A 288,358-nucleotide genomic window follows, 5' to 3' on the forward strand; every position below is an offset into this window, starting at 1 on the left:
TCTCTCTCTCTCAATCTCCCTTCCACACGTTGATCCCTCTCACTTCTTCTCTCTATACACTCTTCATCAACAAAAAGAAAGAGAGAAGTAAAGAAAAGAGAAAAACAAAGAGAGAAGAGACAATACACTTACCTCAAAGCTTGAAGAAGAATCCTTTCATGCTTCTCTCCTTCTTCTTCTTCTCCTTCACGGGTTCCCTCCTCCTTTGTAGTTGTCCCCTCTCTTTTTGTGGTGGATTGGCGGTGGCAGCGACCTCTCTCTCTCTCTCTCTCTCTCTCCCTTTCTCTCTCTGTCTCTGTCTCTGTCTCTCTCTCAATCTCCCTTGTGCACGCTGATCTTTCTCACTTCTTCTCTCTATACACTCTTCATCAACAAAAAAAAAGAGAGAAGTAAAGAAAAGAGAAAAACAAAGAGAGAAGAGATAATGCACTTATCTCAAAGCTTGAAGAAGAATCCCTTCATACTTCTCTCATTTTTTTTCTCCTTCGGGAGTTCCTTCCTTCTCCTTTACACTTGTCTCCTCCCTCTTTGTGAATGGTGGTAGTGGCGGCGGCCTCTCTCTCTCTCTTTCTCTCTCTCTCTCTCTCTCTCTCTCTCTCTCTCTCTCTCTCTCTCTCTCTCTTGCTTGTTTACAAACCTGTAAAATGCCATGCTCGGGTTTTGACACTTTTTTATGAAGCTCCTCTCTCTCCTATTTTTTATTTCTCTCCATCTCTCTCATCCTTCCCCTCCCTTCTTCTCTCTATTTCTCTCTCTCCTTCCCTCCCCACTCTCACTCAACTCATCTCATTGCAAAGACAATCAAAGATAGAAAATAAAAAGCTTAAGAAACAAAGATATTGAAAGAAATGTCACCCCACCTCTCTTTATCTCTCTCTCTCCCCCCTCTCCCTTTACTTTTCTTTATTAACCTTCTCTCCCATTCTCTCATTGTTTTCCTATTTCTCTCTCCCTCTCTCTCGCTCTATTTTTTCTCTCTATCTCTCTTTCTCCCTCTCTCTCTCTTCTTTTCACTCTCCTTCCTCTCTTTACCTCACCCTTCTTTTCTACCTCCTCCTCCTCTCTTCCTTCCCTCTCCCTCTCTCTATTTCTCTCCCCCTCTCTTTATCTCTCTATTTCCCTTTCTTTGTTTCCTCTCTCTTTGTTTCTTCCCCTCTCTCTCTCTCATTGTTTCTCTCACTCATCCTTTCTCCCTCCCTTCATCTCTCATTTCTCTCTTCCTCTTTCTCTTTGTTTCCTTTCTCTCCCTTTTTCTCTCCTCCTCTCCCTTCATTCTTCTCCCTCCCTTTCTTTCCATGTATCTCTTTGCAAAGAAAAACAAAAAAAGAAAACAAGAGAACACAAAAATAAAGCAAGAAGAGGCAATGTACCTACCTCAAAGGCCTGAAGATGAAACCCTTTGAACCTTCTCTTTGCACCTTCCCTCCCTTCTCCGTTGCATACTTCTATTTCTTCTTTATGTATAGTGGCAGCGGCGGTGACAATGGTGATGAGCTCCCTCCCTCTCTCTCTCTCTCTCTCTCTCTCTCTCTCTCTCTCTCTCTCTCTCTCTCTCTCTCTCTCTCTCTCTCTTTCTCTCTCTCTGTCTCTCTCTCTCCCCCCTCTTCCTCTCTCTCTTTCTCTCAAAGCTTTAAGCTCTCTCGCTCTCTCTTTCATTCTTTCTCGCAAATGTTTTCTCAGCAAATGTTACACTCGGGTTTTCGAAAAATTTTTTCCCAGACCGGCGTCGCTATATGCGTTGCTAAAAGTGTCGCTATATGCGCCGCTATTAGCATCGCTAATAGAATTAGCGACGCATATAGCGGCGCTTTTAGCGACACCGCTTTTTTGCATCGCAAATGGCCGTCGCTATTGCCCCATTCCCTTGTAGTGACCCCTACCAGGTATTTATTTTTTGTGCTGTATTTATTTTCATAATTTTGTAACTAGAGTTAATTGTTAAAAGGAAATTTATTCACCCACTTTTTAATGCGCATTCGCGCTCAACACACAGTTTCTAATAATTAAAAATCAACCAGTCGTTCACTTTGCATGTGCTACGTGCGCTTCAGAGACACCTTAATTTTTATTAAAAATGAACCAACGGTCACAAAAAAGCACGTGCTGGCAAAAAAACGCTCCACATCACTATTAATTTCTAATTAATGAATTTGCATTTAGAGACCCCAGTCTGGGAATCGTAGTCGGGTTTCGTTAAAGCACCATTTCACCCTAATAAATTGTAATTAAAATTTTAAGAAGGAATTGTTGTTTTCTTATTAAGGTTTATAACCTAAAAAAATTTCACCCATTGTTAATAATTTCTTAAAATGAACTCTTCATTAAATCCATTTCCTCTCACTGCACTTTTTTCCCCCTTTTAATAAACACATTTTGTGGGATGGGTACGTAAAGTCCTCTTAGCTGAAATTGTTGGTCAAAGTTATGGTTAGGTCCTGATTAGATTTTTATGGTATTATGGTTTGCTTATGTGCTATGATTACGGGTGCGGTTTGAAGTTTTTTTTTCTTTCTTGCCTGATACGGGGTTTTGGGTGACTGCTTGTTGCATCGCATGAAGTTTTCGGTTGCATATGTGTAGAGGTCATGCTGAATTTTTTCTAGGATGTGGGTTGTTTGGGGTGGTAAATTGGTTAGTTACGTCTATGTGTGTGTCCTTCTTTTGATTGATTTCTTTTTGATAGCTATTTTGGTTGTTTTGCAGGCATTCTTTGTGATTGTCTGTGTTGTGGTGTGTGTGTTTTCCATTTGAATGGTGCCTCACGCTCCTCCTCCTATCCAGTATGTCCCATTGATCAGTAAGGGATTATTCTTCCCTACTAACTTTTGAGCCTATAGCGAAAGCATGACTTGTAACTTTCGTGGCTGCTTCACTCCCATTGATTCCAGATGATCCATCCCTGTGTGATGAGTTTCTTGCATTATACAGTAAGAAATCGGGCCTGGTTCATGGTACTTCCATGGTATTGACACCTAGAGGGTTAGGGAAGGCTTCGTCTCTTCCCTACAAAGGAGAGCCTTTGTTACAGCCATACAATTATTCTCCAATGATGAGATTATCAAGCTGTTACAGGAGTAGACCAAAGAGATTCTAGATGTCAAGAAATTGATTAACACTTCCGGAGTGTCTTTTTCCATGATCACTGATCCTCTTTGGAAGTTAGTATGTCAATTCCTCCAAGACAGGTTTATGCCTGCCAAAACACCATCCCATTATTTGTCCAAAGAACTTTTCACAGCTTCCAGGATGGTGTTAAAAGGGGTGGCTATTGATTGGAGTACTTACTTGCTTACGAAGATGAACCAACATTTTGTCAAAGTAACCAAAGAAAATGTCACAAATGTCACTTATGGTTCCTACTTATATGCTTTCTTAACATACTCAGGCCTTAAGAAAGGTGTGCTACCACCTCCTCCATCTGATCCAGTACATCCCCCTCCACCTTCAGAAGAGTGAAAACCTATTGACATAGAGGATCTTGATTCCCCTCCTCCATTGGTCATTCAGCGGAAGTGCTTGAAGCGTGTGGTAGATAAAACTCCCTCAGTCCTTCCACAATTCCTGCTACTTTTGGCAGTGACCTCCCTGCCTACCTTACATGTAACGATTTATTCAGGGCACATAGAGGGGATTCTTTGGAAATATCAGTCCATTCACTAAACAGTTTAGTGTCAAGAGATGCTATTCCATTCCTTTGTAATGACATCCAGAGTTTGATTGAACTCTTAGTGACAGCTTGTGTTCAACAACTGTATGCTTCTTTCTATGAAGAATTGATGCAGTCCAAAGACCAGTTGCATAAGGCAACTACAGAGTTAGCCTCTGCTAAAGACACTCTTGCTGATATGTTTAAGCAGATGGAGCAGCAGACCCAAATGATTGAGACCCAGAGAGAAGACATATCTTCTTTGAAGATTCAGTTAGCAGAAGCTCAGTCAGAGGTCACTAGAGTTTCAAAGGAGAAAGAGAGGATGTCCAAAGAAGCTCAAGAGTTTCAGACTCTTTTAGATGCAAAACTGTCAGCTTTGCAGACTGCTCATAATACAGTGGAATCACAAGCTTCCCAAATTAAGTAGTTGCAAGACCAACTAGCACAACCACGGTCTATTCCTCCAAGCCCCAATGTTCCTATGATTCCTTCTATATCTAAGTAGGACTTGGCAATTCTCCAGAGACAGGCCACATTGTGTCCCTTGTTTCAAGATAAAGTGGGAAGATTGCAATCCAAGATGGATTTGTTATGGTCTACATTTGAGCACTTTCAGGAGTATGTTTCTTTGGACCATTCTTTCTTTGTCCACTATCAGTTGCAAAAGTTGACCTTCCATATGAAGCTTTTAACAATGGATCTTCCTCTTCCAGAGGATGGTTGGAGTGGGGCTTGGTCTTCTAATTTGCTGACAGAAGTGGTCCGTATGGTGTTTGAAGATTCTGTGACGATGGATACCATGTTGTTGTCTTACATGTATCTACGAGGTGATCTATTGATTTCAGATGATGTAGATATGGCCTAGTATGTGGGGGATGTGGTTTTGCAAGCTGTTTTGTATGTCAATTATTTGGAGTTGCGGATAGATGATATATTACAGTGTTATTCCTCAAAAGTGGCTACTTTCCCTGAAAATTCATGGCATTCAATGATTGATATTGTGATCCTGAATCAACGTCAGAATAAAACTTCTACTTATGTGCAGAGCACTAACCAACTGAGGGTGAATCTCTTAGCTTATATTTCCAAAAACCATCCATTTGATTCATCCTTCTTTGATGCCTATCAGAGATGATATATTTTAGGTCCCTCTGTTCCTAGCCTATTGTACTATCAACAAATAGCTCATCGCTATGATACTTATCTTTCTCTTTATAAAACCAACTCAACAGCTATCTTACCTCTTCTTTTTCAACCTCAAGATTTTTCTCAAATTCCTATCTTTACCTATTGTTTTTTCATCGAAGATCGAGTTTTTTTCCCTTCTCCACCATGCCCTTCTCCATCTATCCATATACCTTCTACTTTTCATGTTTATCAATTGACACCTTTCCTAACTGATTCACTTAAATTTTCAGCCACTCCTTCTTTAGCTTATTCCTCCTTTTATGATTTTTCCTACTCATCTCTTCATCCTCTTTTACTTATTCCACTTCCATCTCTTGCCACTTCTATTTCTCAACCCCCTCAGTTGGTTAGTGAGTATGATGGATTTGGTCAGCAGATTCTGAGAAGAAGAGGATGGCGCTCGACTGATTCTCTCACAGGACCATAGATTAACTGGCCATTAATTTCAGAGGATTGGACTACTGCTAGTCAAGCATACCAGAATTACCTTCATTTTGCTCACCAATATTCACAATCTCTAGATCCTTCAGTGAGATTGACAGCTCATTTTTCTTGGTATCTAGCGTATGTGAATAGGCATTCCCATAACAATCAAAAGGCCATTCAAAAGCTTTGTATGAATGTCAATGTGAGCATTGATTCCCAACAGTTGGATGTCCTATATTTTCATGCCCTATGTCTACCTAGCAAATACCTTGTTTCGCTAGAAAGAACATGCTGCCTACAGTTTTTTCAAAATCCTCCAAAGACATTTGTGGATGAGTCCTTCTCCATGGATCGTGATCACCTTCATTGATGCCTTTGCAATGTATATATATCTCTCTTTTTGGAGGTGTCATTCAGATTGTTGTGATAGTGTTTGTGTGTGTGTTGTAATAATTGTATGTGATAAGTTCGTGCTAGTTGAATAATTTGTTCGAGAGCTCTTTTCAAACTATTGATGATGGATGGAAAGCCTATGGTGGAAAGCTGAAGACGAACCTCTTATATCCTTTACAAATTTGTTATGACTTTTTATTGATTATCCGATGTGTTAATGAATAACGAAGTTTTCATTTAGTAGTTTTTTCTAGAAATACAGGTAATAAGTTGGGGTTGTGGTTTGGCGAGAATGTTGAAGATCCTACAGAAGATAAAATTGAGCTCTTCAGTGAACTTATATTCTTCTTTTCCTTAGGTCGCGAGGACGCTTCCTTTCTAAGGGTGGGGATATGTTGAGAGTGGAAAAAGACTGAAATTTTTACTGATTTTTGTTATTTTTGAGGTCTGAATGATTGATTTTTGATGGATTTACAGTGATATATGGTTGATAATGGAAGTGTTTGAGAGTGTTTTGGATGATATTGATTATGTTTTGGAAGTTCATGATGATTCTTAGTGAAGATATGAAGCTCTGTGATGTTCTGATAGGTTCTGTTGAGGTTCTGATTGGTTATGTATACCTTTTGTATAGCTTCTGTTTTGTTCTGATTTTCTTCTGTATGAAGCATAGATTGATGATTGATGAAGATTGAAATATTTTGGGAGCTTATTGAATAGTTTTTGATAGTTTGGAATGGTTTTAGTATAAGTTATGAGGTTCTAATGACCTTCTGTAACCCTTTATAAACCTTTTGTAGAGCCTCTATCTCTGCTTTGTAACTGTTCTGTATCTGCTCTGGCATTGTATTGTACTATACTGTAGATCTTCTGTGAGTGTTCTGTAGAATGTATATGTGACTTTGGAAAAGTTTTCTAACTTTTGGAAAGGATGAATCTAAGTTCAAAAGAGATAAAACAAATGGAAGAAGCAGCTGCTAAAGACTGAAAAGAAGACTGGAGTGACATTGACAGTAGTGAGCTGTAAAGGGACACTGTAGTGGCTCTGATGCCTCTTCACATTAGACATACCTCTTGGGAGGTGCATCCACGACCTAAGAAGGATTATTGAGAGTCATTTATTAGAGTATTGTAGTGAGGATATGATGTACTATTGAGAGAGAGAGAGAGAGAGAGCCAGAGATAGTCAATTCTATCAAAACAATGTAACTGTATATGAGAGATTGAGAGAGAGAACTATGAAGACAATGAAGATGAATACTATGTGATTGATTTCCATTAAAAAATGGCATATTATTCTATGTTCCTTGTTCTATTGAAGGATTCTATGAAGATGTTGAAGATTATGGTCGATTCTATCAAATCCGTGGGAGATATCTAATATGATGCTACGTGAAGAATTGCTGTTTTCTTTGTTTTGATAATCAAAAGAATGAAATAAAAGCTTGTTGATGTTACAAGATAGATTTTCTTGTAGTAGAATCCCCTTTTCCTTGATGTTCCTCTTGGGGCTCCAATCTCTATTAATGATGAGATAGGATCCAGTCGATTATGGGGGCTTTTATTAGAACATGCCCTATATGGTAGGCCATGGTTAGTATGGGTGATGCAAAGAGTGGCCAAGACCCATTTGCCTTTGTTATCTTGGACCCATAGGTTGGTCAGATGACCCATTATGCATACACCTCTTGCTATTTATGTAGGAGGTATGGGTGACAATTTGATGCATTTAGTTTAGGGCAGGAGCCCTATTCCCTCCTTGGGATGGAGCATCTTGGTGTAGCAAGATTTCAAAAAGGGGGGATATATACGAGTTGTTTTGTTTTATTTCCATTAGGCCAAAAGGGCCGGGTTTTTTTGAGTTTAAATACTTTATTTCTTTTGGCCAAGAGGGCCAATTTCATTATGTGTGAATTGTGATATTTCCATAAGGCCAAGAGGGCCATATGTCCGTTTGGTGCAAGTGGGTTTAATAGTTTTCTGTTTTAGTGATTGCATCACATAGGTTGACAAAGTCACTGGAGGGAGCCTTTGCTGCGGAGGAGCTTCTTGTGGCCACATTCCAGGTGGTATCATCCCCTTTTTGAGTTTTTCCCTTAAGCAGATAATGTTATTTGTGTATGTAGGGGTTAATTTATTTTCATTTGTTGGGGACTAGCAATCAAGGCATGAAGTTCTAGGGTTAGCTAGGTATATCTGAGGGAGATTTGAGTAGTTGTGAACCTCCTATTAGGACATTCTCAAGTGATAAAGACATGTGATAGAGGGTAGTCCTTGTGACCCTGTCCTTCTTGCTTGCTCGGTAAATGTCCTAGAAGTCCCTGCTAGTATGAGGCAGTTAGAGAAGCCTGCCAAAATATCGAAAGAAGAGCAAGTCCTTAGTGTATCTCGAAATAAACATTACAGAGGTGTGTAAAAAGGGGTTCTAACCCCTCAATAAGAAAAGAAGAAGAAAAGGGAAGAAATTTCCTACAAGCAGTTGATTATCACCTTGGAAGACCTGGGGGGTAGGTTCCTGGGGATGAGTCGGTAGACCTGGGGCCAATGCCTTGTCTTCTTAGGGGTGGCATCTAGCCAGAAAAGAAGGAAGGTTGGAGCAAAAATAAAAGTGAGCATTAGAAAAGGATTAAGTGTCGCCTCTCGCGAGGGCTTGATAGGCTCTTGGATATCGAGTCAGGACCTGAGGCCGATGCCCTATTCTCCTTGGGTCACTCTATGCTCAACTCCCTCCTTTTCACATGCACGAGTATGAAAAGCTTGGTAAGACAATGTGTTACAAGAAAAATATGATGCCTATGCTATAGGAGTCCTCGCCTAGTAGGGGGTCTTGGTCCAATTGTCCTAAGTTAGGTATGTAGTTCAAACCATCACTAGGATGACCATTTTGATAGGCTTTTTAGCCAATTCGTATTAGAGTAGTTAGTTAGCGACTTGCTCTGGGTTTCTGTTAGATCATGTTGGGCATATCCCTTGTGGATTTTCATGCCTTGATTCTGTCAGGGGGTAGGGTGAGACCTGTTCTTGTGCTTTGTTGATTATAATTTTTGTGGTAGCTTGATGCTCTTTGTGGTTATGCATGTGCAGATTTGTTCGTGAGATTCGACGGACTAAGTCGCCCTATCCCATGGTTACCAATGAGAGCAAAATTTAGAGCCCAGTAAAGTGCGAAAAATACACGGAGAAGTGAAAATTTAAGGCGGGAATTGGACCTCGACGAAAGTAATAAAGACAGTTTTTACAATTTTTATGAGCCATGGAAGAGAGGATTTCAAAGCGGTTTCGAAGAGCACTTGCAAATTTTTCATAATTTTTCCAGACACCGGATCGAGACAAAGTGGCTAGTAGTGCAGGACCCCGAGTTGGGCAAGCAAAAATTTCTAGAAGTCAAAACGGAGGTCAGGAAGTTGAAAGACGGGAGGTTGAACAAGATAAAGCAAAAAAGGGCCAAAAATTTTAAAGGGTGGGCATGGGCCCTTTGGGGGGGCCAAAGGCCCCCAAATTTTTCGTTTGTGGGGGTGGGGGGGGCGTTTTTTCAAAATGGCATGGCGAGATGCTGCTGCCTCCCCATGGCACCATTTTTCTTTTTGGAGAGACATGATTAGCCTAAAAAGAAACTCCCAATCTGATCTTGGCAATGAACTTTGATTTTTTGCTCTCCAATGCCCATATTTGCTCGTGGAATGGTTGACTGATGGGAGAGATCAAAACTCAATCTTTCTCTCTCCTCCTCCTCTCTCCTCTAAGGGGCTGATCACACGCAGAAAATCAAGAAGAGGATGCGATGAAGGATGCTTGTCTGTCGGCATGGACCAGATTGCTCCAAGATCGAAAGGAGGATGAGAGGCAATGTCCACCGTTGTTGGGGAACCAAAGATGGGTTCGTTGGCTGCCCAAAACCATTTTATAAAAACCACACAACACCTTCTTCCATTAAAAAATGCCATTTTTCCAACTATCATGATCATCCTCCTTCTCTTGGGCCTCAGATCCACCATTTTTTCACTCTCTATTGCCTCGATTCTTGTGTAAAATTATGTAGTAAACAAGAAGATACAGGTTCATTCTTTCTCTCTCTTGTTTTTCTCTCCTCTTTATTCCTTGTTCACATAATATCATGAGAGAGAGAGAGAGAGAGAGAGAGAGAGAGAGAGAGAGAGAGAGAGAGAGAGAGAGAGAGAGAGAGAGAGAGAGAGAGAGAGAGAGAGAGAGAGAGAGTCGGTGATGGACAATGGTTCGGAAACATAATAGCACATGGATTGGGTAATTTGGATGCATCAGTGGTGGCTGGAAAATAGCATCAATGGCTCCACTTTCTCGAAATATGAGACTTAAAATTTAATTTTTAGAGTAAGTGATTTTATTTAAATTTTATGATGAATCGTTAATGCATATGATAGAACGATGGTTGGAAATGATTAAAATATATTTGTTGATATCTTAAATTTTAAAAATTCATTCATTTTTATTCTTATATATTAAAAATAATAAAGGTGCAAAATCTGAAACGTATGATTTAATGAAGAATGGTAGTTTTCTTAGATTTTGGGGATTAAATGTGTTCACATGGCATGAAAATGAATATGCCAATAGATCATGCTTCAAATAAGTCATACAAATGAAAGAACTCAAATAATTAAAAAATTCATGTTGAAATAAATGGAAAATTTCATGGAAAACAGTTAAATAAAGAGAAAAAATTAAGAAAAATAAAATTTAAACATTAAAAATTATCAAAAATTACGAGAATGTTTACGAATAAAGATAAAGCACGAGGGTTTTCTTGAGTTTACCTTTATTTATACATTAAAGTACATATTTTAGGGCTCGTTTCTATGAAAAATTATCATGAAATCTCCCTACATTTGTGCAAACAAGCAAAACATAAATGGCAGGAGATATGGGATTGAAATGGAAAGATATTTGATTAAGTTGTTGATATCTTTGCATATCTTAACATATAGGTCATGGTTTATATAAGGTTTAAAGGGTTTAGTAGTGCAGATTAGCCCGGTGTTGTTCTTTATTTAGCAATGCAACATGACAGTAGTAGAAAGAAATTATGAAAAGATTATTTGTGCACTTTACGTTGGTTGGTTTTTAGTTAAGTTGTTTGAGCATAGAGTGTCATAAACTTTGCATGTGAAATCCAAATATGGTATCAAAACATAAATTTCTAGATGCATTGCAATTGTATATTTAGGTGACGACCAACATTGAGAGTGTAAGATTTTCCTTTGTTGTAGGACAGTGCAATATCTTGGGAAACAGATTAAGTGACAAATATATATAGTCTCATGGATCGTTATATTTATATTATGAGACGACTTTGCTACACTTGTATTCTTATGTGTAAGACAATGTATCCTGGGGTCAATCCCCAGGGTGTAGGAGAGCCGTAGGAGCCACAACACTCTACTCTGGGGGGGAGCTCTTTGTGTGTATGAATTGAGGTGTTGATCACTTGTATGTTTGGATACTTCCTCTGTTGGAGTTGGGAAGGGAAAACTGTTGAATTGCAAATCGATACAAACATGTGATTTATTTAGAGTAGTGTATAGAACACCATATTGGGAATATGGGAATTTCCCATAAGTTTGGGACACGTGGTCAAATCTTTGGATTTGTCATAACTTGAACATTGTAACTCCAAATCAAGCGCTCTATAGCTCAATAGATTTCATTTTTCAAGTGCTTTCCAATGATAGGTCACATCATATGGTTTTGAGAAACTTATGGGCATGTTATCCATGTGCCACCTTTTTAGTATTTGAAAAATGGGAATTGGGAGATTCCCAAACTCACTAATATTGTATTATAGTCTCCAACCAATCCTAGTCATGAGGGTGGTTTAGTGAGCATAGGAGGCCTAGCTAGAGCCCTAGAGCTAGCGTCGAGCCTGTTTTAGGTCCCGATAGTGGTTCTCACAGTAGTGCTATCTTCAATTTTGAAAAATTGGATGGGACCAACTACAAATATTGGAATACCCAGATATGACAAGTTTTAGTGTAAAAATTGCAAGTTAAAAATGAGGGTGTTAAACCCAAAAACATTATGGCCAAGGATTGGGCTGAACTAGATGAGCTATACAAGTCCACAATCATTTTATCACTCTCTAGGAAAGTTTACTACAATGTTGTAACTAAAAATTAGAATGCATGCAAGTTTTGGACATAAATTAAGAATCTTTATAATAAGCAGAGTCTTGCATCTCAAATATATTGGTCAAAATAGTTAATGAATCTTTGTTTGAAGGAAGGGACTTCTATTTTTGTACCTTTGAATGAGTTTCACTCCATCATTAGCCATCTAGCTTTGTAGGAGATTGAGTTCAAAGATTCTTTGCATCCTTTATTTCTGTTTATTAGTACTCTACTTGAGTCATGGGATACTTTTCATATGGCTCTATATGCTGATATCTCAAAGACTAGGCTAAAATTGCAAGATGTTGAGAGTACCCTCTTGATTGAAGAGTTGAATAGAAAGAATATAGATGCTTCTTGTACGTCACATGCTTTAACTATGAAAGGTTGGTAGGATGGAAATGGCCATGTTAGAGACTCTCAAAGGTCTCAGTCTAGACACGTGGACCATTTTGTATTAAGTCTTGTGGTCATAACTTGGGTCTTACTTGTTATTATTGTGGGAAGCTAGGTCATATTTGGCCATAGTACCATAAAATGTACAAAGACAAGTGCAAGGAAAAGGAAAAGGGTAAATTATAGGACAAGAATGATGATCGCAACATTGTGCCTAGCAAGTCTAGCATCAATATTGAGGAGATTAATGTGGTGTAACTTGATGTGTTTGATGATCTCATATTGGTAGCCTCTTCCTTGGATGCTTTGCAGCTGACTGATGGTTTGTCACAATATAATCAGTGTTGGTTGATAGATTCATAGGCTTCCTTTTATGTGACCCTTCATAGAGAGTGGTTTCACTCCTATTGCAATATGATTAGATCTATCCATTTAGGTAATGACATGGCAGTCAGGCAGCATGTTCAATTTTCATAATCTATATCATGTACTAGCTCTCATGAAAAGCCTTACCTCCACTGGCACCTTTGATGATGCAAGTTATGTTATCTCTTTTGGTGATTCATCATGGAAGATTATATGTAGGAAACTTATTATTACATGTGGTGCTAAGTCTAGTATCCTCTATCCCTTTCTTATATCTGGATCAATTGACCATGTTTTGGTTGTGACTGTGGTCCTACATAAGTCTCTTTAGCATTGTCACCTTGGGCACATGTCTTTGAAAGGAATGAAAATGCTTACTAGTTTGCAGTATCTTTCGTTCCTAGACTCTAAGTGTTTTGCATATTGCGATCATTGTTTATATGGCAAGCAGATATAGTATGCATAAGAAGTTTGGCATGAAACGTATGGGTGAGCCTTTGGCTCTTATTCATTTAGATGCATGCGGTCCCATGCCCTATCAATTGTTGCTAGGTGTTGTGAAGTACTTTGTCACCTTCATTGATGATTACTCACATAAGGTCTGGGCTTACCCTATTAAGTGAAAATCAGATGTCCTATCTACCTTTTAGCATTGGCTTGCTCTTGTTAATAACTAGTCTTGGTATGGGCTGAAATACCTAAGGTCAAATAATGGGGGTGAGTATGTCTCGAAAGCTTTTGAGTAGTTTTGCAATGGGTAGGGTATTAGCCATTAGTTGATTTCCCCTTACACCCCTCCCTAGAATGGTATTGCTAAATGTATGAATAGGACGATTTAGGAGATAGTCTAAAGTATGCTTATACAGGTCAGCTTACCACAACACTTTTGGACTAAGGCAGTTACTACTATTGTACACTTGGTTAATAGATCCCCTTGGATTGCTATTGATTGCCAGATTATAGAGAAGGTATGGACTAGGGGAAACCTCCATCATAAGCTTGTTTGATTATCTTTGGTTGTGAGGGATTTTGCAATGTTCCCAAGACAAATGTAATAAGCTAGATTCTCAGTCTATGAAATGTATCTTTCTTGGTTATAGGGATGTAGATAAAATGGGCTATCGCCTATGGAATCCATAGGCTCGTCGGGTTATCCAAAACCATGATGTAGTTTTCCATGAGGAAAAGATGCATAAGTAACCTGAGTAGGTAGTTGAGGTATGTAGGGTGATCTTTTAGGAGGAGCCTCCAGCTCCAATACAGCCAGCTAGATAACCAGTAGTAGTAGTGGATGCTCTTGTGATCCATGATCCACTTGTTGTGGATGATCAACCTATTTTGAGATGCTCTACTAGAGCTAGACATCAACCTGAGAGCTATATTGTGCTAGGAGTCAATTTGCTACCTATAGAAGAGAATAGAATTTGCCAAAAATTGCCCATAAATTTAGTATCATGATTGGATACTATCTTTAATAGTATCCCATGAAGCTTGAACATATTCTCCAAAAATTGATCAACCATTTGTTTGGCAAACAATTGGACCTTAGTTATGATGAAATGGGTTGATTTTGTTAACAGGTCAACAACCACATAAATGTTATTCTATCCATGCTTTGTTTTAGGAAATCTTGTGATAAAATACATGCTTATATCAATCCATTTCCCTTTAAGATTAGGTAATGGATGAAGCAATCCATTGGATAGAAGCTTGGAATCTTTATTTTGTTGATATAGTAAACATTTCATAATATAAGCTTTAACATTGCACTAAATACCCTTTCAATAAGAGCTCTTATGGATAGTTTCAAATATCTTGAATAGCCCATGGTGGCCTACCAAAGGTGAGGAATGCATTTCTTGCAAGGTGTAATGCTTGAAGGATGTTTAGGGTGTCAAATAAAACCATCATTTGTATCATTAAAGTCCATTGTAGCATGAAAAATTAATATACTCTAGCTCTCTTCCTTGCTAAAATTATGTTATCATAATGGCAGCATCTTCATCAAGCAATTAGTTTTCTTATATGTCATGGATCTAATCTTTCTATAGGGTAGAGACTGAAGAAAGTGAACATGCTTACATTCTTAACAAAGCATCCACCACCATATTATCTTTACCCACCATGTAAGAGATGTCAAAATCATAGGCTTGATTGTATAGTTTCTTAGGAGATAAAATATGCTGAGAAATGAAATATTTTATCATAGGATGATCTCTCTTGACCTTAAATGGTAGCCATAGACATAGTGATACCACTTTTTGATTATATGAAGAATTGTGAGCATTTGTTGCTCATATACATGGAGTTGATGCTCTTTGTCATCCAATTAACTACTTTTGTAGACAATGACTCCATGATCTTGCCGTAGAATAGTCCTTATACTCTTCCACTAGCATCTGCACATATAGTGCATTCCTAAGAAAAATTGAGACATACGAAAATTAGCGTTGAAATTAGAACTGACTTAGCTCATTGAAGATTTTGACTGCTATAGAATTTAAAAAAAAAACTCTTTTTTCAACTAGTCAATCAATGCAGTCGTAACATGTGCATAGCTTTTAATCCACCGCTGGTAGAAAGATGATAATCCAAGGAATCCTCTCAAAGATTTAGAATTGGTAGCAGTAGGTCAATTCTTGACACATTGCATCTTCTTTGAATCCACTCTAATCCCACTCTCACTAACTATGTAGCCCAAATATTCTACCTTATCCTCCATAAAAGAACACTTTGATTCCTTTGCATAGAGTTTGTACCTCCTCAATGTATCAAAAACCTCCTCTCGCATGTGCCTTAAATGCTCTGCTTTGGACTCACTATATATGAGAATGTCATGTTTAAAAAAATATTTTGAACAAGAATGGTTGCAAAATCTTATTTATAAGTGATTGAAAAGTGATTGGAGCATTTGAGAGTCCAAAAGGCATCACCAAGAATTGATACAATCCCCTTTCAGTCCTAAATGCACTCTTGTATTCATCCCCCCCTTTCATATGGATTTGATGATATCTCAAAAAAAGATCTATCTTGGTGAAAACTCTTATATCCTTAAGTTTATCTAAGAGATCATTGATATGGAAAATGGGATACTTGCTCAATGTTAAACTCTTCTTCTTTGAAGTGGGTGTGGATTGATCTTTATCCCCTTTGGAAATAAGAAGAGCGAATACACAAGACTTAGCATTGATCTCTCTCTTTAACTTCTTCATGGGAATGAGCTCCATTTGTTTATAATCCACCTCAAAAATTACTTACTGTCCATTCCAAGAAAATTCCATTTTCCTTGAATTCAAATCCATGGTGAACCTTCCAACTGTTTTCCACTAATCACAACTAAAGACTATGTCAATGGGTCCCATTTCTAAGGCTACAAGATTAGTTTGAATAGTAGGTGTAGTGATAACTCGATAGGAGTGCATGGGCATATTGCATGATGAGCTTCAAAATCCCCATTTTCCAACTTGCACCCTTAATGGCACCTCTATATCCTTGGGTAATAGCCTTAGCCCACCCAAAGATTTTGTATTCACAAAACTATTGTATCCAAATCTACCATTCATGAGTCCTTTGAGGCAAAGAGTATTTTCACCTCTACTATCCATCCATACATCATGAGAGATAGTGCATAACATAGAAGAACCAACTGAGTCAAAAGGAAGCCCATTCATAGGATCATAAAACTCCTCATTTGTAGCTTCTTCATCTTCACATGGTTCCTTTAATGTAGGCATATTTGTCATTTGAAGTAACTCACTCTCATTTTCTTCTTCATCCAATCCATCTTCTATGATTATGCTTATTTTAGCACTATTTGATTTGCATTTTGCCTTTTGTTAGGGGTCTAGTTCTCTCGATACTTGAAGTGCAAACCTTTGGTGTAAATCTCTTTTATCTTGTCATTAGTTATATAAAGTATTGACTTGCACTTTTCCTTGTGCGCCTTTTTCCCGTTTCACTTTGCCTTGGCCTTTGTCTTCTGCTTTAGCTTTTTCAGATTTTCCACCTTGTTCGTCTACCGGTTAACATTACCCCCTCCTAGACGAGTGCCAGTCCCATGGCACTCACCGTCGTAGGTAGCAGGCTTTGGCATGCAATGAAGTCGTGGGTGGAAGGGACATTGGTGGTTGCCGTGGAGGAGTGTTGGTGGTGGTAGCAGGCTTTGGCATGTTGAAGACGTGGGTGGAAGGGACATCGGTGGCTGCCGTGGAGGAGTGTTGGTGGTGGTGTGGAGGAAGGTCGTTGGGGGCACGTTGGTGGCCTAGATGGCTGGTGGTAGGGTTGTTGGAGTTGGTGGTAGGGCTATTCTTTGTTGGGGATTGCACTGATGGCCAGCACAAGTATTGGTTTGTTGGGGATTCTGTACATGATGATTCTTGGCGGGCTTGCAGGATGATAAAGGATAAGAATTCAGAATTAGGTGTCAATGAAGAGCAAATGACACTTTCGTTGGAGTCTTCAATCTGCAATTGAAAACCTCTCATAGGTGGTCTCTCCCTAGGGGTAGTGCTAGTCTTCTCTATCATGCACAAGACATAGTTCAATTAGTTTGGGAGACAGGTCGAACTCTAAGTGAGCTGAGAGTATTGTCCTGCACTTGAGGACCCAAACTGTGTATATATTTCGGTGCAGATATTATGTGAGTGCTCATGCATACTTAGATATTACATAGTTAGAAGACCGCGGGCTAGTTTCTTGTAACAATGTGTGGATAACACAAACTTCTCCATGTTGAGAAGAAGTACATGTGAAGGTGTATGAGATATCCTTTGCATTGTGATTGCACGACATAGCATATTTGAACATAGGGACACTGCACTATCGGTAGCTGGTAGCTATTGGACCTGCATGATGAGAACAGTGTACTTTTCATGGCCATTCATGCGGTGCTTACCACAATTGATTGCAATGGTATTAAGGCAAAGTGCAAGAGGGAATCGTGCGAATGGGTCAGGGTGACAGATCTAACCATAGGCGAGACAAGCTTCCTAGGTATGTCCTGCCCTTAATGTGCCCTGAAAAATTGTGGGTGATGCTGAACGGCTGGGGATTAGGGACGGAGCCAACTGACCAAGATCATTGGTCGTACCTAATTTGAGGACCCCTAGGTGCTGTGCTATGATCGTGGGTGCTTCTTATTTTTCATTATTTTCTTTTCTTTATTCATTTTTTTCTTTTTCTTTTCTTTTTCTTGTTCTTCCTCTTTCTTTCTTTCTTTATTCATTTTTTTTTTGTGGACTTGCCTGAGTACAACCATTGCAATATGTTGAGACTATCACCCTTTTAGTGGGTTGGGAAATGTCAAGCTTTGAAGGCTCAGGAAATGGATATTACAGTGATGATTGTGTGCCCTAACCTCGTTGTTAGAGAAGCAAGCGTTGAGAGGGGTGCACTTTGAGATATTGCAACCCTCTTTGAAACGTGCGATGTTGTTACAATTGGGCTAACTACTGCCGTGAGTGCCCGGCGTAGAGTGTAACCCAAAAAGAGGAAGTGGTTAAGGTCTTGCTTTGGCCCATGCAACATGGGCACTCGCATGGGTTATCTTTGCTTTCGGCAGTGTGGCTTTGTTGCGGCTCTTTGTGGGGTCGGTGGACTTGCGGTGACTGGGCATTGAACACTTTCGCACAGACATGCATCATCCTGCATCCACTTGTCACTTCATGAGAGTACATGCACGGCATATGCCGCAACTAGAATAAACCAGTGCAACGCAAGGAGGCATCGCTTATCTGAATTCCATGGTGTTGGCTTAGATACTTATTACCTGCGCTTGATTAGCTTTTTCTTTTGCTAAAGACGTGAAGTATATTAAACGCAAATATGAAAAGTTTGTACAATCGGGGAACATGTCAGCACTTAACCATTTAAAGACAATAAGTCATGGCCAGGTAGCATTTGATAACCACTTAATCAGGAAACATGTCAGCACTTAACCATTTAAAGACAATAATTCATGGCCAGGTAACATTTGATAAGCCTTTTATACAACATGGGGCTACTCTATTTGTATGAGGTAGGGCAAGTCCGGGTGGTCGGGCGACTGAGGCTTTGCTGGTGAGGGGCTCCTGTGAGGTTGGGCAGGGAAGATGTCACCCGGTACCTGAATGGTGTAGTCCTTGGCTGCAACTATTTCCAGAATACTTTTAAACAATGCGTCAAATTCCTGCTTGTCCCGAGCTTCCCTCTCCTCTTTCGAGCACCTGGTGCCCTAGTGTCTGTTGGGGGCCCGCATGATCGGTGCTGCCACGCCCTCTGTGCTTCCTTGAGCTCTCGTCCTCTTGTCTTGGGGGTTTTCGGCCTACGTCCCAGTGTCATTTAGGGCCTTGTTTCTTTGCGTACCTTTTAAGGGTAGGTACGTAGCGTTTTGACGGAGGAGCTTGTGCTGCATGCTCCCTTCGGCGACGGATAGCGTCTTTGCAAGCCAGCTGCACTGGGTGCTCCATGTCTGCTACCGTAGGGGGACTTGCAAAATGCAAACCAAGGATTAGGCCTTGAGACAGGATAAAACCATTCGCATGGAAGGGATTATATAATGTGTCATCAAGCGCATATGACGATTAGAGGAGAGGTGAGGCATGCAGTGTTTGTTATAGAGGGATGGCCCCGATAATGATGTTCGTTTTGCCTCCATCCATTAGCAGATCTTGGCTTATGCTAGGTTGCATGGACTGGTGGTCATGGAGTGGGGCAGGGCTCATCCTCGGAAGGATAGACCGGAAAGGGGGAAAGGTATATAGAAAGGGACAGTACCCTGTCTACACCATCAGAGATGTTGGTCAGGGCTTCCTATGGTGGTAATGAGGGTTGCATGCCCTCCACCTGGAGGTGGGAATGGTCACACATCTTCTAAATGTGTGGTGAGAGGAGGACCTGAGGAGCTTAGCCTGTTGAACCCAACTCCTCTCCCTGCGCATGACTATCATTGCTTGTGTGTGTTGATATTGTCTATATAAGGTCACAAAATTCATTGTTTATTTATGTACATATTTACGAATCCATGTCACTTCACGAGGATAAAATCCAATTGTAGAACTCCGGATTGTACTGGAGTGTGGCACACACATCCAGTACTCGTGGTAGCTTACTCAATACCGATAGATATTTTGCAACATCGAGTAGCATGGAACCTTGTCTGAGTCTATTGGCAACATGTAACTTCTCCTCAGTGAGAACCTTATCAGACAGAGAGTTCTCTTGGCTAGTTTTAGCTAAGTTCGTACCTGAATAGCAGTCAGCACTCAAAAGGACGTTGGTGCCACATAGGTTGGGTCTCTTTGAGACCTCCATTTGGCCAATCGCTCCTCTGAGACTATCATGATTTGGGCTCCTAGTTCGGCCATTGCAACGTGGTTTTCAAACCAATGTTGTTCGAATTGACTTCGACCCTCTGATTGTTGCTTTAGTTGCTCTATATCTAAGAGATTTGGTTGGCAGAGCACATCATTGACTGTTACAGTTAAGCGTAGTTCATCGGCTTCCTCATCAGAGATGAGTCGCATGCGTTCATACAAGAGCCTATTATAGTGCTTGTCAAGATGTTTTTGCTCTTTCCAAGATAAGGGAAATGGCAAGTATTCTTCAAGCTGCTCTTTAGGGAATGCGCCCATGTCTACTAGGACATAGACACGTGCGAACACTTTGAGCTTAGCATCCAACTCGGTTAAGCATTCTGCGACACTTCTATGTTCAACGAGGGCTTGCTCGGTTGCTATCTCATGCAAGGTTCTAGGAGCTTGCCTAGGCTTTAGCATAACTGGGGGCTCAGGCCTAGAGGAGCAAGATTGGTCAACTCTAGGATTGCTTATGCTCTTTGGGTTTCCATGTTTCTCCTGAGGCTTCGTTATTGCATCATTGTTCTCCTTGGATGTGGCTGGTATAAATTTGTCACCCTATTGTGATAGCATTGTATCCACTCTTGATTAGTCAATGCGAGTTCTGTTGTCAGTGGATTGAGTGTTGCAAGAAACCGTTGATGGTAACGACTGCTTTGATTTTTCAGAGCACATGGATGTGTCTAAGGTTTCATCGCTACTAGGAGAGGCATCAATGGGCTCATTGGTGGATGGACTCGATGCTTTATTTTTCAGCTCTCTGGCGCTCTTGGTGTCAATGTTCTTGGGGTCCACAACCACCTGTAACTGCTGTTGTCTTTGTTGTTTTCTCCTCTTTTTCTTGGTCAATGAAGGTGCATCTCTCAACGACTCAAGACCCTGGACTAGGTCAGCCGCCATTGATATGCTTAGTTGGGCCTCAACATTCTGTTTCTCTAGTGTGTCCTCATGGGACATAGATGTGGCCTGCTGAATAGCCTTGCTAGGTTGTGAGGGTACAACTGCCTCTCTTTTTGGAGAGTCTAGCTCTTCAGCAAATTCCCTTATGTTTAACTCCTCCAGCCTAGGCTTTAAGCACTTTGGAAGTGCTGGAGTTGTCAAGGATGCTAGTTGTGGCACCTCCTCCATAGGTGAACTACTAAGGACACGTTTCGTAAGGGGCATTATCATGGCCAAGGGCTGTGACTACTGTGATCCTTGATTGGAAGTAGTAGCAGCTAGTTCAATGGACTTGCTACTATTGGTGGATTGCGGTGTCAAGTCCTTAGGTCGATTGGAAGTGGTCGTGTCCTTTGTTGCCCTTTGAGCATTCACTTGTGTAGATCAAGTATCAGTTGAGCTAGCCACAGTGGATTGCACAGGCATGTCCTTAGGTTGAGAGCTAAGGGTGGTGTTGTGTCTTGCCTCTTGGACATTTGGAAGCTTTGATGTAGGTAGAGATTGGGATTGAGTAGCCGCACTTGACGACTCTTGTGCTTCCTGTGTCCATTTAGGGGAAGAATGTGTAGGAGACTTGGGACTCCTAAGTGGCTTTGACACTGGCTAGGAGATTTGCTCGTGGTTGTTAGATGATTTTGCTATTTGCTTTGTTGAGCCTTCAACCTTGCCATGAGCAATGTTGAGCCTATGATGCCCGCTATCCTCTTGGGGAATCAAAGGCTCCTTGGGCACTAGTGGCTTTTGCGTATCCTCAATGATTACATCTGGTATCTGCTTGTCAAGCACGCTAGGCTGAGGATTTACCCTCCGATTGGTCCCGGTTGGTTCCTTGATTTCGACCATGAGGGGCTTGGTCACTCCACTCTTGTTGACTCAAGACTTGGTTTTTCGTTTAGATCTCCTCCTATGATTTTTTGCTCTTGATACGATCTGGCTTTCAGTCAATAAATGAGGTTTAGCAGGGGGTTTTGACACCCAAATTCATCGGTTACCTGTGTAATACCCTTGAGCACATAGCAATGCTTTGGATATCCATCGTGGCATTGTGCTGACCCTGCCTCGATGCCTTCGTCTATAAGGCTTTGGCTTCCTTTGGGGTCCTCTATGATATTTGTAAGTTCAAAGCCCATCCTTGGCATTGTCTCTTGACCTTCTTGTTTCAGGTATGGCCTCACTCACTGGTTCTCGTTGTTCGACCTGTGCTTGTATCAATTCTTCCAACAAGCCCTTGCTCTTGTTAGTAGGCTTGACTGTTATGTCAGCACCTTCCTTGCCTTTCCCTCGAGGTTCGATGAGGTCACCCTTACTAAAGGTTGTGACTATCCTCACACCTGGTAGTGTCAGGTGTATTCTCTGTGCTACATAGTCGGCCTCACACTTGTTCGCTCTTTTGAAGGGTCTTCCTAGGAGGGTTTCCTTCCTGTAATTAGCACTATTTGGAGGAACATGAAATAGGATAGGCAAGATTTCAGTTTCAATTGTCGCAAGGATTTTGCACTTCCCTATGAGCACTTGTGGGTGTCCACTGTAAGGGCTAAGAGTTGCATTAATCGGTGTGAGCTCTGGTTGGCCTAGTAGGGTCCATGTTTCATAGGTCAAGATATTAAAATCTGATCCTTCATCAACCAAAGCATCGATAGTATGCTCTCTTTTCGCGGTGAGTTTGACCCTAAGATAAGCAGGTGGCACTATGTCTTCGTCTTCCGGGTCTTGGCTTGTAAATTTAAGCCTTCTGACAAATGCCCTTGAGTCCCCAACTGCACGACCAGATGTGGATTCTCCACTGATGTCTTGGATCGTCAGTGCAGTGCTATTCAAAGAGCATCTATCTTCAGGACTGTCATATCTAGTCATTCTTGATGTTTTAGCTTGATGTTGTTGCTTTCCGCTTTGACTAGATGCAGTCCAAATGCAACACCTATGTGTTTTTGCAGTGGGGCCTTTTTGCCCTTGTTGGCTAGATTGGTCCATTGATGTTCTAGGGTCTCTGTTTCTCTGTGTTCGGGTATGGGCTTTTGGTTGCTCTTTTGCAAGTGAGAATCCATGCTTGTGTAGAGCCATTAGTACACTAGTTTCCAACTTGGAGGACCTGTCATTATGCGTGTTTTCTCTCCAACCTACTTGGGGGAGGTGCAGAGGGGGCAGAGCCCCCTCTGTGGGGGTCTTGGGGGGGGGGGGGGCAGTCCCCCCCTGGCCCGTAGGGCTATTACGATAAACACCATGTGCAATTTGGAGGACCATTTATAGCCAAATTTTGAACTACTTGTTCTAAGTTTTAGCCCAGTGATGGATCTATGATGTGCCTTTAGCTCTGGTCAATTTCGGGGTTGAGATGCATCAAAATTTATGTTCTAGATACCTGCCCGATTTTGACAATTTTTTGATCGATTCTCAGATGTCCAATTTTCAGGAGTCAGATTATCAAAGTCGGATGTTTGATTTCGGGTTGGTTCGATTGGTCCAGTGGTACGATTTTGGTCACGTTCGATTTTTGGAATCAGACATCCAATTTTGATAGGCGTCCGATTCTGAACTCATCCGATTCCTTTCGTCCGATTTTCGTGTGTCCGATTCTAAAGTCCGATTTTCAATATGTCTGATTTTCAGGGTTTAAGTGTCCGATTTTGAGACTGGGTTCGATTTTCGCAGTGGTCCGATTCTGGTAATCAGATCGGACAGGGTGGTCCGATTCTAGCAGTCGGACGGTCCGACCCCGAAATTGAATGGTCCCATTCTGGAAATCGGATGGACTAGTTTGACGGCGCAAAGGACGGCCCACGGGTTGCACGCGATGCCTCAAGTTCAACGCCTACTCCACGGAGTTATCCAACGCCTTCCAAATAGGTACAAAACAGTACAAGGAAATGCTAGACTTACCTCGAATCACTATGGCGCTCGAATCGATCGGCACCTCAGAGGTCTCCCCGCTGCTCTCTCTCTCTCTCTCTCTCTCTCTCTCCCCCTGGCTCTCAAGCCCATTGTGGTCTTTCCTGGTTCCCTGGGCCTCCTATTGCCCCATCCTAGCCTGCAATAACCTCAAAAATTAATCCCTCATACTCTTCCAGCCAGAAATCAGAATCTGTGCCCCTATTTCCCTGTTTCAGCCTGTTATACAGCAATAGAAAACCCTATTGTTTGCTCCAATGTTTTGCTCCTATCCTTCCTAAATGCAAGAAAAAATTATAAGAAAAATACCTACACTACTCCATCATGCTTTCCCAAGTCCAAAACAACAAAAACCTACTTGCTAAGGAGATCGAATACCTCTTCAAACTCCCTCACTTCCTACCTATCTACCTCAAGCACTGGTTTGGGGAAAGCCCTACTTCAATGCTTGATTGAAGCACGTAAGTGCTCAAGGCTTGAATCCGTTGGTCTTGGAAACAGAACCAAAATGTGGGGGAGCTACGGAGCTCTACCCTGAGACCTATGGACTACTTATTGATCAAGCGTCCCAAGCCAAGCAGCCATGGCTACCTCTCATATAGCTGACGCACAATGCCTACCTTGTAGGTGTAGTGAGCTTACCTTGATGCTCGATCGAGTTCCCTCCTCTCTCTTGCACTCCGATAGCTCCACGATCCTTGTGGCAAGCTCAAGCAAGCTCAAGCCCCCTCCCTCAAGCTCCATCCTCCATAGCCATGCGAGAAAAGAGAAGAGAAGAAGAGAAGAGAAGATGGGATCTTCTTCTCCACGATCCCTCACTCTCACACACTCACACGCTCACTCCCTCACACTCCCTCAATCCCTCACTCAAGCACAAGCAAGAAGGCAAGAGACAAGAGAAGAAGAAGAATAAGCTTTGGTCACACACAAGAATGAGCTTCTCATTCACTTTTCAACTTTATATACAAAACCCTAAATCCCTTTTGGGCGGTCATCCCCTTATCCCCTTTTTTACATGATCAGCCATTGCCTAGGCCCTTTTTCCCATTGTCCTTCTATCTTCCTAGCTTCCTTTCCACCGCCCGTCTACATTTACAAATTACACGGGTGAAAGCCAGGCACTCCTTAAATTAAATCATGATGCGCTTGCACTCTTTTACAAAAGTATTGACTTGCACTTTTCCTTGTGCGCCTTTTTCCTGTTTCACTTTGCCTTGGCCTTTGTCTTTTGCTTTAGCTTTTCCAGATTTTCCACATTGTTCATCTACCGGTTAACAAGTAAGTTGGAGTAGTCCCCCATAGCCCTCACCTTGCTAGTGTAGCATCACATTGTGTGGAATAGGCCCTTTTTTTAGTAGCATCTCACGTTTTTCATCTCCTATAGCATATCTTCTTCATTGGATAGATATACAAGCACTTATACACTTTGTTTTGATGCTTGGTGTTGATCCTTCCACTCTTGGCATTCCATTTGAGCTCTAAGCTTCAATTTTGGATTTTTATACTAGTCCATAGACTATCATAAAACAAGGCAATACTTATGTTTGATATCTACACTCATTGCCATTAGTTGGATTTTACCCTGTTATGTACGATTGATGCTTATATATTCAAGGATGCTATAACATTGCTTGGAGTTGATTTTGGACTGATTTGACCACTTCATTACTCTATTTTGGTTAAGGTTTGCTGGCTGGAAATATAAGGCAACACTCTATTTGATGCCTCTATGGTTAGCTTTGTTGGTCTTATGATGCTCGATTATGTTGAAGTGATGTCTACATGTATGGGAATGCTATGCCCTAGTATGGGTTGGATTTAGAGCTAATTTTGGTATTGAAATAGCTCAGTTTGATAGTGTATTCACTGATGTATACAATATGACTGAACCTCTTTTAACAGGGATTTTATGTGCCTATTGCTTCTGGCTATGATTCGGGTGTTCTATATGCACTCCTCATGTGTACTATTGATGCTAGCTCATTGGTATATCATATGCCCATGATTTGAGGTGGCTTTGAGCTTCATTTGAGGACTAATTTACTCAGTTTTGATAGTGAATTTATTGATATAATAATTAGGGCTGAAGCCTATTTGGTCAGTGTATGCTTTACCTATTGGTCATGGGTGCTTCCCAGGTGACTCATATGACTACACTGATGTATATGGAGGTTGGCATATGTCTTGTATTGCTCTAGAATGATTTTTTATCTTTGATTGAGCTCCATCTTGGTTGGCATTTGATTGGCATTGGTCTACAATGGCATGCTTTGTGACAATCACTATGCCTAGTGCTTGACCCTTCGGTACATGCTTTGATGCATATGTCAGAAATGCATGCTCCTTACATTTTCTATGTTTGATTGCCACTTGGAGCTTCAGTTGGGTGTTCATTTGCATTCTTTGGAGTTCTTGGATGCTTATTTGGGTTGTTAGCGATTTGACATGGATTGTTATATGATGTATTGGATGTTATAGGTGATGTTTGGTCAATCCCTTGCTCCGGATGCTCCGTTGATATACAATCTTGGCTCCATGATGCCCTAGACATTCACATGCTATATTTGAGCTTGGTTGCTCGATTAACATCGATCTTTCTGCCAGTGGGATCTTCATGCTATCTCTGGATATTGTAGAGCTTGTGGTTTATGTAGTTGAGCCTCTTGAGTAGATGAGACTGGGATCTCTTACATGTCTATGCTCTTGATAGATACTTATTTGCATTGGATACTTTTGGGCTGATTTGATCCGTCTTCTCTTTGAGCATACACCGACATTTGTCAAGTATTTGGGTGTTTGGATCATGGTTCTTAGTTGCTATGGTGTTTGTTACATGCCCCCTTCATGTAGGATCTGACCTGGAAGTCATACTTGACTTTGGATCACGGTTAGCTCATTGTTTGCTCTCTTTTTCTTGCTACTATGATTTATTATAGCAAGTTTTTTTATGCAGATTGTGATACATTTACTGAGCTTAATCATGTCATTTTGATGTACTTTTGGTACCATTTGGTGGATAATTGGTCATTTTAGCAATTTCTCTTATTTTCAACTTGTTTTGGAAGTGGAACTACTAATTACAACATACTATTTTCTGCATAGTCTACTTCTGTTTGAGTCATTATGGTTGGTCATCTCAAAGATAAAACTTTATTTAACATTGCCAAGTTGGATGTGTTGAGTGTTGAAATGACTTGTTTTTTTGGCTGATTTTTTATTGTTTTTGAGAGCTGAATGGATGATTTTATGAGATGATTGATTGGTTTGGAAGTGGTTTGAGAGTGTTTCGGATGATATTGATTGTGTTTTGGAAGTTCATGATGTTTATTAGTAGAGATATGAGGTTCTGTGATGTTCTGATAGGTTCTGATTGGTTCTGTATACCTTCTATATAGCTTTTGTTTTGTTCTGTTTTGCTCTGATTGTCTTCTGTAAGGAGGGATGGATTGATGATTGATGAAGATTGAGATCTTGTGAAAGCTTATTGAATATTTTTTGATGGTTTGGAATGGTTTGAGTGTGAGTTATGTGGTTTTGATGACCTTCTGTAACCTTCTGTAGGTCTTCTGTAGAGCTTCTGTCTCTGTACTGTAACTGTACTGTAGCTGTTCTGGTACTATACAGTGACTATTCTGTATGCTTCTGTATGTATTCTGTTGAATGTATGTGTAGCTTGGGAAATTTTTCTAGCCTTGGAAAGAGGTGAATACAAGTGCAAAAGAGCTGAAAGAAGTGAAAGAAGTAGCTGCCGAAGACTCGAATGAAGACTGGAGTGAAGTGACAGTAGTGAGCTATGAAAAGACACTGTAGTGGCTCTGGTGACTCTTCATATCAGACATACCTCTTGGGAGGGGTATCCACGACCTAAGAAGGATTATTGAGAGTGATTATGAGAGATTGTAGTGAGGAGATGATGTATGATTGATGGAGAGAGAGAGAGAGTCAGAGATAGCCAATTCTACTAAAACAGAGTGATTGTATATGAGAGATTGAGAGAGAAGACTATGAAGATATTGAAGATGAATACTATGTGATGTATTTCCATTCAAAGATGGTGTATTTCTTTTCTTTCTTTGTTCTATTGATGGATTTTGTGAAGGTATTGAAGAATATGATTGATTCTATCAAATCCGTGGGAGATCTACATGATGCTGTATGAAGATTTGTTGTGCCTAGTGTTCTTTTCTTCATTGTGATCATATAGAACATAATAAAAAAGCTTGTTGATGTTACAAGATAGATTTTCTTACAAGAGAATTTCCTTTTCCTTGGTGTTCCTCTTGGGGCTCCATGTTTTTGGTGCATAGCCAGGGAAACTTGCCATCAACAAGCACCAGAAGAGGCTGAAAATGAAGGAAATGGCATTGCCAAGAAGAGAAGAATTCAATGGATGTTTGTAAAGTTCCTTCTTCCATTGAAGAGTTGGAATTTCTCATAATCAGAGCCACTTTCCACAAGAAGTTCATCCCACAATGGCGGAAACACATCACCATCATGATGCATGCTCTATGTGGTGGACAGTTTCCTCTTCCTATTGAAGCAACAGAAACTTGCATCTTGGTGGCAAACTGTTTGGGAACAAACTGAAGAGCAGAAACAGAGAGAATGACCATCCATGGAAGATTTGGCATTCATTGAGAAGTTTCCAGACATCATCAAGTGGGAGATTGTGAAGAAGCTTCAGGAGTCTTGGTCTGTAGAGGTTCACAGAGACAAGAAGGAAAAGAGTTGGATTTTGTTCGTGGATGCTCAACATCAAGATACGTGGGATGCTTGGTGCACTGATAATCTTCTATTTGTTCAATCAGCAACCCACTGGAAGTTGGTAGATAGAGTGTTTTTTACAACATACACTGTTGAAACCATCAGAAGCTGGTATTACTATGATGATGGCACCACCACAATGCTTAGACGTATGCATTTTGACACCTTCAGAACCGAATACCTTCCTCTGTGCAGTGGCATGAAAGCAGAATTCAGAGACGTTGAAAAGGAAGAAGTAGAAGAAATGTTGGCAAGACAGTCCTCCAGAGACTGAAGCCTTCTGTTATCCCTCTGTGGAGCACTAACAACATAGTGGAGCCAACCCCCTGATGAATGACGCAATAAAGAGGCAAGCGTTAGAACGAGTTCAGAGGTACGTGAGAAGAGAGAAAGCAAAAATCAAAGCTGAGAACGAGCTCGCAGTAGAAGCCGCCTTTGACGCCCTTGCAGAACTCTTTACAGAAGTCCCAATGGCACATCAAGCCCTTCCTCCTTGCTGGAGGTCCACTTCCAAGCCAGATCCATCCTGGAAATATTGATGACAGGCCAGCGAATGTAGTTCCATTGCCAGTTTTTAAGGGAGAGTACAATGAAGACCCCGATCTTCATGTAGCAGAGTTTATGGTAGCATGTGTGGCTAACAATGCCAGAACCCCTGAGCATTGGTTAGCAATATTCCCCCGCCACTTTCAAGGGCGCGGCGTTTCAGTGGTATGAGAGACAAGCAGCAGGAACTTTTGGCACATGGGATGACCTGAAGTTAGCCTTCCTCACTAAATTCAGGCGTGAAGGTTTTGAAGAGCGGATGCGAGAGGAATTTATGAACCTAAGTCAGTCCTCTGGAGAAAGAGTATCCTGGCATTTCTAGTCGAGAGAGGAAGAAGCTCATGTTAGAATCAACCCCCTACACCCTGTTAGGCGGTGCACTGTACAAGAAAGGCAAAGATGAAGTGCTTAGAAGATGTGTTGCAGGAGACGAGATTGGGATTGTTCTGAAGGCTTGCCATGACAAGCCATGTGGAGGCCACTTTGCAGGAGAAGCTACAGCCAGGAAAGCTCTGCTAGCAGGTTACTGGTGGCCTACCCTTCATTAGGATGCCTATGATTATTGTAAAAGATGTGATGCTTGTCAGCGAATGGGGAAACCTACCAAGACAAGTGCCATGTCACTGCAACCTATCCTTCCTTTAAAGCCATTTGAGAAGTGGGGCATCGACTTCGTAGGCCCGATCGATCCTCCCACCAGAAGGAAACAGAACAGATACATCCTCGTATGTACGGATTATGTTACAAAGTGGTGTGAAGCTAAAGCCCTAAAGCGAGACGATGGTAACAGCGTGGCCCTGTTCATGTACGAGAATATCATCACCCGTTTTGGCAGTCCCTTAGAGCTGGTAAGTGACAGAGGCACTCATTTCATTAATAAAGTCATGGAAGAGTTGACAGAGTTGTATAAGATCCGCCATCGCAAGTCCACTCCTTATTACCCCAGAGCCAACGGCCAAGTCGAAGTCACGAATCGCATCATCTGCTCAATCCTGACAAGAACAATTGCTGACATCGTCGTGATTGGGATGATCGACTTACAGAGGCCCTCTGGGCGTACAGAACCTCCCATAAAGCAGCAACAGGACAGACACCCTTCCAACTGGTGTATGGTACAGAAGTTGTTTTCCCTGTTGAACTGGAATTACCCTCTTTGAGAGTGGCTATCAAAGAGCGTTTGGGGGATGATGATTCACTGCAATGCCGTCTCCTGCACTTGGAATGTTTGGACGAAACTCGCAGGAAGGCTCTACAGTGCATGGAAGCCACACAAGCTCGACGTAAGGCTTACCATGACAGCTTCATCAAGCACAAGGAGTTCAAAGAAGGTGATTTGGTCCTAGCCTATGATTCACGATTTGGCAAGTTTCCTGGCAAGCTCCAACAGCGGTGGATGGGCCCATATAAGGTACTTGCTATCAACCCTAATGGCTTTGTCCAAGTGCAGACCGTTGATGCCTCTGATGATCCCTTTCTGATTAATGGATATCGCTTGAAGGAGTACTTTCCTCGGGGATCTTGACAATTATGGTGGCCTGATCCTTTCCCTCGTTGGCGTGGCACTGTACTTCTTATGATGCTACTCCTGATGAGGTGGACGCAACCCTCTATCCCCTCAATCCCACCTTCCAGCCTTGATCTCTTATCCTCTATTTTCCACCAGCGACAGTGGTGAGGTTGGTTCTGATACATGGTCTTTCTACCATTCCCTTGCTTAATTCGAAGAGCAAGAAAAGAAAAGAAAAAAAAAAGGAAAAAATACATATCGATCATGGGAGAAAAAGACTTAGGTCCCTGTCATACCGACCTATTCTTTGGGAAAAGGTGGAAACACCCTCGAGAATAGGGAAAAACAAAGGAAAAACAAAGGAAAAAAAAAGATAAGAAAAACAAATCTGTTATGAGAGAAAAGGAAGCAATTCCCTGTCATAGCAGACCTCGTTCCACGAAAAGGTGGCAACCACCCTTGGGCGAGAAGCTGGCTGTGGAAAAGGTGGCAACACCCAGTAGTCCAGAAAGTGGATTCATTAATGGCTATTTCCAGGATCCAATTTCGAAGCTACTTCCCTTGGTACGCTGCGTCCTAGGTCTCTCTGCAGAGCGTCTAACTGTCCTCTCGCAGACGACATGTTCCTATCCAACTCAATGTTCGATTTGATGGCTACCTCCCTGGGTATGCCTCTTCAACAACTGATGACGCGATCTTCATCGACAAACAATCGAGTGATGTGAGCTTTCATCCTAACCGGATGGGAAAGTGAGTATGGGTTGCCCTCTGTATCTATCAACAACGAGTGAGACAGAGGGTGGGCCAAGAGACCAGTCTTTTCCCTTCAAATCAAATGAGAGGTGAGAAGTGTGAATGAAGTGTTGCATGCACGGGATGGGCCTCTCAATGCACAAAGCACAATTTGTTTCTGTGCACTGCACTATAAGGCTCCCTGGCCTTCCTTCTCGCACTGTATGCCGGCACAGGGTGGGATGCACAGTTGCACTATCAAATGCGCACAAGGCATACAACCTTTGCACACGTGATCGTGAGGATTACATCAATGGGTTTCAGGAAAAGGCTGCCCTCCTGTATCTATCAGCAGAGCGTGAGACAGAGGGTGGGCTGAGTGTGACTGGAGTTTCTTCAATCAATTACCGAGAGGTGAGATTGAGGGACGTTACGACACTTGGAGTCAGGTATGTTTCCGTTTCCCTATGCACCCACAGGATGGGTCTCTGCCGTCATCACAGGACACGTCACCCTATTCTGTACACTGCACTATAAGGCTCCCTTGCCTTCCTCCTTGCACTTATGCCAGACGGGTTCAACGCACTAATGCACCATCAACTGTGTACCCTGGCATACTCCTTCTGCACCATTCCCCTATTGATTTCTAAACCAGGTACGAGATATGGGTTTCAATCCTTATTCCTCGAGTGATATTAGTCATGGGGTGAGTGACTGTTCTTTGATTCCATTTGAGTGACTGTGAGTTGATTGCAATATTCCTTATCATCGACTCGATGCGATTCCTTCAATCAGCTTACTCCCTAGGAACTGCTGCGTGGTCCCTGCCATGAAGAACGTGTGCCGAGAAGATGCCTTGGTACCTCCAGCAGCCGACAACAATACAGGACGTGCCATTGACAATCAACCTTGATCCTCAACAAAATGGGCCATGTTTTTCTAACCCTACACCTTCTGTTTCTCAATGACGTTCATGTTTTAAGTGTGGGGACATTAGTGGATGGTCTGTGGCGTGGTCCTAGGTCCCTGTTGCTCGGTTAACCCTATCCATTAAGGTTTTAAGTGTGGGGACGCGTCCCTGCGCGTCTACATTGCATACCCCTCTGCATATGCCTCAACCTGCTACTACCTCTATGCCATGACTTGCTTTTACCCTGATGGGGTCCCTTCCCACCCACTCGTCTATTTTCCACCCACCCTTGGGGCTGTTCCCTTGCAGTTTTCCTTCATTCCCTGCTTTTGCTGTCCTGTCATGTGCACGCACCCTACGTTCACCAAAGTCCAAATCTAACCTTATAGCCCTGTTCCTCCCTCTGAACTGACCATTTTTCCTTTTTACCTACCCTTGTTCCGGTGCACGATTTTTGAGTTATTAATTTTTGAAGCATTTTGCGCAAATTAGCCGGTTTTCCATATGAACACGCTTTGCTTGCTTCAGAACCGTGATCTGATGTTATAGTCCTGACAACAACTTTCTCCTTGACATTTTTCCTTTTTACTCCATGTCATTCCTATGCACGGTTTGTCCAATATTAATTTTCCGGTTTTTTAAAGACTTTTTCGTGCGTCTTTTTGACATTTTTCCATGTGAACCTGCCCTATTTGCATCAAAATTCCAATTTGATCTGACAGCCGTGTCCCCCGTGCCTTCCCCTACCTTTTTCCTTTTTCCTTCACCCTCTTTCGCCTTCTGGATTTTTTATTATTAATATTTAAATGTGTTTTCGGGCGTATTTTTGGTATTTTTTGCACTTGAACCCCTCCTACTTCCACCGAAATTGCGTTTTAACATGACAACCCTGTGCCATCCCTTCCTGCAGACATTTTTCCTTCTTACTGCATGTCATTCCGGTGAAAAATTCTTCCAATATTAATTTCCGATCCCATTTTTGGGTTTTTTTTTGGGTTTTTCCCACGTGAACACGTCTTATCTCAGTCGGAATTATGTTTTGATGTGATAGGATTGTCGGGCACGTCTTTCTGCACATTTTTTCTTTTTCCTGCACCTCGTTCCGATGCACGGATCTTTCGATATTAAATTATAATTGTGTTTTTTAGCCCGTTTTTGTGTTTTTTTGCACATGACTGTCTTTTACCCCCCCCCCCCTCCCGGAACCTCCGTTGCATATTTTCCCTGTCTTCCCCCTGTCATCCTGCCCATTTTTTGTTTTTACGACATTTCAGTTTGATGTCCGGATTGGGAGATATTAATTTTTCTTTATTTTTATGTGTTTTCGCGCGCCCCGTCCCGCGCGTGAACGCGCCGTTTTCAATTTTACGCGTCTTAACGCGCCCCGGTCGCATCCGTGTGCCTCGTCCCCGCATCCGGGCGCCCTTTCAATCCTGTCACAGTAAATTTTTTTTAACCCCGCCCTGCGCACGCGCACAGGACGGGGGGTACGCCTCCTTTTTGGGCCCACTAACCCTACCCCGGCCACTACCCCTACCCCTAAACCTACCCCGCCCACTACCCCTACCACTAACCCTACCCCGCCCACTACCCCTACCCCTACCCCGCCCACTACCCCTACCCCTAAACCTACCCCGCCCACTACCCCTACCACTAACCCTAACCCGCCCACTACCCCTACCCCTAAACCTAACCCGCCCACTAACCCTACCACTAACCCTAACCCGCCCACTACCCCTACCACTAACCCTAACCCGCCCACTAACCCTACCCCTGACCCTAACCCGCCCACTAACCCTACCCCGTCCCTCCCCACCATAACCGCTTCCCTCCCTACCTTTCCCCTCCTCCTCTGCGTCCTCCTCTCCCACCTACCCTCATCCCCTCCTCCTCTGCTCCTCTCCTCTTCCCCTCCTTCCCCTCCACCTTCTCCCTCCCTCTTTCTTGCCCGCCCCTCTGCAGCGCCCTCGCAGGCTGCCCTGTCCTCTGGTCGCCAGCACGCCCGCCGCCGGGTCGCCCGACGTCGCCGCCTCGTACACGGCCCTTGTTGGCTGTTGTTGTCGACCTCGACACGCCCACGACAGCCCTCTACCGCGTCGACTGCCCCTTGCCCTCGTCCTCATCATCGCTGGCCCTCGCCAGCGCCCTCCAGGTCGCCGTGCAGCTCTGGCCCGCTGGCCCTCGTCCGCACCCCCTTCGCCCGACGCCGCCGCCCTGTGGCACTGCGCCCTGCGCTGCTCTCCACGCCACAGTCACCCGCGCCTCTGCCCGCCTTCGTGGGCCGCCGCCAGTGCCAACCGCCCTCTGACAGCCCTCTGCCGCATTGACTGCGCCCGCCCTCTGGCCCGCTGGCCCTCGTTCGCGCCCCCTTCGCCCTTGCCGCCCGTTGATCTCCCGCCTTCCCGCTTCCTCCAAACCCCCCCACCCCCAACCTAGCCCCCATTCCCCCCCAGCAAACCCACACACCCCCCCACCCCCAACCAAGCCCCATTTCCCCCCCCCAGTAAACCCCCACACACACTTACCCTCCACTAACCCCCATTCCCCCCATTACCCACGTGTCCCCCACTAACATGCACTCCCTGTAAGCCCCCTGTCCCACGCTGTAGCCCCGCTGCACGGCTAAACCACAGCAACCCCCTCCATCAACCCCCGTCCCACCTGTCAACACCCTCGTGGCATCGACACGCGCGTAGGTGTGTACGCACGCGTGGGAGCTTGAGATTGTTCGCGATTGATCGTGCGCGGGTGCGGGACTTTGTTCGTCCGTTGCTGCCACGCAGCTGCTACGCAGCTTATTTCTGGGTATTTTCCCAGATTTTTTTTAATTTAAACACCCGAAACCTTTACAACACAAAAACAAAAACAAAAATAAAAAAGAAAAAAAAATTAAAAAAACAAGAATCTTTAAAATTCTGAAAACAATTCCAGCAAAATCTAGAAAATTTCCTATTATTTCTGCACCCATGGCCATATTTTTCTAAACCTGTAAATTTCAGAAAAAACATTTTCGACCGTTTTAAAATTCCAAAATCTTTTAAAAATACCCAAACAAATGTAACAAATTCATTAAAAATGCTAAACCTTCCAAATTAATTTCCGAAAAAATTCCTAACACTTCTATTAACATTTTTACTTATTTTTGGCATATTTTTCTAAGCTGTCACAATATTTCATTTCACAACTAAATTCCTTAAAAATACAACAAAATCCTAAAAACACCTTTTTCATCCAAACACAAACTAACAATATAGAAAAAAAATCCAAATTTTTCTGGATTGAGGAGAGCGCATTCTTTGCATTTACATACACCCACTATCAGGTATTTTTCCTTTTATTTGTTATTTTTTTCAGCTACCCCAAAACCCATGGTTAATTCAAAAATTTTAAAAAAATAAAAAAACAAACACAAACCACAAATAACAACATAACAAACACACAAATAATAAAAAACATGAACCTCCACACCACCATGGCACGCGCATTCGCGCTAAACACACCATTTTTTTAAATAAAAATAAACCCATCGTTCACTTAGCACGCGCTAAGTGCGCTAAAGAGGCACTTTAATATTTTTACTTAAAATGAACCAGCCGTCACAAGAGCACGCGCTGGCAAAAAAGCGCTCCACGTCACCTTAATTTGTAATCAATGAACTTGCATTTAGAGACCCAGTCTGGGTATCGAAGTCCGGGATTCGAATTAAAGCACCGTTTTCACCTAATAGTTGATAATTAAATTTTTAAAAAGGAACCGCCGTTTTCTTGCTAAGGTTTATCACTTAATAAAAATTCACATATTTCTTAATAATTTATTAAAATGAACCTTTCATTAAATTAATTCCCCTTCACTACACTTAAATTCCCTTTTTTTTTAACGAACCCGGTTTCGTAGGATGGGTATGCGCAGTCTTTGGAGTTATTTCCATGGTCAAACACCGGTTTATCAAAGTTGTGGTCTTGATATGTGTGGGTTGTGGTGATGTTTTGGTTCAGTGTCTTTGTTACGGTTAAGGCTACGGTGTGTAGTTTTTTTTCTTTATTGCCTGATACGGGGATTTGGGTGTTTGTATGTTGCATAGCATGAAACTTTCGGTCGCATATGTCTAGAGGTCATATCGAATTTTTTCTAGGATGTGGTTTGCTTGGGGATAGTTGGTCGAGTCACGTATTATTGTTTTGGTTGTTCTCTTATCCTTGGTTTTTTGTCTGTTGCTTTGTAGGCATTCTCTTTGATTGTCTGTGTTTGTGGTGTGTGTGTAACCATCTAAATGGCGCCTTCTCACGCTCCTTCCCCTATCTAGTATGTCCCACTAGTTAGTAGGGATTACTCTTCCCTACTCACTTTTGAGCCTCTCACGAAGGCAGGACTCGCTGCTTTTGTGGCTACCTCCTTTCCATTGCTTCCAGAGGATCCATCGATGTGTGATGCGTTTCTGGCCTCCTACAGCAAGAAGTCGGGACTTGTCCAGGGTATTTCTATGACTTTGGCACCTCGAGGCCTAGGAAAGGCTCTTTCTCTTCCCTTCAAAGGTGAACCCTTTGTTACCACTCGTCAGCTTTTCTCTAATGAAGAGATTTTGAAGCTGTTACAAAAGCAGACAAGGGAATTGCTGGGTGTTAAGAAGGTGATCAACTCTTCAGGAGTTTCCTTTTCCATGATCACTGATCCTGTGTGGAAGATGGTCTGTCAGTTTCTCCAAGACAGGTTTATGCCTGCCAAAACGCCATCCCAGTACACTTGTCCAAAGAGCTTTTCACAGCTTCAAGGATGGTGTTAAAAGGAGTCGCTATTGATTGGAGCACTTACCTCCTCACTAAAATGGATCAACATTTCGTCAAAGTCACCAGGGGCAATGTCACCAATGTCACCTATGGATCGTATTTGTCTGCCTTCTTGACCTACTCAGGTTTACAGAAGAGTGTGCCTCCACCTCCTCCATCAGATTCCAGTACCTCCTCCTCCACCTTCAGATGAGTCAGAACCCATTGATATAGAGGATGATGATTCTCCGCCTCCCCTGGTCATCCAGCGCAAATGCTTGAAGCGGGTAGCGGACAAAGCTCCTTCGGTTCTTCCTTCTGTGCCCATTCGTGCTACCTCTGGCAGTGATCTCCCTGGGTATCTCACTTGTAATAACCTGTTCAGAGCACATCGCGAAGGTTCATTGGATATATCAGTTCCCTCACTGAACAGTCTAGTCTCGGGAGATGCAATTCCTTTCCTATGTAAAGACATTCAGAGTTCCATTTAATTGTCAGTGACAGCCTATGTTCAACAGCTATACGCTTCCTTTTATGAAGAGCTGATGTAGTCTAAGGACCAGTTGCATAAGGCAACATCCGAGTTAGCCTCTGCTAAGGATACCCTAGCAGATTTGTTTAAGAAGATGGAGCAACAAACCCAACTGGTTGCAACCCAACGAGATGAGATATCTTCTTTGAAGATTCAATTAACAGAGGCTCAATCAGAGGTTACTAGCCTTTCAAAGGAGAAGGAGAGGATGTCCAGAGAAGCGCAGGAGTTCCAAACTCTTTTAGATGACAAACTTTCAGCCTTACAGACTGCTAATGACACAGTGGAATCACAAGCTTCCCAAATCAAGCAGTTGCAAGATTAACTGGCAAAGTCACGGTCTGTTCCTCCAAGCCCTCATGTTTCCTTGATCCCTTCTCTCTCACAGCAGGACTTGGCTACTCTTCAGAGACAGGCTACCTTGTGTCCTCTATTCCAAGATAAAGTGGAAAGATTGCAATCCAGAATGGACTTGTTATGGTCTTCATTTGAGCAGTTTCAGGAATATGTTCCTCCGGACCATTCTTTCTTTGTCCACTACCAATTACAGAAGTTGGCCTTCTACATGAAGCTTTCCACAATGGATCTTCCTCTTCTAGAGGATGGATGGAGTGGGGCTTGGTCTGCTGAGTTGCTGACAGAGGTGGTAAGGATGGTGTTTGAAGATTCTATCACGACAGATACCATGTTGATGTCATACATGTATCTAAGAGGAGACTTGTTGATTCTAGATGCAGTGGATATGGCTTGGTATGTGGGAGACGTGGTTCTACAAGCTGTTTTGTATGTCACCCATTTGGAGTTGCGCATAGATGACATGTTCTAGAGTTACTCCTCCAAAGTGGCTAATTGTCCTGATAATTCCTGGCATACTATGATTGATTCTGTGGTCCTGAATCAAAGACAGAACACAGCCCCTACCTATGCCCAGAGTACTAATCAACTGAGGGTGGATCTCTTAGCTTATCTTTCAAAACATAATCTGTTTGATTCTACTTTTTTTTATGCCTATCATAGAAGATCTCTCTTAGGACCTTCTGTTCCTACCCTCCTGTATTACCAACAAATGGCTCACCGATATGATATATATCTTTTCCTTTGTCAATCTAATTCCACAACTATTTTACCCCTTCTTTTCCAACCTTCATCTTTCCCTCACATTCCCATTTTTACATATTGTTCTTTTATTGAGGATAGAGTATTTTCCCCTTCTCCACCATGTCCTTCTCCATCCATTCATGTACCTTCCACCTTTCCTATTTATCAGTTAACACCATTTTTAGCTAATTCCATACAAATTTCAGCCACTCCTTCTTTAAATCATTCTTCCTTTTATGATTTTGCCTATCCCTCACTTCATCCACTTTTCCTTATTCCACTTCCCTCTCCTAACACTTCTATATCTCAACCACCTCAGTTGGTTAGTGACTATGACGGGTTTGATCATCAGATTTCCAGAAGAAGGGGATGGAGCTCGAATGATTCCCTTACAGGACCTCAGATAAATTGGCCAGTAATTCCAAGAGAATGGACAGCTGCTGCCAGTCAAGCTTATCAGAACTATATTCATTTTGCTCAGCAGTATTCACAGTCTGCAAATCCTTCAGTGAGATTAACTGCTCACTTTGCTTGGTACTTGGCGTATATGCATAGGCATTCTCATAATGATTCAAAGCCTATTCCAAAGTTGTGCATGAATGTCAATGTGAGCATTGATTCCTAGCAGTTGGATATATTGTATTTTCATGCCCTTTGTTTGGCTAGCAGATACCTTGTCCTATTGGAAAGGATGTGCTACCTTCAGTTTTTTCAGAATCCTCCCAAGACATTCGTAGATGAATCCTTGTCTATGGATCGTTTCCGAAATCATCAATCTTTCAAGAGGGATCATCTTCATTGATACCTTTTCCAATGTATGGTGGATGCTTTTTAATGCAAATCTCTCTTTTTGGAGGAGTCATTCAAATGGTTGTGTTGTATGTAGTGTTTGTGTTGTGAGTTACTTTATGTAAAAAGATCGTGGTGATTGCCTATTGGATTGGTTTTCGTGTGAGCTACATTTTTGAAGAATTGTGGTGATGGGGTCGTGGTTGGAGAGTTGAAGATGTTGATGACGAAGAAGAAGACAACCTCTTATATCCTTTACAAGTTTGTTGTGATTTTCAGTTTGATAAGAAGTGTTAATGTATAAAGGGTTTTCCTTTCGTTGTATTTTTATATTAGATATAGGCTATAAGTTGGGGTCGTGGTTGGATGGATTGTTTTTGAAGATTTATTGAAGATCAAAGTTGAGCTTTTAAATGAACTTGTATTCCATTTTTCCTAGGTCACGAGGACGCTTCCTTATTAAGTGTGGGGATATGTTGAGTGTTGAAATGACTTGTTTTTTTGGCTGATTTTTTGTTGTTTTTGAGAGCTGAATGGATGATTTTATGAGATGATTGATTGGTTTGGAAGTGGTTTGAGAGTGTTTTGGATGATATTGATTGTGTTTTGGAAGTTCATGATGTTTATTAGTAGAGATATGAGGTTCTGTGATGTTCTGATAGGTTCTGATTGGTTCTGTATACCTTCTGTATAGCTTCTGTTTTGTTCTGATTGTCTTCTGTAAAAGGAGGGATGGATTGATGATTGATGAAGATTGAGATCTTGTGAAAGCTTATTGAATAGTTTTTGATGGTTTGGAATGGTTTGAGTGTGAGTTATGTGGTTTTGATAACCTTCTGTAACCTTCTGTAGGTCTTTTGTAGAGCTTCTGTCTCTGTACTGTAGCTGTACTGTAGCTGTTCTGGTACTATACTGTGACTGTTCTGTTGAATGTATGTGTGAAGGATGGATTTTAGGCCCCGGAACATGCCTAAAAATAGGGGAAAAATATGGAAATGCGGGGGAAAATGCTCAACCACGAAGGCGGCAGCTCGACCTAGGACGATTTTAAGCATTAAGTGCTTGACGGGCGCCCGTGCGACACTCCGTGAATTTTCATAATTTTTCCGTGCGCCTGTGCCAGTCAGTGAAGCTGCAGGCCTGTCCGGGATGTTGAGACGAGCTCATAGGAATTTTCAGATCGAAGTTCCGAGTCCGGGTGCGGAAGATGGCCCGAAACCGGCCGGGGTGCCCAAGAGGGGGTCCAAAATGGAAATTTGAAAAGGTGTGAAGGAGGGGGGGTGACCTTTGGCACCCCCCCCTCAAAAAATCGTGGATATGGAGGGGGGGCGGCGGCTGAAAACAGCCGCCGAAAAAAACGCGACCCCCCCCCCCCCAATCGATTGCTGGCTCACAAAGAAGCCATGGTTATGGACCTCCAGGCCTGATGAAGATGATGTGCCGATCAATTCGCCGGTCTCCGCTCCCGCAATGGTGGACTGGTTGAAGAGAGAGAAAACCAGTCTTTCTCTCTCCTCTCTCTCTCTCCTCTTAGCCCCCGTTCGTGCTTGAAGGAATAGGATGAAGATGGACGGCCGGATGGATGCCGATTCTTGACGGGATGAAAGAGCAATGCAAAACCATTGTAGATTGCTGATTCCAAGCAGAATTCATGGCTGGAAATCAATCGTGGGTCGTGCCAAATTTAATGGAAAAACCCGCAAGACACGGTAATAATTGTTTTTTCAAGGAAAATGGTCTTTTGATGCAAATTTGGTTGATAAAAATGTGTTCATATGGATTGAGTTTTGAGTATGTCGTGCTTTGAGTTGGTTTCTAGCTGTTCATCATTTAAAAATCTGGAAAACATGTGTGGGATAGCAGAAAATAGGGAACCGAGACACGAAAAACCATAAAAATGGGGAAAAACAAGGGTTTTGGGCATATAAATGGGGAAAACCGTCGATACACATCAACTAATCTTTCAATTTTGTTGCAAATGAACTAAGGGCCACAGCCCACAAACTGGTTTTCATTTTCAGCAATTTAAAAAATACAAGAAAATGAAGAAAATGGGGAAAAATGATAAAAACACCATGAAAAATAGGGGAAAAATACATTTGGGGCTACGAAAAATATAGAAAAATAGGATTTATGTTTGTTGATGTATAGCAAGGTTGGGGCATGAAGTTATGCTTCAGTTCAGCCTTGTTTATATGTTTTGGTGCGTGTTTCATTCCTTTCTCCACATAAAATGACAAGGAAACCCTAAAAGAAATGAATATAATGATGCACTATCAACGGGGAAGGGTAGAGTTGTGGAAAAATGGTTAAATGCCGTTGAGCATGAGGAATAATTTGCTGATTTTATATGTATTGCATCTAGGACGGAATAATAATGATAAGAATTAAAACCTAGTAGCACGAAGATCACTTCGGTGCTAGGTGTTGCAACGAAGCACAAAGCGGTTAGAAAGAAAAGCATGAAAGAGATGATTTGCACTTGCACGCTGCTGATTTTTAAGATGTTTGAGCACTAGGCATCCACCTCTTTGCATGATCATTTAGAGGAAATTAAAAGTATCAGAGTTAGCTCCTGGATATGCATTGCAATTGTTTTTGGGATATGACCTACGTTGAGAGGCAGTGAGGTTCCTATGTCGTAGGCTAGTCGTGGGATCATAAAGGGGAAGTCAAGTGAGGAAATGGTACATTCCTGGATACGTTTATTTGGTACCTTGAGTGACGTTTGTGCGAAATGTCTAAATGTTGAGCGGCGCATCGAGGGGCCAATCCCCAAGGTGTAGGAGAGTCGCAGAGGGTTGACGGCATTCAGCCGTAGGAGGAACCCCATGTGTATGTGATTCGAGCCTTTTGGCTATGTGAAAGGGACTCCCTTTGAGGAGCAATATTGGGTTAGGATCAGTTGGACTACAACGTATTACAAACGCAATGTTTAGGAAGGCAGAGATTTTGATAGACGCTCCTGGCCGCGAGGCCGAGGGGTTGTCTTGTGCATAGTGACGAGGTCCGGCTAGTGCATGAGCCAGTGCCGGCCCGTTTTTAGGTCCATCAGTGGTGCGTCTGCCGGGAGCTGCTTAAAAGTGGCGGTTCTCGAATCCTGGTTTTCTAGGGACCAACTAGCAGTTTATGCCAAAGGATACTGAGCTTGATCCGTTATTTAGTGATAAGCATCGTCTAGCAGAAATCCAAAAGCAAGAAAGAGACGAGAGAGCTAGGCGACGTGCTGAAATCTTTAGGAGATATTCCCCTAAGCGGAGCGGTGCTGAACCCTTACGAGGGAGTGGATCTAGTGGTCTTAGGACCCCAAGCAGTAAGTTAGGAGAAGGTGGAAGCTCTAGTGCTCCCCTTCCTGCCATAAGCCAATCCACGTCAATTGCGGGAGGTGTAACCCCACCGTTCCCTATTCCTAGTGCAAATCCAATCCTCGTCATGGCGCAGCCTATTGCAATTCCAGCAGGAACGACGGATTTGCCGGCTCTAGGCTACCCGCTACCCATTTTTAATGGGTTAGTTGAGGAAGATGCGGAACTCCACATTAGGGAGTTTCAAAAGCTGATGTTTAACTGTCGCATTCAAGAAGAAGGGCATTTAATGATGTTCTTCAACATGACTCTCAAAGGAAGAGCCGCTATATGGTATCATGGTTTAGAAGCCGGAACCATATTGAACATTGATGCATTTTATGGAGCTTTTCGAAGGGAGTTTGCCCCTGAAAGGGGTGGGCAATATTGGTTGCGTGTACTCAACGTGACCCGCCAAGATCCACACGAGGATATTCGTGCTTATGCGAAGAAGATAAAAGAGGTCTTCCGTAAGTTGGACACCTCTATTCCTATCCCCGCAGCTGCCCAATTGCAATATTTCCTACATGGTTTGGACTTTAATATCCAATTGCAGTTGAGTAGTGTTCCCTTGGGGGATATAGATACTGCCATTACACGAGCACAAGAGGTGGAATCCCGACTACAAGCAGCCTATGCTTCTAGAGGCAATTCGAACATGGGTCTAGTATTGGGAAACAATATGGCAATAGCCAATGGCAGTAGTGGCCAAGGGATAGCGATGGCTAACCCTAATGGGAGAGGGAACATGATGCAGAATGTGCCTTTATTACCAGCTCCCCCTAGCATGTCGATGCCTACGGGCAGTCAAATGGCTCCAAGTGGTGGAGGCCAGGCGGTCAATTCTAATCCCATGCCTGTGGTTCAACAACCAGTGCCTAATCGAATTGTTAGGCCGATTGAACGACATGGAAATGACCAAGGCTATGAGTCGAGTTCTTCCAATGTTCTTGGCGAGGTTAAGGACATGATGAAGCATTATACCGACATGATTACGGAGCAGTATCGACAAATAGCTGTTGATGTCAACTTCCTTAAAAAACAACAAAATTTGATAGGAAGTAGATACCCGGAGGAGGGTGCACCGTCGAGGTTTAGTTGCAAATGGTGTGGCGGGCAGCACTATCCAAGAAATTGCCCAAATGTTAAGTGCGACATTTGTGGAAAATCCGGCCATCTAGCAGCTACTTGCTGGAGTAAGATCAGTTCCCTCCAGCGGGGTAGTCGGCAACCAGGGCCTGTTAATCATCGTGCCCAAGGAAATGATTCCCAGCGAGAGGATGGGCCTAAACAAATACTTCAACGACCAAAGACTACAGTGGAAGAGCTACCAAGTGGAAGTGGGGTTAGTTTGATTGAGGCTGTACGCGTTAATGATACTGAAACCTCTAATCTACGAGCTGTCCTTACAAGAGGTAAAAAGGGTAGAGAAGCCGACATGGATAAGCCTGTCGACGGAAACCCTAAACAAGGCGACAAAGGAACGCAAGTTTTGGATCCTGCCCTAGAAGGGGGACCTTTGAAGCCCGTAGAGAGTAAAGCCGATAAGGAAGCACCAAAGAAGAAGGTGAAAGTTAAGAAAGAGGCAATGAAGCCAGTTCAGCGACCTAAAGAGCGGATGGTTTGGCGTGAAAAGCGAGCCCTATCGAACTATCATGAATTCGATTTGGCGGGCTCTCTTTGCGAAGTCAAGCCGGATGTGAACCTTTTGCAGCTTATTAAGCTTTCCCCAGGAGTACGTAAGGAATTTAGAAAGATCCTACGTACCGGGTATATTGTAGAACCTTTGGGTATTGCGCGAGTTGGTGATGACTGGTTCGAGCATGCTGAGAAGCATTGCCCAAGGGTTGCAGCCTATGTCGATGGGATATTAGTAGATTATGCCATTGTCGACACGGGATCATCTGTTAACATTATGAGTTCTGAACTGATGGAAAGGTTGGGTCTTGCGATTCAGAAAGATACTTCCACAATTCTCAGAATGGCAGATGACAGTTTGAGACAGCCGGAAGGCTGCATTACTAAGGTCCATGTCACTGTTGCAAATGTAGAATGCCTGTTGGACTTTAGGGTGATTCGTTTTGCAGGGCGGCCAAGTTACCAAGTATTACTTGGACGACCTTGGATCTTGCAAGCGGATTGCCAAGTGGATATACCCGCCGGTCGATTGTTATTCGGCAGAGGTGCCCAGCGTGTGGTGGTTGATGCTTATCCTGAGTCCCCGCAGAGTGAGAGAGCTCCTCTATCTTCTACAGAATTGGAGACATTAGAAGATTTATCTGCTAGTGAGACATCATCGAGTGATGAGTCCAAAGAGGGATCCACCACGGAGGACATCTATCAGATCACTTTGAACGAGCCGATAGAGGCCCAAGATCGTATAAGAGATGCAGATGTTATCGAGCTAGACCTTGGTACGCTTGATGATTCGCGGCCAATCAAATTAGGCTCTATGCTCAGCTCAGCAGAAAGGGAGGACTATGTGGCCTTGATCCAGGAATTCCGTGATATCTTTGCCTGGAGTTATGATGAGTTGAGAGGCATCCCTCCCAGTCTTGCTGTTCATACAATTCCGTTGAAAGAGGGCAGTCGTCCTGTACGGCAGAAAGTCAGGCGTATGCCTTTCGAATTAAGGGACGGGTTGTTTGAAGAGTTACAGAAGCTTCGAAAAGCGGGTTTGATTTTCCCTGTACAACACACGGAATGGTGTTCGCCAGTTGTGATTAGAAAGAAGAAGAATAATCAGATCCGTTTATGTGTAGACTTTAGAGAGCTGAATAAGCAGACAGTTAAGGACTACTACCCATTGCCATTTATTGACCAGATTTTGGATCAATTAGCGGGTAGGGAGATATATTCGTTTATGGATTGCTTTGCAGGATACAACCAAATGGCAATTGCAGAAGAGGACAAGTTGAAAACAACTTTCATCACTGTATTTGGCACTTTTGCTTACCACGTGATGGCTTTTGGTTTATGCAATGCGCCTGGTTCGTGGCAACGAACAGCCGATAAGACATTCGGTGACATATCCCCTGAAGAGTTGAGGGTGTTTATTGATGACTTAGGGGCCGCCACCGTGAGAGAAAGGCAGTTGATCATTTTGAGAAAATGCTTTGAGCGCTGTAGACAATTTTGCATCGCCCTAAACCCACGGAAGTGCGTTTTTGGAGTACCTTATGGGCTATTGTTGGGTCATGTGGTTAGTTCGGTAGGAATTGCGACAGACCCCGAAAAGGTCAAAGTTATAATTGCCATGGGTCCACCACGCACTCCGAAAGAAGTTCATAGCTTTCTGTCTTCGGTTGGTTACTACCGTAGATTCATTAACGCCTTAGCAGAAAGAACGTTGCCACTTACAAATTTATTGTCCTTTAGCTGTTCGTTTGTATGGGGTGACCCTTGTAAGGTAGCATTCGAGGATGTGAAACAAGAGCTAGCCAGAGCGCCCGTTTTAAAAGCACCTAAGAGAGGTGAGGTGTTTTATATATTCTCAGCAGCCACCATGTATAGTATCAGCTGCTGTTTAGCCCAAATTTGGGAAGAGAAGTGGTACCACCCGATTGCTTTTGCTAGTCGGAAGCTGGGGGTATCCGAAATCAATTACACCTACATGGAGAAGCTGTGTCTAGCGATGGTCTTTGGGGCCAAGAAATTCAGGCATTACATTCTCTATGAGAAAGTCGTACTTTATACGAAGGCGGAGGGACTTCGACTATTGATGAATAAGTTACAGCCGCCTGATCGTTTAGCGAAGTGGTTGATCACTTTGCAGGAATTTGATTATGAAATCAAGAGTAAGCCACCAAGGTTGCAAGGCATCGTGGAATGTCTAGTGGACTTTGGGGAGCCGAAAGAATCTGTGGCTGAAGGTAGTGACATGGAGATGATATTTAAAATAGATACGGCATCTATTCCCTCCTGGTATGCTGCAATAACGCATTATTTATCAACAGGAGAGGCGGGATCCGAATTATCTAAGGCTGAGAAAAGGAAAATTAAGCAGCAAGCGTTAAAGTTTGCCTTGATCGCAGGTACATTATATCGGCAAGGGGTTGATGATATCTATCGCCGATGTGTGACGCCTGACGAGGTGCCATTCATTTTGGAAGAGTGCCATGATTCTGCTTGCGGTGGCCATTTTGCTGGACGGCTTACAGCACAAAAGGCTTTAAGAGCAGGTTATTGGTGGCCTGCCATCTTCCAGGATTCGTTTGCGTATGTTAAGCGATGCGATATTTGCCAACGACATGATAGTCGAGAGAATAGGAAACGACCACTCACCCCTATTATGGCGATACTTCCATTTGAGAAGTGGGGAATAGACTTTGTGGGTCCTATTACTCCGTCGTCGACTACGCAAAAGAGGTACATCATTGTAGCAACTGACTACTTCACAAAGTGGTCAGAAGCACGTGCAACAAGGAAAGATGATGCTAAAGAAACTGCTAGTTTCCTTTTAGAGCAGATAGTATGCCGGTTTGGTCCACCGAAAGAATTAGTGTCGGACCGCGGAACTCATTTCCTGAATAAGGTGATCAAAGGTTTGACAGAGTTGTGGAACATCCAGCATAACAAGACAACCCCATATAATCCGCAAGCCAATGGTCAGGTTGAAAGCACCAACAAGCAGCTTGTAGGCATCCTGTCCAAAATTGTGTCGGAAAAGAAACGGGATTGGGATAAAAAGTTATATGTGGCAGTGTGGGCCTATAATACGACTTTCAAACGAGCCACTGGCCATACCCCGTTCAAGTTAGTATATGGGGAGGAGTGTGTCTTGCCTCTAGAAATTGAGCTGCCGACTATTCGGTTTGCCATCAATCATTCTTTGAGCGATGAAGACGCTCTTTTTGAGCGCTTGACGACATTGGCACATTTAGATGAGCTTAAGTTGCAGAGCTTGTTGCACCAAGAAGTGGCGAAGCGCCGAATGAAGCAGCTACACGACCTCAAAGCCAAGAAATACACCTTCAAGAAAGGACAGCTTGTTCTGTATTATGACGCACGACGAGAATTATTTCCAGGCAAGTTAGAGCCCAAATGGGATGGGCCCTATAGGATCGTTAGGATAGGAAAGAATAAATCTACAGTATTGTTAGCTGACCTTGAGGGGATAGAATTTAAAAATAAGGTTAATCTTAATAAGATTAAACCTTATTACTTCTGATTACACTAATGCTATGACTGCCTTGCAGGTCTAGGCAAGATCGATCAAACATCTGCAAGGAAATCGTGATAGAGGTTGATGGGTCGTCTGATCCCTTATTTAGAACACCCATATTTGGAACAAAGATATCATCAGGGAAAGCTCATTTGGTGGAGCAAAGGATACAAGGTGATTGAGCAAGAAGGCGGGACATTCATTTGGGAAATCAAGGTCTTCTGCCATCACTGCCTACAACTTTTGACGAGCATCCCTGTTGAATTCAATGATGATGGAGGGATGGAGCCTACAGTCCACCCGTTGAAAATGCTGAATTTCGATTACCATAATTACGAGTAGAGTTCTGGATGGCGGGATATGTAAACCCTTTATGGACGTACACCTTGTACTTTGATGGGGCGTCCAGGGGTGCATGCAAAAAAGGAAGTGTAGGAGTTGTCATCCGAGACCCCCGACGACGCATTGTCATGAAGTTAGCTGCTTATCTCGGGGCGAATTTTACCAATAATATGGCAGAATACAAAGCCCTGATTATGGGTTTGAATATTGCAAAGAAGGGTGGTATCCGCCAGTTGTTGGTGAAAGGGGACTCTCAGTTGGTTTTAAACCAACTCAATGGGACGTACATGGTACGGAACCCCATCCTTTGTATGTACCATCATACTGCCATGGCCCTGTTAGACGAATTCGATAGAGTGTCTTTTCAGCTGATTCCACGGAATTGGAATCAGTTTGCCGATTCATTGGCTAATCTTGCGTATGAAGAGGACCTCTTCTTTAATTGTGGCCCTTGTCCCGATATATCTATTGATGGTGAGACAGGACCTGGTCGTTTGTGGGGTATGCTTTCTGAACATGCCCTCTTTGGCAGACGATGGTTGATTTGGGTGATGCAGAGGGTAAGCGAGACTCATCTACCTTTATTATCGGGGACCCATAGACTGATTCGACGCCATGTGATGCGAACACCTCTTGCGATATACGCAGGGGGGATAGGTCATAATTTAATGCACCTAGTTTAGGGCTACGAGCCTTTGTTTCCCTGGGAATGGTATGCTTTGATGTCTATCATGGTTGTTTCCAGGTGGATGTTCTGCATAATATTGGTTTATTTCATTAGGCCAAGAGGGCCGATTCAGTTTTGTAGCAAAGTCATGTATGATTTCATTAGGCCAAGAGGGCCATTTTCCTGTCTAGTGCGGGTGCGTTTAATTGGGTTTTTGTTGAGTGTTGTGCTGGACAGGTTTCGTGGTTCGTGGAATTTGGTGGAGCCTGGAGGAGCCTTTGCTGCGATGGAAGCTTCTTGTGGCCACTCCAGGTGATATTTCTCCTTTACAAGTACCTTTCTTTCCTGTTATATGTGTATTTGTACTTGTTGAGGGGATACTTTTTGTTGGGGACCGGCGACCAAGGCATAAAGTCCCAAGTTTAGGCTAAGTATGTTTGAGGGAGGTTGGAGTAGTCATTACCTCCTGTAAAGACATTGTTAGACATTAAAAGACCTGTTTGAGAAGGAAGTCCTAGTGACCCTGTTCTGCCAGCCTGCTAGGCAGCCGTTCTAGGCGTTCTTGTTAGTAGTGAGGCAGTTAGAGAAGCCTGCTAGAAGATAATAATAATGATGCCAAGAAATCCTGAACATCCCAAAAGATGAATATCAATACGAAGGTGTGTAAAAAGGGGTTCTAACCCCTATCACAGAAAAGCAATGAAATAAAAATATATAAGCAGTTGATCATTGCCTTGTGAAGGCCTGGTAGGTTCCTGGGGACGAGTCAGACCCGGGGCCGATACCTTGTCTTCCTAGGGGTGGCTTCTTGCTGGAAAAATAATATCAAAACAAGGAAGGTTGGAGCGAAAATAAAAGTGAGCGTTAGAAAAGGATTAAGTGTCGCCTTGCGAGGGCTTGGTAGGTTCTTGGGTGCCGAGACAGGTCCTGAGACCGATGCCCTGTTCTCCTTGGGTCACTACGCTCAGCTCCCTCCTTTTTACATGCCAAGTATGTTCATCCAATCAAAACCCTCAAAGAAGAGATATACTGAAAGAAAATATCCTTTGCTCAGGCTATAGGAGTCCTCGCCTTGTAGGAGCTCCTAGTTGCGTTGTCTTTAGTTGGTAAGTAGTTCAGACTACCATTTAGGGCAACCTCTTTGACAGTTCTTTTTAGTTTGGCTGTGTTGGAGCAGCTGGTTCGTGACTCACTTCGGATCTTCTATTAGATGATGCTAGGCCTACTCCTTGTGGATGTTATGCCTTGGTTCTGTCAGGGGTAGGGGGAGCATTGTGCTGAGTTTTATGGTGATAATTGTTTTGTATCAGTTTGATGCTTCTTTGGTTGTTTATGTGCAGATATGTTCGTGGGTTCGACGGACTGAGTCGTCCTATCCCGTGGTCGCCAATGAAGGATGGATTTTAGGCCCCGGAACATGCCTAAAAATAGGGGAAAAATATGGAAATGCGGGGGAAAATGCTCAACCACGAAGGCGGCAGCTCGACCTAGGACGATTTTAAGCATTAAGTGCTTGACGGGCGCCCGTGCGACACTCCGTGAATTTTCATAATTTTTCCGTGCGCCTGTGCCAGTCAGTGAAGCTGCAGGCCTGTCCGGGATGTTGAGACGAGCTCATAGGAATTTTCAGATCGAAGTTCCGAGTCCGGGTGCGGAAGATGGCCCGAAACCGGCCGGGGTGCCCAAGAGGGGGTCCAAAATGGAAATTTGAAAAGGTGTGAAGGAGGGGGGGTGACCTTTGGCACCCCCCCCTCAAAAAATCGTGGATATGGAGGGGGGGCGGCGGCTGAAAACAGCCGCCGAAAAAAACGCGACCCCCCCCCCCCCAATCGATTGCTGGCTCACAAAGAAGCCATGGTTATGGACCTCCAGGCCTGATGAAGATGATGTGCCGATCAATTCGCCGGTCTCCACTCCCGCAATGGTGGACTGGTTGAAGAGAGAGAAAACCAGTCTTTCTCTCTCCTCTCTCTCTCTCCTCTTAGCCCCCGTTCGTGCTTGAAGGAATAGGATGAAGATGGACGGCCGGATGGATGCCGATTCTTGACGGGATGAAAGAGCAATGCAAAACCATTGTAGATTGCTGATTCCAAGCAGAATTCATGGCTGGAAATCAATCGTGGGTCGTGCCAAATTTAATGGAAAAACCCGCAAGACACGGTAATAATTGTTTTTTCAAGGAAAATGGTCTTTTGATGCAAATTTGGTTGATAAAAATGTGTTCATATGGATTGAGTTTTGAGTATGTCGTGCTTTGAGTTGGTTTCTAGCTGTTCATCATTTAAAAATCTGGAAAACATGTGTGGGATAGCAGAAAATAGGGAACCGAGACACGAAAAACCATAAAAATGGGGAAAAACAAGGGTTTTGGGCATATAAATGGGGAAAACCGTCGATACACATCAACTAATCTTTCAATTTTGTTGCAAATGAACTAAGGGCCACAGCCCACAAACTGGTTTTCATTTTCAGCAATTTAAAAAATACAAGAAAATGAAGAAAATGGGGAAAAATGATAAAAACACCATGAAAAATAGGGGAAAAATACATTTGGGGCTACGAAAAATATAGAAAAATAGGATTTATGTTTGTTGATGTATAGCAAGGTTGGGGCATGAAGTTATGCTTCAGTTCAGCCTTGTTTATATGTTTTGGTGCGTGTTTCATTCCTTTCTCCACATAAAATGACAAGGAAACCCTAAAAGAAATGAATATAATGATGCACTATCAACGGGGAAGGGTAGAGTTGTGGAAAAATGGTTAAATGCCGTTGAGCATGAGGAATAATTTGCTGATTTTATATGTATTGCATCTAGGACGGAATAATAATGATAAGAATTAAAACCTAGTAGCACGAAGATCACTTCGGTGCTAGGTGTTGCAACGAAGCACAAAGCGGTTAGAAAGAAAAGCATGAAAGAGATGATTTGCACTTGCACGCTGCTGATTTTTAAGATGTTTGAGCACTAGGCATCCACCTCTTTGCATGATCATTTAGAGGAAATTAAAAGTATCAGAGTTAGCTCCTGGATATGCATTGCAATTGTTTTTGGGATATGACCTACGTTGAGAGGCAGTGAGGTTCCTATGTCGTAGGCTAGTCGTGGGATCATAAAGGGGAAGTCAAGTGAGGAAATGGTACATTCCTGGATACGTTTATTTGGTACCTTGAGTGACGTTTGTGCGAAATGTCTAAATGTTGAGCGGCGCATCGAGGGGCCAATCCCCAAGGTGTAGGAGAGTCGCAGAGGGTTGACGGCATTCAGCCGTAGGAGGAACCCCATGTGTATGTGATTCGAGCCTTTTGGCTATGTGAAAGGGACTCCCTTTGAGGAGCAATATTGGGTTAGGATCAGTTGGACTACAACGTATTACAAACGCAATGTTTAGGAAGGCAGAGATTTTGATAGACGCTCCTGGCCGCGAGGCCGAGGGGTTGTCTTGTGCATAGTGACGAGGTCCGGCTAGTGCATGAGCCAGTGCCGGCCCGTTTTTAGGTCCATCAATGTGTACCTTGGGAAAGTTTTCTAGCCTTGGAAAGAGGTGAATACAAGTGCAAAAGAGCTGAAAGAAGTGAAAGAAGTAGCTGCTAAAGACTTAAGTGAAGACTGGAGTGAAGTGACAGTAGTGAGCTATGAAAAGACACTGTAGTGGCTCTGGTGACTCTTCATATCAGACATACCTCTTGGGAGGGGTATCCACGACCTAAGAAGGATTATTGAGAGTGATTATGAGAGATTGTAGTGAGGAGATGATGTATGATTGATGGAGAGAGAGAGAGAGAGAGTCAGAGATAGCCAATTCTACTAAAACAGAGTGATTGTATATGAGAGATTGAGAGAGAAGACCATGAAGATATTGAAGATGAATACTATGTGATGTATTTCCATTCAAAGATGGTGTATTTCTTTGCTTTCTTTGTTCTATTGATGGATTTTGTGAAGATATTGAAGAATATGGTTGATTCTATCAAATTCGTGGGAGATCTACATGATGTTGTATGAAGATTTGTTGTGCATGGTGTTCTTTTCTTCATTGTGATCATATAGAACATAATAAACAAGCTTGTTGATGTTACAAGATAGATTTTCTTGCAAGAGAATTCCCTTTTCCTTGGTGTTCCTCTTGGGGCTCCAGGATGGCACCAACTGTGGCTATTGGAAGTCTCAAATATGGTAGGTTTTGGTGTAGAAATTGTAGATTAAGCCACTAAGAGACAAATGTATTAAACCCGAGAACATGGATGATGATGATTGGGTTGATTTAGATGCACTATGCAAGTCCATTATCATTTTATCACTCTCTGAAGAGGTCCACAACAATGTTGTTGAAGATGAAGATCAAAGTGCATGGACTCTACGGGAAAAGATTCAAGAATTTTATGCAAAGTAGAGCCTTGCTTCGCAAATGTATTGGCTTAAACAATTGATGGATCTCCACATGCCTATTGTCTACTCACTTTAGCTAGTTTCATTCTATCATGAAGAATTTGCTTCAATAGGGTATTGAGTTTCAGGATAATCTGCATCCTTTGTTTTTGCTTGGCACTTTACCTGAGTCTTAGGATGTATTTTGCACTGTAATCTGTACCAACAAACTTGATGGGCTGAAATTGAAAGATCTAGAGAGTGCTCTTTTGACTGAAGAAATTAACATGAAAAATAATGATGCTTCCCGCAGTTCACATGCTCTATCCATTAGAGGTGGCAGAAGTGGTAAGAAAGATAATGATTGTCATGGGAAGGACTCTTAGAAGTCCCGATCTAAGTCATGTGGATGCAGCAAGTCCCATGGACGTAAGTCTGATCTGACATGCCATTGTTGTGGGAAAGTAAGACATATATGGTCGTAGTGCCATAAGATGCACAATGACAAGTGCAAAGAAAAGGGGAAAGAAAAAGTGGAGGAGAAATCCAATGATCGCAGCATTCTACATGCAAAGTCTAGTGTAAAGATTGAGGAGATAAATGTCATGCAATAGCCTGAGGAGTCCGATGGTGACAACATCTTAGCAACCTCTTCATGTGATGCCTCTCAGTTGACTGAGGCTCTTTAGTCTATGCATGTAGAATGTTGGCTCTTGGATTCAGGTGCATCTTTTCATGTGACCCCCTACCACAAATGATTTCATACCTATTGCAGTGTATCTGGTCCTTGCGCTTAGGTGATAATCAGTCTCTTGCTATTGTTGGCATTGGTGATGTCATTCTACAATTTTCCTCTGGTAGCACTTTTGTTTTGCATAATGTATGTTATGTACCACCTTGACTAAAAGCCTTAAGTCTGTTGGGCAGCTTGATGATGCAGGTTATCATATATGCTTTGGTGATTCTGCATGGAAGATAACTTGTGGCAAGCTTGTTCTTGCAAAAGGTGCCAAGTTTGGCAGCCTCTACCCCTTGGTTGTATCTGGTACTATTGACCATGTTTTGTTAGTGGGTTTTATTCCACATGTATCTCTTTGGCATGCTCGTATTGGGCCTATGTCGCTTAAGGGAATGAAAATGCTTAGCACTTTGTAGTATCTTCCACCTTTTGACTACTTGCATTTTGAGTCGTGTGATCATTGTTTATATGGCAGGTAGACTAGGAATTCACATAAAAAGTTTGGTATTCCACGTATGGGTGAGCCTTTGGCCTCTTGTGCATTCAGATGTATCTAGACCCATGCCCTATCAGTCATTAGGGGGTGAAAGTACTTTGTCACATTTATTGATAATTATTCATGTAAGGTTTGGGCTTATCCCATAAAGCAGAAATCTGATGTCTTGGCTATCTTTCAATGTTGGCTTGCTTTAACAGAGAATTAGTCTACGAATAGGTTGAATGCCTAAGGACCGATAACAAGGGTGAGCATGTCTCACGTGCCTTTGAGCAGTTTTGTGACGAGTGGGGTATTAAGCATCATTTGTGACCGCCCCTTACACCCACCCCTCCCCAGAATGATATGGATGAGCGTATGAATAGGACTATCTAGGAGAGGGTCCGCAATATGCTTAGCCAAGCAATATTACCACAACATTTTTGGACTGAGGCAGTCTCTACATCCATGCATCTCATTAACAAGTCACCTTGCAGTGGTATTGACTTCTAGGTTGTAAAGGAGGTATGGACCGGAAAGCCTCCCTAATATACTCATTTGCGTGTCTTTGGATGAGAGGCCTTTTGCCATGTGCCCAAGGACAAACACAATAAGTTAGATCTTAAAAGTGTGAAATGCATTTTCCTTGGCTATGGAGATGTAGGTGAGATGGGATATCATCTTCGGGATCCACAGGCACAAAAAGTGATCCATAGCCATGATGTTGTGTTCCACAAGGGACAAAATACATATGCAATCTAAGAAATTTATTGAGATATGCAAGGTTATCTTTCAGGAGGAGCCCTGTTCTCTCGCACAGCCAGCTAGACATCCTACACTAGCAGTCCATCTTCATGGCCAGGATGTTAGACACAATGTTACACAAGATGTTAGGCATGATGTTGGACAGGCATCAGCCTGCATTGAGGCATTCTACTAGAGATAGATGACCTCCTAACTGTTATGAGCCCTCCATAAATTATGTCTTGGTTACAAATGCAAGAGAGCTCTCACCTATGATGAGGCTATGCGCAGAGGTGATAGTCACTCTTGGGAGAGGGCTATGCAATTTGAGATTGACTAGTTGCATAAGAATCATACGTGGGATTTGATTTCCTTGCCTAGTGGCAAGGAGGCTTTGCCTTGCAAGTGGGTGTACAGGTTGAAAACTACCCCATGGACACCCCAAGCTGGCATACAAGGCCAGATTGGTAGCAAAGGGTTTTAAGCAAAAGCATGGTGTTGACTTTGATGAGGTCTTTTCTCCCATGGTTAAGATGACCGCCCTACTCTTAGTCTTGGCTTTGGGTGCACAACTTGACTTGGACTTGTATCAGTTAGATGTCAAGATAGCTTTCTTACATGGGGACTTGCATGATGAGATATACATGGAGCATCCTAAGGGCTTTGCAGAGCCTAGTAGGGAACACCTAGTGTGCAGATTGAGGAAGAGTCTTTATGGCTTGAAGTAAGCACCTAGGGAATGGTACCACAAATTTGATGCATTCATGCATTCACATGGCTACAGCCGTAGTGCTATGGATCCGTGCTTGTACACGAAGAAAGCTTGTGTTGGTTCATTACTGATTTTGGTACTCTACGTGGATGACATGCTTTTAGCAAGGAAAGCTCACGATGAGCTAGATGCTCTTAAGGCTCAACTCAAGAAGAGCTTTGAGATAAAAGATTTGGGATAGGCCTCTCATATACTTGGTATGCACATTACGGGTGACTAGTCTCGGGGACTACTCTATCTATCATAGAAGGAGTATATCCATAAAGTCCTTGAGTGCTTCCATATGCAGGATGTGAAGCCTATTGGTTGTCCATTGCCTTCTCATGTGAAGGTATCACAGGCCAATTGTCCACAAATAGATGAGCAGAGGGCCAAGATGGCCAAGATTCCCTATGACTATGTATTTTCTAGTTTGAACTAGCTGGCTAGAAACCCATTAGAGTATAACCCCCATGGACTTGTTTCATTTATTGTTAGGATTTGGTAGGCAACAAGTCATCTCTCTATGAAAATTTGATAGGTGTTTCCGTGATAAGATTGATTCTGTTGAGTCTTGTGAGATTAGCCTAGATGTTAGCTAACTAGCTAGTAAAGCTCTTCTTATTAAGTTTCTCAAGAAGGCTTGTTGAGCTGAAATGTTTGTAAGTTCAATTATAAATAATGGCTGTGTAAATACAGTATACTATTAAATTGTAATTTGAAAAAAAAAACAACTAAAACAAGTCCAATGAAAATAAATCAAGACTTGAAAAAATATATTAAAATCCATAAAAAGAAAAGAAAAGAAAAAGACTCTCAAAAGAATATATCCATCTCTGGGTCCTAGTAGGCTATAGGGATTTCCTTAACGAGTGCCTTGCATCCGATACCTTGTATCTGTTTGGGGTGGACATGGTTGAAATCAAGTATTTTTTTACAGAAGAAAAAAAACATTCGATAAAAGGAGATAAATGCACATTAATAATTATATTCTATATTGTAATCAAGGCACCTTGTTTCTTATTTCATAGAGGGTTAGCAGTTCTGGCCTAGAGACTTTATCTTATGGTGCATCCTAGATCAGTTTTGTTAAAGTTTAGTGTTGGTCTTGCAAGCATAAGCAAAGTCTTTATCATGGGAATCCAAAAGGAGAATAGCACAGCATTGAGAGGTTTTTTGTCACCTAGCAACTCTTATGGTTTTCTTTTTGGTTGGATTCTTACTTGGGAATCGCAATGTCATGCTGTAGCCATTGAAGCAGCTTTTGAAGCAAGAAGTAGTTTCCTATTTGCTAGTTTGTGGGAGATCACTAAAAGTTAGTGAGGAATGAATGATAAACTGTCTATTTACAGCTATTTTTACACCATTTTTCATGCAAACTACATGGCTTTAGCTCTATGTTATAGAATATTTTCCATAAAATTTAATAAAAATAAAGTCGCAAAGCCCTATTTGATAATGCTAAGATGGAGCTAGAAGTAGAGAGACTTGTGATATTTTAGACATATAATTTTAGGGGGCAAAAAATTAGTAAGTGGTAGAAGGCATACGAGGAGAGATTTTTAGTAGAATCGATAGACATTTTGGAGACGTACGAGAATGTGGGTAGAATTTAGCATGTATGCATAGAATTTATGTCATAAAGTCGTGGGCAGGGTCAGAGAGATGTGGAAGGGTGCCAAAGAGAATCGGTTCGAGTGTAAAACTTGTAAATTTGAAGAAGGGGATTATCAAGAAGTTGAGGAGGAAGTGCCTTGTGAAGGAGAAGGTTGAGTAAGAGAGAAAACACACAAAAAATGGGTGGTATCATTCTTGGAGTATATTCTTGATTTGCCACAGCATTTGGCACGATTTTCAACATCAATTGGCTATAATCAATTATTTTTTCCATCTCCTCTTTCATCATTCCATTCTTGAAGCCTATTTCATCACGTGTAGTGAGAGTGATTTTCAACAAGATTAAGGGTAGATTAGAACATATTAGCAAGGAAGGAAGGAGATTAAAGAGTTTTGATATTGCTAAACATAAAGGAAGAGGAAGAGTAAGCATCAGCATTATCAAATATGATCTTTCTTTCTTCTATAAACTAGGTACTTTTATTTTTAATAAAAATTGAAGTGGAATGAAGGAATTGGTGCTAAAAGTATTATTCTCTTGGTTTTTGAGTTTCAAATCAATAAAATGGAGTTTAGTTTTTGGATTATATGAATCAAAATGATAAAGAAATGATAGAAAATAGATCAAAATTTGCCTTTTTAGGCACTAATTAGTGGATATCAAGAAATTCAAGGATTATTTATGAAAAGTAAGTTCAAAAAGAGTTAAAACATGATGAAATGCATCTAAGAATGAAACCTCATCTTAAGATAATAAATTTACTGAGAGAGATAAGTATTTTAGTAGTTAAAATGATAGTTTTTAGTCATAATTAGTGATAATTAAGAAAGTTAAGAAGAGAGGATGAAATAATGAAGCAAAGTTAAAACATGATTAGGGGGATTTGCCTATAAAGTTTTAAGTACTATGGATCTCTAGATTGGAAGATATTTTCTAAGAGTTAAAATGTCAATTTTTGAGTGTTTTTAGTGCATAATTAGTGAATATTAGAAGGAGATAATGTTATTTATTGATGAGAATTCTATAGTTTCATACACTAACTCTTCCATTTTGAACTAAAACTATCAACAATTCAAGTCCAATTTTCTCTATATTCAAATCAGAGAAGACATATATTGTAAAACTTCTAATGTATCCTTAAACTTAATTAATACTTTGAAAGAATACTTAGTATTCATTAATTACTATTTTTGCCCTCAATGTCATTTTGCAAAGGAAGTACCCTCTAATAAAATCCATTATCCACAAAGTTTCAATAGCATACTCCAATCAAGAAATAAACTATAGTCTCCTTTTAAACTTTGACAATTTTCTTCAATGTCTTAACTTATTAATTTTTTTATTTCTGTCCAAAAAATAAAAACATTTATATTAGTTGCTCCTACACACAAAACTTCAAACCCTCTTAATGAGAGAATTTCCATAACAAATTCAACTTGTATATCAATTCTCATAAGTAAATAACATTATCTCCTTGTAATATTCACTAATTATGCACTAAAAACCACTCAAAAACTATCCTTTTAACCCTTAGAAATTATATGTCTTCCAATTCAAATATAATAGTGCTTAAAAATTTATAAACCAATCTCCCTAATCATATTTTAACTCTATTTTAATATTTCATCCTTAATCTCTTCTTAATTTTCTTAATTATCACCAATTATGATTAAAAACTATCATTTTAACTACTAAAACACTTATATCTCTCAGTAAATGCATTATCTAAAGATAAAGTTTCATTATTAGGTATATTTCATCATGTTTTAACTCTTGTTTACCTTAGTTTTCATAAACAATTCTCAAATTTCTTAATATCCACTAATTAGAGCCTAAAAATGTAAATTTTGATCTATTTTCTACCATTTCTTTTTCATTTTGATTTATATAATGTAAAAACTAAACTCGTTTACTAATTTGAAAATCAAAGATCAAAATAATAATAGTTTTAGCACCAATTCCATTTAAACTATCCATTCCAATTTATTTTTCATTAAAAATAAAAGTACCCACTTAATAGAAGAAAGAATGATCACTAGTAGCCATCAAATCTACTCTTTCCTTGCTCTTAGGTATCCATTCTTTGACTCTATGCTTCATTTCTTCTAGAATTTCATTTTTTCTTTGGGCTAAAGCCACCATTCTTGGCTCGTGTTCTTTCCACATTTGGGTTGATTTTTTTCTCCTCTTCCAAGTGCTTCATCTAACCTTTTAACCTTTCTTGCTCTTCCACCTTTGACATCAGCTTATTCTCCATTTCCTCCATTTCTTTACGGTGCTTTTCCTCTTCATGAGCTTTTGTGGCGTCTTCTATTGCAAGTCTATTTGTTGCCTCCTCTATCCTTTCGAACCATCCTCTGAATTCCTCATGTTGCATGATAAGGCGCTTATACTCTCTTTGTAACCCTATCAACTCTTGTCTTTCTTCCTTGAACCTTTCTTGCCAATTGTCTTCCTCTTCCTTGGCCTTGAGTTCTTCCTTTAGCTCATGTATCTCCTTTTGATACCCTACTACACTTGGTGCATCCTCTCCAATTGGAATGCTTCCAATGCTTCCTTTTCAGCCTCCAACTCAGCCACAACTGTCTTCTTTTCTTCCTTTACTTTTTCTAGTTGCACAAGAAGCTCCTTGACATACTCATTATACCCCATTGACGATGGAGTGCATGCGAGAAGCGAGCTTTGTGAGCGAGATTTTCTGGGCAACCTCCATTTCTTGTTCCACATAGTCCACTTATTCCACCCCTTGATTTTTTTGACCTCTACCACCACCACCACCACCACAACTTTCTCCACCACCGTTGCCACCATTGCCACCACCACCACCACGACTACCTCCACTGCCACTACCACCATCTCTGCCATTGCTGCCACTGTCACCACCTCCACCGCCACTACCATTATCCCCACCACCTCTATGATTGCCACCACTATCTTCACTCTATGTATCTCTATTTCTCTCTCTCTCTCTCTATGTTTCTCCCTCTATGTGTATATTCTCTTTTTCTCTTTCTAGCACACTCGATCAAACAACACTCTATCTCATGTAAATGATCTCTCTCTCTCTCTCTCTCTCTCTCTCTCTCTCTCTCTCTCTCTCTCTCTCTCTCTCTCTCTCTCTCTCTCTCTCTCTCTCTCTCTCTCTCTCTCTCTCTCTCTCTCTCTCTCTCTCTCTCTCTCTAGCATGTAATGTAGATTCATTCATGCAATCACCCCGGAACGATGGAACACCACGGCCCACACCTCTCTCTCTCTCTCTCTCTCTCTCTCTCAAATTACTCCATGTCTTTGCTCTCTCAGTTTTTAGGGTTGTACATGCAATTTCTCCCTCTCACTCTACATTCTCTCTCTCACTCCCCCTCTCACCTATATATATATATATATATATATATATATATATATATATATATATATATATATATATATATATATACACGTATATAAATCTTAGTCACTCACTTACTCTCCGTGTTTATCTCCCTCTCTCTCTCTCACTTTCTCTCTCTCATGCATGTGATCAATCCACATTGTATAATAATGCCTCACATCAGATCATTGCACGTGTTGTACAAACACGTCTCTTAAATCCTAAATACATCTCTCTCTCTCTCTCTCTCTCTCTATATATATATATATCATAATGTGAATGCTTGGGCAACCACTTGATGTTTTTAGAACTTTAATTTCAATGGATTGATATCTCCCTCCCCTCCCCCCTCTCTCCCTTCCCCCCCCCCCCCCCCCCCTCTTCCCAACAAATATAATACAAGACAATTCATACAAGCAATCCAAATATACATTTCTCACTATGTGTATCTCTCTCTCTCTCTAGAGTCATTAGACTCAATAGAGAAAGAGAGTACATACATACATACATACATACATACATACATACATACATACATACATACATACATACATACATACATACATACATACATACATATATATATATATATATATATATATATATATATATATATATATATATATATAGTTTTTGATGTAAGAGAAGAGGAGAGGGAATTTTTAAAATAATGTTTGATGATAGAGAAGAGAAAAATAATTACTAGCTAGGAAGTTTTAAAAAAATATATTTATGATATATTTTAATATGAGACATAGTAGATTCAGACTTTTTGAATGAACTTTATTGAAATCTTTGAATCTTATGAACAAAAAGCTATTCTCTCTTTTGGGACTTTTTTTTCTCCTAATATAGAAAACTAATAATTAACATAATATATAATGGCTTTTGTCTTTTGCATTGTGTATTTGGAAAAATAAAGACATTATCAAATATGTAAAAAAGTTTTATACTATTGAAATTATAATCAAAATGTGACTTTTTCATCTAACTATACTTGGGCAAAAAACTTTTAAATAGAGGAATTTGATCTCAAGTTGGGGGAGAGAGAGAGAGAGAGAGAGAGAGAGAGAGAGAGAGAGAGAGAGAGAATCTGTGTGTGTATTTTGATAAAAGTCCAAAGTTATTAATGTAAGAGAAGCCCAAAGGTAGTATTGTAGTATTATAGGAGAGAGTTGCTATAATTGTTTTAAGCCATAGAGAAAGAGAGTGTGTGAGTGTGTGTATATTGATGAAGATTCAAAGCTATTAATGTGTAAGAAAGGCCCAAATGTAGTATTATAAAAGAAAGTTAAAATAAAATTTTAAAGCCACACACAAACACACACACATATATAGAGAATATGTGTGTATGTGTTGATAAAGGTCCAAAGCTATTAATATAGGATAAGTCCAAAAGTAGTATTGTGGTATTATAGGAGAGAGTTGCTAGAATTTTTTTAAGCCATGAGAGAGAGAGAGAGAGAGAGAGAGAGAGAGAGAGAGAGAGAGAGAGAGAGAGAGAGAGAGAGAGAGAGAGAGAGAGAGAGAGAGAGAGAGAGAGAGAGAGAGAGAGAGAGAGAGAGAGAGATTATGTGTGTGTGTTTTGATAAAAAATCTAAGCTATTAATGTGTAAGAAAGGCCCAAAGATAATATTACTACTATATTATTTTAGCTATAGGTTTGGAAAGCCCCGAACCTACCCCCTTTTCCAAACCTCCCTTTTTCAATCAAAATCCCCTCCCCTCCTCTCTTTCTCACGTGCAATATCTCATTTTCTCTTCCCCTTCCCTTTTTTCATTAAAGCCTTCCCCCGTAAGGGCTTTGTAGCTATACCATGCCGTTATCATTAGAAGCACCTATATAGGAAGTAGTAGTGACTCAAAGGCATGCCTTGTTTCCACACTATGTGTGATTCCCGATACCCAGTGGTGAACCCTCTCATGTGCGGCGTCACGAGGGTGTAGTCCTGGGATGTGTCTATGTTGTCCTACTTTTTGGATTAAATAATACAAGAGTATACCTTGTGTTCACATATCATGTTACCTTTCTGTGCCATGTTGAGTGCATAATGAGTGCAAGTGCATCACACTTGGTATCAGAGCAACTCTTGCTTGGAGTGAAGGAGTGCTCACGGAAGCAAGAGAGAAGATCCAGTGCCCCAAAGAGAACGAAGTCGTAATGACCCACATCACGACGCCCCACATCGTGACGCCCCACGTCGCATCGGCTCCCGGCGTGACGTCCCGACCCCGATATCACCCACCATCTAAAGACATGACACGGCTTCCCCATAGCACGACCACTTCCACCACAGGCAAGACGCGGGTTCTCCGCGTTGACCACACCATCGACCACATCGCGGCTCCCCCACGACGACAACACTGCCAACCACATGGAGGACGAAAGGGAGAATGTCAACCTCCCAACAATGGAGGAGAGGAAGAAGAGTAGAGAGCAAGAATGGAGAGTGGCCCAAGAGGAGAAGGTAGCCAGACTAGAAAGGAAATTGGAGGGCATGTCAGGCATGCTGGAGTCAATATGGAGGAACATGCAGATGAAGGAAGAGAAAACTAGAAGTGGAACAGGGCTATAGAGAATGGGTGTTACGATAACAAGAAGAGGAGAAAAGACACAGAATGCAAGAGGAGATTGATTGTAATATTTATGTAATGAAATATTAAGTGTCTCTAGACCCTGCACACCACGCACAAAAAGCAGTTCAAAATAATCTCCCGAATTGATCAATGTTGGTGGCTAAGTGCTTACTCCGCACGCATTAATAAACTCCAGCTCCGTGTCGTGTATGGAAGACCGTGGCTAAAAACCCGTAGTTCCACACGGGAACACCCTTCATGGGAAAAGGCAAATGGATAATGGACAAAATTTTGCAAATTTTTTTACTATTAATTCTCTCCCCTTCAGCTGTTGCATGGCGGGGAGAGGGAGTGTGAAAGGAGTGGTGTGGAGTAGGAGAGCACGGGGGGAGGAGAGAGAGAGAGAGAGAGGTGTTGTTGTCGCTCCCCCTTCCACCTATATTTGCTACTGAAAATCCATGGATCACCTCCCTCCCGGCAGACGCACCAAATGAATAACTACCTTCCAAGCACAGAGAATCCCGAGAAAGGGAGGCTGTGAGTACTCCCACAGATCCAAGCAACAAACAAAATACTTAAACACTCTCCTCTCTCACACAAAGTCATGAACCTTTGCGCACAAGAAATAGTGCCATGAATTCATCCTCATTCCCTCTCTCCCACAAGATTAGACATGAAGAAGTAGAGAGGGGATGAGAGTTGCGCAGAACGAGAGAGAAAATGAGACATGCAAGAAGTAGTAGTTATAGGAATCCTCCTACAACCACCTCCTCATGCGACTCCTCAAACCCTCAATCTTTTATTTCATAAAAGAATTTCAAATACAATGTTTTTGTTCTTGTTCTTTACACTAAGGTTCATAGCCATAAATGTATTAGCCCAAGTACAAATGAATTTTGTATGTCCAAAAGATCTTGCAATTGCAATACATTAGACAATACATAACATGGTTTTTGATAAATTTTGCACTAAATAAAGGGTTCATCATTCTCCCACACTGGAGAGGTGAGCTCCTGTGAACCAAGATTGGTGAAGACCCGCAAATCTTCATCACTTTGCTTCATCAAAAGGCTTCTTTGACCTTGAGACACTCCCACACTTATTCTTCAAACTCCATGTTACATAGAACACAAGAAGGATCTCCCATCCGCCTTTGGTCCACAAAAGAACATCTCCCACAACATAAGAAGAATGACTTTGCCACCTTGAAGCTTTGTGCAAGAAAGGCCCCATAAAAAGATTTTGCAATGCAACACACCCTCACTTAAGATTTGGTCGATGAAGATCTCCTCCCACGGCCTTGTGAATCTTATGCATGACTTTTGGGTATGTTTAACTTGACCCTTACTATGGTTAGCTTGTGTGTGATAGAGAAGAGATGTGCAATGACATATGAACTGGGCTTAAGAGGTAGGGTTTCTTTAGATTTGTTAATGAAAGAAAGAGAGAAGAGATATATGGCTCTTAACAAATCAATGATTGGAAAACTGTCTGTCGCTTCGTTCCATGATTTTCCAGCGGCGATGGTTGCAATGTAGCACTGCTTTGATTTTAATCTCGTGATGCTGTTGATTAGGCCGACTTCCATTTTTTTTCATTCTCCAGGATTGGCGATGGCTTTGACGGCTTTGACCTGACTGATGGTGATTGAGAAGACCAATTGGATGCCCTCTATTTATTTATGGCATACTACATCTTTTATATTTGATTGTAGGCGATTGCAAGCTGCCCCAAAATATATGCTGTGATCGTAGGTTGCACCCAGACTTTGTTGTCATGCTATAGCATGAATCATGATGCACTAGAAATACCTTCTTTTCATCTGTCTATTCATCACTGGTCTTTTGATGCTTTTCTTTGTGCTGTCTTTTTGTCAACGATCTCTTGAGGCTATTCGGACATGGTTCTAATGAGAAAGCCACCCACAATTACTTTCTTTCAAGGCATCTTGTTGTTCATTTTGTGATTACTACACCGCCCTGATCGTATATTATCCTGTCTTCACTTCCATCGAGTACGAAATCCATGCTAAGTCGCCCATGCTTAAGCGCATAGGATATGCAGTTTTCAGATTTTGATAGCTTTGTTCTTCTCTATTTGCTACTGAAAATCCATGGATCACCTCCCTCCCGGCAAACGCACCAAATGAATAACTACCTTCCAAGCACAGAGAATCCCGAGAAAGGGAGGCTGTGAGTACTCCCACAGATCCAAGCAACAAACAAAATACTTAAACACTCTCCTCTCTCACACAAAGTCATGAACCTCTGCGCACAAGAAATAGTGCCATGAATTCATCCTCATTCCCTCTCTCCCACAAGATTAGAGATGAAGAAGTAGAGAGGGGATGAGAGTTGCGCAGAACGAGAGAGAAAATGAGACATGCAAGAAGTAGTAGTTATAGGAATCCTCCTACAACCACCTCCTCATGCGACTCCTCAAACCCTCAATCTTTTATTTCATAAAAGAATTTCAAATACAATGTTTTTGTTCTTGTTCTTTACACTAAGGTTCATAGCCATAAATGTATTAGCCCAAGTACAAATGAATTTTGTATGTCCAAAAGATCTTGCAATTGCAATACATTAGACAATACATAACATGGTTTTTGATAAATTTTGCACTAAATAAAGGGTTCATCATTAATGACAACACCTAAAAACATGCCATTTATTGCAACAATTTTTTGGCAAAACTGTATACAATTGATACCTTATTACTAAATTTTTACATGAATTTAATGCAGATGCGGTGTTCGTTGTTGTTGTCTTTGGAGGCTGTGTCCTTGCAGCCTAGCTAGGAGATGTTGGTACGAGAAAGTTCTTGCACGAGAGGGAGGTGGAGTTTTAGATAAAAATTTGATAGTAATACTGCAGTGACGATCAAGGGGTGATCATTAGATCATTGGTGATTATCATGAAGATTTCTTTGGGGAGGTGTTGAATATTAGATTCAAGAGGATGACTCTTGGCAAGGATGATGTGATCCAAAGGGACTTACTCGCAAAAGGAAGATCGGATGTACCACCTAGGATGTACTCTTGGTGTTAAAGGTTATAAGGATACACTATGTCATATGTGAATTCATCCTTGTGACATCCCAAAGGGTGCCAAAGGAAATTTTGCAACATCAATCCAAGATATGCAGTGGTTAGGAGTAGGGCAGATTTCTACTTGGAAACGACTTGATGATCATGATCTATCTACGATTGATTACCAAGTATTGTGGTCCTCATCAACTAACACTCTTATACAACACATGTGGTAGTCTCTTCATATTTCAACGATCCTTAGTATTATTTAAAAAATAATATACATTACCACCATGGATTACACCTTGTCACAAGTATATCCAAAAGAAATTAAACACCATGATGTACAGGGTAGTAGGGGGATGGAGAATTCAAGCAACAAACTAGTTACTCACATAGATGGGTTTGGTAACTACCACTTAGAAGTATAAGGCCATTGGGATCGAAGGATGAAAGAAGAAGTGTCCCAAATCTTTACATGCTTGATAGTAGGGACTACTCCAAGGTGAAGAGGATACATGGTTATGGGTGGATTCAAGAAAGCCAAAAGAAATGGTTTAAAGAGCTATCTATCGAACAACGAACTGCAGGAACGAAACAAAATCAATGCATTTGCATCAATGGATAAGATTCCTGCCTTGGCTTATTTTCACATTTCTCTAGTTGAGACACGTATGGCAAGTCTTTGCTCAATAACTAGAGTTAAGCAAGAGGGAATTGGTTGTGCACAAGTGAACTCTGGCTTCTGGTCGACGTTGCATGAAGCAAGAGATGTTCGTGTGGTCTTTAATGGACATCATCATGTCAATGACTTTTGCGGCAACCTTCGAGGAAATACAAAAGTTTGTTGGCTACCATGCATATGGTAAAGTTGGTTGGACTAGACGAGCAAAGGTTGTCCTTGTGTCATTGAGGTCATCAACTAGTAGCAATACCTCACACATTGACATTCCAAAGGGTACAAAGGTGCCTATATTACCCTATGTGGGCTCACTCATATAGGACGGGCAGTTACATTCTCGTGACGTCTCTCTGTCTCGAAAAAAATTTGGGGGGGCAAAATGGCAGTTGTGTGTGCTTCTGAGATAAGGCGCCATCCTACATACTGTTCAGAGAGGGGTGCGGACAGGACTGCCATGGAGACGACAACGACGAGGTCTACGGCTTGTAGATGGTGATGAGACGGATGATGATTTCCAAACTCGGAGCAGCCATCGTCTGCCCCCGCGCCTCCCCTCTCGGGTTCCTCATTAGTCAATTTCGTCTTTGCGCCTGTTCCATCCAAGCTCTACGACTGGCTAAAAGCCTTCTCCACTCCTATGCCATGAACTCAATTTTGACAGCATTTGCGGCGTGAAAGAAGGGGTCGTGAGCAAGAGGAAGAGGCATCGATTGATCGATAATATTGAGCAAATCTTGCAGGTAACAAAAGGTACGTCGATCAACCCACAAAGGTGGGATTCCAATCCCGAATTGATCCGATGAAACAAAGCAATTGACATGGACGCGGAGGGAGCAAAGGCCGTTGAACGAGGGGGGGAGAGGTAAAGGCTATATAAGCCATAGTCTCCAAGGCTTAAAACATACGGACTTGGTTACATCAAGAACGCAGACACAGAGAGAGAGAGAGAGAGAGATGGATGGATGGATGGATGGTGGATGGAATTGTTGAATTTGGAACTCTGGAGTCTGTTTATGGAGGTGTGTGGGTCAAGACTCCGCCTGTTGCAGCATTGAATGGATGGCGAGGACAAGAGCGCCATGAATGGGAAAGAGAGAGAGAGAGAGAGAGAGAGAGAGAAAAGCATCTCTAAAGCAAGATCACAATCAAGAAGAGCAGGAAAGATGAATTGCTCCATCAATGCCTTCATCACACGACGCCATATCTCTCTATGAGAATTCGGAGCTTCCATATACTTGCCTAATCTGAAGTGGTAGGCTGGATGAAGATTATCTTCTCGTTTTATCGCCTAGGCTCGCGTACGATTTGGCAGACAAATCAGAAAGATATTGCAATAGTCTCCTTGGCCATTGAGAGTCGGCGCCTTCTTCAATTCAAAACCATAGCTAGAGTTTCAATTAACTCTTAATTAAGAGTTAACTTAAAACTTAAGAAACAAAAAGGGGCATTCCTATTGTCATAGAGCAAAAGTCGTGCGAGAGTCGGAGAGGGAGAGAAAAATTGACGAGCTGACGATTGCAACGACTGGCGGGACACAAGACTCTCCTTGGTTGGACTGCAAGAGGACACGGCTTTCAAAGGCGCGACAACGACCCGTGGGATTTACAAGTACATGCCTACCCCATTTATCTAAAATGAATGATATATCATAAGTAAATGGTTAGTTTAGTATTTTTAGAAAATGCTTTGAAACTTGTTTTTCTATGTTGAATGGTTGTTTGCATTTATGTGAACTGGTTTCTATTTATTGAAAATAGAAAATAGTAGAAAATGCTTAAGAATGACTTAAAAATGACTTAAATAAACTTTTATAAAATGGCTGATTGGCAGTTTATAAGTTGTTACATTTTTTCTATAAGGGTTATGACTGAATAAATTTATTGAATTTTTATCAGAATTTTTAGAGATGGTTTAACATATTTAAAAATTCAAAACTAGTTATGTTCAAAGTAAAATAGCAGTTTTCACTTAAATAAAAAATTATTCTCTATCAATAAAAATACGAATCTTTACATGGAAAGCTGAAAAGACAATTCTTGATTGCTGATGAATTTTTGTAAGCTTTAAAACAAAAAAGAAACAATAGTTTAATTATATTCTACTGAAAGAACATTCACACATAAACCTAGTGTTTTAATTTGAGTAAGTAAATGATACGTGATGTACTATTCAATAACATGGGGATGGGTAAAAACTTGAGAGATGTAATAGTATTTTATGATATTTGCTGATGATAAGAAAATTATAACTTTGAATTCAGATTATAAATATTGGAAACGTAATAAAATAATTGTTTGATGGCATGAGGGAAAGCCTCAGCATCCAAATTTAAGATTTATATTTTGTCCATATTAAAAAGAAATCATCTGATGATTGCAAGGAAGAGTGAAGGGCTACTAAGACTTATTTATAAATTAACAGGGAATATGGGAATGTAAAATAAACTATGTATGTGATTTAGTTGGAGTGTGAAAAGTACCTGGTTTAGCCCTGATTTGTATTTAGTGAAGAAAAAGAAGAAAAGGACGTTATATTCACAAAATGAATTAAGTACTTAAAAATTAATAAGCAACGACGAAATTGTGTTACGAAGTGGGGAGATGTTTATCAAGGGATAAAAGTTATGGGTTTTTAGAATGTTAGATTGTTCTGATTTGAATGTTTGTTGTTAATTAAATAAATAAAATGAACTAAATTTTAGTCAGTTGAAAAAGATAAATATACAAAGGAACTTAAATGGAGATATTTAAATAGATCCAAGGGATCTGTTACATGAAACAAACTTCTTAAAGTCAAATATCAAAACTTCCTGGATAAACCGCCACTAGTTGGCAGGAGAAATTTATGAGAAGCTGCTCCTGAAAGATGGAGGGAAACCGTAGTTATCCTAGGTTTAGCGTTTTAGTGCCCAATATTAAGATCTAGCTGTAAAAGCTGAAAAGATTAAGTATGTTTACTGGAGTTTAGATATTTATAGTTGGACTACTACAAATAAAATGCCATACAATTAATGGAAGACTAAACAAAATTAGCATTGTTAGTAGTACCAATCACCTGTTTAGTGCAACAACTCTTAGGAGTTAGCTTGTTGACCTGGGTAAAAGTGGCTTGGTCTTTGGCCAGTCATTTTTTGGTGCGTCTGCCGGGAGCCAAGTGCACTCTAGCGGGTGATTAATTTTCCTAGGGTATTCAAACCCTAGGTGTTACTTATGAGTGAATACGCAGTCTCTTTTCTAAGGGACTATTTTCCTAATTTGCCCAAAGAATGCCAAAGAAAAGTGCTAGATTGGGCGAGGGATACAGAGTTAGTAGAGGGAGGCACATATTTTGGGCCACAATTAACTGTGGACGTTGAACAATTATCTTCTTGGAGCTGGGGTTATAACGACTGTGCGCAAACCATAGTTCTACTAGCGATACACTTTGGATTAATAGACGCGGTAGAGATAAATACAATCAGTGTATCGTACCACTTTGATTGGTATCACCGCACAGCTTATCGGACGTTTAGAAGAGTAGTGTGGGATGATGTGTTGCCTTGGATACGTGTATCCAGAGGTTTAAAAATTGCTTTCGACACGAAAGACGTTAGAGAGGTTGCTGAAATTCTAGGCTTAATCCCCGAGCAAGAAGAAAAGTTACCTTTTGGGGAGATAGACCCAGAGTTGCCGACTATTTTGAACCTTCTAAGTGCGCATACAAGCGACAGTCTAATTTTATAGCTTTAAATAAAACGAGCGTAATTTTGGAGTATGACAGTAAAAGCTAGTTTAGTACTCGTGGATGAATTCAGAAGAGAGACGGAAGCAGCAAAACGAAGCTAGGGATCAGCGAGTTAGATAACGAGCAGTGCGACAAGAGGCTTGGCTATTAGAAAGGCTAGAGAGGGTCAACGCATTGCTGAATTTGGGAGTAGACGCTGTGTCTAACTCAACGGTAGAACCTCTTCAGCCTAGCTTATCAACTGATAGAACACCATCAAAGGAAAGTGAAGCAGCTTCATATCAATGGGATCAAGTTGTCTTCAGTACTAGCAGTGTCACTGGGGAAAGAGGTAGGCAAAATAGTGAAAATAGGGAGAGTGAAGCTAATGCTACGGTCGGGAGTATTGAACTGCTCTTTGACTGGGATTTAGAGTCAAATTTCGGATTGCGTCAATTATTTAAGAAACCTCAGGAACCTCCGTGGTTTGATACTATCAACGATTTAGGGTTAGGGCTATTATTTAGAGAAACAATGGCTCGCAACCCAGTCAGATTAGCTGATTTCATGCAATTCGGGGGGCTATGGGACGAAGATCCCGATGCCCATTCACAAAGATTTGAGGTGACTTGCGTCGCCAATGAGATAATAGATGACGACCAAAAGCTTCATATCTTCCCTGCAACATTAAAAGATAAAGCAGCGAAATGGTATGGGAATTTAGATGCTCAACATAAAGGGACCTATGATGCCTTATCAAGAGCTTTTCTAGAAAAATTTAGACGACAAGGTTTTCAAGATAGATTGGCTCTTCAACTGGATTATTTGTCCCAAGGAGCAACTGAAAGTGTTGAACATTATATTGAGTGCATGGAGACAATCATTCGTAAGATGAATCCTGCTCCTGACGATCCCACGCAAAAATGTAAGTTTATTGATGGACTTAATCCTGAAGTTCATCAGCATGTTAGTTTACAATGACCAGCTACGTTGGCAGATGCTAAAACACATGCTAGATGGTGGGAAGAAGTGCAACTTAGTCAACAACGACGGAGAGATCTATTCAAAGAATCTCGGACAGAATATCCAGGCACTTCAGGCGGGGTACCTAAGAACGTGTCTTATGTGACCGTTCCTTTAAATCCCTCGGTAACCGCAAGTTCAAACATGTCGAGTGTACCTCTAAATCCGTACACTTCAATTCCAGCCTATATGATGCAGACAGGAATACTTCTATGCCGCAATATTTAGTGCAAAATTTATCAAAAACCATGTTATGTATTGTCTAATGTATTGCAATTGCAAGATCTTTTGGACATACAAAATTCATTTGTACTTGGGCTAATACATTTATGGCTATGAACCTTAGTGTAAAGAACAAGAACAAAAACATTGTATTTGAAATTCTTTTATGAAATAAAAGATTGAGGGTTTGAGGAGTCGCATGAGGAGGTGGTTGTAGGAGGATTCCTATAACTACTACTTCTTGCATGTCTCATTTTCTCTCTCGTTCTGCGCAACTCTCATCCCCTCTCTAGTTCTTCATGTCTAATCTTGTGGGAGAGAGGGAATGAGGATGAATTCATGGCACTATTTCTTGTGCGCAGAGGTTCATGACTTTGTGTGAGAGAGGAGAGTGTTTAAGTATTTTGTTTGTTGCTTGGATCTGTGGGAGTACTCACAGCCTCCCTTTCTCGGGATTCTCTATGCTTGGAAGGTAGTTATTCATTTGGTAAGACTCAAGACACACCCTCACCAATCAAGAAACAAGATCAGGAGGCTCCTCCTCTTCCTCTACACACTCAAGATCCATAGTTTTAGCACACAAGAAGAGCAAGAAGAAGGATGGACAAAGAGAGATTGGAAAAGAGGGAAGAGAGAAGTTAAAGAGGCACCACAATCTGCCGTGCTCCAACCTCCTCAACCACTTTTCCCCAAGAACCCCAATTGCACCCTTTTGAACCTTTATTAAATCAAATATTTTGACCATACAAAAGCAAAGGTTGAAGCCTTTATGTGTTGCATGCATTCTAGGCAAGATTCCTAAGGTTTTTAAAATAAAAGAACATATGCAATGGCTTTTATAGCTCCAAGCCAAGCATTTACAATGGTAAAAATATATATCAATGAAGTACAACTTAGATACAATATCACAAACATTTTTGATAAAGTGAATAACTTGTCAATGTAGATCCCAAATCTTTTAGCCTTTTTGATGACAAAATTGGAGGCTATCATACATGAACTTGTGATTTCTACGGTTACATCCCATCCTCTATCCATGTAGCAATATGGTTGAGTTCCACATCTCTACATCAATTATATTTTCATACAATGTTTAAGGTTCTTGTATTCTAAATTCTCTCTGCACTCCTTCAAACCTTTGTATTCTTACATTATACTTGGAAATTTTCTAGATATATACTAGCTAAGCCTCCTTGATGTTTTCACCACCATACAACATCATATTTTGTCAGTATGCTAGAAAAGATAGAGGTGAAATCCACATCTCCTAATAGCCACATAGCTTACATTCATCATTTAAGCTCTCAAGATGTGTGATCTCAGATTTGTAACATACAAAATGCCCTTTAAAGATAAACATAAACATAGTGCTCTCTTTCATTCACAAAAGTAAGACATATATTAAAAGTGGGACTTGGGAAATTCCCAAAATCTCTAATATGGTGTTATGTGAGATAGATTTAAAGACAAATTAATTGACTAAGCCTATACATTCACGAGACATGAGTGCCATCACTCAGAATACACAACCGGGTGACTACCAAATATTACTCCCCTAGTTTTTCCAGGCGAGTATGCCTCAATATTTTCTTAGAAAGTAGAATATTTTCCCTAAGAGAAAGTGGTGATAGTTTGTAGAGTCAATCCACACACACAAAGAGAGAGAGAGAGAGAGAGAGAGAGAGAGAGAGAGAGAGAGAGAGAGAGAGAGAGAGAGAGAGAGAGAGAGAGAGAGAGAGAGAGAGAGAGAGAGAGAGAGAGAGCATAAGAAGTTTTAGTGGATACTAAAATTACCATTATTTTTTATGATATTCACTCATATATGACTATGCAATGTGTACTAGTACAAGAGGTATCCTATTCTGATAATTATATGAAAATAAGTTGATTTTTATTTATTTATTTTTGTATATTTTCATTATTTATTTATTGTATGATTCGTAACTTGTTAGATGTGTATATGTATGTGACACTGGTCATGTAATGCCTAGTAGATTGATATTGAGAACCCAATGTGTATTATGTTATGGTGAGAAGATTATTAGATGGAGTCATACATATTAATTAACTAGAGTTGAGCACAATTCAATGCACAAAGATTAATTATTATTGAAGTCTCACTAGTATGGAATTATTATATTTTGGGTTCTAGTTGGGAGAGATTGTATACACACATGCATAATTTACCTATTTAGATGTGACCTTTGTGCAAGGCCTAAAGGGAAAGATTATTATTTTTGCTATCCTTAGGATACATTTATTTGATAGAAATTAATAATTACTAGGCAAAAAGCATGTCATTTGTATAAAGAAAGCAATAAATCTAAAAAGATAACTATTTTCAATGAATTTTTAGCACAAATTTTTGATAAAAATCCATAAATATATGTATAAGGGAGGTACTCATCCATATATGGGGGGGATTCATTCATGTAATTTACTATCACACACACAAAGACAATGTCAAACAATCCTTGAAAATAGTTGCAAAACAATATATTTATCTTGTATCTTCTCTAAGATACAATGCCACCCTAATCTTAAGCACATACTCCACTAATTTTCCCTTATATAGCATCACAGTGGCCCAAGAAGTCCATCTTGGGCTTGTAGGGGTTAGGCCCGTCCTTGATAGACCCAAGGGATTTACGGCCAGATCCCCCTTGACACCCTTATTTTCTCTTAGCTTAACATCCTCCCTATGGAGAGATCTCTTGCATTGGGGGTCGGTCCTAGCCTCTAATGTGGTCAAACAACCCATTAGTGAAGGACTGACACTACTAACTTCGGGGGATGTTTAGTGCATACTCAAAAATCTAGCATGAGGGCACAATAAATTTTGTGCAAATATACAACCGAGCAATCATTGTATCATCATCAGCTAGGACACCATTCCTTTTTCATAACATCAATCCAAACAATCACTTTAAGTACTCCATACAAATCATCACCTCATCTTAGTTAGAAAGGCCATCTCTTCAAGTCAAAATAGAGAATTCTTTCCCAAACAATCACTTTAAGTACTCCATACAAATCACCACCTCATCTTAGTTAGAAAGGCCATCTCTTCAAGTCAAAATAGAATATTCTTTCCAAAACAAATAGCGCCTAGCAACAAGGCAATAAAAATTCCTTTACTTTACCTTTCAAAAGATAGCCAATTTATCTTAACATTACAAGCTCTTGTTTAATTTCCTAGTGTCTATGCCTAGTACAATTCTTTTGATGGTTTAACCATACAATCAAAATTCACATATGAATGACATGTTTTTCTAAGCCATGATATTTATAACTTTTATGCTATTTTATCCAACCTAGTAGGAGGGCACCTAATGAGCTCTACTTTATCCTTGTGAAAAATTTTGGGTTTTCTACCCTAAAAGATAATATGGGCTTTTATACCTATGGTAGACAATTCATGTGCTACCTTGCCCTAACATGCGCTTAGCAGGATTTCAAATGCTTTTCCAAGTCTGTTTAGACTTTAGAAATTGTATCGAAAAATTCTTATCAATGTCCAACAAATCTTACAGACTTTCGATATTTATTTAATTTCGTGATACTGATAGTTTCAGGGTTGTTGAGTATTTCATAGGCGTTTTTTCTTCAACATTCTCGATATTTGAGGTAAGATTTTCTCACAGACTCATGTGTGGGTCAACTCATGATATTAACGCTCTCGCTATAAAAATTATTAATATTAACACTGCGTGTGTTTTTAGTAAGAAAATCATTTTATTTTATTATACTCATACTCCATAGTTTAATCGACAATGTCTTACCATTTGTCAAACTTTCAACGTTATCTAGAAAGATCAATTTTCATTTAGCTATGTCCTAAGTGGAATGCTAATTGTTTTTCTAAAAACCTTATTCTAAGCAATGAAAAAATCATAAGTGCAATTTTTCTTTTATCTTTTATATATTGAATTATATTTCCATATACCTAATTTATGTGTATCTAGTATATATTTTCCTATACAAATTTCTATTGATTTAATGCATCGATTATTTCATGATATTATCTAAATGATTTTTTATAAATTATTATAAAACTCATATGCATTTGTTTATCATTAGCAAAATGAAATAGAGATAGTGACTTTCAGTGAAAAATTATAAAATATCCCTTTTCCTAACATCGTCTACCTTTTCTCTCTGATATTATAATCACATGTGCCATTAATGAAATAACAATAAATATCACGAAATAAACTATAATTAAGATATTTTCTTAATGATAGGCATATAATCATTTTTCAAGTGAAAGAGTCTTTTCACTGAATAATTAATTATTATATTACTTAGGTTATTTTCCTAAGCGGTAATTTTTATGCATTTTCTTTAAAATGCATTTATAATCGTTTAAATCCAAATATATCAATAAAATTATAAAATATTATTTTTTTCTAAATTGACGAGATATTACCTCTCTCAAGTTTCCTATAACGGGGGTTTCACCAATTCCTACTATAGCGTTATTTTCTCTATCGGCCACATTCTTTGCTTCGAATGGCCTTCTTGAATTTTTACGACCTCGTGGAGCCATGGATGTCACGCGAAATTGACATGGTAGTTCAGGGAGAGTTGATGGTCATCGAAAAAAATTTCACAAGTGTTTTGCTTAACGATATGGCTATATGAAAGGAAGGCGTAATAGGTGGTAGAGAAAATGGAAATGAGGTAGAAGAGGGGTATTTTCCTCCTTCAAGGTTCAAGCTACAATGCAAAAGAGAAGTGGAGAAATTTTTTTGTCATCAAGAGGTCTTCCTTCTTGCTTTCTTTGTGAAGGAGAGGGGTGTATTTATAGCCGTGAGGAGGAGCATGCAGTGTTGAGATGACAAGCTCAACACATGTGGACATTGATAATGGACCACCTGGTTAGATGGGTCCACACGTCTACACTTAGCACGTCGGTGGTCATTATGCATCTCACATGGCCACTGACTCATTACTTATTATATTTAGGTTGTTACACCTATTTATAGCTGGCATAGTTATAGCACCAGTTGACTAGTGTAGTCGGTTATGCATTGTTTGACTTAGTAGGCCACTTTCCTTTTATGTTGTATCTTATCTACACTTTGTGTACATTGTAAAGTGTGTGGAAGAAGAAGAAGAAATCAGCAAGAAAACGTTTTGGCCTCCATCTCTCTTCTTGTCTCTTGAGTGAGCTTCTTCTTGTGCATTCTATGTGTGTTCGGCGCAGCATCTTGAGCAACCCCCTCCACCACGCGATTCTTGACATGGTATCAGAGCCGCGCCATTGAGAGAGGCTGATTTCGAAGGTTGAAGCAAAGGAGAAGAAGCAAGGTTCGAGCAAGCAAGCCACGGGTAAGAAGCTCTCCCATCCTTCAACTCTTTCTCTTGGATAGTGCCTGTGGAGGCACCAGAAGCAGGGCAGAGCAAAAATCTCAGATTGCAGTGAGATTTGGTGTGTGCGAAGAGCACTGTGTATTCTGCAGATGATCCCTTTAGGGCTTTCCCGCAGTTATTTTGGGCATCTAAGGCCGTTTCAGGGCCCGTTTTAGAGCCGCAAGGTTGCGGACAACAGTTTCAGGGTATGCTGTGACTTCGACTGTATTGACCGAACGTGGGTGCGCAGGTTACAGATTTCAGATCTATAAGTTCAAAGGTGTTTACCAGTGAGTAAACACAAGGTTTATCTGCAAACAGGTTGCAGATTGCATGTACTGTTGAGCAGACAGTGAAAAAGGCTGTCTAGTGTATTGCTGTGCACTACAGGTCGAGGGTTGCAGAAGATTTGCTTGCTGTTGGTATTAATTTTGTGATAATGGCAGAGAACAGTGGAAGCCCCATCATTGAGAAGCTCGACAAGAACAACTACCCTTCATGGAAGTTCCGTGTCACGAACTTCCTTATTGGAAAAGGCCTATACGAGTTCGTTTCAGGTGAAGAAAAGGAGCCAGAGATGAGTGATCCTCCAACTGCAGAAGAGACAAAGGCACGGAAAGAATGGAATGCAAAGGATAAAAAGGTCATGTATTGGTTGTCTGCAGTAATTGACAATAATATGCTGGGACACATTAGAAATGCAGAGAATTCATATGTAGCTTGGACCATACTTGAAAGTATGTTTTCTGTAAATACAAAGGCACGAAAGATTCAACTCAAGCAAGAGTTGAATACATTGAAGAAAGGGAAGATGTCTATCAATGAGTATGCACTGAAAGTAAGAAGCATTGCAGATGCATTGGCAGTGATTGATGCAATGCCCGATGATGATGATTTGGTGTCGTCTACCTTGGGTGGACTTAACAATGAAAAGGCTTGGAAGTCTTTTGTAACTTCCGTATATGTCAGAAAGCCATTTCCAGATTTTGATGAATTGGTCTCCCTTATGATCACTGAAGAGATCAACATGCAGAGTGAGACATCTGAAAGAAATGGTGAACAGGTCCAAGCTTTCTACTCTAGTTCAGGAAGGGGACGTGGTAGGTTCTCTTCAAGAGGCCGTGGTACAGGACGTGGTAGTGATAACCAACAAAATAGATTGAATAAGCAATTTGGCGATATGCAGGTTTCAGGAGGTCGTGGTAACTTTAGAGGCAGGGGAGCTTTAGAGGAAGAGGTGGATGGCAGAACAGAGGTTCTAACAACTCTGGTATTGTGTGCCACTACTGTGGCAAAACAGGTCATATTGCAGCCCAATGTTATGCTAAGAAAGATGATATCCGCAGTGGTAAGTTGCAGCAAGGAAACTATGCATCGTCTTCATGACAAAATGAAGACAAAAATGAACGTTTGTTCGTTATGCAGCATATGCTGAATGCTGTTACAGGAAAGGGAACACATGAAAATGTTTGGTATGTTGATTCAGGTGCATCCAATCATATGACCAGTAATGCAGAATGGTTTGGAGAGATGCAGGATTTGCAGAATGCAGGTTATGTACAGACGGGTGATGACTCATGCCACCCAATATCACACATTGGAAAAGTTCCCTTGTCCTTGCATGATGGTAAGACAAAGAGTCTTTCAGATGTATTGCATGTGCCATCTATTACAAAGAACTTGGTGTCAGTCGGTCAAATGGTAGAGCAAGGGCTGCAAGTCAGATTTAATGCAAAGGGCTGCTTTGTAGAAGACTTCAATGACAAGTGCAGGTTGGTAGCAAAGGGAAGTAGAGTTGGACGTATGTTCACTCTAGATGCTGGAATTCCTACTATGAATGCTGCTATGTATGCCAAAGGAAAAGGTGTTGTTGCAGACATTGAAATTTGGCACAAACGCGTTGGACATGCAAATGTACAAAGGCTGAAATTAATGCAGTCCAAAGGGTTGGTTACAGGTTTGCCTACATTTAAAGTTGCAGAATTTCAAAAGGTATGTGAAGCATGTCAATTTGGTAAGCAGGCAAGACAACCCTTTTCACATGACAGAGATGTAAGCAGAAATATCCTTGATGTTGTGCATACAGACATTTGGGGGCCTACACAAAATGTATCTCTTGGAGGTAGTTCATACTTCGTCACATTCATTGATGATTGTTCTAGAAAGCTGTGGGTATATTTTATGAAGGAAAAGAGTGAAGCTTTTGAGCACTTTAGAACTTTCAAGGCTGCAGTTGAAAGAGAAACAGGCTTGAAAGTAAAGTGCTTGAGGTCAGATGGAGGGGGAGAGTACCTCTCCAATGATTTCAGTGATTTTTTGAGGTCTCATGGGATAAAGAGACAGTTCACATGCAGGTATACCCCACAGCAAAATGGGGTTGCAGAAAGGAAAAACAGGCATATTGCAGAAGTTGCACGTGCCTTGATGGCTGAAAAGAATATGCCTAAGCATTTTTTGTCTGAGGCTGTTCATACTGCTATTTACATTACGAACAGAACTCCCACAGCTGCAGTTCATGGTATGACCCTCGAATAATATTTTACAGGTAAGAAGCCTGATGTTTCACACTTGAAAGTATTTGGCTGCATTGCGTATGTTCATGTGCCAGATGAGTTGCGGAAAAAATTGGATCCAAAGGCTGAAAAGTGTGTCTTTATTGGATACTCTTTAGAGCAGAAAGGGTATCGCTGTTACAACCCTATCACATGTAAGTTCAGAGTGAGCAGGGATGTCATCTTTGATGAAATGAGCAGCTAGTATGCATCTAGTGGTGATGCATTGGATGATGATGATGATCATGACACTTATGTGCAGGCTGAATAGCAAGAATCACGAACTCTTAGTGGACCAGAGACATCATCAGGTAGTCCTTGGTCTGGGAGACTAAGGAGTAGCTCTACATCTTCAGGTGCATCTAGTAGCACTACAGGTAAAGACAAAGGAAAGAGTAAAGTGTCAGAAGGCATTGATGCAGTTCTTGATGGAGACTCCAGTGGCTCAGAGAGCTTGGATGATGAGCTTGGCATTCCTTCAGTGAGGACTCCAGGTGTGCAGAGAGCACGCGTTAATGCAAAGACTCCATTGAGTGATCCAGTGGTACGCAGGTCTAGCAGGGTGAGATACCCTGTTAAAAGATTTGGTTTTGAAGGTTATGCAGCTCACCATTATGCTTATATGGTGAAACTAGTTGAGGATGTTGAGCCTACATGTTTTGAGGAGGCTGTTGGTCATGCTCATTGGGATCCAGCAACAATGGATGAGGAGATGGCTGCATTAGAGGCCAATAAGACTTGGGATCTAGTATCATTGCCAAAGGGAAAGAAAGCTATTGGATGTAAGTGGGTTTATAAGATTAAGCACAATGCAGATGGTTCTATTAGCAGGTACAAAGCTAGGCTGGTTGCAAAAGGCTATGCCCAGACATATGGCATAGATTATGATGAAACCTTCAGTCCAGTTGCTAGGATGGCAACTGTCAGATGTGTGATTGCTTTGGCAGCAGCCAAAGGTTGGAGGTTGCAGCAAATGGATGTAAAGAATGCCTTCTTGCATGGTGATTTGCAGGAAGAAGTGTATATGGATCAGCCATCAGGTTATGAAGATTTAGAGCATCCCACGTATGTGTGCAGGTTGAAGAAGGCACTCTATGGGCTCAAGCAAGCACCTAGAGCATGGTCTGATAAGATTAGAGAGTATCTTGTCAATATTGGCTTTTATGTTTCTGATGCTGATCACTCACTTTATGTGAGAAAGGGAGATGCAGGTTTGGTCATCATAGTCATCTATGTGGATGACTTGATTATTACAGGTGATAGTGATAGTGGGATTGCTGAAGTCAAGGGTTGTTTGAAGATGAAGTTTGAGATGAAGGATTTAGGTGAGCTAAGGTACTTCCTTGGCATTGAGGTGATCAGATGTGATGATGGTATATGGCTGTCCCAAAGACAGTATGGCTTGGATATGTTGTCCAAGTATGGTATGACTGCATGCAAACCACTTTCAGTCCCGTTGGAGCAGAAGGTAAAGCTGAGTGCTGATGTTGGGGATGAGATAGAAGACCCTACTATGTTCAGGAGAATAGTGGGGAGTTTGATCTACATGACCATTACAAGGCCAGACTTGAGCTATGCTGTTGGTCTTGTGAGTCAGTTTATGCAAGTACCTAGAAAGCCACATTTGGATGCAGTCAGACGCATATTGAGATATGTGAAGTCCACATTACATTATGGACTTTTCTATGAGGCAATTACAGATGTATAGGTATTTGGATACACAGATGCAGATTGGGCTGGTAGTATGTCTGATAGAAGATCTACCAGCGGATACATGTTCTCTCTTGGTAGTGCAGCAGTTGCATGGAGCAGCAAAAAGCAATCTACAGTTGCTTTGTCGAGTACAGAGGCTGAGTATAGAGGTGCTGCTGTTGCAGCATGTGAGCTAGTATGGCTGCAAAAGCTATTGGCTGATTTGGATGTGCAGGTGGAAGGTCCAGTTGTAATTTATTGTGACAACATGAGCAGTATACAATTGGCTAGGAACCCTGTGTTCCATGCCAGGACAAAACATATTGAGGTACACTACCACTTTGTGAGAGAGAAGGTACTAGCAGATGAGATTGACTTGGTGTATGTCAGCACACGGGATCAGATAGCTGACATCTTCACGAAGTCATTGGGTACAGAGAAGCTTCAAAAGTTTCGAAGCTTACTTGGAGTTGCAGAGATGGAGTTGAGCTTGAGGGGGAGTGTTGAGATGACAAGCTCAACACATGCGGACATTGATGATGGACCACCTGGTTAGATGGGTCCACACGTCTACACTTAGCACGTCGGTGGTCATTATGCATCTCACATGGCCACTGACTCATTACTTATTATATTTAGGTTGTTACACCTATTTACAGCTGGCATAATTATAGCGCCAGTCGACTAGTGTAGTCGGTTATGCATTGTTTGACTTAGTAGGCCACTTTCCTTTTATGTTGTATCTTATCTATACTTTGTGTACATTGTAAAGTGTGTGGAAGAAGAAGAAGAAATCAGCAAGAAAATGTTTTGGCCTCCATCTCTCTTCTTGTCTCTTGAGTGAGCTTCTTCTTGTGCATTCTGTATGTGTTCGGCGCAGCATCTTGAGCAACCCCCTCCACCACGCGATTCTTGACATGCAGTCGACTCATTCTTTTGGCTACTTGTCAAGAGCTTATAAGCTTTATAAAAAATACTTTTTGATTGCCTAACCTATAGGATAGTGGCATGGGGATGATTGTAAAATGCTTTCTCTCCTTTTAGGCATAAAAAAGTCACGATTTTGGTATTTTTTTTAAAAAACGTCTTGTTTTCTTCAAAACGACTTCATGTGGTGGTTTTTGGCCAAGTTACCTTATGACTTATCTAGTTTATAAAGTCATGCCATACTCTTTGATACTTAACTTACTCAATATCACACTCGTTCTTGCATGTTCTTTGTCTACCGATTAAGGCTTTTGCGATTTGTCTTGCGATTACGAAATCAATGCGATCTTCGATGCATTAAATGGAATCGGGAACGTTAAATCAAATATAATGCGAAAAAATTTATGATTAAGCCATTGTAATATTATTTACGAGGCGTTTTGCTTCTTGTTGGTTAGGAACATTGCGGCGTCTTCTCGTGTCGGATTGAGGAATTGATTTAATGCAAGACTCGATATTTAAAAAATTACATGCAGTCACTTATGTGATAACTCGACGAGTAAATTTTAAAATATTTCAAGCTCAAATTTGTTTCTTGATATGAAGTGTTATGGCGGGAATATTACATCCTCTCCTCCTTAGAGGAATTGAGATGTCCTCATCTCAAAAAAGAACTGGGGAAACTGTTTTTCTAGAGCTGTCTCTTCTATCCAGGTGGCATCCTCCTTAGGATGGTCTTTCCACTGGATAAGATACTCTCTAATGGTTTTGTTTCTCAAAGGTTTCTCTTTTACATCTAGGATCTTATTAGGCTAGAAATCAAGGGCTCCTTGACTAGGCATTACAATTTGCTGGTCATCAAGAATATGATCTTGATTTGCTACATAAGCTTTCAGAAGACTAAACTGAAATACATTGTGGACTTTCATATGATCATGAAATTGCATTTTGTAGGCATTAGCTCCTAGGCATTTGAGAACCTTGTATGGTCCGCAATACCTTGGACTCAACTTTTTGAACTTTCCCAATGACAAAGAACTATTCTTTGGATGTACACGGATGAAAACCATGTCTCCCTCTTGGAAGATATGCTCTTGCCATCCTAGATTAGCATAAGCTTTCTCTTGGTCTTTGACAACTTGGATGTCTTGTCTAATAGTTTTGACTTGATCATCCATGTCTTCTAACATTTTCTTAAAAGCCTCAACCTTTAGGGTTGGATTAGAGAATTCAGTGGCATCAAACAATCTTGCCCATACAATGCTTGAAATGGAGTCATTTGAATACTCTGGTGATATGATGCATTGTAGGAAAATTCTACTAAGGGAAAATACTATATCCACCTTGTCGGTTCTCTGGAATAGTAAGCTCTCAGTATATCCTCAATGACCTGATTAACCCACTCTATTTGACCATCACTTTGGGGATGGTAAGTTGTGCTAAAGCAAAGCTGGGTTCCAATTTCTTCAAATAGGCTTCTCCAGAAATGTGGCACAAACAGAGAGTCGCGGTCACTAACGATCCATTTAGGCAATCCATGAAACCTAAAGATTTCTTTCACAATGAAGCTTTGTAGTTGGTCTTGACTGGGATAAGATGAGTGACCTTAGTTAGCATATCCACAATCACCATGATTGACTTATACCCTCCTTGAACAGAAGGTAAGACAACTAGAAATCCATATTGATGAACTCCCATTTCATTTGTGGAATGTCAAGTGGTTGGAGCTTGCCTGGCATTTCGACATGCTCAGCTTTCACCCGCTGGCAACTTAGGCATTCAGTAACATATCTGATATATCATGCTTCACTCTTTCCCAGTGGTAACTTTTCCTAACTGCATTAGGAGATTTTGCATAGCCAAGGTATCCTGAGAACGAGGAGTCATGACTTCCCATAATGTCTTCTTTTTCAATATTTTACTGAGGGGAATGCAGAGCCTTGTTCCGAAATAGACAAGTCCATTATCCACAGTGAAATTTTGGTATTTGACTCTGAGCTTAGGATCAGTGTCCTTAACTAGGATTTCTCTAAGCATTAGCTGATACTTAGGATCCTTGTCTGCCTCTTCTTTGGCTAGCTCAATGACTGGATTGTTAGGCATTAATATCATGGTAGCTAAAGTCTCTCCTTTATATGGCTCTTCCATGATGAGTGCATTCAGAAAAGCTTTACGACTTAATGCATCAGCAGTCACATTCTCTTTCCCAAGTCTGAACTTGATTTCAAAGTCAAACTCTTGCAAGAATTCAGTCCACCAATGTTGCCTCATGTTGAGGTCTAGTTGAGTAATGATCCATTTGAAACTTTTGTGGTCAGTGACCAAAGTAAACTTGCTTCCAAGTAGATAGTGTCACCACAATTTGAGAGCATGGATCACAGCTAATAGCTCAAGATCATGGGTGACATAATTCCTCTCATGGATTTTCAGTTTCCTTGAGGAATAGGCTATCGGATGACCTTGCTGCATAAGCACACAACCTAGTGTAAGAGAACTTGTGTTTGTTATGACCTCAAACTCTTGACTTAGGTCAAGTAGCTTTAAAATGGGTGTTGTTACCAAAATTTTCTTGAGCTTCTTAAAACTGGCTTGCTCAATGGGCGTCCATACAATGGCAGATTTCTTTTTCAGCAAATCAATGAGAGGTGCAATTATTAGGGCGTAATTTTTTATGAAAATTATATACCATCTAGTGAGCCCTAAAAAACTTCTCACTTCCTTAACTGTCATTGTAGGTTGCCACTCTTGAACATCTCTATGGATCTACATAGATTCCTTTAGCAAATACTATGAATCTGAGATATTCCATCTGTTTTTTGAAAAAGGCACACTTCTTTTTCTTTGCATAGAGCTTGTGCATCCTCATTGTGTCCAACACAATGCACAATTGTAGCTCATGGTCTTCATCTCTCTTGGAGTATGTTAGGATGTCATCAAAGAAGACTAGAACAAACTCATCAAGATAAGGTCGAAAAATTTCATGCATTAATTTGTTAAATGTAGTAGGGGCATTAGTTAGACCAAAAGACATTACAAGGAATTCAAAATGACCATATTTGGTGTTGAAGGTAGTTTTGGGAATATCTTCTTCATTGATCCTGATTTGGTAATAACCAGATCATAGATCAATTTTGGAAAAGATTTTCACCCCTTGTAGTCTACCAAGTAGCTCGTCTATTCTTGGGATTGGATACTTATTCTTAATTGTTATCTTGTTTAGACCTCAGTAATCAATGCAAAGGCGGAGAGTTCCGTCCTTTTGCTTTTGAAACAGTACTGGGGCTCCCCATGGCGAATTACTGGGTTTGATGTATCCTTGATCTAGTAACTACTTGAGTTGCTCTTTCAGCTCAATTGCTTCAGGGATAAATATTTTATACAGACTCTTAGTGATTGGAGCGGCTCTTGGTTCAAGTCTTATCTCGTGATCGACTTCTCTTCAAGGTGATAATTCAATTAGCTCTTCTGGGAAGATGTCATCATATTCCTTCAACCAATATGACTATCCCTCATCTTGTTTATTCTGCTCAACCTTATTTAATTTTATAAGATACACAGGTAATCATTTTCTTAACCCTTTTATTATGCGAGATGATTTGGCTAGTTGAACCTTGGGTGTTCCTGCCTCACCTTGGGTCATCACTTTTTCCCCCTTTAGGTTTTGAAAAGTCACTTGGCCTTTTTTGCACTGAATATATACGTCATTGGGGATTAGCTAGTCCATACCCAATAGACATTGTAGCAAGTTCCATAAGCAACCTAGATGTAGGTATTGTGTCTATACCTAATTTCTTGGCACACATTGGTGATATGAACGAGTGTGTGCTTCCACAGTCAATCAAAATTTTAAAGGACTTACCCTGATATTCTACTAGTGTTTGAATTACGAAAAATTGGCAATTTGGGCCTTTCTTATGGAGGGTGGCATGAACTGATGCCCTCTCCATATCGGCTTCCATAGTTGGGTTTCCCTCTTCTTCAAGCTCTTTAAGAATTGTAACAACAGATGCTTTTCCTTTTGCAATTGAAGCTTGGTTCTAACCTCTATATTATCCTTAGCAAGGAATTTGGCAAAGCTTTGGGCACTGTCTTTTAAAGTGGCTTGGCTCATTACAGTGAAAATACCTAGGTACTCCTGAATTACTTCTCATAGGTATGAAATTCCCGACCGCTTTTTTTTTGCCCTCTTTCCTTGACCAAGCGGACACTGACCTTGTGCTCGCTTAACATAGCCTCGTGATGTCCCTTTGTTTTGATTCCATAGCCTACTATTCCTTAGCTTTGAGACTAAATCTCTTGAACAAGAGGTGATGCACGAATCAAAGCATCTTGCAAATCAGTTGGATACATAGATTCAAGGCGTGTGTTCAGATGAGCATTCAATCCGTGACAAAACTTAGACACTTGCTGAGCAATAGTCATGGAAGGTGCATATTCAAGCAGTGAGATCAACTTTGAGTAATATGCCTCCAAGTTCATTCCCAGCTATCTAAAGTTAAAGAACTCATTCATTTTTAGTGTGTGATAAGCTAGTGGCAAATATCAATCACACACAACTCCTTTCAGCTTTTCCTAGGTAATAGTTGTCTCACCAAGTCCCTAGTCTTTACACCATTGTTTCCAGCACAGGTGTGCCTCACCGGTCAATTTCAACTTGCCGATCATAGCCTAATTAGCAGGGGTAGTTCCCACGGCAGTAAAGTAGTCCTCCATGATCTCAATCCAAATCTCTGCCTTGCCTTCAACGTCTTTTCCCTTGGCATCGAATTTTGATGGCTTAACTTGCTTAAGAAGATACTTCTTTTCTTGAATTTTAGTCAAACTAGCGATAGTTATAATACCCTAGGTTATCATAAGTTTCACGAATTAGTTTAGCACTTTAAACTTTTCAGCTTTGTTTCCACATTAAAATATCTTACTAGATTTTTAAAACAATGATGGGCCAAAGAGTATAATATTTTACAAAATTTACCCACTATTATCTTTTATTATCAATAGCTATATGCTACGATTTTTACAATGGATATTTACAAATGGCAGATGTTTACAAGTAGAGATACGTCAGCATTGATAGGATAGACTGGATGCTATGTACAATTTCCAAAACAGGATATCATTATATTTTTCTTTTTCAGGATGGATATTAGTTACATTTATGTAGAAGAAGGTAGGCCGATTGCTGTCTATGTCCAGAAATGGCAAATTTGGAAAACCATGGATATGGTAATCTTGATACTTGCGACGTCCTTGGATTATAATCCTATCAACTGGGATTACCTTTAGTACCTTGTCATAGACATAACGGTCTAGACGTATCTGCCGACCACTGATAATCATAAGTGGATTCTTTCTGGATGGACAAAAGATAAAGGCCTCAACTACTTTTAAATTTTCCATCCATTCAAGGTGTTTTAGATTAGTCTTCATGTTGAAGAATCAATCAGCCTTGATGTAACAATAACGCTCATCCTAGAACCATATTCTTTTGCGATTCATAGGGGATGGATCATATAGGCGATCGAGTATCCTCATCATTTCTATTCCCCATTCATCATCTATGGAGTTCAACACAGATGTGTACATTATCAAAAAACAAGGAACTAGTTCTAGGCTTCATTATTCTACCAAAGTTTATCCCTTAACAATTAACAAGCTGATTATTACTTAAAACAATTGGTCTTAAAAACCATAGATATTTTTAAATTCAATTATGCTCTGATACCACGTGTCATGTGCCTATCTAACAATTCCCTCGCAACACGTTTTAGTGGTCCATTGGGGAACTATCCTAGATGGCTTCGCCTGGCACTCATGAGAATGCACGGGGTCTATCGTCTAGGTTTCCCAAAGTCCACCCCATAACGAAAGCTACAGACCGTCCCCACGAGGATCAACCTGCAAGCTTGGGGTCTTTATTTGACAACTGAGGTCTCGATGCATCAATTAGCTCCATCAGAGGTGTCCCACAAGGGCTTCTCGTCTAACTGGAGCAATCATAGTTACCCTTGGTTCATGGAGTACAACACTTTTTTCCAGCAATTAGTTAGGATTCAGGGAACCTTAACAGAGTTTTGGCACAGCTGCCGCTCCTTTCCCTTAGGATAATTACTGATCAATGTTTTAAGACCTGACCCTAAGTAATTCAAAGCTCGGCTCTACCTAATTTTTCCTAATTAATGTTTCGCTCAATCTCTTGAGAGAAGCTCCCAGCTTACCAGGACCACCCATCCGTAGGACGGATCCATCAAGGATCTTGCCCACCCGCTTCCCACAAATGGTTTTCTTTAGTTTTCTAATTACCTATCACATTAAGTTATGACATATGAAAGAAGCTTCGTTAATTAACCCATTGTCACAAGTTCCTTCACATAATTTTATGGCACAACACAAGGACAAAGAAAATAGTCTTTTGGCAAAACATATTTTGCAAAGTTATTTATAATGCTTTTCCCCTTCTCCTTGCGCAGAAGACAAACCTCCATTGGAAAATCCCTTCTATCTAGGGAGAAGAAAACAAACCCTCCAAAATTATCATCCCTTCATTAGTACCAGGGACTCCAAGTTCCCATCCCAATTCGCGTGAGGGTCAGGCAGTTCCTAGGAGCGATCAAGAGATTTATGACCACAGTCCCCCCTGGCACAGTCCCCCTTGGCACTCTTACCTCCTCTTGCCTAATGGATTTCTCACCGAGAAACCTCTCGCCATCGAGACCGGTCCAAAGCTCCTCGTAGCAGTACAAAACAATTCCCCTTAGAGCAGGGCTCCACATCTAGCCGTGGGGAAGGCATAACGTGATCTTTCCTCTTATTATCCTGATTATATATTTACAACAGATCTAATTGCTACAAGCACAATCAATTTTTTCTATGCAACCATCAACGCATGCAAAAAAAAAAAAAAGAAACAACAGCAAGTGTTTTTAGCATAGGAAACAGCCCCACCCAATTCTAGGGTTTCGCTTTTAAGGTTCCACCTTATTCTTTGGGTTTCCCTTCCTACTTGCAACTCTTTTTCTAGATCTACAAGTTATTTCATGAATCTGAAGTCTACTTTATCCTTATGAAAAAATTTGGTTATCTTACCCTTCAAGATAATATGGGCATTTATACCTATGGCAGACAATTCATGCGCTACCTTGCTCTTACATGCGCTTAGTAGGATTTCAAATGCTTTTTCAAGTCTGTTTAGACTTTAGAAATTGTATCGAAAAATTCTTATGAATGTCCAATAAGTCTTACAAACTTTTGATATTTATTTAATTTCCTGATACTGATAGTTTCAAGGTTGTTGAGTATTTCATAGGTGTTTTTTCTTCAACATTCTCGATATTTTAGGTAAGATTTCCTCACTGACTCATATGTGGATCAACTCATGATATTGACGCTCTCGCTAATCATTATTATTATTATTAACAATGTGTGTGTTTTCAGCAAGAAAATATTTTTTATTTTATTCTACTCATATTTCATGGTTTAATCGACAATGTCTTACCATTTGTCGAACTTTCAACGTTATCTAGAAAGATCAATTTTCATTTAGGTATGTCCTAAGTGCAATGTTGATTGTTTTTCTAAAAACCTTATTCTAAGCAATGCAAAAATCATAAGTGTAATTTTTATTTTATCTTTCATACATCAAATTATATTTCCATATACCTAATTTATGCGCATCTAGTATATATTTTCTATGCAAATTTCTGTTGATTTAATGCATTGATTATTTCATGATATTATTTGAATAATTTTCTATAAATTATTATAAAACTCATATGCATATGTTTATCATTAGCAAAATGAAATAGAGATAGTCACTTTCTGTGAAAAATTATAAAATATCCCCTTTGCTAACATCGTTTACTTTTTTTCTAATATTATAATCACATGTGTCATTAATGAAATAACAATAAATATCACAAAATAAACCATAATTAATATATTTTCTTAATGATAGGTGTATAATCATTTTTAAAGTGAAAGAGTTTTTTCACTGAATAGTTAATTATTATATTACTTAGGTTATTTTCCTAAGTGACAATTTATATGCATTTTTTTTATAATGCATTTGTAATCGTTTAAAGCCAAATATATCAATAAGCTTATAAAACATTATTTTTTTTCAAATCGATGAGATGTTACCTCTCTCAGGTTTGCTATAATGGGGATTTTGTCAATTCTTACCGTGTCATTTTCTCCATCAGCCGCATTCTTTGCTTCTTTTGATTCGAATTGCCTTCGTGAATTTTTGCAACCTCGTGGAGCCATGGATGTCAGGTGAAATTGACGTGGTAGTTCAGGGAGAGTTGGTGGTCATCCATAAAAATTTCACCAATGTTTTACTTAGCGATATGGCTATGTGGAAGGAATGTGTAACAGAGGGTAGAGAAAATGGAAATAAGGTAGAAGAGGGCTATTTTCCTCTTTCAAGGCTCAAGCTAAAATGGAAAAGAGAAGTGGAAAAAATTTTCCATCATCAAGAGGTCTTCCTTCTTGCTTTATTTGTGAAGGAGAGGGGGGTATATTTATAGCCATGAGGGGGAGTATGCAGTCGACTCATTCTTTTGGCTACTTGTCAAGAGCTAAGTAATCTTTATAAAAAATACTTTTTCATTACCTATCTGTTGGATGGTGGCATGGGGATGATTTTAAAATGCTTTCTCCCTCCAAGCGTAAAAAAGGTTATGATTTTTTTGCCTATTTTTTTAAAAACGTAATTTTTTCTTCAAAACAACTTCATTTGGTAGTTTTTTTCCAAGTTACATTATGACTTATCTAGTTTATAAAGTCATGACATACTCTTTGATACTTAACTTACTCAATATCATGCTCATTCTTGCACGTTCTTTGTCTACCGATTAAGGCTTTTGCGATTTGTCTTGTGGTTAATGCGATCTTTGATGCATTAAATAGAATCGGGAATGCTAAATCAAATATAATGTGGAAACATTTATGATCAAGCCATCATAATATTATTTATGAGGCGTCTTTGCTTCTTATTGGTTGGGAACATTGAGGCGTCTTCTCATGTGAGATCGTAGAATTGATTTAATGTAAGACTCAATATTTAAAAAAATTAAGTGCGGTCACTTATGTGATAACTCAACGAGTAAATTTTAAAATATTTTAAGTCTACATTTGTTTCTTGATATGAAGTGTTATGGCAGGAATACTACATGCACCACTATATCCATATAGCAAGAGGTATGGTGGAAGACCCTAGTTAGATTAATCTTATAAAGCTTGATGTCACTATTGAAGGTGTAATGGGATAGCTTTCGCACATGAGGCAAGAGGATCATATTGACCCTCTTATTAATGAAAGCTTACAAATGTTCTCATTGTTGCAAATCAGAGTTGGAAGCATAAGAGAGTGTGCACGAGAGAGAGAGAGAGAGAGAGAGAGAGAGAGAGAGAGAGAGAGAGAGTACAAGAGTAAAATCTTGCTTGGTCAATTGTTCAAGGTACAATTAGTACACTCTCCTCAACTATGAGTGTGTACTTTAGGTTGTTTATATAGCCTCTAGAGAAGTTAGGGTTAGGGTTTCCCCTTGCTCCCCTTGTCCTCTAGTCCATTTACACCTAGCTACCCTTATCCTCTCTAGTATAAGGAGAGTTCCCATGCTTACTTCTCAGCACCCCCCTCAATGCAAGGTGGCATTGGATAAAGCATGATAGGATGCCCCCCTTTAATCCACAATGAGATGCCTTTATAAAGTAGGATACAAAAGAAGGTTACAAGTAGAGAGTGTTACAAGACTCAAAAGCATCGGTCATCTATGGATTGGGAGGCAAAGTTGGCCTCCAATTCCTTAGGTACTTCTGGAACATTGGGACACTTTACTAGTGATATGCTTGATCTTTTTGCATTTATTGCACTTCACTTTTTCAAGATATTTCTTCTAGCAATTGCTTACAGTATGCTCTTTTTTGTGACATAAGGAGCACTTAGTAGAAGCTGTATGGACTAACACTTGCTCATGGGAAGTAAATGCTAAATCCCTTCAATATGGAGTTCTTTAGAAAGATATTGGAGTTCTTCCCTTCATATGTGCCATAAAACTCAATCTTTAGAAAGATCTTGGAGTTCTTCCCTGTAGTGCCGTAGAGCCTTTCAAGTTCATCCCACTTCTCCTTGGCAGTGTGGTCAATATGATGAATTAAAGATTTATCCAAATGAAGCGGGATGATGGCCTGAGCCCTTTCATCATCTTCTACATCAAGAGGATTGGATGGATCAATAACTTTGGTCCCTTTTATGAAGGGCCAATAGCCTCATTCCATCATTTTATATTTTACTAGGACTTGCCAAGGATGGAAATCTTTTCCATTAAACTTGCAATTTTGAGGCCTTATATCTGCATAGGCCATGGCTATTATAGGAAGGTCTTACCAATTGCCTTGAGCAATGGTAGTGCCTAGTCCTTTACAAGTGGCCAAGTACAAACCAAATAGTAGAATTGATAGCCCTACAAATGATAACCAACTTTAAAGCTGTAGAGATGAAAAAGGTTGGAAATCGTACATATGTAATATCTCAAAATAGGATTTTGGAGGTCATGTTCTTCGAACAACCCTTAATTTAAGCTTTACTATTTTCTTAGGTTTCAATGAGGTGGACTTCAGGCTCCTCCTGATAATGTGGCCTATTAGAGGAGTTCTTGGTGGAGCATGGCTTATCAATCAACTTTATGCGATGGGATGAATTAGAGGAGAGCACAGTAACACTCATTTCTCTAATTTACCAGCAACAACTAGCAAGGAGCATCAGTTGAATGCATTAGTAGTGCTAAGAAGCACTCTTACCAACATCCATTCTTGTACTCATAATGTAGGTTGATCTTTACAAGCTTAATATTGTCCATGGAATGAGAAGCACTCTACATTTAAGCTCCATAGGGCAGTAACAAATCTTGACAAGTGTTTTTCAGTGATTAAAATCACTGTTGATAATGCCTAGGTTGAGAAAAAATGAAAATGAGTGAGCTTGAAGCTCCCTAGCTATGGCTGCCAAAAACCCACAGTTAGGGTTTCGCTCATAGCAACTAGCACAAGAGGAATTTCTCCAAACCCTCTTAGAGAGAGATGGCCCACTAGGGGGGCTTTGAAAGCCCTATGGTGGCTGCCTCAATTGTGCCCTCTACTGGTCATGGTCCCAGCCTGCAAATCTGTGTCGATTTTTGTGTTTTCAGCAATGTTGTCCTGCTACATGGTCAATGTGGGGGTTTATGGTGCTGGGCTGCTACGCCTTGAGTTGGGGAAGAGTTCCTTAGAATAACCCTTGAGATGAAACCTCCTCCTTTGTTCTCCCCAAGTCCTCCATCGGAGGTGGGTCTGTGGATATGGTGGCCAAGAGGTAAGAGGTAGAAAATGAAGGCTCATGTGCACTTAATGATGTAGGGAAGCTGAGGGAAGTTGAAGGATCAGAGATGGCTCTAATACCATGTTGCAAATCAAAGTTGGAAGCATGAGAGAGTGTGCACAAGAGAGAGAGAGAGAGAGAGAGAGAGAGAGAGAGAGAGAGAGAGAGAGAGAGAGAGAGAGAGAGAGAGAGAGAGAGAGAGAGAGAGAGAGAGAGAGAGAGAGAGCTTAAGTACAAGAATAAGATCTTGCTTGGTCATTTTTTCAAGGTACAACTAGTGCACTCTCCTCAACTATGAGTGTGTACTTTAGATTGTTTATATAGCCTCTGGAGAAGTTAGGGTTAGGGTTTCCCCTTGCTCCCCTTGTCCTCCAGTCCATTTACACCTAGCTACCCTTATCCTCTCTAGTATAATGAGAGTTCCCATGCTTACTTCTCAACTCTCATGAGGGTTGTTAGGTTTGAACACAATGGTTAAGGGGTGGACAATGACTTCATTGAGTTAGGGGGAGGCCTAGGAGGTGATTGGAAAAATTATGGAGGAGGTGGGAGCCCAAGATTGGGTCAAGTGGTAGGCATTATTAGAGGGGTGGTTAGAGGTCTTGGGGTTGGTCACAAGGTGATGGATGGTGGTGGAGTGCTCCATGAGCTCCATGCAGATTAGGGTCTATAGCTTAATGCCTATGTGCAAGCTAAAAGCCATAACTACCAATTAATGCATGTGAGGGCTTCCAATGTGGCCTCCTATGTGAACATCCCCTCCTCTTGGTCTCTAGTTGAAAACAACATGCATAATATTGATAGCATGGGCATTGCCACATAATAGATGGGGAGCTATAAGCTATGTAATATCATAGCAAATATACTTATTGTAGTATCTAGTATCATGCATAGTTCCATAGTGAAGCTACTAGTTATAATATGTAAATAGATGGGGAGCTACATGTTACAAATGTCATAATAAAGCTACTAGGCACAATATATTGCTATCATACCTATTGCCATAATGAAGCTACTTATCATACTGTTAGCTTTTGTGAGGCTTTTGTAGAGTCAAGGAGGAGACCTTTAAAGAGCATGGTTTGATTGGTATATTTTGTATATTCATCAAATTTTTATTTGATCTCTACATGTATGTTAGATTTTCCTAGGTTATTGGACTTGGAGAGGAGGTACAAGATTATTGCCACTAGACCAAGAGTACTGTTGGGGGTAAAGGCACCTCCGCCTAGCCGCCCACATTTTACTACACTGACAGTACCTGCCACTGCACACTGCAAGTGGCGGGCGCCTGGTCACAGTCACATATTCTTTATTCTTTTAGTGACAGTTTGAATAAAGGAAGGCCCGGCCACACATTGTGGTTGTTGGAGTTCCCATTTCTTGTCTCTCTCTTTCTTGCTCTTGCTCTCCCGCCATAGCTCTTGCGTGCAAGCTTCAATCCTTCTCACCTTTCACCTTTCAATTGGTATCAGAGCTCGACTTCCTGACTCTTGAGCTTGGCTCCTGGCACTCTCAGCTTCCCATCGACTCCCTACTTGCATTGGGTCTCCATCCTGGTAGCCATAGCCGACTCCCTCGAGCTCCTGTCACTCCCTGGCTTCTCGAGCTTCTTCCTGGCATTGTTGGGCACCCTCAGGGCATTGTATTAGAGGTATTTAAGCTTCTTTTTCATTCTTTACTATTGGTTATAAGTTAGGCAGGGCAGGGGCAGCCATATCCAAGACCCATTGAAGCTTGAAGGTGCCATATCTTGGCTTGAGCCTTCTATGGCCCCTATGCCCTTGCTCTAGGGCTTGAGTGGCACCCCTTGTGGCCCCCCATTCAGCCCCTTCATCACCACATTGAGAAACTAGTCCTACAACAAAATATGTGATGTTTGCACTTGGTTTTCCATAGGTCTATTCACCAGCTCCTCCATTCAATCATGGCTATGCTCAGCTTCCTCATCATTGTGGCACACTTGGCAATGACAAATGCAATGTATTGATGCTTATACTTGGCTTTGAACCTTGATCTTGAGCTCCTGTTGGCTATGTATACAGCAACAAGTTTATTACATATCTGTGACAATCATTTCTTCATCACTTGGAGCTCCTATTTGCATACATTGATGCCCGTATGGCATTGGATGTATGCCAAATGTTTGATGGTTGTAATGCTATTGATTTGTCATTGCTTTGATGATCATTTGGGCCTGCAAATACACAGTTTTGGACTATAGTTGTATGTTGTAATATAGTGGGCTGATGCTACATTACATGCTTTGGGTTATGCCTATTGCTTCCGACCTTATGTCTTGGGTTATCCAATGAGATATTGATGCTTTGAGATACGACTTCAAGCTTGTCTTTGGTTTGTCTTGGATGTTACTTGGTTTGCCAAAGATCTACATTGGGGATGTCTTACATGCTTATGGATGCTACATACAGATGCTCTCTAGCCGATGTGCTCATTGGGTACTATTGATGTATTGTATTGGTCTTCTGTCATTGGCACTTTGACTTGGCTTGGTTGAGCTTTTGAGCTCATACATACAGCTTTTGTGCTAGTGGGAGCGTCTTTAGATGCTTGACACACATAGAGCAGGCGGATCTTATGCTATTTGAGCTTTTGAGACTATTTGGGATTTCTTACCCTTTGGGATGATGCATGGTTCATATGTCTTGGTTCCTTCCAATGCTTATGAGCTGACTCTTTGACTTGGATCCCTTTTCTTGTGAGCTGACACCTAATTGTGTCAAGTATTGGCAGTGGCAGGAACATTTTGCTCCGTTGACTGGGGGTGTGCCTACTCACTAGCAGATATTTCATGACATGTTTGGGTGTTGGATTCATGCTTATCAACTGTCATATGCCTATGTTATGCCCACATGACACTGGTTATGGTCTTGGCAGTATATGATTGACTTGGGATCCGCTTTTGGCACAGTTAACTCTCATTTACTGAAATCTATCATTTATTACATCAAGTTGAAATCTGCAGATTTTGAGCACTTCTATGAGGGTAATGCTTTCTGTTTGATGTTATATTGGTCATATTTGGTGGACGTGTGCTTCTCTTGGTGAAATCCACTCTTTCAACTAGTTTTAGCACTGGTTTTAGTGCATTTTCTGCTAATTACAAAAACTTGCATCTGCTTTGACTCGCAGCCTTATGTCAGCTGGACAACTTGATGATGCAGGGTATTTTGTGTCTTTTGGAGACTCTGCATGGAATATTAGTCGTGGCAGGCTTGTACTTGCAAGAGGTGCCAAGTCTGGCAGCCTCTATCCCTTACTTGTATCAGGAGCTACATTGGATCATGTTTTGTCTATGGGTTCTATTCTCCATGTATCCCTTTGGCATGCTCGTTTGGGGCATATGTCTCTTAAAGGAATGAAAATGCTCCGTGCTGTGTAGTATCTTCCGCCTTTTGACTCTTCACATTTTGATTCTTGTGATCATTGTTCGTATGGCAGGCAAGCTAGAAATATGCATAAAAATTCTGGTAAGAAATGCATAGGTGCCTTGGCTCTTGTGCACTTAGATGTATGTGGGCCCATGCCCTGTCAGTCACTTGGTGGGGCAAAGTACTTTGTTACTTTCATAGATGATTACTCACGTAAGGTTTGGGCTTATCCCATAAAGGGAAAATCCGATGTCTTAGACACATTTCAATGTTGGCTTGCATTGGCAGAAAACTAGTCTGGGCAAAGGCTAAAATGCCTAAGATCAGACAATGGGGGTGAGTATGTATCATGTGCTTTTGAGTAGTTTTGTGATGAATGGGGTATTAAGCATCAGTTGAGCACCCCTTACACCCCACCCCAGAATGGTATGGCTGAATGCATGAATAGGACCATTCAGGAAAGGGTCTGTGGCATGCTTAACCAAGCTGGCTTACTGTAGCACTTTTGGACTGAGGCAGTTACTATTGTAGTGCATCCCATTAACAGGTCGCCTAGCAGTGGCATTGACTTTCAGGTTGTAGAGGAGGTATGGGTAGGAAAACTCCCCTCTTATGATAATTTACATGTCTTTGGCTGTGAGGCATTCTTCTTTGTGCCCAAGGACAAACGCAATAAGCTGGATCCTAAGAGTGTCAAATGCATTGTACTAGTTACAGATGCAGGAGAGCCTCTCACTTATGATGAGGCTATGCGCCGAGGTGATTGTCACTCTTGGGAGAGGGCTATATAGTTTGAGCTTGACTCATTGCATAAGAATCAGACTTGGGATTTGGTTTCCTTGCCTCAAGGTAAGAAGGCTTTGCCATGCAAGTGGGTGTGTAAGCTGAGAAGTACCCCTGGACATCCCAAGCTGGCATACAAGGCTCGATTGGTTGCTAAGGGTTTTAAGCAGGAGCATGGTGTTAACTTTGATGAAGTCTTTTCTCCTATGGTCAAGATGACTACCCTACACTTAGTCTTGGCCTTGGTTGCATAGCTTGACCTGGACTTGTACTAGATGGATGTTAAGACGACTTTTCTACATGGGGACTTGCATGACGAGATTTACATGGAGCAGCCTACGGGCTTTGTAGACCCTGGCAGGGAACAACTAGTGTGCAAGCTAAAGAAGAGTCTATATGGCTTAAAGAAAGTACCTAGGGAATGGTACCATAAGTTTGATGCGTTCATGCAGTCACAAGGCTACAACCGCAGCGCTATGGATCCATGCTTGTACACGAAGAAAGCCCGTGTTGGTTCTTTACTGATTTTGGTACTCTATGTGGATGACATGCTTTTAGCAAGGACAGCTCATGAGGAGCTAGATGATCTTAAGGCTCAGCTCAAAAAGAGCTTTGAGATGAAAGATCTGGGATAGGCCTCTCATATACTTTGTATGCACATTACGCGCGATCAATGTCAGGGACTACTCTATCTATCACAGAGGGAGTACATTCATAATGTCCTTGAGTGCTTCCGCATATAGGATGTTAAGCCTATTGGTTGTCCATTTCCTTCTCATGTGAAGGTTTCACAGGTTGATTGTCCACAGATAGATGAGCAGAGGGCCGAGATGGCCAAGATTCCCTATGCATCAGCCGTGGGTAGTCCTATGTATGCCATGATAGCCACCTGTCTAGATATTGCTTTTGTAGTTGGGGTTGTGGCACATTATATGTCTACACCTAGCAAGAAACATTGGGATGCTGTGAAGGGTATCATGAGGTACCTAAAAGGCATAGCAGATATGTGTCTTTGTTATGGCAGCCAGGATATAGGAGTCATGGGGTACACTGATTCTGATTATGCAGGACATGCAGATAGTAGGAAGTCCACTTTTGACTATGTGTTCACTTATGCTGGAGGGGCTATCTCTTGGATGTCCAGGGCGCACAGTGTATGGCCCTTTCTACTACAGAGGCCGAGTATATTGCAGCCATAGAGGCTTGCAAAGAGGCTATCTGGTTAGGCCGTTTGATTGCAGACCTTGGTATGACAGATGCTATGCCTACATTGCATTCGGATTCTATGAGTGCCATTCAGTTGGCCAAGAATCCGGTCTTCCATGCGAAGACAAAGCATATTGAGGTGAGGTATCACTTCATTTGCGAGGTCATTGAGGACAGGTTTATTGACCTTGTCAAGATTCCTCGACTGAGCAGAATCCTGCAGAATTGCTCATGAAGAGCCTCACTACTGAGCGCTTTGCCTTCCTCAGGAGATTGATGGGCATTGGATGAGATGACGTCTTTTTCCTCATCCTGTTGTACATGTTGTACTGTCTTTTCTTTTTTCTCTCTCTCACTGGGGCAGATTCGCCTTTAAGTGGGAGGTTGTTGGGGGTAAAGGTGCCTCCGCCTAGCCGCTCGTGTATTACTACACTGACAATACCCATCGCCACTGCACACTGCAGGTGGCAGGCCCCTGTCACAGTCACTTATTGTTTATTCTTTTAGTGACAGTTTGAATAAAGGAAGGCCTAGCCACACATTGTGGTTGTTAGAGTTTCCATTTCTTGTCTTTGTCTTTCTTGTTCTTGCTCTCCCGCCATAGCTCTTGCGTGCAAGCTTCGATCCTTCTCACCTTTCACCTTTCAAGTACTAACTAGACAAAGAGCAAGAACACTGCCACCTTTTTATAAAATCTAGCCTATATATCAGGTACAATACTAGTAATTTGTGTACACTAGTAGAGATCATGGTTTGCTATCAATCATCAAAGTTTATTTCTAATTTTGTACCTATATGCAATGCCATAACATATAGTGTCATAGTGAAGCTGCTACTTAAATATGTAAAAAGATAGGGAGTGATAGGCTGCAAAATTCCATAATAAAGCTATTAGCTGCAATATATACTATTATACCTAGTGCCATGGTGAAGCTATTAGTTAAGGTGGAGACCTTTAAAGGGCATGTTTGGTTGGTATATTTTTCCTTCTAATTCTCTTAGAGCTAGGTACAAGTGGTGCATTACAACTCCATTATAGCTCATAAGTGGTTTTTGCCACTAGTGACACTGTTATGCTATCACTAACAAGAGATATGTGATAGTTATAAGTGATGCTTTGCCACTTACAAGTATTACACTACTAATCATGGGTTTTGTATTTTACTTATAATCACTTACAAGCTATGCACCTCCCATTGGAAATTGCATGCTACACTATACTTACCACTTATAGGTAGTGCATTACCACTAGTAAGTTGTCCCTTCTATGGCTTGCAACTAGAAAATAGTAAGCCACTTGTAAATATTTGTTGGCTATATTGATGTGGTTCCAAATCACATGTTTATGCCCATCACTAGTTTGTGGAGGTGAATCCCTTGTTTGTAGCCATCACTTTTTCTTTTTGTTCTACAATGAATAAGAAACAACAATGGGTAAGTTACACATTGAATGTGGTGAATTAGTGCTTTCAAGTGATGATCACCACAACCACTTCTAGGTGGTGAGCTACCATTGCTAACTAATTTGATTTTCCTTGCAAGTGATGGTCTCCTACCACTTAAAAAGTGCTACATATAACTCTCAAGAAATGTGATACCACTTACAAAAGGTCCCTCATCATTTTCAATGCTTTGGTACCCACTTACAAAAGCTCTATGCCTAAGGTGCAAGTGACTTTGCCATTTACACATGATGTGCAATTAGATCCCAACCACTTAGAACTAATTCACCACCATTTCCAAGTAGTTTTCCTCCTTTGAAGTGATCCTCCACCACTTCAAAGTGGTGCATACCACTTTTAAGAAGTCTATTGCTACTGATAAAAGGTTTGTCGTGACTAACAAATAGTAAGCCACTTGTAAATATTTATTGGCTAAATTGATGTGGTTCCAAATCACATGTTTATACCCATCACTAGTTTGTGGAAGGTGAATCCCTTGTTTGCAGCCATCACTTTTTCTTTTTGTGCTACCATGAATAAGAAACAACAATGGGTAAGTTACACATTTAATGTGGTGAATTAATGCTTTCAAGTGATGATCACCGCATCCAAGTGCAAAATATTTGCAAGTGGTTGCTTTTCACTTATGATTGGTTTTTCACTACTTGTAAGTGGTAAGTCACACTATTCTAGTGATCATTCACCTCTTTATAGCAATTGGTTCCTCACCATTTCCAAGTGATAACAACCACTTGAAAGTCCTTTCTTTTTAGTAAGGAGTGGATTGCCACCACTTACAATTACTTTGTCATAGTATTTTACTAATCGCCACATTTTCCATTGATTGGTGAGTGCTTTCATATGGTTAAATCACCATTTCAAAATAAAAATTTGTACTCTTTATTGACACTTAGTATTTGAACATTTCGAAGTGATCATTATGTAGTTTAACTAGTTGATAAACATTGAAAAGTGGTATTCAGCATTGAAGTGTGATGACTCTTAAGTGCCCCATTACTCTTAGATTCTCGTAGACTACTATGTTTAGACATCATCCCCTACCATTTTCAACCTTTTTGAACTATTTTCCACCTCTTTGTTTTATCAACATCGCTTTCAAGTACTATGATACTTGTTTAATGCTACCACAACACTCTCATGATGTTAAACTACTCATAGTGATGTTTCAACATTTTTTTTAGTGGTGCCTCATTTTTTTATGTTGTGCTGATTTACAAGTAAAACATTTCTAATGAATCTGGTTCTTGGAGGTCATGACTTCTTTTATTTGGTAGTCTATAATTGACTATCACTATTTTATTACTAAAATAGATCAAAATCTATATTATATTCAAGGAAAAGTATATAGATATCCAACTTTCTCAATGTTTTTTTGAAGTCTTCGATACCATTCTATCTAGGAATTGAGGGACTACTATAGTGTTGTTGTACTGTGCATGTATGAATGATTTTTCTTAAAGAGGCTATATGAAATGTATACTCAAAGTTTTGATCTTCATGGTTCTTGCTACATATGCAACTATTTTTCATGTTATTGTCATGATGGAGTTGTATGCTATGGATATCTTGCATCCAAGAACACAAGTAATAGTATCACTTCACTTTGGGAGTCTATCCTCTACTACTCTATTCTTTTGAAATCATAGTTCCCATCACCATAAGTTATTAGTGGGAACATGTAATGCATGTGGTGTAAGTAAAATTTAGTTTTGTCCAAGACAAGATCTTGAGTAGAAGAAGCAAGTTCATATCAAGGTAGTTCATAATAGTGGATTTTAGTAGATTAAAAAAATAAAGGTAAGAAGAGCAAAAGAAAATACTACTTGGAACTTCTACAAATGTACCAAGTCCACTTGAAGAATAATGTCATTTGCAATTTTGTATTCAAGTGAAAAGCAAAACAATTCAAGGACTACGTTTCTTTGTTTTCTAGATAAGGTATTCAATGAGAAAAATGAGATCTACTCAATCCATTGCTATACTAAGCAAGACATTATTTTTATTATGATTATATATTTTGGCATCGCATTGGTGCAATAAAGCAAAGTATTTACTTTTTTAAATCTCAAACAACAAACAATGTGATACCTTATTTGTGCAATATGCCTTTCTCTTACATGTTCAATGACTAAGAAATCAAGGCCTGAGCTTTAGAAAACACTAGGTTTGGTCAAATGGTGTAGCTTCACAATTTATACAAAGGAACTACTTTATTTTGTTGCCAGATATTGGAATCTTATTGGCATGGAAATGAATTGGAACATTTTTTTCTCAAAACATGGAAAGGGAGAACACAATGGGGCTATGGCAGTCAAGAGTTAGAACTCATGAGCAATTGAAGTAAAATATTGTCTTCTTGACTTGTGCTAGTGAAGTTATTTATTTCTTGAGAATTCACCTTAGATAGGAGAAACTACTATGTATGACACAAAAGAAAAAAAGAGGAAAGTTAGCATGGTCTTTTGGGAGGTCAAGTTAGGTGATATTCAATAGTCCTAGCAATGGGATGGTAAACTATTGAAGGGCTCAAAAGCAATGCACTATGTGAATAGGTACTCTAAGACCAACAATTATGAGGTCAAGCTAGGTGATATCCAATAGTCCCAATAGTGGGATTGTAAACCATTGAAGGGATCAAGAGCAATGCACTAGGCGAATGGGTATTCTAAGACCAAGGATTGTGCATTGCGAACAAAATACTTATCATGCTTTTTTTTTCCTTACAAGACCAACCAATGGAGAAGATGAAATAATAGATTACATGCAAAGATGTGGCTACACCATACTGTGGTGCCAGTTTACTAAGGATTCCCAAGAAGGTGGAGACTCAAACAATGAGGTGCAAGTGCTACCTATGCAGGTCATTATGATTCCTTAAATGATACTCTCTCACCTGAATTTTGTTGTTCCTTCTAATGACAATAATGAGCACACTAGTGACTTCTAATTCTGAAGTGTATTGAAGCTAAGGACCTTGTAAATAAGGAGAAAATTGATATATGGGACAATAAGATATAAGCCTACACTTTTATGGTGATAGGTCATTGGTATAAATCTCTACAAGCAAACTTGTATGAGCTATATGGTATAACAAGATAACAAATTTTATATATTCCCACTTGATATGGGCAATAAAGTTCCCTATGGAACTTAGGAACTTGTAATGGTCGATGGCATAGACAAAGTGTTTGAATTATCCAACAAATACCATGAGGCTATATATAATAGCATGCATACTCGAATTGTAAGTTAAGTTTGTGTTTTTTAAATCATGATGCGATAAGAAATAATCTACTATGTGAAAATTTAAGATTAAACATATCACTTGACATATTTATCTCAATCATGTCTTATTGTCATGTTTTACCACTTCAAAGTGATGCACCACTTTAAAGTGGTACATTGCCACATTAAAATGGCACACATTGTTCAATAGATCACATCTTTGTAAAACTTAATATGAACTTTAAAACCCAAAACCTACAATTGACTTTGAAACGTTCAATTCAACAACTAATGATATTGCACCATCTATGATTTGTTCTACACCATTAAAAAGTGGTCAAAAGTGATATAATGGTACAACTTTTTAGTGCTATAACACCATCTAGAATTAAGGTTGCGCCACTATAGTAGTGTTGCACATTGAAATGGTAAAAAATATTAATGTATTTTAAAGTGCCATCACACCACCTAAAACTAGTGTAGAATCACCAAAGTGATTCTAAATATTTAGAATTCAAAGGGCATGTAGCCATGAGAAAATATGTAAAGAGTTTATATTCACAAAAAAGTATATTTTAGGCTATCCAAAGGTCATAGTATATTTCATTCACCATCTTTGAAATTTATAAACCAAAGGAGATACACGATCATTGGGGTTGTTGAGGGGGTTTCTCTTTGTATACTGCATGAAGTCTTAGGCAAGAGCACACAAATGAGGTAGTGAGGGTCTTTGTTCCCATTCAAGAGATCAAAAGTGGGAGGGGTGATGCAATTGCCCTAGTCATTTACAAGGGTTTTTATACCTACAATCATCAAATTTGTTGAGAGCTGTTTTTGATAGATTCGTGGATGAGTTGGTTTCCCATGAAGTTCAATTATTGTCTTTTATGTATCTTATAGCCCATTTGCAAATCCCTGATGAGGAAGATTTAAATGTTTATGTTGGGGATGTGATCTTGCAAGCGTTATGTATGTGCACTCAATGGAGCTTTTTTTAGTAGAGAGTTTGAAGACTTATCATGAACAGACATCTTGGTGTAAAGGACATGCTTGGCATCCACCTTTGGAAATTACTACTTTGGAACCTCATCATCTCAAGAGTCTATTCCATAAATATGATATCCAGCCTTTACAATTTCAGTTATTGAGCTGTCTTGCTGATCATCCATTATTTATTGATTGCTTTTCCCAGGATCTTCATTGTCATTGTTGTTTCTATCCATTGGATCCTGTAGATCTTTTGTCTTATTCCCTCATATCTTATCGTTTTCCTTTATATGTTTCTCTTCTTTTGTCTAAACCTAATACCATTCCTCTATTATCTTTTACCCCTTTTGGGTCACCTCACATTCCTGTGTTTACCATTTTTCCCTTTATGGCTAATCCCACGATATCTCCTACCTCTTTTGAACCTCTTCCTACCATTCCTATTCCTTCTGTTTTTTTGACAGATTTTCTTCAAATCTTTTTGATGCATTCTCCAGCTTTTCCACCTTTCTTATCACTTCATTTACCCTCATTCTATGACTTATCTTATCCCCCATTACAATCTTCTCCTCTTATTCCATTGCCCTCTCCATCTGGTTAACGTTCCTCCCCAGATACACCTAGCTATGATCATGACATTCTTCGTTGACAACAATGGACACTGCATGAGACCAGTCCATTAGTTATTTTGGAAGTGCTTGAGAATATTTTGGATGAGATTGATTATGTTTTGGAAGCTCATGATGATTTTCAATCGAGATATGAGACTCTGTTGATGTTCTGATTGGTTCTGTTTAGCTTTTGTTTTGTTATGTTTCTCTTTTTATGAAGCATGGATTGATGATTGATGGAAGTTGAGGTCTTTCCCAAGCTCATTGAATGGTTTTGGATAGTTTGGAATGGTTTTAGTATGAGTTATGAGGTTTTGATGCCTTCTGTTGACCTTCTGTAACCCTCTGGCAATGGTGTTTGCCCTAGAGAATTTTCACCACTACCTGTTGTCAACTCATTTTAAATTTTATGTGGATCATGAGGCCTTTTCCTTCCTAATGAACGAAGCAGATGTGAAGGGAAGAATGATGAGATGGCTCCTTTTATTCTAGGAGTTTGACTTTGAGGTAATCACCAAACCTGGTCGCTCCCATGTTCTGACTGATCATCTATCACGTATCCTACAGAATGCAGACGAGGAGCAGGATGATCCAGACCTCCCTGATGCTTCCCTATTCCTGGTAGAAATTGTCACCCCCTAGTATGTAGACATCGCCAACCTACTGGCAACCCAATAGTATCCTCATGGCATCTCTAGTAGAGAAAGAAAGAAGCTTTTGTTAGAGTCCACCCCCTACACCTTGTTAGGCGGCACATTGTACAAGAAAGGAAAAGATGAAGTGCTTAGAAGATGTGTTGCAGGAGACAAGATTGGGATTGTTTTGAAGGCTTGCCATGACGAGCCATGTGGAGGACACTTTGCAGGAGAAGCAATAGTCAGAAAGGCTCTGTTAGCAGGATACTAGTGGCCGACCCTCCATAAGGATGCCTATGACTACTATAAGTGATGTGATGCATGTCACGGATGGGGAAACCCACCAAGACCAGTGCATGCCACTGCAACCTATCCTTCCCTTGAAGCCGTTCGAGAAGTGGGGCATCGATTTCGTAGGTCCAATCGATCCCCCCACCAAGCGGAAGTGGAATAGATACATCCTGGTATGTGCGTATTATGTCACCAAAAGTGGTGTGAAGCTAAAGCTCTGAAGAATCTGTCAAAAAAACAAAATGAATAGGAATGGTAGGAAGAGGTTTAGAAGAGGTAGGAGATATCATGGGATCATCAATAAAAAGACAAATGGTAAACACAAAAATGTGAGGCGACCCAGAAGGGGTAAAAGATAAAAGAGGAATGGTATCAGGTTTAGATGAAAGAAGAGAAACATATAAAGGAAAACAATAAGATATGAGGGAATAAGAAAAAACATCTACATGATCCATGGATAGAAATAACAACGAAAATGAAGATCATGGGATAAGGAATCAGTAAATAATGGATGATCAGCAAGATATCTCAATAACTGAGATTGTAAAGGCTGGATATCAGATTTATGGAATACACTCTTGAGACAACGAGGTTCCAAACCAGCAATCTCCAAAGGTAGATGCCAGTCATGTCCTTTACACCAAGATGTCTGCTCATGATAAGTCTTGAAACTCTCTGTTAACAAAAGCTCCATTGAGTGCACATACATAATAGCTTGAGATCTTCCTCATCAGGGATCTACAAATGGCTTGTAAGATACAAAAAAGATAATAACTAAATTTCATGGGAAACCAGCTCATCCATGAATCTATCAAAAACAGCTCACAACAAATCTACAAACCAGAGATTTGACCATCCATCCTCTAGATGTTCCAAATCCGCATTGCTTAAGGATATGTATAAGGCAAATCTGTGCTAATGGTATTTAACCCAAAAGGAAGGAGGTGGTGACACCAAATTAGTATAACGAATAAAATCTTATTGCACACAATTCATGCGCTATTCTAGAAGATACAATTGAAAAAATACAGGGGTTGGAGGAGGAATAGAAAGAGTGGCAACTTTTTGATTAAGCTCCTCAATAGGCTTCTTTTGGGCCTCAATATGACCTTCACAAGCTCCCAATTTACGAGCAGTCTCTAACATCTCCTCAAGAGTTGCATTTTTGTCTGTCATTTAAGGACAGATTCCCAACTTCTAATGTAGCTACTTTAGCTTCCAGCTCCTAAATTTTGGCTTTCTGGTTATCCATCAAAACATTCACCTCAGTCATTTGCTTATCAATGTCACTCAGGGTATCTTTTTCTAATGCCAAATCCTCCAAGGCTTTACTCAACTGGATGGTCAATGAATCCACCTTATCTTACAAGGAAGTATACACTCTTGTGTAAACAGAGTGAAGACAGAATGTAAGGCAGGTCTCCAACGTAGACTGAACACCAGAAACTATCTGAGAGAGCAACGATCCAGCTATCAATGTCTGTAAGGAAGCAGGAATCTGTTGATCTAGCTATCCATCCCTCTGAGCTACAAATAGGTTAGGACATGAGAGGAACACAAGAAGGGAACTACTAGAAATAGGAGGAGTAGTATCCTTGACCAGAGAATCTGTAGCTGATACTATAGAGGGACTAGGTGGCCCTTTAGTATGTCAGCGCTTAATTTGGGAAAATCTTGGAGGGGGATCATCCTCTGAATCTGAGTTTACCTGTAATGGGGGAGGGGATGGAACATGAGGTGGTGGCTGCTTCGGAAGAGGAGTAGGATCAGCCCACTGCACACCACCAGGAGGAGGGGCAAGAGTGATAATCTTCTGAAGGAAACTACCATAAGACACATTACTTCCATGACCTTTTCTGACTCTTTGGAAATGTTGATCCATCTTGGCTAACATGAAGGCTGACCAAATTTAGCCCCTTCTAGGTTTTGAACGAAAGTGGTGAAAAGCTCCTTGGAGAGACATTTAGATGCAAGCTTAGCTGGACATAAATCTGTATTGTAGAAACTAGCAAAGTTGATTCCATATCGGGGAAGCGAAAGGAGCAACAGAAACCCCCTGAACTGGTAATAACCTTGCTGGACACCAAAGGGATAGACGTCTCATTCTGAAGAAGGGAAAGAATCTCTGGAGTTGTCAATAATTGGTTTCCACTAGGAACAAAAGAAGTTGAAAGAGGCAAACACAATGCATCATTGATGTTGGATGTGGATAAGCAGAAGCATCGGTTATAAACCAAGCTAGATTGGTTCTTGTATGACACTACGAAGGAGTAGTAGATCGTGTTGTCCACTAGCGGAAACTTCAAGGCCACAAAAGGACGAAGATCAGCACGACAAATACAATCCGCCTCCAGAAGAAGGGAATAATCATGTATCGGCAATGGCACATGCTGGATCACAAGTGGGAGAGTAGAGGAAGACGATGCCATTCAGACTACACAGGATGTCCACACACACACAACCAAGGAAAAATAGGAAAAATTCCTGCAAAGCCCAAACAAAACCTCATCTAAGAAGGATATCAAGGAAAAGTCACAAAAAAAAAAGGAGACTAGACCAGACTTCCCCAAAAAAACCAGAGCCTACGAAAAAAATTCAACATGACCTACACACACGTGTGACCGAAAGCTTCGTGATATGCATGAAAATCAAGCACCATGTTCACTGTAATCAAGCACACAAAAAGAAATATATAAGTTCCAGCATACCGTAGCCCAACCGAAAACAAAATGACCGACTCAGGCCATCATGGACAAATACAACCAGTCTATGGACTAAGGAATCCCAATCCTCGTAATTGTTGAGCATACACCCAAAATGCGGTAAAGTGAGTGGGTGATCACTATCGCATTCATTTTAATCAATGAAAATTTATTTTGCAATTCATTTTTAATTAAACCCTTAATGCAAGGTGGATTGATTTCGTAACCCAATCCCACTCGGACAAAATAACTAACCGTCTGGACTGGGGGTCTCTAAAAAATGCACTTCAGTTTTACAATTATATGATGTTTGGCGCAAAGCACATGCATGCATGACTCTAGGAGATTTATTTTAAGTACAATTTAAATGTATTTGTAGTGCGTGTGTGTGTGCATTATGAATGGATTTTAATTTACAAATTACGTGGGTTATGGTGCAACATTGCTTGTGCAACGGCGGGGTTCCTTTTATAATTAATGGTCGGGTTCATTTTAATTACAATTTATGATGTGTAATGTGTTCATTTGGTGGTTGCAACGGTCGATAGATTTTAAATTACAATTAATGGTGTGTTATGGTGCACGTGGGAGAGGGAAAAAGGAAAGGAACCTGGCGGTGGGTGGACACCCGCAAGGTCTGAAAAGTACTCTACGTCCAAAGAATCTGCACAAAATAGAAAAAAATCCACAAGTGGTAACAGCAAGGCGACTAGGGAACAGTCTGCCTCCTGTCAAATACAAACCAAAAGATGAATATCATTATACACCAAAGAAAAAGGTGGAGAACTTGTGCAATGTGGATGATCACATCGTTAGGGAAGGGGAATTGGAAAAATTTTATGGGTCTGTTTTAAGATTTATCGACTATTTAATAGGATTTTGGTTGGGGTATTTTGTTTAACATTAAAGTTGTGTGTTTGGTTTTGTTTTAGTTTGGTGTTTATGTTTTTTATTTTTTAAAATTGTGGAGATGGATGGTGGAAGGGTAAAAAATGTAGATAAGATTGGTTTTTAGGTTGTGTGTTTGTGGTTGTTTGTTTGTTGTTTGTTCTTTTTTTTCTTTTTTTTTAAAGGTAAGTGAGGATTCCAAAATGTAAATGGGTTTTGTGAGCTTTATTTTTGGTTTGTTTCATGTAGTTTTGGTTGGTTTAATGATGTTGGGGTGTGTGTGGTTATTTGTTTTTTGTTTGTTTGTTTGTTTTTTTTTTTCAAGTTTATGTGTGGAGGGAGGCCTTAGAGGGTTTATGTTCGGATCATTTTGTTTTTCAAGTGATGTGTGAAATTTCAAAATGAGTGTGAATGAATTAGGTATTGGATTCGGGATTTTGTTTTTGTTTATTTGTTTGTGTGGTGTTTTCTTGGTTTGTTTTGTTTTTCTTTAAATGAGTTCGGCATTTATATAGGCAATGTAAGTTCATGAAATATTAAAAAACATGTGAAAGCGTGTGTGGAAATTTTTTGGATTTTTGATTTTTTTTCAAATTTTTATTGATTTTTTATTTTTTTAAGAAAAATTATGAATTGTGAAAGGATTTTGAAAAATTTATAATATTTTTTGTCATTTATTCATGTGTGTTCAACAAAGAAAAATGATTCCAAAAAACAGCAATTGATTAGAAATTTTCAACTATTTTTATGTGATTTTTTTATTCTTATAGATTTTTAAATGCTTTCTTTTTTATTATTTTATGGTTTTTGGTGTTTTTAATGGATTTTTTAATGGGTTCAGGTTTTAAAATTACATGTGAATAGCTGCTAGCACATATGAACTGCGTAGAAGTGTGTAGGAATGACTACGATGCGTGAAGGACCGTAAACGTTCGCACCACCGCACGAACAAGGGGACACGCGCATCCGCGCGCGTGAACAGCCACTAAACAGCTCATAAGCAAGTCATGGACAAGATCTAGGAGACACAAATGGCATAGGAATGGTAGCTACAAACCCACAGGAAACACTAGTGACAATCCCGCACACAGACAGTCGCAACAAGACATGTGGCAGGGGTGGGTGTGCAGGGGGGCTAAGGGGGAGGAGGGTAGGGTGGGGGGTGAAGGGGGGGCTAAGGGAGGGTGGTGGGGAAGGTGGGGGGTGAAGGGGGGGCTAAAGGAGAGTGGTGGGGAATAGTGGGGAGTGCTGCGGGATTAGAGGGTGCGAAGGGGGGCTTAGGAAGGGGTTGGGGGAAAGGGGGGGAGTGGGAGAAGGGAGTGATGGGGGTGGGGGGGGGAGGGGGGGGGGGAATGGCGAATATAGACCGGTGGATGGTGGGGAGGTGGAAGAGGCCGGCAATTGGCGGGGGGCAACAGGAGTGCGACAAGGCCAAGTGACGGCTTTTGCGGGGTGACACGGGCATAGGAAGTACAGGGAAGGGTGGCAAGGAGCTAGAGGCACGGGCAGCATGGGATTTAGCAGGGGGGAGTGGTCAGTGGCGTGGGCAGCGGTTGGCTTGGGTAGGGACCACAGCGAGTGGGTGTGAGGGAAGAGACCCAATGGTTGGGAGGCGGCTGCTGCTGCGCTGTGCAGGAAGGGGAAGGGGGAGGAGGAGGAGGAGGAGGAGGAGGAGAATGGAGAGAAGGGGAGGAAGAAGAAGAAGAAGCAGGAGTAGAGAAGAAGAAGAAGAAGAGAGAGAGAGAGAGAGAGAGAGAGAGAGAGAGAGAGAGAGAGAGAGAGAGAGAGAGAGAGAGAGAGAGAGAGAGAGAGAGAGAGAGAGAGAGAGGGAAGGAGCGGAGAAGGGGGTGTTAGGGAGAGAGAGGGAGGGGAGGAGAGAGAAAGAAAGAAAGAAAGAAAGAAAGAAAGAAAGAAAGAAAGAAAGAAAGAAGGAAGAGAGAGGAGAGAGGAGGGAAGGAGGAGGGAACCGTCGGGGGGAGGGTATTCTTATGTTTTTAAATTTTTTAAAATAAAAAACAATTAGTATTTGATTTTTGTGTTAAAAAAAGGTGGAGGCTCGTAGTGATACTAACGTGCAAATCATTCGTCAAACTTGGGTATAGGGGCGAAAGACTAATCGAACCATCTAGTAGCTAGTTCCCTGTGAAGTTTCCCTCAGGATAGCTGGAGCTCCTCGCAGTTTTATCAGGTAAAGTGAATGATTAGAGGCATCGGGGGTGAAACACCCTCGACCTATTCTCAAACGTTAAATAGGTAAGTGGCTGGGGTTGCTCTGTTGAACCCCAGTGTGGAATGCGAGCTCCAAGTGGGCCATTTTTGGTAAGTAGAACTGGCGATGTAGATGAACCGAAAGCCGGGTTACGGTGCCAAACTGCACGCTAACCTAGATCCCACAAAGGGTGTTGATTGATTAAGACAGCAGGACGGTGGTCATGGAAGTTGAAATCCGCTAAGGAGTGTGTAACAACTCACCTGCTGAATCAACTAGCCTCGAAAATGGATGGTGCTGAAGCGCGCGAAATCAAAGGTAACCCCCCGTCCGGTGCACAGGCGCAGGGCGAGGGTAAAAAAATTTGCAGTGGCGGGACCCATAGATGGCTAGGACACCATCATGGGGGTGAATGGTGCCACAGACGCACCAAAAGACGTGTAAATTGAAAACCGCGGATGTTCACGTGCAACGCGAGAGGTGCATACACATTTAAAAACATGAAAATTTTTAAATAAAACTCAAATTGTGTATCAGAATGAAATGTTGTAAAAATAGAAAATGTGCCGAAAGGTAGGGGAAGACGATGGAAAAATGCAACAGGGGGTTCGATGAGAATGCAGGGTGTTCACATGGGAAAGAGGCGAAAATAGAGCTTAAAAATGCATATGATAATTAATATTGGAGAATCCATGCTTCAAAACGAAGTCTAGCAAGAATGAAAAATGTGCCGAAGAATGTACCCAACAATCCTATCACATCAGAACACAATTCCAATCAAGATAAGATGCGTTCACATGGGAAAAACCCAACATTTGTACCTAAAAAGGGATTCAGAAATTAATACTTAATTATCTATCGGCAATCGGAATAGAGGTAGTTAAAAGGAGAAATGTCAAGACATAAATGACCTTCTGGGATGGCACATTAGAACTCAGTTCCGATGGGGTTAGGAGGAGTTCACATGGGAAAAACAATAAAATAAAGCTCAAAAACATCTATAAAAATTAATAATGAAAATTTCGTAGGTCGGAACAGGGAAGTGGAAAAAGGAGAAATGGGAAAGAAGGGGGGCCGGTCAAGGCTATCCACTTAGAATTGAATTTTGAGGAGAGCAGGGCAGGTTGACATGGAAAAATGACGAAAATACGCACGAAAAAGATACAAAAACCCGCAAAAATTAATGACGGACACACCGTACATTGGAATGACATGGTGAAAAAGGAAAAATATCATAGGGATGTGTAGGATGGGGCTATCACATTAGATCAATGTTCCAAAATAATAAAGGAGCGTTCACATGGAAAAACGTCCAATGTATAGGAATTACTTCAAAAAGTAATAACTTTCAATCTGTTGCTCGGAACAGGGGGTGGTAAAAAGGAAAAAGGTACGTTTAAAGGGATACACATAGCTATAAGAATGGATTTGGGTTTTTGTAAATTGAGGGTGGGTTCACATGGAAAACGATCAAAAAGTTGTGTAAAGAAAAATAACAATAGGAACGGCCTCGTAGGTAAGGGAGGCGAGGGCTCATGGGTGGGCAAGGGACCCATTAAGATGAAGTGAAGACATGGGATATATGTAGATTTTGTGAATGACATATGTAAGATGTATACTCGACAGATGCGTAGGGACGCATCCCCACACTTAAAACCTTATTGGGTAGGGTGAAATGACTCTACATGAACACGAGACATGTCACCGGATTTTACGTTAATGTCCCCACACTTAAAACGTGACTGTCACTTGCAAACAGAAGATATAGGGTTAGAAAAACTTGGCCCTGTTTTTGCTGAGCATTGCGGTTGACTATTGATGTTGCGTCCTATGGCGCATTCGGCTGTAAGAGGTACCAAGATGTCTTCATAGCATATGCCTAGTGCAGCAAGGACCACACAGCAGCAGCCAGGGAGGCAACTTTGTTGATGAAGGTGTAAGAATTTGTGTGATGACAAAGGATATTGCACTCAGTGCACAGTCACTCAAATGGGGAGGAAAGAACGGTCACTCACCCCATAACGTACATCACTCGATGAATCTCGCAGAGAACCCCATAATGTACACCTAGTTTAGAGATCGACAAGGGAAATGGGACGATAGAAGGAGTATGCTAGGGTGCATAGTTGATGGTGCATAAGAGTGTCCAACCCGTCTGGCATAGGTGTAAGTAGGAAGGCCAGGGAGCCTTATGGTGCAGTGTACGGAACAGGGTGATGTGTCCTGTGATGATGGCAGAGACCCATTCTATGGGTGCATGGGGAAAGGAAAACATACCCTGCACCAAGTGTCATAACGTCCTGTAATCTCAACTCTTGATGATTGTTTTGAGGACACATCAGTCACACTCGACCCCCCTCTAACTGACACTCTATTTGAGAATATAGGAGGGCAACCCGATCCTTACACCCATTATTGTTATTCTTACAAACGGTTGTGCAAAGGTTGTATGCCTTGTGTGCATTTGATGGTGCAGTAGTGTATCCTGCCCTGTGTTGGCATACAGTGCAAGAAGGAAGGCCACGGAACCTTATAATGCAGTGCACAGGAACTGATCGTGCATTGTGCATTAAGAGGCCTAGCCCATCCATGCAACCCTCCATTCCACATAGCTCACCTCATTTGAATTGAAGGGAAAGGATTGGGCACTCACCCCACCCATTGTCTCATGCTCTATTGATAGATACATAAGGGCAGCCTGTTCCTGAAGCCCATTGATGTAATCCTCACGGTCATTTGTGCAGAGGGTGTATGCCTTGTGCGCAATTGATGGTGCAGCCATTCATCCTTCCATGTGCCGGCATACTGTGCAGGAAGGAAGGCTAGGGAGCCTTATAGTGCCAGCATACTATGCAAGAAGGAAGGCCATGGAGCCTTATAGTGCCAACATACTATGCAAGAAGGAAGGCCAGGGGGCCTTATAGTGCCGTGCATAGGAGCAATTTTGTGCGTTGTGCATTGAGAGGCCCATCTCCTATGCTTGCAAGGCTCCATTCACACATCTCACATCTCTATTGAATATCAAGGGCAAGGACTGGTCACTCACCCCACCCTCTATCTCACACTCTATTGATGAATACAGAGGGAAATCCATACTCACATCGCCATCTGGTTAAGATAAAAGCTCACGACACTCGAGGTTAGTTGATGAAGATCAGCTTCGTCTCTTGCTAGCATCAGGGAGTTGATGATGAGGCGTACCCAGGGAGGCAGCCTATATATCTGGTAATGTAGATTTTCTAGAGATCATGTCATCTGTGTTAGGGAATCACATGTCCTACGAGGAATACAGAAACAACACACCAAGGGAGGTGTCTTTGGAATTTCTTCTGGAAAAGTGTATGTTGATGATTCGGCTATCCTAGACTGCGGGGTATTACCACATTTTCCACAGCCAACTTCCCGTCCAAGGGTGTTTTCACCTTTTCTCAAAATGAGACCTACTATGACAGGGAATTGCTTCCTTTTCTCCCATTACAGTTTTTTTTTTCTTTCTTTCTTTCCTACTCTTGAGGGTGTTTCCACCTTTTCTTGAAGAATAGGTTGGCATGACAGGGACCGAAGTCATTTTCTCCCATGATCGATATCTTTTTTTCTCTTTTTTTCTCTTTTTTTTAAAAAAATAAAGAGAATGGTAGAAATACCACGTGTTAGGACCATCCTCACCACCATTGTTGGATCAGACAAGAAGAGAATAAGGTAGGGGTGGGAGGTATTTGTAAGGGGCTAGTATAACGAGGCCACCTCATGAGGAAGATCTTAAGGGTTATCAGGAGCATGAGGAGAAAGATAGTGCGATGCCCAAAAGGGGAAGGGTGGGTCGACTATGATTGTTAGGGTCCCCAGGGAGGGAAGTACTTCTTTAAGTGATAGCCATTGATCAGGAAAGGATCATCAGAGGCATAAATGGCCTGCGCTTGGATAGAGCCATTATGGTTGAAAGAAAGTGCCTTATAGGGGCCCATCCATCATCATTGAAGCTTGCCACAAAACTTTCCAAATCATGAATTATAGGCCATGATAAGATCACCTTCCTTAAACTCCTTGTGCTTGATGAAGCTGTCATGATAGGCCTTTTGTCGGTCTTGAGTGGCTTCCATGCATTGTAGAGCCATCTTGTGAGTCTCATCTAGACATTCCAAGTGCAGGAGACAGTGTTGCAGGGACTTGTCATCTCCCAAGCACTTCTTGATAGCCACTCGCAGAGAGGGCAACTCCAGTTCAACAGGAAAAACGACTTCTGTAGCATACACCAACTAGAAGGGTGTCTATCATGTAGCTGCCTTATGGGAGGTTATGTATGCCCAGAGGGCCTCTGTAAGTCAATCATCCCAATCACGGCGATGTGCGACAATTGTCTTATCAGGATCAAGCAGAGGATGTGATTGGTGACTTCAACTTGGCCATTGGCTCTAGGGTAATAGGGGGTGGACTTGAGATGGTGAATCTTATACAGCTCTACGAGTTCTTCCATGACCTTATTAATGAAATGAGTAACTCTGTCACTTACTAGCTCTAGGGGACTGCCAAAATGGGTGATGATATTCTCGTACATGAACAAGGCCATGCTATTTCCATCATTCTACTTCAGAGCTTTAGCTTCACACCACTTGGTGACATAATTTGTACATACCAAGGTGTATCTATTCTGCTTCCGTCTGGTGGGGGGATCGATTGGACCTATGAAGTCGATTCCCCACTTCTTGAATGGCTTCAAGGGAAGGATAGGTTGTAGTGGAATGGCACTGGTCTTGGTGGGTTTCCCCATCTGTTGACATGCATCACATCGCTTGCAGTAATCATAGGCATCCTTATGGAGGGTCGGCCACCAATATCTTGCTAACAGAGCCTTTCTGGCTGTTGCTTCTCCTGCAAAGTGGCCTCCACATGGCTTGTCATGGCAAGCCTTCAGAACAATCCCAATCTCATCTCCTACAACACATCTTCCAAGCACTTCATCTTTGCCTTTCTTCTATAACGTGCCACCTAATAGGGTGTAGGGGGCGGATTCTAACAGAAGCTTCTTCCTTTCTCAACTAGAGATGCCATGATGATACTGTTGGATTGCCAGTAGGTTAGCAATGTCTACATATTAGGGGGTGACAGTTTCTACTAGGAACAAGGAAGCATTAGGGAGGTATGGATCATCCTGCTCCTCATCTGCACTCTGTGGGATATGCGATAGATGATTAGCCAGAACATGGGAGCAACCAAGCTTGGTGATCATCTCAAAGTCAAACTCCTGGAATAGAAGGAACCATCTCATCATTCTTCCCTTCACATTTGCTTTGTTCATTAGGAAGGATAGGGCCTCATAATCCAAATAAAATTTAAAATGAGTTGATAGCAAGTAGTGGTGAAACTTCTCTACTAGGGCAAACACCATTGCACAACACTCCAGCTCTGTCACTCACTATATATTTCCGCTCTCTATCAGTGACCTTTTTGCTTGCATAATAAATGGGTTGATCTAGCATTGAGGATCCCTTCTGGGATAGGACTGCACCTAAGCCTTCAACTGATGCATCAGTGTGTACATGGAACTTTTTCGTCCAATCAAGAGGTTGCAGGATGGGTGCCTCAATCAGACATTGCTTCAGAGTGCTGAAGGCTTTGTCACATTCTTCTATCCAAATAAAATCCGCATCTTTCCTTAGAGTTTATACACGGGGGATGCCTTTGTTGCAAAATGGGCTATGAACCTTCTATAGTAGCCCGCATGGCCTAGAAATCCCCTCAATTGTTTGAGGTTGGTTGGTGCTTTTAAGGCTGTGATCTTCTCAATCCTTGCAAGGTGTGTTGATATCCCTTGTGCAGAGACAATGTGGCCCAATAGAACTCCAGAAGAGACTCCAAATATGCATTTTTTGGGGTTGAGGGAGATCCCATACTCCCATCATCGATCAAAGCATTTCTCCAAATGTCCCCAATGTTTAAGGATCAAACTGTAAACACAGAAGTCATCCAGATATACCTCAATAAAGTCATGCAGATGATTTTGGAATGCGGCCATCACGACTCTCTGGAAGGTAGTAGGGGTGTTACAGAGCCCGAACAACATCACCCTGTAAGCATAGGTCCCCCATTCAATGGTGAAGGTTGTTTTGGATTGATCTTCTTCTACTATCTGCACTTGGTTGTATCCACTGAAGCCATCTAACAAGGAATAAAGCTCGTGTGTCCTGTAATTGTGTCTAACAGTTGGTATGTAAAAGGGACATGAAAGTGATCCTTCTTGGTTTTGAAATTAAATTTGTGAAAATCCACACATATGCGAAGCTTCCCATTCTTCTGGGGTATGACCACGATGGGTGAAACCCATTCACTATTAACCATTGGATAGATGAACTCGGCTTCCAAAAGCTTCAGTGGCTCTGCTTTCACCAAGGTGGAGTAATTTGGATTCATGCGCCTTTGTCGTTGTCGTGTTGACTTAGCATCAATCTCCAAGTCAATGTGATGCTGACATATTGTGGGATCAATCCCTTTCAGGTCTTTATAGGACCATGCAAACATGTCTAAATTCTCTTTCAATAAGTTGTAAAAGATCGAAAACTCCCCTTCTGGCAGGCTGCTACCCACCATCAAGTGGCATTCAGTGCTATATGCATCCACAAAGGTTAACTATCTTTCACCTTCCACTTCGTGAATGAAGGTCCCACAGACTGCTTATGGGTACAAATCTGACTCCTTCAAGGGGGTGGTGTCTTCTTTTGATGTCCCACTAGACCCAACTTCTTGTTTTAGTGAGGACTTGGGTTGCACTTGGGATGCTGAAATGGTATCAGGACTGTATCAGATTTGGTTTGGGTATTAATTACCTCAGAGCTCGAGGAATCCTCTTCTGAGGATGCATCCAGGAACATCACATAATAGGGACTCTCAAAATTTTGTTGGGCCCTTGGGGTTGGTGCTTGTTGACAAGGGGCATCATCATCATCCTTTATTGGCAAGGGTAGATGAGGGTGGCAAGAATCACTGATAAAAGACGGCTTATTTTCCTTAATCCATTTCTTATAAAGGCTTTGCATATGAGAAGATTCATTTACCAGTCCAAAGGATACCATCGTCATTCTGTCCAACAGCATGAAGTCTTTTGCTTTTGAGGCTTCTAGAACTCCCTCTTCATCCATGTCTTCTTTGGATGGAATAGATTATTTTGTCTCTCTTTCATAATCTTCTTCTTCATCTTCATCATCATCCTTTTCAGGCTTTGACTCTACCTCTGTAAGTAGTAGGAGCTCTGGTAAGAGAAGAACAGATTCTCTGCTTCGCTTTCTATCTTTGTCTCTGGCTCTGGTATGGCCATATAAGAGGGAGAGCAATACATCCATGCTTCTATTTCACTATCAGTAGTGATTTGAGAAGTCGTTCCTGGCTCAGGTAGGAAGTATTCATCCATTAACAAGGACTTTTCATCTTTTGGGAGTTGGCTTACAGTGCCCACTGTTAGGGACTGTGCCTCTATTTTCTTGGGGAGGATCTATTTGACAGCATCTTCTTTTGCTGATGTTCCATCTGTAGCCTCATTGGGGGAGTCTGAGGAGATTTCCAGGGAGGTGGATCCATGTCCTTTTTGAGCACCATATAGCTTCAGCACCACTTTTTTCGGTCCCCTGCCCAAGGTCAGGGTTCCTTTGAACCAATCCGTCCTTGATCTGGCTTCAAACAGCCATGGTCTTCCTAGCAATAGAGGGTAGGATATACCATAATAGTTTGGCTTTACTATTAGGTACATGAGCTAGTAATCTCTTCTAGCCACTATAGTCTTCACATATGGGTTAATGCCCAAAGGCTTGATTCTACTATGATCTCCCAGTCAGATGAGCCATTGAGTTGGTTGCATACCTTGGAGGCCTAGATCCTTCATTTTCACATCCGTCATTATGTTCACTAATGAGTCTCCATCAATCAATGTATTTGCAATAAAGCAACCTTCAATCCACATGCCAGTCTCTGGGGTACCAGGATCTAGGAAGGCATTAGTCACATCCACTTCCTTTATAGGCTTTGGAGCTTTGTTGGACTTTGTTGTTGTTGGGGGGGAGCAATCCTTAGGCCTCGTCTTCTTGTCAAGATGCTTTTGAATCTTTTTTGTCAACTAGGAGACATCATCAGTAACTGTCGGAATGTTAGGTTTGGTTTAAAGGTGTCTAGGTCTTTGACTAGATCATATTCTTTGATAGGATCCAGGGCTTCTCCAAACGGCTAGGGAATGGGGTGGCATCCATTTTCATTTTCCCTTTTTCTTCTAACGGAGGCATCATGGGAACTTCTTTTGTCACTTGTGGCACTTCCTCCTCTTCTATCTCCTGGACCTCTAGTCCTGTCTCTGGGACTCTCTGTGGCATTGTAGTGCTATGTACTACACTATTATGTTCTGTTGTGTTCTAGTTTTCTGTTTGAAGACTAAACTTCACTGTCTTGGTAGGAGGATTATTTTCTTTCTAGACAAGTGGTTCCTTCTTCTTGGCACGCGTGATGGCAGCAACTCCAATTCCACTAAATTGGAGGCAGGCTCTTGGACCTTAGACTGGTTATCAGCAATGTTGTTTTTCACTGGAGTTGGGCTTGGATAGTATTTTGCAATGTGGCCTTCTCCTTTGCATCGAATGCATAATGTTGGATATGCCGGTTGTATTACTTTTAGTGTCTCCTTAGACCTTGCATTAGGTTTCTCTATATCGTAACCAGTTAGTAGGTAGACACATTGTTTCTTCTTTCATGGAGGGTTAGTAGTTCTACCCTAAAGACTCTATCAAAGATTTGCCAATCATCTGCTAATGCCAAAGTTTAAGCAATGCATTCTCAATGCTTGAAGATGCCTCATTTCAAATAGCATCTTATTGGTCGATAATAGCAGTACCATGATTTCTTTCTGCAGAGATTAAACTTTGTTCACACAACTAGACAACTTCCTCATATCTTTGAAGAAAAAATAAAACTTGTGCTTTCATCTCTAGGAGAAACTCTAAGAACAAATTGTTCAGGCCCAAAATTGGAATCACCATTCATAGAGTACGAGTTGAAGCCTTGTGTGGCGTGGATGCACAAAACATGAAAGGGTATGCATCATTGTTTTGGCCCCAGTTACATCCTGATCCTCTTTCTGCCCATGTTTTATTGGATTGGCTTCACCAAGTTTTGCAATCCATTGTTAAAGTTCTTCAACAGAAAACTCACTGTAAGACTTTGACTCAGTAGACATTATTTCTAAGGAGTTAATCCCATCAGCAGATGCTTCATTAGGATGTTGTATATTCCCCTCTTGTGTACATGTCTCAAGAGAACTTCTTGGCCTTTCCTGCTTTCCTAAAGGGGACCCACATTTGGCCATTTTGGCAATCACATTGGCAATTCTCTCATCTGTAAGTGAATTATTAGTGGCTTCATGTCCCACAAAACCATCTGCCACTCCTGTCCTGCATGTTGTCTTAAGGAGCTTGTGCCTCCAAGAATCTTTGAAGAAGCAAGCATCAAGAAACCCATATTTGCAGCATTGTAGAGCAACCTTGGGACATTGGCCATTAATTCTCAGCCCTTCTTCACTAATGAAAGAGATAATTGACTTTTGAACTCTCTTTTATTTCCATCCTATTGCTGAGCCAAAAAGCCTATTGTTGGGAGAGATTCAAGTAGTCAATCATGCACTTTATTGAAGGTTCCAATGCTTACATGCTACCAATTTAATCTCGGTCCTCTCTCAAGCTTTCTTGCATTGAAAATGGTCCATTCTATGCTGAAATTTTTCACTACTGTTTATGATTGCCTCACCCTAATCTCTTGACTTGTGATGATTGTTTGAACATAAACTAATATCTAAAATCCATGGTAAATGAGGTGAGATAGCAGTGAGTCATTCCTTGGTAAGCCCTAACCTTTACCCCAATTTTCCATTCCATGCATTTCATGAAAAGGTTCAATTCCTATTTCTGAATGCATCTCATGCTGGGTGTTTAATTAATAAATGTCTAACATGTATATTTTGGGTGAGGAAAAGCCCGATGCTATGCGAGGTGGCAAGACAAAAGAGGGGCGACCCCCCCTTGCCATCAAAGACCTTGAAGGAGTGCACAGCCCAGCCTGAGGGAAACTTTGCCCACCTCTCCATGATTCGGAGCCCGAACTTGTTGCAGGTGCAGAGATATTTTGGGGACAGTGAGAATTGGCATGTCATGATCATGCCATTGATGTCTATGACATTGATGTACTTGGGATTATGCTAGTGATGTATATGGCATATTGATGTACCATTGATGTACTTGCAATGATTTATGACTAAGAATCAATGCTAAAATGTATCTTTAGATACACATGCAATCATGTATGCAGTTATGACAGTGAATGCAACAAGCAGTGCATGTATGATGCTCATATGTGAGTGACACGATCATGGGAATGCTCATTTTCATGCTCAGCAGTGATGTTATGGTGTAGACCATGTGTACATATGATGAAGCAATGTATAGTGCCATGGGAGAAGTGGTTGCAGACATACAATAGATGGGGGATCATATTTCAGCTCCCTTGAATTCCTACACGGTGCCATAGACATTTTCAATCAATTACAGAGGTAAAGAGTGAGTACTAGCATTGAAGAGAAAATCCTGAAGAGTGTTTGCAGACCTCAGTAAACCCCCTATCAATTTGGAACTTTAGTTAGGCACTACCCATCCCTTACAGGCCAAAATAGTCCCCTAATGCTCTTAAATAGGGTGCATGACTACATAAAACAACTACAAATTTGCTATTACAAGATTTTTTGTACTAAGCCTATAGTAGCATGCTTATACTTAGTTCTAAGAGGACGTCCTTGGCTTTGACTTGAATAAAAAAGTAGGTCAATCAGAGCTAGCTCAAGTTACGAGCAAAACAATGAGCATGGGTTTAATGGGACTACACTTAGCCATGGCACGGAACATGGGAAAAACTAAGGCAAATGATGACCTCCAACAACAAATAAGGGATGCACATGCCCCAAGGGCTAAAACTAACCTTGAGGTGGAAGATGAAGATTACTATCATGACGTGGGGAGCCTCAACATGCTCACTAACACCCTCAATTCGCATGAGACAAAGCATGTTGAGAGGCATAGAGAATTGATGGAAGGCATCGGTCAAATGAAGACCACTATGGACACCCTTGCTGCCCAGCTCACTAAGTGAATGGAATTCCAAATGAAAGGGAAGGAACATAAGGATAGGTTGGGTATGCATGCTGAAAGAGTGACTGGCCCATCGGTGAATGCATACCCGACCTATCCATATTGAAAGAGTGACTGGCCCATCAGTGAATGCAGCAAATATGAGCTCCCAAGGTATTTTGGGGAGAGTGGGCATCCTTAACAACACTTTTGAACAAGGAGAGCCTTCACATAGGCAAGAGGAGCCCATGAACAATGCAATGAGGGGTAATTTCTAGCCATCGCAAGGGACTATGCCATCTATGCGAGTTCAACCATCTTTTGGCAAAAATTACTCTAACAATGGATCATTTTTGGGCAACCACATGGATTAGCCTCAGTTTGGATATATGAGACAACCACCTAATCATGAAAGAGAGTTGAGAGACAATATTATTTTCTCAAAATTTAATGGTCAATCGTCATCTCTAGCTGAACTCAAAGAGTAGCTTTCCAAGCTTGAGGATTATTTTGACATCTTGGTGCATAGTGATGACCAAAAGATCCATTTTGCAGCCATCCACTTGGAAGGATTCGCACATACATGGTAGAGGTACATTAAAAGAGAAAATCAGCAAATAGACTTGTGGGCAGCGTTCAAGGAACTCATGGTGCAAGTATTTGTCTCGCCGATGGAGAAAGTAAAGCTTTCCTGCCAATGGTATGGCCTTGAACAACGTGGTATTGCTGTTAGAGAATACACAAATCAGTTCCTCAACCTTACCATGTATGTTGAGTCGATTAGTGATGATGCCAAGTTACACAAGTATGAGTATGGGCTAGATCCCCAACTCTCAACTGATGTTTCAGCTCAAAATCCATCAGATTTGTTCAAAGATATTGAGTTGGTTGAGAGGTACTCTGGTAAGTATCGTCGAGATGCTTCATTTCAGCATGGACAGCAAAGAGGGGTATCTCAAACAGTGTTTGGGCAGCAAAGAGGACCTGTGCAGTCACACTTTGGGCAGCAAAGAGGTGCTGTAAGGTCGGGACATTTTGGGGTAAGTTATGGTGGTGGTAACATGCCATTCAACACTCCTAAGATCTCCACATACCCCACTTTTAATGCCTCAAGACTACAAAGTAATTTCAGGATAGCAAACAGCTCGAGAATGGATAATAGGCAAGCGGACAACAAGAATAAAAATGCTTTCACCTTTGGCAATCCAAAGTCCATTCCCATGGATTTGTATAAAGAAAGAAAGGAAAAAGTGCTTTGTTTCAAGTGTGGCGAGAAGTATACATCTGATCATGCCTCAAAATGTGATTTTGAAAATGCTAAGGCATGGATTCATAGCATGTTGGTATTTGAGGACTCAGAGGAGGACCCTAAGGATGCACATGCTTTTATGATGACTGCTGGAACAGATGATGCTGATGAAGAGTTTGGTCAAGAAGAGTTCTTTGACCCTACTGACTCTTTTCCTTTTGACCCTGGTGGTTGTGTATCATAGGATATGGGTGAAAATAATGAATCACATGCTGAAATATAGGCCGCCACTGTTTATACCATATCTATGGATGCTTGAATAGGATCCAAAAGCCCTAATACATTGCGTATTAAGGGAAAAACTCATGGGAAGGATGTGTTTATACTTGTAGACAATGGTAGCACTCATAGTTTCATTAATAGAGCAGTCATGACAGGCTAAAGTGTTTTTCCACTAATTTACAATAGCCATTAAAAGTGCAAGTTACCAATGGGGATGAGGAAATTAGCATTCAAGTATGCCTTGCTGTTCATATTCAGTTTTCTGAAAATTTTGGATAGCAAATGGATTTAAATACATTGGAAATGGGGCCTATAGATGTTGTCTTGGGTTGTGATTGGCTGAAAACTTTGGGTACTATAACCATGGATTTTTCCTTGCTGTATATGGAGTTTTTTAGTGTGGGGGCAGCTCATTCACTTGCAAGGAATTCAAAATAACAGTGAATTTCAACTCATTACCAGCAAACAACTCAAGAAAGAGTTCAAGAGATGGTCCCAAATCTTTATATTGCAGTTAAATAAAGAAAATTCTGATCAATCCACTAAAACAGTAAAGAATTCAGCATTGAGAGCTCTTTTAGAAGAGTACAAGGACCTCTTCCAAGTACCTACATCACTACCCCCTAGTAGAGTGGTTGATCATCCCATAGATCTGGAGCCTCAGTCAAAGCCTATGAACAAGCCACCTTACAGATTATCTAGGTGTGAAAGAGAAGAAGTTTCCAAACAAGTCAAAGAATTACTAGACATGGGATTTGTTGAGCCTAGTTCTTCACCATATGCTTCCCCTGTGTTATAGGTTTAAAAAAAGGATGGAACAATATCTATGTAGTTGTGCACAGACTCAACAAGGCAGCCCATTTCATTCCTACAAAGACTTAATATAATCCTTCTCAAGTAGCCGGCCAATTCATGGAACATGTTTTTAGATTACATGGCTTACCATAGGTCATTATGCATGACCATGATGCTAAGTTCATGAGTAACTTTTGGTGGGCAGTTTTCAGCTCTATGGACACTTAGTTAGCCCCTTCCATTGCTTATCATCCACAGACCAATGACCAGACAAAGAGGGTTATTAACAAGTGGCTGGAAACTTACTTGAGGCATTTTTGTCATGATATGCAACATGCTTGGGACTTATGGTTGCATTTGGTTGAGTTTGCCTTATAATAACTCTACACACTCTAGCATTGGAGTTTCACCTTTTGAGACATTGTACGGCTTTAAGGTGCCCCTTTCCATGGTTATCTTCAATGATAGGATAAACCCACAGAGCAAGGAGGAGTTGGATAGAATACAGGCCTTACTTCAACAATGCAAAGTCAAATTGAAGAAAGATCAAGATCAAATGAAGTTTTATGTTGATGGAAAAATAAGGGATGTTGAGTCAATTGAAGCCCTTCATTGGATCATCAGTGGATTATGTTGAGGAGCTACCACCAATAGATGAAGAAGGCATCATTCAATACATACCCGAGTAAGTCATAGGACAAAGGGAAAAGAAGCTTCACTCTCGCTCCATCAAGGAATACTTGATTAAGTGGCAAGGCTTACCACTTTAGGAAGCTTCTTGGAGGCCAGCTTCAGTTTTGGAAGAGTTTCCGTACCTACTAGAAGTAGATTTGGCTGAAATCTAGCTAACTATGGCCTTGTTTTCTCTCAGATTGACTGCAAAGAGCTCTCTGTTTCAAAGCCAATTTTATTATATACTATGGACAACAATGGACATCATACATGGGCTGAAAGTACTCCTCAAGAGCTATGTTTTGACATATGGCACACCCCCATCAGAGTCTCCTATAGCAATTTATGACTGATTTATTACAACATGGCCCTGTAGTAAACACCTTGCTGTCCATTGTTTGCAGCTCGCATTTACTCAAGATATTTGGGTCAAAAATTCATTTTTATAATTTCCCAATAAGGTCCATGTATCGTACATACCCCAATGATCCATCATACACAATAATACCTCTTCATTCATCAGTATACCCCTGTAATAATGCAGCAAAGTAGTACTCTGATCTGCTCGTGCCCAGTTATCATAAGTGCCCAGATTGTTTTTGAAGGAAAAACCCTTCAAGTGGGGATGGAATGTAAGAGAGGGGGAGGGGGATTTAATAATGGGGAAATACTAGCTACACTAGGTAGTATATAAGGTGTTAGGGACTTGATTTTTGACCATTAGATAATAATACAAGTCTCCTTTCATCTTCACCTCTCTCTTCGAGCTTTCATGGCTTCTTCCTCTCTCTTCCTATCTTTCTCTCTCCTCATCACTCTCTTTCTCTCTCTTCTGCACTCCCTCTCTCCTCTTCTTCTCTCTCTCAGGTCCATGTATCGTACATACCCCAATGATCCATCATAAGTAATAATACCTCTTCATTCATCAGTATACCCTTGTAATAATGCAGCAAAGTAGTACTCTAATCTGCTCATGCCCAGTTATCATAAGTGCCCAAATTGTTTTTGAAGGCAAAAACCTTTGGGTGGGGATGGAATGTAAGAGAGAGGGGCTTAATAATGGGAAAATACTAGCTACACTGGTTGGTATATAAGGTGTTAGGGACTTGATTTTTGACCATTAGATAATAATACAAGCCTCCTTTCATCTTCACCTCTCTCTCCAAGCTTTCATGGCTTCTTTCTCTCTCTTCCTATCTTTCTCTCTCTTCTTGCAGTCTTTCTCTCTCTTTTGCACTTCCTCTCTCCTCTTCTTCTCTCTCTCCTGTCCTCTTCTTGACAATTACACTCCATAAATAGTCGTACCATTGATATTTTCATCTACTTATTGCTATATTCTTGAATAGACATGTGTGGGTTAGAGCTAGCCATTACTTATAAACTTACATTGATTTCTATTTTCTCTATTATAATATCAAAGATTCTTGGCAATTAAGAGGGATTTGAACTAATGTTCTTGAAATTTTGGAGATTCCTAGACATATAATCTATCCTTGTCTCCCTCCTCCCCCCCTCTCTCTCTCTCTCTCTATATATATATATAACTCTTGGCACCTCATTGCACCATCCCTCTCCCCTCCCATGGCTATATCTCAATTTATACTGGCTAGCCTACCTCTATCATCCATCATCTCTCTTTCCCTTCTCCCACTCCCTCCCTATCCTCCTCCTGATCCTCATAATCACTGCCATCCATCATGTGCAAGAGTCCTTACCAACACATTAAGCCTATCCAAGTAGAGGGTAGGCTTTAATCCTCATTATCCTCATAATGACTCCCATCCATCATGCGCAAGAGGCCCTGCCAACACTTGAAGCCTAACCAACTAGGTGCAAAGTGGTGCAATAGATGACCTATGAGAAAAAAACACAATTTTTGGGAGAGGTGGGGCAGTGTAATATGAGAGTAATAAATATATGGTAGTTAGATAGTTCAATTTTCATTGCTACAATTTAGCATTACATTACATTTCTTAGGTCTTAGCTAGATGTGGCATTGTTTTCATGCATTTAACACCCATAAAATCTACATAGTTACTTGCAACATAGATTATGTGATGAAAATCACTTAATTTTTGTGTGTACACATGTGTTCTCCTTCCAATAGCATCAATATCAATCATTGGGCCAAAATTGTCTCATTTCTAATGTTTCATGCAAGATACACAAAGGGGATTGCAATAATCATCAAGTATGAGTGAGAAGCCTATCCCCACCCCTTGACCTTAGGTTAGGCCTATGATTCATTCCCTTGATTGAAGGAATATTCTTTTTACTTTCATCCATTCTTCATTTTCATGCTTCTATTTGCATAGCTTCACAAAACCAAGCCAACATTTCACATTTTAATTGCACAATCAATCCAAACTCACTCTATAAGAATAATGATTATTTCAACTTCTTAGAGACAATGTTTTGTACCAAGCTACATACCATAGGTTCACCTGTGTTTATTTTCTATTTCTTTTTCATCCTTCGGGTCTAATTAGAAGAAGTCCAAGAATGCACACCATATGCAATGGTATTTTTCTCCCTTTCTTTCAAGTTTGGATACTTGAGTCAAAGGATTGAGATGCAAACTTGGACTAATGGTTTTCCATAGCCAAATAGATTGTCTTTTACATTTGCTTGATAAGCATCATAATGTCTCTACTAACACACTAAAGTTGGAAGCTATTACACCTAGGTATTTTGATGACACCTTGCATGAATTATGGGCTTGGAGGATGCCAATGGTTCTAATAAGAGCGGGCAATTGCCCAAAAGTTTGAACTCTTTGTCAACTGAAAATTGGAATTATGTAATGAGTACTTAAATGAATACACATAAAAATAGCCCAAGCATACTAAGGTTTCTACAAATAGACTGTAATATTTGTGTGTGTGTGTGTGTGTGTGTGTGTGTGTGTGTGTGTAATATTATATAATTATAATATCAATTATATAGAATATATTACATTTATATTATTATAACTATGTTAGTCACACACACACACACACACACACACAAGCCATTATTAATTATGTTATTGGGCATGTATATGCTTAATCTCATCTCTAGAATATTGCCTTGTAAGTGTAGCAACAAATACTAACATTGTTGTGAAGCACCAAGAGAATCTAGCATAAAGCACCTAACCTAGTTTGTGATTAAGCAGCACCATGATTGCTCCTGGACTCTAAATGCAAGAACATTCATGGCAATGCATGTCAACTAGAAATGAAACCAAACTACATATCTAGCATGAGCACTATAGATTTGTAGTAGGAGGACGTATGCTTCACACTAGACTATAATACTAATAAAGAAATCATATATTAGCTGCTTGTCTTACAAAGATACTTATTCAGAGTATGATTACAAAGGTCATTTTGCAAGTCATTATTCTAGCTATCTTTAGCACCAATATCATTGAACCCTTTCCAAGGAACTCAAGATAATTCCTATTCTATTTTGAATGTAGCATGCCATACTACATTTGCAAATTAAGAGGAAGAGCTTAAACCTGGTTATAAGGCTGCCATGCTAGAATGAAGTATTTGCAATCTTTGTTAGCCTATGAAATCATGTCGCTTTAAACTGTAAATATGATGAGCTACAAATGGCAATCCAAAATGTGGAACAATATAAATACTAGTCTATTATATCGAGCCATGGTTGAGTTAAATCTCAATCAAGGAGGAAGAACCATAGAAAGCCAATCAATGTGGATTCCATTCTAATAACTTGCATGGCCAACCGACTTTATTATTTTTATTTTTTATTCCCTCTAATAATCTTTGAGGGTTAGGTAGGATTACAAATTCTCTAATGAAAATCCTTAGTTTTGTATATTTCATACAAAAATTAGAGTCATGGAAATCAAGGTAGAAGCTCATACTAGCCCCTAGTATGCAAGCTTAAGCTTGAGGAGGATCCATTATATTTTTCTTGAAATTATTAATCCTAACACCACAAGGATATGGAGGTATAGCGACGGCGCTTTTCGACGCAAAATAGCGGCGCCGCTATTAGCGTCGCAAATGCGACAGAAATAGCGACAGTACTCATATGAAAAAAATATGAGTCGAAACCCGAGCATGTTATTTTGCACGTATACACGAAAGAGAGACCGAAAGGGAGAGCGAACATCTTGAATTTGAGAGGGAGAGGGAGAGAAAAAAAGAGAAGGAAATATTCTCACCGCTGCCGTCGCCATTCGCAAAGAAGAGGAGGAAGTGTACGGAGGGTGAAGAGGAGCCGCGTCGCGAAGAGGAGCCGCCGAACCCTTCTTTGAGCCTTTACAGTGAGTGCATTGTTCCTTCTTGATTTGTTTTTGTGTTTTCTCTTTCTCTCTTTTTACTTATTTTTGTTAAAATTCATGTGTATTGAGAGAGGGAGAGGGAGAGGGAGGGAGAGGAAATGAGAAAGGGAGGGAGAGGGAGAGGGAGGGAGAGGAAAGAGAGGGAAACATTAAACATAATAGGGAAAGAGAGAAAGAGAGGGAGAGGGAGAGGGAGGGAGAGGAAATGAGAGAGGGAGAGGGAGAGGGAGGCAGAGAAATAGAGAAAAAACATTAAACATAATAGGGAAAGGGAGAAAGAGAGGGAGAGGGAGAGGGAGAGGGAGAGGGAGGGAGAGGAAATGAGAGAGGGAGAGGAAGAGATAAAAAACATTAAACATAATAGGGAAAGAGAAAGAGAGGGTGAGGGTGAGGGAGAGAGAGGAAAGAGAGGGAGAGGAAGAGAGAAAAGGAAAGAAGGAACGAGAGAGAGAGGAAAAAAACATTAAACATAATAGGGAAAGAGAGAAAGAGAGGGAGAGGAGATAAGAGAAAAACATTAACCATAATAGGGAAAGAGAGAAAGAGAGGGAGAATGTGAGGGAGGGAGAGGAAATGAGAGAGGGAGAGGAAAAGAGAAAAGGAAAGAAAGAACGAGAGAGAGAGGGAGAAAACATTAAACATAATAGGGAAAGAGAGAAAGAGAGGGAGAGGGAGAGGGAGGGAGAGAGAGGAGGGAGAGGTTGTTGTTTTCTTGTTTATTGTAGTAGTAGTTTTTTTTCTTTTCTTGTTTATTGTTGTTTAGTTTTCTTGTTTTTTTTTTTTTGGTAGTAGTAGTAGTTTCTTCTTTTCTTGTTTATTGTTATTGTAGTAGTAGTAGTAGTAGTAGTAGTAGTAGTTGTTGTTGTTGTTTTTTCTTCTTTTCTTGTTTATTATAGTGATAGTGGTAGTGGTCTTGGTCGTGGTAGTGGTAGTGGTAGTTGTGGTCGTGGTCGTGGTCGTAGTCGTGGTCATAGTCGTAATCATGGTCATGCTCGTCATCGTAGTCGTAGTCATAGTCGTAATCGTAGTCGTGGTCATGGTCATAGTCATAGTCGTGGTCGTGGTCATAGTCATAGTCGTGGTCATAGTCGTAGTCATCATAGTTGTGGTTGTAGTAGTAGTAGTGGTTTTCTTGTTTGTTGTTGTTGTTATTATTGTAGTAATGGTTTTTTTTGTTTTCTTGTTTATTGTTGTCTAGTTTTCTTATTTGTTGTTGTTGTTGTAGTAGTGGTAGTAATAGTAGTTTTTTTTTCTTTTCTTATTTATTGTTGTTGTTGTAGTATCAGTAGTAGCAGTAGCAGTAGCAGTAGCAGCAGCAGCAGCAATAGTAGTAGTAGTTGTTGTTGTTGTAGAGAGAGATATATATTTTGTTAAAGAAAATGAGAGAGGGGAAGGAAGAGAAAAAAGAAGAAGGAATGAGAGAGAGGGAATAAACATACAACATAATAAATAAAGAGAAAAAGAGAGAGAGATGGAAGGAGAGGAGATAAAGAATGGATCAAAAACTGATGCCAGGAGGCATATTTCACGGTGGATTCCATACCACGGTGGATTCCGTGAGGTTTTACGGTGGATTCCGTACACTTTGATGACCGGGGCTCATACACAAAGTGGATTCTTTGTGCGAGAAGTTGTGGGGATGCCTGTCCTTTTCGGGCGTTTCATTAATTTAGTGTGTACATGGGTGATTCCATAGCGGGTGATTCCGCAAAATGCATATTAAATTAATAAACGTTTATGAGTTTAGAGTGCGCACTCGTAATAAATTAAGGTTAGGATTTATTTCTAACCAGTTGATTTATTTATGTAGCTGAAGACTGCTAGGTATTTACTTTTGTCGGTTTAATTATATTATTTTACTAACGATTGTGAATGCTTCAATTGATGTGTAGAGATAGCAGCATTGGAGGATAGCGAGTATTCGATTTATAGATTATATTTTGATGGGCGCATACCTTAGACATGGCGCCTATATTTTGTCACGCCTATTTATTGAGGCGTTGGATATTTATTATTATTTTGTATGCGCATGGGCGCACGATTATGTTATTTCTACTTGGACATTGTATTGGGCATGCCAGACTATTTGGGCACCGCCCATTAGCTTTATTCCTATTTTGTATTAAAGCAAACTCAAAAGCTAAAAGCTTGCTATTTTGTAATTTGGGCTATTTTTTTATCTTGAAGATGAATAATACATAAAATACATGCTTTGTGGAGCGCTCACACAAGGCATGGGGGGAGATTGCACCCAATTAGTCTCTTGCTCTTGTCGTTCATGCTTTTTACCTTGTAATTTGTGCAAAAAGTAGAGTTCTATTGTTCTTGGGGACCTTCCGGCATTCACTACGCGAGCGTACAGCATCCGATCTGCACACCAGTGGTATCACAGCGAAGCTAAGATCAAGATCTTCCAATCGCTACCCATCTCGTGCGAAGGCGGAGCTCCTGGAACGATAGGCTCTACGATCAATCTCGTCACGAACGGTCGATACAGGAAGATTTCTGGCAATCAAGAACCCTTGTTTCCATCATCGGATCGTGAAGGACCGGTTTGCAGAGGCGGAGGACCACTCCTACATGTTCTTCATCAAGTCGTCAAGAACAGAGATAAGTCAAAAAAACTCCATATCTTCAAGCTTTAAAAATTAAAGCTTAGGAAGCTTTAAAAGGCTTAAAAGCTTCAAATCCTCATCACATGGTAACAGAAGGGATCTCCGATTTTTGCACCGGCTGAAAAACGCCCCTCCCCCCCCCCCCCCCCCCCCCCCCGCCCAACGATTTTCGCCGTTGACAGATAGATCAAGCTCCAAGCTTATATTGTATTCAAAACTCATAGAAGGGCTGTTCCTGCACAGAAACTCCGAACTGCAAAGTTGTTCATTGGAAGGTACTCTACGCATACGCAGGTTTGCTGAAGCATTTTCAGCATACGAAGAAGGATAAAACGTAGATTTTTTGAAGATTGTGAAAGCCACACCCAAAAATACATAAGCCTTGTATTCCCGAACTTGAGCTACGCTCATCCCACTAACTTGATTTTGAGTGAGAAAGGTCTTTTGAGTTTTGCAGGATGACAGAACCACATATGGATGATTTAATGGCTGAAGGTGACCTACCTAAACCTACGATGGAGCAAAAGCTGGATTTAATCATGATGCAATTGGATGAAGAATGAAGGGCTAGGCAAGCATTGCAAGTTCAATTGGCAAATTTACAAAGATCGTCTACCGACAAAGAGGAACCTCAATCTAAAGATCTTATCCGACGTACCATTGACGCGACTCTCGAAGCTCAAACTATCCGCAAGGAATCAAAGATAAGTAAAAGAAATTTCAAATTCCGTATTTTCAATGGCACTCGAGAGGGAAAAACTGTTCTTACATTCATTAGTCAGTTTGACGACTACTTTCATGAGGAAACCTATGCAGAAAAAGATAAATCAAGTGTGTCACTAATCATTTAGTGGACAGAGCATCTCTTTGGTGGACTGTAGTACGCAAGAGTATAGATTGTCCCGCTACCTGGGAGAATTTCAAGAAGAAGTTCATGCAGAATTTCCTTCCTCCACAATTTCATGAGAAAGCTATAAAGCAATGGGATCTTCTTCAGCAACAGGATCGTGAGCCTATTCCTCAGTATATAGAGCGTTTTTGGAATGCACTACTCCAGTTACGCATGCTTGAAGACGTACCTGAAGCAACACACAAGCGCAAGTATATGTCTGGACTCCTTGGGCATTACAACGCTGAAGTTAACATGTTCAAGCCTGCTACTCTTGAAGACGCAATTTCATTAGCTCACGACACTGAAGACAAGCTGCGAGGTAGAGACAGACGTCCACAACAATTCCAAGCCAATGGTAACTATGGATCTAAGCAATTCAACTCAAATTTTAGAAGATTTAATCAAGGTCGTTTCACTTCATCATCTTTCCGTAAAAATTGGGCAAAACCACCTGCTTTACCATCTAATGTCAATCAAAACCCCAAGCCTATTCTACAGCCAAATCCTAATGTCCCTAGACTTCCTGCCATTGCAAACAATGTAACCAAAGCCAAACCTATAGTATGCTATAAATGCCACCAGCCTGGACATCTAGCAGCAAATTGCCATTCGAAGAAGCCACATGCCCATATCAACTACCTTGGAGAAATGGAAGATGACGAACATGAAGATATGCCTGATTTCACGGAAGATGAGGACGACATTACTACTCTTTCGGATACTTTACCAGGTATGCCAACTCCACATTCTTTATTGACTATGAAATGTTTGGTGCATGGAAAGGAAAATATTATTTTGCATGATGACGGTAGCACTCATGATTTTATTTCAGCAAAGCTAGTAAAAGAATTGAAGTTACAGACTGTACCTACGCATTATCGCATTAAAGCAATATTCTTAGGCACTAGGTATAATGGTACACAAGAAGTGCATGATTTAGAAATTCAAATTGGTCAATACACTGAAAGAAGAAATTTTCTAGTTGTTCCATTACAGTCGAGTGACATTATTCTAGGTATGCCTTGGCATCATCAGCATAACCCAGATATAGATTATTCCACACATTCAATGAATATTAGTTTTCAAGGAAAACCTATTACATTATATGGTATGCGTGCATCTAATGTTTTTCCACTGCTTTCGCATACTCAAGCTAAACGTGCATTATGCAAGAGTAGTAAATCTTATCTCATTTGGGTGAATGAACTACAAGTAAAAGAAAATCATATGCACCCTAGGCATAAAGAATTTCTTGCACATTTTAAAGACTGTTTTGACGAAGACCTACCACCTGGTTTACCTCCTTCACGTCCAGAAGACCATAAGATAGATTTGATTCCTGGCACACAACTGTCAATATTGTGGGAGAGAAGGAAGGAGTCTCACTTGTAGCTTTCTTGCTTGCACAACGGGGGAATACACACAAGGGTGGAGGCTGAAAACAGTTTTCCTCTTCTTAGTTGTGTAAGCCAAAAGAACTCAAGTACAAAGAAATAGAAGAACCCTATATATGGTTCTCAAACCAAACTCAACTAACTAAGGTGGCATACTAACTGAGCCACGAACTAGAGTAGATAAGGATAGCTATCATCTAGCTATTATTCATGGGCGGTGTACCAACCGCATCTGCAACTAACAAGTCGGTGACATAAATGCATAACGGTCACCCTGGCATATCACGAGTGGAGCTCGATATCTCAACAACAACCACCTTGCAAAGCACCATATAGGCATAACCAGATAGAGCAAAAAGAAATTCAGAGTCAAGTTGAGGAATTACTAAATAGAGGATTGATTAGACCTAGTAGTTCTCCATTTGGTGCACCTGTTCTGTTAGTCAAGAAAAAACATTATGAGCATTTGTCATTGGTTTTCCAATTATTAAAAGATAATCAACTGTATGCAAATCCTGAAAAGAGTGAATTCTTTAAAACAAAAATTGAGTATTTAGGTCATATTGTATCATCTGATGGAATTAAAGTTGATCCTAAGAAAATAGATGCAATATTAAATTGGCCTGTACCTAAAAATGTGCATGAGTTACAGTCATTCCTTGGTCTTGCTAGTTTCTATAGGAAGTTTGTACGTAATTTTTCATTACTTTCTTTACCATTAACCAAACTTCTGAAGAAAGGTATTGTTTATCATTGGTCTGAAAATCAACAGAAATCCTTTGACTTATTGAAACATGCATTAACCCATGCCCCTGTCCTACAGTTGCCTGACTTTAATAGACCATTCTTTCTAGTAGTAACTGATGCTAGTGGATCAGGAATAGGAGCTGTACTTATGCAGGATAATCATCCTATAGCCTATTCTAGTTGTAAGCTGAAACCCTTTGAACTGAAATATTCCACATATGACAAAGAACTATTAGCTGTTGTACAAGCATTAAGACATTGGAAACACTACTTAATGGGTTCAGAGTTTATGATTAAGACCGATCAGCAAAGTATAAGACATTTACTTAGCCAACCCCAAATATCTGACCGACATATCAAATGGGCATCTTTTATCCAGAGTTTTCATCCTATCATTCAATATCAACCCGGTAAAGAAATTGTAGTGGTTGATGCATTAAGTAGAAGACTTGCCATTCATAATATTTCTGTTATATCTTTTGATTCTTTGATTGCTATGAAAGATACTTATCATCAAGATATTACTTTTCATGCTGATTGGAATAAATTAGTTCAAAATAACTTGATTCCTATTGATTCATTATCTTATAATGATGGATTTATGTTTTATGAAAAGAGATTATGTGTTACAGTTCCATTCCGATCTTTTGTTTTGAATGAGATTCATTGTCCCCCATATCAAGGTCATAGAGGTATCATATCTACTTTACGTACATTAACTGAAGATTTTTATTGGCCGCATATGGACACTGATGTATCTAACTTTGTTTCTGAATGTTTGATTTGTCAAAGAGTTAAGAGACATCATGGTAAACAGTATGGATTACTTATGCCTTTGTCTATTCCATCTAGACCATGGGAACAAATTTCTATGGATTTTATTACTGGTTTATCTAGTACTAAATCTAACCATGATATGATTTGGACAATAGTAGATAGGTTTAGTAAACAAGCATATTTCATTCCATGTAAAAAAACTTTAACAGCATCACAGGCAGCACAATTGTTTTTGAAAACTGTTTTCACTAACCATGGATTGCCAAAAGTTATTATTTCAGATCGTGATTCTAGTTTTTGTAACAACTTTTGGATTACTTTGTTTGCTAACCTTGGCACAAAGATTGATTTTTCATCTGCATTTCATCCTGAAACTAATGGATAAACAGAAGCCACTAATAGCACTATTCTAGATCTCTTACGTGCATATACTATTTCTAAACCTCAGACATGGGACACACATTTGCATTTATTACAATTTTCATATAACAATACACCACACACATCTACAAAGAAAGCACCGTTTGAAGTGATTTATGGATATAGATTATCTACACATGTTGCATCTTTGTCAAATAGAATTCAGAGTGCTGATGATATTGCTAGTATTCATAATACTATTTTTTATGAGGTTAAAGACATGATTGCCAAAGCCCAGCAATCATATACCAAACAAGCCAATAAGAAAAGACAAGCAATGAATTTTAAAGTTGATGACTATGTTTGGTTGAGAATAGAAAAACGTAGACTACAAAGTGTAGATAGACATCCAGTTGTCAAATTAGCCCCTAGATTCTATGGACCATTTAGAATCATTCACAAAATTAATGACAATGCATTCAAGTTAGAATTACCACCTCACTGGAAAATTCACAACACATTTCACATTAGTTTATTAAGACCCTTTAGAGGCCAATTACCTGTACACCCTGTTTATGAAAACCCACCTTTATTAGAGGAAGAGACTGAAATACTTGAACCTGAAGCTATCATAGATACTGATTTTATGACTACTAGAACTGGCCGAAGATATTCTAGATATCTAGTTAAGTTTAAGAACCATCCTGTAGAGGAAGCACAATGGATGCACGCTAGAGACTTAAATGCTTTCCCCACTCTGTTAGCTCCACATTGAGCTAATAGCAATTGAGGTCAATTGCTATCCCACCCCGGGGGTATGATGCCAGGAGGCATATTTCACGGTGGATTACGTGCCACGGTGGATTCCGTGAGGTTTTACGGTGGATTCCATAAACTTTGATGACCGGGGCTCATACACAAAGTGGATTCTTTGTGCGAGAAGTTAATGGGGACGCCTGTCCTTTTCGGGCGTTTCATTAATTTAGTATGTACATGGGTGATTCCATAGCGGGTGATTCCGCAAAATGCATATTAAATTAATAAACGTTTATGAGTTTAGAGTGCGCACTCGTAATAAATTAAGGTTAGGATTTATTTCTAACCAGTTGATTTATTTATGTAGCTGAAGACTGCTAGGTATTCACTTTTGTCGGTTTAATTATATTATTTTACTAACGATTGTGAATGCTTCAGTTGATGTGTAGAGATAGCAGTAGTGGCGGAGGAAAGCATTGGAGGATAGAGAGTATTCGATTTATGGATTATATTTTGATGGGCGCATACCTTAGACATGGCGCCTATATTTTGTCACACCTATTTATTGAGGCGTTGGATATTTATTATTATTTTGTATGCGCATGGGCACACGATTATGTTATTTCTACTTGGACATTGTATTGGGCATGCCAGACTATTTGGGCACCGCCCATTAGCTTTATTCCTATTTTGTGTTAAAGCAAACTCAAAAGCTAAAAGCTTGCTATTTTGTAATTTGGGCTATTTTTTGAGCTTGAAGATGAATAATACATAAAATACATGCTTTGTGGAGCGCTCACATAAGGCATGGGGGGAGATTGCACCCAATTGGTCTCTTGCTCTTGTCGTTCATGCTTTTTACCTTGTAATTTGTGCAAAAAGTAGAGTTCTATTGTTCTTGGGGACCTTCTGGCATTCACTACGCGAGCGTATAGCATCCGATCTGCGCACCAAAAACAAAGAGAGAGTGGTGGTGAGGTCCGATGCAACACCACAAGACGAGAAACACTTCAACATACATTAATTTGTGGGTGGGTGGGTGGAGACTTTACATACGTTAATTTTTGCTGTTACAATAGAAGAAATCCCTTCTCAAACAATTTAAGAAAGAAAAAAAGAATGATAACAAAAATAAATTGTTTGTCATAACGTAGACAAAATGGAAAAGGATGAAGGTCTTGATGTTCAAGATCACGAGGCGTATCTTAATCAGTGTGTCCCATGTCCTTGCTCTCAATATAAGCTGGCAATTAGACGAAAACATTGATTGTCTATAGAACATGTACGACGCTTCGACGAGTTTCAATATGAGATCATTGATCAGGCGAACTTGGATTTTCAAAAAACGGTAAGAAAAGTTAATATCAATCATGCATTGTACTCGCAAGCTAATTGGATACCATATACAAAAAGATTGGGTGTGGCTGGCAAATTTTCTATCCAGGGAGGTGACGTCTCGTCCCAAGGAGGAGTGCACCCTTTGCAGCCAATTAGAAAAGTTCGTGGGTATGCGATGGATGGAATGCTTGAGCCAATCCACCACTTGGAAGGTACTACCCAATCTATACCGTCAATACCAAAGGAGACAGATAGCCTTCGAGACTTATCTACAATCTTGGAGCCTGTGATGGAGGCAATGATCGATACATTGATTCCCATGGATGTCGAGACTTCTGATCCGCTTAGAGAGAAAGCATCCATACCATTATATGATGGGTGCCGAGTATCTCGCTTGAAGACATTGCTTGCACCCAAGTGTGCAAGAAAAATATGGGTGGAGCGATGCGAGTGTGACTGAGTTGATCAGGTACCTTGTACTTACGCTTCGTTGATTTCTTTTCGGCACTATCATTAAAAAAATTTGTGCTTTTTCAAGGTGTTTTATGATTTTTTTCAGGTTACTGAAGTATCATATATTACCACTTGCAAACACCATGTCTGAGTCTCGTGATGATGCACGACATGTTTTACGAAAGCTTGGCATGGACTATAACATCATCCATGCATGTATCAACGATTGCATATTGTTTCGAGGAGGATACAAGACTATGGAGACATGTCCAAAGTGTGGTTCTCACAGGTATCGACAGGACTTGCAAGGGCAAACCATCCCTCAAAAAGTTTGTAGATACTTTCCGCTTATCCCCCGCATAAACCACATGTTTCATACGTCTGGCATAGCGAGCTTGACAACGTGGCATGCATAGAATAGGTCCACAGATGGAGTTCAACGAATATCAGTGGATTCACGCACATGGAGCCACATTGACTCTACCTTCCCAGGATTTGCCCGAGAGCCAAGGAATCTTCGGCTCGATCTTGCAATGGATGGCGCGAACCCATTTGGTCTGCACTCAACTTCTTACAGTGTGTGGCCTATAGTCCTTGTCAACTACAATATCCCTCCATGGCTTTCTACGAAGAAAGGACATCTCATCCTTAGCTTACTCATCCCCGGCCACTACAAAGTCAAAAATATGGACGTGTATCTTCATCCATTGGTCGATGAGCTTAAGATTTTGTGGGAGGAGGGGGTCACCATGCAAGATATGAGCAAGCGCGATGGTCGACGGTCCGCCAATATTCGAGCCATTCTCATGTGGACGATGCATGACTTTTCGGGATTTGAAGAGTGCTCAAGTAAATAGGCTTCTATTCTCGTTGGTAATATCTATCATAGCTCATTCAAGTTTGTATTCACTAGATAGAGGTGTTGGGACAGGTCTGGTTACCTCAAGTTATCATGCATGTCCATTGTGCGGGCCACAGTTAGACTCCCGAAGGTCACGAACCATAAAGAAGATGGTATATCAAGGACACGCCGCTTTCTTGCCAAGGGTCTTGAACTCAGGGAAGGTTTTCTTGGACAACCTCCAACGCGTATGAATGCCCAAAGCTGATACGAGTTGAAAATGGTCCATGCGGAATCACATCCAAACGGAATGCGACGATTCTCAGTTTTCTACGAGTTGCCATATTGGACCCACTTACAGATCAACCACTTGTTGGATCCCATGCATATTTTCAAGAACGTGGGCAGCTTGCTATGGGACCACATCACAGGAAAGAGAGACACTATAGGGGCATGAATGGATTTGAAGGAGATAGGCAAGATGGAGGCGCTTTTGGCCGCAGTCGAGTGCTGATGGTCGCGTACAGCTACCTCACGCTCCTTGGGTTTTGTCCACTAAAGAAGAGCACATTGTGAAGCAAATAGTCAAGTCTATCTGTACTCCGACAGGTATGATGCGTTCTCTCAAGTCTCTGTTTTCTAAAGACGACCAATTATCAGGGCTAAAATCCCATGATTGGCATAAGATATATCAGGTTTATACTACAAATGGATTGTAAGTGGCCTGCGCATTTTGCTATTTGGAGTGTAGTCATTGTTTATAATGCTTTCTCATTTGTGGCAGTTTGTACTACCGATCGCGATTGCAGGATACCTTACTCCAAAAATACGCGGGGCCATTTACAGGTTGTCGACTTTAGTGCAATGGATCTCACAGAAGGAGATTAAGGCATCCTCTATTGAATCCGCGAGGCGAGGAGCAGTGGAGACGGTTTGTCTCTTTGAGAAATACCTGCCTACCAGCATGCTCACGATACAAATCCACCTTCTTGTGCATCTTATAGATGAAGTGGAGATTGCTGGACATGTCCATACGCGATGGATGTTCTTCTTGGAGCACTTTATGAAAACCCTAAAAGGTTTTGTGCGACAACGAGCTCGGCCAGAAGGTAGCATGGCTGAAGGTTGGTTGGTGTCTGAGGCACTAGTGCATATTTCACAATGGCTACCAATAGTGGATCCAGACAACAGTATGTTATGGTCGTTGAAGGACGAAGATAGACTGACCGGAGATGTGGTGGTTGGAAATGGGGTAAAAAAAGAATGGATGCTACAATGGAGGAGAAAGTGAATCGCTTTGTTGCACCATGCCTCTATGGAGATGTGGCTCACCAGGTACTAGCAAGCTAGCCAAGATCGAGAGGAAGCGTGATCTAAATTTTGACGTAGTATGTGCCATCGACCGATTCGATATCCCGAAGGCATGGAGGAGATGCCGCAGTTTATGTCAATGCGATGGTTGCATGGAGCTTTAACCACAACGTCTCGCAAAGGGGCTGAGGTCTCAACTGAGGAGTGGGAATTCTCGAGGGGATGTAGTCCAAAGGTGATGACGTGTTTAGGGTTTGTTGTATCTATATTTTATATGTGACAACTAATTGAGTGTTTCAATGTACAGTACAAAATATATAGTGCAGTGTGGTCGCGTGGACGACATTTTCGCATGGAGCGTATTGACAAAATGCACTCCACAACAGACTGTGGTATCATGGCAAGGTTCGAGCAAGAGAGCCAATGACGAGCAACAGATCCAAACACGGTTATAGATGAGATGGATTATTTTGGAAACTTACAAAGTATTGTTACGGTGGATTACTATAGCTTCTCCATGATACTATTCGATGTGCAGTGCTTCAAAGTGGTACTTGAAGGAGCTAGAGCAACAGTTCGACGAGGTCCATCTGGATTTCTCAAAATAGATTCCGAAAAAAAAATGAATAGATTTGCACGACACCTTTGTGTTGTCGACCCATTGTGAACATGTGCATGAACTCATTTGTTTGTTAATTGTAATACGACATGGTACATGTCATAATAGTTAAATCTCTCTTGTACGTGTTTGTGAATAGGTAATCTTCTATCCAAACCCCCGATAACCTCGATGGTGGTATGCTATACCTTCAGCTCCTCAAAGTGCGAGAGTATATGATCAAAGCGATATTCCGAGCATAGATGAGGACAATATGCAAATAGAGGGTTCGATATTGTAAGGGGTGGAGGCCATCGAAAGCTTGGAGCATGTAGAGGAGCTAGCATCAGGTAACAATGATGGAAATATAGGAGTGCATTGAGAACGAGGTGGACTCATCCTTTTATGGTGACATGTTTATCGACCTTCTAGTTTATGCCAAGTTGTGTCAGGAGATTGTCATGGGACCATAGGATTTTTCATACTTGGAGCATCCACTTACTCAATTCGTTGACTAATCACTTATAAGGGTACATAAGATATGCATTTTAAGTAAGATCATTTTTTAAAGATTTATATTACCGTGCTTTGTATGATTTAAATTGATTATGCTAACATCATTTTTTATTTGTGTAGGTGACCTTTGTGGATACTTAGATCATCACAGGATGAGTCGAGGGATGAGCAATGAGGAGTTGCAGGATATCTTCACGCACATGTCTCTAGATCAGATGGTGAGATTCGAAAACATGACAGACCAGGAGTTGTCTTGGACATCGCCAAGCCGCTCTATTAGATCTACTTCGGCGCAATTAGATGCTTCAGCTTCGAGCAGACGAGGTCGACGCTCCAGACTTGGGCCAAGGAGTACTTCAGGGTCAGGGGGATGCTGCAGAGATATGGATGCAATGAGCCTGTGGTCGGCTCGGGATACAGATGCTACTCCTTAATCTCGTAGCGGTTTCAGAGAGCGTGGCTCAGGTGGTTGCTGTGGAGGCACAAGCGCGGTATCTCCGTCTCGTCGTTCTGCTGGAGTTGCGTCACCTCCGGGATTTGTCACACCTGTAGAGACGTCTACTCTAGTCACTCCAACTTTTGCTCAGCCGTTAGCAAGTGGCACCCCTATGGGTGCTACTCCGATAGATACTACCTCGGTTGGTACACCAGATGTACAGGGGTCTCTTGGATATGCCCAGGAGTGTGATCGTAGGTGGGAGAGAACCCATCTTAGGCATATTCCAGAGGGGTATGCCTACCTTGTAGATGATAGGTCAGGAGCCATCATTATGAATTATGAGGGGAGGGTGATGGCTCGCATGAGAGAGTTGTGCCAACAAGTTTTTCGGCACAACGTCTTGGATCATTGGAAAAACATATCGGAGGGGAGCAAGGACTACATAGTAGCATTCTTGCATGAGGAGTTTCCGGTACCAGCTGCAGCATATAAGTTTTCTACAGGCTGGATGATGGAGTGCATGCGTGCATATATGTCACACAGACAATCGGACGCACACAAGGCACTCAATAGTGGCGCTGCAAAGCCGGAGTGGTTAGATGTGGACGACTGGTGCCAATTGAGGGAGGAGGCTACAGATTCTCCAGGACATTGGAGACAGCAGCGCGAGGCGGCAAGGGCACGACTAGAGGCCGGAGTGGTCCATCATCTTGGGAGTGACGGCCACAGGACATATCTAGAGGACTTTGTAAGTTTTTCTTTTGTTTTGCTTGCTTATTTTTTTGCAATATCCTTTGTATTGACAATCATGTTTCTAACAGTTAGTATTTTGTTTCCTTTGCAGCACTCCATTACAAATCGCGATCCAACCAGCCTTGAGACTCGATATGCAGAGAGGTACGATCTCACTGCATTGATCGACCGATTGTATGGACACAGCGGCCCTGTAAGTCACTCATCTTTCTTGTCCGTAGTTACCATGTTTAATTAGAATGCATTATTGTATGGTGGACTAATGTGTAGTTGTTTCTTTTTTTGTAGAGTCCGTTCAATGCTCCTTTGTGGCGGGACGAGCTTTCGGATGGCGATGATCTATAGCTTGCCCTTGGATCCCTAGAGCTCACACACCCTCTTTTTTGGTCACGTGATCTGTGTAGACATTTTTTATGTAGTAGTGATATCTTGCCATGATTGTACCAGTCACTTTCATTATGCGATCATATATTTATTTCATATATCAGTGTTATGATTTAAGTACACTTTGTCTTTATTTACACAAGCATTGTACACAGTGCAGAAGCTACCCTGCCACAAATTTTTTTTTTCCCTGTTACCGTCGCTATTAGCATCGCAAATTTACTGCACGCATCGTTATTGGAGTCGTTATTAGCGTCGCAAAGTGTTGTTATCAGTGTCACAAATGTGACACTGATACCAATACAAATAGCGACGCTGATAATGACACTAATACCGACTGTTCTATGGCGTCGCCAATAACATCATTTTTTGCGACGACGGGGGCAAATTTCTTTATTTACATTTTCGTCGCTTTTAACGTCGGTATAAGGCCTATATCTTGTAGTGTAACATATGTGTGTGTGTGAGAGAGAGAGAGAGAGAGAGAGAGAGAGAGAGAGAGAGAGAGAGAGAGAGAGAGTCTATGTGTGCATGCATGTTTCATGGATGTGTATGTTTGTTGATAAAGGGTATGGTCATGTGTGTGTGTGTGTGTGTATATGCGCGCGCACACATGGATATGTGAGTATGTGTATCACTATATCACTACCACAAAAGGTTCAAGGTAGGTCTTTTTATTATCATAAGTCAAAAAGTTGTGTGTTTGTGTGGTTGGAAAGTAATAAGTGTGTAATGTCTCCCAAGGGTAAAAATATAATACAACGATAGATAGGTGGTGGAAGTATAAAGAAGAGGGTGGCATACTGATTGTGTGTGTGTGTGTGTGTATGTATGTGTATGTGAGCATGTGTATATGTATCAATGTGAATGTGTGTAGATATATGTAAATGAATAGGAGTAAGGAAAAGTTCACACACACACACACACACACACACACACACACACACACACACACAGGTACGATCATTGTTTGTAATGTAAAATTTCCCATTGAGCTTGTTCATGATATGAATACTAGATTTCAGATTTAATATTTGTTCAACAAAAAATAATGTTGAAAATTCTAATGCTTCACAATCTAAATCTTTTAATATACCCAAAGAGTTATTATTTTCACATGGTGCTAGAAATTGACATTTAGTTTCATAATATATCATTTTATTATATATTTAAATATCACATGTAATAGACTGTCAATTTCAATACTACTAATATCTTCATATTCTTCAATATTATTATTATTATTATAAATTAATTTTACATTATTTTCTTTTATACACATAAAATTTTAGAAAATTGTTATTAATAATTATTTTATTTTCTTTGTATAAAATTTTAAAAAGTATTAATTACTTGTTTAGTTATTACTTTTCTTATTAAATATACACTTTTATATTCCATATTCCATTTTTCATTTTATTTCTACTAATAAACTTAATCTATTATCTAAAAATTTTGGCAAAAGATTTTGTATTTTATTTGTTTTTTCTAATATATTAATTATTAAGCCATGAATACCATATTGTTAATTATAGCCAAATCCATGAATTTTGCATAAATCCCATTCGTGGAGTATCTTTCCTTGATTTGATTTAGGTTATCTCTTTTTTCAATAGCATTATCTACTTTTATATAAGTTAGACAAAAAATATTGGTATTTATTTTTTGATTGCATAATTATAAATTTTTTATATTCTTGATAATTTCTTTATTATAATATTTTAAGAAATTATCAGTATATTTATTTATTATAATTAATATTTTTAAAAACATTTATAGAATTACAACTTATGTATTTTATATTATAAATATATTTTATTTTAAAAATGCTAATTTATCATATTATTTTTATTTAAAAATTACTCTTGATATAATAAGTTGCTTCAATTGTGTTTTTTCAAGCGAGTATGTTATTTTCTAATACTACAAGATACTTTTTTTCTTACATATCCGTAAGAGAGGGGGATTTAATAATGGGGAAATACTAGCTACACTGGCTGGTATATAAGGTGTTAGGGACTTGATTTTTGGACCATCAGATTATAATACAAGTCTTCTTTCATCTTCACCTCTCTCTCCTCAAGCTTTCATGGCTTCTTCCTCTCTCTTTTTGTCTTTCTCTCTCCTTTTCTAGTATTTCTCTCTCCTCGTCACTCTCTTTCTCTCTCTTTTCTTCTCTCTCTCTTATCCTCTTCTTGACAAGTGGTATCAGAGCTCTAGTTTTGATCCATTTTAGTTACCTTACATGCTCACTTACCATTCTTTTCAATTAAAAATCCAAGAAGCTTCAGGTACACATGGACATGCACTAAAATGGAGGAGCACTGAAGGACCTTGAGGTTAAGGACTAGGAGGACAGCAGTCAAGAGCATTAATGGAGTCTTGGATCAAGTTTGGTGGTAGGAAGGCTTAAGTTAGCAATTCGTTGGTCATTTTAGACCATTTTTTGAATGTATTTTTCTAAAAATAGTGGTAATAGGAGTAGAGGAGGGAATAGTTACTGTTACTTTTTTAGGGTGAGTCTTTCTCTTTCTTTCTTTTCAAGCTCCTCTCTCAAGCTTCCATGGAGGAGATCAACCCTTACCTCCACTCTACTCCATGAATCCATCTGCTCTTCAAGAGTAAACGGCTAAGCATCAAGAGCTATAGGTCATATACCATTTTAGTGGTGGATGAAGACCATCATAAGGAAGCTTTTACATCATTTCTTGAAGCTCCAGTGAGACTGTTCTTATTGACTGAATCTTCAGGAGTCAAGTGTGCGAAAGCCCGCCTCCAAGAAGTGCTTCACGAAGCTATCAAGAAGCAAAATGAGCAGCACATCACCTGATGTGATGCCTTTTGTTGAGAGCATAACTGTTTTCAATTTCCATGGATAGCAAACCTAAATGAGCAGGGGCATAGGACTTTGACTTCTGCAAAAATGCAAATGGGGAAGGAGGAGGCCAAGTCTTCTGCATGTGATGCATGCAAGTGAAGGCCTTCAAATGCAAATGGGCTAGACCTTGCATGTTGGCCTGGTGATGATGATGATAAGGGCATAGATGATGTTCTTTGCTGGGATCTCTTATTCTTCCTGAGGCCTCCTCCAATAGGAACATTCCGTATGCCCCCCCCCTCGATCCAGTACCGCTTATAGTTCTTGCAGAAGTATCGTGGATGTGTTGTGATGTAGTTGTTGTAGTAGTAAAACTTTGTGTCCAAAGACTCACATCGAGGGCATTTGAGCACCTGGTTGGGGTGAGGCTTGGGCCACCGTTCAGCTAGAGGATTAGTGCATCTTCAAGCTCAGTACTTCTAAATTTACAATCATTCTGAATCTCTCTTTTGGTGCCAAGCATCTCTTGCGGCTCTGACTTCACAAATACAATCTTTATTGCTCTTGTACTGTTGGTAGAAAAATCAGCCGGTCGGGTATGTCCAGTGGACTCAGAGGCGAATAAGGAACGCCACTTCCAATCTGCATCTTTCGCATCATACCTGGAATAAGGCCAGGTGGAGAGAGAGGATAAGGAGGAGCATCCATGTTGCTGTTGTTGATCCATGATGAGTGGCTCCAGTGAGAGCCACAATTGAACGCCACTTCCAATCTACATCTTCCGCACCCTACCTGGAATAAGGCCGAGTGGAAAGAGAGGATAAGGCGGGGCATCCACGTTTGCTGCTGCTGATCCATGTTGAGTAAGGAATGAGCAGATCTCCATGGAGTAACGCAAGGAATTTAAAGAGCTTGACACATTCCTTCTTTATTACGCTTTTCTGCTCCAACTGAATAACAGTGATGACTGGTAAAGAAAATGGTTACAGCATTTAAACAAACAAGCTATGTCTAGTTTGATAGAAATGGTGGGCATTCTAATCAACGGTGCTTCGGTGATGAACCAAAACTAGCAAGTGAGAATTGGAGGAAGAGTTGTTTTCTCACCCAGGATTGGGGCCTTGGTGTCAGGGAAGTTTTACCATGGCACAAGCAACCAAAGATCAACTTACATGAGCATATATACAATTAGTCGTGCTAGAAAGACCATGCCATTAGACATACCTGCATGATCCCCACACAGAGAGGTAGTTATTTGACACATTACTCACACCAACCATGATGTGTGGAGCACTTGTTTAGACCGTTTTCTCTTGGTACATATCTAAGGACAAAGATTAAGACCATACATCATCACGTTGTCGCATACCTGAGGGCATGTTTTTTTTTGGGGGGGGAGGGGGGGGGTTCTCTACACTCGACTCATGGGTTGGATTTAGACTCAGGGCAAGGGTTGGGTGTGGTGGTGGGGGGCTCTCTACACTTGACCACACACTGTACTCAGTTCATCTCTTATCTTCTTTTGGATGTGTGGATTGTTCACCAACTCTGCAACTCCCCATTACCCCAATGTGATCTCAATTGCTGCAACATTCATATTTTGAATAAGATACAACACACTGTTTTCACTGATAATGAAAGTATTAGCAAGACCATGAACACCAATGCCAATTGGTCTATGACAGAGGTTTGAGCGCCTGGCCGTCTCAACTGGATCCTTGAACAGTATACCCGCCAATGTATCCAACTGCTATAACGAAAAGGCATTTGAAGGCATTAACAAAGTCTGAATAGTTTAGATTGATGCCAACATCAAACATCAAGAATCCCAAAGTAGGTGCATAGTATCTATTTGTGAACCATGAGAAAGATGGTGGGTATGCTAGGACAAGCAAAGTACTTTTAACTCCTAACCCATAACTATGCTTGGTTTTGATTCTTGATCATTAAGCAAAAAATTGTAAGAAAGGGTAAGTGATGCAATCAGCGAGTCACTGATTTGCAGAGGTGACCCCTTTCCCCATCCCATTTTCCTTATTGATCACGCATATCATGAAAGGCCCAATCCTCAATTTGTAAATGCACACCATTCTGGTTGCTTAATAATAAATGTTTGCCATGTATATTCCAGGTGAGGAAAAGCCTGATGCCAAGCGAGGTGGAAAGAAAAAAGAGGGGCGACCCCCCCTTACCATCAAAGACTCTGAAGGGGTGCACAACCCGGCCCGGGGGGAAAATTTGCCCACCTCTCGGTGATCCAGAGCCCGAAGTTGCTTGCAGGTGCAGGTACCCTCTTGAAGATCCAAGATATTGACTTGGCACTGATGTAGATGTATTTGCTGATGTATGGATGTATTATTGGCTGAGGATGTATTTGCAAACATGAGAATACATATGTAGTCAATTGCAGTGAATACGATGCTTGGAATGTATGGGAGATGCCTATGCATGGGGAATTGTGTTAAGAGATGCTTATGACATGCTTAGTTCTAGAATAAGACTGCAAACAGTGAATTTGGATGATTGGGCAATGTATTATGCCATGTGGGATGACCCTTCAGTCATGCATTGACAAGTTGATCCATTGCAACTCCTTTTTTTACCTCCACAAGGTGCTGTAAGCAATTTGCTTGCTTTTACAGAAGTATACCTACTCCCAAGAATTGAGGTGCAAGTCTTGCAGAGCGTCCACATGTCCTAACAAGGGCTTTGATTAGTTTTGGAGCTCTATTTGGACTCTACAAGATATTACAGATCAAAACAGGCCTCCTACAGGTGTAGACAGGGTGCTGGACTGCATAGTACAGCAGTACTTTTCCTATTACAGAATTTTCTATATAAAACTTGGGAGTGTATGCTTATGCTCAGTTTGAAGAAGGCATCCTTGACTCCGACTTGAACAAAAAATTAGGTCAATTGGAGCTTCCTAGCTCAAGTTACGGGTAAAACGGTGACAGGTGGTCTAATAGGACTGCACCTAACCATGGCAGGGAATAAGGGAAAAACTAAGGCAAATGATGACCTCCAGCAACAAATAAGGGATGCATGCATCTTGAGGGATGAAACTAACCCTGAGGTGGAAAATGAAGATTACTCTCATGACGTGGGGAGCTTGAGCACGCTCACTAACACCCTCATAACTACCATGGTATCCTATATCCCTATCAGTTCATACCTCATGATTACCCAAATCATGGTATCCTATATCCCAATCAGTTCATACCTCATGATTACCCAAATGTAATGATGAGTTATTTTCAAAGTGTTGATGATGAAGAAGAGAGCAATGAGCAAGCTGAACAACAAGACTGGGATAATGAGCAACATGATCAACAAGAAGATGAGCAAGAAGACCAAGAAGATGTACAAGAAGGGAACAGTAAAGAGCAAGATGTATAAGCTGATGACATCTTAGCTGATGAATCACATGAGGCACTCACAGATGTAGACAATTATGTTGAAGGTTTTAGACTCTTGGAGAAACCTCATGATAATATTATTCAGCATAAGTTTTACACTTAGTGAAGGTTTACAACAACCATTGAACGCATTTGATAATGAGTATCTTGATCATGGTTATAATGATTGGCATATATTCGATGATGATATAATACATTATTTGGGCATACATGAATATGAAGATGACATTGTGCTTCCCTATGATCCGGAAAATTATGAATGTGATTATGGACTTGATTATGGGGATATTTCATTGTATCCATTTGATCCGGGTGGATTGGAGTTTGTGGTTGATGGGCATTCTCTTCTCTTGGACAATCATTATGATGGAATACCTTTTGATCTAGGAGGTTAATGGATTGCTTGGGATCTCATTTAGACTAGCATCCATCTTTTTGGTAGACTCTTTTGGCCGAGATTGGTTATTTATGGCCATATTTTAGTGTAGGGAAGATTGTAGATAGCTCACTGTTTTACACCAGATTTTACTCTGAACTTTGAATAGCCAAACCCAACCTATAAGGGCTGAAAGCACTTACCAAGAGCTCCATTTTGAGGTGTAGCATGCCTCGATCGGAGTCTCCTACAGAAAGTTATGGCAGATTTACTACAGCAGGGCCGTGTAGTAAACAACTTGCTGTCCATTGTCTACAGCTCGCATTTACTCAAGATATTTGGGTCAAATTTCATTTTTTATAATTCCCCAATAAGGCCCATGTATCGTATATACCCCAATGACCCATCATACGTAATAATACCTCTTCATTCATTAGTATACCCCTGTAATAATACAGCAAAGTAGTACTCTGATTTGCTCCTGTCCAATTATCATAAGTGCTCAAATTATTTTTGAGGGCAAAAACCTTCGGGTTGGGATAGAATGTAAGAGAGGGGGATTTAATAATGGGGAAATACTAGCTACACTGGCTGGTATATAAGGTGTTATGGACTTGATTTTTGGACCGTCAGATTACAATACAAGTCTCCTTTCATCTTCATCTGTCTCTCCAAGCTTTCATGGCTTCTTCCTCTCTCTTTCTGTCTTTCTCTCTCCTTGTCACTCTCTTTCTCTCTCTTCTTGCAGCCTTTCTCTCTCTTCTGCACACACTCTCTCTTTTCTTCTCTCTCTTCTGTTCTCTTCTTGACAATATTGTCATTATTAGTCCTATTAGATTTAAAGAATACATATGCACATTCAATGTATATATCTTTATATATGTATGATACTATTGTAATATTTTAAAAATAATAATTTCAAGATTTATTTATGAATTATTTTTTATTTTAATATCATATATTAATAGTTGCATTTATTTTTTACCTTTATCATAAAATATAATAATAATAATTTTATACTCTTTACAACATCCAAGATTTATAATTGATATTTTTTATTTTGAAGTTTTATTAAAGTTATATATAATGTATAAATTTTAGATTGATAATACAATATAAAATCATATGGTAGTATTTTATGTTCGAATCTACTTGCATTCCATCAATGTGCCTTTAAAGAATATAAATTTTTATCATCATTTTATTTGTAAAAATATGTTTTTTGAAAAGTGTACATGCTTGTAATTTCATCATTTTGATGTAAAATATTTAAAAAAAAACCTACAACAAGTGATTTTCTCAAACAAAACAAAGTTATATGATTTTCTAATGTGTAAGATATACAATCAAATATCATTGTAATAATAAGTATAATATTTTGTAATCTAATAATTGAATTTTTAAAAGAAATTTAAATTTTAAACATATGAAATAATAAACTATAAGTTGTATTATATTTCGTTTTATACATGTACAATGTTTTTTTAAAACATGCTATGTTTATGTAAGCATAAGGGTTGTTATATATATAATCTCATGTTTTATACATATATGTGAGTTTGAGTGGTGTAGTATTTTGGTAGATTTTTTTCTGGTTTTTTGGTATACCATTCATTTTTTGAAAACACTATTGGTTTCCCATATCTAACTTTGAAGGAGCCAAGAATATAAAACTCATACAACTTTTCTCTTTTTTGTAGAAGATTTACTTAAACTCAATTCATAACTTTGAAGTCAACTAGTTCATCTACCAGTGTTTCAATCACTATGATATTTGTATGATTGTTTTTTCATCTTTAACAATTCTTTTGAGTTTCATTCATAAGCTTAATGTTATTTTCAAATAAAATTGTAAACATATCATAAAATATTAATTTTGTAAGAAGCTGGGAATACTTAGAATGTTAATAATATGCCATGTCACACTGACACTGGTATATAAGGAGAGAAGTTGTAATTTTTCACATCTTTTTGACATATCAATACAATTACAAACTTTCTCTCCCTTCTTGCTCCAAGCTTCCATGGCTTCTTCATCTTTCCTGTCTTTCTCTCTCCAATTCTAGTCTTTCTCTCTCCTCGTCACTCTATTTCTCTCTCTTCCTGCAGTCTTTCTCTCTCCTCTGCAGTCTTTCTCTCTCCTCTTTCTCTCTCCCTAGTTCTCTCTCTGACAAGTGGTATCAGAGCTTCAGTCTTTGATCCATTATTTTCTTCCATTTTCACTCCTATTTTCCTATTTCAAAACCAATTTCAGACAAAAATGGTACAAGACAGTGACTAGTGGAGTGCTGCAGGACAACTACAGTTAGCAATGACTACATCTGGAGTTATTCAAGGTCAGATATGGCGGGTAAAGGCTTAAATGGCTGGACGTCATCAAATTTTATGCAAAAATGGAGGTAACTAGGGTAAAGGATGGTTAACCGGGCTTAGTTTGAGAACAAACTGTGGTTACTTTCAAAAGAGGGGTTTCTCTTTCCCCTTTCCTGGAGTTTCCTGCAGGTTTCATGGAAGATCAGCCCTAAAGATCACTTCATCTCTCTCAAACCCCTGAGTTTCTTGGCCAACCATTACTTGGAATAGTTTCCCCAGATCAAGACCTTCAGAATGAGCACAAGGTTGCTCAGTGTTGCCTCAGCCATGGAGCAGGAAACAGCCCCGAAAATTGCGGCGCAATTTTCGGGCTGATTCCAGCCTGCATCCTGCTCAGGTTGCTTCCTCATCAGCCCTTGGCACTCTCCCTGATCCCTTGGCAAGTAAAATCTTCAGCAAACAAGGGAGGATTCAGCTCCCTTTCATGATTCTTCAGCATCTCTTGAACTTTACATGAACAGTCCATGGGCAGCCATGAAAGCTTCAGCCCAAGCTTCCATTTCTTGACAATTTCTTGAAGATTCTTCATCCTTTTGGCCCGTGGAATCATTTCAGCAAGGATTCTTCAACAAATTGCAAGGATTAAGCACGGGATGGCTTAAGATTGAAGATCAAGAGCTTCAATGGAGCAAAAATTTGGGGGAAACGGGTTTAATGCTTCAATTTCAAGCATTTGAAGCCTCAAGATTGGTCTCTACCATCAGATAAGCAAGCTTCTTGGATTATTTTGCTAACATTGGACAACCGGGAGCCCTATCAAGCATTTTGGCAAGTTATTTTCAGCCATGTCAAGGTATTTCTCTTCAATTTTTAATCTCTCTCATCAATCCAATTGCTGAGCTTAAGCCATTTGACTGAGAGATTAAAGAATTGAACATTTTCATCAAATTCTCAGCCAACCTTTGCTTGAATTCATCTATTCATGAATGCAATGCTTGTCTAATGCATATTAGCTTCAATCAGTGAATGAAGGGCCTTAATCTGAGATTTCAGCATAACATTTGAATCCTATGGACTGAATACATTCATTGATTCCTTTGCTTACTCTAATCCAATTGATTGGTTGATTCTCTTTTGCCTAAATTGGAAAATTGTAAAGGGTAAGTACTAGCAATCAGTGAGTCACTGAATTGCATAGGTAAAACCCTTCTTCCATCTCAAGTTCTTTTATCTCAATCAATTGCATCTCATGAAAGGCTGAATGAATATTTTCCAAATGCATATCATGCTGATTGCTTAGTACACTAGCCTCTGCCATGTTGATATTCCCACCGAGGAAAAAGGTGGATGCCGGGGGAGATAGTGGGACAAAAGAGAGGTGACCCTCCCTCACTATCGAAGATCCCGAAGGGGTGCAACCAACCGACCCGGGGGGAACTTTGCCCACCTCCCGGTGATTCGGAGCCCGTGTAGGGAGCCCGTCCTGCCGTTTTATCCCTCACACAGGTACAGCGAGTGGAGAATTGAAGATTGAAGACTTTCCAACGACTCAAGTACCTATTGGAGTAAAACAGGGTAAAACAGGGCATTTTCAGGTTACCCACAGGGTATTTACAGGTGGATACAGGTACACCTTTTGATACTGAAGTACAGGTGCAGGTACTACAGGGTACCCACAGGTCCTATATACCCCTTTGCAGGGTTTGGTAGCCTTTGGAGGTTACTTTCTTGCATTACAGGGTCAAAACAGGGCACTTACAGGTCTAAACAGGGTGCAGGACTGGACAGTTCAGACTCTGAAAGTCAGTTACAGAATTTTCTGTCCTAAACCTGTTATAGCGTGCTATAGCTCATCTCGAAGAGGGAATTGTAAGCTTCGATTCGCACAAAAAAGTTTTGCAATCGGAGTTTTCTAGCCAAAGTTATAGCCGTTTTACTGACAAGGGGTACTGCAGGACTGCACTAGTATGGCAGGGCATAAAGGCAAAAATAAGGTCCAGGAGGACTATGCACAGCAAATCAGGGATTCTATGATGGAAAGCACACTTCAAGAGAACCCTGAAGAGCCTCAACAAGGAGAGATTAGTATTCTCAATGACGCTTTGTGTGCCCATGAACTAAGACATAAGGAACGTCATGAGACTATTTTGTCAACAATGGAGCATATGATTTTATCATTTGATCAAACGAAGTCTACTGTTGAGAAGATGATGGAATCAACTAACAGAACCAATGCTTCCATTGATAAGTTGGTAGAATCTAATGCCCAACTTATGGCACAATTTTCTCAACTCATGCAGTCACAAAAGGGATCAAAAGAAGCAAATGAGAAGGCTTGTTCAAATAGTGACCCCTCAGTTCCACTTCAGCCATCCAACCAAAATGGTTATGGGGATGGGATAATAGGAAGAAGAGGCATACCCAATAGTCAATATGAAGTGGGAGAAGCTTCACAAAGGCATGATGACTATTTGGGCAGTTTGAACGGCGCCAATACTCAAGCTTTTGGACTGCATACTCAGCATTCTAGGGGTGCTTTACCAACAGGAAGATTACAGGGTAATTCTCAGCCACCTGTTGGAAGATTTCAATCTCATTTTGGGGGTTCTGTACTTAGAAATTCCGATCAGCCAGTTTTGGGACAGCAACCTTTCCATGATAGAGAATTCAAGGATAAAATTGTTTTATCCAAATTCAATGGCCAGTCATCTTCACCATCAGAATTAGAGGAATGGACTTCTAAGATGGAGTCTTATTTCGACATATTTCCTAAAACTGATGATATGAAGATACATTTTGCCTCCCTCCACTTAGAAGGATTTGCTCACACTTGGTGGAGGTATATCAAGAAAGAGAATGTACTTATTGAGAATTGGGAAGCTTTCAAGGCACTTATGGCTGAAGTCTTTGTTTCACCTCTTGAGAAAGAGAAGTTAGAACGAAGATGGTACAACTTGGAACAAAGGAGCCTAAGTGTAAGGGAATATACAAACCAATTCCTCAACTTGACCATGTATGTGGAAAACATCAGTGATGAGGCCAAGTTACACAAGTTCATGTATGGTTTGGAACCATCCTTGTCAGCTGATGTTATGGCGCAAAATCCTACTTCACTTTTCAAGGCTATTGAGCTTGCAGAGCGCTTTGGAAGGAAGTATAGGAAAGAGTCTTCATTTCAGCCAAGTTATGGACAGCCAAGGACTGTTTTAAAGCAAGGGCAAGTTGGTAACAATTATGGCAGCAACCATATGCCTAGTGGGAGCTTACGGATACCAACTTATCCCCCGTTTAATGCTTCTAGGCTTCAAGGCAATTTCAGGACAGCAAACAGTCCAAAGGTTGAATTTAAGCAAGGTGATAATAAGCCTAAGTCTACTTCAGCCAATACAAATTCTAGAAATATTCCCATGGATCTTTACAAGGAAAGAAAGGACAAAGGCTTATGCTTCAAGTGTGGAGAAAAGTATACTCCTGACCATGCTTCAAAGTGTGTATACAAAAATGCCAAGCCAAAAATTCAGAGTATGCTAGTTCTTGAGGACCTTGAAAATGACATAGATGAAGTTAATGCAGTCCCAATCAATGCTGAAAATGAAGATTTCGAGGATGATGGTGGACATGAGTACTTCTATGATCCATCTGACTCTTTTCCTTTTGATCCAGGCGGTGATATCCCATTTGATCCTGGTGGATTTTGTAATGAGTTGCCTGCTGCCACTAATTGTTCTATCTCTATGGATGCTTGGACGGGATCTAAGAACCCTAATACACTTCGTATGAAGGGAAGCATATGTGGAAAGCCAGTGTTCATCCTGATAGATAGTGGCAGTACCCACAGTTTTGTCAATAAATCCATTTTGTACAAGTTGAATTGTGTTCCCACCGACTTACAGCAGCCCATTAGAGTACAAGTGGCTAATGGTGAAGAGGAAATCAGCACACAAATCTGTCCACAGGTTTCTTTGCAGATGGCTGAAAATTTTGAAGTCAAAGTAAACCTGATCACTTTGGAAATGGGGCCCATAGATATTGTACTTGGTTGTGACTGGTTGATGACCTTAGGCAGGATTACTATGGATTTCTCACAGTTATATATGGAGTTTTTCTCCAATGGACAGCTCATCCGTTTACAGGGGATCCCTAGTAAATCTGATTTTCAGCTTATCACCATTCAACAACTCAAGAAAGAGTACAAGAAGCGCTCACAGATATTTGTATTGCATTTGAACAAAGAAACACATGATCAGCCCAAAAATTCAGCAAACCATCCAGCCTTGACAGCTCTTCTTGAGGAGTACAGAGATCTATTTGAAGTACCTACTTCATTGCCTCCTAAGAGAGCGGTGGATCACCCCATTGATTTGGAACCCAACTCAAAGACGATCAATAAGCCACCTTACAGACTATCAAAATGTGAACGAGAGGAAGTAGCCAAGCAAATCAAAGAGCTTCTTGAAATGGGATTCATTGAACCAAGTTCTTCACCGTATGCATCCCCAGTCCTGTTAGTCAAAAAGAAAGATGGATCTTTCAGAATGTGCATTGACTACAGGGATCTTAACAAGATAACAGTGAAGAACAGGTATCCTATACCCAGGATAGATGATTTGCTTGATGAGCTTAAGGGGGCTCGATTCTTCACGAAGATTGATTTGAGATCAGGGTATCATCAGATTCGCATGAGAGAGGGTGATGAGGTCAAGACTGCTTTTAGGACTGATCGTGGGCTTTACCATTTCTTGGTGATGCCATTCGGCCTTACAAACGCTCCAGCTACCTTTCAAAGCTTGATGAATAAGATTCTACAACCTTTCCTCTTTCAGTTTGTCTTGGTATTCTTCGACGACATTTTGATCTACAGCAAGACTTTTCAGGATCATTTGTCGCATATGAGGAGGGTTTTTGATGTGTTGAGACATCATAGGCTTTTTGCTAAGGAGAAGAAGTGTTCTTTCATGCAGACTGAAGTGGAATACTTGGGACATATAGTCAGTGAAAAAGGAATACAGGCTGATCCCAAGAAGGTGCAATGCATAAAAGATTGGCCAACACCTACTACTACTACCTCTCTTAGAGGATTTCTTGGTCTATCTTCATTCTATCGCAGATTTATAAAGCATTATGCGGCAATTGCAGCCCCTTTAACTGACAGGTTGAAGAAAGAAGCTTTCTTTTGGGATTCTCTTGCAGATAGCAGCTTCAACCAGTTAAAGGAATTACTTACCTCCGCTCCTATTCTTGTATGCCCGGATTTCTCTAAAGAGTTTACTATACAATGTGATGCTAGTGGCCGTGGCATTGGGGCTGTTTTGCTTCAGGAGCATGGAGTAATTGCATTTGAAAGCCGTAAGCTTACTGATAAGGAGATGGCCATGAATGTTTATGATCAGGAAATGTTGGCTATTCTGCATGCAATCAAGAAATGGCACCATTACTTATATGGCAGCCGATTCAGAGTGCATAGTGATCATCGCGTACTCAAGTATTTCCTTACTCAGTCAAATCTTACTCCAAAGCAACGACGATGGGTAGCAACATTACAAAATTATGACTTTGACATCACTCATACAAGGGGCAAAGATAACATAGTGGCTGATTCTCTCTCTCGTATGTGGGCCTGCAAAGTATCAGCCATGACGGAATTACATAGTGATTGGATTGAAGAGCTACAAGAGGCATATCTCTTAGATGAGGAATTCAGCCAAATCTTTCAGAAATTACAGCAAGGTCTCATGGAAGAAAACTCACACTACCAGCTTAAAAATGGTCTTATTTGGTGGAAGGGCAAGATTGTTATTCCCTCTACTTCTTCCTTCAAGCGAAAAATTATGGAGGAGATGCATTCTTCGCCTTTAGCTGGACACTTGGGAGTTTTCAAGACTTATGACAGGATCAGCAAGAGCTTTTATTGGAAAGGACTGTGGAAAGATGTCAAGGACTTCGTTATGAAGTGTATGCCTTGTCAGCAAAATAAGGATAGCACCCATAAGCCAGGAGGTTTATTGCAGCCATTGCCTATTCCTACGGGTAAATGGACTCATATTACTATGGACTTTATCACTGGCTTACCTACTACCAAGAAGGGGTGGAATAGTATTTATGTGGTGGTTGACAGACTCACCAAAGCAGCTCATTTTATCCCGACAAACATTCAGTTTACTGCTTCTCAGGTGGCCAACCAGTTTATGGAGCATATTTTCAGATTGCATGGATTACCGCAGGTGATTGTCCATGATAGGGACTCAAAGTTTATGAGTAACTTTTGGCAAGCGGTATTTACATCTATGGGTACCAAGTTGGCTCCATCTACGGCTTATCATCCCCAAACTGATGGACAGACAGAGAGAGTTAATAAATGGTTGGAGACTTATCTTCGCCATTTTTGCTATGATGTCCAAACCTCATGGGATTCTTGGTTACACCTGGCTGAGTTTGCTTATAATAATTCCACTCATGCGAGCATAGGAGTTTCACCCTTTGAGGCTTTGTATGGATACAGGGTGCCCCTACCCACAGTCATTTTTAACGAAAAGATCAACCCTCATGGGAAGGAAGAGTTGGATAGAATGCAGACCCTTCTTCAGCAATGCAAGGTGAATCTAAGGAAGGCTCAAGATCAGATGAAGATGTATGCTGATGAGAAGAGGAGGCCTTTAGAGTTCCAGGAAGGAGAGCTGGTTTTGTTGAAGGTGCCCAAATCCAAGTATTCTACATTGAAAGATGGATCCAGTAATAAGCTTGCCCACAGATTCTATGGCCCTTACAGGATCCTTAAGCGGATTGGAGATTTGGCTTACAGACTAGAGCTTCCCTCTTCTACAAAGATTCATAACGTCTTCCATGTTAGTCAGCTCAAGCCCTATTATGGTGATCCAGTGGATTTAGTTGATGAGCTGCCACCTATTGATGAAGATGGTATTGTTCAGTACATCCCAGAGGCTGTTATAGGTCAGCGTGAAAAGAAGCTTCGATCACGTTCTATTGTGGAATATTTGATTAAATGGAGAGGTTTACCCTCTGAAGAGGCTTCTTGGAGACCTGATTCAATATTGGATGAGTATCCATACTTGAAGGATAAATTAGTGGCTGAAGCCTATTGCTTATGGAGCTAGTATTGGTGCAGACTGGTTCAGGACAGCACGCTGTTTTAGAACAGTTTTTGTCGTACTTCATTTTCAGAATTGAGCTATCTGCATGAGCTTAAAGTACTCTTCAAGAGCTTCGTTTTGATATGTGGTACACTTCATTTGGACACTTCTATCAAAAGTTATGGCTGATTTGGTCCAGCAGGGACTGTTATTCCAGCAAGCTGTCTACTTTCTTCTGGAACTATTTGTTGAAGATTCTATGGCTCCAATGGCTTCTAAGGTTCTTCAAATCATGTATATAGCAGGGTCCACTTTTCGTACTTCAAATTCAGCCCTTGTAATGATAAATTCTTCACTCATTCCCTATTTGTTAAGCTGTAAAACAGAGTAGTACTCTGTTCTATCCATCTTTTCTTTAGCTCTTTCTAGTTTTGTTTTTGGGGACAAAAACTTTTGGGAAGGGATGGATTGTAAGAAGCTGGGAATACTTAGAATGTTAATAATATGCCATGTCACACTGACACTGGTATATAAGGAGAGAAGTTGTAATTTTTCACATCTTTTTGACATATCAATACAATTACAAACTTTCTCTCCCTTCTTGCTCCAAGCTTCCATGGCTTCTTCATCTTTCCTGTCTTTCTCTCTCCAATTCTAGTCTTTCTCTCTCCTCGTCACTCTATTTCTCTCTCTTCCTGCAGTCTTTCTCTCTCCTCTGCAGTCTTTCTCTCTCCTCTTTCTCTCTCCCTAGTTCTCTCTCTGACAAATTTTCTAGATATTGGTTGCTTTTATAATTAGAAAAAACTTTCTCATATATTGTACCATGAACCTTTGAAAATGTTAGATTTTCAATCACTTGTAAAGTATTTTCTATATATATGTATAATGTTGGAAAGAGAACAGAGAGTTAAACAATGTTGACCTTTTTAAGAGTGATGTTATATTTTATGTCTACCTCAACTTTTTCCAAATGAGCCAAAGTTTGAAGACTAATAATAGGTGTTACAATAGTACCATTCTAGATATTTAAAGTCATATAATTTAATTATGTGCATTTGTATGCTCCCATGTTTCAAAATATGTAATATACTTGTAACAAGTGGGATACACAAGAACTAGGGGTTCGATATCTTGTCACATTGACCAAGATATAAAAGGTGTAAGGGACCCAGTTTAGGACATCCATGTATAATCAAGATTTAACTCTTCACCTTCTTCTTGAGATTCCATGGCTTCCTTTCTCTTTCTCTCCTCTTTTCTATGCTTGGTAACCTTCTAAATAGGGATTGACCTATTTGAGTCTCTAATCTTCATTCTTACCTCTGAAAATCCTAAAAACCACTAGGGTAGCCATAGCCACAAGTTTGAAAGCTTCAATTTCTTCAATATTTGACTCTTCTTGACTTATAAGGCTTCTCTACTACCATTATCAAGCAAGATTGGCTTCAAGTTTGAAGACAATTAGAACTATTTTAGCACTTCAAGCTTCTTGGAGTATCTAACGAAGCTATATTTTGGGGCTTTTGCTTAAAGAGCTTGAAATATTTGGTATTCAAGTGTTCAAGAGAACTCAAGGTAATGATGCTTCAAGGATTTTTTCATGATCTTTAAGTGTGTGTGGACTAAATTCAATGGATTCTTTGGGCATGAATCTTTATGAATGGATTTGGTTCAATCTCTTCAAGCATTGGACTAAGGTCTGATTGTAAGTGAATCAACCATCTTCTTCAAGTTAATAAGATATATTTCACTTGCTTAATCTTTAAAATCTCTCAACATCCACTTGCTTCAAGCTTTTTCACTTGATAAGAAAATTTTGATTAATTAAGCCTCTACATTGATTAGTAGATCAGATATTAGTACTTTTTTTAAATTAATGAGAGCTTATCAATTGGATTTCAACATTCATTTCAATTCTCTTTCATAACAATTACCATTTATATTATCTCGATGCATAATCCTAATTTGATTGTGTGATTCTCTTATACCCAAGAAAGAAATATTGTAAAGGGTAAGTACTTACAATTAGTGAGTCACTGAATTATAGTGGTAAGACCCTCAGTCAATCTCTATTTTTTAATTGTATTTTTCATCAAGTAAATCTTGTATATCATTGAAGACTGAAAGAATTTTTTAGTTATGCATTTCATCCTTGTTTGCTTAAATATTCCCACTGAAGAAAAATATGGATGTTAGGAGAGATAATAGGATAATAGAGAGATGACCCTCCCCCACTATTAAAGATCTTGAAGGGGTGTAACTAATCTACTTGAGGAAACTTTTCCCACCTCTCGGTGATTCAAAGCTCATATAAGGAACTCGCCATGCCGTTATATCTCTTACCACAAGTGGAGTCATTGAAGATCCAAAGATTTCAACTGAAGAGCATTGATCAGGGCTGCACTGATCAATTATAGGGATTATACAAGTTTATTATAGGTTTGGTATTAGGTATTTTAATGTATTTCACCCTTCATTAGTAGGGCACATGTTTATACAAGAGTAACATGGCACTTGGGTTGTGATTGGGATTGATATTTAACCATCTACAAGTGATACAAGTTATTCCAAGTTGATTATAAATTTTCCATAGGATATTTCACTCAAATACTAAATTGGAATGTATTCTAGGGGGTAGTACCTAATTGGTTATAAGTATTATAGAGTAATTAAAAAAAATTTAACATATACCCCCTACCACAGGGTTTGGAGACCTTAGTTTGGACCTAAGAGGGGTGGATAGACCAAAATAGTGCTTTTATAGTTTATAGGACAATGTTGTATTGTAGAAAAAGAATATTTTCAAAAAAAAAATTTAATTTTAAAATAGAGTGCTATAGCTCATCCTAAAGAGCTATTTGTTAGCTTTATTTTTCGTTTAAAAAATATTGATTCCAATATTGGAGTAAAAAGTTATAGCCATTTTAGTGACATGAGATCTACTAGGACCGCACAGTAACAATGAGCAAAAACAGCTAGGACCAAAAGAAAGAACAAGTCTAATGATGATGTACAACAACAAATCAAGAATACACATGAGGCAATATCTGAGGCGCGTCATGATGGGGAAGAATCTAAAAAATATAGCATATATAATACTCTCAATGCTACTCTTTGTAACCATGAGACTAGGCATTCTATCAGACATATGGAGTTAATCTCTAAATTGGATCAAGTGGTCAAATAAATGGTTCAAGCCAACATTCAAACCAAGGAAGTCATGGAGAAGATGGCCCACTCTATGAAGGATTCTTTGGAGAAGTTTGCCTCTTCTACTAGAGAATAATTGAAAAAACTTAGTTCTTAAATCTCCATGCTTGTGGCAGCATAAATGGTAGATAAAGAGAGTAGAGACAAAGAGTCTTTTCAGCCATCAAATAATAATCCTTAGCTAGGTATTATTAGAAAGAATGATATATTACATATTAGTTATAAGATTAGGGAGACTTCTTTTAGAATTGATGAGCCTATTTTGAGCATATGTGGGTCAAATCCTTCTGAAGTAGCTAGAATTCAACGACCTATTTTTCCAAGTAGGTTTCAAATCAATTATCATAAGAGTACCTCTAATCTTTCAAATCCCTTGAGTAATTACATGGATATGTAGCCTCAAGTAACTAATGGATTGCAAGGTTTTGTTGAGAGAGAACTCTGTGATAATATTGTGTTGACTAAATATAATGTCCATTCATCATCACCAATTGATTTGGAGGAGTGGACTTCAAAGTTGGAACACTATTTTGATATTTTTCATAGGTCAAATGACCAAAATATTCATTTTGCTACATTTCACCTTGAGGGCTTTTCTCATATGTGGTGTAGGTACATACATAAAGATGAAAAATTAGTAAGTTGATAGTTAGGAGGAATTCAAAGCTAGGATAACTCAAGCATTTGTCTCTCCCATTCATCATCACTAACTGATTTAGAGGAGTGAAATTCAAAGTTAGAATCTTATTTTGATCTTTTTCCTAAGTCAGATGACCTAAAGATTCATTTTGCTACACTTCACATTGAGGGCTTTGCTTATAAGTGGTAGAGGTACATAAAGAGGGAAAATCAACAAGTTGATAGTTAGGAGGAATTTAAAGCTAAGATAACTCAAGTATTTATCTCTCTCGTTGAGAAAGAAAAGTTTGCTAGATGATAGTATCAGTTGGACCAAAGAAGCCTATTAGTTAGAGAGTATACTAAACTAGTTCCTAAATATTACTGTGTATGCGGAGAGTATGAGTGATGATGCAAAGTTACATAAATATATATCTATGGTTTGGAGCTTAATTTGTCAGTTGATGTTATGGCCTAGAAATCCACCACACTATTTCAGGCTATTGAACTAGTGGAGAGGTATGATCATAAGTACAGGAATGACATTTTCATGCAAGATAACAAAGGACTATTAGTAAACAGAGTAACTTTGATGGCAATTATGGTGCATGTAGTACTTTATTTAGTAGTCCCAAAGTCCTTATACATCCTACTTTTAATACTTCAAGATAGCGAAGTGCTTCAAATCAACAATCATCCATAAAGCAAAGTCTAAGCAAGATGATAATAGACCTAAAAATAATTTATGTAAGAAGCTGGGAATACTTGGAATGCTAATAATATGCCATGTCACATTGACACTGGTATATAAGGAGAGAAGTTATAATTTTTCACATCTTTTGACAAATCAATACATTTACAATCTTTCTCTCCCATCTTGCTCCAAGCTTCCATGGCTTCTTCATCTTTCCTGTCTTTCTCTCTCCAATTCTAGTCTTTCTCTCTCCTCGTCACTCTATTTCTCTCTCCCTGCAGTCTTTCTCTCTCCTCTACAGTATTTCTCTCTCCTCTTTCTCTCTCCCTAGTTCTCTCTCTGACAAGTGGTATCAGAGCTAATGTCTTTGATCCATTATTCTCTTCCATTTTCACTCCTATTTTCCTATTTCAAAACCAATTTCAGACAAAAATGGTACAAGACAGTGACTAGTGGAGTGCTGCAGGACAACTACAGTTAGCAAATGACTACATCTGGAGATATCCAAGGTCAGATATGGCGGATAAGGGCTTAAATGGTTGGACGTCACCAAATTTTATGTAAAATTGAAGGTAACTAGGGGAAAGGATGGTTAACCGGGTTTAGTTACAGACTAAACTACAGTTACTTTTCAAAAGAGAGCTTCTCTTCTCTCTCCTTCAAGCTTTTGGCTGAAGCTTTCATGGTGGATGTCAAGATTTTCACAAATATATCTCTCTACGCTGAACATCTCACTGCCAAACCATGGGGCAAAGATTCTTTGTGTTCTAAGCTACAGGAGGATTACCAGGCTTGATCATTGCTGAGGAGTATTGGCCAGGAAGCAGCCCGAAAAATGCGCCGAAAAATGCGCTGATTTTCCTGCTCCATCTCCCTGCTCAGTTGCTCTAAATCTTCAGCTCACTAATCAATGCTTTCAAAGGCTTCATCAAACACTTCATTCCATTAACTTTCAGCTCCAGGAGAACTCTTATTAGCCATTCCTCTGCTCAAAACCCTAATACACAGTAGGGCAGCCATAGCCACAGACATGGAAGCTCAAATTTCTCAAAATTTTGGACTTCCCCGACCTTCAAGGCTTCTCTAAAGCTGAATACAAGTTGGATAGACTTCAAGATTGAAGACATTGAAGAGATTTCAGCCCGTGCATGTTAGTGAAGCTCAAATGGAAGGATTATTTTGGGGCTTTTCATCAGGGAGCTTAAATCTTTGAGGTTCAAGTATTCAAGCAAGGCTGGAGTATTGATCTTTCAAGGATTTCATCATATTGAAGCATGTATGGACTGATTTCATGGAGATTTCAAGCTTTATGTTGGATTTATGGTGGATTATGAAGGACTCTTGCATCAACCGGGTTAAAGTTGATATCCATCATCATTTTCAAGCTTAATGGAGGTATTTTCTTTTGCTAATCTCTGAAATCTCTCAATAATCCTATTGCTAATGGCTTTTCCACTTGTTGATGAGAGGTTATTGATCAATTAATTCACTAGATTGATCAATAGATTAGAGAATAGTATTAATTTTCTTCAATCTTAGCCTATTTCATTGAATTCCTTTTGATTCAAAACCATTACTCATCATTAGGTAACATTTGATCAGCTTGATGCATAACCTTGATCTGTTTTGTTGAAATTTTCTCACCCAAGCTGAAATATTGTAAAAGGGTAAGTACTAGCAATTAGTGAGTCACTGAATTGCATAGGTAAAACCCTTCTCCCATCTCAAGTTTTCTTATCAATCAATTGCATCTCATGAAGGCTGAATGGATATTTTTCAATTGCATATCATGCTGATTGCTTAGCACACTAGCCTCTGCCATGTTGATATTCCCACCGAGGAAAAAGGTGGATGCCGGGGGAGATAGTGGGACAAAAGAGAGGTGACCCTCCCTCACTATCGAAGATCCCGAAGGGGTGCAACCAACCGACCCGGGGGGAACTTTGCCCACCTCCCGGTGATTCGGAGCCCGTGTAGGGAGCCCGTCCTGCCGTTTTATCCCTCACACAGGTACAACGAGTGGAGAATTGAAGATTGAAGACTTTCCAACGACTCAAGTACCTACTGGATTAAAACAGGGTAAAATAGGGCATTTTCAGGTTACCCACAGGGTATTTACAGGTGGATACAGGTACACCCTTTGATACTGAAGCACAGGTGCAGGTACTACAGGGTACCCACAGATCCTATATACCCCTTTGCAGGGTTTGGTAGCCATTTGAGGTTACTTTCTTGCATTACAGGGTCAAAATAGAGCACTTACAGGTCTAAACAGGGTGCAGGACTGGACAGTTTAGACTCTGAAATTCAGTTACAGAATTTTCTATCCTAAACCTGTTATAGCGTGCTATAGCTCATCTCGAAGAGGGCATTTTAAGCTTCGATTTACACAAAAAAAATTTGCAATCGGAGTATTCTAGCCAAAGTTATAGCCGTTTTACTGACAGGGGGTACTGCAGGACTGCACTAGTATGGCAGGACATAAAGGCAAAAATAAGGTCCAGGAGGATTATGCACAACAAATCAGGGATTCCATGATAGAAAGCACACTTCAAGAGAACCCTGAAGAGCCTCAACAAGGAGAAATTAGTATACTCAATGATACTTTGTGTGCCCATGAACTAAGGCATAGAGAGCGACATGAGGCCATGCTAGAATGGATCAGATGGTTCAATCTACTGATCAAACCAAGGCTTCTATTGATAGATTAGTAATGTCCAACGACCTACTCATGGCACAAATCTCTAAACTTTTACAATTACAAGTGGCATCAAAAGAAGCTAATGAGAAGGCCTGTTCAAATACTGACCCTTCAGTCCCACTTCAGCCATCCAACCAAAATGGTCATGGAGATGGAATCATTGGAAGAAGAGGTATTCCAAATAGTCAGTATGAAGTGGGAGAAGCTTTACAAAGGCATGATGACTATTTGGGCAGCTTGAACGGAGCCAATACTCAAGCTTTTGGATTGCATACTCAACATTCTAGGGGTGCTTTACCAACAGGAAGATTACATGGTAATTCTCAGCCACCTGTTGGAAGATATCAGTCTCAATTTGGAGGTTCTGTACTTGGAAATTCTGATCAACCAGTTTTGGGACATCAACCCTTCCATGATAAAGAATTCAAGGACAAAATTGTTTTATCCAAATTCAATGGCCAGTCATCTTCACCATCAGAATTAGAGGAATGGACCTCTAAGATGGAGTCTTATTTTGATATATTTCCTAAAACTGATATTATGAAGATACACTTTGCCTCCCTCCACTTAGAAGGATTTGCTCACACTTGGTGGAGGTATATCAAGAAAGAGAATGTACTTATTGAGAATTGGGAAGCTTTCAAGGCACTTATGGCTGAAGTCTTTGTTTCACCTCTTGAAAAAGAGAAGTTAGAACGAAGATGGTATGGCTTGGAACAAAGGAGCCTAAGTGTAAGAGAATATACAAACCAATTCCTCAACTTGACCATGCATGTGGAAAACATCAGTGATGAGGCCAAGTTACACAAGTTCATGTATGGTTTAGAACCATCCTTGTCAACTGATGTTATGGCGCAGAATCCTACTTCACTTTTCAATGCTATTGAGCTCGCAGAGCGCTATGGAAGGAAGTATAGGAAAGAGTCTTCATTTCAGCCAAGTTATGGACAGCCAAGGACTGTTTTAAAACAAGGGCAAGTTGGTAACAATTATGGCAGCAATCATATGCCTAGTGGGAGCTTACGGATACCAACTTATCCTCCATTTAATGCTTCTAGGCTTCAAAGCAATTTCAGGACAGCAGACAGTCCAAAAGTTGAATTTAAGCAAGGTGACAATAAGCCTAAGTCTACTTCAACCAATACAAATTCCAGAAATATTCCCATGGATCTTTACAAGGAAAGAAAGGACAAAGGCTTATGCTTCAAGTATGGAGAAAAGTATACTCCTGACCATGCTTCAAAGTGTGTATACAAAAATGCCAAGCCAAAAATTCAGAGTATGCTAGTTCTTGAGGACCTTGAAAATGACATAGATGAAGTTAATACAATCCCAATCAATTCTGAAAATGAAGATTTCGAGGATGATGGTGGACAGGAGTACTTCTATGATCCATCTAACTCTTTTCCTTTTGATCCAGGCGGTGATATCCCATTTGATCCGGGTGGATTTTGTAATGAGTTGCCTGCTGCCACTAATTGTTCTATCTTTATGGATGCTTGGACAGGATCTAAGAACCCTAATACACTTCGTATGAGGGGAAGCATTTGTGGAAAGCCAGTGTTCATCCTGATAGATAGTGGCAGTACCCACAGTTTTGTCAATAAATCCATTATGTACAAGTTGAATTGTGTTCCCACCGACTTACAGCAGCCCATTCGAGTACAAGTGGCTAATGGTGAAGAGGAAACCAACACACAGATTTGCCCACAGGTTTCTTTGCAGATGGCTGAAAATTTTGAAGTCAAAGTAAACCTGATCACTTTGGAAATGGGGCCCATAGATATTGTACTTGGTTGTGATTGGTTGATGACCCTAGGCAGGATTACTCTGGATTTCTCACAGTTATATATGGAGTTTTTCTCCAATGGACAGCTCATCCGTTTACAGGGAATCCCTAGTAGATCTGATTTTCAGCTTATCACCATTCAACAACTCAAGAAAGTGTACAAAAAGCGCTCACAGATATTTGTATTGCATTTGAACAAAGAAACACAGGATCAGCCCAATAATTCAACAAACCATCCAGCCTTGATAGCTCTTCTTGAGGAGTATAGAGATTTATTTGAAGTACCTACTTCATTGCCTCCTAAGAGAGCGGTGGATCACCCCATTGATTTGGAACCCAACTCAAAGACAATCAATAAGCCACCTTACAGACTATCAAAATGTGAACGAGAGGAAGTAGCCAAGCAAATCAAAGAGCTTCTTGAAATGGGATTCATTGAACCAAGTTCTTCACCTTATGCATCCCCAGTCCTGTTAGTCAAAAAGAAAGATGGATCTTTCAGAATGTGCATTGACTACAGGGATCTTAATAAGATAACAGTGAAGAACATGTATCCTATACCCAGGATAGATGATTTGCTTGATGAGCTTAAGGGGGCTCTATTCTTCACGAAGATTGATTTGAGATCAGGGTATCATCAGATTCGCATGAGAGAGGGTGATGAGGTCAAGACTGCTTTTAGGATTGATCGTGGGCTCTACCATTTCTTGGTGATGACATTCGGCCTTACAAACGCTCCAGCTACCTTTCAAAGCCTGATGAATAAGATTCTGCAACCTTTCCTCTTTCAGTTTGTCTTGGTGTTCTTTGACGACATTTTGATCTATAGTAAGACTTTACAGGATCATTTGTCGCATATGAGGAAGGTTTTTGATGTGTTGAGACATCATAGGCTTTTTGCTAAGGAGAAGAAGTGTTCTTTCATGCAGACTGAAGTGGAATACTTGGGACATATAGTCAGTGAAAAAGGAATACAGGCTGATCCCAAGAAGGTGCAATGCATAAAAGATTGGCCAACGCCTACTACTACTACATCTCTTAGAGGATTTCTTGGTCTATCTTCATTCTATCGCAGATTTATAAAGCATTATGCGGCAATCGCAACCCCTTTAATTGACAGGTTGAAGAAAGAGGCTTTCTTTTGGGATGCTCTTGCAGATAGCAGCTTCAACCAGTTAAAGGAATTACTTACCTCTGCTCCTATTCTTGTATGCCCGGATTTCTCTAAAGAGTTTACTATACAGTGTGATGCTAGTGGCCGTGGCATTGGGGCTGTTTTGCTTCAGGAGCATGGAGTAATTGCATTTGAAAGCCGTAAGCTTACTGATAAGGAGATGGCCATGAATGTTTATGACCAGGAAATGTTGGCTATTCTGCATGCAATCAAGAAATGGCACCATTACTTATATGGCAGCCGATTCAGAGTACATAGTGATCATCGGGTACTCAAGTATTTCCTTACTCAGTCAAATCTTACTCCAAAGCAACGACGATGGGTAGCAACATTACAAAATTATGACTTTGACATCACTCATACAAGGGGCAAAGATAACATAGTGGCTGATTCTCTCTCTCGTATGTGGGCCTGCAAAGTATCAGCCATGACGGAATTACATAGTGATTGGATTGAAGAGTTACAAGAGGCATATCTCTTAGATGAGGAATTCAGCCAAATCTTTTAGAAATTACAGCAAGGTCTTATGGAACAAAACTCACATTACCAGCTTAAAAATGGTCTTATTTGGTGGAAGGGCAAGATTGTTATTCCCTCTACTTCTTCTTTTAAGCGAAAAATTATGGAGGAGTTGCATTCTTCGCTTTTAGCTGGACACTTGGGAGTTTTCAAGACTTATGACAGGATCAGCAAGAGCTTTTATTGGAAAGGACTGTGGAAAGATGTCAAGGACTTCGTTATGAAGTGTATGCCTTGTCAGCAAAATAAGGATAGCACCCATAAGCCAGGAGGTTTGTTGCAGCCATTGCCTATTCCTACGGGTAAATGGACTCATATTACTATGGACTTTATCACTGGCTTACCTACTACCAAGAAGGGGTGGAATAGTATTTATGTGGTGGTTGACAGACTCACCAAAGCAGCTCATTTTATCCCAACAAAAATTCAGTTTACTGCTTCTCAGGTGGCCAACCAGTTTATGGAGCATATTTTCAGATTACATGGATTACCACAGGTGATTGTCCATGATAGGGACTCAAAGTTTATGAGTAACTTTTGGCAAGCGGTATTTACATCTATGGGTACCAAGTTGGCTCCATCTACGGCTTATCATCCCCAAACCGATGGACAAACAGAGAGAGTTAATAATTGGTTGGAGACTTATCTTCGCCATTTTTGCTATGATGTCTAAACCTCATGGGATTCTTGGTTACACATGGCTGAGTTTGCTTATAATAATTCCACTCATGCGAGCATAGGAGTTTCACCCTTTGAGGCTTTGTATGGTTACAAGGTGCCCCTACCCACAGTCATTTTTAACGAAAAGATCAACCCTCATGGGAAGGAAGAGTTGGAAAGAATGCAGAACCTTCTTCAGCAATGCAAGGTGAATCTAAGGAAGGCTCAAGATCAGATGAAGATGTATGCTGATGAGAAGAGGAGGCCTTTAGAGTTCCAGGAAGGAGAGCTGGTATTGTTGAAGGTGCCCAAATCCAGGTACTCTACATTGAAAGATGGATCCAGTAATAAGCTTGCCCACAGATTCTATGGCCCTTACAGGATCCTTAAGCGGATTGGAGATTTGGCATACAGACTAGAGCTTCCCTCTTCTACAAAGATTCAGAACGTCTTCCATGTTAGTCAGCTCAAGCCCTATTATGGTGATCTAGTGAATTTAGTTGATGAGCTGCCACCTATTGATGAAGATGGTATCGTTCAGTACATCCCAGAGGCTGTTATAGGTCAGCGTGAAAAGAAGCTTTGATCACGTTCTATTGTGGAATATTTGATTAAATGGAGAGGTTTACCCTCTGAAGAGGCTTCTTGGAGACTTGATTCAATATTGGATGAGTATCCATACTTGAAGGATACATTGGTGGCTGAAGCCTATTGCTTATGGAGCTAGTATTGGTGCAGACTGGTTCAGGACAGCACGCTGTTTTAGAACATTTTTTGTCATACTTCATTTTCAGAATTGAGCTATCTACATGAGCTTAAAGTACTCTTCAAGAGCTTCGTTTTGATATGTGGTACATCTCATTTGGACACTTCTATCAAAAGTTATGGCAAATTTGGTCCAGCAGGGACTGTTATTTCAGCAAGCTGTCTATTTTCTTCTGGAACTATTTGTTGAAGATTCTATGGCTCCAATGGCTTCTAAAGTTCTTCAAATCATGTATATAGCGGGGTCCTCTTTCTGTTCTTCAAATTCAGTCCTTGTAATGATAATTCTTCACTCATTCCCATTTGTAAAGCTGTAAAACAGGGTAGTACTCTGTTCTATCCATCTCTTCTTTAGTTCTTTCTAGGTTTGTTTTTGAGGACAAAAACTTTTGGGAAGGGATGGATTGTAAGAAGTTGGGAATACTTAGAATGCTAATAATATGCCATGTCACATTGACACTGGTATATAAGGAGAGAAGTTGTAATTTTTCACATCTTTTGACAAATCAATACATTTACAATCTTTCTCTCCCATCTTGCTCCAAGCTTCCATGGCTTCTTCATCTTTCCTGTCTTTCTCTCTCCAATTCTAGTCTTTCTCTCTCCTCGTCACTCTATTTCTCTCTCTCCCTGCAGTCTTTCTCTCTCCTCTTTCTCTCTCCCTAGTTCTCTCTCTGACAATTTAGCAAACAATAATAAGTTCATACTTATGAATATTTTTAGAGAGCACAAAGAGAAGGGCCTATGTTTTGAATGTGGAGAAAAATATATGGTTGATCATGTATCTAAGTACACTTACAAGAATGCCAAAGCCAAGAACTACAATATGATAGTGCTTGAGGTTGTGAATAAAGAGGTCATTGAAGAACCAATAGTGAGTGCACAAGTTAAATTTCAAGAGCATGGTGAGGATCTTGATCCAAATCATTCTTATGAGGTTACTAATGAATTTCCATTTGACCTAGGTACGCAGATTTATCTATTGCTACTACTACCCTTCGTTCTATTTCCATCGATGCTTGGATAGGTTCTAAGAAGCCTAATACACTTCATATGAAGGGTACCATTTATAAAGGATATGTTTATCTTGATAGACAATGGAAGTACCTATAGTTTTGTGAATAAGTCAGTTTGTGAACAAGTTGCACTATTTATTCACTAATTTACAACAACCCATAAGAGTATAAGTAGCTAATGGTGAAGAGGAGATTAACACTCAAATGTATCCATAGATTCACATACAATTGATTGAAAATTATGAAGCAAAGATAAACCTATTTACTTTGGAAATGGGACCCGTAGATATTGTACTTAGGTGTGATTAGTTGATGGTTACCGTAGGAAAGATTACTATGGATTTCTCATAGTTATACATAGAGTTTGTAATTGAAGGACAACTTATCTAATTTTCAGCTTATTCACCATAAAGCAACTCAATAAGGAATATAAGAGGTGCTCTTAGATATTTATTTTACACCTAAATAAAAAGATTAAGGTCAATCTAAGAATTCAATTGAGCATTTAGCTTTGAAAGCTCTACTTGACGAGTATAGGGATTTAATTGAAGTGTCTACTACATTACCTTTAAAGAGAGTAGTGGATTACCATCTAGATTTAGAGCCACATTCAAAGCCAGTCGATAAGCTACCTTATAGATTATCTAAATGTAAGCGTGAAGAAGTGGCCAAGCAAATCAAGGAGCTTCTAGAGATGGGGTTCATTGAGCTTACTTTTTTACCTTGTGCATCTCTGATCTTGTTAGTGGACAAGAAATATGGATCCTTTAGGATATATATTACTGATTATAGAGATCTAAACCATTAAAAAGAGATTCCAAAATAATATTAGAAACCCCTTAAAAAGAGATTCCAAAATAATATTAGAATAAGAGATCTTCTACAATCAAGCAAATCTCGTATTTGTATTTTTAATAGATTTCACCTATTATTTTATTCTCAAACTATAGGATAAGGTCACTTTTTCTCTAAATCCTCATAACTAAAAAACTACACTTCTGTTTTCTCTAAAAACGAAGCCAATCATTAATATATGACTCTTTAATGCCCTCATGACTTTTCAACATGAAAATATGTTAGAATCATTCTCATTCTTGCTTCTTAAAAGGGCGGAAGTTAAAAAGTGATATAAAATGATGTACACATCATATTTTAAGATTATTTTTTACCTAGAGACACCTTTTTGACTCGAGAGTTTCCTTGTAAATTTTTACTGTTTTTGGACAAGTATATGTCTATTTCTGGGCATTTCTTCATTCCCTCTCAAAGCCCTAGTTTTGTCCGAAATTTTGTGTACTCTTCTCCTTCCCTCCAGAATATGGTTTCTTGCATACGAATTCTTTTGAAACAACACTCAATACTATCTATAACACTCTCTACCTTGCTACAAGCAATCTCAGGAGTGGTTTTGATAGCATTTGCTAAAATCAAATAATCTCTATCTATAATGCTCTCTACCCTACTACAAGCAATCTCCCTCTTCAGTACTGTGCTATAAGATATCTTCCTCTTCAATACTTTATACTACAAGCAATCAAGTGATAATGAAGGTATCTTTATTTTTAAAATCTCTGTGATGTTATTATTCTTCATAGTTTTTTCATCCTTAAGTATCAATTCATAGAGAGAGAGAGAGAGAGAGAGAGAGAGAGAGAGAGAGAGAGAGAGAGAGAGAGAGAGAGAGAGAGAGAGAGAGAGAGAGAGAGAGAGAGAGAGAGAGAGAGAGGGAAGGAAGAGAGAGGATTGTGTGAGATGAACTAAGAAAATAAGGGATAGAGTGACAGAGAGTAAATTAGGGTAGAAGATAAGATGATGTTATTGTTCTCCACTAGCCAAGATTATGTATAAATGTGTTTAAATATCTTTGATCAATTCTGAGAGAGAGAGAGAGAGAGAGAGAGAGAGAGAGAGAGAGAGAGGGGAGAGAATATTTAGGATAGAATAGAAGATAAGATTGGATGCTGATTAGGGGTAGATTAAAAGCTAAGATTACAAGCAGATTAGGGGTTGATTAGGATCTGTCATGACTAGAATCAAGAGAAAGGGACAAGATCCAATCGAATAAAAAAGAACACAGATATAGTGAATCAAAGGGGTGTAATTGTGTGATTTGATCTAGTCCAAAATTAGCTGCATGCTGCTGGATTGATGCTGACCTACAACTTTCAGATATTTAGACGTTCTTGCTATTGATAAGAAAATTGGCATCGGCTCCTTAGGTTACTATTAATCAAATGGGTGTAATTGTGTAATGTCAAAATTGGCATATATTTTTCGTTACAAGATGCAGGTGAAAGACGTACTAAGAGAAATAGAGATATTCACTTTCAATTGGAGGATGAATATGCACCAATCTTCAAAAGAACTGTAGAAAGGGATGATGCAACAAGATACAAGATGCAATAAGAAAGAAATGCAGGAAAAAAAAATGTGGACCTTTGGGTTGATGGGTGCATTTATCCACCCGATCCAGTCACTCAAAGGCCACCACAATTTGAAGGGCTTACATCATTTTTAAAGTTTTTTTGTGAAGGCAATGAAGGATTGTATGCATACCCATGCAAGATTGTCACACAAGGATTAGCAGGGGTTCATCAAGCCTTGACAAATATGCAGACAATATTACAAGGGAATATGTAGTCTTTGATGGAAAAGGATAGATTATTGGTTGAGAAGGATAGGGAGAACCAGAGCCTACAACAAGCAATGTTTGTCATTGAAGATACTATGCATGCTACACACGTGCAAAATATGGAGTTACAGTCTAAAGTTATGGACTTGGAGAAGGAGAATCGAAACATAAAGAGGAAGCTCACAAAAACTTTGGAGATTAGGCCCACTTTAAAAACCAAAGAAGCACGTTGGCGCATCCGAATAGTTAAACCAATTCACCAATTAACCAAAGGAAGTGGACAATATCATAGATAGGTATATGCTCAATCTACTACAATGAGAAATATGTTCCCTCATGTAGAGAATGATACTATCGCCAAAGTCCTAAGCAAGGATATGGTCAAAAATGCATTGAAAAATCGTAAATTCAAGGACATTGTAGATGGTGTCACAAGTGAACATCTTAGGGATGTGAGCAACTTGTTTATTGCTACAGATGCTCATGGATTATGTGACAAGGTGGGAATGAGTTTTGATTCACATAGTATGCTCTATCAACAATTGGATATAGGATTTAAGCAAGTCTTCAAAACTAAGCGAGCAATGCCTCTGCCGAAACCATTTCACATGAAGAAGGCTCAAAAACAACTAAATGAGAAAGTTTTAGAACTAAATGGTGAGCCAATACATTTGGAAAATACACATATGTTGAAGTATGGTTCCAAAGAAGTTGCATTTGTATTGAATGCATCCAACAACTTTGTATTGGATATATGTAGGGTTCAGATTGCTATGGTCAAGTTCTACAATATGTCTATGGAAGAATGTAGAGGTTGATGAGAGTGAGATTATTAAGGGGCAAAAACTTGAATGTGTGAGCATAACACTTATGAATCGAGCGTTGGATCCCAACATCAATGAAAACCATCCTTTATACTTCAATGTATAGTCAGAGAATGAAATATGGTGGCTTGCAGCATTTGAAGTACCAAAGGAGGACCATGAAGTACTTAAAGTTTTTTTAAACCTCACTAATATATCTAGTGTTATTCAACAGCAAAATAATGGATCAATTTTACACATCGAGATGTTTGGGAACTATCAAGTTGAATGGCATCTTGCAGGTGATTTAAAAACATTGAAGTGTATGTTTGGTTTATCAAATGTAACGAATGCAAAATTTTCGTGCATATATTGCATGCAAACTAGGAAGAAAGGGAAATATGGAAAGAAAGAATGGCTTGCCAAGGCAGGACAACAAGGTGCTCCAATACGTGATCAAAAAGTCATGAGAAATGGAATGCTAGTTCCAGTGGATCCACACTGGTGCCCTATTTTGGAAATACCACTAACAAGGGTTCACTTTTGCAAATTGCATTGTTTGGTTAGAATAATTGAGAAGCGAGTATATGAATATATATGCTTTGCATACAAGATGCAGCCTGTGTCAGAAGCTAATGCTACATGCAAGAAGGTAGAATAAGTCCTCTCTGAAGTTGGATTGCATGGGGGCCAAGTAGAAATAGAAAAGGATGAGAAAAAATAAAAAAAGAGTGGAAATATCCCTTGTAAACCATGCTTTGGTGGACCCAAGGCTAGGAAGTTTATATCTCCACCTCGAGATGAGGAAGGCAATATACTTGTAAAACAACCAAATAAGTATGACGCATGGAAAAAGTTACACCTTGTTGTTTCTAATTGGAGCAATGGGGGACGAGGATTTCAAAGGCAGAAGTGTGGATACACCTAGATAGATTAGCAGCTCTCTTACAAAGGTTGAGGTTTAGGGATGGTGATGCCAATGCATTTAAAGAGACAGTTGCTAAATTTCATAAGTCCATGGTGGAGGTATGGACTACAAACAATATAACACACTACATGGTCATTATTGTCACCATTACAAAAAAATTTCATCATTTCGAATTAGTTTGTGTTTCTAATCTCTCTTCTTGTGCAGCATATACTTGAAGCACATGGTTCATACTTTGCAGATCAACAAAGTTTGGCAGTATGGTCAACTCAAGGCATGGAAAGATCTCATTGGCAAGCTTGTTGTGCTTTTCAAAAGGCAACTAATCATGGAGGTGACATCAATGATTCCAATTCTATGAGGCAATTATTACAATGGTGGTACAGGAGATTAGAGATATGATACGAGAAAAAAGAAAAGAATTCCAAAACCTCTCAAGAATAATTTATAAGTAGGGCAACATATGAAGTGAGAAAAGCAAGATATGAAAACAACACAGCTAGACAATGCCACACAGAATGGTTGGCAACCCAAGAGAGAGATGGCAAGAAATGGAGATGTAGATAAAGATAATAATTTTGATGCATTTAGAGTCTACGAGAGAGCATAGGTACCTAGGATATGACACATCAATACTCCTATATTTAACATGAGATGTCTTGTAAATTTTGTGTAAAATTTTGAAGCTTTGTCACTATGTTTTTCAAAGTCGATTTTGAGCTATGTTTTTTAATTTTAAAGTTCATTTACACCACAATAAGTTTAAAAGTTTCGTACTTAAGTCAAGTCTCTCCTTTCATTTTTTCCCATAATCTTCACTCTACCCTCCACCTTTCTATCCTTCATCATCACAACCATGGCACGTTCTAAGCTTCCTATCAAGAAGGTGCCTACAAGAGCAAGAGCTCAACACTCTTCCAAATTTAGTGAGCGTACTGTGAGTGACGAAGGTCCCTTGGTGGCCGATAATGGTGGCCCTACTGCAACTAATAATGGTGGTGCTACTGTGTCCAACAATGGTGGCCCTAGTGTAGTCAATAATGATGGTTTTCCATTGTCTAGAAATGGTGGTCCACATACTCCAGTTGCTCCACCTTCCACTAGTGCTCCAGCTAGTAATTCACGTCCTCCAACACATAAGAAGTGAAGGTGGAGACTAGGCACAACTGTGCTACGTGAGATAAGGAAATTCCAAAAGACTGCCAATTTGATTATTCCTAAGGCACCATTCTCTTGGTTGGTGTGAGAAATACTGCAAGATCTGCAATTAGGGCATCATCACAAGTTCTTTTCAAGGAACCAGGCAAGGAATGTGGGGTGATGGTCAAGCCAAGACTTGCTTGCTTTAGAAGAAGCAGCTGAAAGTTACTTGATTGATCTAATGGGTGATTCTCAATTTTTAGACATTCATGCTTGACGTATCACTATTAAGTCCATAGATATGGTTCTTGTTCGTAGGATCCGCGACAACAAGGATGCATTTAATCTTAATGTCAATAATATGCTTTGAGAAGCTACATTGAAATTGGATCTATGTTTTTAGCTCAGGCTTGGTTGTAGATTGTAAGGAGTTTAGTCTTGGTTTATCTTTCCAGTAGACCTTCAAGCATTTGATAGTAGTGGTCTACAAGATGGAGCTAAAATTTTCCTAGCTCTAGTTGTACTTAGTGCAATGCACTATCTACCGTGTATTTCATGGTTTCATAATACCAAATTTGATATTTGATATTCTATTTTTCCATGATTTGCATTGTGCATATTTTCAAGTTTCTAATTTTGAAAGTAGTTTTGTTGAGGATAAATTTAATGCACAATCACACACACATCAGTGACCAATTGTACATGGACCGATGCACTATATCTTTAGTGTATTTAGTGGTTTGGCAACACTATATCCGATATGCGATATTCCATTTGACCCATGACTTCTTTTTTGTGAATTTTTAAGTTTTCGATATTTCACATAGTTTGGTTGACAACACTTTTAATATGCAGTTGCGTATACTCAGTGTGGTGGTGAGTTTTTCTATTATCATTGAAGTATAATCCAATTAATGCACTTTCAGAAAATGATTGAACCGTTAATTTTATAAATCAAAATATGGTGAAACTTCACCCACATGTCAGGCATCATAAAAACTCATGGATATTTAAAAATTGGCCCCATCAGAAGTCTCTAGGGATTCGAGGCCCTAGATGCTAGCCTCCGGACAGGTGGCCCAGAGACTTTTGATGAGGTCACTTTTTTTTTGGGTAGTTGATGTACCCTAGAGCAGTCCATAGGTAAAATTTCACGTCAATTGGATCACTGGTTATATTTTTCTAAATCCTAGATATATTAATTTAGGTTTAAGGGTTTTTTGAAAGTTTTTTTATAAGTTTAAAGTTTCACCTTATTTTACACATTTCACTTTTGAGTTTTGAGTTTTCTCTCGTAGAAGACATGGCACACACCAAGCAAGCAGCCCAAAGACATCCCCCTAGAAATCCTATGTAGAGGCCACCTCCCCCAGCTCGACCACCACCACCACCATGCTAGCATCGCAAGCATTGATGAAAGCCAAGCACCGTGGCTCTTCGTGAGATCCGCCATTACCAGAAGACCGCGCACCTCCTGATACCAAAGGCTCCATTCCCGAAGCTAGTGCATGAGATTATGGATGGCATACTCATTAAGAACAGCAGGAGGCACTTCCTAGATGGAACACGATTGCAACAACCCAATCCTTAGACTGCCCAAGCCCTCCTTGCACTACAGGAAGCTATCGAAGCATACGTCATTGACTTGTTCAGAGACTCAGTCTATGTAGCAGTACATACAAGGAGAGTCACCATCATTAATAGGGATTTGCAGATAGTAAGGTTCTTCCAGTGATGGAAGGATAGTCCTCATGGAGATCAACAACGATAGGGATATACTACCAAAACATATATGGAATGTAGTTTCCAAAGAGATTTTGTAAAACCCTGGTTGTAATGGATCCCATGTAAAATGCTATGAATATGAATACAAATTTTTTGGTATGTCTTATTTTTTTTAATTCGTTTACTATTAGTTTTATTTATGTCTATGAGTTATCGTTACATGCATTCAAATGAATACACATTGTGCACGAACTCGATAAAGCACTAGGTATTAAATTTAGGGTATGAATCGTGTTGCATATAAATCTGATAAATAAACGTAACATTCAAGTAAATAATAATAATAAATTACGCATATGACAAACTACATTGCATGCAAATCCAACAAATATCGGTTTTCATTACTTAAAGACAATATTACAAATTACATTACATTAGTGATGAGATATCATTTGGCACTAAGCACATCTACTCTCTCCTAGGCTTCTTTGAGCTAGACTCCCCATGGTTTTGATCATAGGCAGCAACATATTTTGCCTTAGTAGTTTCTGCTTAATGATATTAGGGTCTTCAATACTAGCAACCATGCCACAAGCCACCATGGAAAAAAGTGGCCCAAACCTAGTACTAGAGAATAAGTAGAGGAGCTTTGAATGTCAAAGCAACACTACTTTCTCCAAGCTAGAGTTCGTTGGGATGGTCTTGAAGGGCCCACCACTGCTTCATTAGTGCCCTCAACTTCAGAAGTTCTTAGCAAAATTTGGAGAGCATGTCTTATGGAATACAATAATGTCACTCACAAGCTGGCCAATATACTCCTTCAATGCCGAGTCATGCACCCTTCCTTAGCTACCAAATCGGTCACCTTGTCTAGATGAAAATTCATCTATATAGACAATGTCCTACATCACACAAGTTCAGAGTCAGACTCACTATGCATGAAGTGTGCTAAAGATATATACATTGGATTCGCATAAAATTTTACCAATAGGGCCTCTAGGGCATCTCGAGTGTGGTAAAATTTTGCTGGATCAGGACCCTAGAGTTGCCCTGGCCGGAGGCTCACGCCTGGGGGCTTGAATGATGCGGCTCACGTCTGGGGGACCTGAATGAGCATCATTCAGGCCCCTAGACATGAGCCGCTTACTCATTCAGCCCCCCTAGATGTGAGCCTCCAAGGTAGCTCTAGGGTCCTGATCTCGATAAAATTTTATGTGTACACTCCCGATGCCCTAGAGGCCTTACTCATAAATTTTTATGCGCATCCGATAACACTACCTTCTCTGCATCATCTATTTGCTGTTGCAATGGAGCATCCAAGTCTGCTCCTGCAACTGGGCCACCCTCGTCTCTCTCTTGGGAAGGTACTGTGTAGTCGAGTTGAGGTTCAAAAACACTTTCTTGCAACCACTTGAACTCCTCATCTGAGATCTCATACTGTGGCGCCGCATCCTCAATCTGCTCTTGGATATTCACAACGACAGAGATGTCATCGACACTCGTGCCATCATATCGAGCCACCTCATCAACATGTGCTGGTGCATCTTTATATCAAAATCTATAAAATCATCAGGTGCATCGCGCACCATGACATAATATAGCTCTTCTTTCCTTAGCTCCAAAATTTCTAGTACATCCTGCATAAGTAAATATTCCACCCCCTCGATTATGATAGAATGGAGAGAAGGGAGGGGTGGCTCATCACTTGTTGGTGTCTCAACAGGGCAAGGAGGTGGGTGCACAATGGCTAAGCTTTGTGTTGCCTCTACTCTTGAATCGAGTGTGATCTCCTTAGGCTCCCTCTCGAAATACTCTAGCTATGGCCAAGAGGGTGTGTCAATGTCTTCCTCACTATCCTCTTGCACCTCAATGCACAAAACATATATGGCAAATGCTGCATCATGCTTGATGAGATCCATCGTGTGTCATAGTCCTGGGATGAGGTGGGCACTACTCTGGCGCGGAGATGCTGCCCCACATGCACAAGGGCTCGATTAATTACCTTTTCATGGCTTGATCCAGCACGTAAACTATGTAAGAAATCTATGGGGACCCACCTGAGAGCAGAGTCCGGAATAGAGCAGGTGAGAGGGTTTGCCACATCACAAAACGATGCCGGTATACTAGAGCTAGGGTCTACGGTGAAAAGCGAGCTCTCTAGACTCAAGGTTACACAAACCTAGGGTATTTTCGGTCTGCTTATTGCTATCTACAATAGTTAGGCACCTGTTTCTAGCCTTTCACGCATTGTTCCGAGCTGATCTTAGAGAGAGTTGCTAGTTTTCCCTACTTTCTCTAGCTTGCCTCATCATCAATTTGCCAGCATTTGCTGTTGGAGCTGTTGCTTACACAGTTTTCTCTCTCCTCTAGCTATCGCCTAGCCTTTGTTGGCTGCGTTTGGTAGTTCTCTCTCCTGTAGCTATTATGTGTGGTGTGTGGAGCTAATTCATGCGGCGAAGGCGGGAGTGGTAGGTAGCCATGGCACACAAGGAGAGAAGGAAGGAGAGCACAAGTGTAGGGAAGTAGAGAATGAAAGTGAAAATGAGTTTGGAGTTATAGCTTTTATGTATCTAGGGTTTTAAATAAAGTTTATTTTTTAACCCTAAAGTTTCAATTAAAGCTCTTACCTTAGTTTCTCTATTTCAATACTTTAAAGTAACCATTAAAATTACTCATACATACAAATGCTTCGTTCTACATTATTATATCCTCGAATATACTTGGATCGCTGAGTATATTCAAGTCTAACTATAGAAAATTTTTAAGAAAAGAAATCTAAAAGACCTTCAAAATCCCTTGGATCCAATTTAATATTTAATTTTAAGAAATAAGTAAAAGAGATGAGCTACAATATATCATTATGCAAAGACAATATTGCATAGATTATAGAACTCCAGCATGCAATTTAATTATGGTTTTAACCAACACAATTGACTAATTACAGTATGTATTATCACACGCTTGGATCATAGTAAACTAAGATTATCTAAATTGAAAGTACTTAGAAGTTTAAATTTTTTTAATATTCATACTTTATTTAAAAAATTTACAAGGATTCCACTATCTCAAGGATATGTGGAGAAGCAATTGTTTATATATCATGGATTGCTCACTACGAATCTTGACTTTCTATTATCTAACTTAAAATAGAAGTTGCAAAGGGGCTCATTGGATATTAATTGGATTTCTTATCTCAGACAATAAATGGGCCAATGGCTCTCTGCGCTGACCACAAAAGGACTATGACCATTCCACAAGATAACCACATCTATGAGAGCTGTATGTATCTCATATCGGGTATCTTGATCCAATCTGATCCACTCCCCTCGCAAAAGTCACCACCTTCTATATCGAAAGTGAATGCACAGAGTTTTTCTAGTGATGAAATACCTTTTTAAAAAAAAGGTAAGTAAATGCAAATAACACTACAATTCATCTAAGCAAGACCTATGTCAATTAAATCAAGGCATTCAAAGTAGTAAAAAAGACTTACCTGAATGTGAGATCAAATTGGTTGACCCTACACTCAAAGTCTCATCAAAAGGTATTCTTTTGACTTGCCAAGACTCACCCAATATGTGACTCATCCATTCTAGAGGACACTTGCATTGATAAGTAATCTTTGTTTTCTTCAGAATATCATATGGACCAAAAAAATGTGTAAACTATGAGAATGGAATAAACCAACTAACATGCATATATTTGAAGCGTGTGGTGGGTTTCATAGCACCATTGATGTTAGATTTTATCTTGGACTTACATGCTCTTGACAACTCCAAGCTACCAATCAACCATTCACGACTAGATAGTGGCGGCAATGGGACATGTTACAATCTCTAGCTTTCTACTACATACAATGAATTTATAAAAAAAAGATATTTTGAGTTGCAAGTTGACTTGCAGAGTTATTATCATAGATCAAAGAACCTATGTCTGTCAAGATTGTGGGAGAGAAGGAAGGAGTCTCGCTTGAAGCTTTCTTGCTTGCACAATGGGGGAAGACACACAAGGGTGGAGGCTGAAAATAGTTTTCCTCTTCTTAGTTGTGTAAGCCAAAAGAACTCAAGTACAAAGAAAATAGAAGAACCCTAGATATGGGTCTCAAACCAAACTCAACTAACTAAGGTGGCATACTAACTGAGCCACGAACTAGAGTAGATAAGGATAGCTATCATGTAGCTATTATTCATGGGCGGTGTACCAACCGCATCTGCAACTGACACGTCGGTGACATAAATGCACAACGGTCACCCTGGCATATCACGAGTGGAGCTCGATATCTCAACACTCCCCCTCGAGCTCAATCCCAAGTCCTGCACACCAAGCAGGTCTCTGAACTTGCGCAGCTTCTCTGCGCCCAATGCCTTCGTGAATATGTCAGCTACCTGATCCTCTGTGCTGACATAAACTAGATCAATAAGACCTAGTAAAACCCTCTCTCGCACATAGTGATAATGCACCTCAATGTGCTTTGTTCTAGCATGATAGACTGGGTTATTTGCCAAGTGTATACTACTCATGTTGTCACAATAAATGACAACTGGTCCATCTGTAGACTGATGCATATCATAAAGCAGCTTATGCAACCAAGCTACCTCACATGCAGCCATTGCTGCACCCCTGTACTCAGCCTCTGTGCTCGACAAGGCAACTGTAGGCTGTTTCTTGCTGCTCCAAGTGACTGCAGCACTCCCAAAAGAGAACACATATCCACTGGTAGATCGTCTATCAGAAATACTACCAGCCCAATCAGCATCAGTGTATCCATGCAACTGTATCTGAACCCCAGTCTCATAAAATAGTCCATACTGCAATGTGGACTTCACATATCTGAGTATGCGTCTAGCCGCATCCAAATGTGGTTTCCTTGGAGCCTGCATAAACTGACTTACCAATCCAACAGCATAGCTCAAATCTGGCCTGGTAATAGTCATATAAATCAAACTTCCTACTATGCGTCTGTACATAGTAGGGTCTTCTAGAAGCTCACCTGCATCTGTGCTCAGCTTCACATTTTGCTCCAAAGGAACTGAAATAGGCTTACAGCCTGTCATCCCATATTTGGACAGCATGTCCAATCCATACTGCCTCTGCAAGAGCTGTATCCCACTTGGTGATCTAATCACCTCAATGCCCAAGAAATAACGCAGCTCTTCCAAATCCTTCATCTCAAACTTCTGCTTCAATAGCATTTTCACATGAAGGATATCTTCATCACTGTCACCTGTCATAATCAAATCATCAACATAAATGACAAGTAGCATAATACCTTTCTCTGTTTTTCTCACATAAAGTGAGAAATCTGCCTTGGAAATCTGAAAGCCAATAGTGACAAGATATTGTCCTATCTTGTCAGACCATGCTCTAGGTGCTTGCTTCAAGCCATACAAGGCTTTCTTCAACCTGCAAACAAACTCAGGATGAACAGCATGCACATAACCTGGTGGCTACTCCATATAGACCTCTTCTTGCAAATCACCATGCAAGAAGGCATTCTTTACATCCATCTGATGTAAAGACCATCCCTTTGATGCAGCCATAGCAATGACTGCTCTTACAGTTGCCATCCTTGCAACTGGACTGAATGTTTCTTCATAGTCAATGCCATATGTTTGTGCATACCCCTTGACTACTAATCTTGCCTTGTATCTGTTCACAGAACCATCTGCATTGTGCTTCACCTTATAAACCCACTTACAGCCAATTGCATTCTTACCTTTAGGCAAAGGTACTAACTCCCATGTAGCATTTGCTTCCAAGGCATCCATTTCTTCATCCATGGCTTTCTCCCATTTTTCTTTTCCCATGGCTTGCTCAAAAGATGTGGGTTCTGGTTCCTGTATCACTTTGACCATATATGCATAGTGAATGGCTGTAAATCCATCATATTTCAGCCTATCCACAGGATACATAGCTCTCGTAGACCTGCGCAAAGTAGGTTCACTCCCAGGTGCTCTCAAAACATCCCTGGTCTTCCTTACTCCAGGTGTAACAATAGAAGGAATACCCAACTCATCATCAATGCTCTGTTCTGAGCCACTGGATTCACCATCCACATAAGAGTGACCTGCATTCACATCAAACATGGACTGATCAACCTTCTCTTTTCCTTTTCGTGATACCTGCATACCACTATCTGCATTACTTTGAGAAGATTCTCCTGATCTCAATCTGCCTATCCATGGTGAAGAATGTGAACCACTACTAGAGGACACTCCAGGTCCACTAATATTTTGTGACTGCTGCTGTGAATTCAGTGCAGCATTACCATTTTGTGCATCTACATCATCAATCACATTTACTGGTTTATACCAGCTACTCATCTCATCAAAAACAACATCTCTGCTCACTGTAAACTTATGAGTAGAAGGGTTATAGCATCTATACCCTTTTTGCTGCAGAGAGTAACCAATAAAGATGCACTTCTCAGCTTTTGGATCCAACTTGGATCTCAACTCATCTGGCACATGTACATAGGCAATGCAACCAAAAATTTTCAAATGAGAAATATCTGGTTTCCTACCAGTATACCTCTCCTCTGGAGTCATTCCATGTATTGCTGCAGTGGGAGTCCTGTTCATTATGTAGACTGCTGTAGCAACTGCTTCAGCCCAATAAAAATCTGGCAAGTCTTTTTCATTGAGCATGGCACGAGACACCTCTCCAATATGTCTGTTTTTTCTTTCTGCAATTCCATTTTGCTGTGGGGTATGACTGCATGAATATTGCTGCTTTATGCCATGCTCCTGCAAGAACCTTGCAAACTCATTTGAGAGGTACTCTTCCCCTCCATCTGACCTTAGGCATTTTATTTGCAGGCCTGTTTCTTTTTCAACCATAGCTTTAAGAGTTTTGAAATGCCCAAAAACTTCACTTTTCCTTTTCATAAAATACACCCAAACTTTTCTGCTATAGTCATCAATAAAACTGACAAAATAATGACAACCTCCAAGAGATGCAGCTTTAGTAGTCCATACATCAGAGTGGATTAATTCCAATGGCTTTTCACTCTCTTGAACATGTCTAGGAAATGGTTTCCTTGCCTGTTTTCCAAACTGACAGGCTTCACATACCTTATGCATTTCTGCAACCTTGAATTTTGGCAATCCTGCAACAATATTTTGGGCCTGCATTGATTTAAGTCACTGTACATTAACATGACCAATGCGTTTATGCCAGATATCAATATCTGCAACTACACCGGTCCCATGTGCAAACATTGCTGCACTCAATTCAGACATGTCTGCATCCAACGTAAACAGTCTGCCCTTCTTCTTTCCTTTTGCTATCAAGCGACCTTTATTTTTCATATCCTCAACAAAGCATCCATGAGGATTAAATCTGACCTGCAAGCCCTGCTCAACCATTTGACCAACAGAAACCAGATTCTTGGTGATATTCGGGACATGAAATACATCGGACAGGTATTTCTTTGTCCCATCCTGCATAGACAATGGAATTTTTCCAATCTGCACAATAGGATGTGCAGTATCATCACCAGTCTCCACAAATCCTGGTTTTTCCATTTTCCTTGCATCCTCCATCCATTCTGCATGACCTGTCATGTGGTTTGATGCACCTGAGTCAACATACCATACATATTTGCTTTCTTCTACACTTGTCACAGAATTGTTCATGTGCTGCACCATGAACAAATGCTCATTTCTGTCATCACCCTGTCTGCTAGAAGATGCATAATTCCCTTGTTGCAGTTTTCCATTCATGATGTCATTCTACTTTTTATAGCAGTCTTTAGCCATATGACCCATTTTACCACAGTAGTAGCATTCAACATTACTGTTTGCATTTTGACCTCTTTGCCATCCACCACGACATCTTTGGCTCCCCCTGCCTCTAGAGTTACCACGTCCTCCTCCATAGGACTGGTTTTCTTGAGTTTGCTGCATATTCTGATTTCTACCACGGCCTCCAAATCGGCCTCCTCTACCTCTGCCTCTACCTCTTCCAGCATTTTAGTAGAAGACAGCTTCTTTTGAAGTTCCTCCTGAAGAAGATGCACCACCATTTCTCTGTTCCTCAGAAATTAGAAGAGCAATCAACTCCTCAAAATCAAGAAATCTTTCACGAACTGAAATGGATGTCCGAAACTGTGCATAATCCTTTCCTAGACCATTCAAGGTCACAGAAACTAAATCATCATCTTCCACTGGTGACCCAATGGAAGCAAGTGCATCTGCAATCTTCTTCACCTTCATGTGGTAGTCGTTGATGCTCATATTTTCTCTTTGCACATTGTGCAACTCTTGCTTGAGCTGCATTTTCCTGGCTTGCGTATTTGTGCTATACATTTTTGACAAAGTATCCCATGCCTCCTTTGGCGTACTTGCATCCTGAATATGCACAATCATAGAGTCTAAAATGCTGATAGACAGCCAATACATAACTTTCCTGGCTCTCTCATGCATGCTTTAAATGCCTGCATTTGCTGTTGATTGGGAACATCAGGAAGAATTGGTTCTTCTTCATTTCCTGCAACAAATTCCCAATATCCTTTTCCCATAAGGAAATTCGTCATTCTAAACTTCCATGCTTGGAAGTTGTTCTTGTCAAGCTTTTCAGTGACAATCTGTGAAAGAGAATCAGATGCCATTATAGAAGACTACAAAAAATTCTGTCACTGCAAAAACCACAGCTTCACCCGCACAAGGGAAAATCTGCAAAACTGGCGAAAGTGGTATTTGACCACACAGTCACTTCCCAGTGACGATTTTGCATCAACAGGCAACAGGGATGATTATGTAACTCCCAATGTCTCTGTGCACAAGCATACAATGCAATTTTTACAGTAACTATTCACCGACCTGTAGAACAGTGGCTGCACAGCATAAAACTGGGCCTTTTCCTGAGTGCGTGCAGAAAACTTCCGCCTCCAAAACAGGCCCCGAAATGGCCTCAAATAAAAAAAACAAGGTCGCCAAGGGCTAAAGCCTTCCCCCGCAGCATATACTGCCCTCTTGCTTCACCGCGAAGGGCGTCTCAACCTGAGACAATGCACTCCTGCACTTTCCGGCTGTGCTACCTGCAGAGATCTGCTCCCAAACAGAAAATGAAAGCAACACTGCTCCTCTTACCAGAACACCGCGAGCTTGGCTTGCTTTCTTGAGCTCCTTACCACGAACAAGGCTCTGATACCATGTCAAGATTGTGGGAGAGAAGGAAGGAGTCTCGCTTGAAGCTTTCTTGCTTGCACAATGGGGGAAGACACACAAGGGTGGAGGCTGAAAATAGTTTTCCTCTTCTTAGTTGTGTAAGCCAAAAGAACTCAAGTACAAAGAAAATAGAAGAACCCTAGATATGGGTCTCAAACCAAACTCAACTAACTAAGGTGGCATACTAACTGAGCCACGAACTAGAGTAGATAAGGATAGCTATCATGTAGCTATTATTCATGGGCGGTGTACCAACCGCATCTGCAACTGACACGTCGGTGACATAAATGCACAACGGTCACCCTGGCATATCACGAGTGGAGCTCGATATCTCAACAATGTCTTCATGTCAAACATATATCTTATCGCTCAAACATTCCACATTCTGCCATTCATGCAAAGTTTATGGATATAGAGCTACCATTAAAACAAGATTGAAGTAGAGCACTCCAAAGATTTTTAAAAATAACTCTGATGCAAAAGAATAAAAAATGATAAATTTCAAAACTTATTGTTTTGTTTATAATTTGCAATGTAGTTCTTGTCATGTATAGAGATTTGTTTGTGTGTATAAACATGTTGGATCAACACTTCTGTTACTGTACTTGTTCCATTAAACACTTTTTTGAACTTTAAAATTCTACCTTTCCAGTGTTTGCTAGGGTTTGCAACATCCTTACACCTAACCTTGAAACTCCCTCAAGTACTTGGGTGCATCAAAATCCAATCCAACTTATAGTACTTATCACAAATCCAATTACCGCCACTATATTTCCTATTGAAGACCTCCACTGCAAGTATGTTACTGATTTTTTCCTCTGTGAAGACATCTATGATAACCAAATAGAAAAGTTATCTATTAGCATGTGTATAATTTACAAATGTTCTCTCCAAATGAAATGAAATTTATAGGAGTAATTTAAAAAAACATTGTACCTATAATTCTTTTCCCAAAGAAGCCTAGAGATGTTGAACAAGAAGTTGACTTATAACAAGACCATTGTTCCTTCACTGACAAATCCCTAGAGTACAAAAACAAAAGAAATATCGAGTCAAAGCATACATATAACTTACATAGGCTTTGTCCAAATGAGTTGAACGTAACCATGAAGGAAGAGAAAAAAGTGGCAATATACATGTGGCTCTCTTTGCAAAGAAGCCCAAAGATGTTGAAGAAGTTGAGTTTTAAAAAAATCATTGTTCTCCACCCTCGAAGACTCTTAGAGTAAAAAAACAAAGGAAAACTCAATATGCATATAGCTTGGATACATTTTGTCCAAACGAGATAAAATTTAACTATGGAGGAGCAAAAAAACAAGACAATACACCTGTAACTTTGTTTACAAAGAAATCGTAAGATGTTGAAGAAGAAGTTGAGTGTTCAAAATATCATTGTTCTTGACTGTAAGAGACTCCTAGAGTACAAAAAAAAAAGAAATTACATGTTAGAGAATGCACATAACTTGCACAGGTTTTGTCAAAACGAGATAAAACTTTACCATAGAACATCCAAGGAAGAGAACAATATACCTGTAAAGTTTTGTGAAGAAAATCTTAGGGTTATAGTAGAACAAGCTCTGCTCTCATAAAACATGTGAAACTCACTTTGTGCTTGTTTAGAGGAAATGAATTTTCACAGGGTGACAGATAGGGTAAGCAACAATGAGGCTGTAAAATTTCGTCAGGAAAGAAGAAGTGAGGAAAGAGATGATAAATTTGAGTTCCGCCTTAGAAAGAGAGGGAAACTGAAAATGGGAGAAATGAAAATTCAAACATTAAAAAAAAAATGAAAATTCGAGTCACAAACTTCCAAGAAGTGTCAGGATTGTATCCCCCACATTTTCCCTTATTTTATTACTGAGCAAAGATTTGGGCCAAGATATGGGTAAAAGATTCATGTTACATGAATCTGGAATCCCAGCTCTTTCATTGGTTAGGCCTATATTTGTTTATTCACTCCTTAAGGGGCAAAAAAGAGAGTCCATATTTCTTCTAATGAAAATCACAATGAAGAATATGTATCCGATATGATTTGCTTGATGAGCTCAAGGGTAGGTTCTTTAGCAAAATTAACTTGAGATCAATATATCATTAGATTCTTATGTGAGAGGGTGATGAATTTAAAACCACCTTTAGCACACTAATCATGGATTATACCATTTCTTGGTGATGCCATGTAGGCTTACCAATGCTCTAATTACCTTTCAAAGTCTAATGAATAATATCTTACAATCTTTCTGCTTTCAATTTATTCTTGTTTTCTTCAATGACACACTGATTTACAACAAGACTCTAGCTATCTTTCAAAGTTTGATGAATAAGGTCTTACAACCTTTTGTCTTTTAGTTTATCCTCATTTTTCTCAATGATATACTAATTTACAATAAGATAGTATAATAATATTTTTACATATGAAAAAAAATTAATGTATTGAGGCATCACAGACTCTTTGCTAAGGATAAAAAGTGTTATTCATGCACACAAAGGTAGAGTACTTAGGCCATATTGTTAGTGAAAAAGGGATACAAGCTAATTCTAAGAAGGTGTCGTGTGTCAAAGATTAGCCAACACCTACTACCACTACTTCACTTAGAGAATTTTTTGGTATATCGATATTTAATCACTCATTCATAAAGCATTACGTAGCTATAGTAGATCCTTTAACTAATAAATTGAAGAAAGAAGCTTTCTTTTAGGATGCACTTGCAAATTCCAACCTTCAACTAGTTAAAGAACTTTTTACTTCTACTCTTATTTTGGTATGTCTAAACTTCTCTAGAGATTTTACCATATAATGTGATGCCAATGGCCATAGCATAGGGGTTGTATTGCTACTAGAGTATGGAGTTACTACCTTTAAGAGTCACAAGCTTATAAATAAGGAAATGGCTATGAATATCTATGACCAAGAGATGTTGGCTATTATTCATCCAATAAAGAAGTGGCATTATTATTTGTATGGTAGTTGATTTAGAGTTCAAAGTGACTACAAGATTCTTAAGCACTTCCTTACTCAATCAAATCTCACTCTTAAGCAACATAGCTAGGTAGCTACTTTAAAGAATTATGATTTTGACATCAGTCATACACAATGTGGAGGCGGATTCTCTTTCTAAAATATGGGCATGTTAGAAAAGATATGATTGCTATATAGTGCAATTGGATTGAGGAGTCATAGGGGGTTACCCTTTGGATGATGAGCTCGACCATGTATTTCAAAAATTAATAGAAAAAACTCATATTATCACCTTAAAAATTATCTAATCTAGCTTAATGATAATATTGTTATTCCTTCTACTTCTTCTTTTATGTTGAAAATTATAAAGGAGTTAAATTCTTTGCCTACAACCAAATATTTTGGAGTGTTTAAGACCTATAATAAGATTAATAAAAGTTTCCACTAGAAAGAATCGTGGAGAAATGTAAAGGATTATGTGATAAAGTATATGCCTTGTGAATAGAATAAGGATAGCACCCATAAGTTAGGTGGTTTGTTGCAACCATTGCCTATCCGTGAAGGAAAATAGATATATATTACCATGGATTTCATTACTAGCTTACCTACTATCAAAAAATGATAGAATAACATATATATATTAGTGGATAGACTCACCAAGGTAGTCCATTTTATTCCTACCAAGATCTAGTTTACTATTCCATAGGTGGCTATTCAATTATAGAGCAGATCTTTAAATTACATGGACCAACATAAGTGATTATGTATGATAGAGATAGTTCATGAGTAACACTTAAAAGGTCGTATTTAGCTCCATGGTTACTAAATTGGCTTCTTCAAACAGTCCATAGATAGAAAACAACACTTTGAACAGAGAAAATAAGGAGTGAGCTGAGAGCTTTCTAATCAAGTGTCTTGGGGTTTTACCCCCCCTTTTGGAGCTAATGGAACCATCATATTTATGATCTGAGCATTAGATCACTGATCTTTCCAAGACCCCCCTCCACAAAGAGCTCCAGCAAAGCCTTCTTGCCCTCAGGCAAGGAAACCAAATCCCAAGTCTCATTCTTATGCAAGGAGTCTATCTCAGGTTGCTGCATAGCCCTCTCCCAGGAGTGACTGTCACCCCTGCACATAGCCTCATCATAAGTAAAAGGCTCTCCTGCATCTGTAACTAAGACATAGTGCATCGAGGGTTGAAATCTATCAGGTGGACGTCTGTCTCTAGTAGACCATCTCACGGCAGTCTCTACTGCCTGCCCAGTTGCCTGTCTAACACCTTGACCATGAGCATCTGCTGCAGCGGTAGGCTGTCCAACTGGTTGTGCGGGAGCCCTCGGCTCCTCCTGAAATATGACCATGCAGATCTCAACAACTCTCTCAGGCTGCATATGCATATTGTCTTCATGAAAGACTACATCATGACTGCGAATGACTTTTCACGCTTGCGGATCCCAGAGACGATAACCCATCTCACCTGCATCCCCATAACCAAGGAAAATAAATTTGACACTCTTAGGATCCAACTTACTTCTCTTGTCCCTGGGCACATGGCAAAATGCCTCACATCCAAAGACATGAAGATACGCATAAGAGGGAGGTTTTCCCGTCCATACCTCCTTTGCAACCTGGAAATCCAAACCACTAGAAGGTGCTTTGTTTATGATATGCACAGCTATACTAACTGCCTCAACCCAAAAGCTCTATGGTAGGCCTGCATGGCAAAGCATACTGCGTACATGCTCCTAGATGGTTGTATTCATCCGCTCAGCCAAACCATTCTTGGGGGGGTGTAGGGGGCGGTCAACTGACGCTTCATACCCCTCTCATCACATAACTGCTCAAAAGCACATGAGACATACTCATCCCCATTATCTGTCCTTAGGGATTTTAGCCTATACCCAGACTGGTTCTCAACCAATGCAAGCCATCTCTGAAACACAGCCAAGACATCGGATTTCAGCTTAATGGGATAAGCCCAAAATTTTTGTGAAAAATCATCTATGAAAGTAACAAAATACTTTGCACCACCCATAGACTGAGAAGGCATGGGCCCACAGGCATCCAAATGTACTAATGCCAAGGGATCACTCATGCGTGGCCTACCAGACTTCTTATGCGTAGAACTAGTCTGCTTGCCATAAAGACAATGCTCACATGAATCAAAACATACATAATCAAGGGGCGATAAGTACTGCAAACCAGAAAGCATTTTCATTCCCTTCAAAGACATATGGCCCAAACGGGCATGCCAAAGAGATACATGTGGGATAGAACCTATAGAAAAAACATGATCAAGGGAAGAAGTGGATACAATCAAAGGATAGAGGCTGCCAGCCTTGGCACCTCTCGCAATCACAAGTCTGCCATGAGTGATCTTCCATGCAGAGTCTCCAAAAGATACATGATATCCTGCATCATCAAGCTGTCTAGTTGACATGAGACTACATGTCAAAGCAGGTACATGATGTACATCCTGTATAACAAAACTGCTGCCAGAAGGAAACTGCAGGCTAACATCACCAATGCCCACAATATCAAGAGAACTATCATCACCCAAGCGCACAGAACTCGAAACACTACAGTATGAATGAAACCACTCTCGGCAAGGTGTCACATGAAATAATGCACGTAAGTCCAAGAGCCAACACTTTGCATACATAGAGTGTATCTCCGTCATCTACAAAGCACTAGAAGAAGCTGGAAGGATATAATCATCATCAACATCCTCAGGCTGCATAACATTGATCTCTTCAATTTTAACACTGGACTTTGCAGGCACTATGCTGCGATTAGAAGACTTATCTTGCACTTTGTCTTTCCCCTTATCTTTGCCCCTTTCATTGCACAATTCATGGCATTGTGGCCTAATATGGCCCTTTTTCCCACAATGGTGATAGGTAACATCTACATTCCTACCACGGGATTTGCTACATGACTTTCTACGAGACTTGGACCAAGATTTTTGAGAATCCCGTCCACGGTCACTGCCACTGCCATGCTTTCCATATCCATCATTCCTGCCTCTAACTTTCATAGCATGCGACACACGAGAGGCATCCAAATTCTTACGGTTAAAATCTTCCTGCAGAAGAACACTCTCAACATTAGATAATTTCAAGGTAGCAATAGAGGCACATAATGCAGTGCGGAATACATCCCATGACTCATTAAGAGTACCAAGCAAGAAAAGAGGAGCGACATCCTCTGCAAAAGTGATGTCCTGCGAAGTCAAGTTCTTGAGTATAGCATGGAATTGGCTCAATTGAGCAGACATAGTCACGTTCTCCTTCATGCGCAGATCCATAAGCTGCTTTAGCCAATACATCTGACTCGCTCAACTTTTCTTGTCATAGAGATTCTTGATTTTATTCCACAACTGCCATGCACTCTGTTCTTTTTCAAATACATTGTAATGAACGTGTTCTGTGAGAGATAATACAATAGTGGACTTGCATAACTCATCAAGCTCAAGACATTCCTCATCTGGCATAGTTGCAGGCGGATGCCTGCTCAACCTCAAGGGTTTGATCTGCGATTTCTGCACCAACACCTACCAAATCTGGCTCTTCCAATAAGAGTAATTCATACCATCAAGCTTAGTGATGTTGAAAATAGCATGATCAGTGAACTCGCCATAATGTAGGCTAGAAGACTACAGATAGTTCAAAATTGCTTGATGTTTACTACAGAAAATGACAAAAAAATCACCAAAATCAAGAGAAAATGGCGAGAAAATGTAACCAAAGCTGCTGTCCACCAAGTACTAGTGAAAATACATCATTTCAGAATATTTCAGCATGAAAAATCTATGTCAGCTCGGAGTTGTATGCTGGCTGTAATAAATGACAGCAGGGTACTATGAGAGTTAATTACTGACCAAATCACTGCACCAAGTCAATAAATGACAGCCAAGACATGACCAACCAAGTCAATAAATGACAGCCAAGACATGACCAGCCATAAACAGGCATAAATCAACACCAAATAGTCATCAAGACCCTAAGCAAACACCCAAACATGTCACCAAAGCATCCGTCAGTGAGTAGGCATACCCCTTGGATAGTAGGGCAAAGTATACATAACACTGGCAAGACCTGATACCAACAAGTGTATGCTCACAAGAGTGCAAAGCCCAAGCTCAGGTCAAAAGAAACTCCAAGATATCAATGCATGAACCATGCAACATATAAGTGTAAGAGATCCCAAAGTCTCAAGTATTTGCAAAATGCTCAAATAGCATAAACCTCTTGCTCAATGTCGGTCAAGCATACAAGATGCTCCCACTAGCACAAAAGGTGGATAAACGAGCTCAACAGCTCAATCAAACCAAGTCAAAGTACCAAAGACAGGTAACCAAGACAATGCCTCAATAGCATCCCAAGAGCATGATGGCTATAAGGCAACTGTAGGTAGCATCCATGAGAAGACATACATCCCAATAAAGATATCTGACAATCAAAGTGATATCCAATACACAATTCCAGAATAGCAAATGAGAATCCAAGCCAAGTTTTCAGAGAGCACTAAAGCTCAACAAGTACATGGTACACTGTGCCAAGACAAATACATCAAGCCGTAGGCGTCGAGTATGTACCCAAAGAGCATATAATTGTCAAAGCACTGACCACTGCCAAGCATAGACTGATGTCAATAAGTGCGGGCTGAAATAAGCTCAAGCTTCCAAAAGCATTTGGATCCAATGACAAGCTCGAATTCGTCCCTCGATGATCAATACATCATAGCATAACCCAAGACATACATCTGGAAAACCAATAGGCATATGTCAAAGCATGAAAGGTAGCTTCAGCCTAAGAGTATTCAGTATGCATTTACTGTTATAAGCTGAGTATTTCTAGCCCTACAATTAGGTCAAAATCATAGCATTACATGTAGCTTCAATCCCCCAATCAATCGGGATGCAATAGGCATCAAACCGGTTATGTAGTCATGCCTAAACAAGAATAGGCATAAATTGTGAATGTAGCACTAGCATAAAATGTATGTGGACTATTTATAATAGTCCTAAAACACTATTTTTAGCCACCAACCAATGCCTAATCCCAAAGGATCAATGCCAAGTATCAATACATGTGCAAAAGGCCTGAAATGGAGGCCCAAACAAGTGCTTAATGCCAAGCTAGAGCTGGAGCTGAAGTGGCTATCCAGAAAATAGGCGCAAATTTACGTGGGGTTGCTACTAGTCATGGTGGTCCATGTGGCAGATCTGGAGAGGTTGGAGGGCTCAAACATGAGCCAAAGGGGCCTAGGAACAAGCCTCTAGCAGCCCACAACCGGTGGCAAAGAGATATGAAGGTTGGAAGCTTCAATGGTGGCTACCCTGTTTGCCTAGAACTGTGGACTAAAATAAATCTTTGAAATAATGAAGCAATACCTCAATGCCAATGCCATAATGGTGCCTCAATAGGCCGGGAAGAAGCTCGGGAAGCCGAGGAGTGACGGGATCTCAAGAGAATGAGCTATGGCTGCCAGGAAGGAGACCCAATGCAAGTGGGGAGTCAATGGGAAACTAAGAATGCCATGATCCAATCTCAAGAGTTGGGAAGCCAAGCTCTGATACTAGTTGAAAGGTGAGAAGGATCGAAGCTTACACCGAGAGCTATGGCGGGAGAGCAAGAGCAAGAAAGAGAGAGACAAGAAATGGGAAATCCAACAGTCACAATGTGTGATAGGGTCTTCCTTTATTCAAACTATCACTAAAAGAATAAAGAATAAAGTGACGGTGATGGGTGCCCGCCACCTACAGTGTGCAGTGGTGGTGACTGTCAGTGTAGTAATACACAGGGGGCTAGGCGGAGGCGCCTTTACCCCCAACAAGGAGATCCTAGGATCTTTAACCAATTAGTTGACTGGTAATCCAGCGTGATGAACCTTAAGCCACTCTAGGATCTCTTGGATGAGCCTGAATGGCGATGGTCCAATGTGCACGATTTGAACTTGAAGTACAATTGGGCCTTACTTCTCAACCAACAAGAAGGGAATAGTCAAAACCAGGAGAGTTAGGAGCAACTGGACAAAGACAGCTCTGATGACGAATATGAGGACTGTTGTTCCTTCAGTGATGAGAGCAAAAAGGAAGTCGATACCCTAGAGTACGACACTGGGGGCATATGATCGAACAAATACAAGTAGACCCCAGACCACACAAGCAAGATGCACTTAAAGTAGAGAAAGAAGTCAGACACAAGGGTTGCGATAGCACATGGGTGCAATTGACTAGGAGCAGACATGCCTAGCCCCGTCAAATGATGCACCATTGATGCGAACAAACTCACCTTCTGAGCTACAACCGCCAGTGGAGAGCCCCTCTTTTAGCAAAGACGGAGAGTTTGATTCCGAATCGGAAGTCAGGTTAGATAGAGATCTTGAAATACCTCGACCTCCCAAGACTAGATGCACCAAGGGGGACCTACCCATCCACATAAGGCACCAACGGTTGAGGAAGGAATGACGGAAGCTACCTAAGGAGACACAGACATAAGAACAACGAAAACTACAAGACGTACCGAAATGATTCACAAAGTTCAAAAAGGGAGATAGGGTGGTGATCTTGCTAGGAGCCAAACGACAGGGGTGAGCAAGCGAACCAATCGAGGGACCCGCCAAGGTCAAGGATTTAATTTAGCTAAGGAAGGGGAGATCCCACGACCTATCTTTATAGTGGATGACTTGGCTGAGCAAGATGAAGCAAGTCTCGTTGCTCTCTTGTGAGAGTATAGATAGACCTCTTTGCTTGGTCCCTAGAAGAGCTCAAAGGAGTAGACGCGAGCGTGGTGACTCACAACATACCCATGACGCCTAACGCGACACCTGCCAAGGCTATATCCCATGAATCCAAAGCATGCTCACACTGTTAAGGAGGAAATTGACAAATTGATGAGAGCAGGATTCATCTACAAAATTGAACACACGGATTGCATCTCGCCCATAGTCATCATACTAAAGAAGAATGGGAAGATTAGAGTGTGTGTCAATTACAATAAGATAAACGCAGCTATCAAGAGAGATAACTATCCACTGTCGTATACTAAGCATATGCTCGAGAGAGTAGCTGCAAGGAGGCCTACAGTTTTCTAGACGGTTTCTTTGGATACAATCAGGTGTAAGTGCATCCTAATGATATGCATAAGACTGCATTCGCCATTGAATGGGGAGTCTTTGCCTACATAGTCATGCCTTTTGGATTGACTAATGTGCCAGCCACTTTCCAATGATTGATCTGTACAATATTCCAAGACATGCTAATGAAGGAGTTAGAAGTTTTTGTGGACAACTTGTGCGTTCACTCTGCTTTGGTGAGAGCACTTAGACAGGCTTCGAGCGGTCTTTGAATGATGCTGGCTATACCACCTCTCATTAAAGCCCTTGAAATGCCAATTCTAGGTGAAGAATGGATGTATCCTAGGACATGTGGTGTCAAGGAATGGCGTTGCCATAGATTTCTGGAAGATCAAAGTCATTGTGGATCTTCCACATCACTATTGACAGTTTGTGTTAGACTATGCATTGATTGCTATACCTCTATATAAGCTGTTGATCATGTATTCGAATGGACCACGGAGGCTCTAACTATCGCTCTGATACTACGAGCTCCAGATTGGGACACTCATGTTCCATGTGCACATCAATGCTTCAAAATTCATCGTAGGAGCTGTGTTGTGCCAACCTAGTGAACACAACTTGCATTATCTAATGAGGTTTGCTAGCAGACAACTCATTGAGACTGCAATGAATTACTCGACAACAGAAAGAGAGGGTTTGGCCATGGTATTTGCTGTGAATAAATTTTGATATTTTCTTTTGGCTACGCCTTTTACTTTCTTTGTTGACCACCAGCAAGCCTTGCTATACCTGGTTAATAAAACTATGCGCCATAGGACACATTGCCAAATGGCGTCTTCTACTTTTGGAATTTGACTTCTCTGTGGTAGTGCGTAAAGGAAAGCAGCATTACATGGTTGACCATTTGTCTCGTATCCCCATGGGAGAAGTGGCTAGACAAGGTATTGAGGATGAACTGCCGAACACACACCTATTCCGCTTATCCAGCGAAAAAGATTTGTTTAAAACTGACTTGACACTGTATTGGGCAGATGACATAGTTCAAGTGCTTCAACATGGACTATCGGAACGATCGATAGAAAAGGCTTGCCTTAGGCAGATTATCTTGAAAATACAACCCTATTAGTTTATAAGCTGGCTAACTTTACAGGCTAGGGCAAGACGGGTTGTTACGCAGATACATGTGTGAGCATGAGATGCATCATGTACTAGCAGAGACACACATGGGAATTGCAGGAGGACATTTTAGTAAAGATGCGACCACCCGCAAGGTGTTGTAGTCCCAGCTGTGGTGGCCTACCCTCTTTCGAGATGTGACACGATTCGTGAAGCATTGTGAGGAGTGCCAAAGAACTAAAGTCCCTATCTGTAAAGATTGCATGGAGCTAACCCCAATTATCACATGACAACCCTTCAAGAAATGGGCGATTGACTTCATCAGACCCATTAGTCCTGTAGCACAATATTCACAAGCTAAATGCATCATTGTGGCCACACTAACTATCTAACCAAATGGGTAGAAGCATGAGCTACGAGAAAGAATGACGCTAGGACCACCGCTAAGTTCCTATGGGAGCAAGTGATCTCACGATTCGGCTGCCCCATCGAACTAGTCAGCGCGACCAAGGCACACACTTCATCAATGAAGTAATAGCTCACCTCCTATCCTCCTTCCAAATCATCCATAAAAAATCCTCACCCTATTACCCACAAGCAAATGTCAAGCTGAATCGATAAATAAAATCCTAATAAACGTCCTGCTTCACGCAATGATTGGGATAACAAATTGATGGCCGCCTTGTGGGCCTATCATGCACAGCTTACAAGATAGTGACATATGGTACATAGGCAATCCTTCCCTTGGAATTCTTTGTACCAAGCCTCAGGATTGCCGTTCAAGAAAGATGGGGTGGGAAGGGGGCATGGACGGAACACTTGATTGAACTCGAGTGCTTAACGGAAACCCGGCTTCTAGCCATCCATGCGCTCATATGCGAGAAGGTAAGATGGAAAAGCTGGTTTGATAAGCACATCAAGTAGTGTAACTTTGAACGGGGTGACTTAGTACTGTTGTACTTAGTCACGGTACATAAGCAAAAGCTGAAGTTTTGAGGGCTAGGACCTTTTAAGGTTCGAACCATCAATCAAACTGGCAACATCGAACTAGAAACCCTAGAGGGTGAGGGCATAGGCGATGCATAAAGAATTATTTCCCTCCCACGCACCCATTGCATGAGCCCCCAATGCAAACACCCCCCATCCATGTATGAGTAGCCACTATCACTGAGGTGGATGGTGAGGATGAGGAAGCAGTACCACCAACTTACCTATGCATGACGGTCACTGCTAAACACACATGCACCATCAATGCATTGATCGATGAGGGAGCCGATTTTAACATCTTGACTCATGACCATTGGATCCAAATTGGCAAACCGTAGTTGCAACCCACTATTGCTAATCTCACCCCTTATGGAGGCCAACCCTAGACACTTTTGGGAAAGTGCAAGGTTGCAGTTTCTATTGAGTCTGAAAGCATGCCAATAATCTTCTATGTTTTGCCCAACATTAAGAATGCAAGCATGGAATCGTTGTTAGGACGAACTTTCAAGAAGAAATCCTCTTGCCATATCAACTATGAGTCGCAGCGTATCCACCTCTAGGTGTGGGTAACATCCACATAGTTACAGCTTTCAGCAAGTGCGGTGTGACTCTTTCCAAGTCCACAAAGCCACCGGTAGAGAAATCCATTGCCAAGTCTCAGGAGGGGGGTCGGGACTTGTCACAACCTACCTAGCCTTGAGGCTAGAAACCCACTAGAACCAACACTGAAGCCCATGAACCCCGGTTTAAATGGGTACCTAAACAGAGAGTGCAACCTAGGAATAGAAACATGTGGCCTCGCAAGGCTAAGGATCAGTACCCGAAACCTAGGAGGCCAAGACAAAACTATAAACATTGACATACGCTCAAGCCACAATGGGTCCCCAAGGCCTTGTTGCAAGTGCAAGGCTACTATGTGGGTAACACCTGGATTTGGCTGCCTAAAGCCCATGCCTAAAGCCCAAACATCCAAAGGCACTACTCAAATGCCATCCTCAAGCTTGCCCACACAAAATGTCCCGTCAGAACCACTCAAGCCACAAGCGATTTAAGCCACTAAATATGTGGAACCTCTAAAGCCTACCTCAGTAGGGCATAAGCCAATATATTGGCCAAAATTGCAACCTGTTACTAACAAATCAACCCCATCTAGTCCCGGTGACGTCCCTCCTCAACTCTCAAACACACCAAGTAGTGCATCACATGTAGCCACAACCATGTCCATCGAACATAAGGCCAAGCTACAAAGTCGTGAGCAAACCAAGTGACAGCCATTAGCTACTGACCTCTCTAGCGCTGTCAAACCTCACCCACTTGTCTAGCTTAGACCCTCTTATGAGCAGCACTTAATTCTAACCTTGGCCGCAGATTTAACTAAAAATACTGGGGACAACTTGGTTGCTTGCTTCTGATGCTTGGACGCTACTTTCATGACGTTGGCTAAAAGATACGATTGACTAGATCTAGGACTCTTGGAAGAACCTATAGCGATGGAAGTGCAAATGCTCCCTTGCTCTTGGGAGGAGTTGAAATTTGTATTTGTTAAAGCTTCTGAAGCAGCTGCGGAGTTAATTGCAACCAAGGTATCCAAGGAACAAGCAACCAAACAACGTCTCATCACGTCATATAGCAAGAGCATGATCATGGCCACGAACTAGGAAATCAAGAAGTTGCAATAGCTTGCTGACAAAAATTCCTCCTTCTTGCAGAAATGGTACACTCTACGATTGCAATGGGAGGTAGAGGGATGCCAAATAGTGACCAATGCTGAACATCGACATACAATCAAAGCATCTAAATATGACCCAACCTATGTTGCTCCAACTTCATATAGGGTGTTGACTACTCTTCGTAATCGACCCATGGAAGACCACATTAAAGAACACCCTTATCTAGATCCCATTCTCACTAAGGAGGAGTTGCACGTTGCTAGTAGAGTGGCCTCTGGTGACTTATTACTTGATGTCCTCACTTACATTACACATGTAGGCATCTGCCCTTTCGATATGGACAGCTATGCTCGGTTAGAATATAATCCAAGTTTCTATGCTTGGCTCATGCAAAAGTAAAACACTAAGATTGTGCGCTAAAGACCCTTCATCCTTTAACCATTTCATCATAGGAAGGATTCTTTTCATTGCGAAGGGAGAAGGGGTAAGCTGAATCAAACCAAACAGGGGTAAGCTGAATCAAACCAAACACATAAAGAAAACAATAAAGGAAAAGCGCACATTGCAAGGGTAAAATGCAACAACTTGTGATTAAGGAAAAGGTCGATAAAAGTTAATATCAATAGACTACTGGAAGGAAAAGTCTACTTCTGCACGCAAGCATTTCAGTTCAATAAGCATGTAGTTGTTTTCTGTTTCTTATTTTGAAAACCACTAATGGTGAATATGACTTCATGATAGGCACCCATCATGGCAAGCCAATAAAAGGCTAGCAAACTACATTTTTCAGAGGAAGAATAAGTAAAATATGGACTTTCAGTGGAAACGCGAGCCTTCAACCGGTTTAAATTCCGACATATCTTCAACCTAGATGATGTGGCCATTGAAGAATGGGTGGTAAGATAGATCATCGACAAAGTAGAAAGGAAGTCGAAAAGAGACGTATATGCCTTATTAGGGATGGACAAGGTAAAAGTCCACACCAATGATGGCATCAACTTGGTGGATATTCCTGATCCCGAAATCCAACTCCAAGCCAAGATGGTGCATACACTATTTTCTAGCCAAAGATACAACTTCATAATGAGCCGCATCAATGTCCCCCTACTAGAGAGTGTCACAGCAAGGTCATTGGATGAGGTCAACCTCAACGGGTTTGTGAGAAAGATCATTGAGACCTCAGCAAAGGCCTTGGCAATGAGAGGGCAGCCCACTGGCAGAGAATCTCCCGCCACCAAGGCTAAAAGGAAAGCTTCATCCTCAAAGGCTACAACCAATTAGAGTAAACTATCAATAAGAAAACTATAATCAAGGCCACACAAATCCTGCCAATACTCCCCAAATTTATAGGATAACAACAACAATAACAAGTTGAATTGGAATAAGGAGTTGCATTGTTTTAAATGCAACCAATCATGCCACTTCTATACTCAATGCCCCAACAGGGGTATAAATGCCTATGCTAACCCTCCTCAAATTCCTCTCAGGAAAGAAAACTTTAGTAATCAAGGATGTAGGCATGGAACTAGACCAATGGCTAGACAAAGAGCAAGGCAAGGAGCTAGAGCCCGTATCTATGCCATTGCAAGTGATGAGCTAGATCCATCTCTTGATGAAAAAGTCCAAAGAGGATCTATTCATGCTTCAATCAACAACCATTGTGTTGGGTGGAAGTTTTTGGTCATCCAAGTTTCAATTGAACATCAAGGTATTCCCTTCCAAATCTTGATTGACTACGAAGCTATACATTCATTCATTTCATCTAAATGTGCAAACATGTTGAAGCTAAATCCCATATCCTCTAGAAAACTCATTGTGGAACTAGCAAATGAGAGAAAAAAAATGTCAACTAAATCCATCAGCATAGCAATGTCTAGTTTAAACTAAGAGAAGAGATCACAATAGCAAATTTCCAAGTCATACATTTAGATATTAATGATTGCCTATTAGGAGTGGAAAACAAACATATACTATGGGGAAGGTTAGGTCACATTTAAAAATCTATTTGGCAAAAAGGCCCGATCACAAGGGAATGGAGGCAAACCTAACATCCAATTAGCCAAGACTAATCAAATCTTGGAGGGATTAAGGAAATAACTTCATGTTTACCTAGGCAAACTCAACAAGATTGAGGATACCAAGGATGAAGACAAGCCTTCATGTTTGAGTGAGTTCTCTGATGTCTTTTTGAAGGAGCTAATAGAGTTATCTTTTGAAAAGGATGTGGATCATGAGATCAAACTAGTCTCTAGGGCCAACCAATAGCAAGAAGACATTGTAAATTATTTGTTGTGGAAGTAATCAATTGAAGGAGTAGTTAAAAGAGCTACTTGATCAAGGATTTATTCATCCCAACAACTCTCCCTAGGATGCTTCTGTTCTATTTCAAAAGAAGACGTATGGGACCCTCAAACTACACATTGATTATAAGGGATTAAATCAAGTCACCATTAAGAATAAATACCCCATTCCCCGAATCAATGAGCTATTAGATGAATTGCAAGGGGCTATGACCTTTTCTAGGATGATTTAAGGTTTCAATATTATCAAATTTGGATAAAAGATGAAGATATACCAATGAGAGCTTTCAACACTAGGTATGGCCATTATGAATTCATCTTAATGTCTTTTTGGTTGACCAATGCTCCTACTACTTTTAACAAGCTAGTCCAATATATTTTTCAACCGTATCTAGATGAATATGTCCTTGCATTTTTTTATAACATTCTCACCTACTCCAAGATAGAGGAAGAACATCCATGCCATCTGCAGATTCATGAGAATAAGTTTTTGCCAAGAAGAAAAAGTATGCATTATTCAAGAAGATTATTGAATACTCAGGATTCATTGTCTCATAGGAAGGCATCTCAATAGACCCTACTAAAGTCAAGGATGTTTAGGATTGGCTGCCATCCCAAAGTGTCAAAGAAATATTAGGATTTCTAGGTATCATAGCACCGATGGTACATGATTTCTATCAAAGATTACTCCTTGATAGCAACACAGCTCATTGAATTGCTTAAAAAGCAAACAAAAATCACGTGGACATCACAAGAGCAAGATAACTTTGATAAGCTAAAGCAAAGTCTTACTATTGCCCCCATCCTAAAGCTACTAGATTTTACAAAGGAGTTTGAGGTCACTATTGATAGCAACATCATGGCACTAGGATATTCTTACTCAAGAAGGACATTTACTAGTGTATTCTTCTTGCAAGCTTAAGCATTACGAGATCTTGAGAATCATACTTGTAACAACTAGTTGAGGAGAAAATGATAAAGAGAGAAGTAAATAGCCACTGTAAATAACATGTCTTGAGCATCTCACAATCATAGTAATAAGACCATCTTTAACATTAGTTGCTCTACCTTGTGAGGTGTGAGAGAATGTGAGACTACATTAGGATCTTAAGGGCAATAGATAAAGTTACCAATGACCCCATGGTGTAGCATAGCTCTCAAGGTGATGTAAAGCTTAGTGGAGCTACGAGCTATAAATCTTCCCATATCCAAGGAAGATAGTGTAAGAATACACAGCCTAACCTTGCAAGATTAAAATATTCCATCCAAGGTGAAGGTAGTATTTCTACTCTTACAAAAGTGAGATATGCTATGAAAAGGGGTTGACACTTAGATCCCTCTAGTTCTGCAATCTCCTTGAACCAATTGCAATATTAGTTAATCTTGTCTTTGATTTGTTACTTAATGACCATCATAAATGGATGACCCTCTTAACAATTCCCTTGCAAACTAGTGCTAGAAGTCTCAAGATCAAATATATATGCCTACTTCTAGAAAGGGAAATTGATAGGATTTCCCATAGAACCAAAGTTTTTGGTTGACTACTTAAGTTCCTTCTCTAGGGATAGCAAAGAAATATCTGACAAACACCATTGCTTGATCATATAGATAATTGTTAAATGAAGAAACTAGCATGATAAGAAACAATGATCTAATAAAGTACCTCAAAGTCTTTAAGATATACTAAAGAATTCCATACTCATGTCCTTAGTTGTGACTAAAAAGGACACCAAAACAATTTGCAATACAAGTAGAAGCCATGAAGGAGTCAAAAAATTAGACTATGGATAAGAATGATGTTGGACTCTAGAATAATAAAACTTATAATAAGTGAGAAAAATAATGAGACTACATTAAATAGATAGAGTTGTTAGAATGTGATCCCCCAATTTGGTAGGATGGAACTAGTTTAACATCATTTTAGGGGGTGTCAAAAATCATGCTCAAGGTTCACATTTTCGCATAATTAGACAAATGTAAAATGATGGCACAAGTGAAATTTTATTTTTAACTAGTTCAAGAAAACTTGACGAGCATTTGTAGTTACCAAAACCTAAGATTGTAAAAAAACTAGCTTGTGTTGGGGTTGATAGAGCAACGTTTATGCAAGGCCATTGGTCATGATTTTATGTTCACCTACAAACTTTTGTATCATCTTTCATGTTAGGGATTCATTGTATTGAATGAACTTGGCCTATAAAGTAAGTGATGAGTTTGATAATGTTGCAAAGGTGGAGCAATTGGTCAACACATCTAGTAATTTTCTTTGTAGAAGTTCCAAACAACATTTTTAGTTCCAAGAGATGGCAAAAGGTTTAACAAAGAGTATATAAAATTGTTGAAGTATATGAGCACAAGGTGGATTAGCTTTTGCTTGCCAACTAAGAGATTATTGGATCAGTATCTATCATTAATAGGACTCCTAGATAAATTGGTAGCTCAAAAGTTGGACACTGACAAGGCATTAGAACTATTAACATCTTCGATAGATTTAGAGACATTGCTTGCATTATTGGGTATTTCAAGATTTTTATTTTACATGTTCATTTATGTTCTAATTTGGTATCTAATTAGTGTGGTAACATCCAAAAGATAATATGCTTAATATCATTAGATTCTTTTTATGCAAACACAAATCATCCTCTACATGAGGAGAAATTCAAAAGATGGCATGAGATTTTGGAGTTTGAATTAAAACGTAGCAAAGCTTTTTAACAACAAATAAAATGGTACAACATCTCATAAGAACATTCAAGATTGGTACATCATTATGTTTCTAGGAAGCAAAGTTTGAGGAAGACTTGTTAGAAGACAACAAGTAAAGACGGAAACTATTAGTGATATAGTGAGGAGTATTAAAATTACCTTGGTAGAAGTTTCAAGTTTGTGGCACATGAATAGAGAATGGTTTCTAAGAGATGAATTATTTGGAGGCCATGTCAATAATTTATCCTCAGCTTTTGAAGCATTAACAAGACATCCGTACTATTCAAGCAGACTTCAAGAGAAAAGATTCCATGTACTTAAAGATTACCTTTGAAAAATTATGCAAGTATATGAGTTTAAAGAAACTATCTTACTCATAGATAGGGATGCATTTTTTGAATGCTTTGGAAAGACTATGTAACATAGTTCATTGGACTTACATAGCCTACAAAATTGGGTGCTATTACTTGATTATGGGTATAAGTCAAGTTCTCCAACATCATATGTCTAAATATTTTTGGCTTGCTGACTTGTCTCAAACAATGATCTTAGGATTGGTGGAGGATGAGAGAATGTTTAGCATCGTGTGGTTTTACAAGGATACAATTCACAACAAGCTAAGTGTAAACTTTGTTAGAGAGTGGATTAGAGAGAGAGAAAGAGGAGAGAGAAGACTGCAGAAGAGAGAGAAGATTGCAGAAGAGAGAGAGAAAGACTGCATGAAGAGAGAGAGAAGGAGAGTGATGAGGAGAGAGAAAGACTAGAATTGGAGAGAGAAAGACAGGAAAGAGATAGAAGCCATAGAAGCTATAAGCAAGATGGGAGAGAAGGATAGTAATTGTATTAATGTGTCAAAAGATGTGAAAGAATTACATGTCCTCTCCTTTTATACCAATATCAGTGTGACATGGCATAACATCAATATTATTTGTACACTAAATCCTTATTCTTCCCAACTTCTTACAATCCATCCCTTCCCAAAGGCTTTTATCCTCAAAAACAAACTTGAAAGATTAGAAAAGGATGGATAGAATAGAGTACTACTCTGTTTTTACAGCTTTACAAATGGGAAAATGAATGAAAAATAACCGACATATGGACTAAAATGGAAGAACAATAGTAGGCCTTAGCTATATACATGATCCAGAATACTTCAAAAGTATATGGAACCATAAAATCTTCTACATATAATCTCAAAATGAAGTAGACAGCTTGCTGTGTAAACATACCCTGCTAGACCAAATCTGCCATAACTTCTAGTAGAAGTGTCCAAATGAGGCGTACCATATATCAAAACGTAGCTCTTGAAGAGTACTTTGACGGCTTGTAGATGGCTTCATTTTGAAAATTAGGCACAATAAAAACTGTTCTAAAACAACGTGTTGTCCTAACCCTGTTTGCACCAAAACTAGCTCCATAATTAGTAGGCTTCAGCCAGTAATGTATCCCTTAAGGAAGAAAACTCATCCAATGTAGAATCAGGCCTCCAAGAAGCTTCCTCAGGTGGTAAAACTCTCCATTTTATCAATGAAGGGGAGCTATGGAGCTCTACCCCGAGACCTACAAACCGCTTATTGATCAAGCGTTTCAAGCCGAGCAGCCATGGCTACCTCTCACATAGCCGACGTGCAATGCCTACCTTATGGGTATAGTGAGCTTACCTTGATGCTCGATCGAGTTCCCTCCTCTCTCTTGCACTCCTGTAGCTCCACGATCCTTGCGGCAAGCTCAAGCCCTCTCCGTCAAGCTCCATCCTCCATAGCCACGTGAGAAAAGAGAAGAGAAGAGAAGAAGAGAAGATGAAGAGAGAAGATGGGGAGCTTCTTCTCCACGATCCCTTACTCTCACACACTCACTCCCTCACACTCTCTCACTCTCTCACTCCCTCACTCAAGCACAAGCAAGAAGGCAAGAAACAAGAGAAGAAGAAGAAGAAGCTGTGGCCACACACAAGAATGATCTTCTCATTCGCTTTTGAACTTTATATACATGCCCTACTTTTTGGGCAGTCATCTCCACTTTTTACATGGCCGGCCATTAGCCTATGCCCTCTTTTCCTATTTCCCACCATTCTAACTTATCCCATTCCCAACTAGTGCATACAATTTGCACAGGAGTGAGCCTGGCACTCTTTTACAAGGATTCGAGAGTGCTTTCACAATTAATGGTGCACTTTTACTCTTTTCTTTTCTCGAGGGGACATTGAGGCCTTTTGGAGAGGTCGACATTCAAATTTTTCAGGGTCTGACTTCCATCCGAGGCACCTTTTCCTTCCTTTGTCCTGTGCCCTTTCGGTTATCTCCTTTTTCCATTTTTGTGCTCCTCTGTGCTACAATAAACATTACCCCCTCCTAGCTGAGTGCCAGTCCCATGGCACTGTGGTGGGGAGTAGTGGGGTAGTTGGGGTTGTTGCTAAGTGGAACTGGTGGGTAGATGACCACAATCAAAAGGTGCTCTTGTGAATGAGAGGTGATGGAGTTTGATTAACGATGACCGGGAGAGATTCCGACGTGCTTTAGACTTCCTGAAGATGCTCAGCATTTCTCACACAATTGTAGCTCCCATTCTGTGATGACTGATAAAGGTTTTGCATGGGCATCTCTAATCCTGTTCATTGCCAACCAGCTATTGAGAACCATGTAGCCATGCATCCCATGTTGATCCGAAATCACTTAATCAATAAGCAATCCGCAGGTCTAGGGGTTTGAACATACATTTGGAGAATATGAGGTTCCAAAATCTATGTCAATGGTGGGTCCATCATTGAGTTTTCCTTCTGCTTGATTTGGTTCAGTCATGGTAACCATCAACAGGAAAATGGTCAGCTACATCAAGCATGTTGGTCCATCCAACCATCAGAGTATACAAAAGCTCCTAAAGCTATTGTAGTGGTGTCATGTCCGACTCATGGAAAAATTACTAGTCATTAGTGGATGTCGTGGATGGTCTTCTTTAGCTGAGTAGCCATTCACTGAGTCACGATCATAGACTGCAAGAGAAAGTTGTGCACTCCCTAAGGGGTGTGTCTGTCTCACGGTGTGGTATAAGTGCATGTGTAGTGGAACTGGGAGATGGGTCTAACCTTGCCCTTGGTAATGTCTTACACTTGAGGACCCAGTTCGTGTGTTGTTGGAGGTGCAGTGCAAAACTTAGGGTGACAGGTCTGGAAGTCCTGCCCTTGATGTGCCCTAAGCGTGAAGTGGGGGAGGGGCTAGGTGTAAACCCTAGGTGTAGTAAGTGAAGTGAGCCCTCGTGCTTTTTTCTTTTCTTTTTTTTTCTTTTTCTTCTCTTTTTTTTTTGAAGAATTGCATACAAGGAAGATATCCTGGCTAATGCCTATCACCTTCAGCTAGATTACGAGGCGGTCGCAAGAATTTGGATAGGAATGCGCGACTTTGTAGATATTCTTTAATACCGGCCCAGGCCTTCAGAGGTGTGGATGACAAGAAAGGATGATTGCACCTCGTGAAGTGGGTATCACTCATATCCTCTAAGATTTCTAGGCAAAAGGAGGGAAGTAGGGTTGCCCTCATCATTAGTCTAGTCATGGAACTACTATCTATCCCTAGGTTGATGTCAAAAAAGAGTGGAGGGAGGTGGGCTTCCTCGACTATGGGTCTCTGCATTAGTAGAAACTTGATAAGCCTAAGATAATTACAGGTAGTTAAGAAGGCTGGATCTGGGCAAGAAGAAAAATCTATGAGGAAGCGGTTGATAGATGGGAGGAGATCCTCTAACCTAAAGACTAGGCATTCCTCGGGGCTCCGAGCATTAACATTATATATCTTAGGAAAGTCAAAATCTCCATAAATATTTCGATCATGGTCAACTCCATGCCTCTGGGGGTAGGGCATGTAGATGGGGTCGTTGCATTCTTTAGGGAGCGAGTTGCAAAAGGCGGTCCAAGCGTCAAAATTGGTATCCCAAATCCTCCTCTATCCTTCGGTTGTGCCTCGTAGCCTTGGACGGTTTTGGAAACCCTATTTACCTTGTCTTGCTAGTAGTCTTCAGGCTCTTGCCTCCATCTGATTATTATGAGGCTTCTTTCCTCTATCCACCTGTTTGCAAGATCATTAGCCAGATCCTTGGTCTTGGCTAGAATACCTAGAGGCAAAGCACGGTCCAGAGAGCATGGATAAGCAAATGAAAGTTCAAACGGCCTCGTCTGGAACTTTTGTTGACGTCATATGACCAATTCCTGAGGCCAATCGATAGGATGGGGATCCCCTCGTAGTGGCACAGGCTCTTCAGGGAATTGTCTTGGCAATGATTGTGCTCTACATTGGGCTTCCTCTACTAGTTCTTGTCTTCTTCTTCTGGCTACCACAATGCGCTCGAGCATATGGGCATCTTTAGGCTCTTCAGGTGGGAGGTTTGATAGAGGCGGACTGGGCATTCTTTGTTGCTCTTCTTCAGCATCCTGCTCAAAGTCCGGACCCTCTTTGACATTCTGCTCGACAACTGATGGAACCGCTTGTGGTGGTGGTGGTGGCTGCTCATGCTCTTCAAACCCAAGTTCCTTAAGCTCAACAATGGAGAGGCCGACACGACGTAGGTAGTGAAATTGCTGCTCTTTTGTGATTCCTGTGCATGTTGGAAAATCCCATTCTTGAAGGTCATAATGTAGTACTCGGGTGGTCAGTTCTAGCTTCCTTCTTACCTTCTCCACTGAATCATTGCCCTCCTCCTGGGTGATGTGTAGTACTGTGCTGAGGAAGGCCTGCCTTTGTGTGTTGGCACATACATCAGCAGCTTCTGCCCTGGACTCCACAAGCACTCTCTCACACTCAGCCACTGCCAAGTGTTCTATTAAATCCCTAACTCTTTCAAAATCATTTCTTTCCCACTCACTGGCTCTCTTGTCCATCTTCTTTCTTCCCTCCTCCAGCTCACTTGCCAAGGTTGTCACAACCTCCTGCTGCTCATTCGTTAAGAACCAGAGTTGGTTCCTTTCCCTAGATTTTTGAGCCATCTGTTCTTCAGCAATTTCTTTTGCCTGATTTCCAATGCTGAATCTTTTTTCTACCTTAGCAAATAGCTCTAACTTTTCTTGCACAAGCTGCTCGTGACTCGAAGTGCAATCTTCTCTGGGTGAAGGCCATGGCCATGAGGGCCTCTATGTCTCCCTTGGTAATCTCCAGTGCATCTTGCAGTCGTTGTGCCTCATTCTACAGCCTTTGTGCTTGCTGCGGTAACTCCCAGCCTTTCATGTTCTAGGAACTCTATTTCCCTCTCCAATCTATCTTGTTCTTCAAGTTCATACCATAGCCGAAAAGCTATAGTATCTTCTTGTTGCTCACTTGGCTCGCCCTCCTGAGCTTCTATCTGTCTATACCTTTCCAGTTCAGCAGTTCTCTGTTGCAACTCAGCATACTGCTGCACTAGTAACTTCAAGCTTCGATGTTCTGGCACCATGTTTTGCTCTTCATCTTCCAACCTTTGTCTTTGGCAGCTCTGATGCCAGGAGGCATATTCCACGGTGGATTCCGTGAGGTTTTACGGTGGATTCCGTAAACTTAGATGTCCGGGGCTCATACACAAAGAGGATTCTTTGTGCGAGAAGTTGATGGGGACGCCTGTCCTTTTCGGGCGTTTCATTAATTTAGTGTGTACATGGGTGATTCCATAGCGGGTGATTCCGCAAAATGCATATTAAATTAATAAACGTTTATGAGTTTTGAGTGCGCACTCGTAATAAATTAAGGTTAGGATTTATTTTTAACCAGTTGATTTATTTATGTAGCTGAAGACTGCTAGGTATTCACTTTTGTCGGTTTAATTGTATTATTTTACTAACGATTGTGAATGCTTCAATTGATGTGTAGAGATAGCAGCAGTGGCGGAGGAAAGCATTGGAGTCTAGCGGGTTTTCGACTCTTGGACTAGATTTTGATAGGCGCCACGCCTATATTTTGTTATGTCTATTGAGACATCGATTATTTATGCGCTTATGCGCCCGGATATGTTATTTCTATTTGGACATTGAGATTGGGCGTGCCAGACTCTATGCGCACCGTCCATTAGCTTTATTTTCCTATTTTTGTAGAAAGCAAACTTAAAAGCTAAAAGCTTGTCATATTTTTGTAATTGGGCTATTATTGAGCATGAAGATTGGAAATATACATAAAATGCATGCTTTGTGAAGCGCTCACACAAGGCATGGGGGAGATTGAACCCAATTTGTCTCTTGCCTCTTGTCGTGCATGCTTTTACATGGTTTTTTGTGCAAAAAGGTAGAGTACTTTGTTCTTGGGGACCTTCCGGGATTCACCACGTGAGCTATCTGCGTCCGATCTGCGCATCAGCAGAGTGGGGAAAGCATTTAAGTCTCTAGCGTGCATCCATTGTGCTTCCTCTATAGGATGGTTCTTAAATTTCACTAGATATCTAGAATACCTTCGGCCAGTTCTAGTGGTCATGTAGTCAGTGTCTATGATGGCTTCTGGTTCAAGTATTTCAGTCTCTTCTTCTAGTAAAGGTGGGTTTTCATAGACAGGATGGATAGGTAATTGGCCTCTAAATGGTCTCAATAAACTAATATGAAATGTATTATGAATTTTCCAATGAGATGGCAATTCTAACTTGAATGCATTGTCATTAATCTTATGAATGATTCTGAATGGTCCGTAGAATCTAGGAGCTAATTTGACAACTGGATGTCTATCTACACTTTGCAGTCTACGCTTTTCTATTCTAAGCCAAACATAATCATCAACTTTGAAATTCATGGCTTGTCTTTTCTTGTTGGCTTGTTTGGTATATGATTGTTGGGCTTTAGCAATCATATCCTTGACCTCATCAAAAATAGTATTATGCATAACAGCAATATCATCAGCACTCTGTATTCTATTAGACAAAGATGCAACAGGTGTAGATAATCTATATCCATAAATAACTTCAAAAGGTGCTTTCTTTGTAGATGTGTGTGGTGTATTATTGTAAGCAAACTGTAATAAATGCAAATGAGTATCCCATGTCTGAGGTTTAGAGATAGTGTATGCACGTAAAAGATCTAAAATAGTGCTATTTGTGGCTTCTGTTTGTCCATTTGTTTCTGGATGAAATGCAGATGAAAAATCAATCTTTGTGCCTAGATTTGCAAACAGTGTAATCCAAAAATTATTACAAAATCTAGAATCACGATCTGAAATAATCACTTTCGGCAATCCATGGTTAGTAAAAACAGTTTTCAAAAATAACTGTGATGCTTGTGATGCTGTTAAAGTTTTCTTACATGCAATGAAATATGCTTACTTACTAAATCTATCTACAATTGTCCAAATCATGTCATGGTTAGATTTAGTATTTGGTAAACCAGTAATGAAATCCATAGATATATGTTCCCAAGGTTTAGATGGAATAGATAAAGGCATTAATAATCCATACTGTTTACCATGATGTCTCTTTATTCTTTGACAAATCAAACATTCAGAAACGAAATTAGATACATCTGCATCCATATGCGACCAATAAAAATCTTCAGTTAACATGCGTAATGTAGAAATGATACCTCTATGACCTTGATATGGGGGACAATGAATTTCATTCAAAACAAAAGATCGGAATGAAATAGTAACACACAGTCTCTTTTCAAAGAACATGAATCCATCATTATATGACAATGAATCAACAGGAATGAAATTATTTTGAACTAATTTTTGCCAATCAGAATGAAAAGTAATATCCTGGTGATATGTGTCTTTCATAGCAATCAAAGAATCAAAAGATATGATAGAAATATTATGAATTGCAGGTCTTCTACTCAATGCATCAGCAACTACATTTTCTTTTCCAGGTTGGTATTGAATGATAGGATGAAAACTTTGAATGAATGAAGCCCATTTGATATGACGGTCAGAAATTTGGGGTTGGCTAAGTAGATGTCTAATGCTTTGCTGGTCGGTCTTTATCATGAATTCTGAACCCATTAAATAATGCTTCCATTGTTTTAATGCTTGTACAACTGCTAAAAGTTCTTTGTCATAAGTGGAATATTTAAGCTCAGAGGGTTTCAGCTTAGAACTAGAATATGCTATTGGATGGTTGTCTTGCATTAATACGGCTCCTATTCCTGATCCGCTAGCATCGGTCACAACTAGAAAGAATGGTCTATTAAAGTCAGGCAATTGTAGAACAGGGGCATTAGTTAATGCACGTTTAAGTAAGTCAAAGGATTTCTGCTGATTTTCAGTCCATTGATAAACAATGCCTTTCTTAAGAAGTTTGGTCAATGGTAAAGCAAGTAATGAGAAATTACGTACAAACTTCCTATAGAAACTAGCAAGACCAAGGAATGAGCGTAATTCATGTACATTTTTAGGAACAGGCCAATGCAATATTGCGTCAATTTTCTTAGGATCAACTTTAATTCCTTCTTTTGATACAATATGACCTAGATATTCTATTTCTGTCTTAAAGAATTCACTCTTGTCAGGATTTGCAAACAATTGATTTTCTTTCAATAATTGAAAAACTAATGATAAATGCTCATAATGCTCTTTTTCACTTTGACTGAACACCAAAATATCATCAAAGAAAACAATCACACAATACTGATATTTTAGAAAAATACGGTTCATCATTCTACTGAAAGTGGCAGGTGCATTAGTTAATCCAAATGGCATGACTAAGAATTCGTAATGGCCAAACTGTGTCCTGAATGCAGTCTTAAATATGTCGAATCTATCTAGCCTCACCTGATGATATCCAGACTTAAGGTCAATTTTACTAAATATAGAAGATCCTTGCAGTTTGTCCATAAGGTCGTCAACTCTAGGTATAGGATACCTATTCTTTACAGTGATCTTATTTAATGCTCGGTAGTCAATACACATACGATAAGTATTATTCTTTTTCTTGACTAAGAGCACAGGTGCACCGAATGGAGAACTGCTAGGTTGAATTAAGCCTCTGTTTAGTAATTCTTCAACTTGACTCTGGATTTCTTTTTGCTCTATTTGATTGTGCCTATATGGGGCTTTGCAAGGTGGTTGTGTGCCAGGTATTAGGTCAATTTTATGGTCTTTTGGACGTGATGGAGGTAAACCTGGTGGTAGGTCTTCTGCAAAACAGTCCTTAAAATATGCAAGAAATTCCTTATGCCTAGGATGCATATGATTTTCCTTTGCGTGCAATTCATTCACCCAAATGAGATATGATTTAGTATTCTTGCGCAGTGCACGTTTTGCTTGAGTATGCGAAAGCAGTGGAAAAATATGAGATGCATGCATACCAAATAATGTAATAGATTTTCCTTGAAAATTAATATTCATTGTGTGCGTAGAATAATCTATATTGGGATTATGCTGGTGTCTCCATGGCATTCCTAGGATAATGTCACTTGACTGTAATGGGACAACTAAGAAATTTCTTTTTTCAATATATGGTCCAATTTGAATTTCTAAATCTTGAACTTCTTGTGTGCCATTGTACCTAGTGCCTAAAAATGCAGCTTTTATGCGATAATGCGTAGGTACAGTATGCAATTTTAATTCCTTTACCAATTTTGCTGAAATAAAGTCATGGATACTACCGTCATCATGCAATATAGTTCTTTCTTTTCCATGCACCATACATTTCATAGTCAGCAATGAATGTGAAGTAGGCATACCTGGTAAAGTGTCGAAAGTAGTAGTAATATCATATTCTTCTTCAGTGAAATCTGGCATATCCTCATGCTCTTCTTCGTCCATGGCTCCAAGGTAGTTGATATATGCTGATGGCTTCTTTGAATGACAATTTGCTGCGAGATGCCCTGGCTGGTGACACTTGTAGCATACTATTGGCTTAGCTTTGGTCACATTATTTGCAATGGCTGGGAGTCTGGGTATATTTGGATTTGCTTGTGGAATAGGCTTTGGATTTGAATTGACAGTGGATGGTAATGCAGGTGGTTTAGGCCAATTCTTGCGGAAAGATGGTGATGAGAAACGACCTGGATTAAACCTTCTGAAATTGGAATTGAATTGTTTAGATCCATAATTACCGTTTGCTTGGAAGGGGTGTCGTCGTCGATCTCTTCGCGTAACTTATCTTCAGTGTCGTGAGCTAAGGAGATGGCGTCTTCAAGGGTAGCAGGCTTGAACATGTTCACTTCAGCGTAGTAATGTCCAAGAAGTCCAGACATATACTTCCGCTTATGTGTCGTCTCTGGTACGTCTTCAAGCATGCGTAACTGTAGAAGTGCATTCCAAAAACGCTCTGTATACTGTGGAATAGGCTCACGATCTCTCTGTTGAAGTAAATCCCATTGCTTGATAGCCTTCTCATGAAATTGCGGTGGAAGGAAATTTTGCATGAACTTCTTCTTGAATCCTTCCCAAGTAGCAGGACATTCTATACTCTTGCGGACTACAGTCCACCAAAGTGATGCTCTGTCTATCAGATGATTAGTAACACATTTGATTTTATCTTTTTCGGGATAAGTTTCCTCATGGAAATAGTCATCAAACTGGCTAATGAATGATAAAACAGTCTTTCCTTCTCTTATGCCATTGAAAGTGCGAAACTTGAAACTTCGTTTACTTATCTTGGATTCCTTGCGAATGGTTTGTGCTTCAAGGGTGGCGTCGATGGTACGGCGAATCAAATCTTCAGCTTGTAGTTCTTCTTTGTCAGTGGACGCTCCTTGTAGCTTTGTCAATTGCGCTTGCAAAGCTTGCCTAGCTCTTTGCTCTTCTTCCAATTGCAGCATGATGAGATCCAGCTTTTGTTCCATGGTAGGCTCGGGTAGGTCGTCTTCAGCCATAGGATCATCCATATGTGGGGTAGTCATCCTGTAAAACTCAACAAACCTTTCTCACTCAAAATCAGTTAGCGGGATGAGCGTAGCTCAAATTTGGGGTTACAAGGCTATGTATTCTTGGGTATTTCTTCTTCAATTTTTAGAAATTCTGCAATATTTCTGTCTCCGTTTGCTGAAAGTACTTCAACGAACTTGTAGATAGGTAGAACAGCTTGCTGCGAACAACTTTCCAGTTCAGAGTTTTTGTATACGAACAAGTCTTCGATGAGTTTTAAGCACTAGTCAGTTCTGATTTAGTCTGACTTGCAGAGTTGCAGACTTAGCAGACTTGCAGAGTTGTTGACTTGCTGGACTTAGGCCGACTTGCAGAACTTGCAGAACTTGATTACCGTCGACTTACGGAACTTGACTTCAAAAGTGCGAGACCCGGAGTTTGCGAACTTGTCGGACCTGTGTAACTTGCAGAGAGTTGTGTGACTTAGCTTAAGGAATTAAGCTTAAGCTTAATAAGCTTAGTGACTAAAGCTTATTAAGGGGGAAGAGTCGTCAATAATTGGCGCAGATCGTGGAGGACAAGAATATGTGTTTGATGACGTCGCGCGAATTTTGGACATCCTCTGAGACCACGTCGAATAATCGTGAAGCTATTAAGCTTCTTGTTAAGCTTATAAGCTTAGTAATTAAGCTTTGAAAAAGATAAATTATAAATTTCCTCACTGTTTCTTCACGACTTGATGAAGGAGATGTATGAGTGGTCCTCCGCCTGCAGAGCTTGGTCCTTCGCGATCTGACAGTGGAAACAGGGGTTCTTGATCGCCAGAAGTCTGCCTGTATTGACGGTTCACGACGAGATTGACTGTAGAGCCCGTTTGTTCCTGGAGCTCCGTCTTCGCTCAAGATTGGTAGCGATTGGAAGCTCTTGATCTTTGCTCCGCTCTGATACCACTGATGCGCAGATCGGACCCAGATAGCTCACGTGGTGAATCCCGGAAGGTCCCCAAGAACAAAGTACTCTACCTTTTTGCACAAAAAACCATGTAAAAGCATGCACGACAAGAGGCAAGAGACAAATTGGGTTCAATCTCCCCCATGCCTTGTGTGAGTGCTTCACAAAGCATGTATTTTATGTATATTTCCAATCTTCATGCTCAATAATAGCCCAATTACAAAAATATGACAAGCTTTTAGCTTTTGAGTTTGCTTTCTACAAAAATAGGAAAATAAAGCTAATGGACGGTGCCCATAGAGTCTGGCACGCCCAATCTCAATGTCCAAATAGAAATAACATATCCGGGCACATAAGCGCATAAATAATCGATGTCTCAATAGACATAACAAAATATAGGCGTGGCGCCTATCAAAATCTAGTCCAAGAGTCGAAAACCCGCTAGACTCCAATGCTTTCCTCCGCCACTGCTGCTATCTCTACACATCAACTGAAGCATTCACAATCGTTAGTAAAATAATACAATTAAACCGACAAAAGTGAATACCTAGCAGTCTTCAGCTACATAAATAAATCAACTGGTTAGAAATAAATCCTAACCTTAATTTATTACGAGTGCGCACTCAAAACTCATAAACGTTTATTAATTTAATATGCATTTTGCGGAATCACCCGCTATGGAATCACCCATGTACACACTAAATTAATGAAACGCCCGAAAAGGACAGGCGTCCCCATCAACTTCTCGCACAAAGAATCCTCTTTGTGTATGAGCCCTGGACATCTAAGTTTACGGAATCCACCGTAAAACCTCACGGAATCCACCGTGGAATATGCCTCCTGGCATCAGGCTCTCATTTTCCTGGGCTTCCTTGGTCTTTGCTTCCAGCTGATCTTGTAGAGTTTTCACTTCCCTTCTTCGGTCAGCTCCTTGCTTTGAAACTTCCAGCCTTAAGGCTGCCGAAGTTTCCTTTTCTTTCTCTAACTCCACTAGGGCTATCTTTTTTTCTTCTTTTGCTTTGTCCAATTGTGCTAGAAGCTCAGCCACATAAGCCTCATTTGGTCTTCCGGTATGGGCTCTACGTCCTTAAGGTGTTGCTAGGCGTCCTTGACCCACTCCTTGACTTTGGCTATAGCCTCGAGTTGTCGTTTGGGGTGGGGGTATTCCTCTACCTTGGCATTCCCTAGTTCTGCTGTCTTAGGAGCTGAGGTCTTTGCCTCTACATCAAAGACCCTCTTTCCTGTCACTAGCATTGTAGCTTCCTCAGTCTTAAGGGTAATCTTTGCACCTGCTCTCTTTCTCCTTCTCCTCTGGCTTTTCTTTCCCAACGAGGCTGCATCTAGGTTACTTGGCCCAGGCAATGAGATGGCTGCCTGTTTTGTCTGTGCCTCGTGTCATGACATGTAGTGGGATGGGCGTATCCTCACTGTCAAAGGTCTCCACACCGAATATCCCCAAGGGTACTGAGGGCACATTGGTAGAACTAGTTGATGGCTTCCATCTAGGATAGTTAGGAAATAGGTGTGTGATTCCACACTCGATGCATTGAAGGTCAACTTTTTCCTTGTTTACCTATTCCCTTTCCGGGAAGCGTGATGAAATATGGCCTAGATGATTGCAAGTCCAGCATGAGATTGGATCTTGGCTTGGTCCTCCAAAGCCTCTGCCTCTTCCTCTACCTAGCACCATTGTTGAGAGTGGAAAAAGACTGAATTTTTGGCTGATTTTTGTTGTTTTTGAGAGCTAAATGGTTGATTTTATGAGATGATTGATTGGTTTGAAAGTGTCTTGAGAGTGTTTTGAATAGGTTGGAATGGTTTTATTAAGCTCATGATGTTTATTAGTAGAGATGTGAAGTTCTGTTGATGTTCTGATATGTTATGTTTGGTCTTGATAGCTTCTGTTGAGCTTCTGTTTTGTTTTATTTTCTCTCTGTATGGAAGGATGGAGTATTGATTGATAGGGTTTGAGATTGTTTGAAATCTTATTGAGTGATTTTTGATGGTTTGGAATGGTTTTGGTATGAGTTATGTGGTTCTGATGCTTTCTGTTGACCTTCTGTAACTCTCTGTTGAGCTTCTGTGAGCTTCTGTATGCTTCTGTATGCCTCTATATGTGTTCTGTTGGATGACAGTGTAGATTGGGAAAGTTTTTTAGCCTTGGAAAAAGGTGAATACAAGTGCAAAAGAGCTAAAAGAAGTCAAAGAAGTAGCTGTTGAAGACTCAAGTAAAGACTGGAGTGCAGTGACAGTGGTGAGCTATGAAAAGACACTGTAGTGGCTCTAGTGCCTCTTCATATCAGACATACCTCTTGGGAGGTGCATCCATGACCTAAGAAGGATTATTGAGGGTTATTATTGAGTGATTTTAGTGAGGATATGATGTACTATTGATGGAGAGAGAGAGAGAGAGAGAGAGAGAGAGAGAGTCAGAGATAGTCAAATCTATCAAAACAGTGTGACTGTATGTGAGAGATTGAAAGAGAAGACTATGAAGACATTGAAGATGGATACTATGTGATGTATTTCCATTCAAAGATGGTGTATTCCTTTGCTTTCTTTGTTCTATTGATGGATTTTGTGAAGATGTTGGAGAATATGGTTGATTCTATCAAATCCGTGGGAGAAATCTACTATGATGCTGCGTGAAGAATTGTTGTTTTCTTTGTTTTGATGATTAAAAGAATGAAATAAAAGCTTTTTGATGTTACAATATAAATTTTCTTGCAAGAGAATTCCCTTTTCCTTGGTGTTCCTCTTGGGGATCCATGTTTTTGGTGCGCAGCCGGGGAATCTTGCCATCAACAAGCACCAGAAGAGGCTGAAAATGAAGGAAATGGCATTGCCACGAAAAGAAGAATTCAATGGATGTTTGTAAAGTTCCTTCTTCCACTGAAGAGTTGGAATTTCTCATAATCAAAGCCACTTTCCACAAGAAGTTCATCCCACAATGGCGGGAAACACATCACCATTATGATGCATGCTCTATGTGGTGGACAATTTCCTCTTCCTGTTGAAGCAGCAGAAACTTGCATCTTGGTGGCAAACTGTTTGGGAACAAACTGAAGAGAAAAAAAGAGAGAATGACCATCCATGGAAGATTTCACATTCATTGAGAAGTTTTCAGACATCATCAAGTGGGAGATTGTGAAGAAGCTTCAGGAGTCTTGGTCTATGGAGGTTCACAAAAATAAGAAGGAAAAGAGTTGGAATTTGTTCGTGAATGCTCAACATCAAGATACATGGGATGCTTGGTGCACTGATAATCTTCTGTTTGTTCAATTAGCAACCCACTAGAAGTTGATAGACAGAGTGTTCTTTACAACATACATTGTTGAAACCATCAGAAGCTGGCATTACTATGATGATGGCACCACCACAATGCTTAGACGTATGCATTTTGACACCTTCAGAACCGAATACCTTCCTCTGTGCAGCGGCATGAAAGCAAAATTCAGGGACGTTGAAAAGGAAGAAGTAGAAGAAATGTTGGCAAGAGAGTCCTCCAAAGACTAAAGCCTTCTGTTATCCCTCTGTAGAGCACTAACAACATAGTGGAGCCAACCCCCTGATGAATGACACAATAAAGAGGCAAGTGTTAGAACGAGTCCAGAGGTACGTGAGAAGAGAGAAAGCAAAAATCAAAGCCGAGAACGAGCTCGCAGGAGAAGCCGCCTTTGACGCCCTTGCGGAACTCTTTACAAAAGTCCCAATGGCACATCAAGCCCTTTCTCCTCCTGCTGGAGGTCCACTTCCAAGCCAGATCCGTCCTAGAAATATTGATGATAGGCCAGCAAATGTAGTCCCGTTGCCAGTTTTTAAGGGAGAGTATAATGAAGACCCCGATCTTCATATAGCAGAGTTTATGATAGCATGTGTGGCTAACAATGCCAGAACCCTTGAGCATTGGTTAGCAATATTCCCCACCACTTTCAAGGGCACGGCGTTTCAGTGGTATGAGAGACAAGCAGCAGGAACTTTTGGCACATGGGATGACCTGAAGTTGGCCTTCCTCACTAAATTCAGGCGTGAAGGTTTTGAAGAGCGGATGCGAGAGGAATTTATGAATTTAAGTCAGTCCTCTGGAGAAAGAGTAGAAGCTTATGTCTCACAAATGGAATCCATCCTGAAGAGATGGACTAACCATAATCTAGATGATGGCATTCAAAAGGGAGTATTTCTTAGAGGATTACAACTAGAAGTCCATAAGTTTGTGGAGCTGCAAAGACCAGCCACACTGCAAGCTGCAACAGAAGGTGCAAGACTGTACGATGAAGTGGAAGCTAGACTGGCGATGAATCCAGGAAGAGGAATCCTACCTCCTCTGATGCCAGGAATGATGTACCCACCAAATGCAGTCCCAGGGACAGTCCCCTACCCCTACCAACAGATGCCCCCAGTATCACAGTACAGTGTACCAAATCCACAGTGGACACAATCAATGCCTCAAATGATGGTTCAACCACAACAACAATGGTCGCAACCAATTTTCCCAATGCCAAATCAGCAACAACAGTGGAACCCTACCAACTGGAGCCAACAGCCAACAATTCAAACATGAGCTCTGAATCAGAATCAGAACAGAGACCCCTCTGCACCAGCCCAACCTGTTTATGCAGTGATTACAGAGATTCCTCAAAACCCTACTGCTAGTACCTCAAGAGGAGAAAGCTTGAAGGATTATTTATCCAACTCAATTGCAAATATAAAAAAGGAGTTGATGGATGTGATTACAGAGCAGCTACAGACACTGAAAGTAAATAGCGCCAGCATATCCAACGTTGCAGCAGCAGGAAGAGATGTGATGCTGTCAAATACTTGGTGTGGTAAGTGTCATCAAGTAGGCCATTTAGCCACTGAATGTACACAAAAACCAACCATTCCTGGAGCCTTCTATTCCTACTGTTTGCGAAAGAACCATACAGAGGATATTTGCTCTTTGAAGGAGATGCATGATAGGAGAAGGAAGGAAGAAGACGCAAGATTCAACTTGTTGGAATCCAAAATGACAACACAGGATATTGGACCCAAGCCCAGAGATTTTGGTCCTAATTTCGGTCCAAGGATATTTCCATCCCAAAGTTACAGAGGAAGACAGTCTGGCGACGGTGTGGTCAGAGATCCGAAGTGAAGTGTTACAGATGCGGAGAAAAGGGACACATTTCACCAAATTGTCCAAATCCTAGAAGGTCATTGGATTACAAGCCCTTATGCAGTCGATGCAAAGGAGAAGGCCACACTGCAAAAGACTGTCCAAGCCCAGTCCCAGTGAAAAACAGTGCTACTGATAATCCGGCCAAGGCCCAAGAGCCTACCTCCAATTTAGTGGAATTGGAAGTTGCTGCCATCACGCGTGCAAAGAAGAAGGAACCCCCTATCCAAAAAGAAAATAATCCTCCTGCCAGAACAGTGAAGTTCAATCTTGCACCAAAAGAACATAATAGAACAGAGCCTGACAGTGCCGTACAGAGCACTACAGTGCCACAAAGAGTCACAGAGACAATTCCAGAGACAGGACCAGAGGTCCAAGAGATAGAAGAGGAGGAAGTGCCACAAGAAGTCCCCATGATGCCCCTATTGGAAGAAAAAAGGAAAATGAAAATGGGTGTTGCCCCATTCCCTAACCAGTTAGAGAAGCCAGTGGATCCTATTAAGGAATACGATCTGGTCAGAGATCTAGATACCTTTAAACCAAACCTCACATTCTGACAATTATTGATGTTGTCTCCCAGTTGCCGTAAAAGGTTCAAAAGTATACTGACAAGAAGACGTGGCTTAAGGATTACTCTCTCAACAACAACAAAGTCCAATAAAGCTCCAAAGCCTGTAAAAGAAGTGGATGTGGCTAATGCCTTCCTAGATCCGGGTACCCCAGAGACTGGCGTGTGGATAGAAGGCTGCTTTATTGCAAATGCACTGATTGATGGTGGTTCATCAGTGAACATTATGACGGATGTGACAATGAAGGATCTAGGCCTACAAGGTGTGCAACCAACCCAATGGCTCATCAGGCTAGCGGATCAGAGCAGAATCAAGCCTTTGGGCATTCTCTCATATGTGAAGACTACAGTGGCTGGAAAAGATTATTGGCTAACCTATCTGGTGGTGAATCCAAACTCTTATGGTACATCCTACCCTCTGTTACTGGGCAGACCATGGATTTTTGAAGCCAGAGCAAGGACAGATTGGTTCAAAGGAACCTTGACCTTGGGTAGAGAACCTAATAAAGTGGTGCTGAAGCTATATGGTGCTCAAAAAGGACATGGATCCACCTCCTTGGAATTATCTTCTGACTCCCCCAATGAGGCTACAGATGGGACATTAGTAAACGAAGATGATGTCAAACAAATCCTTCCCAAAAAAACAGTGGCACGTTCCTTAACAGTGGATACTGTAAGCCAACTCCCAAAATATGCAAAGCCATTATCAATGGGTGAATACTTCTTGCTTGAACTAGGAACGATTTCCGAAATCACTTCTGACAGTGAGATAGAAGCATGAATGTACTGCTCTCCGTGTTCCATGGCCATAGCAGAGCCAGAGACAGAGGCAGAAGATGAAACAGAGAACCTGTTCTTCTCTTACAGAGCTCCTACAGAGACAGAGACAGAGACAGAGACAAAGACCGGAGAGGATGGAGATGATATTGAAGAAGAAGGTTATGAAAGCGAGATGGAAGAGTCTATCCCACCCGAAGAAGATACATATGAAGAAGAAGTTCCAGAAGCATCAGAAGTAGACAAGCTCATGATGTGGGACAGAATGGTGATGGTATCATTTGGTCTAGTAAATGGATTTTCTCATATGCAAAATCCTTATAAGAAATGGTTAAGGAAGACCAAGCCGTCTTTCAGCAGTGGCTCATGCCGCCCTCACCCACCTTTGCCAAGAAAAGATGATGATGATGCACCATGCCAACAAGCACCAGTCTCACGATTCCAACAGGCATTAGAGGGTCCCTGTTATGTGATGTTCCTGGACGCGTCATCAGAAGATGAGTCTTCAAGCCAAGAGGTAACTAATCTTGAAACCAAACCTGAAACGGCTCTAATCCCATTTCAACATCTCAAGGAGCAACCTAAGTCTCCACCAAAAGAAGAAGTCGGTTCTAGTGGGATATCAGAAGAGGACACCACCCCCTTTAAGGAGTCGGATCTGTATCTAGAAGCAGTCCGTGGGACCTTCATCCGTGAAGTAGAAGGTGAAAGGCAGTTAACCTTTGTGGATGTAGATGGCACTGAACGCCATTTGAAGGTGGGTAGCAGCCTACCAGAAGAGGAGTTGTCAACTTTGTACAACTTGTTGAAAGAGAATTTGGACGTGTTTTTGTGGTCCTACAAATACCTAAAGGGGATTGATCCCACAATATGTCAGCATCATATTGATTTAGAGCCTGATGCCAAGCCAGTACGGCAACGACAGAGGTGAATGAATCCAAATTATTCGACCTTGGTGAAAGCAGAGCTGCTGAAGCTTCTGGAAGCCGAGTTCATCTATCCAGTGGCAAATAGTGAATGGGTCTCACCCATCGTGGTTGTACCCAAGAAGAATGGCAAGCTTCGAATATGTGTTGACTTTCGAAAGCTCAATTCGAAGACGAAGAAGGATCACTTTCCTATCCCTTTCACAGACCAACTATTGGACACTGTGGCAGGACATGAGCTTTATTCCCTTTTGGATGGATCAGCGGATATAACCAAGTGCAGATAGCAGAAGAAGACCAATCCAAAACAACCTTCACCACAGAATGGGGGACCTACGCTTACCGAGTGATGTCGTTTGGGCTTTGCAATGCCCTTGCTACCTTCCAGGAAAATCAGGAAAATCTAAAGCAGAAGACAGAGCCAAGGCAAAAGCAGAATGGAGAATGAAGGCACACCAAGAAAAATTGGGAAACACAAGAAGTGTGAAAAAGTCCTAAATCAAGGAGAGGTGCTCAAGAAAAAGCACAAGTCAATACTTTTGTAAAAGAGCGCAAGGCGCACCATGATTTATTTTAAGAGTGCCGGTGACCTGTGCAAATTGTAAATATAGATGGGCAGTAGGAAGGAAGCTAGAAAGATAGGAGAACAATGGAAAAAAGGGCCTAGGCTATGGCCGGCCATGTTAAAAGGGGATAACCGCCCAAATGGGATTTAGGGCTTTGTATATAAAGTTCAAAAAATGAATTACAGCTCATTCTTTGGTGTGTGGAAAAGTGGATTCTCCTTCTTCTCTTCTTCTATTCTCTTTGCTTGCTTGTGTGCTCTTGAGAGATGGAGTGTGAGAGTGTGAGGAAGTGAGTGTGTGAGGGTGAGGAATCAAGGAGGTGAAGCTCTCCACCATCTCCTGTCTTCTTCTTCTCTCCTCTTCCCTTCTCTTCTCTTGTCTCACGTGCGGCTATGGAGGATGGAGCTTGAAGGTGGAGGCTTGCAGATGCTTGAGCTTGCATCAAGAATTGTGGAGCTATCGGAGTGCTTGAGAGAGGAAGCAACTCAATCACGCATCAAGGCAAGCTCACTACACTCGTAGGCAGGGATAGCGCGTCGGCTATGTGAGAGGTAGCCATTAGCGCTCACTTGAAATGCTTGCGGTCCGTGGGTCTTGGCGGTAGATCTTGCGCTCGCCTCTATAGTCAAAATGGCACTTTTATGGATGCAACAACTTCTACTTGGTTTCTTTTTTCTAATGACATGTCATCTATAGATTTAGACAATTCTAGACCAAGTTATGGCATTTTCCCTATCAACTACGTTGTTTGGATAGTTACAACAATTGTACATCACTTGTTTCAACATTATAATTCATAAGGGATCTTCTTTAGATTATGGCCTTCTCTATTTGCATAGATCTACTTCCTCATAAGCTCTTTTGTATCTTGATTGTAAATTTCATTTTCATTTTAAGCTTTGAGGACAATGCTTCTTTAGGTCAGGTAGGCTTGTAATAAAGCATTGTATGTAGTGATAGAGAAAGGGGAGGGGGTATATAAAGTAGAGAGAAACCTATTGTCCATTATCTTTTTGACATTAATCAAATCTCCTTTTTTAGGACTCATTTTCTTGGACCTCCCACCATTGTAAAGGTTGAGTACCTTACACCACCATTGCAAGGGATGAGTTTCTTGCTGCCTGCTACATTTCACCATTATATGCCATTCTCATGAGAGTCAGAGCTATGGTTTCCTTGATCATGTCTTTATTCATATCCTCTTATTTATTTTATGTGTTTCTTGGGTATGAGTAATTGGCTCTTTTATAACTAGCTGCCTCTACTTGGAGCGATATGTTATTACCAAAACATATTAGTTGAAGTTATGAATCAACATTGCTCTCTTTGCACGCTAAAAGAAACTTTAGCCCTTGGCATTTTCCCAAAAAAATTGTTCATATGAGAAGCTACCATCTCTTGTGGTGCACTATAACCGGTTGCTTAAGTTAGAGTACCAAAACATTAACACTCTATTGCAACTATTATGGTTGTGTTGCAATGTTGATCATAGAGTTTACTACAAGGTTACTACTACTGTTGTAAGGATTGAGAAGAGTCCTAGCAACTTAACAAAGCTCAAACAGTCCAAACTAGTTTAAAGTATTATAGATGCTATCAAGGAGTACCTATGGCTTCATGCCTGCAATCCAATTCAAACTATGCTGAGGTAGAGCGACCACATTGTTATATGTATTTTCCTTATGAGGACTATCTATTGGCTATAGGGGCACATGTTGTAGGAGTTCCAAAGAATGTGCTTCAATAAGTGGGGCTCTAAGGATCTAAAACTTTGATATAACTTCAACTTCAAGAAATGCCAGAGTTTATTGTGATGAAGATTCTTGAGTATCCTAAAAGGTGGTAACAGGAGTCACCTCTAGTTAATGATGTGTGTCCTACTCTCTTAGTAAATTGAGAAGCACAAAAATACTACTATATTATCTACCAACATGATTGGGGGGCCAATTATATCCACTTGAACACTCGAGCAACACATCCACAATAGTCAAACTCTAGAATTAGGATTATTGAATCTTTTTTTTGGTTGATGTCAATACTACTACACAGTATTCTTATATTACTGATAATGGTGATGACAATGAGGTTGAACCCCTGTATAAAGAGGGATGTTCTTTAAATGGAAAATTTCTTTTATGACAAATGAATTTCTACTATGTGCCATACTATTGATGGCTCTCAAAAATGCTCATGAGATGAATGTAGCTGAGAGGTAGAGCGGATCTTCGAACATCCATGTTTCAAGAACTTCTATCAACTTTGATAGCTACTTGTAAGGAAGCAATTTTCTATTTGTGAATTAAAACTGTCTAAACAAGTGATGGGATTGAAGTAAGGGCCTTCAAAGATGAAGAATTTGAATCATGCTCCATAGACATATAATCCATCCAGTGCATTCTTTGCAACACTAGTGTTCATATTATCAATGGACATGTCATCCACATCAGCTTGTGGCATCTCTCAGCCTATGATATCTCTTAGTGTCCAGATCAACTTGCATGAAGCTCAAATACTCGAGAATTAGGAAAGATTTTGAGAGGCCTCAATAATATTGTGTGCCTTGTTGCTCATAGAATAACCTTGCATCCATCACCAATCAATGTTCAAGCTACTGCTCGAGCTAATTTACATCACCTGGGAGAGTTCCTTCAAGGTAGACAACTAGATGCACTTTCATTGATAGTAGTTGTTCATGTATATATACCATGAACTAGAGAACCTTGTCACATTATGTTCACACAACCTGGTTTGAATCATCCCATTGTCTTAGTCTTGAAAAACAAGGCCCTACTTTGCTAAACATAGGATCCAATAGCCCATAATTGCTAAGCAGACCCTTGTCAGCTAGACAAAAGATTATGTTTGCTATAAGTAGATCTCATCAAACAATTATCCTCATAATAACTTCACCTATTTATTGCTAATGTGATCTAGTTATTAAAGCAAGTGTGAGCAAACAATAGCTAATAGAAGATGGAGATTGTAAAAGCAAAGTTCAAACTATGACCATCACATCTTTTTTGCAACCAAGTTATAATGTTCTCGAGAGCTGCCAACACATAGGTTTTGTCCTATTAGGTTTGGGAGTGAAAGGGAAAATGCAAATGTAGAATCGAGTCTTGATTGTCCACCACAAACTCAGAGGTTGAGCTCAAGAAATTGACTTTGAATAGTTTGAGATTATTGATTTTACTAAAAGCATAGTCCCTTGGCTTGTTCTAATGGAATACCATTCATCCCATCTCAAACATCTATGTGCCCTCCATTGTATCGTTGAAATAGCTAGTGAAAGTTATGCAAGGGCTAATAGCACCTCTCTCCATGGAGAAAGTCCTAAGAAAAGACCAAGTAAGACCAACGTATCTCCATCATGGTTTTCTATTGATGATGGTCTAGAAGTAGCTAGACAAATTACAATAAAGGTTGAACATGAGATGGTAAGTTATAAAAAATATTCATCAGACAAAGGAACTTCTGATAGGAACTCTTCTCAGACTTGTAGAGCTAGTGACATAGATAGGCCTCCTTATGTAGTTGAGAGACATGCATAGTCACTTTCCTTTGACAAAAAAAATGAACCGTTAACTTTGAAGAGCCATCACCTTCTACCTTTGCTATAGCAAAGTCTCACCACTTCTTCACTTAGATCAGATCACTACACCTGAATCCTTGCTACTCTTAAGGTTTTAGAGAAGAAGATGCCACAAAAGAGAGAAAACCAAGTCCAATACTTGTGAAGAATGATCATGAGAATGAAGATTACTAGTATTTCTTTGATCTAGGTGATCCACAAGGCTACAAATTTGTCAAAATTACTGCCTTGCTATCCTATGTACTCTAGGGTTTTGAAAATGGAATTGATGCTATCAAATAGGTGAGAATAGCTTCAATGCCTGCTATCCAAACTCCTAATATTCTTGTGGATGATGGAATCCATGAAATGGTGCTCAATCTTTAGCGTGAAAGGTTAGGAGCATGCTGTAAATCATGCGATGTATTTATCCTCAAGAAGGGTTATAAACTTTCTTAGAATGATGAGAAGAATTGAGCTAGAGTATGCACTTTGGCCACGACATCATAGGAAGAGAGAATTGTTGATGGATCCACCATGAAATCTTGAAGGAAGAAGGAAAAGGAAGCTTGCTACCAAAAGCAACTAGGACTAGCCTCCCTTTAGTCCAATAAAGTCATTTTTACCAAATTAGTTGTCAAAATTGCCTAGAATTGAGTGACAACCTGCTATTTTGAAAATATACCTCCATATTTGTCCCAATTTCCTATGAATGCCTTCAACTATGGTGTCTCCTTGCTATAGTTGTCTCGCTAGTCACAGTCCATGTCATGTATATGTAGTACTTGTCTAAAATAGATTAAGTAAAAATGAGACTAGATATGAAGAAAATGAAAGAAAAATGGATGAAAGACCTATGCTTTGATACCACTTGTAATGGGATGAACTAGAAGAGAGAGGGAAAGACGAGAGAGAAGATTACAAAAGAGAGAGAGAGAAAAGAAGAGTGCAAAGGAGAGAGAAAGTCTAGAAGAGGAGGAAAAAGATTAGAATTGAAGAGAGGAAGATAGCAAGAGAGAGAAAAGCCCTAGAAGTTGGAAGAGAGAAGGTGTAAGCGAAAGAGTCTTTTGTATTATTGAATGATGAAAAATAAAAGTCTCATACACCTTAAATATAGCCACTATGTCTACTATTATTCCCTATTATTATTTTCCCACTCTTACAAGTCTAGCACTCATAGGTGGTAGGCAAAACAAAAACCAGCTCAAATTGAACCCCAATAGTTGCCCCTTTGGGAACATACAATCTACTTAATCCTACATGACATTTATGCATAGGCAAAAGTTTTTAAATAAATTTCTTGGATGTACATTATACATAACATCCAATGCAAGTAGTAACCAATCAATCCTTCTCAAATAGTATTTTTAAAATTTCAATGAGAAGTGGGATTTATAATTTAATATGATTGTACTTTCTAATTTAAGTAGTCATATATAAATCACACAAAAATTTTAGAATTTAATCTTTTGATAAATTTTCCACACCTCACTAGCTAGAACTACATGCTTTTACCAACGTATGGCTAGGTGCAATCATCCTATTTTAACTTCTAGATTACTAAAATATTCTCTAAGTATTAATTTAATATATCCTTTCATCTTTTGAAGTTTATTAATAAACTACAGGACAAATAATCAATAATTTCTTTATATAATTTTGTGTCTTATAGATGAGGTATTCTACAAGGTTTTAAAGAATGATAATAATTCAAGATGTGAATTAAAGAATTTAACTAATTATCTATGCATTGTTTTTTTTTTTCCAAATTCATGCTTCATGTAAAATTACTAACATCTTGATTTTCCCTAAACTATCGACATGTATGTGTGAATGTCATAATGATATTTTAATAATAAAAAGTGTTGTAAATGATGCATCCTATGTTTGGGTAAATCTTATGGTTTTTAAGTGAACACCAAATAAAATATATGCTAATTTGTTAACTGCAAGTTGACTTAAGCTTATTTTTATTTTTATTTTAAGAAAGTTAGAAATTTATCTATTAAATAAGTAAATGATCTATTATTTCACAATTATTTTTTAGGGATAAGAAGATTTAAAAAAAAAGAAATTATGCATGAATACTCATGCAAAATAATACTTGATTTTGTATGTTGGAATAATTAGGCAACAATTATTCAAAATCATCATCCCAAATCAAGTATTAAAAACTATCTCATCAGCATGTGGCACAAGGAGAGTAAAAGATCTACTAGTTTTTAATGCAAAAGCCATATGTCAATTAGGGGGGTAGTATGAAACATCTTCATAAATAGGGAGAGTATTGTCATTAATTCTCGCACTCAATTGTCGCATTGATGGGAGGGGGTACCATATCACTAATGATAATTTATTGGGGGGTGGAGAGACTATCTCTCTCCCTCTTCACACACACACACACACACACACACACACACACACACACACACACACACACAAAAGAATCCCCCATCCCTTGTGCCTCCACTTCCATGTGGAATCAAGACTCTACTGGATTTTTCTTAATTCCTAGTGATCGCCACTCCCCATCAATCTGATTGCAACAACCCCGAAGCTCTTTTTCCAAAATCCCCTCTACAATCTCGTGATTAAAGACCATGACCCCAAAGAAGAAAGTTATGAAGGTTGCGGATGCAATAGCTGCCAATAACATTGCAGATACAACCACTACAAATGGAATGACGAGTACTGGGATTACAAACGAAGCTATGAATACTATCAACCAAGTACTTGTCATAGATCCCCAGGTACTATATTTTGATATTAAATGTAGCTAGCAGGCCATCATTCTATGAGTTGGCAACAAAACACTGTATTCATAAAATATGATTTTTTTATCTCTTGCATAAAATCTTTTAAAGAAATTCTTACCCACAAATTCCAAGGGATAATTTGGGTTTGTACGAGATGTACCAAGGAGAAGTACATGGAAGATGCTACATTTTCCAAAAGACTTAAAATTTTTAAGTTGTATTGAACTAATGAAACATTTGAGGGATAAACTCGAACACTAATTCTCCATATTTTAAAAAAAGGTTCTTGAAGTGTAATTGATAAAAGAATACTTTTCGTAATAAAACTAAACAAGATTTCTTTTAAGTTATCACGGGCACATACCCACGAACCCCGTTGAGAAAAGAAAAAGACTATCAAGGAAGTTGTCAAAAATAGAAATATTCTTTAGATTCAATCCGAACTAGATCCCGAGGGAGGGTAATTGTGAGAAGATTATTGGAAGGTATTGCCACTTAGACTAAGTTTTGCCTTGATATTATTATTTTAGGAAAGAAAAGATTTGTTTAAAGTTTATGTATAATGCATTCGAAATAAGATGTTTGTGATTGTAAGTTAGGTACTAATCTTACCTAAAATCATCAAACTAAAAGATGGATAATCAGGTATAGACTGTCGACTGAGGCAATATTCCAGTGAGCACAGAACGCCGGCTGAGCTAGTGTTCTTTGATGGCGCTAGACCTCCCCAAGGCTAGTGTGGATAAAACCTACTCCAAGGGGGGTTTTTTTTGCTTTCGTGTTAGTGAGTTTAGACCAATCATGGCACAAAAGGTATTATTGTAGGGAACTCTAGTTGGCAGGAGGAGGTAAGGATACCAAGGGGCTCTGGTCATAAACTCCTTAGACTCTTACAAACTGCCAACTACCCTTTGAATTCAAGATAATAACTTGAAAGTTCCAATACTAGTTTAGGAACTGAACTTGGAGAGAATAATACCTTCGGGTTGACATCATATCTAGCTAGAACGGAAAACATTGTAAAAAGTTATCTTTTTTAAAAGAACTATTGAGAAGGAATTGCTTTACTTTGTCTTTGTGTCATGAAATAAAGGTGTGTAATGAATTTGTATAAGGAGATAATCAAAGAAGCTGTTTTTATATGTTGAATCTAAGGTGGTAGGTAATTAGGTAATTAAAAATACTCTCTCGAGGGAAGCAGAAGGAGGGACCCTCGACGGATCCAGACCTATGGTTGAGTGGATTCGGTGAGCCGAGAGCTTTCCTAATAAGGAATACAAATTACATTTTTAATAGGTAAATGTATGGCCATTAGAGATCAGAAAGCTTGACTTGCATCGTTTTAGGGCCGGAATGGGATTTTGCACCATGGGCAGAAGGGATCGAAGTGGCACACTCCCCTTCATCTCCTATTCTTTTTGAACCAAGAGCAATGCAAGTCCACTTCAGTCGGGAAAATTCTATAAGAAGTGGAAACTCAAACTGCTGATACTAATCAACCATTAGTAGTTGATTTGACTCATTATAGGAACCAACCCTCAGGTCAATCCTCGTGGGGACGGCTAGGACTTCCACTACGGGAGGTAGTCTCAAGCGAGCCTAGATAACAAATCCGAGGTGTTTCATCAAATCTCGGATGGCATTTTTCTAAGACATCTCTTGATGGGCTACTAAGAACGTGCGGATGAGGGAGCGGCTCGAGCATGTGTGAGGTGCATGAACATATATGTAGAGAGTGTATGTAAGGCATTATAGCAGGGAAAAGAGAGTGCATCTGTGAGGTGGATAGAGGTGATGTGCGAGTTTAGAGTTTAGTGTATGTTTGGGGTGACGAGGGTATTTTTTGTGTGCACACAGTAGTGAGTGTAGGGTGTGTTGTGTGCTTGTGAATGTGTGCCTTCGTGTGAAAGGTGTGAGGTTTCGATGCTTGTATACAAATGGGTACATTCTTGACGCATGGGTATAAAAAGTGTGTGTATGTATGTGAATGTGAGTTAATATGTGTATATGAGCGCGTTCGTTATTGCATGTCCTAATGTGTGTATGTGTGCGTGCGTGACTTAATGTGTGTGTATGAATGTGCCCAACGTGCGAATGTGATTTTGTGTGCTATGGTGTGAGGGCTGATGATGCTAGTGTGTGTGTGTGTGTGTGTGTGTGTGTGTGTGTGTGTGAATGTGTGTAAAATGTGTGCGGAAACAAAGCCTTGTGTGTGTTATGTAGTCGACTTAATTCTGGCGACGACGAGTGGCAGCCTCTTGGCTGGAATGGCAGCTCATGGCATTTGGTTGCTTTAATAACATTTTAAAAAAAAAATTAAAATCAATTACCTTATATAGCCCTGGCCCCTGCCCTCTTCAGATAGCGCTGCCAACCTGCTCGCTTCAGACAATAACTTTACACAAAATGGTAGTAGACGCCAACCAAGAGAGGATGGCAAACAACGGTCAAGGATTTGGCAAGGAGCAATGACACACAGGCTAGCCATTGGCAATAGAAACGACACATTACTCCACCCTCTTTACCGGCACTCGTGTTGCTTTTCATTTTAGCACACGTGATGGCCGCACAACCCCAAATTTAGCAAAAATTACATTTGCCCATCGTGGACATCATCTATATGCGAGTGCAGTGGCAAGCAGCTCAAAAGCAGGCAAAAATTTTGCCAAGTTACTCTTTTGCTTATTAATCGTGGAGTCTCCAAGCTTCCAATCCAACTCTTCCTCTTTCACATATTCACCTTAGCCTATTCCTCTCACCCTTCACACTCTTCCTTCAACTTTTTTTCTTACGGAAAGGAAAAGAAACACACGAGGATTGATTGTGTTCACTTACATCCAACCCTTCACCTTCTTTACTCGCTCAATGATAACACAAGCCCATTGTGTAACTCTTAACACTAACTGCAACAAAAATTGTAGTAGATGATGATGAGTAGTAGGTTGATGATGAGAGCAAGGAGGGCAATGATTAATAGGGTGCTCTAGGATGGTAGAATGATAGGGAAGATGTTGAAGATAGCGAGGAGGTAGCCTAGAAAAGCATCTACATGCCTTTTTGTTTCTTTTTTTCCCTTTTTTCCTCAAACACAGATGCAACTATTGTAAGGAAAAAATGGCAATATGGAGAGAACCTCCTCTCTCTCTCTCTCTCTCTCTCTCTCTCTCTCTCTCTCAAGCTTGGTGTTCAATGATAGAAGACTTGCCACGGGTATAATTCCTCAAAAAATTCAATATATATTTCTTTCAAAATTCTTTGCTATTATCTTCTTCAAGTACATTAATATTGTTCATGAGCATGTTTAAGCTACTCTTCTACCTTACTTCCACCTCTTATGTTTCTTGGACCTTTTAGTCCACTTTCTGGATTGTCTCTAGAGTCCTCTATTGTATTGGAGTGCTCTACAATGTACTACTCTATGCTATACTATTCAATGGCTCTCTTGGGAGTTTTAATTTTATTGTTTGTGTGTGGGACTTGTGTGTGGGACGTTCTCTTTTGGAACTATTGCTTCTTTCTTATTAGCACATGTAATAGCAACTACTTCTAGTTCTACCAAACTGGATGTAGATTCTTGCACTTTTGGTTGGAGATCTAAAACATTTGCATGCATAGGAGCTCAACTTGGGGCAATCTTTTGCAGTGTGGCCCTCTCCTTAGCATTTGTACACAATGACTTGTAGCTCATTGATCTTTTGGGGTTTGGGTAGTTTGAAAAAATGTGTCTTTATTCTCCACACATTTTTAATTCCAGTTTTGACCTTTGCAGATTGTTGAGATGGAAACTTTCTAGGACCAAAATTAGATGTGAAATCCTTAGCTTTGGCATGATGTCTTGGGTTATTATTTTTTACTCCAAAAGGTTAAATCTTTCCTCCTCTTTTTATTTCTTATTTTATGCATCCCTTTTAGCGAGAAGATGTCTTTGTTATGGTCCTTTCTCAAGTAGTAAGAACAAAATTCTCTTGGAATTGTTGGTTTTTAGGTATACTCAATGGATAGGTGTCTTGCTTGGTGACATTTTCCAAACCATGTGTGACATGATGGCATCCCTAGCTACTTCTATGACTTAGTGACATTATTGGTATTCACTTGTTGTAGAGTCTTCAACTACTCTATTATTACATCCATTAGCTCTTTCTTGATTTTTGTTATTGAGGTTGTCAAATAGTCCTTTAGACTTTCACTTTCTATTGCATTTCTAGTGGATCTTTGGGATGCCTTTATGATCACTGCAGAAATAGGCTACGTTTATGCATAAACATGCCCTATTCTAATTCTAATTCAACACTCCTATTTGGGCTAGCTATTGACTCTAGTTGGTAGGATTCCAAGGTTGTTGTTGATTAGTCATTGGTGGCACTAACTAAGATCACTGTTGCTATGGTTGAGTCACTATTGGAGGCACTGTTTGTGTGCTTAAGAAAAAACCAACAAATGGAACTCACTTTCAGTACCACATAATGTTTAATATTAAGAGGCAAACTATATTACATGAAGGCCAATTTCTTGATTTTGATGTGTCTTTATATGAAATATGGAGATATTTTATGTTTCTTAAATATAACCCTCCTTATGCTACCAAATACATATAAACACATAGTTTGATATAAATTTGAATAATATTAAAGAATTTTACCAATATTTTATATTTATTGGTGACTTTTAATGTTCATTTGATGTCATCATTATTTTTACATATTTTTGTCTAAAATATTATAATATTTATTAATTTTTTTGGTGCACACAATGACTTAGAAAGGAATACATCATAAAAATACATATGAACAAATTATTTCATAACTCTTGTGAACTACATGAAAATCACATCCACTTACTCAATAAAATTAGATTTCATGTAATCCTTGAGCGTGTAAAAAGAAGAAGAGCCACTAATACTGCTATTGTGCTCCTCTTGGACTCCATTCCATTGCAGTATATTGATTTTGAATCGTCCTTTGAACCACCACTCCCTCTCGATACATTTTTAATGAGGCACATGATACACGTGAAACAACTAGCACACAAGAGCTAGGCTCTATAGAGGAGAGAGAGAAATTGATCATATTTAACAAGAATTCAATTAGTGTCTTTCTCTCATCAAGGTTTGGATTCTTTACTTAGTGAAATATCCCCCCAAGGATCCAACCTACACACATGATATTGTTGAGATATCGAGCTCCACTCGTGATACGCCAGGGTGACCGTTGTGTATTTATGTCACCAACTTGTCAGTTGCAGATGCGGTTGGTACACCGCCCCTGAATAATGGCTACATGATAGCTATCCTTATCTACTCTAGTTCGTGGCTCAGTTAGTATGCCACCTTAGTTAGTTGAGTTTGGTTTTGAGACCCATATATAGGGTTCTTCTATTTCTTTGTATTTGAGTTCTTTTGGCTTACACAACTAAGAAGAGAAAAACTGTTTTCAGCCTCCACCCTTGTGTGTCTTCCCCCATTGTGCAAGCAAGAAAGCTTCAAGCGAGACTCCTTCCTTCTCTCCCACAATCTTGACATGGTATCAGAGCCTTGTTCGTGGTAAGGAGCTCAAGAAAGCAAGCCAAGCTCGCGGTGTTTTGGTAAGAGGAGCAGTGTTGCTTTCATTTTCTGTTTTGGGAGCAGATCTCTGCAGGTAGCACAGCCGGAAAGTGCAGGAGTGCATTGTCTCAGGTTGAGACGCCTTTCGCGGTGAAGCAAGAGGGCAGTATATGCTGCGGGATAGGGCTTTAGCCCTTGGCGACCTTGTTTTTTTTATTTGAGGCCATTTCGGGGCCTATTTTGGAGGCGGAAGTTTTCTGCACGCACTCAGGAAAAGGCCCAGTTTTATGCTGTGCAGCCACTGTTCTACAGGTCGGTGAATAGTTACTGTAAAAATTGCATTGTATGCTTGTGCGCAGAGACATTGGGAGTTACAGAATCATCCCTGTTGCCTGTTGATGCAAAATCCTCACTAGGAAGTGACTGTGTGGTCAAATACCACTTTCGCTAGTTTTGCAGATTTTCCCTTGTGAGGGTGAAGCTGTGGTTTTTGCAGTGACAGAATTTTTTGCAGTCTTCTGTAATGGCATCTGATTCTCTTTCACAGATTGTCACTGAAAAGCTTGACAAGAACAACTTCCAAGCATGGAAGTTTAGAATGACGAATTTCCTTATGGGAAAAGGATATTGGGAATTTGTTGCAGGAAATGAAGAAGAACCAGTTCTTCCTGATGTTCCCAATCAACAGCAAATGCAGGCATTTAAAGCATGGCATGAGAGAGCCAGGAAAGTTATGTATTGGCTGTCTATCAACATTTCAGACTCTATGATTGTGCATATTCAGGATGCAAGTACGCCAAAGGAGGCATGGGATACTTTGTCAAAAATGTATAGCACAAATACACAAGCCAGGAAAATGCAGCTCAAGCAAGAGTTGCACAATGTGCAAAGAGAAAATATGAGCATCAACGACTACCACATGAAGGTGAAGAAGATTGCAGATGCACTTGCTTCCATTGGGTCGCCAGTGGAAGATGATGATTTAGTTTCCGTGACCTTGAATGGTCTAGGAAAGGATTATGCACAGTTCCGAACATCCATTTCCGTCCGTGAAAGATTTCCTGATTTTGAGGAGTTGATTGCTCTTCTAATTTCTGAGGAGCAGAGAAATGGTGGTGCATCTTCTTCAGGAGGAACTTCAAAAGAAGCTGTCTTCTACTCAAATGCTGGAAGAGGTAGAGGCAGAGATAGAGGAGGCCGATTTGGAGGCTGTGGCAAAAATCAGAATATGCAACAAACTCAAGAAAACCAGTCCTATGAAGGAGGACGTGGTAACTCTAGAGGCAGGGGGAGCCAAAGAGGTCGTGGTGGATGGCAAAGAGGCCAAAATGCAAACAGTAATGTTGAATGCTACTATTGTGGTAAAATGGGTCATATGGCTAAAGACTGCTATAAAAAGCAGAATGACATAATGAATGGAAAACTGCAACAAGGAAATTATGCATCCTCTAGTAGACAGGGTGATGACAGAAATGAGCATCTATTTATGGTGCAGCACATGAACAATTCTGTGACAAGTGCAGAAGAAAGCAACGATGTATGGTATGTTGACTCAGGTGCATCAAACCACATGACAGGTCATGCAGAATGGATGGAGGATGCAAGAAAAATGGAAAAACCAGGATTTGTGGAGACTGGTGATGATACTGCACATCCTATTGTGCAGATTAGAAAAATTCCCTTGTCTATGCAGGATGGGAAAAAGAAATACTTGTCCGATGTATTTCATGTCCCGAATATCACCAAGAATCTGGTTTCTGTTGGTCAAATGGTTGAACAGGGCTTGCAAGTCAGATTTAATCCTCATGGATGCTTTGTTGAGGATATGAAAAATAAAGGTCGCTTGATAGCAAAAGGAAAGAAGAAGGGCAGAATGTTTACATTGGATGCAGACATGTCTGAATTGAGTGCAGCAATGTTTGCACATGGGACCGGTGTAGTTGCAGATATTGATATCTGGCATAAACGCATTGGTCATGTTAATGTACAGCGACTTAAATCAATGCAGGCCCAAAATATTGTTACAGGTTTGCCGAAATTCAAGGTTGCAGAAATGCATAAGGTATATGAAGCCTGTCAGTTTGGAAAACAGGCAAGGAAACCATTTCCTAGACATGTTCAAGAGAGTGAGAAGCCATTGGAATTAATCCACTCTGATGTGTGGACAACTAAAGCTGCATCTCTTGGAGGCTGTCATTATTTTGTCAGTTTTATTGATGACTATAGCAGAAAAGTTTGGGTGTATTTTATGAAAAAGAAAAGTGAAGTTTTTGGGCATTTCAAAACTCTTAAAGCGATGGTTGAAAAAGAAATAGGCCTGCAAATAAAATGCCTAAGGTCAGATGGAGGGGGAGAGTACCTCTCAAATGAGTTTGCAAGGTTCCTGCAGGAGCATGGCATAAAGCAGCAATATTCATGCAGTCATACCCCACAACAAAATGGAATTGCAGAAAGAAAAAACAGGCATATTGGAGAGGTATCTCGTGCCATGCTCAATGAAAAAGACTTGCCAGATTTTTATTGGGCTGAAGCAGTTGCTACAGCAGTCTACATAATGAACAGGACTCCCACTGCAGCAATACATGGAATGACTCCAGAGGAGAGGTATACTGGTAGGAAACCAGATATTTCTCATTTGAAAATTTTTGGTTGCATTGCCTATGTACATGTGCCAGATGAGCTGAGATCCAAGTTGGATCCAAAAGCTGAGAAGTGCATCTTTATTGGTTACTCTCTGCAGCAAAAAGGGTATAGATGCTATAACCCTTCTACTCATAAGTTTACAATGAGCAGAGATGTTGTTTTTGATGAGATGAGTAGCTGGTATAAACCAGTAAATGTGATTGATGATGTAGATGCATAAAATGGTAATGCTGCACAAAATTCACAGCAGCAGTCACAAAATATTAGTGGACCTGGAGCGTCCTCTAGTAGTGGTTCACATTCTTCGCCATGGACAGGCAGATTGAGATCAGGAGAATCTTCTCAAAGTAATGCAGATAGTGGTATGCAAGTATCACGAAAAGGAAAAGAGAAGGTTGATCAGCCCATGTTTGATGTGAATGCAGGTCACTCTTATGTGGATGGTGAATCCAGTGGCTCAGAACAGAGCATTGATGATGAGTTGGGTATTCCTTCTATTGTTACACCTGGAGTAAGGAAGACCAGGGATGTTTTGAGAGCACCTGGGAGTGAACCTACTTTGCGCAGGTCTACGAGAGCTAGGTATCCTGTGGATAGGCTGAAATATGATGGATTTACAGCCATTCACTATGCATATATGGTTAAAGTGATACAGGAACCAGAACCCACTTCTTTTGAGGAAGCCATGGGAAAAGAAAAATGGGAGAAAGCCATGGATGAAGAAATGGATGCCTTGGAAGCAAATGCTACATGGGAATTGGTACCTTTGCCTAAAGGTAAAAATGCAATTGGCTGTAAGTGGGTTTATAAGGTGAAGCACAATGCAGATGGTTCTGTGAATAGATACAAGGCAAGATTAGTAGTCAAGGGGTATGCACAAACATATGGCATTGACTATGAAGAAACATTCAGTCCGGTTGCAAGAATGGCAACCGTAAGAGCAGTCATTGCTATGGCTGCATCAAAGGGATGGTCTTTACATCAGATGGATGTAAAGAATGCCTTCTTGCATGGTGATTTGCAAGAAGAGGTTTATATGGAGCAGCCACCAGGTTATGTGCATGCTGTTCATCCTGAGTTTGTTTGCAGGTTGAAGAAAGCCTTGTATGGCTTGAAGCAAGCACCTAGAGCATGGTCTGACAAGATAGGACAGTATCTTGTCACTATCGGCTTTCAGATTTCCAAGGCAGATTTCTCACTTTATGTGAGAAAAACAGAGAAAGGTATTATGCTACTTGTCATTTATGTTGATGATTTGATTATGACAGGTGACAGTGATGAAGATATCCTTCATGTGAAAATGCTATTGAAGCAGAAGTTTGAGATGAAGGATTTGGGAGAGCTGCGTTATTTCTTGGGCATTAAGGTGATTAGATCACAAAGTGTGATACAGCTCTTGCAGAGGCAGTATGGATTGGACATGCTGTCCAAATATGGGATGACAGGCTGTAAGCCTATTTCAGTTCCTTTGGAGCAAAATGTGAAGCTAAGCACAGATGCAGGTGAGCTTCTAGAAGACCCTACTATGTACAGATGCATAGTAGGAAGTTTGATTTATATGACTATTACCAGGCCAGATTTGAGCTATGCTGTTGGATTGGTAAGTCAGTTTATGCAGGCTCCAAGGAAACCACATTTGGATGCGGCTAGACGCATACTCAGGTATGTGAAGTCCACATTGCAGTATGGACTATTTTATGAGACTGGGGTTTAGATACAGTTGCATGGATACACTGATGCTGATTGGGCTGGTAGTATTTCTGATAGAAGATCTACCAGTGGATATGTGTTCTCTTTTGGGAGTGCTGCAGTCACTTGGAGCAGCAAGAAACAGCCTACAGTTGCCTTGTCGAGCACAGAGGCTGAGTACAGGGGTGCAGCAATGGCTGCATGTGAGGTAGCTTGGTTGCATAAGCTACTTTATGATATGCATCAGTCTACAGATGGGCCAGTTGTCATTTATTGTGACAACATGGGTAGTATACACTTGGCAAATAACCCAGTCTATCATGCTAGAACAAAGCACATTGAGGTGCATTATCACTATGTGCGAGAGAGGGTTTTACTAGGTCTTATTGATCTAGTTTATGTCAGCACAGAGGATCAGGTAGCTGACATATTCACGAAGGCATTGGGCGCAGAGAAGCTGCGCAAGTTCAGAGACCTGCTTGGTGTGCAGGAATTGGGATTGAGCTCGAGGGGGAGTGTTGAGATATCGAGCTCCACTCGTGATACGCCAGGGTGACCGTTGTATATTTATGTCATCGACTTGTCAGTTGCAGATGCGGTTGGTACACCGCCCCTGAATAATAGCTACATGATAGCTATCCTTATCTACTCTAGTTCGTGGCTCAGTTAGTATGCCACCTTAGTTAGTTGAGTTTGGTTTTGAGACCCATATATAGGGTTCTTCTATTTCTTTGTATTTGAGTTCTTTTGGCTTACACAACTAAGAAGAGAAAAACTGTTTTCAGCCTCCACCCTTGTGTGTCTTCCCCCATTGTGCAAGCAAGAAAGCTTCAAGCGAGACTCCTTCCTTCTCTCCCACAATCTTGACAGATGTGACACAAGCCATATCCACAAATAAAAGGGATTGGACATGAGACTCACCTCCTAGCCATAGAGCAAAATGGGCTCAACCCCAAGCTAGGAGCTAGCAACACTATGGGTCACAATCGTATCACAACATTGGCATCCTGTACCACTAGCTCACACCATCCCAATGTACGCATGTGTTGGCAAATGGGCCAAAAGTCCAAGAATTATGATCACAAAATGAATGTGCACAATAAGGCCTTGAGTCCTATAAATAGGACTCAGTTACCCTAACCTTGAAGTACCCTTAATGCGTTTGCACTAAGTCACTTCATGACCACTTTGACCTATGCTACTAGTGCCCATCCAGATGTTTAGGGACTTCCCTCCTTATGAATGATTGATGTCCTCACTAATATTCACAAAAACAAAGTGAGGAAAGAAACTCTTCAATGAACGTACCAACTTCCAAGTAGCCTCTGCTTTTGAGTCATTCTTCCACTTGACCAAATACTTAGGATAAATGGTCCAATGGGATGGTTTAATCCTAAGGTCAAGAACTAATTTTGGTTCAAGTGAAATATATTGAGTGATGTCCTTAAGGCACAAGACTTCCTCAATCATGCCAATAAATTCACCTTGTCCCAATTGTTCTTTTAAATTACTAATGTGAAACATAGGGTGAAGTCAAATTTTTGAGGCAAATCCAACTAATATGACATACTACTTATATTCTTAGTAATCTAAAAAGGACCACAATACCTCAAAGATAATATATAACACTTTCTAGTAGTCACCCCCTTGAGCTTTGTGGCGATTGGTGGTTTTGGCTCATAACCATACATAGGTGTAAACGGGCTATAGCCAGTAGCCAAATGCTTAGCACTATTATAAGCAAACTCAATCTAAGGAAGATAACACTCCCAATTAGATTGCCTATGGGAAACATATGCAAGTAGTATATCCTCCATGGTTTGATTTGTCCTTTTGGTCTATCCATTAGTTTTAGGATGCTCCGAGGATGGTATGGACAAGCAAGTTTCCAATTTTTGGAAGATTGCCACAAATGGCCAATGAGCTTCGGATCATGGTCAAATATGTTTGACAAAGGGAGCACCCAACTTGTGACTTTTCATGAGTGCCATTTTTGTCGATTGATCAATCACAACCCACATTGCATCATGATCCCGATTCATATGGGGTAATCCTACTACAAAATCCATAGAAATGTTACTCCACTTTCTGTCAAGAATTTGTAAGGGATGTAGCATCTCTACTTGTCTATGCCATTTAGCTTTATCAAGTTGAACTATGGGCACTTATGCACATAAGACTCAACTATAATCTTAATATGCGCCCAATAAAAATAGCGAGTAACCAAGGCCATTGGCGTTTCGTGACACTCATATAAAATTTCATTGTGGATATCCTAATTGTTGGGCATATACAGTTTTCCTTGTTTTAAAGTAATCCATCATGAGTGGAATATTCTTTTGCCATCTTTCTCTCAATAGCTAGCTTTTGAGCATATGAGGAAAGGAAATGACAGGAGAGAGAAGATTGTAAAAGAGAGAGAAATAGGAGATAAAAATACTAGAAACGAAGAGAGAAAGAGAGAGAAGCTATAAGAGAAGGTGAGATGAAAGAGATTGTCTTTGTTATTTACTGAATAATCAAAAAATAAAGTCTCTTACATCTTATACTTAGCCAATATTGATGGTATTTTATTCTTACCAAATTATTATTAATATCTTTCCAATCCTTTGTCCACCCAAAGGTTTTTGCCCTAAAAAACAAAATAGGAACTTATTACAATAGCTAGAATGATGAGAATAAAAAAGTACTACTTTGTTTTAACATTATAAAGATACCAAGGTCTTGGGGAATCTCAAAAAAATCTTAATCGAATTGAAGATTAACATAATCTTAGCTATGTACAACATCTAGATGTCTTCAAAGTGAGTTCTTGGCCACCAAATCTACTTGAAAAGATGCATGCAAGTAGTAAACCACTTGCTATCTAGTACAAACCTTGCTGAACAAAATCTAAAATAAAATTTTGTAGACTAATAGAAATGAGGCATGCTATATATCAAAATGAAACTCTTTTGAAGTACTTTCAGGTTATATAGATTGCACTTTGATGTCATTATGGAAAATTAAAATTTATTCTAAAATAAAAGGTCATTTAAGAGCTATTTGTAGTAATAAAACATGGCCAACTTTAGCTATTTTTTAAAGCCAAAAGAGCATATTGAAGACAGAAAGCTCTTGAAAAATGGTTGTTGACCTCCAAGAAGCTTCCTCAAGTGGCAAACCCTTCCACTCGATCAAACACTCAATGCTGCCCTATGACTTCCTTGGGGATGTATTGTATAATATCCTCTTCATATATGGGTATAACAACTCTTCTAGATAATGAACTTGAGTGCCAACAAAATGCTTAAGTTGGCTTACATGCAATACATTATTAATCTTTGTGGACGAAGGCAGTTCAAGATGATAAGCTAACTCTCCCATATACTTATGAAGCATGTATGGCCCATAAAACTTGTGTGCAAGCTTATTACTTGAGCCATCCTTCAAATTATAGTACTGAGACTTGGGTACTTTCAAAAGTACTAACTCTCCTTCTTGAAACTCCTCCGTGGGTCACTTTTTCTCATCAACATATATAACTTTATGTGTTCGTGGGCTTTCGTAAGATTCAACTTATACTACAAAAAATGGGGCTAGCATTGTGTAATCCAACTCCTCTTTCCCTTGAGGTTTAATATTTTCAGTGAATAAGAATGGAGAAAGTATCAACTTATAACCATACAAGGCCTCATAATGAGAAAAATCAATGTTGGAATGGATATGATTATTATAGACAAGTTGAGCCAAGTGGAGCCATGAGTCCCATGCATACTACACATCATGATAAAAATGTCTAAGATAACTTTCTAGCCACTCATTTACTTTTTTTGTCCAGCCATCAATTTGAGGATGACATATTGTAGATGGAGCTAACTTAGTGTCCATTGAGCTGAAAATTGCCTACTAAAGATTGCTCACAAATTTGGTGTCCCTGTCATGAATAATGACTTGTGGTAATCCATGCAATTTAAAGATGTACTCCATGAACTGATTTGCAACTGATGCTAGGAGGCATATTCCACGGTGGATTCCATGAGGTTTTTATTCCACAGTGGATTTTGTAAAACTATATTTATTTGACGAGGCTCATACACAACGTGGATTCCTTGTGCGAGAAGTTGATGGGGACGCCTATTCTTTTCGGGTGTCAGATTAATTTAATGTGCACGTGGGTGATTTCACAAAATACATATTTAAATTAATGGGCGTTTATGAGTTTAGAGTGCACTTGTATTAAATTAAGGTTAGGACAAAGTTCCAACCTATTTATTTATTTTGTAGCTGAAGACTGCTAGGTATTCACTTTTGTCGGTTTAATTTTATTATTTCTAACAATTGTGAATGCTTCAGTTGATGTGTAGAGCAGGTAGTGGTAGCATTGGGAAGCACCGAGCGATGTCGTGTATTCAAATTACTTAGAAAAAATTATCATTTTTGATGGGTACGCGTCTTATCATTAAAGGTGTGGGACTAATATTTATTTAGGCAGGCTTATTTATTGAAGTGCTTGATAAATATTTACTATTTTGTATGCGCATAGGTGCTTAGTTTAAATATTTCATTATTGGACATTGTATTTGGGCACAGCTCGACTTTTGGGATGCCCAACCACTTTATTCTTTATTTGAACAAAAGCAAACACAAAAGCCAAAGTATGCTAATTGTAAAATTGGATTATTTTTTAGCTTAGAGATGAATAAATTTATAAATACATATCTTGTGGAGCGCTCACACAAGGCATGGGGAGAGATTGTACCCAATTTGTCTTTTTGCTTCATGTTGTGCAAAACCTTCTTCTTACTTTATGAGTTTTAGTAGAGTTCTTTGTTCTTGGGGATCTTCCGGCATTCACTTTGTGCACATACATCATCCAATTTGCACACCAGTGGTATCAGAGTGAAGCTGAGATCAAGGGCTTCCAATCGCTTACCATCTCGCACGAAGGCAAAGTTCGTGGAACGAACGGGCTCTATAGGTAGTATCGCGACGAACCGTCAATACCAGCATGTTCCTAGCGGTGAAGAACTCCTTGTTGTGCTATAAGATTGCGAAGGACCACTCTCTGGAGGAGGAGGACCACTTCTAAAGCCTCTTTGTCAAGTCGTTTCTTATCAGAGAAAAATTGCTTCAGTTTATGTTAATTACTAAGCTTAATGCTTAAGCTTGAAAACTGCTTAATTTGGTAACACGGCATGTCCTCGTTGCATTCGTCGCCATCGAAAAGTTGCCGCCGTCCAATTGATCAACAAACGATTAACTTAAGCTTTTAAATCTAAAGCTTAAAGGCTTTAAGACTTACTAAGGCTCAAAACTCAATCTACAATCTTTTCCATAGTTGAAGTTCACACACAACCAATCCCGAACTCGTTTCCAACTTTCAGCAAGCCCCTGTTCACACTTGCACTGTGACAGAGTCAATTCCTAGCAAGTAGATTGTCATACGTAGACTATACGAAAGACATATATGCTTGGAAGAAGACTGTCATCAATTTCCGTATCCGCAAAAGAAGCAAGATCGCAAAAAGCCATATTTTTTAAAAAAAGCAAGCCTTGTAAACCCAAACTTGAGCTACGCTCATCCCTCTAAAAAGATTTCAAGTGTGTGAGATTGTTTGAGATTTTGCAGGATGTCCGATCAAAACATGGAAGATTTTATGGCTGAAGATGATTTACCGGAACCAACCATGGAGCAAAAATTGGACCTAGTCATGATGCAACTTCAAGAGAAGCGAAAAGCATGACAAACTTTGCAAGCACAACTGGCTACACTTCAACGATCTATTGTTGATCAAGATGGAGCACAACCCGAAGATGTTATTCGACGTACGATCGATACGACACTCGAATCACAATCTCTTAGAAAAGAAGCTAAGATGAGTAAAATAAATTTTAAATTCCATACTTTTAATGGGTAACCTGACGGAAAAACTACTCTCACTTTTATCAGTCAGTTTGATGATTATTTCCATGAAGAGCAATATGCTGAAAAAAAAAAACTCAAATGTGTCACTAACCATTTAGTGGATAGAGCATCATTATGGTGGACTGTTTTCCGCAAGAGTATTGATTGTCCTACTACCTGGGAGGCCTTTCAAAAGAAGTTTTTGCAGAATTTTCTTCCACCTCAATTCCATGAAAAAGCAATTACACATAGGGATCTTCTGCAACAAAGAGATCGTGAATCCATTCCGCAATACACTGAGCATTTCTGGAGTGCCGTATTGCAACTTCGAATGCTTGAAGATGTTCATGAGGCGATCCGCAAGCACAAGTATATGTCCGGTTTGCTTGGTCACTTCTATGCGGAAGTGAACATGTTCAAGCCAAAGACTTTGGAAGATGCGATTTCTTTAGCCCATGATGTTGAAGACCAAATTCATGGACGAGAAAAGTGGCTACAACAATTTTTTATTAACGATAACTTCGGTACAAAGTAATTCAATTCTAACTTTCAAAGATTCAATCAAAATCGCTTTGTTCCTTCTTCTTTTCGTAAACCCTGGACACGACCCCTTGCTTTACCATCAAACAAAAATTCAAACCCTAAGTCTTCTCTCCAGTCAAATCCCAACATACCTAAATTTCCAGCCATTATGAATAATGTTTCCAAAGCAAAATCTGTAGTTCGCTACACGTGCCATCAACCTGGACACCTAGTGGTGAACTATCAATCCAAAAAGCCAACTGTTCACATCAATTACTTGGGAGCAACTGAAGATGAAGACCATGAAGAAATGCCAGATTTCACGGAAGATGATGATGATATCGATCCTGCTTCAGATACTTTACCAGGTATGCCAAATCCTCATTCATTATTAACAATGAAATGTCTAGTGCACAGTCACGAAAAGATTGCTTTGCATGATGATGGAAGCACACTTGATTTTATTTATGCCAAGTTGATAAAAGAATTGAATTTACATATTGTTCCAACTCATTATCGCATAAAAGCTGCATTCTTAGGCACTAGATACAATGGTACACAAGAAGTTCATGATTTAGAAATTAAAATTGGCGATTATGTTGAGCGTAGAAATTTATTGGTTGTGCCTTTGCAAGCTACTGACATTAGTTTAGGAATGCCTTGGCGTTACAAATATGATCCTAATATAGATTATTCCACACATTCAATGAAAATTCATTCTAACGAAAAACAAATGACATTACATGGAACACACACCTTTGATAATTTTCAATTACCTAGTCATACACATGCTAAACGTGCATTGAGAAAAGGTAGTAAATCATACTTAGTATGGGTGAATGAAATTGAAGCTAAGGAAAATCAAATGCATCCTAGGCACGCACAATTTCTTTCAAAATTTAAATATTGTTTTGCTGTTGATTTACTGCCTGGTTTACCACCCACACGTCCTGAAGGCCATAAAATAGATTTAATCCCAGGTTCTCAACCACCATGTAAAGCACCTTATATACATAATCAGATTGAACAGAAAGAAATCCAAGCACAAGTTGAAGAATTGTTAACCCGAGGACTTATTAGGCCCAGTAGTTCTCCTTTTGGTACACATGTCCTATTAATGAAGAAGAAAAATAATACCTATAGGATGTGCATTGACTATCGTGCCCTAAACAAGATCATTATCAAGAATAGATATCCGATCCCTAGGGTAGACGACCTCATGGATAAACTATGAGGAGCCACTATTTTTAGCAAAATAGATCTCAAATATGGATATCATCAAGTACGATTGGATACACCTGACATTTTCAAAACTGAATTTAGAACTCAGTATGGTCATTATGAATTCCTTGTTATGCCTTTCGGTTTGACTAATGCACCAACTACATTCAGTCGTATGATGAATCGAATATTTTTGAAGTATCAACATTGTGTAATTGTTTTCTTTGATAACATATTGGTTTTCAGCAAGAATGAGAATGGGCATTATGAACATTTATATTTGATTTTCAAATTGTTTAAAGAAAATCAATTATATGCTAACCCTAACAAGAGTGAAATTTTTCAAACCCACATTGAATACTTAGGACATATTGTTTCTTCTCATGGTATTCAAGTTTATCCTAAAAAGATAGAATTAATTTTGAATTGGTCAATCCCTAAAAATATGCATGAGTTATGTTCTTTCTTAGGTCTTGCAAGCTTTTATAGAAAATCTGTGAGAAAATTTTCATTGCTTGCATTGCCTTTAACAAAATTATTAAAGAAAGGTGTTGTATGTCATTGGTTTGATAATCAACAAAAGTCTTTTGATTTATTGAAACATGCTTTAACACATGCACCTATTTTACAATTACCTAATTTTAATCGACCATTCTTTCTAGTAGTCACTGATGCTAGCAGATTGTTGAGAGTGGAAAAAGATCAAAATTTTGACAAATTTTTGTTATTTTTGGTGGACTAAATGATTGATTTGGTATGATTTTTATTGATTTCATAATGATTTGGAATGATTTGGATAGGTTTGGATTGATTTTGATAGCTCATGATTTTTTTTAATGGAGATATATTGATGTGATAGGTTCTGATGATGTTCTGATAGCTTTTGTATGATCATATTTGAGCCTGTTGAGCTTCTGTTTTCTTATGTTTTGCTCTGTTTTATTTGAATAAGTGAGGTTGGGATATTGAATGATGAATTTTGAGGTTGTGTGATGGCTTATTGAGTGATTTATAATGGGTTTGTTTGGTTTTAGTTGAGCTGAATATTTGCGGTTTAGTTGTTGTTAACTCTCTGTAGACCTTTTATAGAGCTTCTGTTCCTGCTCTGTTCTTGTTCTATTCTGCTTGTAGATCTTCTGTATGTGTTCTGTGATATGAGGGTGTACTTTGGGAAAGTTTTTTAACTTTTGGAAATGATGAATCTAAGTTCAAAAGAGCTAAAATGTAATATTTCCATGCAATAAAAGTTAGGTGATTAGTTCGAAAGTTAGTTAGTCAATTAATAAGTTAGTAAGATTACTAGCTAAATACTAACTAAGGTAAAAACTAACTGCATTAATAGCTAATAATTTTCATTCAATTAAAAATATATTTAAATCAAGATTTGTAAATCCGACATTTTTCTCAAATTGATAAGGACCGTAGCCACCCTTCACGAAAAGTACAATGTGAACGGGACTTATGGGCCATATTAATCACTAGTATTAATGTGTATAGTTTGGATGGTAAAAAAATATTAGATTCTTGGGCAAAAAAAACTATTATATTTTAGATATTATCCTGAAAAGATAGAACTGAAAGTCATTTAAAAGAAAAAACAAGTGATATTTTAGTTAGTTTTGGAGATTTTATAAAAAGAAAAATAAAGAAAAGTGACTGGTGAAATCACGCACGCTGCTATCGCAGTCTACAGGCAGTAGACATCACTTCGAACAGGGAGAGAAAGAATAAGTGATCCAAAAGCTTTCCAACCAAGTGACTTGGCAAGTGACTTGAGGTTTTACCCCCCTTTTGGAGCCAATGCAACCATCAGATTTCTGATCTGAGCATCAGATCACTGAGTCTTCTAAGAGCCCCTCCACTCTTGTTCTCAGTTGTATCCCCTCCTCTCTAATTCATTATAAATATGAGGCATGGGGAGGCACAAGGAAGCATAAGGAGACACCGAAAGGCTGCAAGAGAGAGGGAGAGACAGAGGATATCCCTCCGAGAGAGAGAGAGAGAGAGAGAGAGAGAGAGAGAGAGAGAGAGAGAGAGAGAGAGAGAGAGAGAGAGAGAGAGAGAGAGAGAGAGAGAGAGAGAGAGAGAGAGAGAGAGAGAAGAGTTACCCCGAGAGGCTGCACAATTTTCCTCTATCTCGATCCTTGATTTAACCATCTTCTCTTACACTCTCCCATCTTGAATCTATTCCACCTTCTTTAATCTCTTGAGTCTACTTGCAAACAATGGCCTCCAAGCAAAGAATGTTGCATGCGGATGGCAATCCTACAACTAGCAACGAAGCTTCGGGCGAAGGCATCACTGTTAATCCAATTGCGGTTCCGATCGTAAGTAATGTATATTCAAATTGATAGATGCTTATTTTAATGCTCGCAAGAGATACATTAGGCTCCGTATGTTGTGGTGCTAGAATAGGTAATTGAAAATGATAAATCGCATTTCAAATATTCAAAGATGAAGTTTGTGAAGTGCTTGTATCAAAGGGAGTTAAATTGCACCTAGTTGCTATGTGATGAATCCATGCATAGCATAAGCAATATATGGGACACCAAAGTATTGAGCATCGATGAGTCTTTGATTAATCTTTACCGAGGATAATATTGTTTTAGGTTCGCAAACGCATATAGACAGTACATACATGGGAGAGATTATGTGAACTTTACATCGATGAGATGCGACTCCTTGCCTTAGGAGAAAGGAAGATAAAGCCAAGATAAAATGTTGCATAGTAGGGAAATGCTAAAAGATAATTATCACCTAGAGAAGAGGCATAAATGCTCTTGCTAGATTGATTAATTTACACTGGAATGATAGGACTTACGATATGCATAGTATTGGAACCTTTAGCATATGCCTTAGGCTAAAGGAGGGAATATTAAGTAAATTCTCCTCTTTGGTCCCAAGGGGGAGAGAGAATATGCGATGGAATTATTATCGTGTCTATTATTGTATTGTTTGGAAAAAATACAATTAGTTCTTTTGAATGGAAATAAATTGCATATGATTCATCTTCATTGTCTTCATAGTTCTCTCTCTCAATCTCTCATAAATAGATACATTGTTTTGATAGAATTGGCTATCTATGACTCTCTCTTTCTCTCTCCATCAATAGTACATCATCTCCTCACTACAATGCTCAATAATGACTCTCAATAATCCTTCTTAGGTCGTGGGTGCCCCTTCCAAGAGGTGTGCCTAATATGAAAGGTCACTAGAGCCACTATAGTGACTCTTCATAGCTCACTACTGTCACTTCACTTAAGTCTTCTTTTGAGTCTTCAACAGCTACTTATTTTATGTAACGTGCCCGCCTATTGACTGTCCAAGTACGTTTTAGCGGTCCATCGAGAACCGATTCTAGGCGTCGCCGCCCGGCACTCCCATGAAATGCTTTGGGGTTTTTTGCCTAGGGTTTCCCGAAGTCTACCTCTCACAACGGAACGTTCACGGCCAACCCACTAGGATCGACCTGAAATCTGGGTTCCTAGGGTCAAGATCTCCTGACAACATTCTAGCGTCAGGTTTTGGACATCCTACTTTACACAGAGATATTCAATCCAAAGCAGATCCATACCGCACTTGGTTCAAAGAGAATGGAAAATGAGAGGGATGCACCGCTCAACCTCTCTGCCCATAGGGCATAGTCCCATTCTGGTCCCCTAAAACGGTATGAATCCGGTTCTAACTTAACAATACCTAAAGTCATCCTGACGATAAATCCTTGTGAGAAGCCTCCTAGTTCTTTGGGACCACCCAGCAGTAGGACGAACCCGTCGGGGCATTCCGTCCACTCGCTTCCCTTGATAGGTTTAGTTTTCTAATTAGGTCCTACCACATTTATGTGTGACATTTAAAATCGGCTTCATTAATTAAGCCTTTTAGGGCACAGAGTTCGTTCATATAATTTACAACACATACACAAAAAAAACAAGCAGTCCTTTTATCAAACAAGTTCCTTAACTTATCTTTAAGTTAATCTTTGTCTCCTGCCCATACAGGAGAATTATGTATCCCTTCTGTCCAACAGAAGTACCTAGTCCAATTCACATGGCACCGAAATTTGCATCCTTTATCTAGAATAGGATCTTCCAACGTCCCAGACATAGGGCTCATGGGGATCTCCAGCTCCATTTTGGACAGGCAAGGGGTGTCCAGAGCTCCACCTGACCCACAAGCGGTCTAGGAGTGAGATGCCATTTCCGTGGTTGGCCTTTTCATCACTCGACCATCGGCCTATGAATCGAGCATTGCCCTCTCGGGATAATCCACAGTATGATCTTGGAGATGATGCACATGTGTAAAATATCCTTCTATAATTAATCCAATTAAAATTCAAGCACAATCAAAGCAATCATCCCTAATACCGTTTTCTAGGAAAACATTCCTTTATTCCCATGGCAACTTGTCATTACAGACCCCTACCATGCATTTGCCATCAACACAAGCCTTGGAATATTTATCCAAATCACAATGCAACAATTCCTTTTGTATTATTGTTAGTTTTGATGGATTCTATGAAGATGTTGAAGATTATGGTTGATTCTATCAAATCCGTGGGAGATATCTACTATGATGCTGCATGAAGATTTATTCTTTTCCTTGTTGTGGTTTTCTAAAGAATGAAACAAAAGCTTGTTGACGTTATAAGATAGATTTTCTTGCAGTAGAAACCCTTTTTCCTTGGTGTCTCTCTTGGGGCTCATGTTTTTGGTGCGCAGCCGGGGAAACTTGCCATCAACAGACATCAGAGGAGGTTGAAAATGAAGGAAATGGCATTGCCAAGAAGAGAAGAATTCAATGGATGTTTGCAAAGTTCCTTCTTCCATTGAAGAGTTGGAGATTCTCATTACCAAAGCCACTTTTCACAAAAAGTCCATCCCACAATGACAGAAACATATTACCATCATGATGCAAGCTCTATGCGTGGACTATTTCCTCTTCCTGTTGAAGCAACAAAGACGTGCATCTTGGTGGCAAATTATTTGGGAACAAACTGAAGTGCGGAAATAGAAAGAATGACCATCCATCAAAGATTTGGCATTCATTGAGAAATTTCGAGACATCATCAAGTGGGAGATCGTGAAGAAGATTTAGGAGTCGTGGTTAGTGGAGGTTCATAAAAACAAGAAAGAGAAGAGTTGGAATTCGTTAATGGATGCTCAACAGTAGGACACATGGGATGCGTGGTGCACTGACAATCTCTTGTTTGTCCAATTAGCAACCCACTGGAAGTTGGTGGATAGAGTATTTTTCACAACATACACTATTGAAACCATCAGAAGTTGGCATTATTATGATGATGGCACAACAACGATCCTCAGAAGAATGAAAATTTGATACCTTCTATTGGCCAGAGAGTCCTTTAGAGATTGAAGCCCCCTTTGATTCTATTCTATGGAGTACAGACCAACTGGTTGGAGCCAACCCCCTGATGAATGGCACAATCCTCTTGCAAGCACTAGAACGAGTCCAGAGGTACGTGAAAAGAGAGAAGGCAAAAATCAAGGCCGAGAACGAGCTTGCAGCAAAAGCCTCCTTTGACGCCTTAAAAGCACTCTTTACAGAAGTTCCCATGGCGGCTCAAGGTCCCCTTCCTAGTGAGATTCGTCCTGGAAATATTGATGACAGGCTAGCAAATGTAGTCCCATTGCCAATTTTTAAGGGAGAGTACAATGAAGAACTTGATCTTCATGTAGCAGAGTTTATGGTAGCATGTGTGGCTAACAATGCAGGAACCCCCGAGCATTGATTAATATTCCCCACCACTTTCAAGGGCGCAGCATTTCAATGGTATAAGAGACAAGCAGTAGGAACTTTTGGCACATGGGACGACCTGAAATTGGCCTTCCTTACTAAATTCAAGCGTGAAGGTTTTGAAGAGCAGATGCGAGAGGAGTTCATCAGTCCTCTGGAGAAAGATTAGAAGCTTATGTCTTGCGAATGGAGTCCATCCTGAAAAGATGGACCAACCATCAATTGGATAAAATCATCCAGAAAGGAGTGCTCAGAGGCCTACAACCAAAAGTTTGCAAGTTTGTGGAATTGAGAAGACCAGTCAATCTGCAAGCTGTAGTGGAAGGTGCAAGACTGTATGATGAAGTTGTAGCAAGATTGTCAATGACCCTAGGAAGAGGAGTCTTACCTCCTCCCATGCCAGGAATGGTATACCCACCAAATGTAGTTCCAAGGACAGTTCCCTACCCCTACCCCTAGATGCAAATAATGCCACAATACAATGTACCTAAACCATAATGGCCGCATGCAACAATGCCTCAAATGATAGCTCAACCACAACAATAGTGGCCTCAAATAGGTCCTCCAATGGTGACTCAACAACAGTGAAATCCTACCCACTGGAATAAACAACCCCAAGTCTCAATAGGAGCTCTAAATCAGAACCAAAATAGTGGACCCTCTGGATCAACCCAACCCATGTATGCAGTAATTACAGAAGTTTCCAAAACCCTACTACAAGTACTCCAGGAGGTGAAAATCTGAAGGACTATCTATCCAATTCAATAGCAAGAATCAAGAAAGAAATTATGGATGTGATTATAGAGTAGCTACAGATGTTGAAGGTGAATATCGCCAATATATCAACTCTTGCACGGGAGGTGGGAGAGATGTGATGTGTTCTAATACATGGTGTGGAAAGTGCCATCAAGTGAGATATTTAGCCACTAAATGTACTTGAAAACCAACCATTCGTGGAGCTTTCTGTTCATACTGTTTGAGAAAGAACCATACAGAGGATATCTGCTATCTGAAAGAGATGCACAAAAGAAGAAAGAAAGATGAAGATGCAAGATTCAACTTGCTGGAATCCAAAATGACAACACATGACATTGGACCAAAGCTTAGGGAGTTTGATCCTAATGTTAGTCCAAGGAGGTTTTTCTCTCAAAGTTACAAAGGATGATAATTTTCTGGCGATGGTCAGAGATCAGAGGTGGAATGTTACAGATGCGGAGAAAAGGGTCATATCTCACCAAATTGTCCAAACCCTAGAAGATCTATGGATTAGAAGCCCTTATGCAGTCTATGCAAAGGAGAAGGCCATACTACAAAAGATTGTCTAAGTCTAGCCCTTGTGAAATCTACTTCTGATACCCCACAGAAGACCCAAGGACCTGCTTCCAATTTGGTGGAATTGAAAGTGGCCGCAATAATGCGAGAAAAAAAAGGAGAACCCATAGTCCCAAAAGAGAATGTTCCTTTTGCCAAGACTATGAAATTCAACCTTCCTCAGGATAAGCAAACCAATGCAATTTAGAAGTATATAGCACTATAGAACCATAGATAGCTATAGAGATAGTTGCAGAGACAGGACCAAAGGTCCAGGAAATAGAGGATGTAGAAGTACATGGTCATGAAAAAGAAGTTCCCATGATGCCTCTCCTAGAAGAAAAAGGGAAGATAAAAGTGGGCCCCCATTTCCCAGTCGATTGGAAAAGCATGTGGATCCTATCAAAGAGTATGATTTGGTCAAAGACCTAGACACCTTTAAACCAAACCTAACATTCCAAACTTGTTGATGCTGTCTCCTAGTTGCCGAAAGAAGTTCAAAAGAACTTGAAGACATGGATTAAGAATTGATCCCCCAACAACAACCAAGTCCAACAAGGCCCTAGATCCCGTAAAGGAAGTGGATGTAGCCAACGCCTTCCCAGACCCTAGCACCCAAAGGTTGGCGTCTGGATTGAAGGATGCTTTATTGCCGATGCATTGATAGATGGAGGCTCATCAATTAACATCATGACGGATGTCAGAATGAAAGACCTAGGCCTGCAAGGTATGAAATTGACTCAATGGCTGATCAGAATGGTAGATCAGAGTAGGATCAAGCCTCTGGGCATTCTCCCATACGTGAAGACAACCTTGACTAGAAGAAACTATTGGTTTACCTACCTGGTGGTGAAACCCAACTCCTACGGGACCTCCTACCCCCTGCTATAGGGAAGACCGTGGCTGTTTGAAGCCAGAGCAAGGACTAATTGGTTTAAGAGAACCCTAACCCTGGGCAGAGGGCCTAACAAAGTGGTGTTGAAGCTGTATGGCTCACAAAAAGGTAATGGATCCACATCCATTGAAGTCTTAGCAAACTCCTCAAATGAAGTTACAGATGGTACATCGGCAGATGAAGAAGCTGTGAAGAAAATCTTCCCTACAAAAACAGAGGCACAATCCCTAACAGTGGATACTATAAGCCAACTCCCAAAAGAAGCAAAGTCCCTATCAATGGGAGAATATCTCTTACCAGAACCAAGTACAACATCTGAAATAATATCTGACAGTGAGATCGAGGCTTGGATGTATTGCTCTCCCTGTTACATGACTATGGCAGAACCAGAGCCAGAAATAGAGCCCAAGACAGAGGGGGAAGCAGAAGTAGACATAGAGACGGAGGACCTGTTCTTCTCCTACAGAGCCTCTACAGAAGTAGAGACAGAGCCTCCAGAGGAAGAGGATGAAAATGATGAGGAAGAAGAAGAAGCAGGTTATGAAATTGCAATTGAAGATGTTTCTCTGATAGCAGATGATCTTGTTGATGTCCCTACAGAGACCTCAGATGCCGAGGATCTTGGGGTGTTGGATGGAATGATCATGGTTCCATTTGGGTTGACCAATGGACCACAAAGTATTCAGAAGCTGCATAAGCAATGGATCAAAAGTATAAAAATTAAGTTCACCAGTGGCTCCTGTCGCCCTGACTATCCATTCTAGAGAAAAGATGATGATAATGCCCCTTGTCAACAGAAGCTAGAGCCATTAGAGCCATGCCTTATAGAAGGTCCGTGTTACATGTGACATTCCTGGATGCATCCTCTGAAGATGAATCCCTAAGTCCAGAAGAAATTACTACTCAAACAGAAGCAAACAAAGCTCTGATACCCTTCTAGCAATCTCAACATACAAATGAGTCATCTGCTTGGAAGGAGGACACTGATTCTAGTGGAACATATAAGACAAAGACACTACTCCCTTGAAGGAGTTAGACCTCTATCCAAAAGCAATCCGTGGGACCTTCATCAAAGAAGTGGAAGGTGAGAAGTAGTTGACTTTTGTTGATGCAGATGGCACTGAATGCCACTTGAAAGTGGGAAGCAGTCTCCCTAAAAAGGAGCTAGTGGCCCTATATGACCTTCTGAAAGATAACTTAGACGTGTTTGCTTGGTCGTACAAAGACGTGAATGGGATTGACCCTATAGTCTGTCAACATCACATTGACCTTGAATAGATGCCAAACCAATAAGGCAACGTCAAAGGCGAATGAACCCGAACTACTCAACCCTGGTGAAGATAGAGTTGCTAAAGCTTCTAGAGACAGAGTTCATCTACCCATTTGCAAACATTGAAAGGGTATCACCTATTGTGGTTGTGCCCAAGAAGAATGGGAAGCTTCACATTTGTGTGGACTTCCGCAAGTTGAATTCCAAAACTAAGGAGCACTTCCCTATCCCTTTCATAGACCAACTGTTGGACACAGTTGTAGGACATGAGTTGTATTTCCTTCTGGATGGTTTCAGTGGACACAATCAAGTGCAGATAGCAGAAGAAGATCAATCCAAAACAACCTTCACCACAAAATGAGGGACCTATGCCTACAGAGTAATTCCATTTGGGCTATACAATGCCCCAGTTACTTTCCAGAGGGTGATGATGGCTATATTCCAGAACCATATGCTTGATTTCATTGAGGTATACTTGGATGATTTTTGTGTTTTTAGTCTATTCTGTAACCACTAGGGACACTTGTAGTAATGCTTTGATTGATGCAAAGAGTGTGGGATCTCCCTCAATCCCGAAAAATGCATATTTGGTGTATTTTTTGGAATCCTGCTAGGCCACATCGTCTCTGCACAAGGGATAACCATAGACTTGACGAAGATTGAGAAGATTGTAGCACTGACACCACCAACAAACCTCAAGCAATTGAGAGGATTTCTCGGCCATGTGGGCTACTACAGAAGATTCATTGCACATTTTGCAACCAAGGCAGCCCCTCTGCACAAGCTCCTAAGGAAAGATGCGGATTTCCTTTGGACTGATGATTGCAAAGAACCCTTCAATACCCTAAAACAGTGCCTCATCATAGCACCCATCCTATAGCCTCCTGACTAGACAAAGGAGTTCCATGTGCACATAGATGCATCGGTCCAAGAGCTAGGCGTTGTCTTATGACAGAAGGGCTCTTCCAAGTTGGATCAACCAATATATTATGCAAGCCAAAAGGTCACTGATAGAGAGAACAAAACTATACAGTGACAGAGCTTGAGTGCTTGGCAATGGTGTTTGTATTGGAGAATTTTCGACACTATTTATTGTCGATCCACTTCAGGTTTTATGTGGACCATGAAGCCCTATCCTTCCTGATAAACAAAGTAGATATCAAAAAACAAATGATGAGATGGTTGCTTCTGTTCCAGGAGTTTGATTTTGAAGTGGTCACTAAGCCTGGCTGTTCCCATGTACTAGTTGATCATCTGTCACACGGATCCCTCAAACTGCAGAAGAGGAGCAAGATGATCCGGACCTCCCTAATGCTTCCTTGTTTCTAGTCGAAACAATTACTTCATGGTACGCAGACATAGCCAACCTCCTATCAACCCAACAATATCCCTCTCTGGCATGTTGAGTCGTGAGAAGAAGAAGCTTCTATTGGAATCATCCCCCTACACCTTGTTAGGTGGGTCTCTGTACAAGAAAGGCAAGGATGAAGTCTTGCAAAGATGTGTTGCAGGTGAAGAAATCGGCATAGTATTGAAAGCCTGCCATGACGAGCCATGTGGTGGGCACTTTGAAGGAGAAGCGACAACTAGAAAGGCCTTACTTACTGGAGCCCCAAGAGGAACACCAAGGAAAAGGGGATTCTACTGCAAGAAAATCTATCTTATAACATCAACAAGCTTTCATTTCATTCTTTTGACAACCAAAACAAAGAAAATAGCAATTCTTCACGTAGCATCATAGTAGATATCTCCCACGGATTTGATAAAATCAACTATAATCTTCAACATCTTCATAAAATCCATCAATAGAACAATGAACATAAAAGAATACACCATTTTTGAATGGAAATCAATCACATAGTATTCATCTTCAATGCCTTCGTAGTTTTCTCTCTCAATCTCTCATATACAGTTACACTGTTTCTATAGAATTGGCTCTCTCTCTCTCTCTCTCTCTCTCTCTCTCTCTCTCTCTCTCTCTCTCTCTCTCTCTCTCTCTCTCTCTCTCTCTCTCTCTCTCTCTCTCTCTCTCTCTCTCTCTCTCTCAAGAGTACATCATCTCCTCACTACAATACTCAATAATGACTCTCAATAATCATTCTTAGGTCGTGGATACACCTCCCAAGAGGTATGTCTGATGTGAAGAGGCACCAAAGCCACTACAGTGTCTCTTCATAGCTCACTATTGTCACTGTCACTCCAGTCTTCTCTTCAGTCTTCAGTAGTTGCTTCTTCCATTTGTTTTAGCTATTTTGAACTTAGATTCATCCTTTCCAAAAGTTAGAAAACTTTCCCAAAGTCACACATAAATTCTACAGAACACTTATAGAATATCTACAGAACAGTATAGTACATGACCAGAGCAGATACAGAGTAGAGACAGAACAGAGACAAAGGCTCTACAAAAGGTTTACAGAAGGTCATTAGAGAAGATCAAATCCTCATAACTCATATTAAAACCATTCCAAACTATCAAAAACTATTCAATAGGCTTTCAAAATATTTCAATCTTCATCAATCATCAATCCATACTTTATACAGAAGAAAATCAGAACAAAACAGAAGCTATACAGAAGGTACACATAATCAATATCATACAAAACACTCTCAAACACTTCCTTTAACAACCATACATCACTCTAAATCCATAAAAAATCAATCACTCAGTCCTCAAAAACAAAAAAAATCAGTTAAAAATTCAGTCTTTTTCCACTCTCAACATATCCCCACACTTAGAAAGGAAGCGTCCTCACGATCTAAGGAAAAGAAGAATATAAGTTCACTAAAGAGCTCAATTTTATCATCTGTAGGATCTTCAATAATCTCTCTTAACCACGACCCCAACTTATCACCTAAGAGGTTCTTCTTCAGCTTTCCACCATAGGCTTTCAATCCATCATCACCATTAATAGTTTGAAAAGAGCTCTCGAACAAATTATTCAACCAGTGCGAACTCATCACATACAATTATTACAACACACACACATACACAAACACTAACACAACCATCTGAATGACACCTCCAAAAAGAGAGAGATATATATCATTAAGAATAATCCAAAATACATTGCAAAGGCATCAATGAAGGTGATCCCTTTTGAAGGCTTCGTGGTTTCGAAAACGATCCATGGAGAAGGACTCATCCACAAATGTCTTTGGAGGATTTTGAAAGAACTGAAGGCAGCACATCCTTTCTAGCAAAACAAAGTATTTGCTAGGTAGATATAGGGCATGAAAATATAGGACATCCAACTGTTAGGAATCAATGTTCACATTGATATTCATACAAAGCTTTGGAATGGCCTTTTGATTGTTTGATTGATTTTAGAATGATTTATATAGGTTTGGATTAATTTTGATAGCTCATGATATTTTTTTATGAAGATACATTGATGTGATAGGTTCTAATGATGTTTTGATAGCTTCTGTATGATCATGTTTGAGCCTGTTGAGCTTCTGTTCTCTTATGTTTTGCTCTGTTTTGTTTGAGTAAGTGAGGTTGGGATATTGAATGATGAATTTTGAGGTTGTATGATAGCTTATTGAGTGATTTATGATGGGTTTATTTGGTTTTAGTTGAGTTGAATGTTTGCTGTTTAGTTGCTGTTAACCCTCTATAGACCTTCTGTAGAGCTTGTGTTCTTGCTCTGTTCTTATTCTGTTATGTTTTGTAGATCTTCTGTATGTGTTCTGTGATATGAGGGTGTACTTTGGGAAAGTTTTCTAACTTTTGAAAAGGATGAATCTAAGTTCAAAAGAGCTAAAACAAATGGAAGAAGTAGCTCTTGAAAACTCAAAAGAAGATTGAAGTGAAGTGATAGTAATGAGCTATAAAGAGTCACTATAGTGGCTCTGGTGATCTTTCACATTAGACACACCTCTTGAAAGGGGAATCCACGACCTAAGAAGGATTATTGAGAGTCATTATTGAGCATTGTAGTGAGGAGATGATGTACTATTGATGGAGTGAGAAAGAGAGAGTCAAAGATAGCCAACTCTATCAAAACAATGTATCTATTTATGAGAGATTGAGAGAGAGAACTATGAAGACAATGAAGATGAATCATATGTGATTTATTTCCATTCAAAAGTGGTGTATTCTTTTGTGTTATTTTTAGTTTTGATGGATTCTATGAAGATGTTGAAGATTATGGTTGATTCTATCAAATCCGTGGGAGATATCTACTATGATGCTACGTGAAGATTTGTTCTTTTCCTTGTTGTGGTTCTCTAAAGAATGAAACAAAAGCTTGTTGATGTTACAAGATAGATTTTCTTGCAGTAGAAACCCTTTTTCCTTGGTGTCTCTCTTGGGGCTACACAGATCAGGAATATGAGCTGTCCTTATGCAATATTCACATCCCATAGCTTATTCTAGTTGCAAACTTAAACTCTCTGAACTGAAGTATTCTACCTATGATAAGGAATTGTTAGCTATAGTTCAAGCTTTACGTCAATGGAAACACTATCTAATGGGATCTGAATTCATGATCAAAACAGACCAACGAAGTATCAAACATCTTCTTAGTCACCCACAAATCTCTGACCGTCATATTAAATGGGCTACTTTTATTCACAATTTTCATCCACTTATCCAATATCAATGTGGAAGAGAGAATATTGTTGCCGATGCATTGAGTAGAAGACCAAGTATCCATAATATTTTCATTATATCTTTTGATTCCCTTATCCCTATGAATGATACTTATGACCAAGACCCCATTTTTCAAGCTTATTGGAATAAATTAGTTACTAATAACTAGATTCCAATTGATTCTTTGTCTTATTTTGATGGATTTATATTTTATGAGAAAAGATTGTGTGTCATTGTACCATTTAGATTATTTGTGTTGCACGAAATTCATTGTCCCCCATATTAAGGCCATAGAGGTACTATTTCTACTTTAAGAACATTGGTTGAAGATTTTTATTGGCCATAAATGGAATCTAATGTTTCTAACTTTGTTTCTAAATGTTTAATTTGTTAAAGAGTCAAGTGACACCATGGTAAGCAATATGGTTTGTTAATGCCTTTACCAATTCCTGAAAGACCTTGGGAACATATTTCAATGGATTTTATAACTGGTTTGCCTAACACACAAGCTAATCATGATATGTTTTGGACTATCGTAGATCAATTTAGCAAACAAGCATATTTCCTTCCATGCAAGAAAACTTTAATTGTATCTCAAGTTGCAGAATTGTTTTTGAAGATTGTTTTCACTAACCATGATTTGCCAAAAATTATTATTTTTGATCGTGATTCTCGATTCTATAACAAATTTTGGACTACTTTGTTTGCTAATTTAAGTATTAAGATTGATTTTTCATCTACATTTCATCCTGAAACCAATGGGTAAATAAAAGCTACTAACAATATAATTCTAGATCTTTTGTGTGCATACACAGTTTCAAAGCCACAAACATGCAATACACCTTTGCATCTACTTCAATTTGCATACAATAATACACCACATACAACTATACAAAAAGCAGCTTTTGAAATCCTTTATGGACATAGATTGCCTACACATGTTACATAATTGTCGAACAAAGTTAAAGTTGTTAATGATATTACCAATATGCATGCTACTATTTTTTTTGAAGTTAAAGACATGATTGCGAAAGCCCAGCAATCATACACTAACAAGCTAACAAGAAAAGAAAAGCTATGAGTTTCAAAGTTGATGATTATGTTTGGTCATGCATTGAAAAGAGAAGATTGCAAAGTGTTGAGAAACACCCTGTTGTTAAGTTAGCCCCTAGATTTTATGGATCTTTCAAAATCATTTGCAAAAACAATGACAATGCATTTAAACTAGAACTACCCCCACATTGGAAAATTCATAAGACTTTTCATATAAGTTTACTACGACCTTTTAGAGGCAAATTACTTGTCCACCCTGAAGAAGAAATTGAAATCCTTGAACCTGAAACTATTCTAGACATTGACTTTATGACCACTAGAACTGGCCGTAGATATTCTAGATATTTGGTTAAGTTTAAAAATCATCCTGTTGAAGAGGCCCAATGGATGCACGCCTGCGACCTAAGTGCTTACCCCTCACTGCTTACTACACATTGAGCTAATAGCAATTGAGGACAATTGCTATCTCACCCCAGAGGTATGATGCCAGGAGGCATATTCCACAGTGGATTTTGTGAGACCACAGTAGATTTTATTCCACAGTGGATTCTGTAAAACTATATTTATTTACCGGGGCTTGTATACAAGGTGGATTCCTTGTGCGAGAAGTTGATGGGAATGCCTGTATTTTTTGGGTGTCAGATTAATTTAACGTGCATGCGGGTGATTCCGCAAAACACATATTTAAAGTAATGGCTATTTATGAGTTTAGAATGCACTCGTATTAAATTAAGGTTAGGACAGAGTTTCAACCTATTTATTTATTTTGTAGCTGAAGACTGCTAGGTATTCACTTTTATTGATTTAATTTTATTATTTTCTAACAATTGTGAATGCTTTAGTTTATGTGTAGAGCAGGCAGGGTGGCATTTGGAAGCATTGGGCGATGGCGTGTATTTAAATTACCTAGAAAAAAAGTATCATTTTTTATGGGCGCGCATTATCATTAAAGACGTGGAGCTAATATTTATTTAGGCAATGCTTATTTATTGAAGTGCTTGACAAATATTTATTATTTTATATACGCATAGGCGCTCAGTTTAAATATTTCATTATTAGACATTGTATTTGGGCACAGCTTGACTTTTGGGGTGCCCAACCGCTTTATTCTTTATTTAGACAAAAGCAAACACAAAAGCCAAAGCATGCTAATTATAAAATTGGGCTATTTTTGAGCTTGGAGATGAATAAATTTATAAATACATGCCATATGGAGCACTCACACAAGGCATGGGGGGAGATTGTACCCAATTTGTCTTTTTACTTCATGTCGTGCAAAACCTTCTTCTTACTTTATGAGTTTTAATAGAGTTCTTTGTTCTTGGGGACCTTCCGGCATTCACTACACGCGCATAAAACATCCGATTTGCACACCACCAACTTATGGTATAATAAATTGAGTCTTTGTGGGAAAAGAATGGGTTATCATGGTAAGTCTTTTTATCACCACATATATACTATTCCACTTCTTCTTGGTTATATGTAAGCTAGTAATGAAATCCATGGTTATATGCATCTATTTGTCTTTATGCAAAAAATTGAGTGCTTTCCTTATTCTATTGGCATGGCACACATTTAAAAATGTAATCTTTTACATCCTTTTGTAGGCCCTTCCAATGAAAGATCTTGGAAATCTTGCCATAGTCATGAAAACACCTAAGTGTCCAACTACGGGCGGCAAAGAATGTATCTCCTCCATGATCTTCTACTCGGAATATGATGTGTAAGGAATAATAATCCTACAATCCTACCTTTAAACCAAGTGAAAACATTTCTAAACTAAAAATGAGAGTTTTTGTCCATAAATTTTTATTATAATTTTTGAAATACATGGCTGAATTCTTCATCCCAAATAGATAGGCCTCTTGTAACTCTTCAATCTAGACACTATGAAGCTCAGTATTAGTTGAGACTTTGCATGCCCATACTCTAGAGAGAGAATCAACCACTATATTATCTTTGAATAAAGTGTGAGTAATATCGAAATCATAGTTTTGTAGTGTAGCCAACCACCTACATTGGTTAGGAGTAAGATTTGACTGGTAGAGAAAATACTTGAAGATCATGTGATCACTTTTAACTCTAAATCAACTACCATATAAATAATGATGCAATTTCTTTACTGCTTGGAGGATAGCCATTCATGGCTATCTCTTTTTCTATAAGCTTGTGACTTTCAAATACAATAATGCTATGTTCCTATAACAAGGCTACACCTATGCCCCATCCATTGGCATAATATTGAATGGTAAACTCCCTAAAGAAATCTAAGAAAACCAAATTAGAAGTACAAGTAAGCAAGTCCTTCAACTAATTGAAGCTCCAATTAGTAATGGCATCCCAAAAGAAAGCTTCCTTCTTGAATCTATTAGTTAAAGGAGTTACAATAGTTACATGTTGTCTAATGAATTTGTGATAGAATGGATATAAACTAAGAAATCCACAAGTTTATAGGGGTTGGCCACTCTCACACCCTACACCTTCTTGTGATTAGCATGAATTCCCTCCTCACTAACAATATATGCCAAGTATTACACCTTTGTATACACGAATGAACACTTGGTATCCTTAGCAAATAGCCTATAGCACCTCAATACATCACATACCTTCCTCATATGGAGCAAATGATGCTCCATGATTTGTTTTGTAAATAAGGATATCATTGAAGAATACCATGGCAAAAGTGAAGAGAAATGGTTGCAATATTTTTCATGAGGTTCTAAAAAGTAGATGGGTTGTTAATCAATCCAAATGGCACAATCAAAAAATGCTATGTCCTTTTTACTACGCCACCATCTCTCATACAAATCTAGTGGTAGCCCGATATTAAATTTATCTTTGTAAAATACTTTACCCCCTTAAGCTTATCCATTAAATCATTAACTCTAGGGATGGGACACATGTTCTTTATTGTGATCTTGTTGAGGTCCCTATAATATCAATAAAGATATTAAAGAAACCATCCTTCTTCTCAACCAATAAGATCGGTGATGCATAAAGTAAAGAACTAGGCTCAATAAATCCCATCTTCAACAAATCTTTGATATGCTTATCAACTTCTTTAGGTTCACATTTGAATAATTTGTAAGATGACTTATTCATTGGTTTTGAGTGAGGTTTCGGGTAATCAACTCCTTTCTTAGGAGGTAAAGTAAGTCTTTGTACTCCTTAAGAAGAGCTTTCAATGCTGAATTATTTGTTGATTCTTTGGATTAATGTATTATATCTTTGCTTAGTGTTGAGAGTGGAAAAAGACTGATTTTTTTAATTGATTTTTGTTGTTTTTGAGGTCTAAATGGTTGATTTTTGATGGATTTAGAGTGATGTATGGTTGTTAATGGAAGTGTTTGAGAGTGGTTTGGATGATATTGATTATGTTTTGGAAGTTCATGATGATTCTTAGTAGAAATATGAGGCTCTGTGATGTTCTTATAGGTTCTGTTGAGGTTCTAATTGGTTTTGATACCCTCTGTATAGCTTCTATTTTGATCTGATTTTCTTCCTGTGTGAAGCATGGATTGATGATTGATGAATGTTGAAATATTTTGGAAAGCTTATTGAATATTTTTTGACAGTTTGGAATGGTTTTAGTATGAGTTATGAGGATTTGTTGTTCTCTGATGACCTTCTGTAACCCTTTGTAAACCTTCTATAGAGCCTCTATCTCTATTCTATATCTGCTTTGTTCCTGTTCTGTTCTGTTCTATAGATCTTTTGTAAGTGTTCTGTAGAATGTATGTGTGATTTTGGAAATTTTTCTAACTTTTGGAAAGGATGAATCTAAGTTCAAAAGAGCTAAAAAGAATGGAAGAAGCAGCTCTGCTGAAGACTAAAGTGAAGTGACAGTAGTGAGCTATGAAGAGAAACTGTAGTGGCTCTGGTGCCTCTTTGCATCAGACATACCTCTTGGGAGGTGTATCTACAACCTAAGAATGATTATTGAGAGTAATTATTGAGTATTGTAGTGAGGAGATGATGTACTATTGAGAGAGAGAGAGAGAGAGAGAGAGAGAGAGAGATAGCCAATTCTATCAAAATAATGTATCTTTCTATGAGAGATTGAGAGAGAAAATTATGAATACATTGAAGATGAATACTATGTGATTGATTTCCATTCAAAGATGGTGTATTCTTTTATGTTCCTTGTTCTATTGATAGATTCTATGAAGAAGTTGAAGATCATGGTTGATTCTATCAAATCCGTGGAAGATATCTACTATGATGCTGCATGAAGAATTGCTGTTTTCTTTGTTTTAGTTATCAAAAGGATAAAATAAAAGCTTGTTGATGTTACAAGATAGATTTTCTTGCAGTAGAATCCCCTTTTCCTTGGTGTTCCTCTTGGGGCTCCATGTTTTTGGTGCACAGCCGAGGAAACTTGCCATCAACAAGCATCAGAAGAGGCTGAAAATGAAGGAAATGGCATTGCCAAGAAGAGAAGAATTCAATGGATGTTTGAAAAGTTCCCTCTTCCACTGAAGATTTGGAGATTCTTATTATTAAAGCCACTGTCCACAAGAAGTTCATCCCACATTGGCAGAAACATATTACCATCATGATGAAAGCTCTATGCGGTGGACTGTTTCCTCTTCCTATTGAAGCAGCAGAAACTTGCATCTTGGTGGCAAATTGTTTGGGAACAAACTGAAGAGCAGAAATAAAGAAAATGACTATCCATGGAAGATTTGGTATTCATTGAGAATTTCCAGACATCATCAAGTGGGAGATCGTGAAGAAGCTTCAGGAGTTGTGGTCTGTAGAGGTTCACAAAAACAAGAAGAAAAAGAATTGGAATTTGTTTGTGGATGCTCAACAACAATATACGTGGGATGCTTGGTGCACTGACAATCTTCTGTTTGTCAAATTAGCAACCCACTGGAAGTTGGTAGACAGAGTGTTTTTCACAACATACACTGTTGAAACCCTTAGAAGAAGCTGACATTATTATAATGGCACAATAATGATCCTAAGAAGAATGAGTTTTGATACTTTCAGAACGGAATATCTCCCCCTCTGTAGTGGTTTGAAAGCTGAATTCAAAGATGTTGAAAAGAAGGAAGTAGAAGAGATGTTGGCTAGAGAATCCCCCAGAGATTGAAGACCTCTCTGATTCTATTCTATTGAGTACTGAACAACTGGTTGGAGCCAAGCCCCCTGATGAATGACACAATCAAGAGGCAAGCGTTAGAACGAGTTCAAAGGTACGTGAGAAGGGAGAATGCAAAAATCAAAGCTAAGAATGAGCTCGCAGCAGAAGCTTTCTTTGACACCCTAAAAGCACTCTTTATAGAAGTCCCCATGGCAACTCGAGGTCCCCTTCCTAGTTAGATTCATCTTGGAAATATTGATGATAGGCCAGCAAATGTAGTCCCATTGCCAATTTTTAAGGGAGAGTACAATGAAGACCCTGATCTTCATGTAGCAGAATTTGTGGTAGCATATTGTGTGACTAACAATGCCAGAACCCCTAAGCATTGGTTAGCAACATTCCCCGCCACTTTCAAGGGCACAACGTTTCAGCGGTTGTAAGAAGCTGGGAATAGTTAGAATGCTAATAATATGCCATGTCACATTGACACTGGTATATAAGGAGAGAAGTTGTGATTTTTCACATCTTTTGACAAATCAATACATTTACAATCTTTCTCTCCCTTCTTGCTCTAAGCTTCCATAGCTTCTTCATCTTTCATGTCTTTCTCTCTCCAATTCTAGTCTTTCTCTCTCCTCGTCACTCTATTTCTCTCTCTTCCTGCAGTCTTTCTCTCTCCTCTGTAGTCTTTCTCTCTCCCTAGTTCTCTCTCTGACAAGTGGTATCAGAGCTTCAGTCTTTGATCCATTATTTTCTTCCATTTTCACTCCTATTTTCCCATTTCAAAACCAATTTCAGACAAAAATGGTACAAGACAGTGACTAGTGGAGTGCTACAGGACAACTACAGTTAGCAATGACTACATCTGGAGATATCCAAGGTCAGAGATGGCAGGTAAAGGCTTAAATGGCTGGACGTCATCAAATTTCATGCAAAAATGGAGGTAGCTAGGGTAAAGAATGGTTAACTGGGCTTAGTTAGAGACTAAACTACAGTTACTTTTCAAAAGAGGCCTTCCTTTCCTCTTTCCTCAAGCTCTGCCCAAGCTTTCATGGAGTTTGTTGGCTGAGATCTCTTCCTTTCTTACTAATCTTTGTTCTCCATCAACAATGGCCTGCATAATGGCACTCTAGACATCAAATGCAACAAGTTGAGCACCATTCATGCCCTGTAGAAGCTGCCACGTGGCCTGGACAGCAGCCCGAAAATTGCGCTGATTTTTCCAGCCCTGTTCTCCTTCAGTTCTCAACCAATCTTCAGCTATGGTGCTTCTAATTCATCATTGGCAGTGATTCCTTCAAGGTTCTGGTGTGTTCACTCCAAAATAGAGCCATATTTCTCAGCTTTTCACTCTCTTAAAACCCTACATGAACAGTCCATGGGCAGCCATGAAAGCTTCAGCCCAAGCTTCCATTTCTTGACAATTTCTTAAAGATTCTTCATCCTTTTGGCCCGTGGAATCATTTCAGCAAGGATTCTTCAACAAATTGCAAGGATTAAGCACGGGATGGCTAAAGATTGAAGATCAAGAGCTTCTATGGAGCAAAAATTTGGGGGAAACGGGTTTAATGCTTCAATTTCAAGCATTTGAAGCTTCAAGATTGGTCTCAACCATAAGATAAGCAAGCCTTATGGATTATTTTGCTAACATTGGACAACCGGGAGCCCTATCAAGCATTTGGCAAGTTATTTTCAGCCATGTCAAGGTATTTCTCTTCAATTTTTAATCTCTCTCATTAATCCAATTGCTGAGCTTAAGCCATTTGACTGAGAGATTAAAGAATTGAACATTTTCATCAAATTCTCAGCCAACCTTTGCTTGAATTCATCTATCCAAGAATGCAATGCTTGCCTAATGCATATTAGCTACAATCAGTGAATGAAAGGCCTCAATCTGAGATTTCAGCATAACATTTGAATCTTATTGACTAAATACATTGATTGATTCCTTTGTTTACTCTAATCCAATTGATTGGTTGATTCTCTTTTGCCTAAATTGAAAAATTGTAAAAGGGTAAGTACTAGCAATCAATGAGTCACTAAATTGCATAGGTAAAACCCTTCTCCCATCTCAAGTTTTCTTATCTCAATCAATTGCATCTCATGATAGGCTGAATGGATATTTTTCAATTGCATATCATGCTGATTGCTTAGCACACTAGCCTCTGCCATGTTGATATTCCCACCGAGGAAAAAGGTGGATGCCGGGGGAGATAGTGGGACAAAAGAGAGGTGACCCTCCCTCACTATCGAAGATCCCGAAGGGGTGCAACCAACCGACCCGGGGGGAACTTTGCCCACCTCCCGGTGATTTGGAGCTCGTGTAGGGAGCCCGTCCTGCCGTTTTATCCCTCACACAGGTACAGCGAGTGGAGAATTGAAGATTGAAGACTTTCCAACGACTCAAGTACCTACTGGATTAAAACAGGGTAAAACAGGGCATTTTCAGGTTACCCACAGGGTATTTACAGGTGGATACAGGTACACCCTTTGATACTGAAGCACAGGTGCAGGTACTACAGGGTACCCACAGGTCCTATATACCCCTTTGCAGGGTTTGGTAGCCATTTGAGGTTACTTTCTTGCATTACAGGGTCAAAACAGGGCACTTACAGGTCTAAATAGGGTGCAGGACTGGACAGTTCAGACTCTGAAATTCAATTACAGAATTTTCTGTCCTAAACCTGTTATAGCGTGCTATAGCTCATCTCGAAGAGGGCATTGTTAGCTTCGATTCGCACAAAAAAGTTTTGCAATCGGAGTTTTCTAGCCAAAGTTATAGCCGTTTTACTGACAGGGGGTACTGCAGGACTGCACTAGTATGGCAGGACATAAAGACAAAAATAAGGTCCAGGAGGACTATGCACAGCAAATCAGGGATTCCATGATGGAAAGTACACTTCAAGAGAACCCTGAAGAGTTTCAACAACAAGGAGAAATTAGTATACTCAATGATACTTTGTGTGCTCATGAACTAAGGCATAGAGAGCGACATGAGGCCATGTTGTTAAGAATGGATCAGATGGTTCAATCTACTGATCAAACCAAGGCCCTTATGGAAAAGTTAGTATTGTCCAATGACCAACTTTCGGTACAAATCTCTAAACTCATACAATTGCAAGTGGCATCAAAAGAAGTTAATGAGAAGGCTTGTTCAAACAGTGACCCTTCAGTCCCACTTCAGCCATCCAACCAAAATGGTCATGGAGATGGGATCATTGGAAGAAGAGGCATACCAAATAGTTAGTATGAAGTAGGAGAAGCTTCACAAAGATATGATGACTATTTGGGCAGTTTGAATGGAGCCAATACTCAAACTTTTGGACTGCATACTCAGAATTCCAGGGGTACCTTACCAACAGGAAGATTACATGGTAATTCTCAGCCACCTGTTGGAAGATTTCAGTCTCAATTTGGGGGTTTTGTACTTAGAAATCCTGATCAACCAGTTTTGGGACAGCAACCCTTTCATGATAGAGAATTCAAGGACAAAATTGTTTTATCCAAATTCAATGGTCAGTCTTCTTCACCATCAGAATTAGAGGAATGGACCTCTAAGATGGAGTCCTATTTTGACATATTTCCTAAAACTAATGATATGAAGATACACTTTGCCTCCTTGCACTTAGAAGGATTTGCCCACACTTGGTGGAGGTATATCAAGAAAGAGAATTGGGAAGCTTTCAAGGTACTTATGGCTGAAGTCTTTGTTTCACCTCTTGAAAAAGAGAAGTTAGAACGAAGATGGTATGGTTTGGAACAAAGGGGCCTAAGTGTAAGAGAATATACAAACCAATTCCTCAACTTGACCATGTATGTGGAAAACATCAGTGATGAGGCCAAGTTACACAAGTTTATGTATGGTTTAGAACCATCCTTGTCAGCTGATGTTATGGCGCAGAATCCTACTTTACTTTTCAAGGCTATTGAGCTTGCAGAGCGCTATGGAAGGAAGTATAGGAAAGAGTCTTCATTTCAGCCAAGTTATGGACAGCCAAGGATTGTTTTAAAGCAAGGGCAAGTTGGTAACAATTATGGCAGCAATCATATGCCTAGTGGGAGCTTACGGATACCAACTTATCCTCCATTTAATGCTTCTAGGCTTCAAAGCAATTTCAGGACAACAAACAATCCACAGGTTGAATTTAAGCAAGGTGACAATAAGCCTAAGTCTACTTCAGCCAATACAAATTCCAGAAATATTCCCATGGATCTTTACAAGGAAAGAAAGGACAAAGGCTTATGCTTCAAGTGTGGAGAAAAGTATACTCCTGACCATGCTTCAAAGTGTGTATACAAAAATGCCAAGCCAAAAATTCAAAGTATGCTAGTTCTTGAGGACTTTGAAAATGACATAGATGAAGTTAATGCAGTCACAATCAATGGTGAAAATGAAGATTTCGAGGATGATGGTGGACAGGAGTACTTCTATGATCCATCTGACTCTTTTCATTTTGATCCAGGTGGTGATATCCCATTTGATCCTGGTGGATTTTGTAATGAGTTGCCTGCTGCCACTAATTGTTCTATCTCTATGGATGCTTGGACGGGATCTAAGAGCCCTAATACACTTCGTATGAAGGGAAGCATATGTGGAAAGCCAGTGTTCATTTTAATAGATAGTGGTAGTACTCACAGTTTTGTCAATAAATCTATTATGTACAAGTTGAATTGTGTTCCCACCGACTTACAGCAGCCCATTCGAGTACAAGTGGCTAATGGTGAAGAGGAAACCAGCACGCAAATTTGCCCACAGGTTTCTTTGCAGATGGCTGAAAATCTTGAAGTCAAAGTAAAACTGATCACTTTGGAAATGGGGCCCACAGATATTGTACTTGGTTGTGATTGGTTGATGACCTTAGGCAGGATTACTATGGATTTCTCACAGTTATATATGGAGTTTTTCTCCAATGGACAGCTCATCCGTTTACAAGGGATCCCTAGTAGATCTGATTTTCAGCTTATCACCATTCAACAACTAAAGAAAGAGTACAAAAAGCGCTCACAGATATTTGTATTGCATTTGAACAAAGAAACACAGGATCAACCCAATAATTCAGCAAACCATCCAGCCTTGACAGCTCTTCTTGAGGAGTATAGAGATTTATTTGAAGTACCTACTTCATTGCCTCCTAAGAGAGCGGTGGATCACCCCATTGATTTGGAACCCAACTCAAAGACAATCAATAAGCCACCTTACAGACTATCAAAATGTGAACGAGAGGAAGTAGCCAAGCAAATCAAAGAGCTTCTTGAAATGGGATTTATTGAACCCAGTTCTTCACCTTATGCATCCCCAGTCCTGTTAGTCAAAAAGAAAGATGGATCTTTCCGAATGTGCATTGACTACAGGGATCTCAATAAGATAACAGTGAAGAACATGTATCCTATACCCAGGATAGATGATTTGCTTGATGAGCTTAAGGGGGCTCGATTCTTCACGAAGATTGATTTGAGATCAGGGTATCATCAGATTCACATGAGAGAGGGTGATGAGGTCAAGACTGCTTTTAGGACTGATCGTGGGCTCTACCATTTCTTGGTGATGCCATTCAGCCTTACAAACGCTCCAGCTACCTTTCAAAGCTTGATGAATAAGATTCTGCAACCTTTCCTCTTTCAGTTTGTCTTGGTGTTCTTTGACGACATTTTGATCTACAGCAAGACTTTTCAAGATCATTTGTCGCATATGAGGAAGGTTTTTGATGTGTTGAGACATCATAGGCTTTTTGCTAAGGAGAAGAAGTGTTCTTTCATGCAGACTGAAGTGGAATACTTGGGACATATAGTCAGTGAAAAAGGAATACAGAGGCTGATCCCAAGAAGGTGCAATGCATAAAAGATTGGCCAACGCCTACTACTACTACCTCTCTTAGAGGATTTCTTGGTCTATCTTCATTCTATTGCAGATTTATAAAGCATTATGCGGCAATTGCAGCCCCTTTAACTGACAGGTTGAAGAAAGAGGCTTTCTTTTGGGATGCTCTTACAGATAGCAGCTTCAACCAGTTAAAGGAATTACTTACCTCTGCTCCTATTCTTGTATGCCCGGATTTCTCTAAAGAGTTTACTATACAGTGTGATGCTAGCGGCCATGGCATTGGGGCTGTTTTGCTTCAGGAGCATGGAGTAATTGCATTTGAAAGCCGTAAGCTTACTGATAAGGAGATGGCCATGAATGTTTATGACCAAGAAATGTTGGCTATTCTACATGCAATCAAGAAATGGCACCATTACTTATATGGCAGCCGGTTCAGAGTACATAGTGATCATCGGGTACTCAAGTATTTCCTTACTCAGTCAAATCTTACTCCAAAGCAACGACGATGGGTAACAACATTACAAAATTATGACTTTGACATCACTCATACAAGGAGCAAAGATAACATAGTGGCTGATTCTCTCTCTCGTATGTGGGCCTGCAAAGTATCAGCCATGACAGAATTACATAGTGATTGGATTGAAGAGCTACAAGAGGCATACCTCTTAGATGAGGAATTCAGCCAAATCTTTCAGAAATTGCAGCAAGGTCTTATGGAAGAAAACTCACATTACCAGCTTAAAAATGGTCTTATTTGGTGGAAGGGAAAGATTGTTATTCCCTCTACTTCTTCTTTCAAGCAAAAAATTATGGAGGAGTTGCATTCTTCGCCTTTAGCTGGACACTTGGGAGTTTTCAAGACTTATGACAGGATCAGCAAGAGCTTTTATTGGAAAGGACTGTGGAAAGATGTCAAGGACTTCGTTATGAAGTGTATGCCTTGTCAGTAAAATAAGGATAGCACCCATAAGCCAGCAGGTTTGTTGCAGCCATTGCCTATTCCTATGGGTAAATGGACTCATATTACTATGGAATTTATCACTGGCTTACCTACTACCAAGAAGGGGTGGAATAGTATTTATGTGGTGGTTGACAGACTCACCAAAGTAGCTCATTTTATCCCAACAAAAATTCAGTTTACTGCTTCTCAGGTGGCCAACCAGTTTATGGAGCATATTTTCAGATTACATGGATTACCGCAGGTGATTGTCCATGATAGGGACTCAAAGTTTATGAGTAACTTTTGGCAAGCGGTATTTACATCTATGGGTACTAAGTTGGCTCCATCTACGGCTTATCATCCCCAAACTGATGGACAGAGAGAGAGAGTTAATAAATGGTTGGAGACTTATCTTTGCCATTTTTGCTATGATGTCCAAACCTCATGGGATTCTTGGTTACACCTGGCTGAGTTTGCTTATAATAATTCCACTCATGCGAGCATAGGAGTTTCACCCTTTGAGGCTTTGTATGGTTACAAGGTGCCCCTACCCACAGTCATTTTTAACGAAAAGATCAACCCTCATGGGAAGGAAGAGTTGGAAAGAATGCAGACCCTTCTTCAGCAATGCAAGGTGAATCTAAGGAAGGCTCAAGATCAGATGAAGATGTATGCTGATGAGAAGAGGAGGCCTTTAGAGTTCCAGGAAGGAGAGCTGGTTTTGTTGAAGGTGCCCAAATCCAAGTACTCTACATTGAAAGATGGATCCAGTAATAAGCTTGCCCGTAGATTCTATGGCCCTTACAGGATCCTTAAGCGGATTGGAGATTTGGCATACAGACTAGAGCTTCCCTCTTCTACAAAGATTCATAACGTCTTCCATGTTAGTCAGCTCAAGCCCTATTATGGTGATCCAGTGGATTTAGTTGATGAGCTGCCACCTATTGATGAAGATGGTATTGTTTAGTACATCCCAGAGGCTGTTATAGGTCAGCATGAAAAGAAGCTTTGATCACGTTCTATTGTGGAATATTTGATTAAATGGAGAGGTTTACCCTCTGTAGAGGCTTCTTGGAGACCTGATTCAATATTGGATGAGTATCCATACTTGAGGGATACATTGGTGGCTGAAGCCTATTGCTTATGGAGCTAGTATTGGTGCAGACTGGTTCATGACAGCACGCTGTTTTAGAACAGTTTTTGTCGTACTTCATTTTCAGAATTGAGCTATCTACATGAGCTTAAAGTACTCTTCAAGATCTTCGTTTTGATATGTGGTACATCTCATTTGGATACTTCTATCAAAAGTTATGGCAGATTTGGTCTAGCAGGGACTGTTATTTCAGCAAGCTGTCTACTTTCTTCTGGAACTATTTGTTGAAGATTCTATGGCTCCAATTGCTTCTAAAGTTCTTCAAATCATGTATATAGGGGGGTCCTCTTTCCGTTCTTCAAATTCAGCCCTTATAATGATAATTCTTCACTCATCTCCCATTTGTAAAGCTGTAAAATAGAGTAGTACTCTGTTCTATCCATCTCTTCTTTAGTTCTTTCTAGGTTTGTTTTTTAGGACAAAAACTTTTGGGAAGGGATGGATTGTAAGAAGCTGGGAATAGTCAGAATGCTAATAATATGCCATGTCACATTGACACTGGTATATAAGGAGAGAAGTTGTAATTTTTCACATCTTTTGACAAATCAATACATTTACAATCTTTCTCTCCCTTCTTGCTCTAAGCTTCCATGGCTTCTTCATCTTTCCTGTCTTTCTCTCTCCAATTCTAGTATTTCTCTCTCCTCGTCACTCTATTTCTCTCTCTTCCTGCAGTCTTTCTCTGGGAATAGTTAGAATGCTAATAATATGCTATGTCACATTGACACTGGTATATAAGAAGAGAAGTTGTAATTTTTCACATCTTTTGACAAATCAATACATTTACAATCTTTCTCTCCCTTCTTGCTCTAAGCTTCCATGGCTTCTTCATCTTTCCTGTCTTTCTCTCTCCAATTCTAGTTTTTCTCTCTCCTCGTCACTCTATTTCTCTCTCTTCCTGCAGTCTTTCTCTCTCCTCTGCAGTCTTTCTCTCTCCTCTTTCTCTCTCCCTAGTTCTCTCTCTGACAGCGGTATGGGAGACAAGCAGCATGAACTTTTGGCACATGGGACAACCTGAAGTATGCCTTCCTCACTAAATTCATGCGTGAAGGTTTTGAAGAGTGAATGTGAGAGGAGTTCATGAACCTAAGTCAGTCCTTTGGAGAAAGAGTAGAAGCTTATGTCTCGCGAATGGAATCCATCCTAAAGAGATGGACTAACCATCATTTGGACGAAGGCATTCAGAAAGGAGTGTTCCTTAGATGCCTACAACCAAAAGTTCGCAAGTTCGTGGAATTGAGAAGACCAGTCAATCTGCAAGCTATAGTGGAAGGTACAAGATTGTATGACGAAGTTGAAGCAAGGCTATCAATGACTTCGGGAAGAGGAATCTTACCTCCTTCCATTCCAGGAATGGTATATCCACCAAATACAATCCCAGGGACAGTTCCCTATCCCTATCCCCAGATGCAAACAGTGCCGCATTATAATGCACCTAATCCACTGTGGTTATATGATTTGAAAATCATAAAATTAAAAAGTTGGCCACCAATTCTTTGTGACTAGACTTCTACAAATAGTAGACATCATGTTATCTACTATAGACCTTGTTGTAGTAAGTTTGTAATAACTTTCTATAAGCTACTCCAAATCAAGTGTATCACATGTCAAAATGAAGTTCATTTTACATACTTTTTCATACAAATGTGTGTGTGTGTGTGTGTGTGTGTGTGTGTGTTAGTTCCACTTTATATCATTAGTTTTGGATGAAAATTATCCTAAAATAGAGTGATATCTATGGCTATTTGTAGAAGAATAGGGACTAAATTCAACAAAAATAGTATTTTTTAAGATAAAGGGATTCCTCCAAAATGGATGATGATATCCAAAAAGCTTCTCTCAAAGGTAGACCCTTCCATTTGACCAACTATTTCAATATTTATTGGGATCTAAGCTTCTTCTCTCATGAGCCTATGATATCCTCGAGGATAGATTGATGATGCCCTCTTCATCCATAATAGATGGTAGCTCTTTTAGATAATCCACTTGTGATTCAATGAAAGGTTTTAGTTGAGTCACGTAAAAAAACATTGTAAATCTTAGATAAGAAGAAAATTCTAATCTATATGCCACATTACTAGCATGCTTGATATTATTGTATGGCCCATTGTATTGAGGTGCAAGTTTGTTGCTTGAGCCATTTTTAAGATTAGCATACCATGAATTAAGTGTTCTTGAAAGCACCAACTCTCCTTGAAATTCCATACGTCTCCTCTTTTCATCTACATGGATTTTCTTTGCTCTTGTGCGTTTCTAAGATTCACTTTGCATTATTGAAGTAGGGCATGCCTTTGTTTGAATTCTAATTTTCCTTGATGGTTTTATTTTCTCACCAAACATGAGCACAAAAAGAGACACTTTATACCCATACAAAGCCTAAAAGGGAAAAACTATAATACTTGTATGTGTGGTGTTATTATAAGAAAACTTAACCAAATGAAGCCCAACATCCCACACATGTTGCATATCATGACAATAGTATTGTAGATAGACCCATTTATTGGCCCACTCCATTTGGCCATAGTTTGAGGATGATAAATGGAGATAATTTTTTTAATGTTAAGCTAAAAATGTCTTGCTAAAATTTTCTCATAAACTTGATATTGTGACTGATAATTAACTATGACTTGTGGTAGTAGCCCATGTAACTTTCTCCACAAAATAATTGGCTACTTGAGATGCTATAAATTAAGTCTTCATAAGAATAAAAGAGCTAATTTAGTGTGTCTATCCACCACCATATAAATGCTATTCAGTCCCTTCTTTCTTATAGGTAAGTTGGTGATGTAATCCATTGTAATATGCATCTATATACCTTTAGGAATATGCAATGGTTGAAGTAGATAACATGGCTTAAGAGTGTTATCCTTATTTGCTAATGTGGAATGCATCTTAATACAAAATCCTTCCATAGACCTTTTCAATGAAAGATTTTAGAAAATTTTCATATATTTTAAAAACTCCTAAATGATCAAGTGTAGAAAAAGAATGTATTTTCTCCATAAACTTTTGGTTGAAGTAAGAAGTATAAGGAATGACAATCTTAACATAAGACTCCATTCTTGAGTTAAATTTGAGAGTTTTCATCCATTAGTCCTTGCTATAATTGTTGAAAGATATAGATAACATTTTCATCTAGAAGTTAAGCCTCATGTAGCTCCTCAATCCTATCATTATGAAGCTTTATCATCAAAGACACCATGCATGCCCACATTCTTGAAAGAGAATCAGCCACAACATTATCTTTGCCCCTAATATGAGTGATATTAAAGTCATAATTTTGCAAAATAGCCACCATCTTTGTTGCTTAGAAGTGAGATTATATTATGAAAGGAAGTATTTGAGGACTCTATGATCAATCTTCATCTAAGCCAATTGCCATGATAGTGATGCTAGTTCTTGATCATATGAAAAATAGCCAACATTTCTTGATCATATAGATTCATTTCCATCTCCTTTTTACAGAATTTGTGGCTTTTAAAGGCTAAATAACTCCATGCTCTTGAAGGAAGACTACACTTATATCATGTCTCCTAGTGAAATCTTCATCCAAGTCGATTGCCATGATAGTGATGCCAATTCTTGATCATATGAAAAATAGCAAATATTTCTCAATCATATAGATTCATTTCCATCTCTTTTTTACAAAACTTGTAGCTTTTAAAGGCTAAATTACTCCATGTTGTTGAAGCAAGACTACACTTATACTACCATGTCTCCTAGTGAAATCTTTTGAAAAGCAAGGCAAATCGAGATAAAAGTTGAAGTAAGAATTTCCTTTAATTGATTGAAGCTGTGATCAACTATAGCATCTCAATAGAAAGTTTATTTCTATAACTACTTGTCAAAGGTGTTACAATAGTCATGTAATGTATGATAAATCTTTGATAAAAAGAGAAGAGACCAAGAAAACCATGAAGAGAAGTGATATTGGTAGGTATTGGCCATTGCTTTACACATTGCACTTTCTTTGGGTCAACCTTTATTTCTTAAGGCTTTACTCACAATATCATACAAATATTTCAATTTAATTTACATGAATATACATTTTCTCTCCTTAGCAAACAAGTTGTGCACTCTTTAAAAGTTAAATATCTTTCTTATATGCCTCAAATTTATCCTCCAATAACTTGTTGTAAATGAGAATATCATTAAAAAATACTAACATGAACTTGAAGAGAAATGCTCAATATCTTATTTATGAGACTTTAAAAGGTGCCTAGAGCATTTGATTTGTTAACCCAAATAGTGAAGTATCTAACCCTCTTAAGATCATCTAAGAAACTGTTAACTTGTGGGATGTGGTGTATTTTCTTGATTGTAATCTTATCAAGATCCATATAATATATGCACATGCAAAAAGTACTATTATTCTTCTTGATCGGTAACATTAGTGAGGTATACGATAATAAACCACATTCAATTAATCCCATTTTCAACAAGACTTGGATTTGTTTAATTGCTTCCCCTTCACATAATAAGCCTATAAGGAGATTTATTGATAATATTTGAGTTGGGCTCCAAATCAACAGGGTGATTCACTATTCTTTTCAAAGGAAGGTTTGTAGGGCACTTGAAACAAATATTTGTACTCTTCCAATAGAGCTATAAGTGCTAAATCATTTTCTTATCTTTTGAACTGATTTGTAGTCTCCTTATTGAGATTCAATACAAAGAGTTGAGATCACTTTTTAAACTCTTTCTTGAGTTGGTTTTCTGTGGTATGTTGAAAATTTGCTTTCCTTGAACTCCCCTAGGTGTATGAGTTGTCCATTGCTCAAAAACTCCATGTATAGCTGAGAGAAATCCATATTAATATTTTCTAATTACTTAGCCAATAAAATTCCAAAAGAACATCAATGGGACACATTTCCAAATCTATTGATATTGAGTCCATTGATACTTCACCATCCCCATTAGCCACTTGGAGTTTGATTGGTTACTTCAAATCAATGGGAAGATAGTTTAATTGATCCATAGCTTGTTTGTTAATGAAACTATGCATGTTACTACTATCCATCAAAATGACAACATTATTTCCATGGATGCTCTGTTGAATCCTAAGTGTATTTGGACCTACCCAAGCATCTATTGGGATAGAATAGGTTGAAATGGAAATGGTTGATAGCATTGTAGACCATTCTCCACTAAGATTATAGGGTACTTGATCACCCGAGTCAAAATAAAAGCCATCCAAAGGATCATAAAACTAATCTTATCCATTGTCATTCTCAAAATCTTCATTTTTAACATGATCCATTTCAAATGGAGCTTCATTCTCATCTCCTAATTCTTTAATAACAACCATATTGTTTGCTTTTGGCGTTCAATAATAATCATACTTGATCAGTTTTATACTTTTCTCCATATTTAAAACATAAACCTTTATCATTTTGTTACTTGAAAAGATCCATTGGAAGAAAATTTTCCCTCAAGGTAAAGTATTTATTGGTTTATTTTCAACTTGTTTGCTCTCTATTTTTAGGCCACTTGCTTCCCTATTGTTTAAATACATTATATATGGGATAAGTTATGGTTCTTGTATTATTATTTCACATGTCATCTTTGCCATAAACATCTCCATATTGGCTTTGATTTGTAGTAGTCTTTGCTATCCAAAATATTTTTAAAGATTGACCTCCCTTTTGTACTTCCTAGCATATCTTTTAGCCAATTCTATTGCAATGAAGAGAAAAGTGGGCTTTTGTGCCATCACATTGCTAGACAAGCTTGGTTCCAAACCATAAATGTATCTATGGAGCTTAGCATCATCACTTACAAACTCCACATACATGGTAAATTTTGAAAAATTATTTGTATACTCTCTAATCAAAAGGCTTCTTTGTTCTATTTGGTACCATCTCCATCCAATTGTAGATATATATCAAAGTAGGATTCCAACTTTGATGTCTACTCTTCTAAATATGGTGGAGAAGATGAATGCCCATTTTACTTGGTGAGAATGATATTATCTATAAGTTCTATCTCATGTAACATTTATGTCCACTATTTTGTTGCTCTAAATAGCTTCCATTAGACCCATATTATTAGAGAAACTCATTGCAGAGGTTGGCTAGAATCTTCCTATAAGTGGATGGCCTCTTAATATTGAGAGTTAGTGCCATGAATACTTGCAATGGGGTCTCCATTCCTTTGTAATGATTCCCCAACTTCATAGTTACTATTTTGAATACCTTTTCTCTCAATGATTCCTTGTTGAGAATTTACGCTTAAGGGCTGAAAGGGTTTCCTTACTTCAATAGCAACTTGTGACTTATCTTTACTTTCTCTATTCGCTAATTGGAGAGCTAGTAATTTAGAGTTTTGGGCTAAGAGTCTATAATGGGGTCTCGATTCATGTCTCCCCTACTTCATAGTTGCAATTTGGAATACCTTTTCTCCCAATGACAACTATTGAGTATTTATGCTTAAGGGCTGAAAGGGTTGCCTTACTTAAGTAGCAACTTGTGACTTATCTCTACTTTCTCTATTTGCAAAGTGGATAACTACTAATTTAGAGGTTTGGACTGAGATTTTGTATAATGATTCTTTTGATTGAGTAGTTGCAAGAGCAATCCAATTTATTGCCTCCTTGTTTTGAGTACTTAAGAGAGCCGTTTGATCAATGATCTAATCTATTTTTAGAGATAATCTCATGATACCTAACTACTATCATGCTTCGTGATTGTAAAGGGTCACATTTAAAATACTAAACTCTCCTTGATGTTGAGAATCTTATTGATTTTCCTCATGAGTGTTTTTATTCATTGAACCTATTATTTGTTGCTATGGATCCTCTTGGTCTAAGTTTTTTACCCTATTACTACCATTTTTAGGATAATATCTACAAGACTTGCAATCACTAAAACATTTGTATCTTTTGATTCCAATGACCAAACAAAATAGTTTATTCAAATCAAAGGGCACAAAGCCTCTTTGAAATTAGCTATCAAGTTTTCTACTAGAACGAGGACAATAAATTTTGTAGCCTAAACTTTGTGACTGTCCATAACAAGGCTTGCATCGTATGGGAACCTTGCCATGTATGACTTGTTCATGACCAATTATAACCCTTGATTTTTGGTGTTACCTTTTTTTCCTATGAGTGCTAAAAAGTAGTACAAATTGTGCTAAACTACCATACATTAAGCTTTCTCAAAACTTTATCAAAATGGTATTTGATCCCTTGCTCGTGAGGTTAAGAGATACCTTCTACTAGCGATTGTTGAGTGAAGTTAAAGATCTTGAAAAAAATGGAGTAGCTATCTAGGATACACCATGAAATCTTGAAAGATAGTTTGTCAAGAGGAAAGGGACGGGTCTTCTTCAAACATAACCAAATTTTAACATTTTTAAACTTCTGTAGACTCCATTTTATAAATAAGGCTTTCTAATTTTCTTGAAATTTGGTGATAACCTGCCATGTTGACCTTGATCCTACCAAAATTGTACAAACCTTATATGAATGGCTCTAGATATATTGTTGGCCACTTGTAGAAGACATATTAGTCATTGTCACCCACAATCTA

Source organism: Lygodium microphyllum, chromosome 10 (genome assembly GCF_053477565.2).
Source record: "Lygodium microphyllum isolate KBCC chromosome 10, Lygodium_microphyllum_v1.1.10, whole genome shotgun sequence".
NCBI classification, from domain to species: Eukaryota; Viridiplantae; Streptophyta; class Polypodiopsida; order Schizaeales; family Lygodiaceae; genus Lygodium; species Lygodium microphyllum.